Source organism: Grampus griseus (assembly GCF_964374135.1).
Source record: "Grampus griseus genome assembly, chromosome: 5".
NCBI lineage: Eukaryota > Metazoa > Chordata > Mammalia > Artiodactyla > Delphinidae > Grampus > Grampus griseus.
In genome coordinates, this window is record NC_138998.1 from 83,714,642 (window position 1) to 83,952,923 (window position 238,282).

Genomic DNA, 238,282 nt, shown 5'->3' on the forward strand with positions numbered 1-238,282 from the left:
CTTTTCCCTTTATTCCCAGAGAATAATAAAATATCCTTCCCCCGAGGCATATAGGAAACCTCAGACTCCTATCGACTCCCCACTTTAATTGATCACGGACAGAAACCCTCTCGAAACCATTCAAGGAGTGATTACAGTCCCCAAACTGGGGTCAGGAAGGATTGGGGGACGTGGAATGGCAACTCATGTTGAGCACCTACAGACCCACAGGTGCCAACACGGTACCATGGGCCACACAGGCCAGGGCCAGCTAGTCTCCAGTGCAGGACTGGAAACCAGGACTGAGCTGCAGCAAAGGTCCAGAAGCACCCCGCACCTCGGGGCCAGAAGACCCACCTCTTCAGTCCTCACTTCTCGTAGCCCCTTCAACTCAGGGGTAAGCCACCAGGAAGAAGCTACTGCAACGGTTAACTGTTGAGTTTTAGTCAGATGGCGCCACGTCTAACCTGGGAGCTGACTAGTGGTAGGTCCTTAGGCAAACTACTCAACCTTCCAGAAATTCCTGGTAGGCCCTCCGGCAGGCTACTCAACCTTCCCGAAACTCAGGCTAGGAATAATAGTATCAACACCTCACAGCCATGCTCTAAGAGTCAATGAGATATGTGTGGAAAGCAGTTACTAAGGTGCCTGGCACAGTAAAAGTAATCCATAGATTGTGCCTATTATTATTATTTTATTATGTGCTAGCATAGCCTTAAGGCCCTTGATTATATAATGTAAAAAGACAGGTGCATCCCTGAATCTCTTTCTTGGGATTCTGCATTTAGTGTGAGTGCACTTAAAACCATGACTACAGATGGAATAGTAGAGAACATTTCTGGTACCATGGAAATTTAACGGAGAACATTTCTGGTACCGTGGAAATTTAACGCTTTGTTTAATAGACTCATTATTATTTACAGGAAACCAGACTAGTATATTTTTTTAATTAAAAATGTTTATTGGCTATTGACCTTAATAGATTTACATTAAAGGAAAGGAACATTTTTTTCAAATGTGCTAATAAGAAAAAGACCTAGAAAAATGGACAAAGTTGGACAGAATTTTCGGTTTTGAACACAAATAAAACTCATAAATTTTATATGGATTCTGGGATATTTATTAATACTCCTCCAACAATGGGTTTGGCATTGAACAGGAGTTATAAACACATGAACAACTCCAATCCAATATATTTCAAAACAAGCAGATTCTTTTTTTAAAAAATAAATTTATTTATTTTATTTATTTATTTTTGGCCGCACTGGGTCTTCGTTGCTGCGCTCAGGCTTTCTCTAGTTGCGTTGAGCGGGGGCTGCTCTTCGTTGAGGTGCACAGGCTTCTCACTGCGATGGCTTCTCTTGTTGCGGAGCACAGGCTCTCGGTGCGCGGGCTTCAGTAGTTGCAGCACGCAGGCTCAGTAGTTGTGGCACATGTGCTTAGTTGCTCCGTGGCGTGTGGGATCTTCCCGGACCAGGGCTTGAACCCGTGTCCCCTGCCCTGGCAGGCGGATTTTTAACCACTGCGCCACCAGGGAAGCCCAAAACAAGCAGATTCTTGAGAAGAGAAACTCTGTCTTTCATAAGTATCCTTGCCATTAATTGGAGGAGAGGTTATAAGAATATCCATGAATTCTGGAATTCATGAGCTTTGGAATTCATGGACGTTCTTAAACCACAATAAAAGAAAACAGTACAGATGGGCACCCTACATATAAAAATACAGTAACCACATAATAATTAAAAACAAAGTTCAGTAATGCTCACTAAAATGAACAAATAGAAAAATGTAGCACAAGAATGTAAAACAAATATATTTTATCCCCCTACAAACAAAACAAAGGCATCTTTTTGGTTCTGCTGTTTCTATAAAAACTATGTGTGAAACGTGCATGTATGTGTATTCTTATAGAAAACTTGACAAATATAGAAAAGCACAAAGAAAATAAAAATCACCTGTCACACCATCAACATGAATGTCATTCCTTTGACAAGAGCAGAAAAAAATTCAGAGAATCAGAGGTGATCAGCGAAGGTCTTCCCAGCCTCAGGACCTGCTGATGCCAATTTACCAACCACTTTAAAATCCACAGGCTAAACCTTTCTAGGCTCTCAAATATCTCTACTGTTGCCTGACACCTGGCACAACTGCATTTTTCATCAGGCCAATAGTGATCAATAAACAAGGATACACATAAAGCTATGGTTCCAATCTAAAACTTCTTGTTCCCCAAATATTAGAGCTAAATGGAATCTTAGAAATTAGTTTAGTACTATTCACTTTGCCTGTCCCCATTTATTCAGGAGGAAACAGGCAGGGAGAGGTTAAGTGATTTGCCCAAGTGTCATAGTTGAGTAGAACTGAAACCCAATCCTCTAACTGGCAGGCCAGGGCTCTGTCCAAGTGAACACACGGTGACTGAATCTCCCCAGGTGATGTAGCTCCAGTTATTATGTGGTTCGACTCTTAATGATCCTACAAGGCAGAACACAGTGGATCTGCACGACCAGATGAAAGCAGCTAGGCAAACTTTCAGCTCCTAATAGGCAACTGCGCTGACTCTAGTGAGACAAGTCACAGAAAGACCATATGGTCAAACGAAGAGTGTGCCCTGGGCCAACTGGTCATTGGAGCAATGTGTGAGCTCCACATTCCGTGGAGATGTGAGCCTGGTTAAATCACAAGGTTGATTGCACTGCCAGGACAGCTTGGAAGGCACAAGTGTCGAAAAGAGACCCCTGAGAATATAAGGATTAAAATGAAGAAAACTCTTGAATCAGACAAATTCCTTCTTGGTCAACAGGCATGTGTCCACAGAGGTCATGCTACTCATGACCAATCAACTCCCTTCAAGCTCCAATCCAACTCAGTGAACCCTCAGATTCTCATCATCCCCACTTCAAGGCTGTCCCTTCACATCTAAAGCTTTTATCTTTGACTAAACGAACCTCTGTTGACTAAAAGAGTTAGCGCAGAAATATTCAAGGTCAGGTTTCAATTCTTTCTGATCCATCTAGGTCATTCTAGGTCATTTCAGTCGTAAGAAGAAGTCCCTTTAGCCTCAGGCGGGCCGAGTACAGTACAGATGTTCCTTATCTGAGTAGACTTCATTCTCAAATATAAGTGATTAAAGTGAAGATCGCTTCCTGCTGTCTTCCTCCCACATCACAACCGTGGTGCAGGCTCAACGTGAAGAGTGAGGTTATGCGTACCAGGTCTCAAGATGCTTGCCTGTGGATGAGCTCTTTCAACTGGGCCAGTTGGTCACTTTTTAGTGCTTCCCGGATGGCCTGGAAAAATCCAAAGTAGTGTTCAAAGTTGTGCATCATGAGCAGGACGCCAGCCAACAGCTCGTTGGTCACCAGCAGATGGTGGATGTACGCACGAGTGTGATTCTTACAGCAGTAACAGGGACACCCTCTCACAAGTGGATCAAAGTCCTCCTGGTACCTGAGAAAGGAAGTTACAACGATATTCCGGAAAGTGAGGAAAACAAGACCTCGACAACCTAGACTAACCTACTCTGCTGGCACGTAACCAATAGTTAGTAACACAACTGGCAAATGTAGTGCCAGGCACCTGCTTAAGAAGGCAATGTGGTCAAAAGTTAACAGAGAGTACAATGGGCCGGGAGACTCAGGAGTCTTCCTCAGATGGATACAACCTCCTAGACTGAGGCTCACCAAGGAGCAGCAGAAGAGTCACGTGCTCGCTCCCCCCTGCTGAGCAGGGTTAGTCACACTGTAAAGGCACACAAAAATATCAGGAGACACTGTTCTGATGAATGACACTTTTCTCCCACTCGCCACCAGGGCTAATATTAGAAGAGATGATATGACCTTTTACTTGCATAGCTTTTTGCAGTTTACAAAAAACTTTTATATATACTGTCTCATTTAATCTCTGCAACCACCCATGGAGATAGGCATTTTTCCTGTCACTTTACCAGTGAAGACTGCCAAGGGGTTTAAGAGGGAGGGCTATGGAGCTACAATGCCTGGGGTTGGTTCCTGGCTCACAACTCACTTGGGAAAGTCACTTAACCTCCCCCTGTGTCTTTGTTTTCTCATCTGAAATGTAATAAGGTAGAAACAGTGCCTACCTAATAAGAGTTGTTACAAGAATTAAATAAGTTAATATAGTAAAGGACACTGCTAGGTACATGCTAAGCACTATATACGTGCTACTTTCTATCAGCTACTAAAAAGAAGTTAAATGACTTGACCAAGGTCACACAGTCACAAGCAAGGCTACTATCTGAACGCCAAATCTCCAAAACTTCTAGTGCTGATGATAAAAATATCGCAGTTTCCAATTATATCTATAATGTAAAGTGAATTTTAGTAGTAACCATTTATATTACCCTAGGTTTTTAAAAATGGAAATGAATCTCCTTGGCTATTTTTCAAGAAGTCAAATGTGATAAACGTCACCATTACAGACCTATAATCAAGAAATCACTATAGAAATAAGAACTAGGAATTTCATATTCTTTCGTAAATTTTCAAGTCTGTCCCGTTACTAGATAGACATAAATAAGTCTGAGTCCCTAAAATGTCCCTTTACGTAAGACCAAAAACACCCCAGCATTAAAGTGAGTATACCAAGTTCACAGAAAAACCGCTCACTGGTTCACTGATTATTTCCACTTTTGGCCAAATACAAAGTTATTAGATATCTTAGTTCAGTCTTTATAGAGGCAAATATTTTATTTAAGATTTATAATCTGTATATAACCAAGATGGCTTAAATTCCTTAAAATTTAAAAATTTTGTTGTAATATTTTATCTTAAAATCCTTATTTTACACTGTTATTATTTAAAGTAATCATAAGGAGTAAAGAACACCAAACAATGGATCTGGTCTAATTTTTCTGACAGCTCTTCTAAAACAACAGTTATCTAGCCTCAGTTTTCTGACAAGACAAAGTACACAAATTCATCTGCAGAAGAAAAGAGTACTGCTGGCACTGAATTTGAGAAGGCCCAAACAATATCCAACTATAAATATTTTTTGAAGTCATGAACTGAAAAGGGAACAGTTATATAAACTTTCAAAACAGACTGAAATTAAAAAGTCAGAAATCAAAATCCATACTTAAAAAAAATTCCTTACTTTTTTTCCTTCAGATTAATTTCAAATGATGTCATTTCTCGGTTGCAGCTAGTTGTTTTACTCTTCTTTGTTTGATCCACATATTTTCCTTCTTCCTGTGTCCCATTTTGTTGCAATACTAAAGGACAAACCAACAAAAAGTCTTGAATGAAGATCAGATAAAGAGTGGCCATTGGGAGAATTTTATTTTAGTTACTATTTCATGCCCTTTGACCCTGTAATTCCACTCCTCAGAACTTATCGGAAGGAAACAGCACAAGAAAAACAAAGCAATATGTAACAAGATGATCAATGACCTATTATCTATAGTACCAAAACTTGGAGATTCAACTATGTCTAAGTGAATAGTAGTTACAAGTATATATCTTATAATTAAATGGGGACTTGAGTTGTTCCCTTGAACTCTTTGCTTTAAGAAAGAACATTCCTGGAATTGCAAGAGAAACACCAGGAATACTTATCTACTTGCCTCTCTTCAGAGCAGCTGGCTCTTTGCATAGTAACTAGTGTTACTAGGGGGAACTGCTGCCTACATTATGCAACTTATTCCTTTGGAATTTTCACTTTGTAATTGGCAAAAAGCCTCAATTTACTATACACACACACACACACGCACACAAATGTGATTCATAATACTTGCATAAAAATGTTCAAACTCATTTTTCCCAATCATAAAGAAATTTGGCTTTCTCTGGCCCAAAAGGAACGTGTTTGTTACAGAGAATTCAGTATCAGGGTCTTTGTAGAGTTTTGCGTATTCACAGTACAGAATGACTATCAGTCACCTATGTCCTGGCAGAGATAATTTCACTTGTAAATGAAGTCATGAACATGTATAAAGTGTTTATGGTGTGCCTATCCAAATACATTACGTTCTAGTCTGTCTAAAAGACAGTAAAATTGACCTCCTCTACATATGAATTTGATCAACTTGATTGATTTTGTTTCTAGAACTAATTCCATTTAGATTAACGCTTCAGTTGCTTTATAGGAGTGTAACATATTCTGAATGAAATTTTCATCACTTGTGGGGAATAAAATGAACCCTTAAAGAAGTCTCTGGCCCTACTCAAATTTAAGGTTGGCGGTGATAGAGCAAGAGTTCAACGGAGAGCAGGAGGAGAGAAAGGAAAGCACACTCTGAAGGCCAGACGGAAGGCCAGGCACACAACATTCTCCTAAAACACTGTGGAGACACTTCAAGGGACCCCCAACCCAAAGTCTGTATCCTGGTTCCTTTTCTACTGCCAGTTAAATGTTAGAATCTGAAACTGCTTTTCTTGACCTCTGAATAACTAAACACTAAAAGAAAATGGCAGTGCTTCAAAGCACCATTAGCAGAGGAAAACAGCTTTCACATCTCAGTATGTATAAAAAACCAAAAAAGCAAAAGTAACACTAGGATCAGAGCGGATGAGACTCCCTGTGTATTAATAGCATGGGGTTTGCAAAAAGCAGACAAGAACTTTTTTGTGAAAAAACAAATTAACTTTTACCAAGCAGTTCAAAGGTTTTCTTTTCTTAGATTTTCATCACTATTCACTCTGAATGTTCTTTTTTCAGGTTGTTAATAGAAGAGGTTTTGTTTTTCTTGGTTCTGCTCACTACAAAATCACTTCCTAATATTGATGAGCTATGTGTATAGTATTAAGTGCCTGGTTTTGTGTGCCAACATGCCGGGCGTACAGATAAGAAACAAAGACATAGTTTTATAAAAGGCTGGCTTTATAGTATGCACATATTTCTGGCTTGTAACTCAAGGCAAAAATTGATAGGAAATAGAGAGAATTTAAGGGTAACAGAGAGATTAACTTCAAAAGACCTACATGTCTCTTCAGGAATCGGCTGGTAATCAAAGCTGAAAGTGAGGGCACATCCCCGCTCTGTTGCTAGATAAGGGAAAAAACTCTCAAATAAGTCCACTCCTCTTTCAATACACTCGAGCACCTCATCTGGCTGGCTAACACCGCAGATGAGCCTGTGAAAATAATATGAACAGTGACATAAGAACAATGCCAGGAATGAAATCAGAGAGTCTTTCCAGAGGGCATTAACAGTAATAATAACAAAAATCATGGTTAGTGTGGCAGGCAGCAGATAAGGAGGTGTATGGAAAGAACATAGAGCTTTGGAGGCAGAGAGACCTGGACCAGAATCCCTACTTGCTGTGTTACTTTGGGAAGGTTTCTTAACCTTTCTGAGTTTTAGTTTTCTCATTTTAAAAACAACAGCAAGAATACATACCTCATAGACTGGTTGTAAGGATTAATGAGATATTCGCAAAAGCACAAAGTGTAGTTTCTGCCCCAAAGAGAAGCTTAACAAAGGTTAGTTTTCCTTCCCTTCTCATCCCTTCTGAAATAACCTCCGTAGTCTCAGACTGAACTTTGTAGTCTTCCTATCCACTACATAAGATTTTTTTAGTGCAAAGCTGTGTGCTTTATTTCCCCTTCAAATACTCTTCCATGTTTTAACTGTATTTTGCTTATAATTCTTTTTCATAATTGCTTCAAGAAAGACATTTTTATCTACTGTATTCTTCATAGGTTCATTTACGAAGCAATTCTTGCTCTCGGAATTTCAACTCTGCCCACAGGCTCTAAGGATCTAGTCAGTTTTCTTTATGCTTCTTTATATCTTCTCCATTAATAAAATGTCTGCATGGTAGAATGAGATGGTATTTCCAGAGGCAATGGGTAATGAATTCTGAGAGTGTTACTAACATTCAACCAGGTTTTGCCACTAAAACGAGATGGGAAATGCACTAGACTAGGGCTGGCTGGCTGGCTGCTATTTTTTATGTTTGTTTTTCTACTCATAGGTCCCTTTTACACACTGGCAGAGAAAAGCTTATAGACTCCCTGATTTCTAAAAGAAGTCCAAAAAAAGGCTTATGTAATATTAAACAACTAGAACCCTTAAATATATGCTGGTTTTTCTGACTACAGTTTCCTTCAAGTAATGTCATGTTTTAGAACTCCTCTCCAACTGAAGCTGGCATTTCTACACACTTATAGAAAGAAAAACAATCCCAGCTTTCAAATCCAGTAACAGACATCTGTGAGCACTTAACTCAAAAGGAGTCCAGAAAATGACTAGAAATACTAGTGCTGAATTATCATCTGCACCAGAATGAAATAAGCACAGGAGGGAAAGCAATGAACACACAGAGCTAGGATAAAACTGGGGCGGGCGGGGCGGGGGGAGGGGGGAATGCTGGCTGGGGTGATGGCAATATCTTGCTCTGGCTGGTGTTTACATAAGCATATATACGAATAAAAATTCATCAGGGTATACATAAGATTCATATACTTAACTGCAAGCTATACCTGGATTTTTTAAAAAGTAGTAAAGTTACATACACATATCTAGCAGCCCAAGGGGTATAAAGCAGCACCCCATAATCAAACCTCTTAATATATCTGTAGGAAAAAAGCATGAATATTCATATCAACTGGGATAAAAGACTACAGTTTTTAAAAAAGAAAAAATTTGAATAGTCTAATAAGACATTGGCTATACTCAGAAACTTGGGGATTTTTAGCTCTGAATCTTGCAGATCACTCTTCTCTCCAGCACATAATGAATCCTGTGACTGATGGAAAGAACCAACCCCACTAGGGTTGCCAGTGCCCTTGATTTCAAAAAATAATACCACTCACTACCTGCCTCAAATCTAAGAACTTCTTAAAGGACCTTATTGACAGAACCCATCTTCATTCCACTAGGCATCCCAGGTCTGTCCTCAACTTTACTTGCTTAAGGCCAGAGTTCCACATGACTTTCTATCTGTCCCCAGGCACCAGGTTATAGTGAATAAAGAACAATATTTACAATTGGCACAAGGATGACGGGAACCAGTATAACACTTGCCCTCACTTATAATGAGGATCAAATTAATTCACATGGCAGTGTCCTCTGGTCTACATTCTGAAATCAAAGGTAAGACAGCCTTGATGGAAACTTCCTCCACAGTCTGCCTCAGCAGACTCAGCCCAGAAAGAACGTAATCAAAACATCAAAAGACACACCCACGTACAGACTGCATACCACACATTCGGCAGCACCCCTGCTCTGCAGCCCACCAGGCTCGACCTGCACCCTAACTGAACACTAGCCTCGGTTTGTGCTCCGGTAGCTCCGCAGTGACTGATGACAGCAAGTGCAGTCTAGTCTCCAGGGTTGTTGGAGTCCCTTGAAAGCCATCCAGAAGGAAGCCACCTACAGGCCGCTTGGCTGTCTCTCGTGCTGACCTCAGCCTCTCCTCCATCACATCTCCACCTTCAATCACTCCAATGATCATACTTTTCTGGAGGACCTAAGGTAAGAAAGGATTGAACGCTTTTAACTGTTTCCAGTAGTGGAGACCTTTGTTTAAATGAGCCTTACCGCCTTCCTAAGAACCCTTAGGGCTCCAAAGAACACAATTTGAAAGCCACTCAAAAAGGGAAGAAAAGACCGAAGAGAAGCTGAGGCAATCAACATAGTTAATCAGGCTTTAGCGTAGATTAAATTAAGCACACACCAAGCAGGTATAAGAGGAAAAGAACAAAAGCAACAGTTTTAATTTCTATAAATGGCTATCTTGGTCTACCTTAGGTTACTTCTAAATCTCTTAGTTAGTAGTAACTTTAGGAACTGCAAAACTGTTTGGATGGAACAACTGACTGTCCATTTGGAAAAAGATAAAACAAAAATTACTACTGTACACCATCCTCAAAAATAAATTCCAGGGCTTCCCTGGTGGCGCAGTGGTTGAGAGTCCGCCTGCCGATGCAGGGGACACGGGTTCGTGACCCGGTCCGGGAAGATCCCACATGCCGCGGGGCGGCTGGGCCCGTGAGCCATGGCCGCTGAGCCTGCATGTCCAGAGCCTGTGCTCCGCAACGGGAGAGGCCACAACAGTGAGAGGCCCGCATACCGCAAAAAAATAAATAAATTCCAGACGGCCCTAAGATCTAAACATAAAAAATACAGTTATACAAGTATTAGAAGAATAGGTTGAATATTTTTATAGTCTTGAGATAAGGAAGGCCTTTCAAAGCAAGCTAAAGCTTACAGGAAAGGGCAGACATATTTGAGTACAAAAACAATAAAAATTCCCTAGTGAAATATACTATCAACAAAGACAAAGGGGAACTTATTCTTTGGAGGAACACATAAATGTCTACACCATAGGTAAAGCTCCGACAAATCCTCTAAGGAAATGACAACCCCATAGAAATCTAGGCAAATATGTGACTATGAACTTCGGAAAAACAAATGTGAATGCCCCGTACATATCTGGAGAGCTTACTAAACCTCACAAGTAAGGAAATGAAAACTGGAGATAATTCGATACCATTTTTGCCCATCACACCGACAAAAAAGTTAAAAGACAGAGAGCAACATAGCAGAGGTAAAAGTGTTAGAGAAATGGCACTTACATACCCTGATAACTAGAGAGAATAAAAATTAGTTCAGCCTCTTGGAAGGGCAAGTAGATAACACTTACCAAAACGTCAATGCTTTTATCTTTATATATCCTAAAATTCCACTTCTAAGAATATCTCCTACAAATATATTCATTCATATGCACCAAGGTTTATTTGTGAAAGATGTTTAGAATAATGAAAAACTGGAAACATGCTAAACATCCATCAGTAGAATAAAGGCTTGGGCTTCCCTGGTGGCGCAGTGGTTGAGAGTCTGCCTGCCGATGCAGGGGACACGGGTTCGTGCCCCGGTTGGGGAAGATCCCACATGCTGCGGAGTGGCTGGGCCCGTGAGCCATGGCCGCTGAGCCTGCGCGTCCAGAGCCTGTGCTCCCCAACGGGAGAGGCCACAACAGTGAGAGGCCCGCGTACCACAAAAAAAAAAAAAAAAAAATAGAGTAAAGGCTTAAGTAAAGTATCAATATATTATGTTCATAGTAGGCTTCCTATACAGCTGTTTTAAAAAGAAAGCAGAATATATATTAACATATACATTGACAGGAAAAGAGTTTCAAGATATTGTTAAACAAAAACAAGCAAATTTTTGAATAGATGATCATATTCATGTAATAAAAACCACATATAGGCATGCATATATGTAATAGTTATGTGTATGGAACTGTAAAAAAATAAGGTTTGCAAGGAAAAACACCAATCAACAGTGGCTCTCTGGTAGAAGAGAGGGATGGGGAGGGAGCCTGGAAGGCTATAAAGAGGGAATTTTGCTTTTTGGTTTAAGTAGGAGGAATACAATCAGTCTACTCCTCCAGAAAGAACACTTCATCTGCTGCGCGGAGAATGAATGAGGGGAGGATAGGATGGGGTAGGAGACGACTTTAATCATCCAGGGAAAGACGAAGAAGATCTGGACCAAGGCAGTGGCGGGGTGGGGGGTGGGGGTGAAGAGGAGAAAGAGGATGTGAAACCTCATCAGGAGGTACAATCAACTCAACCTGACCGATTAGTTGCCTGGGGAGAGGATGAAGACAAAAATCTAGGAGGACTCCTGGCTCCAATTTCAGAAGTCCAGGGAGATGACGAGAGGAGCAAAGACAGGGAATCCTAAGGAAACAGTGGAGGGTGAGGCAAGATGATTATTCTCTTTCATGCATTCTGGGTTTGAGGTATCAGCCACTGAACATACGGACCGAAAGTCAGGGATATGTATATAAAGAGTGACTGCCCAGCCTAGAGAGAACGGTAGGTGCTTGACACAGTGCTGCCACTCCCCACGCCTGCTGCCATGGCAGACAGAGCCAGCCAGCGGGCCGCCCTCACCCCGTTGCACCTGGGAGCAGCTCCAAGCACCTTGAGATGGAACTCATTTGCCATCCCTGGCCTAGGGAATGCATGGAGAAGGAAAGAAAGCCGACAACAGAACCTTGGGGGGCTTCAATATTTAAGGGCATTCGGAGGAAGAGGAGTCAGTGAATCAGAGGGGAAGAAATCACAGGAAGAGGAAAAGATGTATGCCACCATACAAAGGAGACCGTTATACGGCCTGCCCCTTTCCATGACCGGTACAGCCCCATCTGGGAAATTCATTTTCACGGTGTAAGAACTACAACCATATAATTTATTGTCTAAAACGGGACACATTTAAAAGTAAAAGGGGGCACTATCAATAATCATGTCAAGACAATAGCGTGAGCATAAGGGGTACAGAGAGGGACCCCTGCATTTGACCAACGCACAGAAACAACGTGAACTGGTCAGGCTGACTTAACACAGATGAGGGATTTGAGGCTCATCTAATAATCATGCTCCGTCACACGCCCTGTCCTCCCTTTCTCCTCATCCAAACATTACTTATCCTACGAGGATAATTACTGGCTCAAAACAATTGCTAGCAAACAACTGTTGGCAGAGCTAATGATGCAGCCCCACAGCCATGGCCCCACGCTGGACCCTTATTGCCCATACTGAGAGTTCTATCAAGAACGACAAGTAAGCTTCCTCTAATTATTTCATGTATATTAACTTGATTAGCCAAATTATATTTTTTATTGGTAAACTCAAAGTAATGATGTTTTTGAAACCCCGTGCACTTTTGCTGTAGTGGGGCCCACTTGTTGCTCAGGATTACTCTACATAAATGATCAGACACTGAAAGCTTCTCCTCTGATCATATCTCCTGTTCTCCCACCTCCTCTGCTCTCTCCTAATGAACCCTTCCTTTTCCAGCTTTATTAACTCTGCTATCAAGATCCTTTATTCACTGCTACAGCTTCATCTTCCCCAGCTCATGAGATGATGAGGTTACTGTGCCTTACGGAGACAAGAAGGGTGGGGAGGGGCACATTCCAGACTTATTTAGGGAACTGGAACCAAGGTGGAGTGAAAAACTGAATATTACTTGGATATTAAAAGGGGTCTTGAAAGACTCAAATCTCTGGGATGAGGAGCTGGGGGCTGCCACAAAGGGAGACAGAGTATTGAGGGAGAGCTGAAGGAAGAGCAGGTGAGAGGAGGGGAGACGCTGAGTTTGGTTATCTGAGTTTGAGGTGCATGTGAGGAATACTCTAGTGACAGAACCTAGCAAAGGCCTGTGGTTATGTAATTCTGAAGCTAAGTAGAGTGATCTCCATTACATACACAAGTTTAGAATTTTCAGCAATTTAAACTAAGGGGAGCTGCCCAGGGAGAACAAATAGTGAGGGGTGAAAAGAGAGCCTAAGACAGAATCCTAAAGAGCAATAAAACAATCAGGAAAAAAAATCAGGTGAGAGTAAGAGACCAAGAAATGAGGAGCAGAGAAGCAGAGAAGGAGAAGAAAGGGTGGTATCTTGGAACGTAAATGAGCGAGAGTTTCTAAGAGAAAGGAGTGGTGAGTGGCACGGCTTTACCTCTGACTCTTCCTGTAGCTTCAGACAATTATCCAGGAATAGAAGCGATCGGTCAACAGACTTTCTGGCTCTCTTTATGGAAGTGGCTTCATCACAAGTTGCCTCTCCATCTGAAAGGCACTGGAACCAGTCTGGCTGAAGGGCCTGCTGAATTGCCATGAACTTGGAGGCAGTCATTTCCACTCGTCCTCCAACACCCCACACAGACACTGACTGCCACAGGACAAGATGATGAGGGATTCGGAAGAGTAACATGAAAAGAAAAAGAAAATAATAAAATGATCAAAGCAATCCTGAACTCAACTCTTCTTTACAGATGGAGAGATGGTGGCAATTCAATATCCTAGACACGGTGGGTAAAGAGGTTTCCTATACTATATTCCAAATTCTCTAAGGACCTGATAGCTCAGAGGGACTCCAATAAAGTCTTTCAACGGCCACACAAGCCAACTTCTGAGTTAGCACTCAGAATTCTATAATTACTTTTCCAGAAGCCGAGCCTTCCATTTTCCGCCACCCCCTGCTGTTCCTGCATACACCACAGACTTTAATTCTTCTGTCTTTGATCACATTGTTCCTTTTGACTGAAATGGTCTTCCCCTACTTCTCTGCCTGGTAAAATACTATTCAAGACATAAGAGTTCAAATACCATCTACTCTATTGTGTTCCTCAAACGTTACTAGGCATAATCAATTGCTCGCTCTTATAAGCTCTTTCAGCAATTTGTATTTATTTCTTTCACAGAAAAGATAGCCCTGGGGCTTCCCTGGTGGCGTAGTGGTTAAGAATCCACCTGCCAATGCAGGCGACACGGGTTTGATGCTTGGTCCGGGAAGATCCCACATGCCGTGGAACAACTAAGCCCGTGCACCACAACTACTGAGCCTGCGCTCTACAGTCCGCAAGCCACAACTACTGAGCCCATGCGCCACAACTACTGAAGCCTGCATGCCTAGAGCCCGTGCTCTGCAACAAGAGAAGCCACTGCAATGAGAAGCCCATGCACCACAACGAAGAGTAGCCCGCACTCGCTGCAACTAGAGAAAGACCATGAGCAGCAACAAAGACCCAACACAGCCATAAATAAACAAACAAAGGAAAAAAGAAAGAAAAAGAAAAGATAGCCCTTATCACACCATCGTATATATGTCTGACTAGAGTATCCAAATTCATGGTTGTGCCCCAAGCGCACAGTCTGGGGCCTCATACATTATTAATGTTTAGTAAGTGTTTACTAGATTGGATTAGATACAGAAATATGTGCAAAGGCATAAATCCCATAGTACACAAGAATCTCTATATGTACCTTTGGTTACTCCTTTCCCTACAGCATCTCTCTTCTTAGAAGAGATGGACATAAATGCGAGGCCACATATAATCTTTTTGTTCTGGCACAAGAACACTGTTTAAATGAATCCTTTCTCCCTTATAAATGGAATAGACAACCGAGGTCAAAATATTTTCTTTTGAATTCAAATTACAAAATAAAAAGAAGTGTAAAACAGAAGACAAATTTAAAATAGTTACCTTAGGTAAGATTAATAGATATTGTTGATATCAATAAAGTGGGTGCAAGAAAAGTAACTGTTTGTAAAGTGGCAATATATACTAAAGCTTTTCTAGAATGCTGTCCTCAGGGACGATGCCATGGGGCCATATCTCAGGTTAAAACTTTTAAGGAAGTCCTTTGAATACTGTTTTTCACCAGCTAAAATCTCCAGCTTTTTCAAATTCTGTTCTAAAAAGCAGTATTATACTAAGATTCTACTATATATAGTTATACATGTGATAATACTCGTCAGCAACTTTCCCCACTATTCCTGAGGTTGTTAAAACTTCAAATAAAGCATGGTATCAAAAGACTATTGTTTTCTACCATCATAGCAATTTCTTTTTTTGGCATGCACTTGACCTTTCTCTACTCCCAAATTTTGGGCAACAATGAAAAAGCTGAGGATACAGTCCTTACCTTAACCTTATCCTTGGGCTGCCCCACTCTAACTCCTATGAACCACACCATCCCACTATAGTCGTAGAAATAAAGAGAAGGCATAAAGGGGTCTGGAATGGTTCAGCATCCCAAGCAGTGGGATCCTTGCAGCTGAGAGATCCCATAGGCTGACTTCCTGAGAAAAGCCTTCAGCCTTGGAGGACCTTCTGAGAACATACCTTATTTGTTACATAACCAGCTGGGCAAGGGCTGACTGGATCATGCAGGGAGCAGTACAAGAGTGATTCTGGCATGCCTGCATAAACATAAAAAAAGAACCCTTGAGAGCACTTACATCCACAATTACACTGTGTTGTAACAGAGCAGCTTCATAATGTGTACCACTGGATAAAGCAAGTCTAAAACACGATAAATTGCTCATACTTTATCTTAGAATTGTAGGAGGCCTGTCAACATGAATGAAAAGATTACTTTGAAACCTACTAATCTAAAAGAAGAATTAAATGTAAAGGTTCATGTCTGAAGACATAGCGAATTGCTACAAAGGAAAGGTATAACCTGAAGTATGATACAATGAAAGTGTTTAATAATATGTTGACCCTGCTTGATTTGCTTTGAAGAATTTAATATCAAGTATGGTCATTCTAGGCACTATCCAAGCGGAACTAGCTACTGGCAAGATGAAATTATACAGTCAATAGGTAATCTTATTAATAATAAATCCAGCCCCACACCATGGGTCCCTAGGGGCAGAATTATAGAAAAGCTGTAGGACATTGCAAATGGATCTCATTTTCAATAAGTTTCATTTACTCAAGATGCCAGTTTCTTAGGTTCTTTAATCAAAAAGATAGTTGTTTAAAAAAAAAATCCAAAAAAAGTTTACTAAGCCATATGTACTTAAATTTCATATGCTGCATTTTCATAAGAAAAAAAAATAGAATTTTGCTGAAAAAAGACCAAAAATATAAAGCAAACAAAAATCTCTGCAGTTCTCCACCTTATTGTCTATAATTTCAATTATTACAATTATCTCTACAAAGCTTATATTAGCTATTTTCACTTAATTATACGCTTGTATACTTTAAAGCTGGTTATGAAAATGGGTCTCAGATCAAGGAAAACGATATTATATAAATTCCTCTCCTGAAACACAGGCCCTTGTGACAACCAAGTCGTTGTGCAGTTTCCCTCAGAAGCAAAGGACTGAACAACCAATGGAACCAGGATTTTCATTCATTTAAGTGAGTCCTAGATATTGGGAAAAAGCTTCAAGAGAAAATGGTCTACAGAAGAATTGGTTCTCTGGCTGTCCCTGCTAAGCTTTTCCTATAAATAAATGGACACACAGATCAGCATTCAAAATCCTATTTCTGGAACAGAAGATAATATTAACATATCAGAATATAGCTGAATATAGACTCTTCATCCTCTGCCTTATGTTTTAGGCGCAAACATGACAAGCCTGCTTTGGATCTTAGGTGTGTCCCATGCAGTCCTTCACCTCTAGGTCTTTGCTCTTTGCCTGGAGTGTCTGCTCACACCTGTTTACCACCACCACTGCACCCACCTCCTGACCTGGCTAACTCCTACTCTTCCTTGACCCAGCTAAGGCGCCCCGTCATCTTCTTTGTCAAGAATACTTCCTTTATTCTGACCTCCTTCCACATGGACCCAACAGCAGGTTATGTGTTCCTTCCTCTGGGCTCTCATGATACATGTATCTACACCTGATCCTGCAAATGTAGTCACCACACTCTACTAGAATTACCTGTTTATCTTTATCCCAACTAGGTTCTGAGTTTCATGAGGGCAGCAGTTGTTTCCCACTCATCTTTGAATCCCCAGTTCAAAGGCGTTCCTGGTTCTTAGATACTCATTAAATGCTTATTAAATTAATGAATAAATAAATGTATGAATGAAGGATCAAAGAATAAACAGCATCTCCAACCTCCAAATTAATACACCACAAGGCACACACAAATAACTTGATTAATTTTTACCTATAAACTTTCCAACTCCTTCCTTATATTCTGCCAAGACTTCGTGATGTTCTGCCCTGTAAGCAAAACAGAAAACTATGTAACATAATAATGAATCATTCTAGATACTCTATGCAACAACTGAAGCCCTCTTCCCACCCAAACAAGCTACGTGACAGTAAATGTAGTCTCAAAAAACCAAGTACACCATTATTCAAGAGTCCCCACTCATTAGGTTGGGTTCACTAGCCAGAGCAAAGCTCTTCAATTTGCAAGTGGTTCTGTGAGAGGAGAAATTGGCAAAGAGCAATGGCCTCAGAATATCTAGATTTTCTTCTTTCCCTTGTCCCTTTAAAATCACTGTTATTAACACAATCTTACAGAGTTATTTGATCTTATAGCAGATTCTTCAATTAGGGATGAGGTCAGTATGTACATTACACAAAATGATCTCACTCTTTAGTTGTTTCCCTAGAGTAGAACATGTGCAGAGACAGAGAAAACTTTGAGGCTGGTGCGTGAAGACAGCCCCTAGGTTCCAAGTTTAGCCCTCATAGAGCATTCCAGGCCCTGTCACCCCTGGGAGCAGTGGCAATGAGGGCGGTATGGAAAAGTGAAGCAGCTCTATCACGTAGGTCTGGCCCATGATTCCAGATTAGGGCCAGATGATGTACAATATTTGATATCTCTCTTCTGATTTCATTCTAAAAAACCTACAGATTTTGCACGTAAGCAAAAAAGTCTTTCTCTTTACCACACCTTATTAAGGTAACCAAGCTGCTGCCAGGTTGACATGTGAATGATCAGGTCTCATACTTACAGTGATGACAGTGTAAGCTGAGCCATGGCAGGAACCCCGTGGATTTTATGCAGTGTGTGATGGGTCAGGTGTGGGGCAGAGCCAGTCTTGGTGTACAGAAGGCAGCCTGGAATGTCCATGGTGCAGTCCCCTGTTTTGCCTAGGTTTTTTATTTTTCCTAGGCGACAGCCATTAACCACCTTGGTAAGACTTAGCTTCATCCTAAGGGGTTCCTCTAGGTCCTGATAAGAAAAGTACATTACATTCAGAAGGAGTTCCATGACATCTAAAAACTAATCATTTTTCCAAGCAAACTACAAAAAAAAAATGATAGCATGTTTATTATTACTTCCAGTCTAGGATTTTTTTAGATATCAGGAATAGGGGAATGGGAAGACACAGAGAGCATAAGACACCTTCCCCAAAGTCCCAGCACAATATGATGACATCAACCACATTTAAATTCAGTCATGGAAATTTTGTCTGAGCTGATAGAAACCAAACAAACAGAAGGACAGAAGTAAAGACTAATCATGGAAAGAGCACTGTGAAGCCAAGGATTGCTCTCAGCCATGAAAATGTGTATAGAGAAAGGTCATACTGCTTAGGAAATACTGATTACTGATTTGATCTATTTTTTTTTCTTTCTCTAATTTGAGAGAATACTAGGCAACATAGCAATTTTTCCTAATATGTCATTAAATGAAGAAAACAGATTCCAAAACAGCATTCTGCTGTTTATTAAAATATATGGAAGAACATACATCAAAAGATAAACAGAGGTTATGTCAGAGAGGTGGGATTATTCTCCAACTTTGTTCTTATACGGTGTCCAAACAGAGGTGAGAAACTGTGTGGGCATCCATGCAATTCGTAAGCAATGTTTCATTATTCTTATAATTGGGAAGGAAAAATATTTGATTAACAAAAAAGATATACTTTCTAAATTCCACAGATACACAGGGAAAAAAACCAGAAAACATGGTCAATTACTTTGTTGGACTGTGTTAATTTATTATTCACTGAAGCAAATCCTAGGCTCCACTTCTTTTTTTTTGCGGCACGCAGGCCTCTCACTGCTGCGGCCTCTCCCGCTGCGGAGCACAGGCTCCGGACGCGCAAGCCCAGTGGCCATGGCTCACGGGCCCAGCCGCTCCGCGGCATGTGGGATCCTCCCGGACCGGGGCACGAACCCGCGTCCCCTGCATTGGCAGGCGGACTCCCAACCACTGCGCCACCAGGGAAGCCCATTGGCCCCACTTCTTTAAATGCCCTGTAAAACTCAGTGACCAGGCATGGCAGATCATTTGCAAAATGTCACTGGATATTCAGCATTTTGAAATACCAGCGTCTCTGCAGCAAGTATTGATACCATACCCTCTGGACTTTTTGCCAGTTAGGCTAGGCCCAGTTTTATTAATAAATAAATTAATACAGCTCTCTGAGAGGTTCCAACCTTAGGTCCTATCCTCTTAAGCATTATACTAAACCACACGCTGAAAGTCAACCATTGTTTAAGATGTTACCAAATAAATAAGCATTATTTATCATTAGTTAAAAAATATTCAGGGATGTATATATTACTTTTTTGGGAGTTATAAATTTTTATATTGAAATAAAATAGTTAACGGTCTTTTGAATTTTAGAAATAAGAATAACTACTTTCTGTATGGTTCAATAAGTGATTTCATGTTAAACATGAATTATAAAAAATAGTATAAGTATTTGGGGAAAGGCTGGTCAATTTTCTGTGACTCTACCTTCATTATTTCAAGTTATCACAAAGATAAAATGTCTCACTGGAACCCACAGAAATGGAGAGTGTTAAGAGAAAAAAGTTATTATGTTTGAACAAAGGGTAATATAAAAGTTATTTTTTTAAAGCCATGTTATTACACATTAAAACTGTTAAAATAAAAGAAAGTTTATATCAAAAAATAAATATAATTACAGCCTAATGAGAATGTAATATAGAAAATACAAGAGAATACAAAAGAAGAGTCATTAGTTTATACAATCATATTCCTTTTTTAAAAAAAGATTTATTTATTTATTATTTATTTATTTTATTTACTTTTGGCTGCATCGGGTCTTAGTTGTGGCACGCGGAATCTTCGTTGAGGCATGCGGGATCTTTCCTTGCGGCTCGCGGGCTTCTCTCTAGTTGTGGCGTGCGGGTTTTCTCTAGTTGTGGCTCGTGGTGTTCAGAGTGCGTGGGTATCCCCCAGGCTCTCTCATTGAGGTGTGCGAGCTCAGTAGTTGTGGTGCGCAGGCTTGAGGGATCTTACTTCCCTGACTAGGGATCGAACCCGCGTCCCCTGCGTTGTAAGGTGGATTCTTTACCACTGGACCACCAGGGAAGTCCCTCATACTCCTTATTGATTTATCAAATAATACACATAACCTTCTGGTTTCAAGTGATAAAAATCTTTTAAACTAACAGAGCTTGGAAGCCATTTGTAGCAAAGTTAAAGAATGTATCTTGCAATCTAAGTAAGTTCTAGAGAACTGAAGCGGGGGAAGCACGAAAGTAAGAAATTCACTTCAAAGTTAATGAATCAACCCTATTATTCTGACTATTAGAATCAACAAATATGGAACAATAGGTTTTTGAAACATAAATAAGAACTAATGAAAATTTAATGGACCGAGATTACTAATACTACAACAACTTAGCGCTTACTACCCTCACACACATCTGAGAATGGAAGAAACTGCATTGTCCCGCGTGTTTTCAGAAAGGCCTAAAGAGAAGAATTTGCTGGTTCCTCCCCTTACTCCAAAAGTTCTGTCTCATCTGAGCTGCTTAAGTTTTGTTAAGAGTTTAAATGTACACATGAGTTGTATTTTTTAAATTAAATCCATATAAAAGTAGGAAGAGTCTTCATAGGATAAAATTAGCATGTTTGAAAAATGAAGTTTAGGATTCTAGAATGCTACCAATTTTTATTATTATCTCTCCCCATCAAACCCTCCTTTCATTTTTCCAGTTTATTAATAAGTAACATAAAAGACTGACAATCAAAGCTGCTGACAAGCATGAGATAATGTGCTTTTCCATGTCAAGTTAACTCAATTCCAGGTAAAAACAACAAACCGCAGTGCTTTAGTAAACTTCTGTTTAACATCCCAGGTAATGTATGATTGCCATCAGACTTCAGAAATGCTGAAAATAGTTAAGTCTGACCATTACTACCAGAGACGCCAAACTGAGAGCTCCTCATGGACCATCCCCTCTGCCGTTCCACAATAACAAATCTGAGGCTAAGCAAGATTAATCAGACTTAGTCTAGAACCCAGGTCTCTGCCAAGAGGCCTGAGCTTTTGATTACATCTTTGAAGTGAGAGTAATACAATGTCTGTATATGCATATCTCCTCTTCCCACTCTTTCCTCAATTGAAGAAATAGCTTCCTTCATTCTCAACCCAAGGTCTGTCATTACAGGTCCACAGTAGTTCTAAAGGACCTCAGCCACCATGCTCTTAGATGCAGAGATGGGTCCTCCTGTGATACAATGCACAAAAGTTTAACCTCCATAACTTTAAGAATGAAATTGAAAATCCTTAGCTTAGTGTACTGAACCCACTAGGTCAGCTGGAGAGAAATACCCACTTGGTTCTCTCCACAGTATGGGACTCTGATGCTGTGTACTCACATTCTGCTGTTTGGGGTTTCTTAAGAGTCCTACCCTAATCACAGTAAATGGACACAGCATCAAAGGAAAAAGTATAAGCAAGGAAAAGTAGACAAATGTGTCTAAAGAAAAGTATTGTAATAGATAAATTGTTACTGGTGATTCTGTGTATTGTGAGGATGAATGCAAATATGAAGAAATCTGAGGAAAGCATCAGAGAATGTACTTTAGCTGGAAATCAACATTTAAAATATAACATGCAACTTTGTCCAGCTTTGAACCCAGCTTTCCTTTCCTCATTACTGATCAATTTGCGGTTAGTGTTTTTATAATTGCACATTTTTTCTAGGGGCTTGAACACAAAAAGTTTTTATTATGGAGTAATGTAAATATATACACACATACACATATTCATGTACATATATATATATATATTTTTGCGGTACACGGGCCTCTCACTGTTGTGGCCTCTCCCGCTGTGGAACACAGGCTCTGGACACGCAGGCCCAGCAGCCGTGGCTCATGGGCACAGCCGCTCCGCGGCATGTGGGATCCTCCCGGACCGGGGCACGAACCCATGTCCCCTTCAGCGGCGGCAGGCGGACTCTCAACCACTGCGCCACCAGGGAAGCCCTCATGTACATACTTTTAAAACATGCTTTTGGAGTGATATAGTCTATTAATCCAAGCAAAGTTCTCAAGAAACAAACTAACGGTCTCCAAAATATTAACTGGTTTTTATTTGGCTTCATATCATTACCCTTTTCCCTTTCACTTGTTGTGAGTCTCTTCTAAGATTTCTGGGGTTGTCTTTTCTCAATATATAAACATCTACATTTTCACTTCCTGGTAAAGTCTTAAAAAACCATTAAAAGAGCCATTTGGAAATAATGGTTAATGGAAAAACTCTTAATCACTTTAAGAACAAGTAGATCTATGCTTTTACAAGGGCTAACCAAGATTCCCTGCACTTGTGGCAGCATTGTACATATCTTAATACCTCCATTGCCACATATTTCTCCCCTCCTTCCATCCCCTTAGGAAAAAAGGGATTTTTTAATGTTTCTTAATGGATTCTCTACAGACTGTCATGGAAAGATGACCACAATACACTGAGGGAAAAGAGCAAGCTTAGGTGAACATATTTTTTGCAAAAGAAAAATTGCGTATATATATTTATAAATATGCACACACAAACACACACTGTACGCTGTCTGTATATGCATGCAAAAAATGTCTGAAGGACTTCTAAACAATATGGTACACTAAGCTGACTAAGAAAGACATACAGAAATGATGGACTCTAAAATCCTAGAAACTAGTAATGGAAGATGAGGAGGAAACTATTCAGAGGTACTATTTTAAAATTCTTAAACTATTTGGGAGGAGGAGAGAGATCATGAATAATGTTAAACTTTAAGTATGCGTGTTAAAAATTTTTAAGTAAGCATTAAAAGATTACTGAAAATGGATAATTCCCATTCCGCTGGGGAGGGGCAGGGAAGGATCAAGAAAAATTGGTTAATACTTAAGGGAAAAAAAGAGGAAAAGAGACCAAAAAGCACACCAAAAATAGAAAATACAAAATAAGACGGCAGGAGTAAGTCCAAATATGCCAGTAATCACAATAAAAGTTAAATTAGTTTCACCTATTTAAAGAAATAATAACAACAGTAGCAACATTTATTGGGTATTTACTATGTATCAGATCCTATTATTCACATGTTAACTCCACTATTATGTACTGTCATTTCAATCTAAGGCAGATGCTATTATTACGGGCATTTTACAGATGAGGAAACTGAGGCTAAAAAAGTGACCATTTACAAAGTGGCAGAGCCACTTAAATCATAGAAGTCTGCCTTTAGAGGCTGTACTCTAATAGGCTGCTAGTCTATTAGAAGTCCCATCTTGTCCATAAACACATGCAATGTTTACAAATTAACTGTAATGTTAAGATATAATGTTACAGTCATATTTTCCATTTTGCTATACTGTTATTACTGTTCTTGTCTTCATCTCCCTTCTCTGCCTCTATCCATCCTCCAACCTCTACAACCTTTCTATATATGCACACAAACATTTAAATATACTTGTATGAGAAAGGGTGTTTTTTAATTATAAAAATGCAAATATACTATACTATAAGCACTTCTCTGAAATTTGCTTTTCGCTCCGGAATACACAACGGATATTTTTCCTGAAGAAGAGACACAGAATTTAACTTACCCTTTAAAATAACTACTTCATGATACTGCATAGCTTGGATGTAACACAATTTAATCTACCATCACCCTTCTGATGAACACTCAAGTTACAGAACAGGTCCTGTGATTGCTGCAGTAGTCTTGAGGGCACAGCTTCCCTGATTTTTTTGACAAATCTCAAGTCTATTTCAGTTTACATTTCCTGGCAGAGTTCTTTACATACATTGATTTTTTAATGGGTACCACACTCTAATGCTTTAGGTACTATAGCTCCCAGTTTGCAGATGAGTAAATCGAGGGTCCGAGAGTTATTAAACAAGTTGCGTAAGGTCATACGACTACAAAGTAGCTGGGTCTAAATCTCTACCCTGCCTTATGAACCTACATATCCCAGCATGCACTGTCCCCGGGAACACTTAGGCTCAGTCAGTAACGATGGATTTAGCTTCACTCCATGGGCCATCTCCAGGGGCCCCAGACCTCGCGAAGCGCTTAGATCAGGTATTCGAGATCGGTCCAACCCTCCCAAGCATCCTGGGGAGTCTAGAAAAAACTTGCGCACGGAAACTTGACCTTTAAGCAGAGCCCGGTCGAAAGGAGACACTTTTCTCTCTGAGATGCGGTGAGGCTCACACGATTTGGGAGAATCTGGATTTACAGAAGCCAGGATCCACCAGGAGACCCAGAAAAATGAAAGAGACATAGCGCCAGTACAACCGCAACACAACCAGGAAGCGTCTAGACGCGACGCGACTCTCTCGCAGCAGCCTCCCCTTACGCGTAGCAGCTCCCACACCAACAGGAAAAGGGGGCACTTACCTGCAAACCTCCCAACTTTTTTGAGCTTGAGACCCCTTAATCTCCTCGCCGTTCGCTACCACGTGTCCAGCTTTCAGAATTCTCGGCTCCCTGAACCACCGCCTGCGATGCAGAGCCAATCAGGGAGCATTGCGTCATCACCGGGCGCCAGGAAAAGGCAAAGGTAATTGAAAATGAGCTTCGGTGTTTGCGAGGCCGAGGGACTGCTACCGTCGCCATGGGTAACTGAGCACACACGTTCCGCCTGCGCAAAGCCTCCTGGGAGTGGTGGTTCGACGGCGCCCCACACCTGCAGTCTTTGTGGGCAGAGGAACTACAACTCCCAGGGAGACCCGGAAGCAGTCTAGGCAAAGAAGCGGTTGTTTCAGCTTTGGCCGAAGTCCGGCCCTGAGCCTGGAAAATGCTTGTAGCGCCCCAGGAAAGGACCTCCTCAAGAGAGAGGTCGGGGCTGAATGGATGGAAACAGTTTACAAGGAAGCCGACTCTCACCAAGGTGATCCGTTCCTATCGGGAGCTCTTGGAGAGGAGAGGGGAGGGGAGGCGGGGACCGGCCCTAAGGCCAGCCGCAGCCCCACCTGCGCGTCCTCCCTCTTGCCCCAGGGGCATCATTACCTGGTCCGCTCCTGCCATGACCCACTGAGAGCCAGCACTGCGCTAAGTGAAGGGGGCCTAGGAACTTTGGGGCTTGGTTACCTTACGGCTTTGATGGGCAGCGTCGTGGAAGAACTGTTTCCATCTAACGCTTTTCTCAAAAACCGGAGAGTCTTGATAGTGCCCATCCCGGTGAAGAGAATTCGAGAGCTATCCCGGCTCCCCACCACTCCTGGTTTTAGGGAAGTTCCCACACGGTTTCATTTCTTTTTCTTTTCTTTTCTTTCATTCTTCTTCTTCTTCTTCTTTTTTTTTTTTTAATGTTTTGCAAATCATAGGAAACTTCTTTGTTGGAGGGGTAAGATCTTCACCTTAAGTCCTCGGCCTCATATTCCTCCCCTTCTAGTTTTACATAAAGTATCTAAAATGAACTCAGAAATGCAAGTGCATATTGAGTATATCAATACTTGATTCACTTGAAAATCTAAATTGTAGAAACAATCAAAAAATAGATCCTCTTTATATTTGCCACCTTCTTTGATACATTAGCATCCAAAGACATGGAAAACTGATAACCCCACTGTAAACTTGAAACGTGTAAATGACATGTGAAAAGTCACAGTCACACGGAGTGTGCTTTACACAGACTACTTTTTTTTTTAATTAATTTATTTTTGGCTGCGTTGGGTCTTTGTTGCTGCGCGCGGGCTTTTCTCTAGTTGTGGCGACAGGGGTCTACTCTTCGTTGCAGTTCGCGGGCTTCTCATTGCAGTGGCTTCTCTTGTTGTAGAGCACGGGCTCTAGGTGCTTGGGCTTCAGTAGTTGTGGCTCGCGGGATCTAGAGTGCAGGCTCAGTAGTTGTGGCGCATGGGCTTAGCTGCTCTGCGGCATGTGGGATCTTCCCGGAGCACGGCTCGAACCCGTGTCCCCTGCACTGGCAGGCGGATTCTCAACCACTGCACCACCAGGGAAGCCCCACAGACTACTTTTTTTAACAGTCACAAAAATGAATGCTTTAAATGTAAATGGGAGTACCAAATGGAGGACTTCTCAGCTTACAGCTGTTTTCACCCTTAAGTTACCCCTCCTTAAAAAATATTCGGTAGACATGTGGCGTTTCTGTGGCCCCTAGGCAATTGTGCTTGCAGGTTATTCTAAATATACCAGCTAAATAATGCACTGGACATACTTTACTTGGTGAATATCTTGCGCCAGATGCTGGAGTGTGCAGACTGGAGCATTAAAGAGACTTGGAAACAGAGTCTGCTCCTGTTGTACCAGTTCCATAATAGAGTGGATCCAAAGTAGGTTATGGGTATAAACTTGATGATGAAAGGTAAAAACTGGGGTCAGTTTTGGGGACCCCAAAAGGAAAGTTTTTGCTGCTAGTGCTCATTGTTACTACCTAGAGGATAGAAAGGTAAAAAACAAGAGATCCTTGAGGTTCAATTGTGTTTGAATAGGATCAGCTGTTTCTTTGTTGCAGCGACAAAATTATTCAGCAGTACAGCTGCATTAATTAGTTATCTGTAAGGTGCTTTGTAGGTGAAGTGTTATTTAAGTGAAGGATAGTGTTATACCTTTCCCTCCTGTATGTGTCAGCATGCTCGTTTAGATATTCCCTTATTTATTGAAAAACCCACCTGAATTATTAGCAAAGCAAATACCTCTATTTGTTAAGTTGCTATTAGAGGGAATTCTGCAAACTTCTGAGAGTTAACAGAGAGTGAAGAAAGCAGGTGTCCTACTGGTCTGATTTCTAATTTCAGATTAATATCTGACTGACCTGGGTAGAAATTTATATGATTTCTGCCTTATTTTTGCTCTGTAAAACAGTGGAAGATTGGTTATCCCTCACTCTACCCCCCATTTCTTATTGGACCAAACAATTGCTCTAGGTAAATACAAGTTACTCATGAAAAGAGGGGTCTGGGGAGAGGCGCACACCTTTCTCCAAGCAGATTTGTTTCCATGACACTTGAATAACCTGGCTAATTAATCAGTGCTTATTTGGGTTTTTATAAGGAATATTATATGTAGCAGTCCTCTATCTTGGCTCTTAACCCTGGGGAGCTTTAAAAAAATACTGACACATGGGCCCTACCCCAGACCAATTAAATCAGAATCTGGAGATGGGCCTAAGTAAAAGATAAAGCAGTCAGAAGTTGTTCCAGAGAAGGCTTCGTGTTTTCTTCATCCTACCAGCATTCTGTATTTTTTTTGTTGCTGAACTTTCTAATGCAATGCTTTGGGGAAAGACTAAAGGACGCTTGTCCACAGGCTTCAACCAGAAAGACAAATTAAAATGGCAAAGTTGATAGATACATTGCTGGGTACTAATATTCTGTATATATTTTCTACAGCCTGTGTTTGACCCTGACAATGTGGAACACTGGATTAAGGTAAGGATATTTCATAATTAAGATAGAAAGAGAATTAAGAGTCACACATAGTCAGATGGAATAGGAATACTAATAGGTCTCCATTTTGCGTATATTTTGCTGTTTTCATTCCCGTGTGGCTATATATGTTGCCTTAGTTTTGTACTATAGTACATTTTCATGATTTTGTGGCTTCTATAAAAGCATGAATGACAAGATAACAGGTAGACATCCCTTTCAAATGCCATGAGGATCATCTGAAGAGGATTAAAGGAGGAGGGGAGGAGAAGCCTTAGGAGAGGACATTGTGGCTTTCCCCAGATAATTGGAAAGAACGTACTGTAGTTACATTGACCTGTGGGACCAATACAATAGGTGAAAGCTATGCATGCATCACAAGTAAGAATCTTCTAGTAACTAAAGCAATCCAGAAATGGAGTGGGCATTCTTATAAACAGATGGATTTTCTATCACTAGAGGTATTCAAGTGGGTTCTAAGTGGTCACTTAATGCTAGGACTAATGAGGAATATGTTTGAGCGTTGAGTGGGGGTGGCGAATGGTGGTGGATTGTGTTAGATAACCTCTGAGGTCTCTTCCAGGCCTGAGACGTATATTTTTGAGTCCAAGTACCATTTAAGTTGAAAGTACCATTAAACCACTTCTGGTGCGTGCCTCCGAGTGTCATTTTGGCAACTTGCCATACTCATTTGTGCACCACCTGTTTCAAAATCATGCAGTATCTTCCTGGGAAAATATCCTTCTGCCTGGTAGTATTTTGAAGAGCTATTACTTATCAAAATTGACAGGCATTATGAGCACCAGGCCAGGTGGAACCTAGGACAGATATAATCACTGTTAACCATTTTTTCATCCAGCCAGTATTTATTAAGTTCCTGCCAAGTACTAGCCCACTATGTTGGGCACCGGAAGTAAAACAGTACACGGGGCAGGTACAGTTTCTGCCCTCCCAGAGTTTATAGTCCAGTGGGGGGCTAAACAACTTACTTTAAATTGTTGGGAGAATTAAGGATGCAGTGGAAGCTCATGGCGTGGGGCGATCATATAAATGGGGCCAGGGAAGCTTCCTGGCTCCTGCAGAAGGCCTGACTTAGAAGACAGTAAAATGGGTCCACTGTCATGGAGGCTAACCTCTAGGAAGCCCACTTCTCAGTCTCCATCAGGCTCAGCTTGCGTGTCAGTGTTGAAAGTCAGAATGCCAAGCCTTTGCAGGGCTTAATTGTACATTTAGTCACCGTCTCCTCCAGAGGGGAAGATGTGGGTAAAATAAAAGGATAAAATTCTACTGTGACTTGTCTGCACCATTTTCCTCTTTCATGCAGCTGTCAGCCAGCTTGACTTGGTTAGATTTTATCATTCCTCTAAAACTTCTGCAGTAGCTTTCTCCATTATACCCTCAAATCTCCCATCTAGAAAAAAATCAAGAAGTTCTCATTTCACCATTCTGATTGCCATACTATTTCTTTTTCCTTTCCAGTATCTTTGGATGTATAGCCTGGACTCCTTGCCTTTGTGTTTTTATTATCCTCTTGTGTCCAAAATTATTTTCCTTCAGTTTCTACTTCTTACCACTCCACAGAAAGTTGTCATAAATGACTTCCCGAGTAAATCCAGTGGTCCATTCTTTGTCCTCAAACTTTTTCAGGTCTGTTTGATACAGTTATCATTTTTTTATTCTAGTTATCACTTTTTTATTCTAGAAATTCTCTCCTCCATTACCTTTTCGTGACACTGTTTCCTCTTGCTTCTCTTTTTTTTTTTTTTTTTGCGGTATGCGGGCCTCTCACCGTTGTGGCCTCTCCCATTGCGGAGCACAGGCTCCGGACGCGCAGGCTCAGCGGCCATGGCTCACGGGCCTAGCCGCTCCGCGGCATGTGGGATCTTCCCGGACCAGGGCACGAACCCGTGTCCCCTGCATCGGCAGGTGGACTCTCAACCACTGCGCCACCAGGGAAGCCCCCCTCTTGCTTCTCTTAATACCTCTCTGTTCACTCCTCTGTCTTCTTGTCTGATTTTATTCCCTAATATATTCCAACTCTGGGTGTACCCTAAACTGTTACAACTTCTAGAACTAAGATTTCCAAATCCACTTGAGTGGACCACTCACTCAAAATGGAAGAGGGGGACATATATGGAAAGATAATGTGGGAAACAGATCTCTCCAGAGTGACCTCATAAAGAGTAAATGATACTTTCTTGACTCTAACCCTGATTAGATCATTTTTCTTCTAATTCATATCTTTTCCCATATGTTCTATTTTCTACATCTTTTTCAAGTTACCCTTGCCTTTTCAACTTTATTCCTGTGCTTCTGTCTAATTCAAACTTAGTATACGAAACCTTTGAGAGTTTAAAAGGCAAAGCCCATGGCAGGTTTTGACAGTTGTACTACCAGTCTTTCCACAAAGGGCATGAGGAAAAATCATTTTCAAAATAGGTCAGACAACAACATAAACTATGGGAAAGTGTGGCTTTTTTGAATAACTCTTTAACGTAGTCATTCTTTAACAAACACTGATGGGGCATCTGTTATATACCAAGCACTGTTCTAGGTGCTAGGGGTTTCACACATGAAAAAGACAAAAATCCCTGCTTATGTTCGAGTTAGGGGAGACGATAAACGATAAAATACGTTATAAGGTCATAAGTGCTACAGAGAAAGTCAGAACTGCTGAGGGAAACTGGGAGAGCCAGGAGGAGGGTGTGTACAATTCTTTAAGAGGTAGTCAGAGCGGGCCTTGCTACGAAGGTGACATTTGAGTAAAGACTTGAGGAGGGAAGGGAAAGAGTAGTACAGCCTTCTGGAGGAGAGCAGTCAGAGGGGAAGAAAGCACAGAGGCTGAGGTGGGAATGCACTTGGCACGTTTAAGGAGGAATAAACAAGGAAGTCAGAGTGGCTGAGGTAGAGTGAGCAGTGGCAGGAGCGGCCAGCGAGCTTAGAGAGCTCACAAAGGGCCTGATGTTGGAGGACCACAGAGTATGTCATGAGGACTTCGACTTTTGTTCTGAGGGAGCTAGGGAACCATTGAAGGGTTTTGAGTGTAGTTAACAGGAGATGGCTTTCATTTTAAAAGGGCTTCTCTGCCTGCTGTGGTGGGAGACTATTCCAGAAAACATGTCAGGAGATGGTGGTGCCTTGGACCAGGGTGATAGCACTGGAGGTAACAAGAAGGGGTCATCTTCTGGATATATTTTGAAATTAGAGTCAACAGATTTCCTGACAGATTATGTGTGGGATAACAGAGAGTGGATTCAAGAAGGCCTCCAAGATTTTTGTCCTGATGAACTGAAAGAATAGAGTTGTCACTACCTGAGTTGGAAGGCTAGGAACACAACAGGCATGGAGAAAAACCAGCTTGTGGGGTGAGGGGTGAAGTCGGGGGTTAATTGTAAAATACACTTTTTATACCATGCAGGTAAACCAAAACACCAGGAGTTTGACCACCTTTGCTAACCCCTTCCCCGTTCCTGTGAATTTGGCCATACTTTTACTAGATTCTCACTGTTGAGTTAAAATATTCCTGATTACTGCAGTTCAATGACTCTGTTTATCCCACTTTTTTTGAACTTACAGTTTCCCTAATATATGATGGGAAGTTCCTTTCAGAGGTAGTAATTTGAGGAAGTGTAGCTACCTGCCTGTGGTTCATATTCATATGCAAGTCCTAGTGACATGGAAACTAATAAAATATTACATATTTTTTAAAATAAAATATCCAGGTGTCAGGATCCCATTACTAATGCTCTAAACAAAAGTTATCTAAAGCTTAAATTACCTTTTGTTCAAATATAAACATTGTGAACACCTGTTAAAACTTGGTAAAATACTGTAATTAATTGCATATTTAATGAATGAAATTATTTAGGGTGGATGTTTAAACCTCAGAGTTCCTTTAAAAATGGAAAAATGAAAGTATCTTGGTAGTTGGTAGAAAACCAGATTCTTAAATACGAGAGAAATTCTTTAACCCTGAAGAAAGCTGTCATCTTAGTGGATTTTTTCTTTTTTTTAAAGAGAGTGGAGAAAGCTTCAGAATTTGCAGTTTCGAAAGCATTTTCTGCTGGAAATTCAGATTTATCCAGAAGGCTTTGGAACCAAATTGTAGATTTGGAAACACCTGAGCAAATAGAGGATCATGATGAAGTCTATGCAGAAGGTAAGAGAATACATTTTTTGCTGCGATGTTAACAATTCTTTGGAGTACAACTTACTAAAGTGTAACTCATAATGTATTTCAAAGTATGAAATGAAAGCTTTTCTTTCTCTTGTTCTTAATTTTTCTTTGTTTCTACTTCCCTGAAGCTAATTTACTCTAACTCCAATATTACAAGTCAGTTTACATTTAAGGCTTATTTTGTCTCTTGAAGTAGAACCACATCCAGAGGCAGTTTTGACATAACACAGTTATCTAGTAAGTGTAAGATATTAATCCTGTGGCACAGAGGGCAGCTTGTTAACTTGATCTACTATCATATAGATAATCTGACCACTAGTTTATAAATCAACTTTGTTCCTTATGAAGAGAGTCTAAAGCTGACCTCACCTCCCTGCCTCTGCAAAACATTTACTCCTCTGGAATTCAGTATTTTAGTTACTGATGCCATGAGGAACCCCACTGTTTAGGGATGAAAAGATCAGGAGGGACCAGCAAAGAAGACTGGAAAGGAGAGGCCCCTGAGGTAGGAGGAAAGCCAGGGTACCATGTCCTGGAAGCCAATTTCCATTTGGATCATTTATGTCTCCAGTTTTTCAGATTGTTTCTTCATTTATTCAACATATATATTAAATTGTTACTCTGTGCCAGGTACTATTTTAGGCACTGGAAGAGCAGGTTATGAACAAGAAATGAAGTCTTTGCTTTCATGGAGTATACATTCTAGAGTGGGAATAAATAAAACGAAAACTAAATGGTCAGTTAGTGATAAGTCATCTGAGTTTGGACCTGAATAACAAGAAAGAGCCAGGTGAGCTGTGATGGAGGAAGAGCATCCCAGGCAGTGGGAAAGGTGGCATCAAGAATTAAAGTACAGAGAGACCTTCAAGATGACGGAGGAGTAAGACGTGGAGATCACCTTCCTCCCCACAAATACATCAGAAATGCATCTACATGTGGAACAACTCCTACAGAACACCTACTGAATGCTGGCAGAAGACCTCAGACCTCCCAAAAGGCAAGAAACTCCCCACGTACCTGGGTAGGGCAAAAGAAAAAAGAATAAACAGAGACAAAAGGATAGGGATGGGACCTGCCCCTCGGGAAGGGATCTATGAAGGAGGAAGAGTTCCCACACACTAGCAAGCCCCTTCACTGGCGGACACAGGGGCTGGCGGGGGGAAGCTTCGGAGCCACGGAGGAGAGTGCAGCAACAGTGGTGCGGAGGGCAAAGCAGAGAGATTCCCACACATAGGATCAGTGCCGACCAGCACTCACCAGCCCAAGAGTCTTGTCTGCTCACCCGCCGGGGCGGGTGGGGGCTGGGAGCTGAGGCTTGGGCTTTGGTCACATCCCAGGGAGAGGACTGGGGTTGGCTGCGTGAACACAGTCTGAAGGGGTTAGTGCACCACAGCTAGCCGGGAGGGAGTCTGGGAAAAAGTCTAGAACTGCCTAAGAGGCAAGAGACCATTGTTTTCGGGTACGCGAGGAGAGGAGATTCAGAGCACTGCCTAAACAAGCTCCAGAGACGGGCGCGAGCCATGGCTACCAGCGCAGACCCCAGAGACGGGCATGAAATGCTAAGGCTGCTGCTGCAGCCCCCAAGAAGCCTGTGTGCAAGCACAGATCACTATCCACACCTCCCCTCCTGGGAGCCCATGCAGCCCACCAATGCCAGGGTCCTGAGATCCAGGGACAACTTCCCCAGGAGAACACACAGCACGCCTCAGGCTGTTGCAACATCATGCTAGCCTCTGCCACTGCAGGCTCACCCTGCATTCTGAACCTCTCCCTCCTCCAAGCCTGAGTGAGCCAGAGCCCCCTAATCAACTGCTACTTTAACCCCGTCCTGTCTGAGCGGGGAACATATGCCCTTGGCGGCCTACACGCAGAGGTGTGGCAAAATCCGAAGCTGAACCCCAGGAGCTGTGCGAACAAAGAAGAGAAAGGGAAATTTCTCCCAGCAGCCTCAGGAGCATCAGATTAAATCTCCACAATCAACTTGATGTACCCTGCATCTCTGGAATACCTGAAAAGAACAAGTCATCCCAAAATTGAGGCGGTGGACTTTGGGAGCAACTGTAGACTTGGAGTTTACTTTCTGCATCTAATTTGTTTTTCATTTTATGTTTATCGTAGTTTAGTATTTAGAGTTTATTATCATTGTTAGATTTGTTTTATTGATTTGGTTGCTCTCTTCCTTTTTTCTTTATATATATATATATATATATTTTTTTTTTCCTTTTCTCTTTTTGTGAGTGTGTATGTGTATGCCTCTTTCTGTGATTTTGTCTTCATAGCTTTGCTTTTATCATTTGTCCTAGATTTCTGTCTGTTTGTTTGTTTGTTTTTAGTATAATTTTTAGCACTGGTTCTCATTGGTGGCTTTGTTTTTTGGTTTGGTTGCTCTCTTCTTTCTTTCTTTTTTTTTTTCTTTTTTTAAAAATTTTTTTATTTCTAATAATTTGTAAACTATTTTTTATTTTAATAAGTTTATTTTATTATATTTTTTCTTTCTTTCCTTCTTTTTTTCTACTTTTTCTTCTGAGCCATGTGTCTGACATGGTCTTGGTGCTCCAGCCGGATGTCAGGCCTGTGCCTCTGAGGTACGAGAGCTAAGTTCAGGACATTGGTCCACCAGAGACCTCCCGGCTCCATGTAATAACAAACAGTGAAAGCTCTCCCAGAAATCTCCAACCCAACACTAACACCCAGCTCCACTCAGTGACCAGCAAGCTACAGTGCTGGACACCCTATGCCAAACAAGTAGCAAGACAGGAACACAACCCCACCCATTAGCAGAGAGGCTGCCTAAAATCATAAAAAGGTCACAGACACCCCAAAACACATCACTGGATGAGGTCCTGCCCATCAGAAAGACAAGATCCAGCCTCATCCACCAGAACACAGACACCAGTCCCTTCTACCAGGAAGCCTACACAACCCACTGAACCAACCTTAGCCACTGGGGGCAGACACCAAAAACAACGGGAACTACAAACCTGCAGCCTGCAAAAAGAAGACCCCAGACACAGGAAGTTAAGCAAAATGAGAAGACAGAGAAACACACAGCAGATGAAGGAGCAAGGCAAAAACCCACCAGACCAAACAGATGAAGAGGAAATAGGCAGTCTACCTGAAAAAGAATTCAGAGTAATGATAGGAAAGATGATCCAAAATCTTGGAAATAGAATGTGGAAAATACAAGAAACGTTTAACAAGGACCTACAAGAACTAAAGAGAAAACAAACAACAATGAACAACACAATAAATGAAATTAAAAATTCTCTAAAAGAAATCAATAGCAGAGTAACTGAGAAAGAAGAACAGATAAGTGACCTGGAAGATAAAATAGTGGAAATAACTACCACAGAGCAGAATAAAGAAAAAAAATGTAAAGAACTGAAGACAGTCTCAGACACCTCTGGGACAGCATTAAATGCACCAACATTCTAATTATAGGGGTCCCAGAAAAAGAGGAGAAAAAGAAAGGGACTGAGAAAATATTTGAAGAGATTATAGTTAAAAACTTCCCTAATATGGGAATGGAAATAATCAATCAAGTCCAGGAAGAGCAGAGAGTCCCGTACAGGACAAATCCAAGGAGAAACATGCCAAGACACATATTAATCAAACTATGATAAATTAAATACAAAGAAAAAGTATTAAAAGCAGCAAGGGAAAATCAACAAATAACATACAAGGGAATCCCCATAAGGTTAACAGCTGATCTTTCAGCAGAAACTCTGCAAGCCAGAAATAGAAAATATAAACAGAATATAATATATTTATATTATATATAAATATTTATATATTTATGTTTATATAAATATATATAAATGTTTATATAATATAAACAGAAATAGAAAATATAAACAGACCAATCACAAACACTGTAATTGAGACTGTGATTAAAAATCTTCCAAGAAACAAAAGCCCATGACCAGATGGCTTCACAGGTGACTTCTATCAAACATTTAGAGAAGAGCTAACACCTATCCTTCTCAAACTCTTCCAAAATATAGCAGAGGGAGGAACACTCCCAAACTCATTCTATGAGGCCACCATCACCCTGATATCAAAAGTAGGCAAAGATGTCGCAAAGAAAGAAAACTAAAGGCCAATATCACTGATGAACACAGATGCAAAATACTAGCAAACAGAATCAAACAGCACATTTAAAGGATCATACACCATGATCAAGTGGGGTTTATCCCAGGAATGCAAGGATTCTTCAATGTATGCAAGTCAATCAATGTGATACACCATAGTAACAAACTGAAGCATAAAAACCATATGATCATCTCAATAGATTCAAAAGAGCTTTTGACAAAATTCAACACCCATTTATGATAAAAACCCTCCAGAAAGTAGGCATAGAGGGAGCCTACCTCAACATAATAAAGGCCATATATGACAAACCCACAGCCAACATCGTTCTCAATGGTGAAAAACTGAAACCATTTCCACTAAGATCAGGAACCGAACAAGACAAGGTTGTCCACTCTCACCGCTATTATTCAACATAGTTTTGGAAATTTTAGCCACAGCAATCAGAGAAGTAAAAGAAATAGAAGTAATCCAAATCAGAAAAGAAGAAGTAAAGCTGTCACTGTTTGCAGATGACATGCTACTATACATAGAGAATCCTAAAGCTGCTACCAGAAATCTACTAGAGCTAATCAATGAATTTGATAAAGTAGCAGGATACAAAATTAACACACAGAAATCTCTTGCATTCCTATACACTAATGATGAAAAATCTGAAGGAGAAATTAAGGAAACACTCCCATTTACCATTGCTACTAAAAGAATAATATACCTAGGAGTAAACCTAACGAAGGAGGAAAAAGACCTGTATGTAGAAAACTATAAGACACTGATGAAAGAAATTAAAGATGATGCAAACAGTTGGAGACATATACCATGTTCTTGGATTGGAAGAATCAACATTGTGAAAATGACTATACTACCCAAAGCAATCTACAGATTCAATGCAATCCCTATACTACTACCAATGGCATTTTCATAGATCTAGAACAAAAAATTTCACAATTTGTGTGGAGACACAAAAGACTCCAAATAGCCAAAGCAATCTTGAGAAAGAAAAACATAGCTGGAGGAATCAGGCTCTCGGACTTAAGACTATGCTACAGAGCTACAGTAATCAAGACAGTATGGTACTGGCACGAAAACAGAAATATAGGTCAATGGAACAGGATAGAAAGCCCAGAGATAAACCCACACACATATGGTCACCTTTTTTTGATAAAGGAGGCAAGAATATACGATGGAGAAGACAGCCTCTTTAATAAGTGGTGCTGGGAAAACTGGACAGGTACATGTAAAAGAATGAAATTAGAACACTCCTTAACACCATACACAAAAATAAACTCAAAATGGATTAAAGACCTAAATGTAAGACCAGACACTACAAAACTCTTAGAGGAAAACATAGGTAGAACACTCTGACATAAATCACAGCAAGATCCTTTTTGACCCACCTCCTAGAGAAATGCAAATAAAAACAAAAATAAACAAATGGGACCTAATGAAACTTAAAAGCTTTTGCACAGCAAAGGAAACCATAAACAAGGTGAAAATACAAACCTCAGAATGGGTGAAAATATTTGCAAATGAAGCAACTGACAAAGGATTAATCTCCAAAATTTACAAACAGCTCATGCAGTTCAAAATCAAAAAAAACAAACAACCCAATCCAAAAATAGGCAGAAGACCTAAATAGACGTTTCTCCAAAGAAGATATACAGATTGCCAACAAACACATGAAAGGATGCTCAACATCAGTAATCACTAGAGAAATGCAAGTCAAAACTACAATGAGGTATCACCTCATACCAGTCAGAATGGCCATCATCAAAAAATCTACAAGCAATATGTGCTGGAGAGGGTGTGGAGAAAAGGGAACCCTCTTGCACTGTTGGTGGGAATGTAAATTGATACAGCCACTATGGAGAACAGTATGGAGTTTCCTTAAAGAACTACAAATAGAACTACCATATGACCCAGCAATCCACTACTGGGCATATACCGTGAGAAAACCATAATTCAAAAAGAGTCATGTACCACAATGTTCATTGCAGCTCTCTTTACAATAGCCAGGACATGGAAGCAACCTAGGTGTCCATCGACAGATGAATGGATAAAGAAGATGTGGCACATATATACAATGGAATATTACTCAGCCATAAAAACAAACAAAATTGAGTTATTTGTAGTGAGGTGGGTGGTCCTAGAGTCTGTCATACAGAGTGAAGTAAGTCAGAAAGAGAAAAACAAATACTGTATGCTAACACATATATATGGAATCTAAATTTTAAGAAAAGTCTGAAGAACCTAGGGGCAGGACAGGAATAAGGACGCAGATGTAGAGAATGGACTTGAGAACATGGGGAGTGGGAAGGGTAACCTGGGATGAAGTGAGATAGTGGCATGTACATATATACACTACCATATGTAAAATAGATAGCTAGTGGGAAGCAGCAGCATAGCACAGGGAGATCAGCACCGTGCTTTGTGACCACCTAGAGGGGTGGGATAGGGAGGGTGGCAGGGAGACGCAAGAGGGAGGAGATATGGGGATATAAGTATATGTATAGCTGTTTCACTTTGTTATAAAGCAGAAACTAACACACTATTGTAAAGCAATTATACTCCAATAAAGATGTTAAAAAAACAAAAAAGTTAAAGTACAATCTTGGTGTGCTTGAGTAATTGAAGGAAGACCAGTGTTGCTTCAGCTACCCCATGGAAGTGAGCTTGCAGGAGTTAGCAGAAGACGTGTCACATAGGGCCTTATAGGCCTGGTGAAAGAATTTAGATTTTATTCTGAGTATGATTAGACATCATTGAAGGGTTTTAAGCAGAGGTGTAGTAGGATAATTTTTTTAATATATGAAGAATGAATTATAGGGGAGAAAAAGAGGGAAAAGGGAGACTAGTGGGAGGCTACTGCAGTGGTCGCTGTGAGCTGTAATGGCACTTGGTCTTGGGTGGTTGGTGGTACTGGAGTTGGAGAAAGGAGATTGATTCAGAAATTGGCAAGGCTATGTCTTACCCACCCCTTCTCCCACCCCACCAATAGGAATACACACTAAACTTTAGCCACTCAATGTTTCCAAAAAGTCCTGTAGTTAAATATATATTTACTTACCCCATTTTCCAAGCTTCCTAGAACCTGAACTCTTTTTATCTTGAAATACATATTAATATCCTGAGAAACTAGTGATCCACATTAGAAAGTACTCATGTATGAATTGAACATGTGTTTCAAAGGTTTATATCCTTTTTTCCAACTCTCATCAGCCGTCTATTGATATTCAGTAAGAACTAGTGTTCTGGGGAACATACTTTGGGAAACTCTGCTTTGAGGTAGGCATCAAGCCTCTGATCCAACATGAGGCATTACTACAGTTGAACCCTCCAAGAGATGTTCTCTTTCCTTGTTCTTTCAAAGCACTTCATAGTATACCTCTATTTACTAATAAATGGCATTTAGTAGATCCAAATTATTTTACACATAATTTATTATAAATATGTGAACTGTTGTACACAGGGTTACTCAGTAAATATCTGCTCCCTTTCTCTACCTTCCTCTGAAAGCCAGTAGTGTCTGTTGCTAGCGTACTTTTTTTTTTTTTTGGTGGTACGCGGGCCTCTCACCGCTGTGGCCTCTCCTGTTGCGGAGCACAGGCTCCGGACGCGCAGACCCAGTAGCCATGGCTCACGGGCCCAGCCGCTCTGCGGCATATGGGATCCTCCCAGACCGGGGCACAAACCTGCGTCCCCTGCATCAGCAGGCAGACTCTCAACCACTGCGCCACCAGGGAAGCCCGCTAGCATACTTTTTATACTTAGTTTCTATCACCTTGATTCATTTTTTTCTATTTTTACATATCATGCATTCCCATCTATGTTAAATGTCTCTTGGCATCATTTAGTATTTGGAAACACTCCATTCCCTTAGAGCTGTGCAATAATGATAATAACAATGATGAAGATAATACTGAAATAGACATTTTTCTTCTTTGAAACGCCCATGCCCTATCCATAAGAGCTGTATGATAATGATGAAAGTAATGCTAAAGTAGACATTTTCTCTCATAACTGTATAATTAAGAAGATTTTCTGAATGTCACTAAGAAAGAAATCCAAATGGCAGTTGGCTTCCAGGATATCACACTCTTTGATTTTCCTCCTACCTCAGTGGTCTCTCCTTCCTAGTCTACTCACCTGGTTCTGCCTTATCTCTTCAACTCCTAAATACTAGAGTTCCTCAGGGATTAATCCTTGAACCAGTTCTCTATCTACCTTCCTCCTTTGCCCATCTCATTCATTTCTATGGCTTTAAATACCATCTGTATGCTGACAACACCCACATTTATTTCTTCAGCTTGGACCTCTCCCTTGAAATCCAGATGATATAGCCAATACCTATTTGACATCCCTATTTGGATGTCTCATAAGCATCTCAAACCCAACTCATCTGATACTCCTGATCTTCCGTCCAAACCTGCTGCTCCCTTGGTCTTCCCTATCTCGGTAAATGACATCTCCGTTCTATAGTTGCTTAAGCCAAAACCCTTACAGATTTTTCTCTCACATCCCATATCCAGCCCATCAGCAAATCATGTCAACTCCACCTCAAAACATTATGTTCTAGAATCTGAGCATTTCTACTACCTCCACTTCAGGTCTAGGCCATCATCACCCCTTTTCTGGATATTTGTCTCTCAACTGTTGTCTCCTGCTTCTGAGCTTGTCCCCATATAGTCTATTTTAACATAGTAGTCAGAGTGATGCTCTTAAAATATGTTACCTCTTAGCTCAAAAACCTCCCATTACATACAGAGTAAAAGCCAAAGTACTTATCTAAACAAAGTGTTTTCAACCTCAACACTGTTGATATTTTGGGCCAGATAATTTCTGTTGTGGGGCCTGTCCTATGAATTGTAGGATGTTTAGCAGCATCCCTGGCCTCTACCCAGTTCCCCAGTTGTAATAACCACAGATGGCTCCAGACATTGCCAGATGTCCACTGGGGAGTAAGATCACCCCCACTGCTCTAGAACCACTGCTCTAAACCTGATCCCTACATTACCTCTTCTACCTCATCTCTAACTACTCTCCCTTTACTCATTCCTCCAGCCATACCACCTCCATGCTGTTTCTCCAATACACTAGACACTCTACTGCCTTAGGGCCTTTGCACTTGTTTTCCCTCTGCACAGATTAATTTTCCCTTACATAGCCATATGGCTCACTCCCTCACTTCCTTCCCTTTTTTGCTCAAATGTCTTCTCAGTGAGGCCTCCTTTGACCACCCAATTAATTTAAAAGTATCAACACCCATCTTTCATTTCTTGTACACCATTTCTCCTTCTCCTGCTCTGTTTTTCTGACTTGCTTGTTCATTGTCTCTCTTCCCCAATTAGAACATAAGCTTCATGGTGGTAGGTTTTATTTTTCCTGTTTTGTTCACTGGTGTATTCCCAACATCTAGAGCAGTACTTGACACATGATAAGTGCTCAGTTAACGTTTATTGAATGAATGAAAACAGCAAATGAAGAAAGTCTCAGAAGTAAAAAGATGTTTTTGTTTTATTGACAGCTCAGGAATTGGTCAATGACTGGTTAGATACCAAACTTAAGCAAGAACTAGCAAGTGATGGGGACGGTGATACTGAAGACACTGTGTCACACATCCCTCCTGTGCCAGAAGCCAATGGACATTTGAAATATGACAAGTTCGATGGTAAGAACTTATTTAATTGTGCTAAGCTTTATCATCCAATGAATATGCCCAAGAAGTCTTTTTAATTGTTTTGAATAATAAATGATATGTTATTTGAGTTTTCTGTGTTTTGCTTATTTTTTAATTGGCTTTAATTTTTCTTGATTCAATTTAAATTATTTATCTGTATCCTCAGTAAATTCGTGGGTTTTTTTTTTTTTAACATCTTTATTGGGGTATAATTGCTTTACAATGGTGTGTTAGTTTCTGCTTTATAACAAAGTGAATCAGTCATACATAAACATATGTTCCCATATGTCTTCCCTGTTGCGTCTCCCTCCCTCCCCGTGGGTTTTTTTAGATTAAAATATTCTATTATTTGTAATTCTTCTTATGATTATAATGGCAATTAATGCTGGTTAAGAGTGCCTCTTTCCATATATTGTTGGATGACCATTTACTTTGATGGCTTTTAAATGTTTTACTATATTTAAACATTGATATCTCATTTTGTGTTTACAAATACTTCATATGTCTTTATAAGGGAGGTTATTACTTGTACACAGAGTTAGTGTCAGAAAAGTTAAATAGCTAACTTGTGAGGATTCCTCAGTTGTACCCAAAGAGTCTAAGTTTTTTTCCCTAAGCGTAAGGATAGGCATAGTGATGGTGGTGGCATCTTGCCATGCATGGCTCAGACACCCCTGATGAACTCATCTTGCAGCATTTCCCTTGTTTAGGACACTACAAAATCCCTAGCTCGCAAATCACAAAGTCATGAGCCCTTAAAGTTAGGGGACTCCTCAAGATCACCTAATCCAATCTACCCTCTTCACCCCCTTAGACAGAGATTCTTCTGTAGTATCCCTATTATGGGGTAATACAATCTCTGCCTGAACACCTCCCAGGATAAGGAACCTGCACTCTGGGAGGAGCCCATTCAGCTGTTGTGAGGCTCTAATATTCATAAATTCTCTCTTAGTTAGGAGAATTAGGATTTTGTCCTCAGTACCTTTTACCCGTTTGTGCAACAGAAAATAATATCATGTTCTCTCTCTCAAGAACAGTCTTTTCTTTTCTTGTGGGAGTTGTAATCATATCTGATCTTTCATATACATCAGTCTTCCTAGATTAAATAGCACCAGTACTCTCAACAGTTCTTTATATCACATTGTTTCTAGATATACTGATTGCCACTTTCTGGATGTTTTCTAGTTTAATGATATCATTATTAAAGTGAGGCATTTCAGTACGTAATATTTATTCTAAAGCATGTCTGAAATATAATGAAACTGCTACTTTCTTTCATATGGTGCTAATATATCTAGTTATAGCTCTTAGATTTGTTATTACCTTTTGGTATCTTATCAGGCCTCACTCATCTTATGCTTGTAGTATTACTTTTTTGGGGGATCAAAACATCGAACAAAAATATTACCCAGCCATTAAAAAAGGATGTTTATCAAAATTATTAACTAACGGACTTCCCTGGTGGCGCAGTGGTTAAGAATCCCCCTGCCAATGCAGGGGACATGGGTTCAAGCCCTGGTCCAAGAAGATCCCACATGCCATGGAGCAACTAAGCCCCAAAATATGTGAAGCATAAACTGACAAAATTGAAGGGAGAAATAGATAATTCAGCAATAACAGTTGGAGACTTAAGTACCCCATTTTCAATAATGTATGGAACTAAATAGAACATCAGCAAGAACGATATTCAGTATTGCTAGTCATTAGGAAAAAGCAAATTAAAACTACCATGAATAACCACTACGCACCTATTATAATGGCTTAAATTAAAAGACTGATCATACCAAGTTTTGGTAAGGATATGGAGGAACTGGAACCCTCCTACACTGCTGGTGAGAATGTGAAATTATATAACCACTTTGGAAAACAGCTTGACAGTTTCTTAAAAATTTAAACACATAGTTATGTGATCCAACCATTCCAGTCCTAGGCATTTTCCCAAGAGAAAAGAAAGCAAATGTTCATACAAAGACTTGTACATAACTTTATTTGTAATAGCCAAAATCTGGAAGCAACCCAAATGTTTATCCCTAGATGAATGAATGAATAAATTGTGGTATGCCCATACAGTGGAATACTACTCAGCAATAAAAAGGGATAAACTATTGATACAACAACATGAATGAATCTCAAAATAATTACGCTGAGTAAAAGAAGGACGACCAGAAAGAGTACATAGTATATGATTTAATTGATACCAAATTCTGGAAAATTTAAACTAATCTATTGGCAGAAAGCGGGTCTGGGGTTGCCTGGGATAGGGCAAAGAGCATGGGGAGGAGTGAGAGGAAAAGATTGCAAATCTGCATGAGGACCCTTTTGCAGCTGACAGACACATTCATTATCTTGATTGTAATGATGTTTAATGGTATCTATATATGTCAAAGCTTATTGCAGACTTTAAATATTTACAAGTTTATTATATATCAATTATACCACGGTAAAGCCTTTTTTAAAAAGAGCAATGGAGTCCTCAAGGATGTTTAGATCCTTGTAACATAAATGTAAAATTAATAGCTTTTAAATTTGGCAGTGAGGGAGTTAGTGACTTGGGTGAGGGCAATTCCTCATGAGTGGAGGTTTTTTCCTCTTAGTTGAAGGTAATTGCTGAGGGCTGTATTCATCCAGTTGGCATTATCAGTTACTATTTATCGAACACTCACAGCTTTGTATTTTTATTGTACCAGGATTATTTACATAAATATGGAAATTGTACTAAAATTAAATTTTAAAAAAATTAAAAATTTTTTCCTTCTTTGTTGTTGTTATGTTTCCCCCAGATTTATGTGGTTATTTGGAGGAGGAAGACGAAAGTACCACCTTTCAAAAATTCATAGACCATCTGCTCCATAAAGACGTGGTAGATTCTGGGATATTGGAAGATCTTGGAATGAATGAAAACCAAGACAAGAAGTGGCAGAAGGATCCTCATCTTACCATGGAGATGAGACATAAGCAGGTGGGAGGGAAAAGCAAAATTAAAATGGATAACAGGAAGCAATTTTTGTGTAACACATTTAATAAGCTTAAATAAAGACTTAGGCTTTATTGTGAAAAAGGGTGCCATCTGTGGTTTGGTTAGAAAGAATAAAAATAAAATATAAGAACTTCAGAAGAAAAATAATGCTCATAAGCTGAGGATAGGAAACAATTTATTTAAGAAAACCAAAAAGAGGAATAATTGATTTTGACCATGAGAGTGGTGAGCTAAACTTTATTAGTTTGGATGTGATACTTCCTATTATAAATATGTAGATTGGGTTTTGCTTGAATTTGGTTTTTGTATTGTGAGATCAAGATATTAATATCATGAATATTCTGGTGAATGTTATAATGATAATTCTTTTCTAGACAGTGGGAAAATTCACTTATTTTGTGATTATAATTTGAAAGGGAGAACAGAGCTGAATTAATCTAGTTCAGCTGTTTTGAATTAGAAAGGCGTATGGAAACTTTATTTTCTCCAAAGGGAATAGTAGGTTATAGGAAAAAGATTCATTTCAACACTTTGTAGAGGAACTTAAGGAAGTCCGAAAGACCAAGTCTTTTCCACATGTCCAGAACCAAGACCAGGGTAGTATTAATGTCTATATGTGTGTATGCTATCTTTTTATAACACTGAATTTCTGATTACTTTAAACCATAATGTATGCCAAAGCAGCACTAAGGATGTGAGAGAAACTGGAGTAGATGCATGATCCTGGTTTGGATTTATGATAAAAGGGAAGAGAAAAGGTTCGGTAAGAGGTAGCAATTATCTAGAAGTCTTATCATAACTGAAGAGTAAGATAAGGGTAAAGTTAAATGAAGCAGGAAGGAAAGGACCACTCCTTAATTCATAGCTAGTCTAAAGAATTGGGTTTGAAAAAAATGATTGTGCTTATTCAGAAATATCTGTGAAGTTTGTGGTTTTGATTTCCAAATATGATCCAGAATCATTGATAAATTCAAATAAAGATAGAATTGAATAAAAGGTCATGATGCTCCTTTAAGGCAGTAAATCACTGTTCTAGCCTTCACAAAGTAGCCTCTCCAAAATATCCTTATTCTTTCTTAAATTATAATTAACATACAGACAGAGCTTAAATAAGTAACAGTAATGTACACCTTGGAAAATCTTATGGATCGAAAATCATTACTAAATAAGAATCCAGAATTTGGCATCCAACCCATTGGATTTTCAGCTTTTCTGTAGTGCCTATCGTTCCCAAATTGTTTGGAGTCATCTCGCCTGACTTCATTTAAAATTTTGTATAGGCCATTACCCAGTAAATAAATGAATTTCCCCTATTTTTCTGATAAACAGTGGGGTTCTGGGCCAAAATATTTCCAAGTAGTTGTATTTTGAACTTCAAAATGTGTTCTAAGGTTTTGCATATCCCTTTCTACTTGAAAGGCTGCATTTCACCCTTGTTGTATTCTCTTTAAGGTAAAAGAAAATCGCTTAAGACGTGAGAAACAACTGGAGCGCCAGAGAATTGAAAAGACCCTGAAAAAATCAGCCTTCTTAGAGGCTCAGTATCTGGTGCAAGAAGAGAAAAAAAGGAAGGCTCTAGAGGCCAAGAAAGAGGAGGAGGAGATTCAAAGGGAGATGGTAAAGCTGCGGAGGGAGATAATTGAGAGGAGACGCACTGTGGAAGAAGCGTGGAAAATGTAAGCCAGCCATGATGAGCAGCGTGAAGTGTTTTTGTTTAAGCAGTCATTTTGGAAGTACTTTAAAGGTCCTTAAAATGCACAGACAATGCACTAATAAAACACAAAAGAGAAATCACCCACTAGTCCACCATCTTAACAAGTTAGCTATTTTCATTTTTCCATGTTTCCTCCTGGTCTTGGTCCCTTTATGAACTTAACTGCAACCATAAAGTACATTTAATTTGTTATTCTGCTTGTTGTAATAACCACATCGCCTGGAGTCCTAAGGTCTGTATATTACTCCACTGAGTTCCTATACCATAATTTATGTAATGACCTCCACTCCCTATACTGGTAAGCATTTCAGCTAATTTCAGATTTTTCACTAATAGTGCAGTGAGCATCCTTAAGCATAGAGCTTTTTCATTCTTTTGAATTATGTTCATAGGAGTATAATTACTGAGGTAAATTGTGTAGGTTTTTTATGACTTTTGAAACATTGCCAAATTCCTTTCCAGACGAGTTGTGCATATTTACACAATTCCTGACAGTGAGCCCCATTCAGCATTGGGGGAGATCATCATTGTCAATATTTTTGCACTTTTAATAGGTATTTTATTGGTTAGTGTGCATCTCTTTGTGTACCTGAACATTTGTAAGGTTGAACACGTTTCCTTATGCACGTTTGCTAATTATGCCTCATTCTATTGTGAATTGCCTCAGTGTCTTATCTTCTGATAATCATACAGAGAGTCACCATTGCCTTACTGCCACTGATAAAGAAAAAGAATATCTGACATAAGAGGGAAATCAAAATGGTCCTCACAGGATGTGGTACTATTGGGTATCCTCATGCAGCAAATGAGCTTCATAAATGAAATAACTAATGTATTTATTCTGAGAAACAGCACTGGTGCATAAACTGCAAAAGCCTTAGGACAATGTGCCTGAAATGCCTGAATACTCAAACTGAGGAGCCAGAAAGACCTATTAGCCTGCCACCCCCTTCCACCCCCATCAGCGTACACAGCTTTTCCCCCTGTGTTCTTGACTGCTCTCATCCTACCCAGTTTAAAACAGCTCGGCGGTGGACGTGCATCTCATTCTTCCAAGTGCCAGGCTGAAGCCTCCTCCAGAGGCCTTTCCTTTCAGAAAGCAATCTCCAGTTTTTTAGTGAGTTCTTGCTAAGGTCAGCCTTGCTCTTCAGATTGTTCTCAAACCCTGAAGAATCTAGGCTGACCTAAAATAAATTGTGAAAACAAGTAATATTTGATGGTAGCAGGAAGCTCTGCTCACAGTGGGCACTCAACAGACATTCACTAACCAGTCATTTCTTTTAAAAGTTAAAAGCTTATCCACATGGGGATATATGTATATGTATAGCTGATTCACTTTGTTATAAAGCAGAAACTAACACACCATTGTAAAGCAATTATACTCCAATAAAGATGTTTAAAAAAATAATAAAAAATAAATAAAAGTGGGCAAAAAAAAAAAAGCTTATCCACAGATACAGTGAAGAAGTGCAGTACTTCTAGGTGGACAGACTGGTTTAAACGTTCCAGAAAGCAATTTGGCAATAAACAATAATAGCCATAAAAATGTTATCACTTGACCGGGGAATTCCAGTCCTAGGAAAACTATCCTAAGAAAGTGATCAGGATCGCTTCTCGGCCTTTTGGCTAAGACCAAGTGTAGAAAGTGATCAGAAATCCAAAGATTTGTACACAAATATAATGAAAATAATATTATTTATAATAACAGACACTAATAAATATTGGAGAAATTAATAAATACTAGTTGTACAATGAAACAGCACCGACATGTTATCAGGGTTTTCTTCTGGGTAGAAATATGGATGGCTTTTATACATCTCCAATGTTGCACAATGAGCAAACATTGCTTTCATAACAGATACGTATTTTGATTTTTTTTTAAAGACTACATCCATGGTATGAGAACTGTATTTCTTTAAATGCTCACTATGATCTGTCTGTAACTATCTAATATAACATTGTTATGGCATTAGTAAGTTTGGAAAGAGTCAATAAAATTTTATTGTTGGTAGGGCTTTTTAAATTTATTTGTAAGGTGTCCTAAATCTGCTTCATTGCATAGTTTCAAAGTATCTTCTCTAAGAGATTTATTGATTACAAAGGGAAAAATAGCAACTTTACACTGGAGAAACTACCTTAACCAAATGATGGTTCATATCACCAGTAATAAGATTGTGTGCCCCCTGTATGATATATGATAATTAATGAATGAATGTCTATAGATTATTCTGTCATCCCTCTCTCAATTTGAGTTTCCACAACTGTAAAGTGAAATTCAGAAAGACTGGTGACTTGCCTGAGTTTTCACAGCTGATTTGTGGCCAGAACCCATGAATCTAGATTCCTGACTAGATGCTATCTTTACTACGTCATTGATAGAATATATACCTTATACACTTACACACACCTGTGTAGTTTAATACACTCCAATAAGAAGGCAATGGCTATGAGCTGGCTTGGATTGCTGAGTGTAAGAGGGATGACCTGGATGAGAAAGAAAAGGTAGGTGAGTGAGAAAGAAATAAGCAGAAATATGAGCAACAAAGTTACTAAGAGATTCTTGTTAACTTGCCTGAAGTCCTTTTCCTTATTGTTACTAAGTTCTGTTTTTTCTCTTTCCAGCTATTTTAGAATTAATATAAATTCCATTTTCTCCTTATTCAGTAACACCTGATTCTTTTATTATTTTTCTTCCGAGAAACCTTGTAAAAACCTTGTGGGAAAAATGTCATTCCTTTCTTACCTGAGGGTCCTGTTTTGTCTACCCTTGTAAGAAGAGAGAGAACTTATGTCTGTATTAGAGAATACCTGATAGTTGTTATCCCTCAAATTTTGATCAAGGTATCACTCAATTTTAAACTCAATAAAAATACTAGGGGCTTCCCTGGTAGCGCAGTGGTTGAGAGTCCGCCTGCCGATGCAGGGGACACGGGTTCGTGCCCCGGTCCGGGAGGATCCCACATGCCGCGGAGCGGCTGGGCCCGTGAGCCATGGCCGCTGGGCCTGCGCGTCCAGAGCCTGTGCTCCGCAATGGGAGAGGCCACAATAGTGAGAGGCCCGCGTACCGCAAAAAAAAAAAAAAAACCTTACTAAAATATATATAAGGCTTTCTCCTTTTCAGAGTACATTATAATTTTATTTCATTTAACTGTATTTTATAAAGGAATAAACTAAATCTCAAAAAAAATCACCCTACTTTGTAGTTTTAGGGCCAGATCTAAAAATCTCTATCTTCTGATGGAAAATTCAGTGTTCATTCCACTATGGTATGTTCTAATTACTCACTGTTAAGTCTATTATTCATAGTTGTGTTTTTTAATTGTTATTAATAGAGAGAAGAAAAAGCAAGAAGAAAATTCTCCAAAAAATCCAGAGAAAGGCATGTTTCAAAGTGTTCATACTCTTCTGGATGAAGAAAAAATGGAAAAAGAAAGAAAGAAGAAACTGAAAGAGTTATTAATCCAAACTTTCAAGGAAAATCACCAGGTAGGAATTGTAATGTCTCTTTCTTCAGCATTCTGTAGCATAAATGACAAAGGGCTCCGTCAGAGATGGACAGTGTAACACTAAGCCCAGCTGAACCTTGTTACAAATACCAAAGTTGCCCACACCGTTTGTTCTGTGCTACCCAGCTGGCTTAGTACACAGGGGAGTGCTTCAGTCCTCTATTCAGGGCTATTCTTATATACTCCATGTGATCCTGGGAAATTGGGGTATGAATTTGGGATGTCTTCCTAAATTACCCTTTTTAGAATTGCATGCAAGTGCTAATGTAGATCTCTGGCAGTTTGAAAGCGTAGCTTCCACTTTGACAGTCTTATGGACCATTGTGTTCTGGATTATTCAGAAGAATTATTCAGAAAGTTACTTGCCTTTTGGTAGCTCAGATCCTAAACAATGACATGTTTGTGCGTCTACTTTTAATGGTCTGCATTTTATTTTACTCTTCTATCCCTTTCTTTAGTTTCACTTTTTGTAAAATTAACTGGCCAATTTTTTATTGACTAACGAGCATCCTCCCCAGGCTACTTAGGCAGAAGTTTTTTTCAGTGAAGTGGGATTGATAACACTATAAATTTGGGGTTTATAAACATTTCAGGTGAAAGGAATTACTTGGAAGATTTGTAAATGAGGTGGTCAGATGAGAAAAGATAAATATGTATATTTTATATCTCCTACAACATCTACTCCAAGGCCTTGGGCGTTGATGAAATTCAGTGAAAGTTAATGGAATGAATGTATAAATGAATGGATTTAACAAGAGAAAAGAATGTCAGGAAGAGATTGAGGGAGTTTGATAAATGTAGGATAGACTAAAAGGGACCTAGAAATTAAAAACAGGCCTGTGAATACGATATGGATAACTAAGATATGAGGGAAAAAGTAAAGTAGTCAAAGCAATTCTTTAAAACTAGACACATTTGATGGTAGCATTTTGATCTGATAGGCAAAAAGTCATAATTATTCAAATATAAACAACGAGTTTGGTCAGAGTTTTGGCTTTAGGAATAGGCAGAGGCAAGTGTGATAGGAGGAACTATTAAGAGTTGGGACTAACATTTTGGGAAAGATGGGCAAAGGCTTTTGGATGCTGCGTCCCCTCCATGAGATGGATGGAGTTAATGTGTCCTCCTACAGTAACAGTTCAGATTTAGAAAATAGGAAAGGAAATGAGTACAGAGGGGGCCATCTTGAGAAGACATAAGGAAAAAGGGCCATGATATGTTTGTTCCCCAACCAATGAGAGATGGATAAGATGTGTGTTCCCTATAAGATTAAGTTTTTAATTTTATTGAAGTCCACTGTGCAAGAAGAAGTAATACAGTCGTCCCTTGGTATCCAAGGGGGATTGGTTCCAGGATCCCCTGCAAATACCAAAATCTGTGGATGCTCAAATCCCTTATATAAAATAGCATAGCATTTGCATATAACCTATTCACATACTCCTGTATACTTTAAATCATCTCTAGATTACTTATAACACCTATGTAAAAAATTAATAAATAGAAACCTGAATTAAGTAGAGTCAGAAGACCAGAAGGGGGAGCTCTCATGCCCTGTGACAATAGCAGAGCCCAAAAGGAAAAAGAAAAACTCTTATTTCCTGGCACGAACTCAGCCAATGAAAAGCCATGGACTCTGCCTACTACAGCCCTCCCAACTTACTTTTCCCTCTATAAGATTTCTCCTCCCCTTGCCCTGAAAGAACTTGCACATGGATTACCAAGGATGGAGATCCCAAATTGAAATTCTTTGCTGATTCCAAATAAATCCATCTTTGCTGGAGTAAACCCTAGCAGTCTATTTGTTCCAGGTCAACACCTAATACAGCATAAATGCTATGTAAATAGATGTAAATACAATGTAAATGATATGTAAATAGTTGCCAGCCCGGCAAATCAAGTTTTGCTTTTTGGAACTTCATGGAAATTTTTTTTTTTCCGAATGTTTTCTATCCATGGTTGGTTGAATCCACAGATGTAGAGCTTGCAAATACAGAGGACTGACTATATATGTTTTAGAAAGAAGTGTTAGGTATGAATTTCAGACACACAAAAAGAGTTTTACAAAATTAGTGGCCTACCAAAACAGATTACTCAGCTTTAAAAGGATCAGCTGGTATATTTAAAAATGAGCCAATATGAATAAATTATCTCTACTTCGCCACAGATTCTGCTTGATTTGAACCTATATTTTTGAATCTTTATTTTGAAATAATTTTAGACATACAGAAAAATGGCAAAAAATAGTACATGGAGTTCCTGAATACCCTTCACCCAGCTCTCCTCAATGTTAACATCTTACATAACCATAGTTTAATTATCAAAACTAGGAAATTAACATTGGTAAAATACCATTAAGTACAATTAACAAGACTTATTAGAATGTCACCTATTTTTCCTCTAAGGTCTTTTTTCTGTTTCAGGACTTGATCTGTAATTTCATGCTGCATTTGCTTGTCGTGTCTCCTTAGTCTCCTTCAGTTTGTAATAGTTCCTCAATCTTCGCTTTTCTTTTATGACCTTGACAGTTTTGAAGAGTACTGATCAGGTATTTTGTAGAATGTCTCTCAATTTGGGGTTTTCCGATGTTCTCTTCGGTTTAGATTGAGATTATGCATTACTAGTAAGAATACTACAAGAAGTGATGCTGTACCCCTGACACTATAATATCAGGTATACTTAATGGTTTCTTTTGTTGTTTTTTCTTTTTTAATTTTTGAATTTTATTTTATTTATTTTTTTATACAGCAGGTTCTTATTAGTTATCCATTTTATACATATGAGTGTATATATGTCAATCCCAATCTCCCAATTCATCACACCACCACCCCCCAACCCCCCACCGTTTTCCCCCCTTGGTGTCCATACGTTTGTTCTCTACATCTATGTCTCAATTTCTGCCCTGCAAACCGGTTCACCTGTACCATTTCTCTAGGTTCCACATATATGTGTTAATATACGATATTTGTTTTTCTCTTTTTGGCTTACTTCACTCTGTACAACAGTCTCTAGATCCATCCACGTCTCTACAAATGACCCAATTTCGTTCATTTTTATGGCTGAGTAATATTCCATTGTATATATGTACCACATCTTCTTTATCCATTCGTCTGTTGATGGGCATTTAGGTTGCTTCCATGATCTGGCTATTGTAAATAGCGCTGCAATGAACATTGGGGTGCATGTGTCTTTTTGAATTATGGTTTTCTCTGGGTATATTCCCAGTAGTGGGATTGCTGGGTCATATGGTAATTCTGTTTTTAGTTTTTTAAGGAACCTCCATACTGTTCTCCATAGTGGCTGCATCAATTTACATTCCCACCAACAGTGCAAGAGGGTTCCCTTTTCTCCACACCCTCTCCAGCATTTGTTGTTTGTAGATTTCCTGATGATGCCCATTCTAACTGGTGTGAGGTGATATCTCATTGTAGTTTTGATTTGAATTTCTCTAATAATTACTGATGTTGAGAAGCTTTTTATGTGCTTCCTGGCATTCTGTATGTCTTCTTTGGAGAAATGCCTATTTAGGTCTTCTGCCCATTTTTGGATTGGGTAGTTTCTTTCTTTAATATTGAGCTGCATGAACTTTATATATTTTGGAGATTAATCCTTTGTCTGTTGATTCATTTGCAAATATTTTCTCTCATTCTGAGGGTTGTCTTTTTTTTTTTAATTTATTTATTTATTGGCTGTGTTGGTTCTTCCTTGCTGCATGTGGGCTTTTCTCTAGTTGCAGAGAGCAGGGGCTACTCTTTGTTGCAGTGCATGGGCTTCTCACCGCAGTGGCCCCTCTTGTTGCAGAGCACGGACTCTAGGCGCACAGGCTTCAGTAATTGTGGCACGTGGGCTCAGTAGTTGTGGCTCACGGGCTTTGTTGCTCCGTGGCATGTGGGATCTTCTCGGACCAGGGCTCGAACCCGTGTCCCCTGCATTGGCAGGCAGACTCCCAACCACTGCGCCACCAAGGAAGCCCCTGAGGGTTGTCTTTTCATCTTGTTTATGGTTTCCTTTGCTTTGCAAAAGCTTTTAAGTTTCATTAGGTCCCATTTGTTTATTTTTGTTTTTATTTCCATTACTCTAGGAGGTGGATCAAAAAAAATCTTGCTGTGATTTATGTCAAAGAATGTTCTTCCTATGTTTTCCTCCAAGAGTTTTATAGTGTCTGGCCTTAAACATAGGTCTCTAATCCACTTTGAGTTTATTTTTGTGTATGGTGTTAGGGAGTGTTCTAATCTCATTCTTTTACATGTAGCTGTCCAGTTTTCCCAGCACCACTTATTGAAGAGACTGTCTTTTCTCCATTGTATATCCTTGCCTCCTTTGTCATAGATTAGTTGACCATAGATGCGTGGGTTTATCTCTGGGCTTTCTATCCTGTTCCATTGATCTATATTTCTGTTTTTGTGCAAGTACCATGTTTTCTTGATTACTGTAGCTTTGTAGTATAGTCTGAAGTCAGGGAGTCTGATTCCTCCAGCTCCGTTTTTTTCCCTCAAGACTGCTTTGGCTATTCGGGGTCTTTTGTGTCTCCATACCAATTTTAAGACTTTTTGTTCTAGTTCTGTATAAAATGCCATTGGTAATTTTATAGGGATTGCACTGAATCTGTAGATTGCTTTGGGTAGTATAGTCATCTTCACAATATTGATTCTTCCAATCCAAGAACATGGTATATCTCTCCATCTGTTGGTATCATCTTTAATTTCTTTCATCAGTGTCTTATAGTTTTCTGCATACAGGTCTTTTGTCTCCCTAGGTAGGTTTATTCCTAGGTATTTTATTCTTTTTGTTGCAGTGCTAAATGGGAGTGTTTCCTTACTTTCTCTTTCAGATTTTTCATCATTAGTGTATAGGAATGTAAGAGATTTCTGTGCATTAATTGTGTATCCTGCAACTTTACCAAATTCATTGATTAGCTCTAGTAGTTTTCTGGTAGCATCTTTAGGATTCTCTATGTATAGTATCATTTCATCTGCAAACGGTGACAGTTTTACTTCTTCTTTTCCAATTTGTATTCCTTTTATTTCTTTTCCTTCTCTGATTGCCGTGGCTAGGACTTCCAAAACTATGTTGAATAATAGTGGCAAGAGTGGACATCCTTGTCTTGTTCCTGATCTTAGAGGAAATGCTTTCAGATTTTCATATTGAGAATGATATTTGCTGTGGGTTTGTAATATATGGCCTTTATTATGTTGACGTAGGTTCCCTCTGTGCCCACTTTCTGGAGTTTCTATCATAAATGGGTGTTGAATTTTGTCAAAAGCTTTTTCTGCATCTATTGAGATGATCATATGGTTTTTATTCTTCAGTTTGTTACTATGGTGTATCACATTGATTGATTTGTGTATATTGAAGAATCCTTGCATCACTAGGATAAAACCCACTTGATCATGGCTTATGATCCTTTTAATGTGTTGTTGGATTCTGTTTGCTAGTATTTTGTTGAGGATTTTTACATCTATATTCATCAGTGATATTGGTCTGTAATTTTCTTTTTTTGTAGTATCTTTGTCTGGTTTTGGTATCAGGGTGATGGTGGCCTCGTAGAATGAGTTAAGGAGTGTTCCTTCCTCTGCAATTTTTTGGAAGAGTTCGAGAAGGATGGGTGTTAGCTCTTCTCTAAATGTTTGATAGAAGTCACCTGTGAAACCATCTGGTCCTGGGCTTTTGTTTGTTGGAGATTTTTAATCACAGTTTCAATTTCATTACTTGTGATTGGTCTGTTCATATTTTCTATTTCTTCCTGGTTCAGTCTTGGAGGGTTATACCTTTCTAAGAATTTGTCCATTTCTTCCAGGTTGTCCATTTTATTGCCGTAGAGTTGCTTGTAGTAGTCCCTTAGGATGCTTTGTATTTCTGCAGTGTCTGTTGTAACTTCTTTTTCATTTCTAATTTTATTGATTTGATTCCTCTCCCTCTTTTTCTTGATGAGTCTGGCTAATGGTTTCTCAATTCTGTTTATCTTCTCAAAGAAGCAGCTTTTAGTTTTATTGATCTTTGCTATTGTTTTCTTTGTTTCTATTTCATTTATTTCTGCTCTGATCTTTATGATTTCTTTCCTTCTACTAACTTTGGGTTTTGTTTGTTCTTCTTTCTCTAGTTCCTTTAGGTGTAAGGTTAGAGTGTTTATTTGAGATGTTTCTTGTTTCTTGAGGTAAACTTGTATTGCTATAAACTTCCCTCTTAGAACTGCTTTTGCTGCATCTCATAGGCTTTGGATTGTCATGTTTTCATTGTAATATGTCTCTAGGTTTTTTTTGATTTCCTCTTTGATTTCTTCAGTGATCTCTTAGTTATTTAGTAACATATTGTTTAGCCTCCATGTGTTTGTGTTTTTTATGGTTTTTTCCCTGTAATTGATTTCTAATCTCATAGCGTTGTTGTCTGAAAAGATGCTTGGTATGATTTCAATTTTCTTGAATTTACTGAGGCTTGATTGGTGACCCAAGATGTGATCTATCCTGGAGAATGTTCCATGCGCACTTGAGAAGAAAGGGTAATCTGCCGTTTTTGGATGAAATGTCCTATAAATATCAATTAAATCTCTCTGGTCTATTGTGTCATTTAAAGCTTCTGTTTCCTTATTTATTTTCATTTTGGATGATCTGTCCATTGATGTAGGTGAGGTGTTAAAGTCCCCCACTATTATTGTGTTACTGTCAATTTCCTCTTTTACAGCTGTTAGCAGTTGCCTTATGGATTGAGGTGCTCCTGTGTTGGGTGCATATATATTTATAATTGTTACATCTTCTTCTTGGATTGATCCCTTGATCATTATGTAGTGTCCTTCCTTGTCTCTTGTAACATTCTTTATTTTAAAGTCTATTTTATCTGATATGAGTATTGCTACTCCAGCTTTCTTTTGATTTCCATTTACATGGAATATCTTTTTCCGTCCCCTCACTTTTAGTCTGTATGTGTCCCTAGGTCTGAAATGGGTCTCCTGTAGACAGGACATATATGGGTCTTGTTTTTGTATCCATTCAGCAAGCCTGTGTCTTTTGGTTGGAGTATTTAATCCATTCACTTTTAAAGTACTGATCAATATGTATGTTCCTATGAACATTCTCTTAACAGTTTTGGGTTTGTTTTTGTAGGTCCTTTTCTTCTCTTGTGCTTCCCACTTAGAGAAGTTCCTTTAGCATTTGTTGTAGAGCTGGTTTGGTGGTGCTGAATTCTCTTAGCTTTTGGTTGCTGTAAAAAAAAAAATTCTCTATCAAATCTGAATGAGATCGTTGCTGGGTAGAGTAATCTTGGTTGTAGGTTCTTCCCTTTCATTACTTTAAGTGTATCATGCCATTCCCTTCTGGCTTGTAGAGCTTCTGCTCAGAAATCAGCTGTTAACCTTATTCAAGTTCCCTTGTATGTTATTTGTCATTTTTCCCTTGTTGCTTTCAATAATTTTTCTTTGTCTTTAATTTTTGTCAGTTTGATTACTATGTGTCTCGGCATGTTCCTCCTTGGGTTTATCCTGCTTGGGACTCTCTGCACTTCCTGGACTTGGGTGGCTTTTTCCTTTCCCATGTTAGGGAAGTCTTTGACTATAATCTCTTCAAATATTTTCTCGGGTCCTTTCTCTCTCTCTTCTCCTTCTGGGACCCCTATAATGAGAATGTTATTGCATTTAATGTTGTCCCAGAGATCCCTTAGACTGTCTTCATTTCTTTTCATTCTTTTTTCTTTCTTCTGTTCTGCAGCTGTGAATTCCACCATTCTGTCTTCCAGGTCACTTATCCTTTCTTCTGCCTCAGTTATTCTGCTATTGATTCCTTCTCGTGTATTTTTCATTTCAGTTATTATATTGTTCATCTCTGTTTGTTTGTTCTTTAATTCTTCTACGTCTTCGTTAAACATTTCTTGCATCTTCCCAATCTTTGCCTCCATTCTTTTTCCGAGGTCCTGGATCATCTTCACTATCATTATTCTGAATTCTTTTTCTGGAAAGTTGCCTATCTCCACTTCATTTAGTTGTCTTTCTGGCATTTATCTTGTTCCTTCATCTTGTACATAGCCCTTTGCCTTTTCATCTTGTCTATCTTTCTGTGAATGTGGTTTTCTTTCCACAGCCTGCAGGATTGTAGTTCTTCTTGCTTCTGCTGTCTGCCCTCTGGTGGATGGGCTATCTAAGAGGCTTCTGCAAGCTTTCTGATGGGAGGGTAGAGCTGGTTGTTGCTCTGGTGGGCAGAGCTCAGTAAAACTTTAATCCACTTGTGTGCTGATGGGTGGGGCTGGGGTCCCTCCCCGTTGGTTGTTTGGCCTGAGGCGACCCAACATCAGAGCCTACCCGGCTCTTTGGTGGGGCTAATGGCAGACTCTGGGAGGGTCACGCCATGGAGTACTTCCCAGAACCTCTATTGCCAGTGTCCTGGTCCTCACAGTGAGCCACAGCCACCCCTGACCTCTGCAGGAGACCCTCCAACACCAGCAGGTAGGTCTGGTTCAGTCTCCAGTGGGATCACTGCTCTTTCCCCTGGTTCTGGATGTGCACAGTACTTTGTGTGTGCCCTCCAAGAGTGGAGTCTCTGTTTCCCCCAGTCCTGTCAAAGTCCTGCAATGAAATCCTGCTAGCCTTCAAAGTCTGATTCTCTCGGAATTCCTCCTCCCGCTGCCGGACCCCCAGGTTGGGAAGCCTGACGTGGGGCTCAGAACCTTCACTCCAGTGGGTGGATTTCTGTGGTATAAGTGTTCTCCAGTTTGTCAGTCACCCATCCAGCAGTTATGGGATTTGATTTTATTGTGATTGTGACCCTCTTACCATCTCACTGTGGCTTCTTCTTTGTCTTTGGATGTGGGGTATCTTTTTTATTGAGTTCCAGTTCTTCCTGTTGATGATTGTTCAGCAGTTAGTTGTGATTCCAGTGCTCTCGCAAGAGGGAGTGAGAGCACGTCCTTCTATTCTACCATCTTGAGCCAATCTCTGTTTTTTGTTTTTGTTTTTTGGTGGCCATGCCATGCGGCTTGTGGTATCTTAGTTCCCTGACCAGTGGTTGAACCCAGGCTCTTGGCATTGAGAGCGCGGAGTCCTAACCACTGGACTGCCAGGGAATTCCACATGACGTTAATAAGTCTTATTACTGTTGATGTTAACTTGGATCACTTAAGATTGTGTCTGCTGGGTTTCTCCACTGTAAAGTTACTATTTTTCCCTTTGTAATTCATAAATGTCTTAGAGGAAATATTGTGAAACTATGCAAATATTCTGTTTATCTGTAAACTTTCACCTATTAATTTTAGCATTCATTGATGGGTCTTGCCTGTAACAATAACTAATGTGATATTTGTCTAATGATGATTTTGTATTTCCCTTCTTGTCTCCATGTATTCATTTAAATTCTTCTAGAAGGAAAAACTGTCCCTTCTCCCCCATTTATTTATTTCATTTATTCAGTTGTTTATTTGTATCAGTATGGACTTGTGGATATTTACTTTATCCTAAGGATTATATTCTAGTATTATTTTTACTTTGTTTCTCAAATTTTTCTAACCTTGGCCACTGGGAAAATTTTCAGGTTGACTCTTTTGCCCTTTCAAAATCCTTTTTTGAAAAAATCCTTTATTTCTCTGGCACCACAAGATGTTCCAGGCTCATCTTATATTTTCCCTGCCCTAGCTCTGGAATCAACCACTTCTATCAATACATGGAACCCTGGTTCCATTTGTTGGAGAATAATATTTGGAAACCAAGATCTGGGTACTAGCTGTGCTCACTGCTACTGGGGTATCATGTTTCTGGGCCCTCTCAGCAGACAGAGCTGGGAAATAGTTGTACATACACTAACTACACATACACACACATTATATTTGTTTCTGTGTCTATCTATATGTGTACACATTAAAATCCATTAAATCATACTGATACATCCAATTCCAGTGCAGCAACACGGGGGTCATGCTCTCCTCCCCTTTCCTTAATTGTCACTTATTTCTCTATCTATCTGTATATATATTAAAATAATTGTGAGTTCATAACAATAACTTCAACCCTAATCTAACACCATAGGTTTTAGTGTAGCCTTTCCCCCTTGCTTGTTTATACCTGGAGCTTATTATCTAAATTATATTTACTTATTTGTTTAGTCCTAGTATACTATAAAAGTAGTTTCAGAATTGGTAACCTATACTGCTGTGGAAACAAATTTACTAGCTACAGTGTAATATTTGTACACTTATTTTTGTTTTCAGCCTTACTCAGCCAAAATTGTTTTCCAGAGTTACTTAGGTTGGTTCTTTTCTTCCCCTTCCCCTTCCATGTGATTATGTTATTCATGTGTATTATTGTTAGTGAACCTCTAATTTAGATTTCCCCAGTGTATGTGGGTATAACTGAGACACAGGGGGAAATCCGCTTTCCACACTCCTCAGGCTTTTACGTAGACTTGGCTGGAGACAGGATGTCCTCTGGTAAACACCACCAGAGTAGCAGGCCCTCTGGGCTCATTATCTTGGTCCCAGTCCACATTCCTAGCCTGGCTGTGATGGAGCTGAAGCTGCCCTTGGGTGATGAAACTTGGATACTCAGCAGCCTAAATATGACCACAGAATAAAAAGCGGGAAAATGCCTACCTGGCTTGCAGTGAGCAGTTAGATAGCAGGAAACTCCTGTCAGCACCCTCAGAATGGTTCACTGGCACAAACCCAATGGCAAACTATATAATTCGCAGGAAGACTTCAAAGAATCTGTTTCTAAGGGTTGCTCTAGTTCAGGCCCTTTTAGGTCCTGTATTCTTTGTGCTTTGACTCTGGGTTTGTTCTGCCAAACAACTTCTTAACATCACATTTGGGCCACATTATTTTTTTGAGTGTGTGGGTCAGAAATTTATTTATTTATTTTTAAACATCTTTATTGGAGTATAATTGCTTTACAATAGTGTGTTAGTTTCTGCTTTATAACAAAGTGAATCAGTTATACATATGTCCCCATATCTCTTCCCTCCTGTGTCTCCCTCCTTCCCACCCCTCTAGGTGGTCACAAAGCACCAAGCTGATCTCCCTGTGCTATGCGTGGGCCACATTATTTAATAGGAGACTTTCTGAGAGAAACAGAGCAGGCTCTCTTACCAAAACACAAGTTCAGGTGCAGCACTGTTCATGCCTCTTTCCCACTCATTTCATTGCCAGGTCTCTTTATTTTGTCAAAAACACTTATTTTTATATAGAAACTTTCTACTTCCATCCTATCCTACTTTCTCTTTGATCTTGCAGTGAAATCTCTTGGGGAGATTCAGCAATCCACATGTCAGTGCTAATTAGCAGAAACAACAAGGGATTAAGTATGAAATTCTTATACTGTTTGGAAAGTGGCCTTCTTAATTCTCACCCTATTCTGAAATACATTTTATGTTTTCTTCAGATAAAAAAATCTATGTTCTTTCCTGCTTGTAAAAGTTGAAAGCAAAGAAAGATGCGTTGACACTAACTAAATCTTAATTCTAGGGGGGGAAGGTTTTGAGTTGCTTGTTTACTACCTCTGTTAGAGGATAAGATAATAATGACCCAAAGGAGGCATTGTTGATGTTATGCTTGTGGCATAGTGCCTTCCAGGAGGCTGCCCTGAACTAAACTGAGGGAATGTGGGAATCCATAGAAGAGAAGCCTGCATTTTTTTTTTTTCTTTCTTTCAAGGTGTTGAAAACTGTAGTTAAGAACCTCATTTATACAGCCTGATTCCTCCCCAAAAATCTTAGTTTTAGCAGGACTGCCTACATAGCACTGAAACACAACCATTCCTGAGCTGAAACATAGCAGTTGCTGCTATCGTCTCAGCAGTGTTGTCTTACGTTTGGGTAAGAAAATGAAGGAAAAACCTCTTTGCAAATAAAACTGCAGAGTAAGAGAAGTGTTGGGCACACACACGAAGAATATTGGGATTCATGTAACTCTCCCCTCTAAACATATTGCCAAGGACATTGTGTGCTGTGCATTTTAGGAGGGCTTTGGTGCATTATTATCTATAACTTCATACAGCCACTCTGTGGAAAATTTCCAAATAAAATTTTGTTGATGTTGGTAAAGAGGTTGTTTAGTTTGTTATTGTACTCTTCCTTACCCTGTGAGTAACCTGGGTTTTCCATTCTCACAGAAGGGACATCGAGAGCCAGTTTACCAAAACATTGCAAGAGTGTTTTGCTTTTCAAAACACCATTTTGATCCCAGAGGTTCTAATTCAAAAGTATCTGATTTTCTTTTTTTTGTCTTCTGGAAAAAGTACTGATTAAATTCTGCTTTTAAAAAGTTAAGAAAAGAGCCTTTGGCATAAGTGAAGCCCATTCTCTAAAATTATGCAGAGTAGAGTATCTTTTCCCCTAAACACTAGAAATTTCAGGTGAATATTTATACGGATCTTAAGAACCATATGGGTGAGGAACAAATGACATCACATCATCGCCTTACTGTCAGAGACCCCTAGAGGTGAATCCAGCATTTGTCTAATATATTCTGAGGTCAGCTGTACTTTTGGCATAGTGTATGTTTGTGGGGCATGCTTGGAGTGGGGAGAATGGGCAGAGAGTGGAGATTGTAGAGGGAGGAAGAAGGTCTAGAAGGGAAAGAAAGATGAAAGAGAAGCTGATGAGCAGTAGTCCTGCCTTCCCTAAAGACATGAGGTCATGGAAATTGGTTCAGGCTTTGTTGGGAAAGGAGCCCTATCCTAGTCAGGTTATAGGCTGTATTGTGGTCATTCTTCTTTAAAAGATCCCAGAGCATTTTATTGGTTAAGAATTTAATATGATGAGACTAAGCAGTTGCTTTCTGAAATTCTGCTACTTCTGCAGTGAAACAGAATTAGATAAATACAGCAATATTATTGATTGAAACTTCTTAGCAGAATTAAGAAGAATTTACAACATGTCCTTTTGTTAGTAATACATATCAATGCATTTATGGGTGAAATGATACAATGTCTGATGTCTGGAATTTATTTTTAAATACTCCAGGAAAGAAAAGTGAGTGGAAGAGAAATGAAACAAAATCAGCATAATGCTGGTAATTTTTGAAGCTGAGTGAGGGGTTTATTCTTCTGTTCTCCTTTTGGGTATGTTTATGAAATTTCTGTAATAGAGTGAGGGTTTTTTTTAAGTTTAAAAAATGAAGGAGAAAAAAATAAATACAGGAGTAAAATGAGCATCACAGCTTCCAGTATATAACAAAAGTAGCTTTTTGTCTGTAGCCAGTGTTACCATTTCACATTGCAGTGGTTGTCAGAGTTTAGGCTTTTCCATGGAACCCAACAGCAAGTCCAGGTCTTAGCACAGTGTGCTGAAAACAATGTATTTTCCCTAATATATTTATCTATAATAGTTATGGGAGTGTATATGGTTGGCGGTAGGGGACACAGTGATTTCCTCTCTTTTCTTTGGGGCAAAATTATGAAAATCAGGGATATGATGGGATATAGGGGACTGCTTTTCAGTGCTGCTTCTTCCCAGGGGCATTCATTTCGTCATGAACAAGATCCTCCTCTCCACCCATCAAATACTTCTTAGCATCTGTGGGGTCTTCTGCCTAGCTGTAGTGGTCCTCAAAAAGGAAAAAAGGAGTGGAGGACGGCTTTCTTGGGTAGTATTAGAGCATCTGTCTGTTCCTTTGGGTCTGGGAGCAGCCAGGAGTCAGCTGGGCCCTTTATCTCCAACCTTTGGTCCTTGTCCAGCGCCCCTTGACCACCAGTTGCACCACAGTTAGTTCCATTCGGCAAAAATAAATTGTAAACTTGTTGACATTTTTGTCCTCTTTACAATTCATTGTTTATTTTTCCATGACTGAGAATTTTGATGCAATTATCACTGAGCTTTCTGACAAAAGGGAAATAGCTGAGGAATTTTGATGAGTTACCCACTTCATTAATCAGAACAAGCATCTCTAGTGACAGGGTTAGAATTACAATGAAGATTAGATAGCAAATTGCTGTTCCACCTAACGTCAATCATTCCCAGTGACAGCAGTGTGATTACACTTCAGGGAAGAGCTTTTCTTGCCAACAAAACGAGGGTAACTCCAGTGCAGGTAATAAATTTAGCAGGGTGAACTGTCATTTCTTCTCTTGAGTGGAATCCTTAATGACCAAATGATGGCTCATGGAAGATTTTGATTTTGAAAGGAGAAAAGCATTTCACTTAAAAACTTTCTAAATTTCACTTTTTAGTATTTTATTTTAAAAATTATTGTAAATATGTACTTAGGAGCAGTTCTTCCTACAGTGATTTTCAGTATTTTACTTACCTGTAACAAGCCTTAATTATCACCACAACTATAATAAAGAGATGGTAGAAATTACTAAAAGAACGCATGACTGTATTTGAGAATCTATCAGAATAAAAACATGGTGCAGAAATAAATACTAGGTAAGAAACGGAGGAAGGTCAGACTAGTTGTCCATCTAGTTCAAATATTAAGTTATGTGGCTTAAGCAGAAGGTGTTCCTCTAATGACCAGTTGTGGTTTTAAATAATAGTTCTTGTTTCAAAGAGCAAAGGGATAGAGCACTGCTGTAGTTCGAGTGTAGAACTGAAGAGGAAAAGCAGGCCTGAGCGCTGCAGGGACGCCACTTGGGGGAGGGTAATAGGAAATGTGAATAGATGGTGACTGTGAACTATGCCACTTCTTGTCCCTTCTAAGTAGGAGTGGAGTGCTAGCATCTTCTCCCAGAGAAGACAGGACCAAGAATGTTTTCCTTTCCCAAGTATTTTCCTCCAAGCACATTTATCGGACTCCTGTTTGCCTAAATAATGTTTGCTGTGAATCAAGAATAACTAAGTGGCTATTCTTGATTCATACTTTTATTTTTTTAATTTAATTTAAATGGGATTGCTGTTTTGAGTAGGCAGGAAAAAAAAACCAATGGCAAGTTGATTTCAAGAAAGCAGTTACTGTATGAGTATGTCACTTTGCTGCTATTAACTTCTGTGCAGTGAAACTGAATTATAGACCTTCAAAACCGATCATTTTGCTCTCACAGTCTAAACTTAAGTATTTTTAAAGAAATATATTGACTATGGCATTTACAGACTCAAATTTTCCCCCTCTTAAATTCAGATATTTTCCAGCAGTGCTTTTCTACTGTAGTAAGTTGTATATCAACTTTCAGAAAACAAGCAAGTAATTTGTTCTTCCTCTTTAAAAGAGACTTTTTGCCTAGTAGATTAGGGTCATCAGGATGCCTGAATGTTTTGGATTTAGCCTTAGGTATACCACTAACTCTTTGCTTTGTGAATATAGTCATTATTCGTTCTCTATTTGAAGTTTGGCTTGGTAAGGTAAATCATAATATCTGCAGCCTCTCTATTTTGTAATGATGGTCTATGAGTCAATAAAATAGCACATGTGAAATGCTTTGGACTAGAGAAAAAAAATGTGGAAATCCAAGAAGGACACTATTAATAGTGCTATTATTGTCAAGGTGGATTATATTTGTACTATTTAATCATTAGAAATATTCCAGGAGTTAAAATTAGAGATAAGTACCCATACATAGACTATTTCATCAAGTCTTTTAAGAATCTCTTAAATGAATCTGGTAAATAGATAGATTTTCTTTTGACTATGGTGCACAAGTTAACACTGTTGGTTTTTTTTCCCCATGCTGTATTTTGTGGGATAGATAAGCAAATAATAATGCAGAAAGCATACCCTCTCAACCAGGAAGCTGTGTGTCTTTTCCTTGTTATGACTGAAGGCATATCTTATATTCAGCAAATTTCCCTTCATTCATTCCTCCCTTCCTCCCTGTTCTCTTGCTCTCTCCCTCCTTCCCTCCTTTCCTTCCACAGAATCTAAGGCAAAGGTCTAGGAAACGTGCCCTCGTTTGACATAATGGAAAGGGAACAGGGCTTTTTAAAGACTGCCATGGTTTCTCCTAATGGAAAATTATACTAAAGAAGATTTTGTAGTTTGTCTAAATGGGAATATAATTGGTTTCTTTTGTAGAAAATATTTCAGGCCAAATGGGCTATTTCTAAGTCTAGCCTGTGCTCTCTCATGTTATTGGTCTTTTAATTTATGTATTCTCTCTCCCTATAACCTTTCAAAAATAGAGATTATATCTTAAACAACTTTTTTCAGAATTCCCAAATTCAAACACAGCTTACTAAATGTTGAAATAGTGAAAGACAAGTATTTTTAAAGAGAAAGAAGCAATAAATAGGGCTGACCCTGATATGGCTACCAAGTTCTCGAAGCTGGTCAGCAGGCATCTCCTATACCTCCCAGAGTCACTTCCTGTGAGGTTACTTTGTGTTTCAGTGTTCCTCACACATGGTACTCTCAGATCTGCCAGTCCCTCCTTCTGGAGGCTCACAGTCTCGTGGAAACTGGTAAACAGGTGATTATAACACAGTGTGATGACCATTTTGACTAAAGAAAGCATAGGTTGCTCTGGGAACACAGTGGAAGGGCACTTACATGTGGGGAGAGTGATTGGTATTAGGAGGGCTTCCTGAGAGAGGTGACTCTTGAAATAGGCAGAGAGAGGGCAGAAAAGGACAGAGAAATTACTATGACCATAGATAGAAAAGCACAGAACAGTGTGGTTGGTATAAGACCAAGAGCTGAAAGTAATTTGATATAGTAGGAGCATAAAGTTTGCTGTGAAGATAGAAGATGTAGGCAAGGCCTAGATCGCAGAGATTTTCTTAGCCTAGGACCGTAAGTACTTCTCTGGAGACATGCTTAGGGTCAGTAGACCTTGTCTGATTTGTTGTCAGATACATATAGTGGAAGAACACAAGCAGCCCGCGTATCTAGCTTCTGTAGGAGTGTTCACCAAAGCCCTGACGTGGTCAGTGGTAGCCCAGCTGAAGCTGTTTTTAGCCATCTTGTTCCCAGGGACCAGAGACCCCATTCCATCCTGTGGGATCTCCCATGTTCATTTGTGCAGGACATCAGTGGTGATAATGGTTAATGGTATTTTGAACTCTAAGACAGCCTGGCAGGGGAGATCTGTTGGAAGCAGGCCTTTCAAGTCTCTCAAACAAGCCCCTTAACTTAGATCTTAGTTGTGACAGTTACTCCAGCTCTGCATAGGACTGGTGCCTTACAATGAGAATTAAATGTTTTAGTTTGCCATGAGGCTGATAGTGCCTTCGTTGCATGGCTTGAATCTTTCTTGTCATTTGAGCATAAAACAATTGTCTGTTCCCCTTCCATCAAGACAACAGTTCCTAGATTTGTTAGAAAAAGTGTGAGGCGGATATCTGAGGACAGGGTTCTTAATAGTAGATATTAGAAACCCTAGTACTGATTTTCCAATGTTTCCATTGCAGTGTCAAAAACGGTATTTCTCTGCCTGGCACAAGCTGATTCTTGATCATAGGATTAAGCTGGGGAAAGCTGGGACCCTGTCTGACTGGAAGTTGCAACTGAAGGTCCTGCGGGCCTGGAGAGACTACACAAGATCCCAGAAGTTGAGGCGGGAGACTCAAGCCATGGAAAATGACCTTAGGGAAGAAAACAGGTACTATTACTTATGCCATGAAAATCCTTCTAGTATGTTTATGTAGGACATCTTTCCTCCTGAAGAATCCAGAAATAAGCTCTAAAAATGCTTTTCACTGGAATCATCTCATCTACTTATAATATATGATAATCACTGTTTTTCTCTGTTACATCCCAAACTAGAAAATTGTAATGGAAAATTTAAGCGAAAAAAAAATTTTGATTAAAATATACCAATGTACATGCTTTCCTATTTTAAGGAAGCAAGTATTATGCTTTTTCCCTTATCCTTTGATGTAGTATCATTGCACTCTGGACCATCTTACAATTTAGAAGACAGAATTTGGCTTATGCGGTAGTAATTCTCATTGAGAGAAATCACTGTCTGCACACAGAATGTTAATTAGGGAGACAGGGAACATTCATCTGGGAAGGCAGACCTGGCAAGGGTGATTTCTCCCTTCCCCCACACCTTCTTTAGATGTTTTGGACACCTTTATATCAGCTCCCTCTTAGGCTTGTGAATGACACAGAATTTGCCTTCAAATAAAACTTTCTTTGTTCCTTCATCCTAAAATCAAATACATTTTCTTCTTTTCATTTCCAAGGTCAACTTTGCATTCTTGAACCGAAATCATAGATGTAGAGGGAGCCATTTGTTTATTGGTTGGGGGAGCTGGAGGGAGCAGTTCACGGTCTTACGTTTAATCACTTTTCTACGAGCAACTCTGTTATTCCTTCTGGGTGAAAAATTGGATGAATGGTATGTGAAAGTATCGTCATGTAGAAGGGAATGGCGCCCCCTGGAGTTGTGCATTCCTGTGACAGCATCAGGCCCTGGGGAGAATACTTAGGAGCCTGACACATGGCCCCTTGTCCTCAAAGAACTCAGTTTTGTGGGGAAAACGAGATCTAGAAACAGTACAGGTATGGATTAACATCATAAACTTTGTAATGCATCTCCTTCTGCTGCTGAGAACTTAGTAGAGGGAAGTAACTGGGGAGGCTCCTACAGAGTGTCCGGAAAGGCTTTATCAGGAAGATGGGTCTTGCTGGGCTCTGAACAGTAAGTAGGATATTCCTAGGTAGAAAGAGGGAGATGAGATAATGGCATTACGTGTGGCTGGAAATCATCAAGCATGTGGTTGTCAAGTTCATCAACTTGTGGAAGGCCTTAAATGCTAGGGCAAGGAGTTTAGGCGTTCTTAGGTAAATAAAGGTGAATTCCTGAAGGTTTTTAAGCAGGAGGGTGACCTAGACAGTTTTCCTTTCCTACACTATGCTGGGGGAAATCTTCAGTGGGGAAAAAAAAAAAGCTCTTTCACAATTTATGTCTAAATTTTCAGGACCTAGTGATTGACCCAGGGAATTGGGATGATAACTTACTCAAAGCTGGATTTGTTGGATAAAGAAGAGAAACTGGAGGTGTTGGAAAGGGGAAGCATCATGAGTGAGGGCATAGAGGGAGTGGCAACTAAGATGTTGAAGGTAAAAGTGGTCTATGAAATTTACATGCCAGAAGAAACTTGTAGAAGAAAAATCTGAAGAACTTCAGATTCCATTCCAATTAAACTATTTAAATATAAAAGCACTAAATGGGGATTTCATAATAGCATTATGTGCCAATTTTTTTTAAAGATCCTCTTAGAACTTCTTGTCTCATATCTGTGAATTATTTTCAAGTGTCTATTTTTAAATGTTCAGAATGGGTGCTACATTTTTTTAACTGTCAGAGTTAGAAAATATTTAACTTATAATAATTTTTTTTACTATAAAACTTTAGAGCAAAAAGTTCTTAGAGTAGGAAAGCACCTCAAGGAGCATCTAATCCAGCCCCTCATTTTACAGATGATAAAAGTAAGGCACAAAAAGGATAAACAACTGTCTCAAGTCATAAAGTTACGAGTAGCCAGTCCAGGACTAGAGCCTGGTCCTTTCGATGCTGAGTCAGATGCTTTTTCCTATAACATGCTGCTCCTAGTTAAATAGCATGTAGGTGATGGCTCCCTAAGACAGTCATGTTTTTCAGTTATATTGCAGTTGACGTCAGATGATTATAGATGTAAAACAAGAGCAATAATGAACAAATAACAGGTTATGCTAGAAACATATAAGAAAGGAGCTATTAGATACAAACTGTCCTTCATGCTGCTTTCCTACAGATCCCAGGCTCTCTGCATGTTGTTCTTTGTTCTAGAGATTGTTTTAGGAAATTGTTAGGTGATTTTGTTCAAAGAAGGTTGGAATAATAGAGGTGGAGAAAAAAGCTCAAAGGTAGCTACTATCAATACAAGCAGAAACCAAGAAATGTCAGTGGGATCGGGGGTGTCAGAAGAGCTAGGACCCTCTTTACCGTGCTCATCAGAGTCTCTCCCAGTTCCTCTGTGTACACCAAATACATAATTGTTGAATAATAGGTGAGTTAGTGGATGAATGAAGAGCTCAGTTGCTTCCTCTCCTGCAATTTAACTCCATAACATTTTCAAGCACTTTTTTCTAAATAGTGAGATCGAGGGATAGAGCGCATTTATTGTAGATGGGTTGCTCATTGTAGCAACTAAACTCTTACCAGATTGGCAAGACATAGGTGGTTCTTTGGCCCATCCACCTGGACATGGAAATCATTTGCTGTGTCTGTTTCTCAGATGTCAGCTGTGTCCTTAGCCTCCAGCTCTTGAATCCGCATTTGTTTTTGCCACTTGGGCTTTCCTCTTACTGGCTATGTAGGGCCCAGCCTTTTGGGCTTCTTTCTTTGCCTTCTTTCCTTTTTGTTCTTCCCACTTTCTCTCTGGAGCAACAACAGATCCCTCGCTTCTTCTCATTCATGATTTAGCCACCATATTTTCTTTTTTATAAATTTATTTATTTATTTATTTTTGGCTGCGTTGAGTCTTCGTTGCTGCGTGCGGGCTCTCTCTAGTTGCAGTGAGCGGGGGCTACTCATCATTGCGGTGTGCAGGCTTCTCATTGCAGTGGCTTCTCTTGTTGCAGAGCATGGGCTCTAGGCACATGGGCTTCAGTAGTTGTAGCTCGCGGGCTCTAGAGCGCAGGCTCAGTAGTTGTGGCGCACAGGCTTAGTTGCTCCGCGGCATGTGGGATCTTCCCAGACCAGGGCTTGAACCCATGTCCCCTGCGTTAGCAGGCGAATTCTTAACCACTGCGCCATCAGGGAAGTCCAGCCACCATATTTTCTTACCGAGCCTGTGCTCAGAGTCTCACTCCACTCCAAGGTCATCCATGTATTTCTTCTAAAAAATGTACCTTGCTTTCCCTAATAGGAATTTTTGTCCGTCTCTTTTCTTTTAAAAGTAGTTATGGTAATGGTGTTATAAAATTTCAATACAATATTGTAATACAATTGCAACATTAACAAATATTCCCGAACTGTAACTAAGGATTCAGTCACTCAGGCAATACAACAAAATTCTGGTATACACGCTAAATTAGACCCTTGGACATGGTGGTATGGGAATTTGAACTATTTTTAAATTCTTTAGCATATTCACTTCTGAAAGTTGGCTCCAGATCTTTCATTCCTCCTCTCTCCCTTCTTCTCTCAATTTACAGCCAGCCCTAGACAAATTGGGAAGAAGCAGGATTTGTTTCAACATCCTCTACCCACCCTTCCTGAGCCTTGTTACTCAGTACCAAATACTTTGGGCCTTTCCTGGAACAGGCTTTTATCTCTTCCCTGTGTCCCTCTGTCCCCTCATGCTCTGTCTCTGTACTCCTCAACTGATGTTATCCCTCCCAGGAAACTTATACATTAATAGGCATTGTCTGGAAACAGTGCCCAAAATGTAAGTGATGGGGATTTGAGGGTACAGTGGCAGGCCAGTAGAAAAACTGGCCCTATGATGTCCCTTAAACCATGGCATTCATTCATTCACTCATTCATTTATTCTGTTTGATAGCATATATTCAGTCAGTCAGCTTTACTGATGCTTACTGTGTACTAGACTTTTTTTGACCATGCCATGAGGCATGCGGGATCTTAGTTCCCCGACCAGGGATTGAACCCGGGCCCCCTGCATTGGGAGTGTGGAGTCTTAACCACTGGACTGCCAGGGAAGTCCCTAGACTCTTTCTTAAGTACCAGCAGGGGTACTCCTGCCTTCTAGGAGTTTTCAGTCTAAGTGAAGAAGTTAAAAATTTACCCAAATACTAAAAATAATTGCAACAGAAGGCACAATAATATAAAAACTTAGGAGTGACATAGACTTGGCTATCATGCATTACAATCCCCCAAGCAGCTTTTTAAAAATAGAAACTCTTTGGTCCCATCTTCTGAGAGAGACAGATCGTGGCTAAGTGGAAGAGAGCACTTTTCAGTTTAGGGGAAAACTGGTAAACCAGCACATATGCAGCTTGTGTGGGAAGAGGCTGGGGTGAACCCGCCAGGCTAGCCTAGGGGTGGGGAGACTGAATTGAAAAGAGACTGTTAGATATTCCCCATTCCCAGCACTCCTGATTTCAGCCTGCGTTAGGACAGTCATTTATGGAGCACCTCTGTTAGTCATGGTCCATTGCCCTTCCTGGGTATCCAGTTGAGAGGCTAGAAATTGCATGGCATCTGAAGCTGATAAAGCTCCTGGTATCTGCCAGAGAGGCAGGAGGACCGGACTTGCATTGACTGGCTCACTTTAAAGCTCTTTAAAACAGAACTGTGTTATCTTCCACATTTTCCCTGGGGGGCTGCCTGGTGCATTTCTGAATGCATTAGCTTATACATTCCTATTCCTGCTGAACCTGCCCGTCCCAAATGCAGCTGTTTGCATCATTGCTATTTTTATGTTCTGTTCAGATTTCAGCACTCAATCAGATCAGTAGTATGTGGTTATTTATTTGTCATTTCTCATTTCCCTTTAAAAAATTCAAGACACTTCTTAGGTATCTAGTAGTCTTGTCCTAAGGTAGTGTTATTACCTTACATGTGAATTTGTTCTATATTTTCAGGTTCTTTTTAAAATTTAATCACATCTTTAAAAACAAAATCCTGTAGGATAGGCAGTATAGGGCTTGTTGTTGTTAGAGTGACACCATCTTTGAGGAGGAATTTAGATACTTTCAGCTGCTTGCCCAGTGTACTATATCTAGTTGGTGTTCTTCTGACTACTGTGTTTTAGAACGTGCATCAATAACTGAGTATCATTTGAGGTGTTGATTCTAAGCATCCTGGTTCATATTTAAATTCCTATTTAAACCTATATATCTTATATTCTTAGTTCTTTAGAGACAGTCTTTCTCTGCATGCAGTTGTATAATTATAATGATCAGTTTATAGACCCTTGCCAGAAATTCCCTGATTTCAGCTTGGAAACATATTGGGATAGGATGTTTTCCATAAAGAAACTCTGTCCTTCATTTTATGATTATCTGGGAACTGTGGAACCATTTCTTTGGGTTAGCGTGCCCAAGTAAATCACATCTGACTAAGCTTTTAAGAAATTTAAGTGATTTTTCACTTTCAGAAATATTTGTGTTTTTAGTGTCATCATTTAAAAAGTATAGAAATGGGGACTTCCCTGGTGGCGCAGTGGTTGGGAGTCCGCCTGCCAGTGCAGGGGACGTGGGTTTGAGCACTGATCCGGGAAGATCCCACATGTCACAGAGCAGCTAAGCCCGTGCGCCACAACTACTGAGGCTGTGTGCTGCAACTACTGAAGCCTGCGTGCCTAGAGCCCGTGCTCTGCAACAGGAGAAGCCACCGCAATAAGAAGCCTGCGCACCACAGTGAAGAGCAGCCCCTGCTCGTGGCAATTAGAGAAAGCCCGTGTGCAGCAACGAAGACCCAACGCAGCCAAAAATAAATAAATAAATAACTTTATAAGTGCATCCATTCTTTAAAAAAAAAGTATAGAAATGAACTTATCTGCAATATTGTCACTCTGCTGAAGTGAACTGCAAGCGAGCAAGAGTACAACCAGTCTTGTCTCTGGATCCCTAGCTTCTGTGTTCTTACCCTTCCCATGAACATAGATATCTTAAGTACATCTTCAAATCTCCTGCATGATCATGATAGAGAGGGCTCTAAACACAATAATTAACATGCAGGTTTTAACCCACCTTTTTTTTTTTACTGTTTAGTCTTTTTGTTATATTTACCAGAAATATTTTTCTCTTTGCCTTTTCATACTGTCCAAATAACCCTCTCCTTGACAGTCAGAACTCCAGTGTGGCTTTTGGCTGTTTATGCTGTAAAAACATGAAATTAACTCATCAGGTAAATTTCACACTCCTCCTTCCTAAGCAGATTGATGTAAATCAAATTTTACATTAATCAGACAGAGCAACATATGTCTTCTAGTCTGTGGAAATACATGATTTCCACTTACTTGAGTAAAATGCCATCAGGTGTTTTGTTTGTTTTACTATTTAGACATTGATATTTTTGGAGCTTTGTTCTTACCCTGTGTTGCTACCTGATTTATTATTCTTATTTCTTTTAAAATTTTTGTTTCAAGGTTATTCAGTCTCAGATACTTTCTTTTTTTATCAAAGTAAAATATTATATATAGATGTTTATTACCACCTATATTGTATTTTTATTATAAAAACCATCAGTCAATCATATTTATTATCTATCATTGCATTAGAAAGAAGCAATTACATATAATGAAATATGCTCTTGGCAGAATTGCTGTTAGCATTTACCCTGAATTCTATTATTTCAGTCAACACTACTCTCACTAATTGGTTGTTTCACCGAACTTCTCCGACATAATGTTAAATTCTGTGACTCTAGAGTAGTATTTCAAGCTAAGGGTTTTAACTCATTAATGGGTCCTAAAATCAGACTCAAGATGAGGCATATTTTTTAAAAAATAGAAAAGATTAGAAAAGAAACATTGGAGTATACCTCTGGTAGTAAGGGTGAATATCGTTTGGTGGAACCTTTGTTTCAATTATATATACTTTCGTTTCATGCACATGTACACACATCAACTTATTTTGAAGTCATAGTGTGACACTTTTTTCTTTAGGTGACAGTCAAAAAAGGTTTAAAAGTCACTTAAGCATTTAAGAACTGTAGAAATGTTCTTCTGACTCATTGGCTTAAAATGTTACAATTTTTTTGATATGACCCCAAAAAGTCCATGAGGTGGGTTAAACATTATTTATGTTTAACAGAAATGGATATGCAAATAGTGTTGTAGAGACCTTATTCCAGTCATCTTTACAAGATAAAATCACGTAGGTATCTAAACAATCAGATCTTAAACCTCGAAACTGACCCCGGTTGCAACGTAAGTTCCAAGCTCTACAGCTCACTTCTTCAGAGACAATAATCATCCACTTATAGATTGATCTCAGAAAGCTCTACACTTGAATTCTCAACTGGCTACCACAAACATGTCTCCTAATGGAGAGTCCCTTTGGGAGGGGAATGTAGCTGGCAGTTCCCAACTCCACTCAGGCACATCCCCTAACATCATGAAGTTTCCAGGAATCAAAAGGAGCTCCTCCTTAGGAAGAGAGTGAATCAGACCCCCTACTAGACTGTGAGTGAGTTCTCTGAGAGTAAGTGCCTTGTGTATGCCCTTCACACATTTCTAATGTTCAACAAGTGTCTTCACAAAGCAGTTCTTCATTCACTCAGTTTATGGCTTTGGTAAATGAGACCTTCTCTATAGAGAGCCTTTCCCTGACCAAGTCCTTCTTCCACAAGATCCACCCTCATAATTTCATGTTGATTTTTATAAGTCTTATACTTAATTATTGACAATTCACTTGTTAAGTTTCGTTCCTTTCTTTTTCTCCCAAACCTCGTCTTCCTTAGATTTGCAAGTATAGCTGAATATCTCCCTCGTGTATGCATATTTTTTAAAAGCAGTTATTTGAATACCTATTCTTTCTGCTCCTTCCCCTCCAAAAGCTTTCAGAAACTATTTTATCGTAATCAGAAAATTTAATATGTCTTTGTGATGTGATAGAACAGAACCGTCATTCTTCTGAAGCAATGCCTTGAGGTGCCAATGACTTCTATGAGCAGACCCTTTGCCTTGGGGAGCTTTATAAAATGATTCCTTTGAGCTTAAATAAAAGAATAAGCTGGAGCTAAAATGGAGCATTTCTGGGACTCCTTTGGACTTGTATTTCATTTCTATTGTCAACCAAAAAGCAGTAAATGGCTTCTTTTTTTTTAATGGAAGTGCTTTGTTTCTTAGAAAACAACAACTGGCCACTGACTATAACTGGAAACAAGTTCTCCGACACCATTTTACAGAATGGCAGCATTGGCATCGTGTAGAGATCCAAAACAGAGAGCTGGCTGTTACAAAGGAGGAAACTAGGAAGAAAATGAATGAGCTGCTGAAGGCAGCATCACTAGGGAAACTCAGTGCAAACGTGTCATCAAGCATCAGTCTACTTGAGGAGGCGACAGCCATGGAAGATCCACCTAGAAATGGAGAGGTAAGTTGCTTTTCCTTTGCTTAGTCTTCCTGCTTTTGAGCTTTATACTTGTATAGCCTGGGGTGTGTTAGCTGTTGTCAGGTTGCGTGGCCTGGGCTATCTAAAAGATGAGAGCTGCTACAGTGCACAAAGTTTATCTTTCAGTCAGTGTTGATTTTCTTGAACTGAATCCTCTTTTATAATCACATACAGACTGGTATAGTTGAAACTTGGTAAAGACGTAATATAGACAGGGAATTTAAAACAACTAAGCGAAAGACTCTTTCAGGAACGGATATATATAGCATTGTTTATAACTCTTGAACACCTCTTATTTGATTGTCAGGCATTTCCTTTCTAAATGAGCTTGTGACTTATAAGACGGGAATGTTTAAGTTTTTATTTTCCTAATAAGAAGAATCATATGTATTAATTGTAGCAATTTGGCAGGAGAAAATGACAGAGGAAAAAGAAAAGTAGGCAATAATTCTATCATTTAGAGATAACCACCAATAAATAACCACATATTGAAGTATAGCCATCTTGTCTTTTCTCTATTCAGGCATATGCAGATTTTTCTCTTTAATGTTGTATTTAGCTTTTAAATTTTCTTCAGTCAAGTCATTGAGGATATCTAATCTGTCATAATACAGGAAAAGGAAGGTCATGTTTTTTTGTTTTTTTCTTTTGCGGTATGCGGGCCTCTCACTGTTGTGGCCTCTCCTGTTGCGGAGCACAGGCTCTGGATGCGCAGGCTCAGTGGCCATGGCTCACGGGCCCAGCCGCTCTGCAGCATGTGGGATCTTCCCGGACCGGGGCACGAACCCGTGTCCCCCGCATCGGCAGGCGGACTCTCAACCACTGTGCCACCAGGGAAGCCCAAGGCCATGTATTTTTTCTTCCTTTTTTTTTAGTTGAAATACAGTTGATTTCCAATATTGTGTTAGTTTCAGGTATACAGCACAAGTGATTCAGTTATATATATATATTTTTCAGATTATTTTCCATTATAGGTTATTACAAGATATTGCATATAGTTCCCTGTGCTATACAGTAAATCCTTGTTGCTTATCTGTTTTATATACAGTAATTTGTATCTGTTAATCCCATACTCCTAATTTATCTCTCCCCCTTCCCTTTTCCCTTTGGTAACCATAAGTCTGTTTTCTATGTCTGTGACTCTATTTCAGTTTTGTATATACATTCATCTGTATTATTTTTTAGATTCCACACATAAGTGATGTCACATAATATTTGTCTTTCTCTGTTTGATTTACTTCAGTTAGCATGATATTATCTAGGCCCATCCATGTTGCTGCAAATGGCAATATTTCATTCTTTTTTATGGCTGAGTAATAGTCCACTGTATATATATACACCACATCTTCTTAAACCAGTCGTCTGTTGATAGGCACTTGGGTTGTTTCCATGTCTTGGCTATTGTAAATAGTACTGCTATGAACATTGAGGTGTATGTATCTTTTCAAATTAGAGTTTTCATTTTTTCTGGATGTATGCCCAGGAGTGGGATTGCTGGATCTGTATGGTAGCTCTATTTTTATTTTTTTAAGGAATCTCCGTACTGTTTTCCATAGTGGATGCACCAATTTACATTCCCACTGACAGTGTATAAGGATTCCCTTTTCTTCACACCCTCTCCAGCATTTATTATTTGTGGACTTTTTGATGATAGCTACTCTGACCAGTGTGAGGTGATATCTCATTGTGGTTTTGATTTGCATTTCTCTGATAATTAGTGATGCTGAGCATCTTTTCATGTGCCTGTTGGCCATCTGTATGTCTTCGGAAAAATGTTTATTTAGGTCTTCTGCCCATTTTCTTTATTGGGTTGTTTGCTTTTTTGATATTGAGGTGTATGCATTGTTGTATATTTTGGATATTAACTCCTTGTCAGTTGCATTGTTTGCAAATATTTTCTCCCATTCAGTGTGTTGTCTCTTCATTTTGTGGATGGTTTCCTTTGCTGTGCAAAAGCTTTTTAGTAGTTTGATTAGGTTTATTTTTGCTTTTATTTCTTTTGCTTTGGGAGCCTGATCTAAGATAATATTGCTATGATTTATGTCTAAGAATGTTTTGCCTATGTTCTCTTCTAGGAGTTTGATGATATCATGTCTTATATTTAGGTCTTTAAACCATTTTGAGTTTATTTTTGTATATGGTATGAAGGAATATTCTGATTTTACTGATTTACATGAGATTGTCCAGCTTTCCCAGCACCACTTGCTGAAGAGACTTTTTTCTCCATTGTATATTCTTGCCTCTTTTGTCATAGATGAATTGACCGTAGGTGTGTGGGTTTATTTCTGGGCTGCCTATTCTGTTCCATTGATCTGTATGTATGTTTTTGTGCCAGTACCATGCTGTTTTGATTACTGTAGCTTTGTAGTATTGTCTGAAGTCTGGAAGTGTTATGCCTCCAGCTTTGTTTTTTTTCTTCAGGACTGCTTTGGCAATACTGGTCTTTTAGATTCCATATAAATTTTAGGATTATTAGTTATAGTTCTGTGGAAAATGTCATGAGTATTTTGATAGGGGTTGCATTTAATCTGTAGATAGCTTTGGGTAATATGGCCTTTTTTTTTTTTTTTTTTTTTTGTGGTATGTGGGCCTCTCACTGTTGTGGCCTCTCCCGTTGTGGAGCACAGGCTCTGGACACACAGGCTCAGCAGCCATGGCTCACGGGCCTAGCCGCTCCGCGGCATGTGGGATCTTCCTGGACCAGGGCACGAACACATGTCCCCTGCATCGGCAGGCGGACTCTCAACCACTGCACCACCAGGGAAGCCCAGTATGGCCATTTTAATAGTATGAATTATTCCAATTCAAGAGCATGGGATATCTTTCCATTTCTTTGAATCACCTTCAGTTTCCTTTATCAGTGTTTTGTAGTTTTCAGTGTATAGGTCTTTCACTTCCTTTTAAGTTTATTCCTAGGTTTTTTTGGACACAACTTTATTTTATTTATTGAAGTATAGTTGATTTACAGTATTGTGCCAATATGATGTAATTTTAAATGGGATTTTCTTTTTTGCTTTCTCATTCTGATATTTCATTGTTAGTATTAACAAATGCAACAGATTTATCTATGTTAATCTTGTATCCTGCTACCTTACTGAATTCCTTTTTTTTTTTGGCCATGCTACATGGCATGCAGGATCTTAGTTCCCCGATCAGGGATCAAACCCATGCCCCCTGCAGTGGAAGCATGGAGTTTTAACTACTGGACCTCCAGGGAAGTCCCCTTACTGAATTCATTTGTTAGTTCTAATAGTTTTTGTGTAGAGTCTTTATTGTTCCCTGTATAGAGAATCATGTCATCTGCAAATAGTGACGGTTTTACCTCTTCTCTTCCAATTTGGATACCTTTTATTTCTCTTTCTTGTTGATTGCTGTGACTTGGACTTCCAATACTGTGTTGAATAGAAGTGGTGAGAGTGGGCACCCTTGTCTTGTTCCTGAATTTATTGGGAAGGCTTTCAGCTTTTCACCATTGAGTATTATATTGGCTATGGGTATATCATAAATGGCTTTTATTATGGTGAGATATGTTCCCTCTATACCCACTTTGATGAGAATATATTTTTCTACTTAATAATAACGTAATCTGTTTTTCTAAAATTATTTTCTGCAATATAACGAGAATTTTCTGTGTCACTAAATCTACTGCAACAGTAGTTCCCAACTGAGAGTATAACACAGAATCAGACCTACTAAATCAGAATTTCTGGGTGTGGGGCACCATACTTTTTTTAAAGTTCCACGGTGAACCTGATGAATAACCCCTGGTTAAGGACTGTCATTCTGTGCCATCTTTTTTAATGGCTGCATGAAATTCTATCATGAACCACGAGCTAGACTGTATACCTCCTTCTTTGTTGCTGGACATTTAAGTTGTTTCTAGTTTGCCACTATTATAAACAGAGCTTCAGTGAACAAGTAGCTAAGTCTTTGCACACATCCATAAGGCTTTACTTAGGATAAATACCTAAAAATAGAATGCATATTTTAAAGACTTTTACCAAATTGCCCTTCCAGGAAGGTTGTGTCAAAGAAGTACCTGTTTTCCTGCCTGATAACATATTTATCATTTTTGCCAAGTTGACAAGTAAAATATTTTTTGTGTTACTATTGCTTCAACATTTGCATTTTTTATTACTAGTGAGGTTAAACATTTTTTATATTTTCCATTTACATATATATATGTATCTGAAAATGGGTATAGAAAGATGAATAGTGATACCTTTTATCCATTTTTATCCTTGAATATATATCTTTTTCTTGTTTATAGGAGCTCTTTATATTTTTAAGACTATTGATGCTTTTATTATTATATATTCTGCAGGTTTTTTTCATTGTTTTTATTTGTCTTTTTGGTTTATTTATGGTGTTTGGTACTATATACAGTTAAGTTTTGTTTTATTTTGTTTTTAATTATTTGTCTGTCATATATGAATACAAATAACTTTCCTAGTTGTACATTTATTTTATTTATTTTTTTAACATCTTTATTGGAGTATAATTGTTTTACAATAGTGTGTTAGTTTCTGCTTTATAACAAAGTGAATCAGCTATACATATACATATATCCCCATAACTCTTCCCTCTTGCGTCTCCCTCCCACCCTCCCTATCCCACCCCTCTAGGTGGTCACAAAGCACTGAGCTGATCTCCCTGTGCTATGCAGTTGCTTCCCACTAGCTATCTATTTTACATTTGATAGTATATATAAGTCCATGCCACTCTCTCACTTTGTCCCAGCTTACCCTTCCCCCTCCCCATGTCCTCAAGTCCATTCTCTACGTCTGCATCTTTATTCCTGTGCTGCCCCTAGGTTCTTCAGAACCACTTTTTTTTTTTAGATTCCATATATATGTGTTAGCATACGGTATTTGTTTTTCTCTTTCTGACTTACTTCACTCGTATGACAGTGTGTAGGTCCATCCACCTCACTACAAATAACTCAATTTCATTTCTTTTTATGGCTGAGTAATATTCCATTGTACATATGTGCCACATCTTCTTTATCCATTCATCTGTCGATGGACACTTAGGTTGCTTCCGTGTCCTGGCTATTGTAAATAGAGCTGCAATGAACATTGTGGTACATGACTCTTTTTGAATTATTGTTTTCTCAGGGTATATGCCCAGTAGTGGGGTTGCTGGGGCATATGGTAGTTCTATTTTTAGTTTTTTAAGGAACCTCCATACTGTTCTCCATAGTAGCTGTATCAATTTACATACCCACCAACAGTGCAAGAGGGTTCCCTTTTCTCCACACCCTCTCCAGCACTTATTGCTTGTAGATTTTTTGATGATGGCCATTCTGTCTGGTGTGAGGTGATACCTCATTGTAGTTTTGATTTGCATTTCTCTAGTGATTACTGATGTTGAGCATCCTTTCATGTGGTTGTTGGCCATCTGTATATCTTCTTTGGAGAAATGTCTGTTTAGGTCTTCTGCCCATTTTTGGATTGGGTTTTTTGATATTGAACTGCATGAGCTGCTTGTGAATTTTGGAGATTAACCCTTTGTCAGTTGCTTCATTTGCAAATATTTTCACCCATTCTGAGGGTTGTCTTTTTGCCTTGTTTATGGTTTCCTTTGCTGTGCAAAAGCTTTTAAGTTTCATTAGGTCCCATTTTTTAATTTTTGCTTTTATTTCCATTTCTCTATGAGGTGGGTCAAAAAGGATCTTGCTGTGATTTATGTCATAGAGTGTTCTGCCTATGTTTTCCTCTAAGAGTTTGATAGTGTCTGGCCTTACATTTAGGTCTTTAATCCATTTTGAGTTTATTTTTGTGTGTGGTGTTAGGGAGTGTTCTAATTTCATTCTTTTACATTGTACATTTATTTTAAATTCTGTGCTCTAAGTTCAGAATTATTAATCTGTAGGGAAACCTATTTAACTCATTTTCTTTTTTCTTAAGTTTTATTTTATATTGGAGTATCATTGATTAACAATGTTGTGTTAGTTTCAGGTGTACAGCAAAGTGATTCGATTATACTTATACATGTATTGATTCTTTTTCAAATTCTTTTCCCATTTAGGTTATTACAAAATATTGAGCAGAGTTCCCTGTGCTATGCAGTAGGTCCTTGTTGGTTATCTATTTAAATATAGCAGTGTGTTTATGTCAATCTCAAACTCCCAATCTATCCTTCCCCCAACCCTTCCCCTGCCACCTTCTACATAATGCCTTTAAGTATCAATACTTAACTCAAATGTGTGAAGTTAAATTGAACACTTGGATGATTCCCAGCCTTGCTTTTTATTGTGATTATTGTTATTACTGCCAGCAAGTAGGCTGGTTTTAATTCAAGCTTAGTGTCTCAACAAAGGGGGATCATGAGGATGCTTATTTGGTCCCTTCCCCTAGGCAATTTATGTAACTTTGTGTCAGTTAGATAATCTTGTTTCCATTGAGACCCAAGAGAATCTTATCAGTTCCACCCAATAGCTCTGTGGAACCTTTTACCTCACAAAGTTCCACTATTATCTTCAAATGGAAAATGTCAGCAGAAAGTCTTTTGTTACCTGCATAAAACAGAAAAATTACTAAATGTATATATATAATTTAGACTCAAGAGAAATGTCTCCAGATCTCTGAAGTCAAGACAAAAGATTTTATCAAGAAAAGATAAAATTGTGAAAAATAGAGCAAATTAAAATAAAAGGCTATAATAGACTCTATAGTTTACTGATAAATTCTGATCTTGTCCAGAGTATATAGTGTAACATGAACAAATGACAATATAAAATCTATAGTTAGATGTTCATTAATTGTACGGTCACAGGAACGCACAAACCCATATCTCATACCTTGAAATTTTTTGAAATTATCAGTTAGCTAATAGGTGATTTTCTCTAATTGAGCCAGACTGTTCAGTCCTGTTCTATTAAGTACAGTCTGTACCATTAAGATTTTCTTTCGTTCTCTTATTTTCACCTTAAAAAGTTACCATGATCCAAAAGAAATCTTGTTGCTATACTCAAGGCTTTTACAGTCTTGCTGGGTTAATAACGTATCATTACCACAAAGTTTAAAAGGGCCTAAAACACAAACCCTGCTTGACGCTAAATTGCTTAAGCAGGTGTTCTCATGAATAAATGTCCACTGACATTTCTGAAATAAAAGATATTTTTAAAAATATTTAACATTTCAGAGTTTCCATATATCACATCTTTCACTTTGGCTGAGTCTATGGAAAATATTTCCATCATTCTGAAAAATATGTTTGAGTTCCCAAATATGGCGCCCTGTTAGAGCTAGAAGCTTCTAAGATAATAAGATAGTTCACAGTACTTTTTTTCCTTACACCACTGCAGGTGACAGAATCAAAAACTGGTCAGAGCTTAGAGCATGGAATCAAACTATTCTAGAAGAAACATTTTAACTGTGACACTATTTTAGCCAGGATAAATTTTTCTGATTAAGAATTCTGCATCTTTCCCATCTGTATAGAATTTGTAATTGAGTATGACACCTCAGTGTGTTAAATGAGATTTATGTGATAAACCTTTGAAAACTATTAAGCCATATGCTAATACAAAATATTATTAGGTAGCATTATTCTTATATAATGCAGATATTTGCCCAGTGATCGTGGGCTTGCAAATATTTCCCATAAATAAATTGTTTGGGAATAGCTGGATTAAAGCTGTATGCTTTAATCTAGGCCTTGATCCTGAAATAGATACCCTGTGATTAATTTACTGGTGGCAAGAGAGACATTGAAAGAGCTCTTATTAAAGAGCTATTGTTAGGGGGGGTGGGAGGGAGGGAGACGCAAGAGGGAAGAGATATGGGAACATATGTATATGTATAACTGATTCACTTTGTTATAAAGCAGAAACTAACACACCATTGTAAAGCAGTTACACTCCAATAATGATATAAAAAATAAATAAAAATAAAAAAATAAAGAGCTATTGTTATTATTAAAGAGCTATTATTGATTTGTAAAGTTATTCCTTAGTTTTCAAACAGTCTTGAGAAACAGTATATACTTTGCCACAATATTTTCAATTTCCTGCAAAATTCAGGGTCAATTCATGCAGATTAAATTCCTGGAATATATATCTGGAGTAATCATGCCTAATTCACAAACAAACTATCCAAATTAGATATTTCTAAGAGCACATTTTTCTGATTCCACATATCCTGGCCATGGCAGTGGTTTGTATGATTGTACCCACTCTCCCACCAGCTTCTGTGGTGAGCAGCAGGGCACGTTCTAAGAGTGACTCACGGGGCTAAGGCTGGTGGCTTCTGAGATGGTCAGGCCAGGAGCACAGGGCAGCTCTGGCTGGGGTGCAGGGCAATTGTGCCATTAAACAGAACAGTGCTGACCAGGTAGAGTTGGATCTCACCAGTACAGTCCTTTAAATAGCTGAGCTATCACACGTTCCTTCTCTCTCAGGCGGCTGCCATCCCCTCTTTGTGGGAAAAACCTCCCTTGGGGACCAATGGTTATGTGCCCAGCCCCCACCTAGGAAGACCAACAAAGGACATCTTGCAGGTTCCCCTCCAGAATGTCCCTCTGGATACATCTGACACTAAACCGCACAAGGCCCTAGACACTGAGCCCTCCCAACAGCCTGGCAACAAAGAGAAGCTCAGAACCAGCAGCCAGAAAGCAGAACCTATGTGCATGGGTCATTTCCATAACCGCCACATCTTCCAGCAACAGCTGATTGAAAAGCAGAAGAAGAAACTTCAGGAACAGCAGAAAACAATTCTGGAGCTGAGGGAAAACCAGCGGCTGGCAGAGGCTCGGCGGGCAGCAGGGCATGCTGACACACAGAGCTGCCTACTGTCAAACCCCGGAGAAGATGAACGAAAAAGAACCTGCCAGGTGCTTCCAAAGTATGTCCATTGTATCAGAACACTCTTTGGACTCTTTATTTGGGGTTTTTTACTTTGTGATCGAAAGGCTCCTGAACTTTACCCAGCGTCCGGACTCTACAATTACTCCTTTTCTTTTACTGTGCACTCGCAAAGCAGAGAAGCCCCGTGCGTGGTGATTGGTATGTGACAGGTACCAAAACGTATGTAAGGCAAGTGGCTGCCTCTAAGGATCCCGTTATATAGTTAGCATTTGTATGGTGGCTGCCTTTGTCTGAGGAGCTCTGTCTATACTGTAGCAGTACTATACCAGTAAAAGAGAAAAATGCTTACTTGCTCTAACTCAATTTCTGGATTTCTGAGTATGTTTAGGGCTGAGAACAAGGTCAGACAATATCAGGTCCAAATGGAGCAGCCTTTGGTTATGGCCAGTTACCTAGCTTAAGTCTGTAGTTGTTTGAGATAAAAGTAAACATCTTTGAGCCTAGAATTAGAGTCCAAATTTCTCAAAAGCTATTTAAGATGGTTTTAGACGTGCTTGTGACATACTCAGTATGTGTGATAAATGGTAGGATAAGAAGTGGGTGATGTATTGATTTGAAGCACTGGGATGGGAATCAGAGCGCCTGACTCACATTGTAGACTCAGGCCAATCACTCGACCTTTCCACACCTCATTACACCAATTTATTGAATGGGTATAATAATACATAGTTATTTCAGAAAGTGAGGATTAATTAAAGTTTGTAAAAGGTGTTGAGTTCCTCAGGTGCAAGGGCTTTGAATGAAGCTAGTGATTGGTCTGAATTCTGTTCCTTTTTTTTCCCCGCAGGTCACCTGTTGCTTCCCCTGGGACTGAAGGTAGTAGAAGTGACTCCCGAAGTTCTCTGTCTGGACCCAGAAGGAATCCAAGGCAGCTGATGGCACCCCATCCCATACTGAAAGGCAGGGCTGTCTTGGTGGGGCCTTGGTTGTGGTTATCTTTCCTCTTGGAGTAGAATGTGTTGGGACTGAATCCTGGCAACTCTTGGGTTTTGAGACTCGGCAGAACCTAGTCAAAGTCTAAGATGGGTAGACACATGAGAAGTGGATACACCAGAGAATGCCACGACTTTTTCCTACCCTTTTTGCCAAACTTTCTAGTCTTCCTAGCCAATACAAAAACAAAAAACAAACAAACAAAACATTGCTGAAAGTTTTAAGCATTTTTCTGTAATTTGGATTGTGATTTTAGAAATGGGACAATTACACAAATAAAAAATTCCATGTAGCTGCTAAGAATAAACCCTGATAAAGATCACCTATCACTGTACTTTGTTAACATTAAAATATTGATCAGTTTACAGCAATCCACATCAAGTTATTACATCATTTTATAATGGGTTGTGCCTTGATGATAGGCTTTTAGAATGAAATCCACAAACCAGACATTTAAAAAAACATTTTTTTTATTGAGGTATAGTTGATTTACGATGTTGTATTAGTTTCTACTGTACAGTGGAGTGAAGTAGAGTTCCCTGTGCTATACAGCAGGTTCTTATTAGTTACCTATTTTATACATATTAGTGTATATATGTCAATCCCAATCTCCCAATTCATCACACCCCCTGCCACTTTCCCCCCTTGGTGTCCATACATTTGTTCCCTACATCCATGTCTCTATTTCTGCCTTGCAAACCGGTTCATCTATACCATTTTTCTAGATTCCACATATATGCGTTGGTATATATTTGTTTTTCTCTTTCTGACTTACTTCACTCTGTATGACAGTCTTTAGGTCCATCCACGTCTCTACAAATCAAACCAGACATTTTAATAACATTCTTGATGTGCATAGAAATCATTATTTAAACCAAACCATACTATGAGAATAGAAGTATTCCTTAGAACTCCCCTAGTGAATCTGCCAGTTGTTTTTACTCTGTACTTAGTCATGCACTGAACATATGTTTATATGAAGTGGTAGGCATTTTGACAATTACATTGTGGTTTGTAAATCTGATCTTTCATCTATGGTAAGATTGCTGCCCTAACAGGAAGTGATGTCACCTGAAGGACACTGTGCCTGAAGTCCATTCCTGTTAATGAAGAAATCAGCCATCTTTACATTAACTCTCTTCCAGGTCAGCAGTTTATGCCCTCTTTGTCCACCAATGAGGATGCTCAGGAAATGCCCAGTTTGGTGTGATTATTTTTAAAAAATTATTAGCTGATCAAAGACTTTGCATGTTTTAGAACACCTGGTTACTTTTCAAGTAGTCTTTAATGACTGGCTCTAGAAAAGATGGGAAAAGGCCATATTACCACAGACTCTGCCTCTCGGGGCTCTCTCACTTTAATCCTCTAGTCTATTTCTGCCCCCTTAAAGAGAGTCTCATTCCTGCCATCTGTGCCAACCCCACTATTCTTTTTCCAGCAAAGCAGACACTTAATATCTGTAAGAAATAGCCTGGCGAGTTTTTTGTTTATTAATTCTTGAAACTTGGACTTAAATTTTCTTCTCTGTAACATAGCACAAGGAACCGAAAGTAACCATTGGCTGACTTAGGTGAGCAGAACTTGATACTCTTCCCACCCATGCCCCCCTGCCTATGAAACCCCAACTGGTGACAGAGTCGTATTGTCAAGCCATCTTGCACATTTGCTTGTTTTGGATGGATATTTAATAGACTGTCAAGAACAGGAGTCTGACACTTGAATTCATTCAGATGCCAGTTCTTCAGATGCCTAGTACGATTCCATTTCCTGTCCATCTGGATATCCAGGCCTTAAAGCTAGTTTAAAAATGTAATCATTATGACCCCAAACTTCAGTTTGTTTGTTGTCATTGTTGTTACATATACAGACATATGTATAGTGACTTAGGAAAAAGTAGCAAACTCAGTGGGATCTGAGGAGTGATTCTATTCTCAGAGTATTTGTTAGATGTAATTAAAGTTTTCTACATTCATTAAAAGAATTATCAGATTAAAATTCTGGTTTCTGGGTTTCACGTACTAAAAGTATCATCAAGACAGATTATCTTGTTTAAACCAGTGAACAGTTATTCTAATAGAAATGTGAACAAAAACATAATTAATCTGAAAATTGTTCATCATTGCTGAGGATGAGATTGTAGGGCTTTAACTTGTAGGGCGTGTGTGTGTGTGTGTGTGTGTGTGTGTGTGTGTGTGTGTGTGTGTATACCTACAGTTTTTGTAATTATATATATATATTTTAAATTTTATTTATTTATTTGTTTGTTTATTTATTTTGGCTGCTTTGGTTCTTTGTTGCTGTGCACGGCTTTCTCTAGTTGCTGCGAGCGGGGGCTACTCTTCGTTGTGGTGCACGGGCTTCTCATTGCGGTGGCTTCTCTTGTTGCAGGGCACGGGCTCCAGGTGCATGGGCTTCAGTAGTTGTGGCACGTGGGCTCAGGAGTTGTTGCTTGTGGGCTCTAGAGTGCAGGCTCAGTAGTTGTGGCACACGGGCCTAGTTGCTCCACGGCATGTGGAGCAGGGCTCGAACCTGTATGTGCCCCCTGCATTGGCAGGCGGACTCTTAACCACTGCACCACCAGGGAAGCCCGTAATTATATTTTTATATAAATGTTATGCACACACATATACTTCTGAGATTGTGAACATTCAACTTAAAAGAAAACTTTTAACAATAACACTAAATTTTACTATAAAATGGAGACATTTCTTTTGCAGCATTCCTTATATTTTTTATATTGGATCTGCATTACTATTTTCTAGCCATGGAAGAGAGAGCAGTTCAGCGAGCTGAACGTAGGCGGATCTTGGCAGAGAGGAAGAAAAAAAAAGAAGAGGAGAAATTGGTAATAAATCAAGAATGCAAAGTGAGGCAAGAAAAAGGATTTGTATAGGTCTTTATTAAAAGATGAAACCTAGCTTGTTTAAGACCGTTAAGGCAATAGTGTAACACCAACTTTGGATATGGCTTTTTGCCTCCTGGCCTGAACTCTGTGATAATTTTAGGAAAATGAAGGAAAAAAACATCAGCATCATTAGTATAGCAGGAAGGAAATATTATGAAAGTTGTTGGGAGCTGGCAACTTAGGAGATTTACACATAACCAAGACTAATGTGTTACAGGTAAATGTCCAACCTGATAAGTTTACAAAGGTGAGTAATTCTTATCTTCCAAAGTTTTGACCTGGACTGCCAGAAGTAAATTTTGTACCTACTAAGAAAAAATAAATAGTTCTAACAGCTTTGGGGTTTTTTGGTGAAATGGAAGAAAAAATTTTCTTACGCTATATATAGTTTGGACTTAGTATTTCATAAATGAAAATAAGAACTAAAAAGTAATCATTTTGTAATGAAAAGTTAATGGTCTTATTCATGCTTAGTCTCATCTTCCCAAGTAGAAGAGAATTCTTTTGGAGAAACATTTAGGTTACACTACTGACCACCTGCTGGTCAGGCTTTCTACTTTTAACACAAAGTACAGGCTTCTTCCAGAGACTGGGCGAGCACTGTGGTAGATACTTGACTTTCCTCAACATAAAAGATCTTATTTCCACACAAATTGAGGGTTCTGATTTTTACAAATTCTAATCTTGATCAGGCCCAGTTAAAGGCCCAAGAGGAGGAGCGTCGGAAGAGGGAGGCAGAAGAAAAGGAGACTCAGCTTGAGAAAAAACGAGAAGAGAAGAGACTGAAGAAAATGGTTAGTAGTTTCTATTTGGTCAGCCACCTGTCCTTTGAAGCCTATTGTGTGCCATCCTGTGGTCCTGTGCACCTTCCCTCCGGAGAACTTCAGTCTGGAACACTCTTCTCTCGCCTCCACCCTTTCTCTACCTTATTTAATGAAAACCTATTCATTCCTCAGATCTTAGCTCAACATGGTTAGCCTTTCCTGCCTTGTCCCACCCTCCTCTCTATCCAGAGTTAGCTTAGGTCCCCCTTTATGGACTCTGAGTATATCTTCTTCAAAGTACTACCAGGGCTTATAATTATGTATCTGTTTCTTGATTATCTTATTCATTTCTGTATCCCCAACTAAACCGTAATCTCCCTAAGAATAAAGGGAGCGCTCAGATGTTACTCACTATTGAACTGGCTAGTGGTAGAAACTCAGAAAATCTACTGAATGGATGAAAAATGAATGGACAAACAAATGAACAAATGGAAGAAAATACAGAAGAAGTAAGAGATAAAGCTGTTACTTTCAAGGTTATTAAATTATAGTTGGAAAGATAAGGCCTAAAAATACACACCTGTCAGAGAGAATATAGTACAAGCATATGCTGTCCTGTGCCTCACAGGCCAAAAGAGATCAAGAGAGTTATATGAACAGGGCCAGATCCATGAAGATTTTGGAGAAATCAGAAGTATTTTCATAGAGGAGGGATTTGAATTGGAAACTGTATTAGCCAGGGTTCTCCAGTGAAACACAACCAATAAAATATATGTATAGGAAGAGATTTATTATGAGGAACTGGCTCACAGGATTATGGAGTTGAGAAGTCCCAGGAGCTGCTGTCTGCAAGCTGAAGACCTAGGAAAGCTGGTAATTCCAGTAATTCCAGTCCAAGTCCAAAGGCCTGAAACCAGAGGAGCCAGTGGTATAAATCCCAGTTCAAGGGCAGGAGAAGACCAATATCCCAGCTCAACAGGCAGGCAAGAAGCAAAAAAACAGGGAAATTCCTCCCTCCTCTGCCTTTTTGTCCTCTTCAGGCCCTCAAAGGACTTGATAATGCCCACCCACATTTGGGAGGGCAGCCTGCTTTACTGAGTCAACAGATTCAAAGGCTAATCTCGCCTGGAAACAGCCTCACAGACACACCCAGAAATGTTTAATCTGGGAACCCTGTGGAACAGTCAAGTTGACACATAAAATTAAAATCATAAGTCCATGCCTTATCAACTTGGCACCCATATACATCTCCCTAAACCATACCTAGTCTCCAAATAAACAACAAGATCATAATTCTGCCTAACATGATACAACTATCCTGCATACAACTGAAAATGAACACCTCTTCCCCAGAAGAGGAGGTAAAGTCCTTGAATGATGTTTATTCTTCTCCTTGCTAACCATGACACAAAGTCAATACATCTTATGGTTACATGATTAGGGAATAAGAGTGAAAAGAAATCAAGATACATATACACACAAACGTATTCATAGCAAAATAAGAAGGGAATACTCATGACCATTACAGTCTTCATTTCTGTAACCGGTCAAGTCGATGCAGCTGGTACTTATAGTTACCTTCTTCCACTACCCACTCTATCCTTTGTCTTCAGCAAGCATCGCTGCTAATCATGGGATGACCTGAACCTTCACTCCTGAAAGGTCTGGCCCGTTAGTAGTCCAGCATGGATTGGGTTGTAGTTTTCCTTTCACCTTAATCACAGGGCATGGTAATACTAAGAGATACCCTAAGGGGTCTCCTATAGTCCAGGCATACTCTTCCTCACCTCCATTGTGGAGTAGTAGTTCTATTGCCCCTAGTAGCCGGGGTCAGTCACCCCAGCCAGCACTTCCTTTTTTACCTGTTGATTCAGAGGCATGAGGCGCCCACAATGATTAGGTGGCATTCTTTCCAGTTCAGTGGAATCATTTTATGTCTCCTTGTGGAAGCATTTTCCCATTTTGAACCAAGACCTCTAGGCCAACAGAACATAAATTTGTGGGAAAAGAAGCAAAAATTTTGCTAGTTACAGTGGTGCCACTCCCACTTCCACCCCTTGCTTCCTGGACCCCATGAATACTGGCTATGGGAGAAACAGTACCATGTACTAGCTGCTGGTTCAGAGCATATACAGACTTCCAGAGAACCTAACCCCAGACCTACAAGGTACTGCCACCTAGCTGGTGTTGCAGCTGAGTCTTCATAAGGCCATTCCACCATTCTGGCAAGCCAGCTGCTTCAGGATGGTGGGATACATGATAAGACCAGTAAATTCCTTGCATATGGGCCCTTTTCTGTACTTTTGCTGTAAAGTGAGTTCCATGATCAGAAGCCATGCTGTGTGGAAATCATGATTGTGAATAAGGCATTCCGTAAATCCAGGGATGGTCTGTAAGTCCATGGATGGTAGTTTTGGTAGAAATATTACGGGGAGGAAAGGCATGTCCATATCCAGAGTAAGTGTCTATTCCAGTAAGAATAGAACATTGCCCTTTATATGATGGAAACAGTCCAATATAATCAGCCACCTGACAGCTGTCTGATCAACCTGGAGAATGGGGCCGTATTGAAGACTCTGTGTTAGTTTCTCCTGCTGCTGGTAAATTGGGCACTCAGCATGGCCATAGCCAGTTGGCCTTGGTGAGGGGAAATCCATGTTTCTGAGCCCATGTATATCCTCCATCCCTGCCATCATGGCCACTTTGTTCATGAGCCCATTGGGCAATGACAGCAGTGGCTGGGGGAAGAGGCTGACTGGTATCCACATAATGGGTCATCTTGTCCATAGAGCAAAAGGCATATATAATTCATCCTTTGCTAAATCAGCCAAAGAAATCTCCAGAAACAGCTCAGTTACTTCCCTTAAAAACTACCTGAGGGGGGCTTCCCTGGTGGCACAGTGGTTGAGAATCTGCCTGCTAATGCAGGGGACACGGGTTCGAGCCCTGGTCTGGAAAGATCCCACATGCTGCGGAGCAACTAGGCCCGTGAGCCACAACTACTGAGCCTGCGCGTCTGGAGCCTGTGCTCCGCAACAAGAGAGGCCGCGATAGTGAAGAGGCCCGCTCACCGCAATGAAGAGTGGCCCCCGCTTGCCGCAACTAGAGAAAGCCCTCGCACAGAAACAAAGACCCAACACAGCCAAAAATAAATATAAAAATAAATAGATTACTATTAAAAAAAAAAAAAAAAAACTACCAGAGGGGTTCTAAGTGAACATTTCCCCAACATGTGTTCTGTGTAATCCTAGTAGTTCCTGAGATATTAAGTAGTTTTGAGAAAATACAAATTCTGTGGTCAAAAAAATTTGGTAAATGCTGGTTAAAAAAATCAAGTTAAACAAGTTTCATTATTAGCTGTCTTCTCAGAACCTTTAACATCCTACCAGGTATTATGAGTCTCCAGAAGAGGGACAGTGTGCCAAGCAGTCACATATGGCTGACCAAAGAACCCTTTTTATAGAGCAGCCAGCAACATCTCATGAAGAACTGGGGGCATGCTACTGTAAAGAAGTGAGACCATTTAAAAAATACACAGTACAGAACATTTCTCCTCTCGTATCTGTTCATTGTAGAACACCGGAGAAATACAAAAAAGATGGGGGAAAATAATCTATGAGGTAACTACTCTTAATATCTTAGAATACTTACTTCTGTTCTTTTATCTCGATGCATCTCTCTCTTTTAATAGTTAAGTTGATAATTTGTGTGTGTAGGTGTATATAGTTTTTAAGCTGCTTTTTACATTTAGGACTTTATCATGAGTATTTTCACTTGTTATTCAGAATTCTTCAAAACCTTTTTATTTATATGCTGAAGGCCATTTTTTTAAAAATAGCCTTTTTATTCTGAAATAATTTGTTTCTATTCTTCTGTTAATATTGCTTCCAGTTTTTAGCGATTATGAATAAAGCTGCTACAGACATTCACATGTAGGTTTTTGTTTAGACATAAGTTTTAAATTCACTTAGGTAAATACCTAGAAGTGTTGTTCCTGGGTAGTATGCTAAGTCTATGTTTAACTTTTTAGGTAACTGCCAAATTCTCTTCCAAAGTCGCTGCATTGTTTTGCATACCCACCAGAAAGTTCCTCTTGTTCCACATCCTTGTCAGCAATTGTTATTGTCCTTTTGTTTGTTGGTTTGTTGGTTTGTTTGTTGGTTTGTTTGCTTGTTTTTTGCATTTTAAGCATTCTAATAGGTGTGTCATGAGTGGTATCTCATTGTGGTGTTTATTTGCATTTTCCAAACAACAAATAATATTGAGCATCTTATTTGTTTACTTGCCTTCTACATGTCTTATATGGTGAAGTGTCTGTTCAGATCTTTTTGACCCATTTTTCAATTGAGTTATTTTCTTATTGAGTTGTTATTTCTTATTGCTTATTATCTTATTATTTCTTACTGGGTTTTAAGAGTTCTTTATATATTCTGGACCAAGTCCTCTACTAGATACGTGACTGCAAATATTTTGTCCCAGTCTGTGGCTTGTATTTTAATTCACTTAAAAGCGACTTTCACAGAGGAAAAGTTTTAATTTTGATAAAGTCCAATTTATTGATTTTTTTTTTCTTTCACTGGATGTGCTTTTAGTATTGTATGCAAAAACTAATCTCCAAATCCAAGGTCACTCGGATTTTCTCTTATATTTTCTTCAAGAAGTTTTATAGTTTTATGTTTTACATTTAGATCTGTTGTCCATTTGGAGATAATTTTTGCATAAGGTGTAAAGTATATAGACATCCATTTGTTTTGCATATAGACATCCATTTGTTCCAGTATCATTTGTTGAGAAGGCTCTCTTTTCTCCATTGAATTACATTTATACTTTTGTCAAAAATCAGTTGACTGCATTTATGTGGGCCTATTTCTGGGCTCTATTCTGTTCTGTTCATCTTTATGTGTAGTCCTTTGCCAGTACCACATTATCTTTGATTGCTGTAGCTTTATAGTAAATCTTTCAGTCTCACAATGTGAATTTTTCCACTTTATTCTTCTTTTTCAGAATGTTTTGGCTATTCTAGTTTCTTGTTCTTTCTATATAAATTGGCAATCTTGTCAATTTGTATAAAAAAGCTTGCTACATGTGGGACCATATTGAGATTGATTGGGATCATATTGAATGTAGATCAAATCAGGAGAGTTGACATTTTAACAACATTGGGTCTTTAATCTGTGAACATGATATAGCTCTCCATTTATTTAGATCTTTGATTTGTTTATGAGTATTTTATAGCTTTCCACATATCTTATATATTTTTTGTTAGATTTATACCTAAGTACTTATTTTTGTGGTGCTATTGCAAATGACATCTTTTTAAAATTTCAGATTCCATTTATTCATTGCTAGTAGGTAGGAACACAGTTCATTTTTGTATGTTGACCTTGTATCTTGCAACCTTGCTAAACTCACTTATGCATTTTAGGAAGTTTTTTGGTAGATTTTTGGGGGGGGATTTTCTACATAGTCCACCATATTGTCTGCCAATAAAGGCAGTTTATTTCTTCCTTTCCAATCTGTATGCCTTTTCTTTCTTTTTCTTACCTTATTGCACTAGCTAGCACTTCCAGTGCAAGGTTGAATAGTACTGAGAGAAGATATCCTTGCCTTAGTCTGGATCTCAGGGGGAAGATTGAGTCTCTCACCATTATTGTCATATATTTTACTTTTATGTGTATTATAAATACCCATCACCTTGTCACTGCTATTGCTTTATAGTTATATTTCAGTGTATTTAAAAATAAGCTGAAAATTATATTTTACATTCATTTCTTCCATTTCTGGTGCTCTTTATTTCTTTGTGTAAGTCTAAGTTTTTAAGCTATGTCATATTCCTTCTGCCTGAAGAATGTCCTTTGACATTTCTTACAGGGTTGGTCTACTGTTAATGAATTCCCTTATTTTTTACTTGTTTGAGAATTCTTTATTTTTCCTTCCTTTTTGAAGGGTATTTTCACAGGGTATATTGATAGAATTCTGGTTTTACAGTTTTTTTTTTTCAACACTTTAAAAATGTCATTCTGTTGTCTTCTTGCTTGTCTGGTTTCTGGCAAGAAGTTTGCTTTAATTCTTATATTTGTTCCTTTGTAGATATCGTAGTCTGCTCAGGCTGCCATAACAAAATACCACAGGGCAGGTGGCTTAAACAACAGAAATTAACATTCTAACAATCCAGGAGGCTGGATGTCCAAGATCAGGGTGACAGCATGGTTAAGGCCACCTTCTCAGTGTGTCATCGCATGTCCTTTCCTCGGAGCATGTACACAGAGAGGGAGAGAGACAGTGTGGGAGCTCTCTGGTGTCTCTGTTTATGAGGACACTAATACCACCCTTAGAACCTCATTTTACCTTAATTACTTCTTTAGCGGCCCCATGTCCAAATACAGCCACACTGGGGCAGTGGGTGGTGTGGGTTTAGGACTTCAACATATGAATCTGGAGGGGAACAAAAACATTAAATCCATAAGAGTAGGTATGATGGGTTTCCTCCAGCTGCCTTCAAGATTTTTTCTGTCTTTGGATTTTGGCAATTTGAATATGATATGTCTAGGTATAGTAAGTTTGTTTGTTTGTTTGTCTTCCTTGCTTGGTGGCCTCTAAGTTTCTTAGGTATGTGGTTTTGTGTCTGTCTGTAATTTTAGGATATGTTTTACCCATTATTTCTTCAAATATTTTACCTGCCCCATTTTTTCTTCTCCTTCTGAGATTCCAGTTACGCTTGTATTGCATTGTTTGATATTGTCCCACAGCTCTTCAGTGCTCTGTTGTTTTTTTTTCACTTTTTTTTCTCTTTGCTTTTCAGTTTATATAATTTCTATTGCCCGAACTTCAAGTAACCTGATACTTTCCTCGGCTGTATCAAGTCTAGTGATGAGCCTATTGAAGGCCCTCTTCATTTCTATTACCGTGTGTTTTTGATTTCTCGCATTTTCATTTTACTCCTTATTATAGTTTCCATATGTCTGCTAAGATTACTTATCTAATCTTGAATGATGACTGCCTTTTCCATTAGAGCTTTTAATATTATCATAAGTTATTTAAAATTTCCTCTCTGATAGTTCCAACATCTTTCATATTTGAGTGTTGTTCTAATGATGGCTTTATCTTTTCAGACTTTGTTTATTTCTTGTCTTTTAATATGTCTGATTTTTTTGTTGTTGAAAGCCAGACATGTACAGGGCAATAGAAACTAAGATAAATGGGCCTTTAGTGTGGAGATTTGTGTAATGTAGCCAGGCGTTGGGCTATGTTTGAAGTTTGTTGTTGCTATGGTTACCATTGTTGAGGTTTGTTGTTGCTATGGGCACCATAGACTTCAGTGTTCACTAGTGACTTTTTTTTTGTCCTCTCTTCTGGCTTTAGGTCTTCCCTTTGTGCTGTTCCCTGAGAAAATCTGTCTCTTGCAATCCTCCAGCTGTACTCCTCTGTTATTACTAGAGGTTTGCTAGCGTGCTGGTGTGTGGATGAGGGGAGCATTCTCTAACGTTCTCTTGGGAGTGCACAGTATTGGCCATTCGGAAGAATTTCTGCTCCTACTCTAGGGGCAGAGCTTTTCCCTGCCCCTGTGTTCCCTTCTTTCAGTATCCACTGTCTTGGTCTGTGACCTTAAAGCCCTTCCCTCTGTGAGGTTCCTTCTTCACTTGAATGAGATAGGGAGGCTGGTCTGGGCAGAGTTCCCCTCCCCCAGCTGCAGTGGCATTACACTAGTGCCTTCAGGTGGCGCTGCTTGCAGATGAAGCCGCGGAGAAGAGTAGGGGCAGATTTTGCAGTGGTTGCTGTTCCTCTCCCCCAGCTAGAACCACGGTGGGGACTTTATCCAGATTTTCCCTGATCCTCTCTGTGAGAGGCTGGTGGAGTTCCTAGAGCAAAAAGGTAGGAACCTCCCTATGACTGTGACCCCCCAGGAGCTTCACCCTTCTCATGCAGGCCCACCCTTGGCCTTCAGCAGTTAGCCAGATTTCTAGCTTAATGATCTTACTGGCTCATGGTGTAGGGTAGCTTCTGCCTCAGATAAGCAAATGCTTGGGTGTTGTGTCTCACTGAAGGTGCCTGTCTCCAGATTTGGGGATGGCTTCAGTTCTCTGATTGGTTCATAAAAAGTCATTAATTTGTTATCTATCTGTCCAGCTTGTTTCTTGCTGGAAGCAAACTGCTTATACAGAGCAAGAAGGATGAGAAATACATTACTGGCCAATAGGTTGTTCTGTTTCTCTCACTATCCAAGCCCAAATCTTTTCTTTTTTATGAAAGGTAAAATGTAAGTTCAGTCTACAACAACAGACAAAAAGATTTTGTCACATAGACTAGTTTCCATTTAGTAAATCAGCTGTTTGTAGCTGTCTCAATTGAGATGGATGCATTTATAGACTGACTTGTTTGAGCTTTCTTTGGGAGCAGCTTTAGATATAAAATGCACTTGGCAATTGTCTCCTTTTGCTTCTGAGCAAAGATGCTCTGCACAATGTGTTTTTCTACCCAGTTTATCATGTGGTTGTATTCCTTTTGATGCATCATTTTCTGCACAGGTGATTCTTGACCTCCTATATACTTTATATAGCCGTTACCAGTAAGCAACCTCCCAGGCCATAGCAGTGTTATTCCTCTGAACATCAAAAAAGTTAATGACACTTCTCAACCAGTGCCTGCTGTGGCTTGTCCAAATCAGTTGCATCCTGGATGTGTTTGATGGAAGCCTGCTTCCTGTCTTCTAGTTGGGCTGTTTTTGCTCATTAAGTTTATCAGCAAATTGTCCGACAGAGGTACCATACTTCTTTCTAATTACATAGATGAGCAACCCTACTGTTGATAAAGGTCTCTAGCAATCACATATATTTCTTTGGGTAGAAAACACAAGATCAGTTCTGTGATACCAGTTTTAGGATACAGAACTGGAAGAATTCCTCAGGGATAAGCCCATGACAAATTTGTCCTCCATATTATAAAAAAAGAGGTGAGAATTCACTAGAGGTCCAGTGGTTAAGACTCCATGCTTTCATTGCTGAGGGCGTTGGTTCAATCCCTGGTCTAGTAACTAAGATCCCACAAGCCGTGTGGTACGGCCAAAAAGTAAAACCCAAAAAAAACAAAACAAAACAAAACAAAAAAGAAGTGGTTCAAGGTCTAGACATGGCTGCCCTCTGTGAGAGATTCTTGTTACCTGCAATTTGCCTCTATCTACAAGTACTGCATTCTTCAGAGAGGGGCCACTTAAGCAATGGCAGAAGTACCACCTATGGCAGCATGGTCAGTGATGCTCCAAGTGGTGGCTTAATGTCCCTGTGACCCTGACAGGATAGCCTGTCAGGTGCAGCAGTAAGATGGCCAGTCACAGGTCTCACACAATGATCTTTTGAAGATAATCTAAATTCCTTTTAACATCCCATTGCTTTATTTTTATTAAAAGTATTCTAGAAATACTTACCAGGCAGTAACTTTTATGGCTGTGTAAACATGCTTTGTATTAATAGACAGTTGATGAAGTTTATGGTGGAAAGATAAATTTATCAGAGAAGACCAGGCAAGATTTGAAGTCTTTCATAATTGCTTAGCAAGCATATTTGTTCATTTAACAAATAGATGTAGAGCATCTACTATGTGCTAGGCATTGTTCTAGATATTAGAGAAGTGGAGAAGACAGACAATAGCCCTGCCCTCATAAAGCTTATATGCTAGTGGGGAAAACAGGCAATAAATAAGATAATAACTAAGAAGTAGAGGGAGAGGTATAATGGGGAAAGCAAGATGGGGAAAGCCTCTCTGAAGAAGTGATTTTTGAGCTGCTAGATGCTGAGGAGGCCTCTATAAGGTCCACAAGGGCCGGTTAAATGTGAGATACCTATTAGACATCCAAATGAACATGTCAAATAGGCAGTTGAATATATAAGCCCAGACATCAAGATTGTAGTAAGGAACCTGGGAGTCAAAAACATGTCAGTGTTTTTAATGCTCTGGAAGTGAATGAAATCAACTTGGGAGAGAGACTGTCTGGATAGAGAAGAAATATGAGGATCCAGGACTAAGTCCTAGAATATATGAATAACTACTCAGAGGATGAAGAACTAGTGAGGCAGAAAGCATACCAGGAGAATTGTTTATTGAAAAGCTGAGAGAAAAAGTATTTCTGGAAGGAAGTGATGGTGTTTAACTGGGCTAAATGCTGCTGGGTTCAATTAAAAAGAGGACAGACAAGTGAAACTTTGATTTGGCAACATGGAGATTATTCATGACATAGACAAGAGTGTTTTCAATGGACTGCTGGGAAGGGAGCCCATATAATAGGGGTCACATGTGGTCGAAGAAGGATTTTTTTTTTTTTCCTGTTGGCAGTTGGTCTTTTGAGTGTTATTTTGTTTTTTAAAAGATGGGAGGTATCAGCACATATATGCATATTGATGGGAATGATCTAGTAGCGAGGGAGAAATTCATGATACAAGAGGGCAAAGACTATAAATTACAGGAGTGCGTAACTGGGAATACGTTCCAGAGCACAATGAAAGGGTGGCTTATAATGGATGGAAGGCAGAGTGTAGGAATGGTGTCGACTGCCCTGTATTCTTCTTAATTCTCGCTGTAATTCCTTGTCTTTCTTTCAAAGCAGTAGTGGTGGAGATATATATATATTTCAAATGAGCCTTATTTGTTGCATATCGTTTGTTGAATAATTTAAATCAGAAAGATACCCTGATTTTGTGTCCCTTTTTAGCCTGAGTGAATTATGCTCTGTGAAACCCTAGCTGCATAGATCCCCAGTATAAGTGCCGTCTCAAGGCAGACAGCATCATTTCATGTAATCCTCCCAATAAACCTTAGATGCAGGTGTTATGGACATTTTCTATACAAGGAAATGGAAAATACAGTAATAGTAATGAAATACAGCCAACTCTATTGAGGAAATCTTAATCAAGGGAGGAAATCACATTTAAAGTAAATTGCTGCATATGAATACAAAACTTTGACTCAAGCAGATATCTGATTTATTAAATGTTTTTCTTTCTATTTTTCCATGGAAAAGTATACTTTTAAAAAATCTACAAACAATAAATGCTGGAGAGGATGTGGAGAAAAGGGAACCCTCTTGCACTGTTGGTGGGAATGTAAATTGATACAGCCACTATGGAGAAGAGTATGGAGGGTCCTGCGCCACTGGTGGCGCAGTGGTTGAGAGTCTGCCTGCCGATGCAGGGGACACGGGTTCGTGCCCCGGTCCGGGAAGATCCCACATGCCGCGGAGCGGCTAGGCCCGTGAGCCATGGCCGCTGGGCTTGTGCATCCGGAGCCTGTGCTCCACAGCGGGAGAGGCCACAACAGTGAGAGGCCCGCTCACCGCACAAAAAAAAAAAATAATAAAAAAAAATAAATAAAACTAGAGCTACCATATGATCCAGCAATCCCACTCCTGGGCAAATATGCAGAGAAAACCATAATTTGAAAAGATACATGCACCCCAATGTTCATTATAGCACTATTTACAATAGCCAAGACATGGAAGCAACCTAAATGTCCATCAACAGAGGAATGGATAAAGAAGCTGTGGTACATACATACAGTGGAATATTACTCAGCCATAAAAAGAATGAAATAATGCCATTTGCAGCAACATGGATGGACCTAGAGATTGTCACTACAGAGTGAAGTAAGTCAGACAGAGACAGACAAATACCATATGATATCACTTATATGTGGAATCTAAAAAAAAGGTACAAATAAACTTATCTACAAAACAAATAGAGTTACAGATGTAGAAAACAAACTTATTGGTTACCAGCAGGTAAGGTGGGGGAGGGATAAATTGGGAGATTGGGATTGACATATACACACTACTATATATAAAATAGATAACTAAAAAGGACCTACTGTATAGCACAGGGAACTCTACTCAATACTCTGTAATGGCCTATATGGGAAACGAATCTAAAAAAGAGTGGATATATGTATATGTATAACTGATTCACTTTGCTGTACAGCAGAAACCTACAGAACATTGTAAATCAACTATATGCCAATAAAATTTTTTTTAAATAAATAAGTAGGCCATTTTCCCTCACAAGCCACATGAAAATGGTCTTCCTTAAGAGGCTACGACACCAGCCATAGAGTTGTAATTCTAGGAAGATAACTTAGGTGTGTGTGTGAACAGGGTTGGCCTAGCCTGAGGGCTTCTCCAGACGCTTACTGTGTTAGATTCCTGTCTACAAGTTGCAACTGCTGCCTCGATGCTACAGGGACATTCCAGTGGATGTGAAAATGGCCAGCTTCCATTTTCCTCCCCATGTAACTCTCAGCTTCCTCTTGTTGGTCATAAGAAAATTCTTGAAAATAATTTTTCTGTCCATTCAATATCTCAACTGTCTAATAAAGATTATGAAGGTAATTTTGGTTGAATCCTTTAGAGAATATGCACATTTCATATTCATTGAGGAATGTGTACAGATAAAGGTAGTGTGGATTGGAAGATCAGAGCAAATCTCCCTTCCACCTTAGAAATGTTCCAGTGCCCTCTCTTTTTTTTTTTCTCAGAGAAGACTCAGGCAATTAAGTAGCTTGTCAGAATCAGCCAATTCACCACAACCGTTTTCTTGAAGTGAAATTGTGGCAAATAAAGAAAAAGAAGCTTAAATTAAGTGATTTTTACTGCAGAGACTAACAACTACTGTGAAGACAGTCTGAAGTCTTTGCTTTTGCTCCTGTGACTTGCCTAACAGCCATCACTAGACTTTTAATGGAGTATGAAGTATCTTTAAATTTGAATAGAATTATTCATATATAAATTTCTACCCCATGATCTAAATGAAGGGGCTATATTGCTACGTTTCCCGTAATAATAAGGGGAAAATACTGATTGCTCTAACTGTTTTACTTTCTAGTAACTTGGTGAGATGTAATCATTTCTGTGAACAATGCTGAATAAATCCAAGGATATGCATAGCCCTGATTCTTGCAGGATTCATGAGGAACTTTTCCTCACCCTCTTTGCAGAATTGTTTCCTTTTTTTTAATGTTCCAGTGTTCTGTTACCATGATTAACATGCTGTTTAGTGGTTACATATTCAAATTAAAATAATTAGCTATTTGTTGAAATGAAATTCATGAGTTTTTAGATCATTGCATCTTTTATTTTTTTTAGTTTTATTGAGGTATAATTGACAAAATTGTAAGATACTTAAAATGTACATAAAACATGATGATTTGATATATGTAGGCATTGTAAAAGGATTCCCACTGGGTTAATTAATATATCCATCACCTCACATACTTATTGTATGTGTGTGTGTGTGTGTGTGTGTGTGTGTAAGAACGCTTATTTTCTCCTCTCTTAGTAAGTTTCAATTATGAAATGTTAACTGTAGTTACCGTGTCATACATTAGGTCCTCAGACCTTATTCATCTTGTAACTGAAAGTTTGTACCATTTTTCCAGGCCCTACCTATTTCTCCCACCTCAAAGGCACTGACAGTCACCATCCTACTCTGTTTCTACAATGTCAACCCATTTTTGTTTTAAGGTTCCACATATAAGTGATACCACTTAGTATTTTTGTTTTTCTCTGTCTGGCCTATTTTACTGAGCATAATGTCCTCAAAATTCATCCATGTTGTCAATAATGACCACATTTCCTTCTTTTTTTTTAAGGCTGAATAATATTCCATTGTGTGTATCTATAGCACATTTTTTTATCCATTCATACATTGATGGATACCTACTTTGTTTCCATTCCTTGGCTATTGTGAATAAAGTTGCAATAAACATAGGAGTACAGATATGTCTGAGACAGTGATTTTGTTTCCTATGGATATATACTCAGAAGTAGGATTGCTGGATAATATGGTAGTTCCATTTTTAATTTCTTGAGGAACCGCCATACTGTTTTCCACAGTGGCTGTACCCGTTTACATTCCCCAACAGTGTGCAAGGGTTCCCTTTTCTCCACATCCTGATTAGCATTTGTTTTCTCTTGTCTTTTTGATAATTGCCATCCTAACAGGTGTAAGGTGATAGCTCATTGTGGTTTTGATTTGTGTATCCCTGATAATTAGTGATGCTGAGCACCTTTTCACATACCTGTTGGCCATTTGTGTGTGTCTTCTCTGGAAAAATGTCTCTTCAGATCCTTTACCCATTTTTTCAAATGAGTTTTTTGGGTTTTTTTGCTATTGAGTTATATGAGTTCCTTATATATTTTGGATATTAACCCCTTATTGGATATGTGGTTGCAAATATTTTCTCCCATTCTGTAGGTTGCCTTTTCATTTTGTTGATGGTTTCCCTTGCTGTTCAGAAGCTTTTTAGTTTGATGTAGTCCTGCTTATTCATTTTGGCTTTTGTTGCCCTTGCTTTTGGTGTCAAATCCAAGATTTTGATTACTGACTGAGTCTATAGTAATTAGTCTATTCAGATTTTCTAATTCTTCACGATTCAGTCTTAGTAAGTTGCATGTTTCTAGGGATATATCCATTTCTTCTAGATTATCTAACTTGTTGGCATTTAATTGTTTATAGTAGTTTTTTTTAGGATTCTTAGTATTTCTCAGTTTTCTGTAGTAATGTCTTTCATTTCTGGTTTTGTCTTTTTTTTTTTTTCCCTTAGTCTAGCTAATGGTTTGTCTGTTTTGTTTTGTTTTGTTTTTAAACAGCTCTTAGTTTCTGTGATCTTTTTAATTGTCTTTCTACTCTATTTCATTTATTTCTGCTCTGATCTTTATTTCCTTCCTACTACTAACTTTGGACTTAGTTTGTTCTTCTTCTAGTTCCTTGAGGTGTATAGCTAGGTTGTTTATTTGAGATCTTTCTTTTTTCTTAATGTAAGTGTTTAAACTTACCTCGTAGAACTGCTTTTTGCTGCATCCCATAAGTTCTGGTATGTTGTGTTTCCATTTTCATTTTTGTCAGATATTTTTTAATTATTTTATTTTTCTTTTGATTCCTTTTTTGACCCTTGGTTGTTCACAAGCATGTTGTTTAATCTCCACATATTTGTGAATTTTCCAGTTTTCCTCTTGTAACTGATTTCTAATTTCATAACATTGTAGCTGGAAAATATGCTTGGTATGATTTCAGTCTTTTTTAATTTATTAAGACTTGTTTTATGGCCTAACATATGATCTATCCTGAAGAATGTTCCATGTACACTTGAGAAAAATACGTATTCTGCTGCTGTTGGATGAGATGTTCTGTATATGTCTGTTAATTCCATCTGGTCTAATGTGTTGTTTAAGGCCAATATATCCTTGTTGATTGTCTAGATGCTCTATCCATTGTTTAAAGTGGGTTATTGAAATCCACTACTGTTATTGTATTTCTGTCTATTTCTCACTTCAAAATGTTAATATTTGCTTTATATTTAGGTGCTCCAATGTTGAATGCATAAATATTTTAAATTGTTACATCTTCTTGATGAATTGACCTCTTTATCATGATATAATGACCTTCTTTGTCCTTGATATCATTTTTGGCTTAATGTCTATATTGTCTTATGTAAAATAACTACCCCTGCTCTCTTTTGGTTCCTGTTTGCATGGAATATCTTTTTCCATTCCTTCACTTTCAGTCTCTATGTGTCCTTAAAGCTGAAGTGAGCCTCTCATAGAAAGCACATAGTTGGGTCTTGTTTTTTTTTAATCCATTCAGCTACTCTGTGTCTTTTGAATGAAGAACTTAATCTATGAACATTTAAAGTAATTATTAATAGGCGTGGACTAGCTATTGCCATTTTGTTAATTATTTTCTAGCTGTTTTGTAGTTCCTTTGTTCCTTCCTCTCTTGCATTATTCCTTTGTGTTTTGATTATATGTATTTGTGCTGTGATTTATAAATATTTTGTATATTTACTATAAGTTTATGCTTTATGGTTACCATGAGGCTTACATAAAACATCTTGTAGTTATAACAGTCTATTTTAAGCTGATAACTTCAAATGCATACAAAAACTCTACATTTTTACACTTCTCCCACCATAGTTTATGTGTTGGTCACAATTTTATATTGTGTATCTATTACAAGTTATTGTAGTTATAGTTATTTTTAATACTTTTGTCTTTTAACCTATACTAGAATTTTAAGTGATTCACTCATCACCATTACAATATTAAGAGTATTCTGAATTTAACTATATATTTACCTTTATCAGTGAGTTTATACTTTCATATGTTTTCATATTACTTATTAGTGTTCTTCATTTCAACTTGAAGAAGGCCTTTAACATTTCTGATAAGGCTGGTCTAGTGGTGATGAACTGTTTCAGCTTTTGTTTGTCTGGAAAACTCTTTATCTCTCTTTCAATTCTGAAGAACATTTTTTCTGGGTAGAGTATACTTAATTGGCTGGGTTTTGTCTTTCAGCATTTGAATATAACATCTCACTTCTCTGGCGTACAAGATTTCTGCCCCAAAAATCCACTGATAGTCTTATACTATCAGTGTATAAGGAGTGCACTTATACTTAACAAGTTGCTTTTCTCTTGCTGTTTTTAAGATTCTTTGTCTTTAATTTTTGACAATTTAATTATAAAGTGTCTTGGTGTGTGTCTCTTTAGATTCATCTTATTTGGTACTTTTTGGGCTTCCTGGACCTGGATATCTGTTTCTTTCTCCAGGTTAGGGAAATTTTCAGCCAGTATTTCTTTTTTTTCTTTTTTTATTTCTAGATTCATACCATTGTGGTCAGAAAAAAAATGCTTGACATGATTTCAATCTTAAATTTATTGAAACTTATTCTGTGGCCTAGCATGTGATCTGTGCTGGGGAATGTTCCCTGTGCACATGTTTCATGATGCAAGATTCTGGAAAGGGAGTGCTCAAAACCTAAAAAACGTGGTTATAATGAGACTAGAGCAAAATAAGAAGTAATTGGCTTTATAGAATAGGGTATACCAATGTTTCTGTATAGTCATAGGTGTAGAGGTAGAGAAATATGAGACAAAGATGGAGATAAAGTACTTTTCCCTGTGAAAGATCTATAAAATTTTATAAAAGAGCAAGCTGGGAAAACTCTTTTGCTAAGTTGTTTAATAAGTAAGAAAAGTGTTGTTAAGGAAGAGGGACTGGTTACGACAGAATGAAGGCATTGTTTAAAAGGCCAAGTTTATATGGATTTGCTTCTTTAATCAGCAGAATTTTGTGGTTAAAAACAGTCACAGATAAAGTACTACAGGATGGAGCAGATTTAGAACTGGCACTGGGAAAAGACTGTATCATTGAAGCCCAAGGGATTACAGATGCTAAGCATCTTTCCAGCTGCCTGACCATGTGAAGTTGAACTGTCCAGTATTTCTTTGAATAAGTTTTCTGCCCCTTTCTCTTCTCTCTTTCTGGGACTCCTATGTTTATTCTCCCTTTGATGGTGTCCCATTAGTCCCTTAGGCTATCTTCACTTTTTCTCATTATTTTTTCTTTTTGTTCCTCCAGTTGAATTCCACTGCTCTGTCTATAAGTTGACTGATCTTTTTTTCTGCTTGATCTGGTCTGCTGTTGAACCCCTCTGTTGAATTTTTCAGTTCAGTTATTGTATTCTTCAGCTGTATGATTTATGTTTGGTACTTTTGTATATTTTCTATCTCTGTTGAAACTCTCACTTTGTTCATGCATTGCTCTCCTGACGTCAGTGAGCATCTTTATGACCATTATTTTGAAAACTCTATTGGGTAAATCACTTATCTCCATTTCATTAAGACTGGTTTCTGGAGGTTTATCTTGCTCTTTAGGTTGGAACATATTTCTCTGTTTCTTCATTTTTCTTGACTCTCTGGGTTGGTTTGTGTGCATTAGATAAAACAGTCACCTCCACTAGTCTTGACAGAGTGCTCACATGCAGAAGATGAATCTCATCAGCCTGGCCCAGGCTCCTGGTTGTCTCTCAAAGCTTTGTCACTGCCTTTGTCCTTAGTAGCTCCCCGTATTTGAGCGTGTGCCAAGACCTATCGCTTGGGGTTGGAGATGCAGAGCCTGCGTAAGGGAATCCCTCTCTGCTGGTTCATCCTGTGTCCTGGGGGCTGACTCTGGGGCAGGTGCTTTCTGTGCGGCTCTTCACTAATCCATGCAGCAGTCTCATCTGAACCTCTTTCCAGCTCCCAGAACCCTCTTAAGCCAGCCTGCAGGGCTGTAAATGAGGCAGGCTTCAGGGTCAGGCTAAGGGAAGACCCTCAGGCTGGAGGCAAGGGGGCTGGACAGGGGAGACACTTGGGGAAAGCAAGCAGAAAAATCCTCTGGGCGCAGAAGCGGCTCTCTCTCCAGGAGCCGGGATTGGGAAGGAGCTGGTTTAGAGGCAGCAGCCTTCCCTATAGGGGCCTGGATCTCAGAAGAGGCCCTGTGCTTCTTCCAGCAAATTCTGGTTCCTGGTCAAAAGACAGTTGTCAAAAGAAAGGATCTCGGTCACACCTTGATACACACTGATTATTAGAAGCTGTACCCTCAGGCAGCAGCTGTGAAAATACGTAGTTAAGCCCCTTCCAGGGAGAAACTAGGAGATGTGTGTTTTTCCTGCTCCCTTTCACTGAGCCCAGGTGTATAACCATGGGGCTGGATGGCCAGGGCGATGGGGCGGGGTGTTTCTCCTGTGCCTGTTTAAAGCCTGCTTGTTTGCCGTAGTCCTATGGGACTTGTGAATGTAAGTTCCACTGGCTGTCAGAGCCAGGCAGTCCAGGGGCCCATCCCACTCAGGTGGCAGTCACGAAAGCTAGCATGCAAAATGTGTGTACAAGCTCCTTTCAGACAGATGCTAGCAATCTGGTTTTACCTTTGGAGTGAGCCAGAGGGAGAAGGCAGAGGAAGTACCCAAAGGCTCCCTCCTGCTCTGGAGAGGATCTCAGCCAGCTCCTAGATGCGTGCTAAATTAGAATCTGGACCCTCAGGCAGCAGTTCGTAAAGTATGAAGTCAAATCTCTTTCAGGGAAAGACTGGGAAATGGGCTTTTTGCCTGCTTTCTCAGGACTGAGTCCTGAGAGCACAGGAGTGAGTATAGGAGCATAGCCACAGTGAGTACTCTCATCCAATAAGACCTGTTTCATTGTTTGCTATAGTCTTGTGTGTCTCGTGGACACAAGCCTTGTTGGTGTTTTGGGGGCCCATCCCTTGCTTGAATGGTTGTCTTTAAAGTTGGGGTGCTAGATGTGCAGTCCAAATCCTTCACTCCTTAGGAAGAAGCTGGGAGTTGGGAGTTCCCTCCCTATTATAGGGCACTGAGCCAGGGGTGGCGTTTATGGCAAGCCTGTGTCTCAGCCTTTCCTGTCAATATTTTTGATGTATCAATGTAGGTATTTTCTCATTCGGTTGATGTGGAAAAGTCACACAGCTAGTTTCTGGATTTCTTTCAGAGGGAAGTGCTCCATGTGTAGCTATACATTCAGTGCATCCAAGGGAGGAGGGAAGTTCAGGAACTTCCTGTCACTATTTTGGTTCCTCCTTGGCATTTTCACCTATTTATTTTTTCCAGAAAGAACTAGAGAAGCAGAAGAGAATTAAGAGGAAGCAGCAGCTGGAAGCAATAGCCAAAGAACATTATGAAAGCGTATTGCTAAGAAAAAAAGGTCTGGAGCCTTGGAAGAGACTGAGAATGCAAAGCAAGCAGAACCTCCAGGTACAGTGTCACACTCTTATCCCCCCACATCAGCAAGTGGACTTTAAAATAGGATAAACACCCAATGAGGCTTTGGAGGTCGTTTGGAGATTTAAAAGTCAGAGAGATAAATGAATTGAGTGTGGATATTTACTTGTTTTAGATAAACGTTTGAGTTTGGTCTTCCAAGGTAGAGAAAGACCTCTGTAACTGAATAGGTTGGAAAAAACTAGAGTACATTTTTTATTAGAGAACCTCCAAGGTAGGATGAATAGAGGCCTCTCTCAATTTTAGCAGTGTATAGCTATGTAATAAAGGAAAAATAATTACCGTAAGGTATACTAATCAGATTTCTGCTGCAATAAAGCTGCCTAACAAACAGCCCTGAAATATCGTGGCTTACAACTCAGGTATTTATTTCCCACTCACATGTTTGCGGGCCAGTTTAGATCAAATTCAGATCTCTCCACAGCCTCTTTCTGGCTCCAGCTGTTATTCAGGGCAAGCTTTCACCTGGCAAATGTCTGAGATACAAAGGCCAAACCCAATTATGTAAACTCATATGAAACCTTGGCTTGTATCATGTCCACAGCAAGTCATAAGGCCAAACTCAAGGTCACTGAGAGGAGAAAGAGGCTCCATTTACTCCAGTGGGAGACAGGATGAAATCACACGCAAGTGTGTGGGTGTCTGATCCTATTATCCGGAATAGTCATCCACTCTACCACACAGGGATAAATGAAATCAAATACCACTGAAATTCAAATTTATCCAGTGCACAGAACACGGCATTTAACTAAATGATCAAAAGCTCAAAATAGATAAAATGTTATCTCTAGAATTCTATTTCATAATAAGGTCAGTAATGCCTACCAGTTATGACCACTTTTATTTACACACTCGGCCAAGTTAATGCTGAAAAGTAAGGCTAATCTTCTTGGTTATGAAAACAAGGATTAAAGATGAACAATAATGCTGTGGTATCATAAGAATCCCACTACATTCAGTAATGCTGCAGGTTGTACCTTTGTGAACGTGACTTAGGCTACTCTTTTTCCTCCCCTAGCCACTCTATTCACCCTTCATTCTCTTTGTTCTCTTCCTATTTTCACACTTTCTTTTCTTCTTTTTATCTTCCCTAAATGCCCTCCCCACTGTTTTTCTGTCTCTGATTTTTTGTCCTCTGCCTCCTAACCGGTGGTTCTGGAACCACTGAGTATCTCATACCAGCTAAGGAGGCCAATTTGCGGTGGTCAGGCCTGAGGGCGTGAGGATCCCTCCTCTTGGAGGCCTTGACCCATCTGTGCCCCAAGCATTGCTATTTTCCTGGTAATGATATGGGAGGGCTGAGCCTTAGTTTTCTGAGAGAATGAGTCTGGAAATGAAATCTGAATGGAAATTTGCTTCTTGCAATATACTACAACAAACATTAGTCATATCAGATAGTTTGTTATCCAATTGAGCGCTCCTAGTTTTGTTTTATTCTCTCTGGCTTTTGTCTGTTTCTTTGTTTTTAATTATTAATACACAAAGAAAAAGCAGACAGGAAGTAGAAAAACTCACTCTTAAGTTCTTATCAGCTGTTCTTTTTTGGTCCCTGTTTTTGACCGAGTAAAATCAAGAAACATATAAAATTTAGAAACAAAATAATCTATAGGTGAATAATCAAATTAAATTTTTAAGAATTTACTCATAAGAATATAAAAAGAGGGCTTCCCTGGTGGCGCAGTGGTTGAGAGTCCGCCTGCCGACGCAGGGGACATGGGCTCGTGGCCCAGTCCGGTAAGATCCCGCATACCACGGAGCGGCTGGGCCCATGAGCCATGGCTGCTGAGCCTGCGTGTCCGGAGCCTGTGCTCAGCAACGGGAGAGGCCACAACAGTGAGAGTCCCTCATACCACAAAAAAAAAAAAAAAAAAAAAAAAAGAATATAAAAAGAAACAGGAGTTTGAGTTCAAAATGACAGTTATAGGCCTTAAATATAGAAAAACCTAATTAAAATAAAAACAGGAGAACACAGATCTGAATCCAGCATTTCCAAATTTTCCTATTCATAAAACCATCTGGAGAGCTTATAAAAATGCAAGTTCCTGTTCCCACCTCCAGGTGTTCTCAGTAGGTCTGGGTTGTTGGCCAGGGGGCTGGGGGCGGTGTGTCAGGGAATCTGCATTTTTAAAAAGTAGCCCAGGGACTTCCCTGGTGGTCCAGTGGTTAAGACTCTGCGTTTTCAATGCAGGGGGCATAGGTTCGACCCCTGGTTGGGGAACTAGGATCCCACATGCCACATGGTGTGGCCAAAAAAATTTAAAAAAAGACAACAGTAGAATAAAAAACTATAATATTAAAGAAAAAAAAAAGTAGCCCAGGAGATTCTGATCCAAGTAGTCTGAGCACCACATTCTGAGAATCACCTCTTTAGTTTGTAACAAGTGTGTTAGTTTCCTATGCTGTTATCACAAATTACCACAAACATAGTAGCTTAAAACACAAATTTATTATCTTAAACTTCTGGAGGTCAGAAGTCCAAAATCAGACTTGCTGGGCTAAAGTCAAAGTGTCAGCAAGACAACTGCCTTCTGGAGTTTCCCAAGAGAGAAACTGTTTCCTTTTCCAGCTTCTAATGGCTGCCTGCATTCCATTGCCCATAGCCCCTTCCTCAATTCACTCTAATCTCTTACATTCATGTCACATCTCATATTGATACTGATCCTCCTGCCTCCCTCTTACAAGAACTCTTGTGATTACATTTAGGGCTCTCCCATATAACCCAGGATCATCTCCCCATTTTAAGATCCTTCACTTAATCACAGCTGCAAAATCCCTTTTACCATGTAAGGTAACATTTACAGGTTCCAGGGATTAGTTTGTGGCCATCCCTGAGGGCCACTATTCATCCTACCACACAAGATAATAGAATTTTAGAATATTAGTAATCCTCTCCTTCTCTTTCAATTTGTAAATAAAGGGAACTGAATCTTAGAGAGGAAAACTGACTTGCTTAAGGTCACACAGCACATTGGTTACAAAACTAGAATGGAGCTCAGCAACCCCTTCCTCCAAAAATCCTGCCCAGTTCAGGCATGTCTTTTGTGCTGTGTTCAGGAATCAGAGGTATATGTAGATGCCAACCACCAGCTGAAAGTTTAAAAAAAAAAAAAAAAAATGAAGTAAGAAAGTTAGAAAAAAAACAGAAAGAAGTAAAAGGAAAAGTTCTGGAGGACAGTAAGAGGAAGCAGTATCTTCTTCATCCAGCAGAGCTGACATCCAGGAAGGGATAGAAAAAATTAAGAAAGAAAAAGCGTCCAGTTAAACAGTTCCTGGCTTCTTTATAACGTTTTTGGGTTTTTTTTCAGAAGAGTTATTTAGCATTTTCCCTTAAACTCACATGTGCTATATTTCATTTGTTCCAATAACAGTTTTCAGAATTTTTAAGGGATCTTCTGATTATCTTTCTTTTTCTCCCTGGTTCTCTGTGTTTTCCTAGAAGATGGAGAGCAGAGAGGGTAGGAGGTTGTGTGTTTCTGGCTCCCCTTGCCTTTTGGCTCCCAGGTGTCACAGAGACCTCCTGTGATGGTCATTTTGGCCAGTATGTGTGACTGCCAAGGGACTCACTTAGATCAGTCACATTCACAGTGCTCAGTGGTGAGACAAGACTCAGAAAAAGGTCTAATGGGGAGGACTAAGAGAGAAGGGCTTTTCCCTCTGCCTCTTAAGAGAATGTAATAGTTACTTTTAAAAAAAATCTATAAAGTCTGAGTTCTATGTTTATTTTGGTAGAATGATACTCTGAGCCCTTTAAGTTGGTAAGATATTAAATTATTCATCATGTTATTTTTCTACCAAATGGTTTGTGGTTTATTGATAATGTCTAAATTTCAGTGCTAGTGACAGCTCCTTCTACAAAACTAATTGAAAGTATTGGCATTTCCTCAATTAGACAGTGGTTAAGCACATAATAAAGAGAGGTTTGTTATGCAGTTGCTGCCCAAGCTCCAGGAGAAGGAACCAAGAGTGTTGCCGCCCATGCACTTTAAAGCTCAGTGCGAGCGACGAAATGGTTTTGGAGGTTGTTTGTTCCATTTCCCGAATAACCAGCCAGTCATGTGGTCTTCGGGGAGTCAGCATTGAAAGGCTATGCATGATGTGAATCTAAAGTCCCCATGTAATACAGTAGTACAGTCAGTAGTCAAAGCTTTTAGGACATAGGTGAATGTCCGTAAGATTGTTCTCTCTAGTAACAGCCTGTATGTGGTTTACAGCATCCCTTGCCAAGGTGATGTGTATTTCCTTAAATGATTTAACATATAAGGAATAATTCCCTTTTCTCATTTAAAAAACTGTCCAGGTGGCCAAAGGACATCACTCTTTGGCCCTACAGAGGAAATGCCTGCTGACCTGGTTCCAGTGGAGTCGGGAAAGCCTGGCTAGGAAGATGGCCAAAGCTGATCAATTTTATTCCCAAATATTACTTAGGAGAGTCATCCGGAGCTGGCTACAGGTAAGGCCCCAATGAAGGGAGTGTTCAATACATGTCTCTGCCCAACCCTATGTAAGAAAATTAGGTGCACTCCAGATGTCAACAGTCATTATGTTTTTTTCAAGAACAACATAGAAGAGGCAATTCAATTCACTGCTTTGAAATGAATTTGAAAATGTCAGTGTTTTGTTAGTATAAAATCTTAAGCACGTTTCTTTTCACATACAGAGTATCCCTATAAACTGTAATGTGTCATTACATCAGCTTTTGTTTTTATACTCATTTCTTCTTTCTTGTCCCATAATTGCTCAAGTGGTTTTACTAGAAACCTACGGCCTCAGTCTTATAACTGTTTCTATCCCTCTGATTCCATTTATCTTTTAATACCTTACAGAGGATATGGCCTTGGCTGCCACACCATCCTTTCTCCTTATGCCTCCAGTGTCCTTTGTTTTGTGTCTGGTTCGATTCTTTCTCTTTTGTACTGTTTATTTGCTTGAATTCTTTGTCTATGCTGTTATTTGTCTCACTTTTTTCCCTGTTCTCATCCCCAGTACCTGACTGACCTCGAGGAAGAAGTACAAACACTGTGTGTACATTTTCTTCAGAAGAAGATTTTCAGGGCCTGGTATAACGTGGTCAGGGAGGCCAGGATCGATTCCCAGAACAAGCACAAGGTTGCGGTGGAGCACAGTGACAGGTGAGGTTTTCATCTCTACGAAAATTCACTCAACTGATTTCACAACTGCTCTGCAATAGATTCTATGCCTGGAATGTTCTAAAAAGATAAGGTGGAGGCTAGGAGAGCTGGGCACTCGGAGATACCCGGCAGGGGTGGGAGTCCCAGCTCGCCCCCTAACTGCATGGGTGAAGACAAGAGAGTAACCCCCTTGAACTCCAGGGTCCCCATCTTTAAAATGAGGAAGGGGAGGAGGATGCCTGCCCTCCCTTCCTCACAGGACCAGCAAGAGAATACAGTGAACTGTGCATATAGCTGATTCACTTTGCTATACAGTAGAAACTAACACCACGTTGTAAAGCAACTATACTCCAATAAAAATTTTTTTTTAAAAGTGAATTTTGAAATACATGAAACACACCTAAACAGAGGTACTGTGTTCTTTGTCATAGTTTTTTCTTTAAGTTTAATTTTTTTAAACATTATTTATTGTGAAATATAACACAAATATAGATGAGTGCTTAAATCCTATAAATACAGCTTAATGAACTATAAAGTGGACACCCCTATCACCACTCCTGAGGTTGAGAAGTAGGACACTGCTGGCCCCTAGAAGTCCCCACGGGCTCCTCCCCAATCACAGGTCCCACCCTTTCCTCCTGAAGGTACACTACTCTCCTGACCTTTATGAGAAACATTTCCTTGCACTTCTTTTTATTTATACCTCCTAAGTATGCACCCTTCAAGACTTGGAACTTTATGTAAGTAGAATCATACTGTATGTCATATTAATATTCATAATACAGTGATGACATTTAATTCAGTGTCTTTGGGGAATAAGGTATTCCATATAAGTATGCTTTTTCTGTTTTATAACTTTAAGCATTTTGGATAAAAATGTTCTAAATTTCATTATGCCCTTCCCTTGGAGAGTAAATAAACGATCTGTCCTTTTTTGGTGATTTAATGTCATTCCTTAGGAGCACCAGTTAATGTGGTGGGCATAAGCCTCCAGGTTCTGAGGTGTGAAGACTATTGTGAAGGTGTAGAAGTGTCCCTTTTCTCACTATATCAATTCACTTTTGGTTGCTTTGTTTTCATTTGTGTGTATGTGTGTGCGTGTCTGGTTTTTTATAAGTGTTTCTATCTTGTTGCCAGTAGGGTGCCCACCTCCAGCAAAACCTGCTCATCCTTGTTTAATTTACAGGTACTAAAATCTGTGGGCAGAAAAAACATAAGCAAGTTGATTCTAATTTTGTCTAAAATAAATAGGCAATGAATGAGGGTATTCAGAGGACTTGCCTTTGAAGAAGTGCTCACATTTGAAACCTCCCTATTCCTCTTTTATAAAATGAGAATAACCGCAGAACCTGTCTTACAGCGTTGTTGTGAGGACTAAACAAGGTAACATAGGACCTCAGTTAATGTACTGCTTGGCCCAAAATAATAGCTATTGTTTTGTTTATTGTCATTGTTAATGTATTACTATTAAACACCCTTTTTGTCCACCTTTGTTTTCTGTTTCTCAGCTGCCAAAAACAGACCGAGAGATTCACTGGGACAGCTGCCTTATGTGACACAGGGCAGTAAGAGGGCTTTCACACATGCCATCTCATCTGATGGATGAGTATAGGCCAGAGGGGAGGGGGCAGATGTCAGGATTCTCATTTTCAAGCAAAGAAACTGAAGCTATGCTCAGGTCGATGAACTGCCCAAATAACAAATGGTGGAGCCGCTCAGGTCGATGAACTGCCCAAATAACAAGTGGTGGAGCCTGGACTCCAAATCAGGTTTTCTGGCTCCAAATCATCCTCTTCTTGCTAAGTCAGTCTTCTTCCCCATTTTTCTAATTCAATCTCATTTGTAAACTAAAATACAATAGTAAGATAGCGGTCCTATTTAGGGTTTGAAGTTAGTTAGAAAATCAGTGTGTGAATCCATGCATTCAACAAGAAGTAAATTCTCAGCCAGAGTCCACTTGATGGAAGAGCATGGCTGTGACTTCATCTCTCCCCACTCTGCCCCTGTTCACCATGGTCCAGCCCCACTAGCCTCCCACAGTGTTCCTCAGACGGACAATGCTCACGTCTGTGTCACAGTTCTCACGTGACCCAGATCTCACCATTCAGGTTTCCACTGAGATGCACGCCACCTGCCTCCATTCTCGTCTATCCAATAACCTGCCCTATTGTCTTCACAGCACGTAAGACTCTCTGAAACTGTCATTTACTGTTTCCATGTTTATCGTCTCTCTCCATCACATCTTGCGTACAACTGTATTCTCAGCATGACAGAGCCTAGTACATAGGTGTATGATAGATATTTGGTACACAAATAGATGCATTTTATGGCAGGAGTGACACTAATGGATCTTTTAAAAGGAACGTTAACACTTAAAAATTGATATTCAGAGTTCTTAATTTTATTTGAATGAAAGAATATTGTATAGAAAAGCTGTGGGTGAGAAACTGCAGTACCACTGAAAAGATGATTCCTAGTAAGACCATGAAGTTTAATTCTGCATATCTATATCACTTCTAGGTGTATATAATTTGTAATTGGATATAGATTTATAATTTTACAAATCTGGTATTTTTTATATACATGGCGGGACTAAGAGATGTCTCCAGACCTAAGTCTCTCATTGTCAGCAGTTACTGTGTAGTTCTGCAATTAGAGCTTAGCTATGCACTTGGCCAGTTCTTCTCAGCCAAACTAGTACTTCTTATATGTCTGGTATTGCCTTGATACTGTAGTTCTTAACCACTTTGGAATCACAGACCCCTGTGAGGTAGTAATGAAAGTCGCAGACCTGCTCTCCAGAAAATGCACATATGCACATCACATACAACTTCACACAAAATGTCAAGGAGTTGGTGGACCTCAGGTGAATAGATATAGGTAGGTAGATAGATATACATAGGTAGGTAGGTAGGTAGATAGATAGAGACTATAAATAAGCACCAAACCAGTGATTGTGCCCATGTGCTTTAGGAGTTCAGAGGAAGGAAGATAAATGCAGGCACAAAGACGATCTAGGAAGATTCCCCCAGGGGGCAGAGCATTTCAGTCAGGATAGAACAGTAGGAGCTAAAATGTAGAAGTCAGAAAATGGGAGCGTAGCCAGAAGAAAGTTGTGAACAGCACGTGAGAGTGGGAGATAGACAGGGGTAAGGACTGTGAGTGGGTCATAGAGCCGAGTACAGGAAGCTATAAATGGTGGACTGGATGGATGAAAGAAGAAAGCAGATCAAGCAGCTCCACTCCTTGAAGGCTTTTTTAACTGAACAGTAATACCGCCACCAACAAAAAAATCAACATTATCAGAAGCATCAACCAACCATGAGCCATAAAACTAATGGGGACTGAAATGCATTCTAGGGGGGCTTCATTAGAAGGTCATGAAGCCAGAATAAATCCCATCTATGCCTCTACTTGTGAAAATATAAACTTAGCTATTCTTGCCTCTGCCTTTACTCAAGACATGCCCTCTTCTAGGAATGCCTTTTCTCTGCCTAGGAGGGATCAAGATGGCGCAGCAGGAGGACATGGAGCTCACCTCTCCCCACAAGCACATCAAAAATACGTCTACGGGCTTCCCTGGTGGCGCAGTGGTTGGGGGTCTGCCTGCCGATGCAGGGGACGCGGGTTCGTGCCCCGGTCTGGGAAGATCCCACATGCCGCGGAGCGGCTGGGCCCGTGAGCCGTGGCCACTGAGCCTGTGCATCCGGAGCCTGTGCTCCACAACGGGAGAGGCCACAACAGTGAGAGGCCCGCGTACCGCAAAAAAAAAAAAAAAAAATCTACATATGGAACAATTGTCACAGAAAACTAACTAGAAACTGGCAGAAGAACTCTGTACAACCAAAGCTGCAAGAAAGATCTCCGCTTAACCGGGTGGGGCAGAAAAAAGGCATCAGATTGGGACCTGTGACCCTGGGAGGGATCTGAAAGGAGAAGGTCCACATGGGCAGACCCTTACCCTGGGGAGTGAGCACGCCAAGCCACAGTCTGAGTGTTCAGTTCTGGGACCCTGAACGGAGGGGACAAGCCCCTTTGGCTGCTGGGAGAACTGCTGGGACAGATAGAAGAGCTGCAGAAGCCTAACTCGACTCACAAGGAGTGCACACAAGTTGGCTTGCAACAGCCAGGGCAGAGAGAGCCTTGCACTGGTGGCTGCTGCCTCACCAGAATCCCTAACCCAAACGGGGCAAACACCCCTGCTCTGTTCACTCCACACCACAGTCTGGTGTGAGATCAGGGTCAACCGGGCCATAGGAAAAGACTCAGTCTAGCTACACAGAGACAGCCCCGGGGGGGCCTGGGTTTTGATCTAGGTGGGGTGGCAGCAGCCACTGTCAGCGGGCACTCGGGCAGCACCCCAGGAGCAGGCAGTGGTTCATACCCCAGCTGAGCAAACACTCCCCACCCCCATCCACACTGCAGCTTGGTGCAGGATCTGGGGCAGACAGGCCCAGGGAGAAGGCTTGACCTAGCTGCTCAGAGACAGCCCTGGGGGACTGGGCTGTGATCCAGGTGGGGCACCAGCGACCACTGTCAGAGCTCGCTCCAGCAGCACCACAGGAGCACCCCGTGCTCAATGCTGGGTCTGGGGGAGACCAGTCCTATAAGAAGGTTGCCACAGAGGCAGCCCAGATCTCAGGCGGCAGCACAGCCACCTCAGTCCCCACAGCCACAGTGCCCTGACCCCCAGCCCCAGCGTAGCAAATGCCCCGGCCCCGCCCACTCCACACCACAGCCTTGCACTCGATCTGGGACAAACACAGCAGGGGAAGAGATGTGACCCTGGGCTGCGTCTGAGCAGAGCTGACGTCACCTACTTGGGCAGCACATTGGTGCTCTGTAAGTGCACGAGCCCCAGTTCCTTCAGCACTCCCCACCTTTGGGGCGGAGCATGCACTCAAGGGTAATGGAGCCTGATCAAGCCTGACCCTCAGAGCTTCTGCTGCAACAACTGGGAACCTGACAAGGTGGTGACTGCCACTGAGCAGAGAGGAAGTCCTGCCTCACACCCTGCACAGGATTTAGATCCCCCAACACCAACCACACCGCTATCAGAGTGACAACGGCCAGTACACCCTGAGGACAGACATGGCTGGTGTCCATATCAAAACCAGCCCTCACACCAAAAACATTGGACATACACAGTCTACACAGGGATGCTCTCACATAGAAACACTCCTTCAACACCAAAATAGATAACTGTTTCTCCTAAATTCATGGAGACAGAGAAACTTAACTAAAATGAAAAGCAGAGGAACTACTCCCAATTAAAAGAGCAAGAGAAATCCCCTAAAATAAAAAATAATGAAACAGAGCTCACCAGTCTACCAGAACTCGAGTTCAAAAAGGTAATAATCAAAATGCTAACTGAATTAAGAAAGATTATCAATATAAACACAGATCACTGTAACAAGGAACTAGAAACTAAAAAAATGAACCAAAGATAATTCAATTTCCAAGATAAAAAGCAATCTGGAAGAAATGGATAGCTGACTGAATGATGCAGATGAACAAATAAGTGATCTGGAAGACAGAATAATGGAAATCACCCAATCAGAACAGCAGACCACTATGGAGAACAGTATGGAGGTTCCTTAAAAAACTAAAAATAGAACTACCATATGACCCAGCAATCCCACTACTGGGCATATGCCCTGAGAAAACCATAATTCAAAAAGAATCATGTACCAAAATGTCCATTGCAGCTGTATTTACGATAGCCAGGACATGGAAGCAACCTAAGTGTCCATCGACAGACGAATGGATAAAGAAGATGTGCACATATATACAATGGAATATTACTCAGCCATAAAAAGAAACGAAATTGAGTTATTTGTAGTGAGGTGGATGGACCTAGAGACTGTCATACGAGTGAAGTAAGTCAGAAAGAGAAAAAGAAATACTGTATGCTAACACATATATGGAATAAAAAAAAAAAAAAGTGGTTCTGAAGAACCTAGGGGCAGGACAGGAATAAAGATGCAGACATAGAGAATGGACTTGAGGACATGGGGAGGAGGAAGGGTAAGCTGGGACAAAGTGAGAGAGTGGCATGGACATATATACATTATCTAACGTAAAATAGATATCTAGTGGGAAGCAGCTGCATAGCACAGGGAGATCAGTTCAGTGCTTTGTGTCCACCTAGAGGGGTGGGATAGGGAGGGTGGGAGGGAGACACAAGAGGGAGGAGATATGGGGATATATGTATATCTATAGCTGATTCACTTTGTTATACAGCAGAAACTAACACACCATTGTAAAGCAATTATACTCCAACAAAGATGTTAAAAAATAATAATAATACTTATTGGGCAGGCCAAAAAGTGCCTTCAGTTTTTTAAGTAAAAATAAAAGACACATTTTTCATTTTCACCCAGAACTTTATTGAAGAACATATTCACCCTTTTGTTCCACTACCTTCTACCATTTTTCAGGCAACTTCATAATTCCATCTTCCCAAAACTTTTTATCTTTTTTGAGCAAAGAACTGTTCCAGGTGCCTTTTACAGTCTTCCAGGGAATTGAAATTTTTTCCATTAAGAGAATTTTGTAAAGACCGAAATAAATGGAAATCCAAAGGTGCAATGTCTGCTGAATACGGCAGATGAATCAGAACTTCCCAGCCAAGCTGTAACAGTTTTTGCCTGGTCATCAAAGAAACATGTGGTCTTGTGTTATCCTGATGGAAGATTATGCGTTTTCTTTTGACTAATTCTGGATGCTTTTTGTTGAGTGCTGCTTTCAGTTGGTCTGATTGGGAGCAGAACTTGTTGGAATTAATCGTTTGGTTTTCCGGAAGGAGCTCATAATAGAGGACTCCCTTCCAATCCCACCATATACACAACATCACCTTCTCTGGATGAAAGCCAGCTTTTGGTGTGGTTGGTGACAGTTCATTTCACATTGTTGTACAGTATCCACTTTTCATCGCCCGTCACAATTTGTTTTAAAAACAGAACGTTTTCATTACATTTCAGTATCATGTGTTCAGTATTACATTTCAGAATATCACGTGGAAACGTGGTCAGGAAGGTTTTTTTCACTTAACTTACGTGGAACCCAAACATCAAAGCAATGAACGTAGCCAAGCTGGGGCAAATGATTTTCAGCACTTGATTTGGATATTTTGAGTATGTCAGCTCTCTCCCGCGTGGTATAGCGTTGATTGTTCTCAATTATTGTTTCGATTTGATTGCTATCAACTTCATCTGGTCTACCCAACCGTGGAGCAACAGCCAGCGAGAAATCTCCAGCAGGAAACCTCACCGCTTTTGACACATTCAACCAGTCACAGCACCTTCTCCATACACTGCACAAATCTTTTTGTGCATTTCAGTTGCTTTTTTACCTTTCTTGAAATAATAAAGCATAAAATGCCAAAAATGTTGTTTTTCTTCCATCTTTCATATTAAAATGGCTACATAAAAATTCACCAATTTTTATGTCTTTTTTTAAATGCATGCTGATATGACAGCTGTCACACACAATCTAACAAAATTGTTTCGAATTAAGTTAAAGACAAGTAAGTGCTACTAGAGCCATCTTATGGAAAAAACCAAACGAACCTATTGGCCCACCCACTAAAATGGCAAAAGTTAAAGAGAGGATTCTAAAGGCAGCAAGAGAAAAACAAAGAGTTGTTTACAAGGGAACCCTCATAACGCTATCAGCTGATTTCTCTGCAGAAACTCTGTAGGCCAGAAGGAAGTGGCGTGATATATTCAACGTTCTGAAAGGGAAAAACCTGCAACCTGGGATGCTCTATCCAGCAGGATTATCATTTAGAATAGAAGAAGAGATAAAGAATTTCTCAAACAGGCAAAAACTAAAAGAATTCAGCAATACCAAACCTAACCTAAAAGAAAGGTTGAAGGGTCTTCCTTAAATGGAAAGAAGAATCCATAGGAAAGGGAAAATCCCAATAGGAAGAGCAAATATATAGTTAAGGACTGAAGATCACTCAAATAAGCCAGTACATAGATTAAAAAACAATGAAAAAATTATAAGAGATTATAATTACAGTAAACAATAAAAGGATAAGCATGAAGATGTAAAGTAGGACATCGAAATCACAAAACGTGGGGGAGGAGAGTATAAAAATGTAGATATCTTTTAGAATGTGTTTGAACTTGAATGACCATCAGTTTAAAGCAAGTAGACGTATTTATGGGTCAACATACTTTAATTCCATGTTAACCACAAATAAAAAACATACAATAGATTCACAAAAAGAAAGGAATCAAGCATATACTACAAAAGAAAATCATCAAACTACAAAAGTAAAAGCAAGAAGAAGAAATGAACAAAGAAGAACTAGAAAAACAATTGGAAAACAAGGATTAAAATGGCAATAAGTACATATGTATCAATAATTAATTTAAATGCTGATAGACTAAATGCTCTGATCAAAAGACATAGAGTGACAGACTGGATAAACAACCAAGAACCTGCAATATGCTGCCTAAAAAGAAACTCACTTCAGGGCAAAAGACACAGACTGAAAGTAAGGGCAGCAAATGGAAACAAGAAAGTAGGGGTAGCAATACTCATATCAGACAAAATAGAGAACTTGGATTCATTCCAGGGTCACAAGGATGGTTCAGCATATGCAAATCAATCAATGTGATACACCACATTACCAAAAGGAACAACAAACCACATCATCTCAATAGATGCAGAAAAAGCATTAACAAAATTCAACATCCATTCATGATAGAAACTCTCACCAAAGTGGGTACAGAGGGAACATATCTCAACAAAATAAAGGCCACTTATGACAAATCCACAGCCAATACAATACTCAACAGTGAAAAGCTGAAAGCCTTCCCACTAAATTCAGGAACAAGACAAGGATGCTCACTCTCACCACTTCTATCCAACACAGTATTGGAAGTCCTAGCCACAGCAATCAGACAAGAAAAATAAATAAAATGTATCCACATTGGAGGGGAAGAGGTAAAAGTGTCACTATTTGCAGATGACATGATACTCTATATAGAGAACCCTAAGTCTCCACACAAAACTATTAGAACTAATAAATGAATTCAGCAAGGTAGCAGGATACAAAATTAATATACAGAAGTCTGTTGCATTTCTTTACACTAATAATGAAATACCAGAAAGTTTAAAAACTATCCCATTTAAAATCACATCAAGGGACTTCCCTGGTGGTCCAGTGGTAAAGAATCCGCTTTCCAACGAAGGGGACGTGGGTTCGATCCCTGGTCGGGGAATTAAGATCCCACATGCTGAGGGGCAGCTAAGCCCATACACCACAACTACTGAGCCCGCGTGCTGCAAACTACAGAGCCCACGCACTCTGGAACCCACGTGCCACAACTAGAGAGAAGACTGTGTGCCACAACGAAAGACCCCACATGCCGCAACAAAGATCCTGCATGCCGAAACTAAGACTCAGTGCAGCCAGAAAAGACCCAACGCAGCCAAAAAAGACCCAATGCAGCCAAAAAATAATAATAAAAATAAATAAATAAAATCGCATCAAAAAATAAAATATGTAGGAACAAAATTATCCAAGGAGGTGAAAGACCTACATGCTGAAAAGTACAAAACATTGATAAAGGAAACTGAAGATGACTCAAGGAAATGGAAAGCTATCCTGTGCTCTTGGATTGGAAGAATTAACATTGTTAAAATGGCCACACTATCCAAAGCAATCTACAGATTTAATGTGATCCCTATTAAAATACCCATGACATTTTTTACAGAAGTAGAATAATACTAAAATTTATATGGAACCACAGAAGACCCAGAATTGCCAGAGCAATTTTGAGAAAAATGAACAAAGCTGGAGGTATAACCCTCGCAGACTTCAGACAATACTACAAAGCTACAGTAATCAAAACAATGTAGTATTGGCACAAAAAACAGACTTACAGATCGATGGAACACAATAGAGAGCTCAGAAACAAACCCATGCACCTATAGTCAATTAATCTACAACAAAGGAGGCAAGAATATACAATGGAGAAAAGACAGTCTCTTCAACAAATGGTGTTGGGAAAGCTGGACAGCTACATGTAAATCAATGAAATTAGAACATTCCCTCACACTGTATACAAAAGTAAACTCAAAATGGTTTAAAGGCCTAAATGTAAGACATGACACCATGAAACCTCCTAGAAGAGAACACAGGCAAAACATTCTCTGACATAAATCGTAGCAAAGTTTTCTTAGATCAGTTTCCCAAGGCAAAAGAAATAAAAGCAAAAATTAACCAATGGGAACTAATCAAACTTAAAAGCTTTTGCACAGCAAGGGAAACCATCAACAAAACAAAAAGACAATGGACAGAATGGGAGAAAGTATTTGAAAATGATGTGACCGACAAGGGCATAATATCCAAAACAACCAGCTCATGCAACTCAATAAGAGAAAAAACAAAACAACCCAATCCAAAAAAGGGCAGAAGACCTAAATAGACGTTTTTCCAAAGAAGACATACAGATGCCCAACAGGCACATGAAGAGACGCTCAGCATCGCTAATTATTAGAGAAATGCAAATCAAATCTACAAGATGTCACCTCACACTAGTCAGAATGACTATCATGAAAAAGTCTACAAATAATAAATGCTGGTGAGGGTGTGGAAAAAAGAGAACCGTTGTACACTGTCGGTGGGAATGTAAATTGGTGGATCCACTATGGAGAACAGTATGGAGGTTCCTTATGAAACTAAAGATACAGCTACCATATAATCCTGCAATCCCACTCCAGAAAAAAATGAAAATTCTAATTCAAAAAGATACATACATCCCAATGTTCATAGCAGCAATGTTCGTAATTTACAAAGCCAAGACATGGAAGCGACCCAAATGCCCATCAGCAGACAACTGGCTTAATATTTTTTTCCTCAACTAAAATTCAAGACCGTTGTTGGAGGTGAGGTTACCAGTGGGCTTTTTAAACAATTCACATCCAAGCACCAGGACCTTGATGCTAATAACTGTGGCATGTGCTGCACGTGCTGCACGTGCTTTCCCAGCATCTCTACCTCAAGGACTTTGGCTGCTGGAGCCTTTGTTCCACTAGCCCTGCCTCACACACAAGGTGCAGGCTGCGGTCAGACCCCCTGAGGAGTACATCTCATGGCCTGCACTCAGAGGCCACCAGGTGCTCTGCTCAGATGTCACCTTCTCACAGAGGGTGACCTGTGATGGAAGACCACCTGATGCAAGAGAAAAATAACCCATTAGTCACCTCCATCCTCTTTCGTTGCTTCATTTTCTTTGCAGCATTCTTACTGTCTGAATCCCAATTGTGATTTCCATACATTTCATAGAACATTTTATTCACATAAGGATTACTTTTGTAAAGTTTGCAATTCAGTTAGCTGGAAAGTCAACTTTTCTGTCGTATTTCACTTTTTTCCTTTTTATTCTTAAAGGAGGATTCTCTGGATCACATTTCAGACATGGAAGAAGTTTGCAAAATTTACGAAAGAGGAAAGAGGAAAAGAAGAAAGGCGAGAGCAGCTCCGTAGGAAGGTAGCTGAAATTCTTCCAGACTTCCAGATGCTCACACCGCTGTGACTCAGGTATACAGCAATCAGATGCTCGGCCCGTGGGTAAGGAGTCCTTGGTGTGCCAGTGGCCACAGCCCAGTGCAGTGCTTGCAGTGGGAATCTCCATCAGTCCGTGTGTGTGTGTGTGATCTCCACCCACCCACACAGGCGCGCATATATCTGGTTTATGTTCTGTCACGTACTTCTTGGATCAACGAAATTATTTTGTGAATTTGTATTCCCTTCTTTGATATCTCCTAGGTTGCTAATCAGTCCACTAACGCATTTATCACAGCAGGATCATCCAAAGGAACAGTCTAGAGCTCTGCTGTTCAGATGTACCCTATGTATTTTTAGGATCATAAACTTTAAAAAGGACAAGTGTTTGCTTGCCTGAGACTGTGAAGAAAAATATGTCCTTATAGCTGAATGTGAACTGTTGACAAATGTAACTTTAATTAAATAGAAATCAAAAGTAGTGGGCACTTAGAAAAGGAGGGCCAGTCATCTGGTACCTTAGCATCAGCAACAGGCATCCTACCAGACCCTGTTCCTTTTTGCCCACCTGAGGGAAAACCGTGGATCAAAAGGCATCCTAGGCAGCTGCTGCAAAGGGTAGCAGTGTATCCTGATTCCAGAGAATCCGGAGCACCAGAGATACTTCTCCTCAGTGCACTTTGCTAAGCATGAAGGGAAGTCCAAAAGCTAAAGGCTCTATCAAAGGCAGTCCAGCAATTTGTTCAAGTGTCTGCTTGTGCTCCCAACTGCAACTTCTACATAACACACTCGATCAGTCTTCCGGTCCTCAGCTCAGTTTGCTCTGTGTATCAAGGTCCTTATCTTGAATTCAAAGAATGTTTTAATGTTTAAGATGCTAAAGAATATAAAGACTGACAAGACACTCCTGTGAATTGTCTGAGAGAGTTGCCTGCTAGAAAAAAAGTTTTCATTACAAAACACATGCTCATTACAACAAATTCAGGCAGTAAATGCACACAGTAAAACGAGACAGTCCCTTGCAGCCCTGAGGTAACTACTATTATTTGATAAGCTGAAACTTTGACTTGGTAAAATAAAACTGTGTGTCGTTCAATAAATTCTGTTATTGTCTCTTACTTCCTAGAAGGGATATCTAGCTACACCACCTGCAAAATCACATATCCTTCTTCTATAGAAAATGTATTATGATTTACTCAGATATGACCAAACATACCATATTGAACTTTATTTCTTCCACAATGTCCCTGTTCCCACTCATCTTTTCCTTTAATATGATTATGAAGTCATATCTAAAAACTCTTTTTAAGACTAATGGCCACTAAAGAATTGCGACTAAAAGTAACTCACAGTTAACCTCTTCTCATCTAAATCACTATCTGTCTTTACTTATCAATAGCACAGTTATAGAATATTGGCCGGTATCAGCCCCCAGAAATAAAATATCAATTTTATTTTAATGCCAAGCCAGTAGATAAGGGTGACTACCTCAAGTAAACCTGCCAGGGGCCTAAATAAATTCCATAAAGCTTAAGTTTCCTCTCTTAAGCTTTATTTCACCTCAAGCATCAATTAGAGATTGAGTCTTCAGCAGCCCATATTCTCATTGGGCCAGCGAGGACTTTTTAATCTACTTATAGAACCTTTTAAAGAGACACCAGGAAATAACTTAGAAATTGACCTCCTTAGTAAGTGACTTAGTAAATGACCTAACGTTTCTTGCTGCGCTCTCTTAAAGATATGATTTAAAGTGTTACTGCTGACAAAATGCCCAAATAAGCAGTATCCCTGGCCTACAAAACCAGAAAAGTAACCACAAGGAAAAGAATAGTTTACGGCTAGGGACGGTTTAAGTCCACAGGATGGGGACATCTAGGTAGCCAAAGAGGCAGCCCAGGTCTAATGCACGCTTTTCTTAAAGCAAAAGAGTTCAGGAGACACACCAAGAAACAACAACGATTTTCCTTAAAGAAAGCACTTTATTTTCCATTTAAACAACTTGGTCACAGTACGTTATTTTACATAAATGGCAGTAATTTTTAAAATCTCCACTTAAAAGGCCTTGTGTCTGAGTCTGAGGTGATAAGAGGATATGAATACAAGTATAAAAACAGTGCAAAACGTTTAGCCCGCAGCGTCCAGTGTTGGCTTCACAAGTCCCCTTTAACGTTGCTGAATCAGTTACGTTAAATTTAATATTAAATAAATTTTCCTGGGTTTCCTCTAGTCTAACATCAGACCCAGAAACGTAATCAGACGAAAAGGCTCAGAGGCGCCAACAACTCCAACCGGCCAATCACCTAGACCACGGGATCGCGACAAGCTGAGCTCTGTAACCCGGCATCTTGTCAGGGGCGCCATGTGAAGAAATAGAGGATTTTAGTTGCATCGATAACTGGAATAGACTAGCTCTGCTTTTAAAGGTTTGCTTTTAAAGTATGAGTTTTCTAGAAGATAATGGTGCCATCGGGAAGGCTAGCTAGGAGCGTCACAAGCCCATCTCATAAACAGTCACAACCTCTAAGGAATGTGTCTCCACTAAACCATTCAGTCTCTGGCCTGCTGCTGATACTACGGTGAAACCCTTAGTGCCAACTGAAGTGGGGATAACTGTCCATTAGAAACAGGATTGAATGTAGCTGATTTTGCAAAACGTTTATATTAATCACAACAAACATCCACAAGAGCATACCGCATTTTATTCAGCGATCAGTTAAGCATGGCTCTCGTTCTCCCCCTGCATCACCTTGGCGATGTGTAATACAGAATGGCATACTTGTCAAGCTGCTGATGAGAAAACCAGATTCCAAACAGGTGCCTCACGCAAAAGTCTCTATCATCCATTGCTTGTTTGAGGAACTGCTCCTTTTTAATATGCAGGGTACCAAAATATAGCTAAAAGTGAAGTCATATAAACCTGCTGACCGGGACGCTTAAACCTCACAGAACCTTAATTTTCAAACATCCTGGTTAAAACTGTGCTTCTAGATGTCATATTTTTGCTTAGTTGCGTTTTATAATAAAAAGCTAATGTCCTACCCAAAGGAAACAGTCTATTAAGCAGATGGTCACTATTACAGAGAACCTTACCAGCATTGTGTTTTCTGGCAGTGGAAGATTCTATTATAGAAAATTTTCTCTTGCTAAAAATTTTAGAAGTACCAAGGACTGTTGCATAAGAGAAAGTTTGTAACAGTCTTTCTGCTAGGCAGATGGTACAGTGGAAGACAACATTTACTTCATTCACCAAAGGGGACCACCAGTACTTGGAGAGCAAAGATTTACAGGATCCTAAAAACAGACACGCAGGTGGCTGACGTGAGAGGAGCAGCCCCGCGTCCCCAGAACACGCTTCAGGCTTGATTCGGCAGCATCAGAGGAGCCCACCAAAGGGCCGCTGTCAGGGGTCAGTTCACCTTAGGTGTGCCCAGCTATAGTCACAAAGTACTCTTTGGGTGGCGTAAGAAACATTTCTAAATACTGAAGGATTTTCTCCCTTCGTGCAATCCTGATTCTCAACTATTTCTCCCTCACATCTTTCAAGTGGACCCATTTCTCTCCCCCGGGAAGAGTGTACCGTGGCATGACAGTAACGTAAGTGGTCAGACTACAGCAGATCATTTACTCAACTCCACATCCAGTATGTTTAACAGAAACTGAGGATGTGGGGTGAAAGGGGGGGGACGCACTTATCTGAAATACGTCGGGGCGGGCCTGCTCCTACGGCCAAGAAACTGCAGTTACAGGTCCGCAGGGCAATCCTCCCAGCCGCCGCCACCACTTGCGCCTGGGACTCATTTGTTCCCAGAGGCCTTGTCCTTTAAAAGGACGAAATCCCTCAAATAGCTCCAGACCCTAAAAAGGGTTGAAAGTCCAGAAGTAGAGACCAAGGATATCCCAGAGTCCACAGAAACTGCTCACATATATAGCGCCTTGGTGCAAATACTTCAGTAGGCTTTTACCTCCGCAGAACCACGGAGCTTTTCAAAGGGTTGAGCTTTCTTCTGTAAACTGCCAACCGTGAAGTTCTCAACTTCAAACAAGCACCTGAGTTCCAATCAGCCAGAATAATATACAAGGAGTTCTTATCTGAGTGAGGGAAACCGTGAGTTGCCCCATCCAGGTAACCCTGTTAGGGGTGCAGTGTTACAAGGATGATGGTCATTCCTTACTCTCCCAGATGACTCTGGTCTTTAGGGTACTTCTCAGCTTCAGCGCATCATATTTTGATTGTGGTTAAAGATTTAGCAAGAGGCCAAGGTTACTGACTATATTAACATTTCTATGAATTTTATTATCAATTGCTAGACAATCAGAGTTGGCTATACATCTGGCATTCAGGAGACTACAAGCAGAGATTTCTGGCCACATGTGCTGTCCTTGACATCATTACTCTCTCTCTCTCTCACCTCCAACCCACACAAAGAGGAATTCGTTACATCACCTCCAATGTTAACTGCAAATAAATGCTTGATTCTGGACCAGGGACAGGGTACCACTGTACACACCACAGACTCTGCTAACATCCCCAGACTTGCTCTTTGGCTCATCCTAGTGGAATACGGAGCCTATCGTTCAGTAAACAATCCATCTCTAGGGAGAGCAACGACAAGCCTGTATAAAAATGTGATGCCTGTCTTAAGGACAGCCTCGATTAATAGCAGGACTAGGGACGGTCCCAGCTGCAGAGGGTGGCAATGCTGTAGAAGTAGCAATATTTCTTCTCGACCTTTATAAACCTCTTGCTACAGCAGCATGCACAGAAGGACTGACTGAAAAAGCTGGCGGTATTTTCCCTATATTAAGCTATCAGCCAAAACAAATGTAAGGGCTCATGAATTCTTTGGGGTTCCAAAAACAAGTACAGGTACAAAACCAAGTATTTCAAGAGGGTATTTTTCCCCATGTTAAGTTGCCTCATCTTAATTCTATGCCAGAATCGCTAAATATTTAATCCTTTACACGTTTTCCGTTTTGAGGTAGGATTAAAGAAACAATTTAGGAAGAGCCAGGGAAGAACAGTAATCTATTAATTAGTGGAAACCACATATACCCTGTTTCTTCTCTCCTAGTGAGATACTTTTATCTTGGGAAAGGTGAATGAGAAGTAATGTGCAAGTTAAGTGGGAAGACGTCAATCAGCCCCTCAAAGAGCTCATGCCAGAATAATGTGAACACCAGAATACTGGCTTTTGCAACTTGGTGCTATTACTGACAGTGCCTGAATCACTTACATCAACAAGAAAGTCAAGCTCTTGACATTAACCAGCCACCCTACCCACAAAGAGAGTAAAATCTTCCCGATAGGAGTGTCTGTTCTCGTCCAGCCATTGTCACAAGTGTGCTAGCACCTGACCAGGCAACACGTGGGAAGAGGAAAAAAACACTGATGCCTACTGGAGTTACTTAGAGTAAATCCAAACAGAATAAATCCATAAGAAATAAGATCAATGTAAGAACTCATCACCTAAACTCATGATCACTGTGCATTACACTAGCAATAATTAGGCTCGTAATCATTATCAACTTTCAAGATCAGATGACAGCGTAAATCCATTTGGTCGTCTTCTACCCTGTTTGAGTAGTTAATGTCTAATACTTCAGAAAGAGAAATCCCCATAACCGTACCATATGGTATTTGGGGATCGTTTTTTCACTCTGAAATGCTGAAAATGGACTGGCTTCAATATTCTGACCTGAAATACTTTTTCCAGTCTTAGGAGTCTCCTAATAATAATTCACACCTCTCTGGTGCTTTAGTTCTTCGTTGTTTTTCAGTGCTTTCCACATACCGCATCCCTCTCGTGACCCTCCCGTGTCCCCCCGCACAACCGCTCTGTGAGGTAGCCAGGGCAGCATCAGTACCCCACTTGACAAATGAACCTGAGACTCAGGGAAGTGACCTGACCGAGGGTCGCATGGCTATTAGGAGTTGAAAGAGGGACTAGAAACTACCCTAATCCAAAACTCTTTCTCCCATACTAATGGGTGGCAATTGCTTCTATCAATTTCTGCATTAGCAATCCACATCCTTTTCAACTTCTGGTGACTGAGTTAGTTAATAAGGTGACTGGAAAGGAATGGCTCTACTTTTACTGCTTTGATATAAAAATCCCTTAAATGGTGAAGTCAGAAAAATTCATTTCTTCCCAGTCCAGTGCCTAAACCTGAGCATGGCCCTATAACGCCTTTAAGAAACCGGGGATAAACGCAAGCATCCCACGCGTACCGAAGTGTAGGATGCAAGGGAGCAGAGGGAGGAGACGCCCTCCCGCCCCCAGAGCCGTACAGAAGGCACTTCATACTATGTCCTCAGCAGGGTGGTGGAAGGGGTGCGTGCCCAGGGTGGAGAACTGGTGCCAGTTCCGCAGGAAGCCCCGATTGTACTGGCCTGTGTCCACGATGAGCCCGCAGAGCAGCCGGCGCCCCGTCTTCTGTCGAAGGGCCTGCTGCACTTCCCTCTCCGTCACGTTGTAGCTGATGTTTATCAGCTGGATCAGGAAGATGTAGGCCATGCCCCCCATGATGATGACAGAGTACCACACGCAGGTGAAGCACAGAGCTGAGCTGGGAGCAGGAAAAGGCAGGTCAGGGCGGCCAACGCTGCACATTCAGGGCTCTCCCCATGGTAACATTTTACACACGTAGTACTTACTCCTAAGGACGCTGGCCCCTTCCCTCATTACCCCACTTGGAAGACACTTTTCTCTCCTCGGAGTGCCAATAAATAACCTGCTTCACTTATGACTCTTAACATGTTCTTATAATTACTGGTGCCTCCTTTTCTAGGATGTGATACTAGAACAGCAGGGACTGTTTTGTGTGTTTCGTGTCCCCCACACAGCCAAGAGTGTCTGACACAACCGCAGTCAAGATCTGTTTGTTGCATGAATAATTCCTAAATTGTTCTTAACGCAGAAGAAAACGGAGGCGCCGTGAGATTGCTGTAAACGTCCTCAAGGGAGCTGTGGGTGGGACCGAGCAGCAGTGCTAAGGTTGCTCATCCCCGTTCTTTTCCGTACAAGGCCGACGAGCTCAGGTAAGAGGACAGCTCCCAGCACCAGCAGCCCTGAAGGAGCGCCAGGAGCACTGTCACATTTCAAATCCCGCTTTCCAAAACCAAACAGGGTCACACAGGACAAGAAAGCTGCTTCCAGCTCATTAATAAGGCTGTGAGGAGAGGCTGCCGATTAACGTCTGCCAAGTGATTATTTTCAAACATCTGCACGTGAGTTAGAGGGAAACTCATTCAGAATCTTCATCTGTTAAGCTGAAAGGGACCTCAGGGATGATTAAATCGCCACAAAGATGAGGAAAACTGAGGCCCAGTGAGGAGACATGACTCGTGGGTCCACAGCACTGAGAACACAGCAGCAGGACTGTGTTCCTCATTTCATTTACAGGGCCCACAGAAAGCCTAGAAAACTCATGCTTACCAACACACAGACACAACGACCCCCAAGGGCCTCTGCTTTCTTCTCGCTCTTTGTTTTCAAGACACTCCCTGCTTTGTCCACATAGCACCCCTGTGTGGGCCCTTGTCTGTACCAGTCTGTGGACAGATCTCCCCCTCGCCACTGCAGAGCTAGACATTCGTGGGCATTAGAACAGATGGGCCCTCCTCCGCAGGTTAAGTTCCTGTCTTCTCTGTGTTGAGAGTCTTCATAGGTTGTGAAATCCTTCAGTGACTACTATTCTTAGTGGGTTGTGATAAATGTCCTCAAGCAGCGCTTTCGGGGACAGGGTGGGCAGGGGATTGGGCCCAAACTAAAAAGTTCCCGCTTCTGCTACAGCACGGAGATCATCACGCTGTATAAATGGGCCCCAACCTAAAAACACTGAAGGAAATTCTGACCTAGATACCACAGTAATCATGAGTGGTGATTTAAAAAAAAAAAAAAGTAGAACAGGAGAAAAATCAATGGAGGTTAAATAGAAAAGAAAGCTTACAGAGATTGTAAGCATTTCACGAAAGGGTCAGAAGCGGTAAATTAAGACTGGGCTACAAAGCACCAGAAAACAGCAATAAAGTGAGAATTTCCCCAATAACGAGCGACGAAAGAGACCACATCCATACCCAGAGACTGCTACTTTAGTTATCATTTCAGTTTCACTGTGGCTACCTTGGACATGCTAGTGGTCGTTTGACTCTGGAGTCCCTGAGTAAGCCTAGTCCTACTTGTAGAGCACTGGTTCCTCAGTTTTTAAGGTCAACGTTCCTTGTGACATCACCCAGAAAAATGCACGTATCCACTGCACAACTGTGTGTTGGCAATTTCAGGGATACCCAGCGTCCCCAGAACCTGTCCTGTGTTTTGGGTGAGACCCCCTAACCTAGCAGTGAATCACAGCCCCGTACATTCACTGCAAATCCACTCCCGCTTCCGTGGGGCCCCGTGTGGGGTATCCATGTCTCACCTGTAATTTGCATAAACTCCAGGGCAATAGAAGAGAGCTGTGAAGACACTTCTATCCGTACAAATGGTGTCCAAGGTCAGCGTTACCCCGTACACCGAGGTGAGGAGGAAGACCAGAAGGGCAAGCATAAATGCTTGATGATTTGATTCTCCGACACAGCTATTTATCCTCCAAACAGCACAGAGGGGGAGAAAACAAACATGTTTTTAAACGTTCTCTAATAGCTAAATAAACAAGAAAGCTTTTAAAACAGAGATAGTGTGAATTTCAGTTATTTAAAAATAAGTTCTCTTGTTTTTCAGTTTTAGGGAATTAAAAACTTGTCTGCTAGGAGATGTAGTCTTATATTCTCCGCTCTTTGCAAGGTGAAATCATATCATTAGCTTAAGGACAAGACTAAGTCAAAAAGCAGAACCTGGCTAACAAATCTTTCTAGGTATTATTAATAAGTGAAGTCTGTTACCCAAGTCTGTTACCCAATGTTAAGAGAGTTAACACTGTAATCACCACCATAAGGATAGGATGGTATCAGAGTTATAAAAACTTAAAAATGCTAAATCAGAAGTATTATACAATGTGGGAAAACATATTACACATATTAATAAAAGATCCCAAGAGGTTAGAAGCACAGTGTGGGGTAGAGAACTCAATAGTATGCAGACTACTTGTCAGGTACAGAGTTCCATGCCATGGCCGTTTGCAGGGCAGGATGACAGGCACGCCGGGATGCTCCAGCAGGCAGAGATCTCACAGGCGAGGCTGTCAGGACCTCTGCAAACCAGCGCTTGTAAATGGGCCACCACCCTGCACACACGCACGCACATACCCAGGTATGCACGATAATAAATGATGAAGACAGAGAAGAGGAAAACCTAAAAATGAAAATACCTGCTTACTCCTAAAGACAAAGCCCCAGAAAAGAGCTGTCCCTGTTCATGAGCCTTGAACTTAAGGTCTGCTCCTGTGTCCTCCAGGGCTGTCTGCACCCTCACCCTGTCCCATGTCCCCTTCTGAGGGGGAGAGTGTGACATGATCAGAAGCCTAGATAAAAGGCATAATTCACTGACCGTGACTGCCTGAAGAACAAGTTGCAAACATGCTACTTACAGCATTCATATCTGAATTAATCACACTCCTTTAGTTTAAGATTTATTCAGTAAAGCTGCAACATTTTCTTTAAAAGTTGCACCGCACATGTTACGGGTGTCCTCAGGTGTCCTCGATTGTCATTGGCCAGCAAAGAGGTACCCAAAAAGCCCATTTCTGCACCACTAACCAAATAGGGAGTTATCTGGCAGGGCCTTAAGTCAATAATATCAACTAGAAGTCACTGGTAGCATCAAAATGATGACGGATACATGGTCAGAGGATAAGAGTCACCCAAAAGTACAGGAACACTTTTTGAGCTCTGTGAGCACAGGGGGATGTGCCTACACTACGTCTGATACATTCTTTTTTAAAAAGTCATTCAACTGTAGATACTTCTCTCTTAGAAAGGAGAAGATGAGGGGCAGCTCAAAAGAGAAAGCGGGGGGGAAAAAAAAAAACCACCTTCAGGAAATGACTGAAAAGAACTAAATTTGTGAAGCTCAAAAAACTGATGACTAAGTGGGAACATCATAACAGCCCACAAATATCTCCAAGGTGTAAAGCTGGGAAGGAAATTTGAGGATGGCCCAAAGGAAGAGCAAACCCGGCTAGAGTCTCACGTGAATGCACCCTCCGCAAGCCTCCAGATTTTTCCAACATACCAGACGCAGTGATGATCCATCCTCCTCACACAGACACCGCAGATCCGGCAATGCCAGGCCCGGGCCGGCCGCACCAGGCGGCACTTGGCGCACCAGTCCTCCTTCCCCGTGGCGGGGCTTCCGGCCAACGTCCTGGGGCAGCCCTTAGGCTCATCCTTGGGCCCGCGGTTGTTGAGACCGCCCGCTGGGTCTGCGCCGGGGAACCCTTTGGGCTTCTCCGGCCCTGTTCTGTTCAGGTATTCGGTTTGGCTGCCGCTTAGAGATCTGTCATCGTTTGCTGGGTTTCTGAGGTAGCCTGGATCCTTCTTGGCTCGCCACAAGGCTAAGAGTATGAGAAGTAACCCGCAGGTAAGCAGAGCCAGCTGAGTGGGCCCTACACGCCCCCTGGGGACGACCTCCTGCAGGAACACGTAGTACATGTAGCCCAGAGAGAACAGTCCGAGGCTCAGGAAAAACAGAGTCTGTTCTTTCCTTCTGTGAGTGAGGTAGTAGTACCACAGAGCCAGCACAGGGAGGGAGGTCAAAACCACCACCCCCAGGAAGAAATGCCACGAAGCCACTCGCAGGAAGACAGGCAGCAGGAAGAGTGGGGGAAGGAGGCTAATGTTAACTTTCCTGGCCCCCCTAAGCCAAGGAATCCGGAGGCGGTCAGAGATCGTATCCATGATCCTTTCATAGGTCTCGGGCTGCACGGACTTACACGTGATCCATCTGTTCCGAGACAGCACAGAGAAGACACCTCTGACGTGTTTGTTGAATGAAAAACCACTCAACACTGTAGGCCAGACAGCAGGATAAATGATGAAAGATGCCAAAGACCAAGCATTCTACTTCCTTACTAGTAAACACGAGCTCTTCAGATTCATGTATAATTTCTTAATACGAATGACAAAATGTTTAGATATTTAACAGAACTATTTCTCCATGAAACAAATACACAGGAATACACACGTATTCCACATAAGTCCTGTTCAGACTGGGGTGGGCGTAGAGCCATAAAAATCTCAAAAAAATTCACCATCTAGTTGTGAAGACAACATGGGAATTCAAGAAATATTAGGTAAGTGACAAAGTAGCAAAATCACCCGATGAACTATTACAGTCAAACACGGTAAGGTGTGCTCAGAGGAGAGGACACACTTCTGGGTGGAGTCATCACAGGGGTCTTTGTGGGAAAAAAGGGATTTGTGCTCGACCTTGACAGCTGGCTAGTATTCCTGTGGGTGGAGAGGAAGGCAAGAAGGCGTTCCAGTGGAGAGATGCATGTGCAGCACAAAACCTGTCCTGGGCCGGGGGAGTAAACCAGTTCAATAGGGCAGGGGGCTGCATAAGGAAGCGTGGAGGTCAAACTAGTACAAGTCAAATGACTGAGCTTGGTGGACAGGTAGTATTGTTGACTTTTTTTGCATATTAGGCTATTATGGAAAGGAACAGTTTAAGGAAGGATAACATTGGTTTTAGAAATTTAGAATGAAAAAAAAATTTAGAATTTTAAAAAATAGGGCTAGACTTGGAAGTGAATGGGAACTAACTATATGGGAGGCATACAGAGCAGCGGGTCTGTAGAAATGCTGGGAGCCCATCTCATCCAGAAGGGTCTGGAGAGAAGAAAACTCAGGGACAGCCCAGGTCTCAAGGGCTGGGAGGGAGGAAGAGTTAGAAGGCCAATGGAAGAGCTGTGGTCTTGAGTGATGGAGGTTACAGAAAAGGCATCATTTCTCCATTCATTAGTCCAAAGTGTTCTACTTTCTCAGTATGGATTTTAGACTAAGACTAAAGAACCTACATTTAAAGACACCTGTAAGAGACTATTGACACTGTCAAGGAAGAATTACAAAGGGATTATGGGATACTAGACTACAGTAGTCCCCAAGAACGCTTCTCATGGCGAGATGAACATACCAAGCAGCATACCAAATCAGCAATGTGCCACTGCAATGACTTTTTTTAACCAGAAGGAATTATTGATGGGAAAAGCAAGTTTCCACCATCTGTGTTCTCCCCACGTTATGCTTTCCATGTGATAATTTTTAAATATATAATTATTTAGAAAATAGATAAAAACCAGGTTATTACTGTTTGGCACAAAATTTTTTCAGTGATATTAGAAATCATCTCTTTGGATAGTTAATTTCCATCACTTGGGATAATGGTGAAAATAAAAGCCAAATACAATAGCATCAATCAGGACTGTGTTGCTGCTCATGCTGAAAACAGCCAGTCCAGGGGAGGCACATGCCTTCCGGCTGGATTTCCTCCCCAGAAACAAGGGGTGAAACCGATTCCAAGAGCAGAAAAATGATTTTTCAACCCTCAAGGCCCTGTGTGGCCAAGTGCAATCCAGTCCCAAGATGTCAGTCTCTGAATGCTGAGACCACTGAGAATTGTAGGAACTTTCTGGTACTAATGTGTTCATTTTAAACTTACAGATTCTCCTGGCCTGCATTTTATTTTTTTTAATGCGTTTAACTTGCCTACTATCCCTTTACCTGCCTGTTCTCTCTGTCACCTCCTCCCTTTAAATGAGAAATAATAATGTCCTAGTAAACTGAGCTGAACAGACAGTTGTGCACTACTGAGTAATAATTCATCTTTATAAAGTCCTCACACTTGACATAAAAGACAACTTTCAGTTGGAGATAAGTGGAAACAGAATGAAGAGCAAATTCTAGTGTTCTGGATGGCTAAGCTGAAAGTATACATGGTAGTTCTCAAAAGGGCCGGAGGGATCAGCATCTAGAAACACACAGCTCTTACCTATCACACCCTTCATCCAGGTCTTGGCAATCACACAAACAAGCAGCCACGTGGTTCTTTTTCCCATTTCGATCTAGGTACTCGCAGCAGCACAGGGGCTCCAGTTCAGGTTCTTCCGCTTTGTTTTTCTTTCCTGGCTTCATACTGCCCTTCTTGGTCATGATTTCCACCTGTCACCATGAGGCATAAGAAGCCCTCAGGAAGTAAAGTGGAAAGAACACAACTCACATCTTGTAAGCACATCCAAGCCTATACCTGATTAACCACCAACGCCTGAGAAATCAAAAATGAGAAGAGGCGGAGGTGGTCCCCTTTTCATCAGGCTTTACTGGCTCGGCGTAGCCAGACACAAAGCTCTAGGGCTCTAAGGGCTCCAAGCGCCTTCACCGCCAGGTCCCCATCCAGGACAGGCGCCGCCTGGGCGCTAGCCGTTCCCATGACGACAGCCTACTACGCGGCCCGGGACAGCCGGGGCATGGGTGGCTGCACTCACCTGCGGGTGCGGGCTGGGGAGGGCCGGGCTGTCCCCGCCCGAAGCCAGGGTGAGGGTGGAAACACCCTCGGAGCTGCGGGAGGAGACAAAGCATGTATCCGCTGGGGCCGACTACCCGGCTCCGGAGAGGCCACCCGGCGCCCGGGCAGCGCTCAGGGTCGCCGTCCAGACCCACTTCTCCGCCGCGAGGTGGGCGCGCCTCTCCCGCCCCGGCCAATCGTGAGGACGTGGGTGGGCCGAGAACACCGCCCAGCCCGAAGAATGACCTTGGGAGGGAAGTTACCTGCGCTCCCGGGCCGAGGTGCGGCTGCAGTCAAAGAGGCCGAGGCGGAGAGGAGAAGGGTCGGCTCCTCCCGAGGCGCGGACGCGTCTGCCGATCTCTGCTCCACGGGGCTCCCGACGCGATGGCTGGAGTCTCAGGGACCCCGGCTCCGTTCTCCGCCGCGCCCTCTCCGCCGCCGCCCACCTGTGACCACAGCGGGCCGCCGCTGGGGAGGTGCGCCCGCCTCCCGCGGTGCCCCCAGCCAACTCCCGCCGTGTCCCCCGCCGCGCCACGGCCGGCCCGGCTGAGCGCGGCAAGTCCGCGAGCTTCCGGGTGCTCCGCCCCCGTCGCCGGGCATCCCCCGCCCGCACGTGCGGAGCCCTCCGGCGAGGCCCCTCCCCCGGCCCGCGGCCCTGGCGCCCGGGGGAGCGGAGGAGCGAAGGCCGGGCTCCTGCAGCGGGTCCAGGTTAGGCGCCGGGCTGATCCGCACCTCCGCCCCGCCCCGCCCCAGAGGCGGCCGCCCGGACCCGCGGGTGCCAGCGGGCGGCGCGTGGGGGCAGCCTCCCGAGCCTTCGGCGGGGCGGGGGGGGGGGGGGGGGGGTGTCGGCGAAGGCGGAAATACGGGAAACCTGGACCCCTGAGAGTTTCCTAAATACATGAGACCCGTGGGTCGGCAGGTCTTCGTTCAGACGCCAGCAACAGGCGTTGGGGGAGATCTCCACGGCAAAATGTTACCGACGTACCGCCCCCAAATTCGCTAACCTTCTCTTAAAGGCCCAGGTCACTGTCCCTGATCTGTTAATTATCCAACTTGTTCATTTTCATGATTTCTGGCCAGCAGTCTCTTCATGAGACCAGCAGGCCTATCTAGTACTCTTGCTCCAGAAAGCTGCATATTTGAAACGAAACTGCCCTAATGAGAGTCCTCTTTGGGTTTCACTTTTGCACAAAATTTTTTTTTAAAGGGTGTAGGCCCATGTATACGTTTTCACAGAAACAGGCTTTCTAGTTTGGGGAGGGTTTGACCGAAAAAGAAGGAAAACAACTCAGAGATTTGGGGTTTTATTGATATTCAATTTACATAGGCTCAAATACAATTAATTGAATGCATACATATTTAGTTGTAATTTACAAAGCAACTTAACTTTGGTAACTTTCTTTGAGGTATTTTATGAAGTACAGGTTTTAAAGAAATACCACAAAAATACTCAGCTTGTCAGTGACCATTTTTGTGAAATTAACAGAGAACAAGGTTTCAAGTTTACAATCCAGTCACTTTTGCTCAGTCAGACACATCATAAATCCTTATCAAAAAACTTCCAGGTAGGTACACTGGTATCCCAAGGTAGGTTAGTTGAGATTCGCCCAGAGAAACCCGTTTTTCCTCTAATCCAGTCAATGATTTCATTCTCTATGGGCATCTCGAAAATGACTTTAGCAATCCCATGTGGCTTGGGTGACTGGACAAAAAAGAGACATCTAACTAAAGGCAATTGTTATTCAAGCAGTAAGAATATATACAAATTATTCTGCACTGTCCTTCTCTTGTTCCACAGACATCACTTGTATTGAGACACATATGCCTAAAAACTTTTAATGAAGAGCCAAAGCTCATGTCTGATTTACAACTTGTCAGTGCACTTATATTGGGAGAAAATGCCCCCCAAAGTCTTTCTTAAAGAGCTAAGGTTTGTGTCTGGCTTACAACTGACTGACTAAAGCCACACATGTGAATGAGTAAATGAAGCCATACGTGGCTACTGAAAAGTAGTCCACAAATTATAATATTTTCAACCAGATGGCTCATTTCCACCATGAAAGTCTGCTAAGCTGAAGCCAAGCTTAGTTCAAGTATTCATTTGATCTGTCACTAACATGCCCAGATTTTAACATAATCTTCTAGTTTTTAAAACTCAGAGCATGGTTCTTCGTTTTGAGAGATGGTATCCTACATGTTTCCTTTTCCAAAACTGACTCTTCTGCCATATAATGTGTGAAGAGCAAGATAATCTCACCTCTGAGAGCCACCTGAAGAAACACCTATTTCTTTCATAAAGATACCACATGGCTGAAGAACCTTTCAGATAATAATCATCAACATGCAGATTCAAAAGGTCTGACTACTGAATTTACACGCTAAATAAATGAAGACATTGTATTGATAATATTTATAGTGCAAGAATCTATAAATGTTATAATAGATGCCTGAAAACTGATCCTTCAAAGTTAGTAATGATTTAGAGATTTCTTCTTATATTGTCTTCTTTATCCTCTTGAATGTATCTCAACTGTGAAAGCAGCCTATTGGACACATACTGATTCTGTACTAACAGATAAAGTGTCAAACTTCAAACTTCACTGTGAAAATGAGGCCATACCACTCAGTTCAGAATGTCTCATTTTCTTTTTGTATCATAGAAATTCAAATCCACAATATATTTCACGCTTTACTGGAGAAATTCACAGCTTAGAATTATGTATAAGAAATGAAAGGATGGATTCCTAAGGCCGTCAGAGACTAATTCTCCAATAAATGTTATTCAAAAGAATGTTAATATTAGAAGTACAAATAATGAGAAAATATGGAAATGTTCCTATGACAATTCAAATCCTTCACCCTCTAGTTTTCTTCAAGACGTTTTCTTTTGGTTCCATATATCTCTATAATTTTGGTCCTTAAGATCACTAGCTTTGGACAGCCATGCCTGTCTTGTTCTTATTTAGTAGATCAAAGGTTCTCTGAAGCATAATGAGTGAGCTCTTCAACTGCAAAGAAAATTTTCAAAATCAGATTGTTTAAATTTTTCTGATTATTTGTATGCCAAAAGTTTGCATTTAATAAAATTCTGTCTATACTGATGCCCAAATAAAAGACTAACTATAAAACACTTGATTCCTTCGGTTATCTGTCAGTGTGACTGCTAGCGTTCTTTTCATTTGCTGTAGTATTGCACTTCTTCCTACAACGTATTACTGTGTGCTTTACCTCCCAATAAGTCTATTCATCAAATGATCCAAAGTGAAGGGCTTGTTTACTGAAATGGTTTCTGAAGCTACAGTGGTCTCCCCACCATCCCCTAAACAACTCAAGTTCCACTCAAGGCCTTTGCTTGCTATTATGCTCATGTTCATCTTCACCTATCTAAAACTTACCCGTCCCACTGTTTCCATGCAGTTTTCCCTAATCATCCTGCCTCTAAACTCCTAAAGCTTTACTACTTACTTTGATGCTTAATTTTGTACTTTTTCTTTACAGTCTTTAACAATACACATGGACATCTGACATCTCTAATAAAATTGTAGACAACTTGAGAGCAAGAATTATGTCTTACATATGGACACCAAGGGGGGAAAACTGCAGTGGGGTGGGGATGGTGGTGTGCTGAATTGGGCGATTGGGACTGACATGTATACACTGATGTGTATAAAATTGATGACTAATAAGAACCTGCAGTATAAAAAAACAAACAAAACAAAACAAAAAATTATTTCTTTTTTGTATTCATTCATTCATTCAACAAATATTTTTTGCTTACCTGTTAAATGCTGGGCACTGTGCTAAGTACTGGGTATACAATGGTGAACCAAATAGGCACTGTCCCTGCCTTCATGGAGCTTACAGACTAGTGAGGGACTCAGAACTAAAATGAATAATTACACAGATAAATATATACTTACACACTGTATGAAGATTTTCACTTGAACAACTGGAGGACAGTAGTATCATTTTTTGAAATTAGGTCAACTAGAGGAGAACTAGGTTTGGCTCAAGATGAAAACTTAATTCTGTTTTGGACATGATCAGTTTGGGATGCCTGTTAGCCTCGAGGTAAAGACGCCAAGTCAGCAAGTGGCTGTGTGAGTCTGGACTCAGGGAAGAGGTCAGGGTGAGAGACATGCTTTGGGAGCCATTGGCGCATGTGGTATTCCAAGTTAGGGGAGCAGCTAAGATCACCTAGAGGGCAGTAAAGGAGAAGGGAAGAGAATCTAACGCAAAAGCCTGCAGCACGGGGAGGGGATGAGCTCAGGAAGCGGAGATGGTTTTAACCAGCAAAAAGCAGTTTTACATTATGCTAAGTGGAAGCCAGGCATGAAAGACCGTATATTATATGATTCCATTTATATGAAATGTCCAGAACAGGCAAACCCATAGAAATAGAAAGTAGATTAGTGATTTCCAGGAGCTGAGAGAGTGAGGGATGGGAATGGCTGCTCATGGGTACAGGGCTTCTTTGGGGGACGATAAAATGCTCTGGAATTAGATAGTGGCGATGGTGGGACAACCCTGTGAATACACTAAAAATTCTTTAAAAGGTGAATTTTATGTTATGTGAATTACATCACAATAAAGCTGTGTTCTTTTCCATGGTTCCAAAGCAGGGAAGATTAGATACATTTCAAGAAAGGAATGGTCAGCTTTGTCAAATGCTGGCATTGTAAGATGAAAAGTTAAAAAAAAAAAAAGGTGTATTAACTTTAAAAGCCAGAGGTCACTGGGGAGCTTAGCTTGAGCAGTATCAGTGGAAGATATGGGGGAAGAAATCAAGACAGTGTGAGCTGAAGAGTGAGTGAGCGGATTAAATACAGGCATCCAATTTTTCTCCCTCCTGAAACACCACCAAAAGCACGGTAAAGGGATTTTTTTTAAGACGTAAGTCCACAAGGACGGAGAAAAACAGAAAAGGTGACAATAGCAACACAACTTTGGAAACTGGAGAGCGGATGGATTACTTAGCAGCCCTGAAAACGCTGAATCCTAAGCTAACAGTAGGGAAAGCTGAGAACCAACCAAATGTACCCTGAAGAATCCTCTAAAGCCTCAGGAACTGACAGGCACCTCTGCAAATGGGAATAAAGAGGAAGGGACTGCAATAAGGATTGGATGAACTTTTGGACATGTGGCCTCTCCTACTACCTGGGCAGAAGTCTAAAGTCCTATTTTCTGGAGAGGATAAAAAAGAGGGTCCTTTGGAGGATGGGGGATTAGAAATGGGAGCATGAAGAGGTGAAAGAAAACAAAATCCCAGTCTCCATAACGGGAAGTCAAAAGATAACGTCTAAAACTGAAAAATCAAGAAGTATCAACACATGCTTGTGGTTTATAAATATGGAGGTAAACACCAGAAGAATAAACCAGGAGAGTTAGATTGTAGTCTTTGCGAAAGAAATGGAGAAGAGGATACCAGGATTGCTATTTTTCTGAAACAACCCTGTAGAACAAGTTAACTCTTCATGTGAACGAGTGACTTTGGTGAAAATAAAACCTCAAAAAAGTGAAGGAGTTATAAACGATAAAATAGTGACATCCAGAGTAGGCAACTCCGAGAGTGCCTGACGGTGAAATGGAGGAGAGCGATAGATGAGCAGATAGAGAAGGATGTGGATGACGCAGGTTTTCTAATGTAGGAGATAAGAGAGCAGGGGAGGTGCTGATGGAAAGATCCAGCTGAATGAGGGAGTCTGAAGATGGGGAAGCTAGAGGGGTAGATGGAGTCTCCTGCCAACTTGTGCTGGGACTTGCGTCCCACAGGTAGAGCGATGCTTCTAATGGAGTGCAGAGCAGGACGGGTGCAGCGACGGGGGAAGGTCTGTAGATCTGGTTATAGAAGGAGAGGGAGGGTCTCTTTTCTCCTTGAGGCATGGTCATGAGTTCAGAGTCAGCAGGAAATGAGTGGAGAGGATGAGAAGAAAAGTGAGAGTATGATCTACTCCTTGCTGAGGGGGAGGAGAAAGTTACTAACTGCAGGCACTGTGCATCTGAAGAGTGCCTAGCGGAAGCACCTTTAGTGCCCCACATGATGTTCTAAGAAATGCTCAATAATTGAATCTTCTAAAAAACAAACCAATGCATAGAAGAAAAGGATGGAAGCAAATAAAACAAAATGTTAAAAGTGATTATGTCTGAATGCTAGTAGGTTCTCTTCTATTCTCTATTTTTCAATTTTGAAAAGTACACATGTATTATATTATAATGGAAGTATTAGTCCTCATTTTTCAAAGGGAATCCTAAGTTTTGTTTCATAGAACCGAGCAGCACACATTGATGACACTATGTTCAAGAGATAACGCTTATAGCAAAACACCAAAACAACCTAAATGTTCATTCTTCAGTGGAGAACTGGTAAAATAATTATGCCACATATGTACAGTTGAATTCTAATGCAGCTGTTAAAAGAAGAGGATATGGAAGCATCTCCATGATACATGGTTAATAGATAAAAACAAACTAATGAGCAGGTTAATAGATTAAAAACAAAATAATGAGCATGGTTAATAGATAAAACAGAATAATGAGCAATCTACCACTTCTATAAAAAGCTGATATTGAGCGTGAAATTTTATATAGAAGGACCAATAAAAAGAATGAGGTATATGTATACAAGCTGATAGGGAAACATCTTCAAAATATATTACTAATTGAAAGAAGAGGGTATGCAACGGTAAGTACAGTACGTTACCATTTTGTTAAAAACAAAAAGTACCAGTGACTATAAAATGTATAATCCAGAAACTGGCAAGGGTAGATGCCTCTAGGAGGGGGATTTCTTCAAATAATGGAACAGTAAATATTCTCTCACAACCAGAGGAGCAGCTGATTCACTGGGATGACTACTAAGTAACGTGGTACACAGAGGTGCTGACCTGTTCCAGCATCACGATGGAGTCCCGGAGCACTCCTTTTAAGCGATGGGCCTGATCTTTGCTCTTTTGAATATTTTCTGCTCTTGACACCGTATCAGAGGCTAAACTGAAAGAAAAATCCCATCTTAAAGATCAAAGGAATAGCTTCTAGGCTTTCATCTCTAGAAATCATAGTGCCCCATAAATTTGCAAATAAAACAAAAAAGTAAACAAAAAAGTTTATGACTAGAGAATAGTTGGCAGATCAAAATCTCTAAAATTGGAATTAAGTTCCCTGCAGCAAAGGAATTATTGACATAATAGGTTGTGAGGGAAGAAGACTTACTTAACAGATTTCTCTTCCTGGAGGTGAAGACGGTAAAAGGACTGAGCAGCGTACTCTATCTTTGACAGCTTCAGAAACAGCGTCACATTCAATAAAACCAGCAACAGCAAACTAGGCAGAGCAAATCAGACCTGGTTAATCCACGATTACTCAGACCTAAAGCGTTGCTAGTGCAGAATAGACACACAACACCTTCAAAAATGTATATTATCCAGACTAGTTTCCAATTATTATTATTTAAATCAATTACCCCTATTTTATTGTATGAAATACTTATTTGTAAGTATTCAGTGGATGTTGAGGGAACAGTTAGAAGATAACTAGTGACAATAAAGTCCCCAAACAAGCAGGTTGGGATTGTCCCTGACATCTCTTCTCTGCCAGCAATCCCAGCCAGTGTGGATGTGTGACCACCGGTTGAGAAATCTACCATGTTAGCTTTCAAGATCTATTTTTGGGTGCTTTTGTCTTAAGCAATTACACATACATAATACTGCACTTCAGAAAGGAAATGAAGATCAATATGGATTTGATCTTAGATAGATCATGATGTACCTCTTACTCTCAGCAGAAGCCAAAACAAATTCACATTCACAAAATCACCGTTCAGCAAAAATTTCTTCTAGTTCAACTTAGACAAAATTTCAAATCCCAAACATACATTAATTGGATCATATATAAAATGTTACCTGCTAAATAAACTTACTCTGTTGGTTCTCACAATAGTATTTCAAGTGAATGAACGTATCTCATTACACATACATGCAAATACATAGGTGGCATCATATCTCTCTGATTTTTTCTGTTAAAATATTGACTTGCCCTTAAAAATACATCATATTCACTTTTATCCATCCAGAAGATTTTTCTTGAATGAAAACTAAGGTAGTAGCAAGAAAATCAAATCTATGAAATTATTGTGTCACTGAAATGGGGTATAGATCAACATTTCAACATCTGACTGTAAATCTTCTACAAAGTAATACAAAAGATCACAGATAATATTTACTATTCAAAATCGTCACAGCAAACCAATGGAAGCAGAATATGAAAATCTTTTATAAAACTCAAAAGGCACAACAAACATTTTGTATGTTCTGAAATCTATAATTAGAAAAAACAGCTGGTATAAGAACTTCATTCCAAAATCCAGAGTGTATCATCCAGTCAGAACTAATTCAATTAAATGTGATGGACTACGTCAAGATCCAAGTACAGCCATGGAGAAAACAGTAGTCTAAATAAGACTGGCTGAGTAGATTCCAGTAGAACACTGAGATTCAGACTAATTGCCCCAGTATTTCTCACCCTACAATCCTCAGATCATTTGCATCAGAATAACCTGCACGTGTGTTTTAGAATACTACTGATTCCTGATCCCTACTCAAGACCCACTGACTCGATCTGTAGGACTGGGGCTGGGAAATCTGTATTTCAGCAAGTGATTCTTATGCACAGTAAAGGGTAAGGACCACTGGTCTAATCAAGTAGAGTAAATAAAATAGCATTGTTGGGATTTCATCAGCCTGCATATAAAAATATCCCCTTGGGCTTCCCTGGTGGCGCAGTGGTTGAGAGTCCGCCTGCCGATGCAGGGGACACGGGTTCGTGCCCCGATCCGGGAAGATCCCACATGCCGCGGAGCGGCTGGGCCCGTGAGCCATGGCCGCTGAGCCTGCGCGTCCAGAGCCTGTGCTCCGCAACGGGAGAGGCCACAACAGTGAGAGGCCCGCGTACCGCAAAAAAAAAAAAAAAAAAAATTCCCTTTAAATTTATGGTACTTCTCTAAAAATCTATGATGGTAGAAACAAATCAGATTTACTTTAAAAAACATTTACTGAACGTGTATTTGGTATTCCCTCGAATTTAACAGTTCTTCTGAAAATCATTCAAAAACTATCAGACTGAAGCATATAAAATTACTGTTTTTGTAGGCCAAAATTGGTCAAATTGTGATAATTTCTATATAACAATATACAAATACATTCAAATTCTTTTGGAAACCATTAAAAGATAAGTGAGGACACAAGCAAACTAAGCGTTCAACACAAATACTTACAAAATACTCATCACCACAATAAGGATGGTGTTATAGCTTTCAATTTCCTTTTTCTTTCCTGCAAATTACAAAAAAAGGCCGATTTAGAATCAGGATTGTTTAATTTCATTTGAAAAGTACTGGAAAAGAAGTTTTTTAAATTATTTGTAAAGACAAAGTGATTTACAGTGAATTCCCTGCACCCCTCTTCTGACTTTTGATATCCTGAGTATTAGTAAACAAATCTACAAAAAGAAACCCTGTTATCAGTTCTGCAAATTTGGCCTATATTACAGATTAATTTGTTCTAAAATTAAACAAGCAATTCAATATATCATGTATGATCTCTAGCTAAGTTCCATCTCTGCAAATAATATTTGAAATAGTTTTACGTATAATGCTTCCCTCCTTGAAAAAAAACTTTTTTAATCATCCTCACCTGTTCTCTGTTTCCCAAATTTTGTTGCCAAGTCCCCAAATTAAAGAGCTATTAAGTTGAAATGGTAGAAAAACATATTCACACTAAGATGTAAACCTTAGAAAAGGATCTGATAATGTAGAAGGATGAGAAGGTATGACAGCTTTATAGCACTGAGAGGGAGGGAACAACAGTTAGTAGGGGCAAGATGTCTTCAAAATTGAGAGTAGAGATAATCAAAGTCACCTTCTATCTCTGCAGTTTTGCTAGGCTGGCCCTGATAGTACATAAGGATTAAAAGCATACAAACATGGTAGTAGATTCAAGAGTAGAAATCAAATGTGTACAAATGCTAGGCAGGAAGTTAATGAGTGAAGCGTCCAGCAATAGGTTAAGAGTCGTGGGGACTGGTGACCTGGGGAGAGTGCACGCTCGGTCAAATGGGGCAGCTACTACTAAGCTCCAACCACCTGCTGCTACGAAGGGATGTGGGTCCAGGGCTGCCAGATCTGAGATTCTATATAAAAATGTCCAAGGTTTAAAATACCACGTGGGCCCAGTAAAATACTTCTACTAGCCACATGCCTGCCATTTTGTAACTGCTCCTTTATACTTATATATTGGTTTTCTTTAAGGAAACCAGAGTTCGACAAACATTATTGGAAAAGGAGAGGAGAAAGGGAGACCTCCTAACTGACATGTCTTATAAACAAGAGGCATATTTGGCTTCATATAAAATAAACTTATAAGGAAAAAAAACTTTCATCTCTGTTTACCAGGTAACAGCTACCTGTAATATCCCCTTTGGCATCTAAGCCCAGGTCTCCAGAAGAACGCTGAGAAGAAAGTTTAGGAGCTGTTTCTGCTGTTCTGTTGACTGTTCGCCTTCTCCTTCGTAGGCCACTAAGTTTTCCAGGGTCTTCAATGGGCTGATTTACCATAGATTCTTCCATTAACAAATCTGATTCTAAGAAGAAAAAAGTCTTTAGATAGTGGAGAAACCTTCTCAACTATAAGATACTGGGGGGTTGGTCACTGTTTTGTTCTCAGTTTGCTTTTTTTTAGACCTCGGTAACTTTCTTTAACTAGTACTCAGATTCTTATGGCCTAGATTCAAACTTTACTCTTAATGAAAAGTTTTGTATGATGATCCCATAATGAGGCTGCATTATTCTAGGAAGAATGAACTGTATTAATTAATGACAGGATCATCAGAGCAAATCTGCCATGTGCTATATTAAATATTAATGTAGAGATTTCAGTTATGGAAACAACCCACTTACACTGGATCATTAGAAAGATTTCCAAGATAGATTATAGTACTTGATTGTCAATCTCAAAGGAAGGGGAAGCATATAATAGTTCTAATTTACAATGAGGGTTTGCAAAAAAGGAAGCACTAGTAAAGAAAATCTGCCAACAACCTATCAATAAAAACCTCATTTTCCACATTTGTTTTAACCTTTCCCTTCACCAGATTTTTCAGTAGAAGTTCATTATCTAGTGGCCAAACTCATTTCTGAATTTCATTTTTCTAGTGATCCGGAGCTTAATAATCAAATAACCAAAGACAAGGAAACAAGGAAAATAAATAATCAACAAGCTGGATGATGAAGCCTTAAATTACCCTGAGTTGACTGGCCACCACCTTTCCTTTAACTAAAATTAATTATGCTCACATATGTATATATATATGTTTTTTCCTCATGTATATTTTAAAGAATATCCAAACAGAACAACTACATCACCTCCCCAGTCTAGTACCCACCTCCACCAAATCCACACATGTACGTGGTACCATTGCTAGGTAGGCCTGCGTAAACCCAGGAGAGCTGCATTGGTAAGGGAGATGTGGGCCTGAGGAGGCTCCAGACCTTCGTGGGTACAAGTGCATACTTGTGACCGGATTACCCAGTCCCTCACTGCAGTCAGCTTCCTTGGCTCCTTACAGAGGGAGGGAGTGTGACAGCTCCTAACTGTGTGATCTTGGACAAGTCACTTAACCTCTCTCTCTGTGTGTTTCAATGGAAAAAAAAATAACAGTACTTATATCTCACAGGGTTGTAAAAAACAAGTTGATATTTATAAAGCACACAGAACAACGTCTGGCATATCACAGGCATTATATAAGTGTTTGGTAGACCAATGAAAATGAGAAGTTTTGAAATTCCAAGTGGAGTAGTTGGAACCACTTCAGCAAGAGTCATTCCAACATCACCTACCAGTTCCTGCTATGAATCCAAACGAAGAATCCATCCATTCTGTTAATAAATGCCATTTTTACAAAAATAGATAAATCAAGAAATTTACAAACCAAGCTGTTTGAAATAGTCCGCCAAGGAACTCCAGGAATTCTTCTCAATTAAAGATTTGACAATGGCCCATGGTTGTTTTCTGTATTTCAAATCTGTTGAAACTCTAATAGATAAGGAAGAAAGAAGAATATTTAATTTACAAATTTTAATTATATTATTAACATTACAATTAGATGTAGGAATGAATTCAGCGGAAAGCCAAAAGGATTCAAAGTCATTAAGACTATTAAAAAAAAAATTGTTCACTGATAATGCATTCTTTAAAAAATTACTGGGCGCTGCTAAAATTTCATCAACTTGGCATTTTATTTCTTTCCTTTCTCTAACCCTGAATTTTCTTTACGTAAATAGCAATAAAGGCTCAAAATAAATTTTAAATTTCCTAAATGCCTCGTATAAAAAATCTCTAGTGGTCATACATTAGCTGCAAGTCACTACATTAGCTGAGACTAGGCCAGTTGTGTGATGGCCCAGCACCATCTTCAACACGCCAACATTTCTGGTCTCCCATCGCAACAGAGCTGTTTACCGCCCACCACGTGCTCCTCAAGTCTCCCAGTCCCCTTGCCATTAAACGGGGTCCTGCGAGCATTTCTGGTCACTGGACTGCGAGCACAGCTCTACAGCTCTCTCTTCCAGTGGCAAATGAAATGACACGTATTCTGGATTGTGCAGCCCCGGGAGGTCAAAGCCTTCATCAGCCTGGGTCCTTGAGTAAGGATCCCCGCCCCTCTGCGGATTGCCGGTGGACACGTAAAGCAAGAAATAAAGCTTTGTTGTGTAAGGCTACTACTAAGATTTTGGGATTGATACGTTTACCAGCACACAATGTAGCCTGTCCTGACTAAAACACTCATTTACAGCAGCTCACCTCAACCGGCATTTCTGCTTTGAAGATCGGATGATATAGTATCTGTTCAGAGTATAGAAGTAATCATGGTAGGGGACATCGTGTGCCAGCACTTCTGAATCTACCAAGTAAAATTGTGCTTCCCGACTTTCTTTATACAGTCTCTGCCAAAATAAGATTAAGTTTTTTTGCATGTACATGTTTAATACATCAAATTTCTTGCCAATATAGTGCCTATATACTCGAATTCCTTCTCACCAATTACAAAAAACATGAGAAGCCTATATACAGAGCCAGAAGGGCCACCATGTTGGCTGTGAGATCTATGAATTGAGACGGGACCTGCAGAAATAGTATTTGCTACCTCTCTGTCACTTCACTGTATAATTGTTTTTTTCCTTTCTTTGAGGCATGAGGAGGAGAAAGGAACTACATAATCTCTCGTGTGTGTTAGTAATTTATAAAGAATTGCAAATGTTCCTGGTAGGGAAACAATTCAAAATTCAATTGAACAAAGCCAGGACCCCACTCTAAAATTCATCAAAGTTTAACAAAACCACCCTTCACCAAAAACGTGAAGGAAGGAGACAACCAAACAAAACACTGCTTTCCCTAAACAGCATCAGAAGTGGTTGCTGGCCAAATCTTTCTCATTTTCACCTTACCGATTCTGCCCATCCTCTAAGGTTATCAAAGACCCTCCAATTCAAAATACAAAACTTCTCTTAAATGTTTGAAAATCTTTGGAAGAAAAATATTTAAGTCCTTTTGAACACTGACGGACAAAAACTATGATGGCACAACTAATTCAGATGTTAATAAATATTTTCTAACTTTGCAGAACAGTTATACTATATGTCAACAACAACTGGCCAAACATAAACCCCACTGTATGACAGTGACATGCTGGTCACACAGTAGACAGAGCATTAAATATCTTACAATCTCTTCCTCATATGTCACAGCAGCCATCTAGTTATTTGGCTCTAACCCTTGACATGATCCAGTAAATCAGATTCCAGTAGTGTCCTTTTAAAAACCATTTATTATGGAAAAGTTCAAACATATACAAGAGTAGAAATGAACATTATACAATAAACCCTCATAAGCTTATCAACCAGCTTCAACAATATTAACTCCTGCCCAGTCCTGTTTCATCTGTACCTCTCCCCATATTCCCTCCCTCTACTCCCATCCTCTGCCTGACTAGATTACTTTTAAACAACACCCTAGATACCAGCATAATTTCATCCAAAAATACATCAGTATATCTCTTTATAAATTCCTCAGTATATCCCTTTAAAAGATAAATATTCTCTTCTTTAAAATATAGCTACAATACCATTATTGCACATAAAAATGAACAATTCCTTAAATCTCAGAAATACCCTTTTACAGTTGGTTTGTCTGAATTAGGATTGAGTTAATTTGGTTGATATACCTCTTAAATCTCTTTTAACCTGTACACAGTTTCTCCTCTATTTTTTTCCTTGCCGTTTATTTGTTGAAACTGTCCTGTAAATTGGTGACTAGGACCTATGACAGGCATCTTCCCTCTTCCCCCATGCATGATTCTTTTGGAATACTGGCAGCATAGACATACCTGCTTTTCAGTGGCCGTGGTGCACTTTCCAGTTAGTGGATTATTAAGGACTATAGTGTAGGTCATGGTTCTCAGTTGGTCACCTCCAGGCTCTACATTCCAAGGGGTAGATACTATATCTAATCACAGCAAATATAAAAAGAGTTAGTTCTAGAAATTTGAGGGGTATGGCTTGGAATGGAATCAAAGAGGGAGTTTTTGGATTATTTCAATTTTTATTTTTGACCAATCCTAACTTCCTTATCACTGTGTTATTAGTTTAACATTAAACAAGAGTAAAATCACATGTTAGGCACTCTTCTTGTATGTGACATACGCCCCATCTCTGATCCATTTACTTCTAAGTTGTAGTCTATTAAAAAACTTTTTTCTTTTCTCTAGAAGATAAAATTAAAAGTCATTTCATCAGTAGGCTTCTTTTTAAAGTCCCCAGTACGTACAAAGAGAAGTAACGGTGCTGGCCTTATTAAACAGAGATAGAACACTTCAACATTTCCATCACTGAGGACAAGATCTTGAATTATGCAGCAATATGATCTGATCCCAACTTGTGGGGAAATCACGTCGATGAGAAATCATGTAGTGTTAATGGTTTATCTGCTGAGATCTTTAATCAAGGAGGGAGCAACGGAATATAAATAAACCATGTAACCTTTTCTATATGAAGAAAGCTATAGAATAATCTCTCTGCATTTATGGCAAGATCTTGGTCAAAATTCTCTTTTATTTACTTAGCAACAACACAGTGAGTAAAAATACACTCTGAACGGAAACGTATCTTTAGAACATAGCACCACACATTAACAAAGGTCCTTTAACAAGCGAAACACTAGGAAAATATAGGTAACAGCATCATGAACTCTATTCAAAGATCTGACTAAGCTGGCTAATGCTGTTGGCACAGTGGATTTAGGCAATTAGTATATCTGGCTGCTATTCATCAATGTCCTAAAACATAGGAGCATTTATCTAACCCACTACCCATCATCAAAGGATTGAAGCAAGGCTTTATGATATATCCAATTTTGCTCAACTTCTTTCATTTACTTAGGCCTAGAGATTTAATAAGGGATCCTGAAGCTGCCTTTTGCGTATCTAGAAAAATTGTGCAAGCAAATTAAAAAGGCAACATTACAAACCATGGGATCTACAATACAGAATTTGCTGTAAAAATGATTTATTCAGTTGTCCAAGAAAGAGATATAAAATTAATTATAAAATACTTTTCAAAAGATCATTTTAGTCATAGGTCAGCCTGTTTCAGAAAAATTATACAAATAGTCCATTGTTAATCAGCAACAGAATTTAAAGATATCATTGAATTCTGCCATTAAAACTGCACACCATTCAACAAAGCAACTATCAACAAAGATAAGGTGTCTCTTCCACTTGTATCTTCACCAATGTTGCCAACAAGCCTACTGAACATAATGTGCCAGAACATCGTCTACTTCAGAGACAGAGAGTAGAACAGTGGTCATCAGGAGTTGGGGAGAGGGGGAAGTGGACAGTTATTGTTTAATAGGTACAGAGTTTCAGTTTGGGAAGATGAAAAACTTCTAGAGATGGCTGCACAACAAAATGTGAATGTACTTAATGCCACGGAATTGTACTTAAAAACGGCTAAAACGGTAAATTTTATGTTATGTACATTTTACCACAAGAAAAAAGATTGGTGAATCTAGGTAATGGGTATAGGTTTTATTATACTATTCATGCAACTTTTCTGAAGGTTTACATGTTTTTCAAAATTAAAAAGTTGAATAAAAAGACTTAAAACTGAGCTTTGAATTACAAAAGTAGTGTCATACAATAGTAAACAAAGATTTAGAAGAATCCAATTTAGATAATTTTTATTGAAAATTATTAAGAATTACCATCATTTTTAATAATTTTAAATCATTATTAAAAAATAGATCCAGCAGTAGCCATTTTAATGCTGAAATTAGGTTAAATCCACAAATAACTGACCATACTAAACTTTCCCATTAAATTCTTGATATTTTTAGAAAGGAGACTTTGAGATCCATTCTCAAGAAACACAACTTTGATTACTAGGTAACAAGTTCAGAAGATAACATAATAGCGTGCAATCAGAAGCAGATTATCTCTTTTGGGGCAAACCTTCTGACTAATTCTAGGTCTAAAGGCAACATGCCTATCACTATTTACACTTGTGATTAGCCAGAAGCCTTTGCTCCCCAAAGCCATTTATAGCATCAGATAGCAAACACAGTCATCCATATTGAAGCTAGATATGATATCAGACACCAAATGCAGTTATGATTCAAAAAACAAACTTCATTTAGTACCAGCGTGGAATAACATGCTAGTTTCTTGTGGGCCTTTGCAGCCATAAAAATAGTGGTGCAGTATCAACAGGCATCATCTTAGAAAATTAAGAGAAATTATGTATCCTACTCTTCTGAAATAGCAAGTTCTCCAGGTAGACATGAATGGCAAAAAGATACAAAATAGATTCAAAACAGATATAATAAGTTAAATATAAGCTACTGAGTGAAAAGATTTATATCCCTCAGGTATTATACATTTTTAAAACTGGAAGAACTGGGGCTTCCCTGGTGGCTCAATGGTTAAGAATCCGCCTGCCAATGCAGGGTACACGGGTTCAAGCCCTGGTCCAGGAAGATCCCACATGCCACGGAGCAACTAAGCCCGTGCACCACAACTACTGAGCCTGCGCTCTAGAGCCAGTGCTCCGCGATAAGAAAAGCCACCGCAATGAGAAGCCCGCGCAACGCAACAAAGAGTAGCCCCCGCTCTCCGCAACTAGAGAAAGCCCACACACAGCAACGAAGACCCAATGCAGCCAAAAATAAATAAAATCAATAAGTTAAAAAAAAAAACTGGAAGAACTGAAAAAAGTAATGATTTTTAAAAACATGACATTCTTAATATAATCACAAGACTCAATAGCTATCAATTAGAAACTGCTTTGCTACTCTACTATAAATAATAAGGAAAAATTACTCTTTACAACTGAACCTATATCAATGATATAATCTATGAATATGTAATTATGTTTACATAAAAGTTTCAAATAAAGGAATAACATCTAATCGTTAATAAAATGGCTAAATTATAGACTATATTTAAATTGATTGTAGAATAACTTCCTCTTTGACTATGTCGAATGACTCAGCTTATATGGATCTCTGCCACTGCTGATTTCTAATTTTATATAGCAAGCTAAACCACATGCTCCCAAAGTTTCTAAAATATCTTGAAATATTTAGGATAAATTCAATTTCAAATTGACTATAAGCTTATTTGAGATGTTTACCAAAATAGAACCTTTAATACATAATCAATAAAATCTTTTTTATAACTAACTTCCTAACTGGATTTTTTTTTTTTTTGGTATTTTCATTAAGGTAGACCATAGACACTGCAATCTCAAATTTCCGTGAATTTGCACAGAGAAAACACACACGTGTACCACTACCCAGATCAAGACAGAGAACTTTATCAGCATCCCAGAAGCCCCCTCCCAGTCTTTACCCACCCAATTACCAACTGCAGTTAACTAGTATGCTGATTTTATGCCCATAAATAAGTTTTACCTGTTTTTTAACTTAATATAAAGAAATCACAGTATGTACTCTTTTGTGTCTGGCTTCTTTTGCTTAATACTACAGAATATCAGTAAGATTTACTCGTACTATTATAAGTAGCAGGGGTTTTTTTTCATTGCTATACAGTATTCTTTTGTGTGAACGTACACAGTCTGTTTATCCATTCTATTATTGGTGGATATTTGGGCTGTGTTTTGAGTTTGGGGGCCATTATAAATAATGCTGCTATGAACACTGCAGTACATGTCATTCAGAATACACATGTACCCATTTCTGAAGGTTATATATACCTAATAGTAGAATCGCGGCGTCAGCTTTAGTAGATACTGCCAAACCATTTAGCAAAGTGATTGCACCAATTTATACTCTACTAGAATCCAATTTTTCCACGGTAGAACCCTTTTAAAGGTGGTTCAACCCAACTAAACTGCTACATTAATAAATAAATGGAGTTTTAGTTCTCAAAGGGTCTGAACTTAATTGTAGGTAGGACCTGACTAATTGGACAATTATACTATTTACGTGTGATTTTAGCCAAAACACCTAAACACTAGTTTATACATCACCAAAATAAAATGGAAGCCTGTCTAAATTTTCCCCTTGACAACATAAATCAATTTACATAGGCTCAAGCCTCTAAGGATAATAAAATTCTCCCAAATTTATCATTAGATAAGAACACAAGACCAACCTATTATATTTCTAGAACTGGCAAATATCTGCATAAAGCGTGAACTGGTGAACAGCAATTCAAACATTCTCTCAGCACTGATATGAAAAACACGGTTGATATAAAGTCTTCCATGAAGATCTTTCTCAGGAATATTTTCTGGGGAAACAAAAAACATGGAACAAAGAGTGAAGAAATCAAGGAAAGGTAATCTCAAGGTTTTGTTTTGTTTGTTTTGGGCACAAAATGGTTTTTAAATGTGATTACAATGATCAGCACATTACAGGACACTATTAAAACTCTAAATTGGTATTATATACATATGTACTATGTATAACTATACATAATAGTATATAGTAATTAAACTATACATGATCAATAGTTCAGTCAAAACCCAAAAGACATAGAAATATTTAACTTGAATATCAAACTACCATAATATATCATTCAAAAGAATATTTCATGAATTTGTGTGTCATCCCTGTGGAGGGGCCATACTAATCTTCTCTGTATCATTCCAGTTTTAGTATATGTGCTGCCAAAGCGAGCACTCAAAAAAATATTTCAAGAGTGACAAGGGCAGTATCGAGACACATAGGGTGGTATCTACCACGGTGAATAGCAGGTCCCATTTCTGAATACGCAAACATTCGGTAATTACTAAGTCATGAATGACTCAAATATCTCTCTGCTGCAGTCACTAACTTACTAGCCTGAACAGTGTTTCAGATTTGACTTGAAGCTCACTCCCCCAAGACAAGTATCACTGTATCCACTACCTACTCTCAATACCACACATTAAAAGAAATCCTTCTGAAAAGTATTCTTCAAAGCTAAATAAAGCCCAATGGAATATTACATTTTTCTAAGAATTTGACAGCGATAATTATGTTGAAAACTCCTGGTAGCAAATGAAGAAGAAACATCTGCTCACCTCTCCTCATGTTCCCTGGAAACACTGCATAAAAGAGCCCAGGAATCTATGGTGCTTAGCATATGGCAGGTATTGTGCTAAGCACGTTACAAATATTCACTCATCTTATCCTCACAGCAATCCTGTGAGATAAGAGGTATTAACATCTTCATCTCCATCGTACAGAGGAGAAAACTGAGACACTGAGAGAATTGCTGAAACTCGCCGAAGCTCTGTGGCTAGTGAGTGACTGAATGGGAATTTTAATTCACCGTAGCTCCAGAGCACACAAACTAAACCTCTATTCTATAGTTCAAGGAGTTTAACTTAGAAGAATTAAAAGGAAATGAAAAAAAAAAGGGACATCTAGGAATAGGAGCCTGGTAGAATAAAGGAAATAGAATAAAGCAATCCAATGTGAAATTTTAATGATTTCAGGGCTGGGATTATTTATTATTTCAAGGATTATGCCTGTCAGTACAGAATGACAACTGTGACAAAAGCTCCCCACAGTTCACAAATCAAGCTCTAAGAATTATCTGTGTCAAGCATCTGTCCATGTTAAGCCATGAGAAGCAGTCACTTAAAGTAAAAGATAGTGGTTTAAGCATCAGAAAAACTCTTCTAGCTCTGCCTTCACCCCAGCTGTTGGTTTTTCTCCCTCATGAAATGGTTTGTGTCTCCCTATTTTGCTACAGGTGCAAAGAACTTAGGGACATCGGGTAGATACTGATTTACCTTCTCCCTGCAACAATACTATGTGTAGGCAAAAGCTATTCACTGCAATTTCAAGTAATGGCTACGTGGGCATAGAAATGAATCACTGAAACTAGGCAATTAACTAAGGTTCTGTGAGGCAACTTCCTAATTAGGCTTGAGAAATAGCTTTTTCTGACATAGAAGTAATACATGTTCATTGTAAAAATAATTCATGTATTCACAAAGAAACAAACAAGTACACGTGATTCTATTAATCCTGCTCGTCACCTTCACAGAACTTATCCCAACTTGTAATTATATTTTTATTGGCTTAGTGACTTGTGTATTGTCTCTCTCCTGCACTAGACTCTAAGTTCTATGTGGACAGGGATCATGTTGATTTCAAACACCTAAGTACATTACATGTCTGGCACACAGTAAGTGTTAAATAACTTTTTGAATGAATAAGTGACTATTGAAAACGCAAAAAATCTTAGGGTCTACTTTTATTTATAGGACTTTAAATTTGCAATCATATTTTTAAACTTTTTATTTTTTAAGAATTTTAGAGGTACAATTAACTAAACTAGGCTTTATTCCTATTTTTTCCAGTAATGTCCCTTTCTGTTCAAGAACCCAACCCAAAGTCCCATGTTGAATTTAGTTGTTATCTTCTTAGTCTCCTCCTATCTATGACAGTCCCTCACTTTTTCCTTGTTTTTCAGTGCCCTTATACATCTGAAAAGGACAGGTCAGGTATTATATAGAATGTCCCTCAATTAGGGTTCATCTGAGGTGGGTTTTTTTCATGATTAGACTGGGGTTTGGATTTTGGGGAAGAATACCACAGAGATGAAGTACCCTTCTCTTCAAACTCAGGGTGTACACATATCCGCATGACTTACGGTGATGTTAACCTTGATCACTTGGTGGTGTCTGGCAGGCTTCTCCACTTCAAAAGTATTATTTTCCTCTTTCCACATTCTATTTGTTAGAAATGAGTCACTAAGTTCCGCCCATACTCAAGGGGAGGAGAATTAAGCTCCACCTCCTGGAAGGGGGAGTATCTACATATATTATTTGGAACTCTGTAAGGAAGACTCGTGCTTGCTCCCCCATTTATATATTTATTCAATCATTGGTATCAGTATGGACTTATGAATAATTATTTTATACTTTAGGTTATAATGCAGTATTATCATTATTTATTTTGCTGCTCACTTTTTTTTTGTTTGGCCATTAGAAGCTCTTTCAGGTTGACTCCTATGTCCTTTCGACATGCCTCTTTTTTTCTTTTTCAAGCACTTCTTTATATTCTGGCACTACAAGATGTTCCAGGTTCATTTTGTATATTCCCCAACTGGGCCCTAGAAGCAGCCATTTCTCTAAGGAGTCCTGGAACTATAATTTTCCAAAAGTAAGTTTCCTGTTCACATTTAAGAAGGACATAAATTACACTTATATAAATATTTCAACACAATATCTTCATATTTCATTTAAACTCCATTATTCGATAAAATGTTCTATATCATGACTGATAAAACATAATCTGTGGTATTGCTGCTGGAAATTAACAATAATACTTTTTGTATGTAAATGTGTTTGAGGAAGTAATGATATGAAATAAACTATTTCCACCTGGGATTATTTTTTTTAATATTTATTTATTTGGCTGTGCCGGGTCTTAGTTGCGGCATGTGGAATCTTGGTTGCGACGTGCACGATCTTTAGTTGCGGCATGCATGCGGGATCAAGTTCCTTGACCAGGGATCGAACCCGGACCCCGGCAGTGTGAGCGTGGAGTCTTAACCGCTGGACCACCAAGGAAGTCCCTGGGATTATTTATTTATTAAATTCATGGTACTTTAAAGCTTCCTACCTAAATAACATCACCAATAATATTGCTGGAAATTTATTAAGCTAGCAGGTGGCATTTTAAATGGGGAAAGGAACACTGCTCAACTTAGTAGCAGGTTACTATTTCCAATAAAGAAGAAATACTATTTCAAGCATATAAGTTTGAAAGTGGCCAGTGGAAATCGTGGGAAAATTGAGACATAAGTATGAAAAGGACCTGGACATGAATAAAACTTAAACCAGATGTTGACAGTATTTTGAGGATGTGTGAAAAATGTATTAGGTAGGTATGCAAGAAAATTAGGTAATTTGGAGTTTAACTGAGTAACTAAGGACACACAATTTTTTTTATCTTCCATTTTCTAAAAATGGGTGATTAGGGCTCACATGCAATACAGAAACTACAACACTATTATTCTTTGTTTATTTCTAGATAAAGACACAGCTTATGTGAGTTTTAATGTTACCCTTTAATCATTAATGTTAATTTTATAGGAACTCAATAAAGAAAGTAAGGCATTTTTTTTAAAGGACCATTCTTATAAAAGAGCAGGTGAGAAAGAAGGGGGGAAAAAAAAAATCCCCGTTTTGCTGTCACTTACGTGTCTGGCCACTGGGTGCCAGAGTAGATCTTCCTACAGTTAGAGGTTCAAGCAGGCAGGGGATAACTAATTCACAGGGCTGCGTACCCAAGCATGAATGGTAAAGACACCAAGAGAGTCTAGTCATTCCTGGTGCTTGACCCTTTAATAAAAAAAACTTCCTGTCAACTATCTTTTCAAAAGAACACATCAACTGTCTTCTTAATGCATTCTATGATATTTTAGGGACTTGTTTATTTTTATTTACATTTTTAAGAGCGTGGGTTTAGTTTTCATCAGAGATGCTTCAGTGTTTCCAAACCAAGGTTGAATCTGATTTGGATTTGGTTTTCAAGGATTTGGTCTTGGTTTTGTTTTGGATTTGGATTTGATCTTAGATTTGGACGTGATTTGGATTTGATTTCGATTTGCCTTGGATCTAGTTTTAGTCTTCATGGATTTAGTAAACAGCCTTCAGGGGTTCCCAAACCAGGTCTAAGCCGAACAGTAAGTGGACTAGCAAATACAATCATGCCAGACAGATCCAAACCACTACAACATCCCCATCACCAATATTCTGGCAGGAATATTAATATAACATGCTGGTACAAAAGCAGGTATAGCAAAACTCCACTGGCATTACTCCGTTCTTGAAATTTGAAAGTAGTCACTACCCTAGAACTTTCCCATTGTCTCCTCACTTCACTGACTTCAGTGTCAATAATCTTAGAGCTAAAAAGAAAAAAATTCCTTGAAATGCCCATTTGATAAGCATGACAAGCCCTAGGTTATTGGTTCTAACTTAAGAGAAAGTAAAGAGAATATGATTTGCTATAAAGTTTCCCTTAAGCAACTGCTTTTTATTTTTATTATATTCTCTACTTTTGAATCTCTCTCTCTTTCTCTTTTTTTTTTTTTGTGGTTAAGGAAAGTAGTAAAATTATAGTGTTACACCATGAAGATTTTTATTATGATTTTTTTAAACTCAAATGGTATTAAAGACTCGAATGTAAGACCTGAAACCATAAAACTTCTAGAAGAAAACATAAGCAGTATATTCTTTGACAGCTTTCTTAGCAGTATTTTTTTGTGTATATCACCTCTGGCAAGATAAATAAAAGCAAAACTAAATAAATGGGACTAGATCAAACTAAAAAGCTTTTGCACAGTGAAAGAAACTATAATCTAAATGAAAAGGCTGACTAGAATGGGAGATGACATTTGCAAACAATATATCTGATAAGGGGTTAACATCCAAAATATACAAAGAACTCATACAACTCAACAACTGAAAACCACCTGATTAAAAAATGAAATGAGTAGAGGACCTGAATAGACATTTTTGCAAAGAAGACATACAGATGGCCAACTGGCACATGAAAAGATGCTCAACATCACTAATCATCAGGGAAATGCAAACCAAAACTACAATGAGGTACCACCCCACACCTGTCAGAATGGCTGTCATCAAAAAGACAGCAAATGACAAGTACTGGGGAGGATGTGGAGAAAAGGGAACCCTTGTGCACTGTTGGTGGGAATGTAAACTGGTGCAGTTACTATGGAAAATAGTATGTAGGTTCCTCAAAAAATTAAAAATAGAACTACCATACAACCCAGCAATTCCACTCCTGGGTATTTATCTGAAGAAAACGAACACACTAATTCAATAAGATATATGCACCCCACTATGTTCACTGTAGCATTATTTACAGTAGCCAAGATATGGAAGCAACCTAAGTGCCCATCAACAGATAAATGGATAAAGAAGGTAAATGGATAAATGGATAAAGAAGGTGTGGTGTGTGTGGGTGTGTGTGTGGGTGTGTGTGTGTGTGTACACACACACACATATATATATATACACACACACACACACACACACACAATGGAATATTACTCAACCATAAAAAAAGAACGAAATCTTGCCGTTTTTGACATAGATGGACCTAGAGCGTATTATGCTTAGTGAAATAAGTCAGACAAAGACACATACTGTACGCTTTCACTTATATGTGGAACCTAAAAAAACAAAACAATGAACAAACATAACAGAAACAGAGTCATAGATACAGAGAACAAACAAGTGGTTGCCAGAGGGGAAGGAGGTTGGAGGAGGAGAAAAACAAGTGAGGGAGATTAGAAGCACAACATCCAGTTACAAATGAGTCATGGATAAAAAGAAAAAAATTGCTTTTCCCTTGCTACTGCTTCATCTCCCCCATCTTAAGGCTTGGGACATTAAAAGCTAAACGTGATGAAGATTTTCAAATTCCAGGCTTCTGAAAAGTGGAGAGAGGTTAGATTTAGCAGCCCCTTTCCTCTATTTCTTATTAACTTCCATCCTTTTTTGGTTCATTATAGAGTGAGACTGTATCTACTGCAAAAAACAAATGCTCAATTTGCACACATCTAATATAAAAGTAAACATTAAAAGACGTAACTGAAATTTTACTAAAATTTATAAGAAATTCTTTACCTTCATCAACAGAATCTGAAGTACTGCTTTTGTCCAAAGAAAGATATTCATTTTTATTCAAGTCCAGTGATTTTGATGACAGTCTACTTAACCTCTTTTCTGAAGTTAGTGAAGGACTTTTGATCTGTTTCTCACTTTGGGGTTCCTCTTTCCCTAACCCCTAAAAAGCAAACAATGAGATCTTTAATAATGAAGACACTTTGAAATATTGCTTCTTGAAAAAATTATTATGTTTGTATCACATTTCCAATTCAGTCCAAAAAATATTGGTAGATAACACAGACTATCCTAAAGTCATCTTCTTATACATTAATGAACAATAAATTTATGAAGAACATCACAAAAAAAGAACTCACAGACAATTAACAACATGTGAATCACTTAGGTCGAAGAGAAAGGGGACAAAGGACAAAAATAATAGAACAGTCAGTTCTTTGGGGTGTGAAAAGGAAAGGAGTCAAACCCAGTTAGTTTCCCCAGACAATACCTGCCCCATCACCTCAAGGAAGAGAACTCACCCATCTCTTAAGACCAGTAACTAAAGGGGAAAGGGAAAGAAAAAAGAGAGATAAAAGTCACATAAGAGTACAGTGAAGGAGAAAAGATTAAAAGAGAAAATTAATTTCACAGCAAACCCATAAGAACAGAGTTGGCTTTGCTGTTAAGGGACTAAGGAATTGGGCATTAAAATATATTCAATATATACTGCTATCCATACTTTCTGGGAATGGCTTAAAAAAGATATGTCATTTCTATAATAAATTTAATATTAGGCATTAAAGTATGAATGCTACTGCTATGTTGGTAGTATTCAAGTAGAACAGTATTATAATTAGGCTTAATAGAACAGTGTGATAAATATAAACTACACAGCAATGTACTTTCTTGCATTGTCTGTGGATAAGCAGATGAAAGACAGCAAAAGTGTATCTATAACTTCCTGCCCCATGAGATCCTTGAGCAGCACTTAACAACAGAAGCAGCTCCAGGGAGGAGACCAGTTTCCATTGGCCGCTCAGAAAGCAGAATAACAACTGGGCCCCAGGACTCAATTTATTAAAGGATTATACTATCCTAGTCGAGGATTGATTTTTCAATCAGAGAGTATTGTTAAAATCAAGACTTGATTTATTTTGGAGTTCCACACTACGAAGCAACAGGTTTATTAGCTGACCCAGGGTCTCTTTAGATGCTAAGTAGAGTAACTTTCCACACATATTACTCCTGTTGTTTCTAATTGAGATATAGTTCCTATGATAAAGAACATGGACAGATACTTATAGGAAAAGTAACAGTCCCTATCTTCGAATGGTTAGCATCTGGACAATTTTTATTTCTTTGTATATTTTTCTATATTTCCTGATTTTTTACAAAGAGTATTAAGTTTATAACTTAAGAAAAACCTATTTTATTCTTGGAAAAAATGTTATTTCTAACTTTTTGTTATTTCCAACTTTGTTGGAAGTAAAAATGAAACAAATTAAGTGACATATGATATTCATGATATCTGAGAATCTCACTTTACTGCTCTTGAGTGCAAAAGGAAAAAAAGGACCAAACTTCTAAATTACTTGTATTCCATAACCTGAAAACATCTATACTAAACATCAATGAATATATAATCAATCTTAAAACATTAAATTATTCCTTTACATTCCATTCCCTTTCCTTAGAGAACATATGACTTCCTTTAGGGACAAAACTAGAAGCAAGGACCAATAGGTTAACTGTCCCAAGAGCAGGTACAGAAGACATTGTCTGAGAACCCAGTCCTCAAAGTCAGACTTTTGTAAAAGGAGGAGGGGACTGTAAGAGATCCCCTGTCCTGTTACCACCCCAAAATTGAGTGGTTTGGTCTTCTCAGTGAGAACGTACAAGGGGATTAGCATTCAGAATCACCTCCCTTACACCAGCAGTGAGTTCCTAAGGGTCTCTTGATGAATAAGTTTTACATGAAATCCACAACACAAAATCAGACTGAGATAGGTGCGTGATAATTGCCTGAGACAAGTTTATAACTTGGTGGCCTTTTACATAAATATATTCTGTTTCAACGTTTCCCCAACATTTATTCACAGCAGATGCTGGGAGCTCGAGAGAAGGGAGAAAAAGTCCACTGCTGGCCACACACAGATTCACCTTCAATCATAATAGCTTATGGTTATTGAATACTTAATATGTGCTAGGGACTGTTCAATGCATTTTCATATATATTAATTCATTTAGTCCTTATTAAAAAACGCTGTGGGGTAAGTGTCCTCATCTTATAGTTGAGAAAACAAAAGCATAGAAAGGTTAAGGAATTAAGTTTATTTATTTAAGGTCATACAGTTAGCAAGTGGCAGAGGTAGGATTTGAAGCCAATGCTCTGATCTAAAACAAGAAATTCAGCATTGGCCCCAAACTTGCATCCCCAATCAGAAGAACAAAAGTTGTACACTCTTAGCACTCAGAATGTGGCCTAAGTGCCATTCTTCATTAAAACTATGGCTCATCAGAAAAAATGGCTGATACTAAGTCTGGGACAGAAAGTATACAAACAAAATGTGCCTAGGACACATTATTGTACCAGAAAGAAAGGAAGTCATCAAAGATTATTGATTATTTCAAAAGGACAAAGGAGCCAACCTGAAGGGGCTCCCATTGGCAGAGGGGACAAACTGAGTATAAAAAAGTAGTAACAGGGCTTCCCTGGTGGCGCAGTGGTTGAGAGTCCGCCTGCCGATGCAGGGGACGCGGGTTCGTGCCCCGGTCCGGGAAGATCCCACATGCCGCGGAGCGGCTGGGCCCGTGAGCCATGGCCACTGAGCCTGCACGTCCGGAGCCTGTGCTCCGCAACGGGAGAGGCCACAACAATGAGGGGCCCACGTACCAAAAAAAAAAAAAAAAAAAAAAGTAGTAATAATAATGACTTCAAGTGACAGAAACTCACTGAAATTAAAAATAATTGAAGGGCTTATAATAATACTTGAAAAAATAAAGAAAGAAACTAACTAACTATGAAGCCCAGTAATTAACTGGATGTGCCTGCTTTAGTAATCAGCTTAACAAGCATCTATTGTTATTCAAGCATGGTGCTCAGAGTTCTCCTCTTCCCTTCAAAACAGATTCTTTCCACTACGCACACTACCTACTACGGGAAAAATTCTGCTAACTATGAATTTCTCCACCTTATTATATTTTTAATGATGTCTATCCCCCTTACAGACTGATGCTCAGGGAGCTGCCTGGTAACTCTGCACCATATCCAGCTCTGAACAGAACCACATATTATTCCCATACAACCTCTGCAACTTACAGGCTTAAAACTCTTGTCCTAAAATACAAGAGCAGCCTGACATCTTAAGTTTTTAAACATTTTGTATATTGTATTTTTATTTTCTCTTCCATTGTGATGAACACATGGCAGTATCAGACAGATTTTAAAAGGTCCATTGTGATGAACACATGGCAGTATCAGACAGATTTTAAAAGGGATATCATATACTAACCCCTTTTTGTGGATTTCTATCAATTGGCTCTGTTTCTGAAACCCGACTAATTGATTCACGGGTAAAACTGATTGGCTTGGATAATTTCTCATCTCTCTCCCCAAAGTCATCCAAGCTGCTTCTTCTTGGACTTCTGTAAGAAACACATCATAGAAACATAAACAAGGTCACTTCCGCACAAACAGCTGATTCAGTCTCCTCACTGAGGTCCTTTTCTATTATAAAGCATTTGGACAACAAATTTTTTTTTTGTAATGTAACAAATAAGCTTCTACTTATAACAAAGCTATCTTCTTAAATCACGTGCAAATTGACTTCACTGCTGAAAATAAAATATGCTCATATAAGATTTTATAAACTTCAGAAACCATTAAGAAATTAATCAAGTACAAGTGGTCATAACAGCAACTAATAAAATGAACGTTGCTTATTTAAATTGCAGTTGCGGACAATGAAGAAGCTTCGAAAGGTGCAGGGTAGGTGTTTGAGTTGGATGCCAGGCAACACCGGAAGGCAGTTCTAGATCTCGCCTCTTTCCTTCAGATTCAGTACCAGCTGAGATGGCACATCACTCCAGGAAGGGGAAGCTCCTGATGTCTGAGCACAGAGCCCATCCATCAAACCATGCCTCCCTTCTTGTTCTTCTCGTTCCTGAGAACAGGAATTCCTAAAGTTAAAGGAAAAGCTTTCAAATGGTCATAGGAACAAGATTACAATAAATGTCTTGGGACCTTCTTTTCCTCTTTCAGGGAGTGGGGGGAAAAACAGGAAAGTGTATTAAATATAAAAGCAGCACAATGGATCTAATTTCCAGACCTCAACTTTATTGAGCAATTAGCATTTCCATGTAATCATTGCTATGTTTAGACTTAAAGCTCTCCTAAAATAAACTGGCTGCCTGACATGTGAATCCATATTATCCTGACAAAGAGACAGAAAAGCTAAAAAAAGCCTATTCTACTCCACCCAAATAATACTTAGGTCTACTACTCAGTTACTCCTGGCCGGGCAGAATAGCAGGACTCTGAGGGAACCAAACAAGGAAAACGGCTCCTGGAGACAAGACCACCAGCTGAGTGTCTGTACTTGAGGATTTTAAGGATGGAGGTGGATTGTGGAGAAATGAAGAAAAAAAGAGGAAGGAGAGTGAAGGAAAGATTGAAAGTGAAAAGAAAGAAGATGGAAGAGCTGAGGAAATACAGGTGTGAGGTAGATATGCTTCTCTCAGAGATTGGAAGAATGAGAAAAAGAGCAGAAGAGGGAATGAGGATCCAGGGAAGTCCCAAGCCTAGTAAACTTTACAAGGAGAGTAGTCCAATGGAAATTTTTAACTTTACAGAAAACTAATAAAATATACACGTGTAACCATGTAAAAAAGACCATAAAATATTAATGCTGAGCTGACACAATATAAATAGGATCAGTATAACTAGAAGACTTATCTAGATAGAATAAAATCTTCGTACACACATGAGACTTTGAAAGATTTCCACCTTAAGACTTATTTACTACAGAATTTTTAAATAAATAATTTACCTAATTTTTTATTAAGGTATAATTCATATATCATAAAGTTCACCCCGTTTAGTGTACAATACAGTGATTTACAGAGTTGTGCAGTCATCACCACTATTTAATTTTAGAACATTTTTATCACCCCAAAAGAAGCCCTGTGCCCATCAGCAGTTGCACTCCCCACACTCCCTTTCTCCCAGTCCCTGGCAACTGCTCATCTACTTTCTATCTCTATGGAGTTACTGATTCTGGACTCTATTTCGTATAAATAGAATCATACGATATGTGGTCTTTTGTGACTGGCTCCTTTGACTTAGCATAATGTTTGCTCTAGAATTTTCATGTATTATCCTTAGTTGTTTTTATTGCTCTGACCTCAATCACCACTAGACAAAAAGCACTTTTATTTGTACAGGTTAATAATAATGTCCACTCTTCCAAGTGAATTCCCATCAGTCAAAAATAATCTCTCTCCACTCTGAATTTTTCCCACATTATCTATTGCTCTTTTTGGCCCTTATCATTTCCAACCCTGTATTATAATTATTTGCATTCCCTGTAGCGTTATAAGCTCCTTTCATTAATGCATTCAATATTTATTGAGTGCCAATTACATGTCAAGTACTACGCTAGGGTATCCTTGAGGAAAAGTCATATTATCTTTCTATCCCTTAAAATATCTTCCAGCTAATTTTCTTTATTGTTATCTATAGGTGCAGAGATTTCACTAGGTACTTCTCCATATCCTTAATAAAAAGGTTTACTAACCCCATGCTTTAAGCAAATCCTAGGTGACACAGTTACAAAGTGAACATTTCCTCATCTGACCTGTATTTGCTTACCAATTTAGCAAACTATTCACTGGCCTCACCTTTCACTCATTCCACTACAGAGAAGCAAGAGGCAAATTTCACTGGATGGTAAATAAATAGAAAGCCTGATTTAGTAAAGTCTAAAATAATTCTGCTTTGATTAATGAGGAATAAATCTTGACATTTCAAGACACTTTGCAGTACCTTGGCTGCACATTATCCTCAATCGACAGGGACAAGTTCTCCATCTCTTCAGCATTTAAGCCTAGCTCAGTGCCATAGTTCTGCTGGAGCAGCTGCCAGACTTCCTGTCTGGTCAAGCTCTAGAATGACAGAAAGATTACCCTGACTATTGGAAAACAGAACATAGTATACAACACAGTGATTCAAAACATGAATTCTGAAGGCAAAATGACCTGTTATGCAGTGACTAGTGTATGGTTTTGTTAGTTATTTCACCTTTCTAGATATCAGTTTTCTGTATCTATAAAAAGTGGGTTAACAAAACGTATCCGACATAGTTGATACTGGGAATAGGTAGATGATGATTTTAAAGTGTGTAACATAATAACTACTGTCAATGGGTGTAAGACATTTAAAACCCTCTTTTTATAAAATAATTTGTTCATCCTTTCTGGCAATTACTAATCTGTGATTTAAATTCTGCAATCCAACCAGTCTACCAGGATGACCGGATCACCATTCAGAATACCAAATGTCAGTTCAGAATCCCTCCCCTTAATTCATAATGTATCTGAATATTTTAACTATATTTGAAACCTCACATATCAGTACATTTTAAATTATATTTTCCTAAAATATAAAATGCAAGAGTCTGGAATTCAGAATATTTCTGTTTTTATTTTTATTTATTTTTAATAAAGTCCAGCTTGTTCTTTCTTCGTAGGTATCATATCAGTGTTAAATAATCTAATATAAAAAATGCATGTGTTACAAAGAAAAACAAAAACGATAGTAGTATGACAACTAACAGTCTGATTTTTAGAAACATTATGGATGGTTAATTACATAATTAAGCAAGGTAGAGGGAGGCAGCATAACACTTGAAGCAACTGTTGGCAAGATTCTTTACATCTCTTTCATTCAACAGATATTTATTTAGAACCTACCACATGTGTATCACTGCACTAGATGCTAAAACGGATAAAAATGATGTCCTACTTGCTGTCAAACAACTATAATTTAGTTGAAGAAACACTGCAAACTTTTAAGTAAAAGTTAAATATGACAAGCTATATCATTATTATGTACTAAACAACTGGTAGAATCAACATGATATAGAAATCTAAAGGAAAGAAATATTACTGCGGTTTAGGGTGATCAGATAAGGCTTCACATCGCAGAAGGGTCTTCAGCTAAGCTGAAGGAAGGACATAAATAGAGGAAATGGAGAAATAAAAAAATTTGGGAGAGGGAAGCTACATAAAAATATAGAATAAAATACATGAAAAACATAAGCAATATTTGTTTTGAAGTCAGTTATCAATTTATCAGACTAATCAGAGTAAAAATTTTAAGTGGGTAAATAGTAGCGATAAATATAGGGAAATTTCATGGGGCAAAAACATACAGACACCTTGAATGCCTCGCAGATATTCCCAATGACAAATACCACATTTCCTTTTTTCTTTTTCCCCGTTTCTCCTCTCGGTCTAGTAGCTATGGTATCTTTGTTTGTTACATTATACTAGATGACCTTCATTACATTTCATGGACACTCAAAGATATTAAGAACAGAATTTCTGCACTTTAGACTGCTAGTTCCCAGATGACTAAGATTCCATAAGAGCAGTTGTTGAAACTTCAGATGTTACTATCAGTATTTCAAAAAGTCAAAAATATCCAAACAGTTACCTACAATAAAGTTTTTCAAGCTAGGTAAAATGTAAGGCCTCTTCGTTCGGAGCTGAATTATATTAACCTAGAGTGGTTATCTCAGGCTGATAAGAAACTCTCGTTGGAAATAATGTATCCCTAATAAATGATAATGTTCTAACATTTTATTATTTAATATACACCACTTATTTGGTTGACAAAAAGTCTTTTGAAGCATAGTGTCCACAGAAGAAAAAAAGGATCACTAGTGGTAGAGAAAGAAACCACTGTTCTTGATCCTAAAGGTACCCACACACATTTCTGATCCCCACTCCAGAAGAACCATTTGTGAATGGCTTTTTTTTTTTTCACAATAGCAGTTAGCTCATACTAATAATTAGCTCAATATTCCAAAGATGTTATCTTTGAAACAATTTTAGTGTCATAAATGCATGGTTAACTTTATAAAGAGAAACAAGCAATATTTCAATATACTTGTGGAAGAGTAACCTTTTATAAAAACTCTTCTGAAATAATAGGTATCAAAGTATTCCAAAAGCAAACTAAAGCAAGTAGATAAACAATGAGCTAAACACTCAGACAGCGTTCTAAGAGTGAAAGAAATGAAACTTATAAGTAAAATAGTAACAACAAAAATACAATTTTATTTGACTACATCAATAAATGTTTTAAATATATTATCAAATACTATCAGGAAGTTAATAGCAGAGTAATTTCAATATACTTTTAATCTGTTAATTAAATTTAAACATATATGGTTAATAGAAAACAAAATAGAACTCATTTAACTTGTCACCTTATAGATTTGCTAATTTGTTAAAAATGACTTTTTCTACAAAGTCACAAAAATGATTATTTACAGCCATGCTGAATATTCAAACATTAAAACATATACCCAGACTGATATTCATAATTCTTTCAATAATCAGCAGCAGAACCAGGGTTAAGGAACCTTAAAAAACAACTTAAATTTTAAACAAAGGCTGACCACCTACCTGCTAACAATAGGGAGGAAGGCTCCCCGTTCAACCTGCTGAGCACTTGAGCAAAATAAAGAGGAATCAAGCAGTAATCAGATAAGGCTCAAAAGTCAGATCAATTTCTGGCCCAGAAAGCTTTGTATTCTAAGTACACTGCAAAGTCTTTATCTGCAGCAGAGTTCCAAACATTTAGTGACAACCATGCTTCAATCTTCTAGTTTTGTTATGAGAAGTTTTCCTTATAAAAGACAAGCTCTACTATAATTTAAGGCAAATGATTTGTCACTTCCTGGTTTGTAGTATCAGCACTCTTATCCAAGGCTGCCCTTCAGAATGCAGAATTGGAAGTTACACCTCACTCTACAGGTTCCTAAGCCACTCCTACTAGAAGAGGGTAGGTAAACAGGGTTTTATTAAAGAGACAGTTCCCAATTTCTTCTGTTCTACACACTGATTAGAAACAAAAAAATGCAAATGAAAATATCTTGCCTATGCTCAATTATGTAAAATGCTTATTGCAATATGATTTTAATCTCATTTTTAAAATTAAATATATTAAGGGTTAAATTTTCTTCTCCATGCTAATACTTCCTATTCAATTCCGGCAATGTCATTGCTTCTTCATACCCCACTTCTTCAGTACTAATGTCACATCCCCATCAGACTCCTGCATTAACCCTTTACAACTATCAAGGATTGCAACTCTTGAGTACTGTAAATGGAACGTCAGGAAATGTCAAGAAGAATGAGCTATTCAGGTGGAGCAATTCCAAGAAGCAGGCGGCATATCTTTCATCACTGAAAAGTTTACATGTTGATTACTCAATAATTCTTTCCTTTAGAAATATTTTTTCCTTTATTCAGAATAATTTCCTGGCAGCGACCTACCTGGACTATAATAAACACTATAGAGAGTCTCATCTACCAGTTCTAATTTATTTCCCAGAAGAAAAATTTTCTTCTAAATGAAAAATCAAATCTTGCCCTAATTTCTACCTAGCTAGAAACAGCTACCTAACTGTTCCATCTAGTCTGGTAAAGTGTGTAGACATGTCAAACGCTACTTGATAGACTGCAAGGATCAACCTTTTGGGGGGAGATAGGGTTGCTAAAATCTAATCATTTTATACAACAGCAGAATGAGGGACCAAAGCAACACTGGAGGATACTACTCGCTCAAACTGAAGAGAGCTCACTATGGGGCTAGCTTTTACTCCCTAAAAACCAGTGCTCTTGGCATATGATGGCAGGTCTTACTGACCTAAACCATAGATACGTATCCTCACTGTACCATGGTAACCAAATAGCTATGAGAAAAATATACATTAATTGTACTGTAAATGATTTTTATATACTTTTGCTAAATATAAAAATCTCTTATAGTAAACCACTGGATATGGAGCAGAGCTGAGCTCAGTAGGTTTAAGAGGGAAAACAGAACCTAAGACTGGGCCCAAAGAAAGTCTGGCATGCAAAGGCTGAGTGGAAGAGGAGGAAAAAAGGACAGAAAAATACAAGAGAGGTAGAGCAAGGTTCAGAAAGAATGATATGGAAGTCAAGGGAAGAAGGTGTTTCAAAATAGAGGGAGTGTGCCGTGGTGTGAAATGCTGCTGAAATATCAAGTAAGATGAACACACGTACACCAAATCCAAGTGTGCAGAGAAGTGGAGCGGCCTGGCAAGCCAGTTCACCATGACTCAGGAGGGCGGGGAGAGGAAGACACAGAGAAGAAGAAGGAAAGAGTCAGCGGGGAAGGGGGAAGCAGTCAGGTCATGAAGAGCCTGTATTCCACGCTAAATAGAAAAAGCCACCTATTAGTTACACATAGAAAAGCAACAAGTTCAGAAGTGCGTTTTTAAAAGATCCACTTTTAAAATGACTACTTTTTTGGTAACAACCTAAAGCAGTGGTCCCCAACCTTTTTGGCACCAGGGACCTAATGTGAGCAATGGGGCGCATCAGATGAAGCTTCGCTCGCTCACCTCCTGCTGTGTGGCCCAGTTCCTAACAGGAACCTAACAACCCCCCCAGGGCGTTGGGGTCCCCAGGTTGGGGACCCCTGACCTAAAGGACAGATTAGAGTGTTAAAAAGAGATCCGTAGGAGACTACTGTAACGGTTCAAGCTAGAAATGATGAGGGCCTTGATGACCAACATGACATGTTGGCAAAGAGGTAAGACACAAGGATGCACCAGGTTTCTGGCTTGGGTGACTGGGCAGGAGGAGGCATACTGCACTGACCAAGGGAAAATAGGTGGAGGAGTTCTGCCAACCAGAAAGGTCAACAAGAGGGAACAATATACAAATACTAATACTTCTACACTGCCAGGTTATTATAGAATATGTGACTAAAATACTTAGCAATCTGCATTTTTTTCCTGGTAGATTTGAATACTGTACTTATTAGATTTATAGGACTACTGGAAAACGTCTAGATTTCCAAGTAATTCCAAAAGAAAGAATCATTGGAGAGGGGCATAAGCAGTAATAAGAGGTTTGATAAGGCTGAGGAGTCTGCAGAAAAAAGCTGTATGACACTCTTCTGAAAGGTCTCAAAGGTGACACTAACTTGATAAACTAACCACTGTTTGCAGAATGGCCTCAGCACTGTTGACATCCTAGAGATGCACTCAGATCAGCTGACTCAAACCAGCCACACTCACAAGCTGCATGTACATGCTCCGTAGTAAATATACTAATGCATAGTAGGGGAACGATCTTTTCTAATCATCAGAATTCGTTCATCCTACCTGGAGAACCTGAATATTCAGGTATTCAGGTACCTGAATACCTTGGAAATCAGACTAGTAATCAGAAATTTGCATGATAAGCATGAAGTCAGAGCAAAGGTAGACAGTGTTAAAGGAAAAACTACTGTGACACTGATGGAGCCTGACGATTCATCTCTGTCCTATCTTTGTACATTTCTCTAGTGGTCAAAGTCTGCCTCTGTGACTTTGCTTTTCTGGCCTAAGTCTTAAGTTCTTGGCCTAAGTCTGGCCAAGCCCCCTTCAGACCAACACATTCTTTCTTTATATATACTAATACAATCAGTAAACTGTTTTAAATCCTTTTTTCCCCAACCCACTTGAGGAACAGGATACTCTCCTGTCATCCTTCAACTAGAGATTCCCAAGATAGAAGATGGAGTGACATGTATCAAAATTGGAAGACGGTGGGTCTGTATACATTGACAAAACACCCCTCATAACCTCCTCCCTAATTCTGACACATGCCTCCTACTTCTGGCCTTTGGGAATAAGCCTGAAAGCCATTCTGTCTCTTTAAGCTTTAGAATTTAAAATGAGCACAGATTTCTGCTCTGTTAGGCCCCGGATTTAAACATCTACTCTCAATATGTACTCTTAAATTTCCATGGAGAGCTAGCTTCCCAGTAGCCCCCGTGTACTGGCAAGAGATACCACTATTATCTCTCAGAGAAAAAATAGTACAAAAAGAACAATTTCATTCTGTACACATCCTGCCTGTATTATTAGCATGAGTAATCCTAAATATAATAATATGATAATATCACTAGAAACATAAAAGTATTAATGAGGCTGGAGTGGTGGGCTGGGGCCAGATCATACAGTCTCTATAAACAATTAAAAATTTTTATCCAAGGGTGATGAGTATTCAGCAGGAAGCTAACATTAGCAGGTATGCATTTTTTTTTTTTCAAAAAAAGATGAGTTTGGTTTAGTATTGTTCAGAGGTTAAAAAACTGTTTCTGTAAAAGACCACAGAGTAAATATTTCAGGCTTTGTGGTCTATTTAGTCTCTGTTGCAACTACTCAACTCTGCCTCTGTAGTGTGAAACCAACCACAGACAACACATAAAGAATGAGCATGGCTGTGTTTCCATAAAATTTTATTAATGGACATTGAAATTTGAATTTCATATAATTGTCAGGAAATATAAATGTAAAACCACTCCTACTTTGTGGACCATACGAAAATAGGCAGGAAGACTGGCTCTGATACAAAACATGGAAGGGGGTGGGCCTTAAACTCAAACAAAAGTGGAGGGCTGGAGTGGGGAAGGGCTGAGAGGTTCTTTACAAAAGACAGTAAACATCAATTGTTTGTAACCGAGAATGGAGCTGCCACAGTCTCCTGGCCTCACAAATCTCAGTCAATGTGCTATCTGCAAGAAGGGTGCTAAATTCAAAGATTGTGAACTAAGCTGAAGTGCTATTAATTACAGCATGAATGACATGGTGACAGTTTAGACACATGTCTAAACATTGAAGACATATGGTAAGCTAACTCAAATACCTGAAATAAACTGTCCTTTCTGAAGCAATGCATCAGAGGAACCTTACGAATGAAAAAAAAAAATGTACTTTTAAAAGCATTCTTTCTCAAAGGCACCATATTTGCCTCCAGCTTTTTCCCCTTTTGTAGATTTATCTTACTGGAGAATTAAATAAAACACACACACACACACAGATTTAAAATCACTCTATTGTCTTAATCAATCTTACTGGAATAGTCTTTTATCTAGATTAATATGCTATGCCTTTAAGGCTTTATTACGCAAACAGCAAGCAAAAGTAACACATATTTACTTTTACTCTCAAACTCCCTAATTAAAAGTAAACATGATTATAGTATTCTGAACTTAAATTCCTAAAATAGTTTGAATATATACAAAATTTATTATTCAAGTTACTTGTGTTGTTTTCTAGAATTTTGTAGTTAGGCTGTGTATTTTATGAATTTTGGTTTTTACCTTCTCTTTTAAAAAATAGTATTACAAAAGATCAAGGCGTCTAACCAATGTGGCTTTATCACTTTAAAAAACTAGAAGACAACTAAGGCTCGTAAAATTACAGACAATACTAAGACTACATCAAGCACCCAGCACTATGCCTGGCACCTAATAGTTCCTAAGTGGGAGTTACTATTATTGTTATACATATTACCATGGTAAAAAGAATTGTTCTTCAAAGATCACTAGAAGAACACAGGAAGGGTAGCTTTGTTGTTGATTTTGTTTTCTAATTCCTTTTCTGGGTGGATTCTACAGTGTTCAAAATTCCAATTAGGACAGTTTTAAACCTGAGATTTCAACTTTCATTAAGTCTGTATAGTACTTAACATATAGTATATGCATAAACATTGATTTTTGTCACAGTATAGAGCAGAAATGGTAACCGTTCTCTTTATTAAAATGAGAGTAGAGCGATATTCCCTGGCGGCGCAGGGGTTAAGACTCTGCACTTTCACTGCCGAGGCTGCGGGTTCAATCACTGGTGGGGGAACTAACATCCCGCAAGCCGAGCAGCATGGCCAAAAAATTAAAAAAAAAAAAAAAGGGTATAGTGTCCGCTTGAAATAGAGTTGCATGTTCAATGTTAAAGATAACCAAATAATCCAAAGATCTGAAAGGTATAACTACAGTAACGATGGTGATACTCCTCGTGTACACATCAAGAACACGGGTGACATGAGGATCTTTTCAAAAAGGGTTAGATTTTACTCCCAGCCAGCATACAAGACATTTCTGGGCTATGGTGGCCTCAGAAGTAGTCTGGAATTCCCTCTCTTTCTCCCACTTCAAAGAGCTTTTTTTTTTTCTTTTTTCATTAAATTTCAGATCTCAGTTTCTCCCTGGCTCATCTGTAAGCCTGAACTTTGTCATTTCCCAGGAGGTATTTGTTTTCGTGAGGATGCATCCCAACTTACCCCAGTGTGGTAAGCACAAAAGTGATTTGCAGAGGACACTCAGATCTAGGGTATAGCCAAACGTAGGCTGCATAACAGTCTTTGGTTCCTTGTTAGCATGAGAGAACGCACCTGGGAGATTCCCAGAGTACTCGAAAAAAATTGGCATTTGGGGGCAGGGTTAGCCATGCCATGTCCCTAGAGCAACACTGGAGTTTCCAGCCCCCTTCCTGCAGCACGACCTGGTAGGGCACAGTGGAGCTGCGGGGGGCTCATGCCTTAGCACATCTGCTCCGTGCTCTCCCAGGTGGCTGCCATGCACCGCTGGACCTGGCACCCGCGGGCCCACCGCCCTAAGCATCTCCCAGGTTAGGAGCATGGGCATGGGGAGACTGGGCGCCCAAACTCCTAGAAAGACTCAAGGGGGTGGGGGGAGCTTGGGCTTGGGGCTGCCCTGCCAGCCTTAAACGTTCCCTTAAGGAGGGAGGAGGGTCTGTGCTTGGCAAGTTCCCCCACCCCCACCCACTTCTCTCCTCCATCTCCCAACTTCCAGATCACCTTGAGTCCCCCAGCACTGCTGCAAAGTGAAAGCATCCGAGCAGAGCACTGTTTGAAAGACCCAGACCTCAGCAGCTGCCTGAAAAACTGGAAGTCATTCAATCCTAAGAGCCCTTAGGCAAAAGCTGTGCACTCCAGTGAGGAGCTGAGCTGGGTAGCGGGGAGGAGAGGAGGTCAAGTTTCTGCCAGTGGTGGTTAAGCTCCTGCTGCAAAGAAGGAGCCTTTCTTATCAGCTGGAAATCTCTACTCTTCCCCCAAACCATTTTTTAAAAAAGTAACAGTTTTACTGAGCTATAATTTACATACCATAAAGTTCACTTTTCTAAAAGCATACAGTATGGATGTTCCTTAAAAAAACTAAAAATACAGCTACCATATGATCCAGCAATCCCAATCCTGGGCATATATCCGGGGAAAACCAAAATTTGAAAAGATACATGCACCCCAGTGTTCATTGCAGCAAGATTTACAATAGCCAAGACATGGAAGCAACCTAAATGGCTATCAACAGAGGAAGGGATAAAGAAGATGTGGTACCTATATATAATGGAATATTAATCAGCCATAAAAAAGAATGAAATAATGCCATTTGCAGCAATATGGATGGACCTAGAGATTATCATACTAAGTGAGGTAAGTCAGACACAGAAAGACAAATACCATATGATATCACTTACATGTGGAATCTAAAAACTGATACAAATGAACTTACAAAACAGATTCACAGATTTAGAAAACAAACTTGTGTTTATCAAAGGGGAAAGATGGTGGGGAGGGATAAATTAACAGTTTGGGATTAACAGATACACACTACTATATATAATATAGATAATTAACAAGTACCTACTGTATAGCGCAGGAAACTCTACTCAATACTCTGTAATAACCTATATGGGAAAAGAATCTGAGAAAGAATAGATACATGTATTTGTATTGGTATAACTAAATCACTTTGCTGTACACCAGAAACTAACACAACATTGTAAATCAACTATACTCCAATATAAAATAAAAATCTTTTTTAAAGTTTTTACAAAATAATGGCTATAGAGAAATAAATGTCTGTTTAAAAAAAATTTTTAAATAACAAATAACAGCTTTACTAAGCTATAATTCACATACCATAAAATTCACTTTTCTAAAAGCATACAATTCAGTAGTATTTAGCATATCCTGAGCTGTACAACTATCACTACGAATTTTAGAATATTTTCATCAAACCAAAAAGGTGGCCAAATTCATTAGCAGTCACTCCTCATTCCTCCCTCCCCCTGGCAACAAATTTATTTTCAACTACTATGAATTTGCCTATTCTGGTCATTTAATAAAAACAGAATCATACAATATGTGTTCCTTTGGGACTGGTTTCTTTCACATAGCATGTTTCAAGGTTTACCATGTTGTACCATGTATCAGTAATTCACTCCTTTTTATTGCTGAATAATATTCCATTTTATGAATATACATTTTGTATATTTTTATGTATACTTTCATCTGTTGATGTTTCTATTTTTGTCCACTATGAATAATGCTATGAATATTTGACTGCAAGATTGTGTGTGAACATATGCTTTCAATTTTCTTGCATACAGCCCTAGAAATGGAATTGCTGGGTCATATGGTAGCTCTATATTCAACATTTTGAGAAAACTACCAAACTGTTTTTCAAATTTTTCAAAGTTTTACAATGCCACCAGCAATGCATGAGGGCTCTAGTTTACCTACATCTTCAACATGAGGTAATGTCTGTCTTTTTATTTTAGCCATCCCAGTGGGTGTGAAGTGGTATCTCACTGTGGTTTTGATTTACGTTTCTCTAACAGCTAATGACACTAAGCATCTCTGCATGCACTTGGTTATTTATATATGTTCTTTGGAGAAATTACAATTCAAATCCTTTGCCCACTTTTTAATTGGTTATTTGTCTTTTTCTTGTTGAGTTGCAAGAATTCTTTATATACTCTTAACTTGCACATATTTCCTCTCCAGATATATAACTCTGGATGCAAATACCTTATCAGATATATAACTTGCAGATATCTTCTCCATGAGTTAGTTGCCTTTTCCCTCTCTTGATGGACTCCTTCAAACACAAAGTTTTTAATTTTGATGAAATCCAATTTATCTATTTTTTTCCTTCGTCCCTTGAGCTTTTGATGTCATATCTAAGAAACCATTGTCTAATCCAAAGGTTATGAGTATTTATACCTACAGTTTCTTCTGAGAGTTTTATACTTTTAGACCTTGCATTTAGGTCCATGATCCATTCTGAGTTAATTTTTGTATATGGTATGAAGTAGGGGTTAAAATTCATTCTTTTGCATGTTGATATCTAGTTATTCCAGCACCATTTGGTAAAAAGACTATTTATTCCCCACTGAATTATCTTGGTAACCTTGTCAAAAATCAATTTATGATTGATAATTAATTTTAAGATTTTACTTCTAGATTCTCAATTCTATGCCATTAATCTATGTCTAGACTTTTGCCAGGTATACTGCCTTGATTACTGCAGGTTTGTAGTAAACATTGAAATCAAGAAGTGTTAAGTCCTCCAATATTATGAACCAAATTGTAGTCCCCCAAATTCACATGCTGAAGCTCCAACCCCCAATATGACTATACTTGGAGACAGAGATTTTAAGGAGGAAATTAAGGTTAAATGAAGTTGCTATGGTCCGAATTGTGTCCCCCCCAAATCCATATGTTGAAACCCCAACTCCCAATGTATTTGGCGATGGCGCCTTTGGGTTCCAGAACTCCAAGAAAATAAATTTCTATTGTTTAAGCCATTCAGTCTATGGCATTTTTTAAATGGCAGACCTAACAGACTAATTCATCCAACTTTGTTCTTCTTTTTCAAGATTGTTCTTGCTATTCTGGGTACCTTGCATTTCCATATGAATTTTAGAATCCACTTCTAAATTTCTACAAAAATGCCAGTTGGTATTCTGATACGCATTGCACTGAATCTGCAGATTAATTTGGGGAGTACTGCCATCTTAACAATATTAAGTCTTCTAATCCATGAGCATAAGATTCTTTTCATTTACTTAAGTCTCCTTTAATTTCTTTCAACTATGTCCAGTAGCTTTCAGTGTACGTGTCTTATACTTCTGTTAAATTTATTCCCAAGTATTTTATTCTTTTCTGATGCTATTGTAAATAAATTTTTTAAAATTTCTATTATCAGATTGTTTATTGTGAATGTACAGAAATATAAGTAATCTTTGTATTTTGATCATGCATTCTGCAACATTACTGAACTTATTTATTGGTTCTCGCACATTTTTATTGGTTTTCTTAGGATTTTATATACAAAAAAACATGTCATCTGTCAATGGAGATAGTTTTATTTCTTCATTTTGTTTTTCTTTGGAAATGACAGATCTTTCTTAGAGCTTTTATTAATTTCATGTTGTGTATATCACTATAGTATATAAAATAGATACACGGATTGAAATATAAACTTACCAAAGAGAACTTATCTCCAGGCAGTTTTTCTGTTTGAAGAACTAAAATAAATAGTTCTTAAAATTTTTTTTAATTTTTTAATTTAATTTTATTTATTTTCTTATATAGCAGGTTCTTATTAGTCATCAATTTTATACACATCAGTGTATACAGGTCAATGCCAATTGCCCAATTCATCACACACACCCCCACCCCCCCGTGGCTTTCCCCCTTGGTGTCCATACGTTTGTTCTCTACATCTGTGTCTCAACTTCTGCCCTGCAAACCGGTTCATCTGTACCATTTTTCTAGGTTCCACATACATAAATTAATACAATAATGCAATATTTGTTTTTCTCTTTCTGACTTACTTCACTCCGTATGACAGTCTCTAGATCCATCCACGTCTCAACAAATGATTTAATTTCATTCCTTTTTATGGCTGAGTAATATTCCATTGTACATATGTACCACATCTTCTTTATCCATTCATCTGTCGATGGGCATTTAGGTTGCTTCCATGACCTGGCTATTGTAAATAGTGCTGCAATGAATATTGGGGTGCATGTGTCTTTTTGAATTATGGTTTTCTCTGGGTATATGCCCAGTAGTGGGATTGCTGGATCATATGGTAATTCAATTTTTAGTTTTTTAAGGAACCACCATACTGTTCTCCATAGTGGCTGTATCAATTCACATTCCCACCAACAGTGCAAGAGGGTTCCCTTTTCTCCACACCCTCTCCAGCATTTGTTGTTTGTAGATTTTCTGATGATGCCCATTCTAACTGGTGTGAGGTGATACCTCATTGTAGTTTTGATTTGCATTTCTCTAATAATTAGTAATGTTGAGCAGCTTTTCATGTGCTTCTTGGCCATCTGTATATCTTCTTTGGAGAAATGTCTATTTAGGTCTTCTGCCAATTTTTGGATTGGGTTGTTTGTTTCTTTAATATAGAGCTGCATGAGCTGTTTACATATTTTGGAGATTAATCCTTTGTCCATTGATTTGTTTGCAAATATTTTCTCCCATTCTGACGGTTGTCTTTTCGTCTTGTTTATGGTTTCCTTTGCTGTGCAAAAGCTTTAAATTTCATTAGGTCCCATTTGTTTATTTTTGTTTTTCTTTCCATTACTCTAGGAGGTGGATCAAAAAAGATCTTGCTGTGATTTATGTCAAGAGTGTTCTTCCTATGTTTTCCTCTAAGAGTTTTATAGTTTCCGGTCTTACATTTAGGTCTCGAATCAATTTTGAGGTTTTTTTTGTGTACGGTGTTAGGGAGTGTTCTAATTTCATTCTTTTACATGTAGCTGTCCAGTTTTCCCAGCAACACTTATTGAAGAGACTGTCTTTTCTCCATTGTATATCCTTGCCTCCTTTGTCATAGATTAGTTGACCATAGGTGCATGGGTTTATCTCTGGGCTTTGTATCTTGTTCCATTGATCGATGTTTCTGCTTTTGTGCCAGTACCATATTGTCTTGATTACTGTAGCTTTGTGGTATAGTCTGAAGTCAGGGAGTCTGATTCCTCCAGCTCCCTTTTTTTCCCTCAAGACTGCTTTGGCTATTCGGGGTCTTCTGTGTCTCCATACAAATTTTAAGACTTTTTGTTCTAGTTCTGTAAAAAATGCCACTGGTAAATTGATAGGGATTGCACTGAATCTGTAGATTGCTTTGGGTTGTACAGTCATTTTCACAATATTGATTCTTCCAATCCAAGAACATGGTCTATCTCTCCATCTGTTGGTATCATCTTTCATTTCTTTCACCAGTGTCTTATAGTTTTCTGCATACAGGTCTTTTGTCTCCCTAGGTAGGTTTCTTCCTAGGTATTTTATTCTTTTTGTTGCAGTGGTAAATGGGAGTGTTTCCTTAATTTCTCTTTCAGATTTTTCATCATTAGTGTATAGGAATGCAAGAGATTTCTGTGTATTAATTTTGCATCCTGCAACTTTACCAAATTCATTGATTAGCTCTAGTAGTTTTCTGGTGGCATTTTTATGATTCTCTATGTATAGCATCATGTCATCTGCAAACAGTGACAGTTTTACTTCTTCTTTTCCTATTTGGATTCCTTTTATTTTTTTTTTCTTCTCTGATTGCCATGGCTAGGACTTCCAAAACTATGTTAAATAATAGTGGCAAGAGTGGACATCCTTGTCTTGTTCCTGATCTTAGAGGAAATGCTTTCAGTTTTTCACCACTGAGAATGATGTTTGCTGTGGGTTTGTCGTATATGGCCTTCATTATGTTGAGGTAGGTTCCCTCTATGCCCACTTTCTGAAGAGTTTTTATCATAAATGGGTGTTGAATTTTGTCAAGAGCTTTTTCTGCATCTATTTAGATGATCATATGGTTTTTATGCTTCAGTTTGATACTATGGTGTATCACATTGATTGATTTACGTATATTGAAGAATCCTTGCATCCCTGGGATAAATCCCACTTGATCATGATGTATGATCCTTTTAATGTGTTGTTGGATTCTGTTTGCTAGTATTTTGTTGAGGATTTTTGCATCTATATTCATCAGTGATATTGGTCTGTAATTTGATTTTTTTGTAGTACCTCTGTCTGGTGTTGGTATCAGGGTGATGGTGGCCTCGTAGAATGAGTTAGGGAATGTTCCTTCCTCTGCAATTTTTTGGAAGAGTTTGAGAAGGACGGGTGTTAGCTCTTCTCTAAATGTTTGATAGAATTCACCTGTGAATCCATCCGGTCCTGGACTTTTCTTTGTTGGAAGATTTTTAATCACAGTTTCAATTTCATTACTTGTGATTAGTCTGTTCATATTTTCTGTTTCTTCCTGGTTCAGTCTTGGAAGGTTATACCTTTCTAAGAATCTGTCCATTTCTTCCAGGTTGTCCATTTTATTGGCATAGAGTTGCTTGTAGTAGTCTCTTAGGATGCTTTGTATTTCTGTGGTTTCTGTTGTAACTTCTCCTTTTTCATTTCTAATTTTATTGATTTCAGTCCTCTCCCTCTTTTTCTTGATGAGTCTGGCTAATGGTTTCTCAATTTTGTTTATCTTCTCAAAGAAGCAGCTTTTAGTATTATTGATCTTTGCTATTGTTTCTTTGTTTCTATTTCATTTATTTCTGCTCTGATCTTTATGATATCTTTCCTTCTGCTAACTTTGGGTTTTGTTTGTTCTTCTTTCTCTAGTTCCTTTAGGTGTAACGTTAGATTGTTTACTTGAGATGTTTCCTGTTTCTTGAGGTAGGCTTGAACAGCTATAAACTTCCCTCTTAGAACTGCTTTTGCTGCATCCCATAGGTTTTGGATCATCGTGTTTTCATTGTCATTTGTCTCCTGGCATTTTTTTATTTCCTCTTTGATTTCTTCAGTGATCTCTTGGTTATTTAGTAACGTATTGTTTAGACTCCATGTGTTTGTGTTTTTTACGTTTTCCTCCCTGTAATTGATTTCTAATCTCAGAGCATTGTGGTCAGAAAAGATGATTGATATGATTTCAATTTTCTTAAACTTATTGAGGCTTGATTTGTGACCCAAGATGTGATCTATGCTGGAGAATGTTCCGTGCGCACTGGAGAAGAAAGCGTAATCTGCTGTTTTTGGATGGAATGCCCTATAAATATCAATTAAATCTATCTGGTCTATTGTGTCATTTAAAGCTTCTGTTTCCTTATTAATTTCTGTTTGGATGATCTGTCCATTGGTGTAAGTGAGGTGTTAAAGTCCCCCACTATTATTGTATTACTGTCGATTTCCTCTTTTACAGCTGTTAGCAGTTGCCTTATGTATTGAGGTGCTCCTATGTTGGGTGCATATATATTTATAATTGTTATATATTCTTCTTGGATTGATCCCTTGATCATTATGTAGTGTCCTTCCTTGACTCTTGTAACATTCTTTATTTTAAAGTCTATTTTATCTGATATGAGTATTGCTACTCCAGCTTTCTTTTGATTTCCATTTACATGGAATATCTTTTTCCGTCCCCTCACTTTTAGTCTGTATGTGTCCCTACGTCTGAAGTGGGTCTCTTGTAGACAGCATATAGATGGGTCTTGTTTTTGTATCCATTCAGCAAGCCTGTGTCTTTTGGTTGGAGCACTTAATCCATTCATGTTTAAGGTAATTATCGATATGTATGTTCCTGTGACCATTTTCTTAATTGTTTTGGGTTTGCTTTTGTAGGTCCTTTTCTTCTCTTGTGTTTCCCACTTAGAGAAATTCCTTTAGCATTTATTGTAGAGCTGGTTTGGTGTGCTGAATTCTCTTAGCTTTTCTTTTCTGTAAAGCTTTTGATTTCTCCATCGAATCTGAATGAGATCCTTGCTGGGTAGAGTAATCTTGGTTGTAGGTTCTTCCCTTTCATTACTTTAAGTATATCATGCCACCCCCTTCTGGCTTGTAGAGTTTCTGCTGAGAAATCAGCTGTTAACCTTATGGGAGTTCCCTTGTATGTTATTTGTCGTTTTTCCCTTGCTGCTTTCAATAACTTTTCTTTGTCTTTGATTTTTTCCAATTTGATTACTATGTGTCTTGGCATGTTTCTCCTTGGGTTTATCCTGTATGGGACTCTCTGTGCTTCCTGGACTTGGGTGGCTATTTCCTTTCCCATGTTAGGGAAGTTTTCGACTATAATCTCTTCAAATATTTTCTCGGGTCCTTTCCCTCTCTCTTCTCCTTCTGGGACCCCTATAATTCAAATGTTGATACATTTAATGTTGTCCCAGAGGTCTCTTAGGCTGTTTTCATTTCTTTTCATTCTTTTTTCTTTGTTCTGTTCCGCAGCAGTGAATTCCACCGTTCTGTCTTCCAGGTCACTTATCCTTTCTTCTGCCTCAGTTATTCTGCTATTGATTCCTTCTAGTGTAGTTTTCATTTCAGTTATTGTACTGTTCATCTCTGTTTGTTTGTTCTTTAATTCTTCTAGGTCTTTGTTTAACATTTCTTGCATCTTCTCGATCTTTGCCTCCATACTTTTTCCGAGGTCCTGGATCATCTTCACTATCATTATTCTGAATTCTTTTTCTGGAAGGTTGCCTATCTCCACTTCATTTAGTTGTTTTTCTGAGGTTTTATCTTGTTCCTTCATCTGGTACACAGCCCTCTGCCTTTTCATCTTGTCTATATTTCTGTGAATGTGGTTTTTGTTCCACAGGCTGCAGGATTGTAGTTCTTCTTGCTTCTGCTGTCTCTATTTCTTCATTTTTAATGTGGGTGTCTTTTACTTCTTTTTCTTGCCTAATTTCCCTGGCTAGAACCTTCAATACAATGTTGAACAGACGTGGCAAGAAAGGACATCCTTGCCTTGCTCCTGACCTTAAGGCGGAAGCATTAGTCTCTCACCATTAAATATGTAGGTGTGAATTTTATCATGCTGTTGAAATTTCCTGCTAGCCCTAGCCTGTTTTATTTTTTATCATGAAAGAATGTTGGATTCTGTCAAATATTTTTCCTGTATTAATTGAGATGATCATGTTTTTTGTCCTCTATTCTAATATAGTGTATTGCATTGATCAATTTTCATATGTTGAACAACCTTGTATAAATCATGGCATATAATCTTTTTATATGTTGCTGACTTTGGTTTGCTAATATTTTCTTGAGGATTTTTGTGTCTACATTCATAGACACAATGAACATAAATATTGGTCTGTAGTTTTCTTGTGATGTTCTTTGTCTGTTTTGGGTATCAAGGTAATACAGGCTTCATAAGACTGAGTTGGGAAGTGTTCCCTCCTATTTAATTTCTTGGAATACTTTGTGAATGACTGAAAGATTGGTATTAATTCTACGGTAACATTTGGCAGGATTCACCAATGAAACCATCTGGGCCTGAGCTTTTCTCTGTAGGTAGATTTTTGATTACTAATTCAATCTCTTTCCTTGTTATAGGTCTATTCAGATTTTCTATTTCTGATTGAGTCAGTTTTAATAGTTTGTGACATTCTAGGTATTTGTCCATTTCATTTAGGTTAACTAATTTTTTGGCATACAATTGTTCATAGTATAAACGCTTTATTTTTGTAAGGCCAGTAGTAATGTTACCACTTTCACTTCTGAATGTAATAATTTTAATTTTTTCTTGGTAACCCTAGGTAAAGGTTTGTCAATTTTGTTGATCTTTTCAAATAAAGAACTTTTGGTTCTGTTGATTAGCACTATTTTTCTATTCTTTATTTCATACATTTCTCTTTTTTTTATAAATTTATTTATTATTTTTGGTTGCATTGGGTCTTTGTTGCTGCATGCAGGCTTTCTCTAGTTGCGGTAAGTGGGGGCCGCTCTTTTTTGTGGTGTGCAGGCTTCTCTTGTTGCAGAGCATGGGCTCTAGGTACGCACGCTTCAGTAGTTGTGGCACACAGGCTCAGTAGTTGTGGTTTGCGGGCTCTAGAGCACAGGCTCAGTAGTTGTGGGACATGGGCTTAGTTGTTCCATGGCATGTGGGATCTTCCCAAACCAGGGATCGAACCCATGTCCCCTGTATTGGCAGGCAGATTCTTAACCACTGCACCACCAGTGAAGTCCCATATATTTCTCTTCTAATCTTTATTATTTCCTTGCTTCTATTTGCTTTCAGTTTAGTTTCCTCTTTCTTTTCTCATTTCTTAAGGTAGAAAGTTTATTGATTTGAGATCACTCTTCTTTTTAAATATAGGTGTTTATAGTTATAAATTCCCCTCTTAAGCCCTGCTTTAGCTGTATCTCATACGTCTTGGTATGTTGTGTTTTTGTTTTCATTTAACTCAAAGTATTTTCTAATTTCCCTTGTGATTTCTTCTTTCACCATTGGCTTTCTAGGCGTGTTATGCTTAATACCCACTTTTTTGTAAATTTCCCAAATTTTCTTCTGTTACTGAATTCTAATTTCATTCCATTGTGATCAGAGAACACATTTTGTATTATTTCAATCCTTTTGAATTTATTAAGGCTTGTTTTATGACCTAGTGTATGGTCTAGTCTGAGAATGTTCCATGTACACTTGAGAAGGATGTGTATTCTGTTTTGAGTGGAATGTTCCACAGATGTCTTTTAGTTCTAGTTATATAGTTTTGTTCATCTTCTATTTCCTTGTTCTGTCTAGTTATTCTATACATCATTTAAAGTGGGGTACTGAAATCTCCCAACTATTATTGTTAAATTGTCTATTTTTCTCTTCAGTTCTGCCAGTTTTTGTTCCATGTAACTTATTTATTTATTTATTTTTATGTAGTGATTTATTTCTGTCCCATATATTTTAGAGTTCTCTTATTAGATGCATATAAGTCTATAATTATTATGAATTCCAGATGGATTGACCTTTTTATTATTATAAAATATTCTTCCTTGTCTCTACTAATTTTTGTCTTTAAGCTTATTTTGTCTGATATAACTATAGTCACTTCGGCTCTCTTTTGGATATTGTTTCCATAGTATATCTTTTTCTATGCTTTCACTTTCCATCTGTTTCTATCTTTAAATCTAATGTGTCTATATATGGAATCTAAAAACGAAAATGATTCTGAAGAACCTAGGGGCAGGACAGGAATAAAGATGCAGACGTAGAGAATAGACTTGAGGACGTGGGGAGGGGGAAGGGTAAGCTGGGATGAAGTGAGATAGTGGCATATACATATATACACTACCAAATGTAAAATAGATAGCTAGTGGGAAGCAGCCGCCATAGCACAGGGAGATCAGCTCAGTGCTTTGTGAACACCTAGAGGGGTGGGATAGGGAGGGTGGGGGGGAGACGCAAGAAGGGGGAGATATGGGGTTATATGTGTATGTATAGCTGATTCACATTGTTATAAAGCAGAAACTAACACACCATTGTAAGGCAATTATACTCCAATAAAGATGTTAAAAAAAATAAAAAATAAAAAAATCTAATGTGTCTCTTATAGATAGCATGTAGTTGGATCATGTTTATCTCTGCCTTCTGCTTGAGGAGTTTAATCCACTTATGTTTAACGATTTAATGTAATGTCTGCTATCTTGCTATTTGTCCTCTTGCTAATGTAATGTCTGCTATCTTATTAGGTCTTTTTTGTCCCTCTATTCCTCCATTACTGCCTTCTTATGTGTTAAATAGATATTTCTAGTGTGCCATTTTCATTCCCTTTATGTTTCTTTTACCATATTTTGGATGGTAAGTTATTATTAAGTTATTTTCTTGGTGGTTACTCTGGGGATTACAATTAACATCTTAACTTGTAACTATGGATTTTGTTTTGCTTCAAGTTTCTTCTTGGATTTGAATAGTCTAGTCAAAATTAACCACAGAAAAATAAAAAAGAGCTTTCAACTCACAAACACTGTTTAGGTACACACTGGGAGGTTGCTATTATAACAAGCACCAGCCTCTGGTATGAACACTTACCTTGTCTAACAGTACGTTCTGCCACAACCTAAAGATACTGAGGTAACTTCTATCCCTGGCAGCAAAAGATGTGAAGAAAAACTGCAAAGACAAATAATAGGACAATTTTAATGTCATGGAAAAAAAAGGGAAAGTATCTGTCATGACAGTCTGCTGTGACTTGATATAGTCAAAGCAAACTAGTAGGTCACCACTGCCTACTTTATATACTAATTTTTGTTAAAGTTTTCATTATAATAGAAAAAAACCACATAACTGGTGCTGAACAAGGTGTCTTTTAAAATTGTACCTTACAGCAAAATAACTTTATCAATATTTACTAGGGAAAGGAGCTTGAACTGGGTAGCTATTTACATCCATTGTAGTTTAATTATTAAAATCAATCTAAATAAACTTATGAAAAAAATTAAAATTTTATTTATTCTGAACTTTGCAGAGAGATACAATTTGGTGGCCGTTTGAGCCAAATATACACAAAGAATAAGAGAAAACTGCAAGTGGACTTCAGAGATAGATTTATTTTAAGGATCCTAATTTAAAATTATATCATCTTTCATAGTCTTCTAAAAAAATCCAGAAATACATAATCTCAATTAATGATAGATATAAAACACCCATGTTAACACTAAACTTTGCTTTCAATGTTGTATAAGAAAAATAGCATACTTCAATCTATAATTCCATGTTTGCTTTTAATCCCATCTCTTCCTCTGCATGTAAATGATTTTTGCAAAGTCGTACCTTATAATAGGCTTTTATGAGAAAATATGACAAGTGGCAGCACCAAATACAGTCTCTCAGTGGATCGTCTCTTCTGATCCCCCAGTTAGTGACTTTGCATGACTGACCGGCTATTTTTAGGAATGAGAAAGCTCAGTTCCATTTTTGATTTATTAAATAAAATGCCAAACAAAATAGTATTTGAGGTGTTTATATTTTTCATAGAAAGGTTTTAAAGTAGTATTTTTCCAGTTAATAAACTGAAACCTAGTTTATATAATATTCTTCAAAAAGCAAAACTTTTTATCATGGGGATATATCTAGGAGCTCTTCCAAACACAATTACACATATAATATTGTGACCTAATGATCACTATTTACTACCCTTTATCTCCTTTTCTTAGACCAAATTTTAACAATCTTACAACCCTGTATGTAGATATATAGATAAGAAAAATCTCCTAGTCCATCTCTTTTTCACCATGGTGTTATGCTTATTATTCCCACTTTTTAAACTAAATACTTTGCTATCAACTTTATCCACTCTTATATACCAAAACCACATTCTCAACTCCTTAACACTCCCATCTTTCTGGGCAATCCATGTAAATTACCATCTTATTTTATTCCTTGTTAGATATCCAACTTCAAAAATTTACTAATAGGGCTTCCCTGGTGGCACAGTGGTTGAGAGTCCGCCTGCCGATGCAGGTGACGCAGGTTCGTGCCCCGGTCCGGGAAGATCCCACATGCCGCGGAGCGGCTGGGCCCCTGAGCCATGGCCGTTGAGCCTGCGCGCCCGGAGCCTGGGCTCCGCAACGGGAGAGGCCACAGCAGTGAGAGGCCCGCGTACGGCAAAAAAAAAAAAAAAAAAAAAAAAAAAATTTACTAATATATCTTGCTTCTGTAATAACCTTAGAGAGTTCCCTGGTTGCCTACTGGTTAGGATTCCAGGCTTTCACTGCCATGGCCTGGGTTCAGTCCCTGGTTGGGGAACTGAGATCCCATAAGTTGTGCAGCGCAGCCAAATAATAAATAATAATTATTATAATAATAACCTTAATTTGTGAGGAGTTCTGCATAATAACATCTCTAAGCTGCTGGGGCATAGAACGTATGCTAGAAACGAAAACAACTAAAAGTACAATGATTAACCTTCCCTTAACCATACAGTGCATGGAGGGATAAATATTTAGTGTAGATTTTTTTTTCTCCATGATGATGGTAAAAGAGATCACTGAATCAATACAGTGAGGTAGTTAGGACCAGTGTCTCTGCAATTAAACTACCTGGGTTCATATCCTGGTTCTACCACTCAGTTCTATGACTTTGAGTCACTTTTATTTTCTTTAGTTTCCTCATCTACAAAATGAGAATAATTTCAGTAACAAATTTTTGTGAGAACTAAATGAGAAAATACATGTAAAAAAAACTTAGCACAATATTTAGAACAAGTATGTTCGGCAAATACTAGCTGTGGTTATCATTATTAAAATTTAAATGCTTGGCCTTCCCTGGTGGCGCAGTGGTTGAGAGTCCGCCTGCCGATGCAGGGGACACGGGTTCGTGCCCTGGTCCGGGAAGATCCCACATGCCACGGAGCGGCTGGGCCCGTGAGCCATGGCCGCTGAGCCTGCGCGTCCGGAGCCTGTGCTCCGCAACAGGAGAAGCCACAGCAGTGAGAGGTCCGCGTACCGCAAAAAAAAAAAAAAAAAAAGAATAAGCTTATTTTAGGTCTTGTTCCCTTCCTGAACAGTTTGGCCCTAAAGCTGTTTAGCGGAACAGAGGAAAGCAAGGCATCCACGCTAGAGGTAAGGGCAGGGGCGGAGGAGCTGCAGTAGCCCAAAGCAGGGTGTCAGCACCAGAGAAGAATGAGGAGGTTGTCCTCGTAGAAGGGCTGCCCTGTGTGGAGTATCAGAGCCCAAGCAGGGTGAGGAGAGCTTTTTCAGGATGAGAGCCCTAGTGTGGTGGTGGGATGGGCAGCAACCTGACTCTACGTGTCAGAAATCAAGTGTAGGGAAGGGGCGGCAGAGGAGATGAAGATGCGTTACATACAGGTCCACTGATCAAAGTAAATATATTAAGGATAATGGGAGCCTGGTTTCTCTCAGTCAGGGAAGGGAGTTACAAATACAAAAGGAAAGGGATTTCCCCGGCAGTCCAGTGGTTGAGATTCCGCACTCCCAATGCAGGGGGCATGGGTTCCATCCCGGTCAGGGAACTAAGATCCCACATGTCACATGGTGCAGCCAAAAAAAAATGAAGGGGAAAAGTCAAAATAACTCTGTGTTGTTGGACTAGAATTAGAGGTATTCATGTGAATTGGTGATTTACCATTCATAGATAGACAGATAAACTTAGATGTGTAAGTGGGAATATACATGTGCGTATTATGTATATAGGTGTGTAATTTATATATATATTGTATATCCCCTTGTTCTGCCCAGTTAGAGGGCTCAAACAGTGACACCCTATAGCAATGAACAAACTGGCTTCTAAATATCAGTCTCCCCCAAAAGAAAACAGGACTTCTTGGAGAAATGGCTGATTCCAGGACTGAGGCAGAGAAAACCTGTACCATCTTGTGCTAAAAAGCAAGAAAGTGCTCAAATAATGCTGAGAATGGTCAAAAGGACACCGGAGCCAGCTTGAGGGGGCTCCCACTGGCCAAATTTGGGACAATTTGAGCATCAGAATAAATAATGATAGCAATGGATTATAATTCATTGAATAAAATAAGAAGCTATGAGGTCATATTGATATAAGTAAATAAATGAATACATTTTATGAGGCATAGTATATTTACATAGTTTCAAAGTAGTTGACCACAAAACATTATTACAAAGGAACATAGACTAACTTTACAGTAATATCTGGCAGACACCACCTTATTCAATTGATCAAAGTGAATATCACCAGTAATGGTAGAAATTAAATCATGTACCACTTGATAGGATGCAATGGAAAGAAGAGAGTATCACTTCTGTGTTATTTCTGTCAAAATTGTATAACTTAAACTTAATCATAAGAAAATATCAGACAGACACAATTGAGGGATATCCTACAAAATAACTCACCTATAATCTTTAGAAGCATCAAGGGCACAAAAGTTAAGGCAAGACTAAGGGGCTAGTCCAGAATAAGGAAATTAAAGAGCATGACAGCTAAATGTAATAGGTATTTCTGAACTGGGCCTATTTGCTATAAAGGATTTTATTGGGATAATTGAGGAAACCGAAGCGGGTTTGAGAACTGAGCAGTGATAATGATCAATGTTAATTTCTTGAATTTGACGGTCATGTTGTGGTTATGTAGGAGAATGTCTTTGTTAGAAATACATGCTATATTTTCTTTAAACACATATTAGGTTCATTTCCATCTGCCATCTTTTTGGGGGATGAAAAACTCCCTAGCTGAAATATGTTTGCTAATAAATATAACTTGAGATTTTTCTTTGAAATTAAACTGTAAAAATGTTTAAAAAAAAAAAAGAAATACATGATAAACTACCTGGGATCGTGTCTGGAGTGATAAGTCTTCAGAGTGACAACTTATTCTCAAATAGTTTAAAAGGGGAAAAGTTCTTTGTACTGTACCTGGCAGTGTTCTGTAGGGATGAGATTGTTTAAAAAGAAAACTGAAAGTGCATGTGAAAGAAACTTTACAAGATTAAAAAGTATCATCATAATGATTCAATCTCATGATCGTGTTTCTCTCCCCTCTCCCCCGCTCTTTCCTCTTTTCTCTTTCATTTCCTTCTTTCCTTCCTCCTTTCCTTCCTTTCTTCCTTCTTCTTCTCCTTCATTCCCTTCCATACTTTCCTTTTTTCCTTCCTTCCTTCCTTCCTTATTTCTTTTTCTTTCTCAGCATTATGCTTCTTATGTCACATACAGAGCCCGTATCAATTTTCCAGGTGGGTAGAAAAAGATTCTTCATACCAAGAAATGATGGATATTGTAGGTGGATAATAAAAATGATGGCAATTAAAGAAAATCCCCATTCTAAAAAAGATTGTAGTGATTATGTGTTTATTTGTATGCTACCAAATCTCGGTTCAGTCTGGTTTTTATTAGTTGCTATTGTGCAGGTATTATTGACCAAACAACGATCATGGAATTATAGGGTATTTAGAAATAATAAGGATATTTGCTAAGGCTTATCCTACCTACCTCTTATAATGAAGAAATGAAAAATATGGGAGAAATTTCTCTGTAAACTATAAACTACAAAAAATTTTAGCAGTCATTTAGTCACCAATAAGTATTTAAGTATACAGAAATCTAGTATTAAATACTATTAAATATTCCTAACTCCAAGAAGAATTGCTTACATTCCCAACATTGATGATCAGTATGAGGCAGATTTTCTCCACATTATGTTACAAGGCAAAGGTAGAAAAGTTTTTCACCTTTTCACCCTCTGTAAAGATCTGGATAGCATTTGGGATGAGTCGAGCGGTCTTCTCCTTGGTCATAAAGGTTATGTTCTTTAAAGCAATAGAAATCTAAACACACAAAAAAGGATAAAAAATTGCAAAACGAATTTCTCAGAAACATACACAACACAAAATACCAAGTATTACATCAATCTAGTCCAGAATATTCAGGTGAAAAACCTAAAGGAGTTAATAAGCACAGCCCGCATTCTCTGAGATAAACACGGTGAACAGATATTCTTGCCTTCAGTAATTTCTTCCATCAGCTCCTATACCTAATATTAGGATAAAGTGTGAGAAGACATATGGGTATTTATGTTCCACATTAACACACACAAAGACACACAAATACACACAAAAAATTCAGACAGTCTGTCACATAAGACATGCTTTTGGCAGCCAAAAGGAGGTATGTTCAAGCTTTTTTCAACCTGAAATCTCTCTTCCCAACTATATTAAATATACACAAATGGAGCTCAATGTATTAAGAAAAATATATTACACACTTATACTACACATAAATATATTTAGATGTATACAAGTATAGATAAATACATGTAACTTACTTTGAAATCTAAAGTACATTATTTTCAGAAGGACTGTATACATTTCTATCTATGCAACTATTTGTATCAGCAAATCACATGAAAATACATCTTACTGTAGTTTCCCATCTGAAGATGTTGCTATAGAAACATAGCCAGTTTTCTGAAAGGTATAGTCGTCCCTGAAGCAAAATGTCCCTCTGAAGAGCACAAGCATAATCTACATTAAAAAATAATAATAATAAGGAACAGGTCAGTAACAAAAAAATGTGGCAACTTCATAAATCTTATACTACTTTAACACATGGAAAGTCATCACTTTGTTCATTAGTTCATTCATTCATTCATTCACTTATTCCTATACTTTGGGCACTATACACCAGATATTTTGCTAGTCACTAGGGTTACCAGAAATGGACCTTGCCCTCATGCAACACTGTCTAGAGGGGAAGGCATACAATAAACAAATAGAAAAATAAGTATAATGACCAAAGTGTGGAGAAAGCTGAGAGCATATAGCAAAGGGTATACAGGTATGGGGCAGCGGGCAGGGAGAGTATACATGGAAAAGTTCTCCAGGAAAAGTAATCTATAAACTGAGATCTGAAGATCAACAAAGGGTCAGCAGGAACATGAGGGAACAGCATGTGCAAAGGCCCTGTGGTAGAAAGAAACAACATCTTTGAGAAACTATACAAAGATAGATCTCTTGCTAGAGAAGCTGGAGAAGCTAGCTCATGTAAGGCCTCACAGGCCATGGCACAGCGTGGATTTTATGAAAAGCCATCGATGAGTTTTAAGTGGGAGGACATGATCAGATGTATGTTATTAAAGACCACTTTATTCACACTGTGAGTATGGATTCAGATAAATCAGTTGGAAATCCAGGGGGGAACTGATGGTGGCTCAGACCAAAAGATGACAGTACTAGAGAAAGAAGTAGTTAGATTCAGAGATATTTAAGGGGTAGTACTGATGGGGAATTGGTAACTAATTAGATGTTGGATGAGGGTGAGGGAGGGAGCAAGGATGACTCTAAAAATTGTATACATTTTAAGTTTAGTTTCAAGTTTGATCCTCTCTACCTCAGCACTATAATCCAGCAAAATCAAGAGTGCTCTGGTAAATGCCACTGTCTACAAGCAAGTTAATACTATGCCTCTAAGATTAAGACCTGTCTCTGTGACTAAAGTAAATAGCATTGCTAAATTATTAATAATATAAGATATAAAGAGCTGCTGTGAAGAGATTTAGTTTAATTGATAAATTTTAAAACTATATAAAGTGATTAGCAATTTTAGGAAAAAGTTATTGAGGTTATGAACCTTAAAATATTTCAATTTGCTTGTGGTAAATTTCTAAGCAAACACTAAAAATAGAGCAAAGGAATGCAGTCTTTCACAGTGCTTCCTTCAGCAAAACAAAACTGAGATGCCATCAAACCAAAAAAAAGAAAAAAATCTTAGTAAATAAGCAGATTAAGTTACTCTTTTACTAGTATGCATCTCTAAAACAGGGACGGGGCTAAAGGTCACCTTGAAGTATCCTGAAATTTTTATCTAAAACGCTGAAACACTTTATTAATTCCATGCCTCTCAAATATCAGATCAGAAATACCTGGTAGATTTATTAAAACACAGATTGCTAGGCCCCTCCCTGAGTTTCTGATTAAATACATCTGGGCTGGGGGCAGAGTCCGCACGTCTAGCAAGGTCCCAGGTGATGACAACTTTGCTAGTCTGTGGACCACATTTTGAGAACCGCTGCACTATGTTACATTAACTCTATTCAAAGCTATGCTAACATTTTAACTGAAGACTAATTGATATAGATTGACAGATTTTTTCCAGTGGTTTTTAAAAACAGTCTCCCTAAAACAGGTGTGTTTTATTGTAGTAAACTTATACCTCACGAAAATTGATTTTTTGTAAGATAGTTTCCTAGCAATATGTCCTAGGCAAGAAATGGAAAAAAAAAATTTTTTTAATTTATTTTTTTTAGCTGTGTTGCGTCTTCATTGCTGCACGTGGGCATTCTCTAGCTTCAGCGAGCGGAAGCTACTCTTTGTTGCAGTGCGCGGGCTTCTCATTGCAGTGGCTTCTCTTGTTTCGGAGCATGGCCTCTAGGCGCATGGGCTTCAGTAGTTATGGAGCGCGCATGGGCTTAGTTGCTCCACGGCATGTGGGATCTTCCCAGACCAGAGATTGAACCTGTGTCCCTTGCATTGGCAGGCAGATTCTTAACCACTGCGCCACCAGGGAAGCCCAGGACTAATTACCATTTACCTTTAGAACATGTAATGGTTGTACCTGCCTGCCTATATAAAAGGGTGAGATTTCTTTCTGCCTTCACAATGTCTTTTGCAGACTGCCTGTGATGCACATCACATTCTAGTTTAATGTTTATTCAATAATAAAACCAAGTGTTTTCTTTCTCTTTTACTTTTGTGGAGAGGTTTTCTGGGGTGGTAGGATATTTTGTTTTTAATTATATTTTCCCAACACATGTTCCAGCATGAAAATCTGCCTTGTTCACTCATTTAATCAGAGAAGTAAAAAATGTTTTGAGCAATGACATCACTGAAAAAAGCATTCTCCTAAGGTGAATACATTCAAATCAACAAACATATTTAGCAGTGTAAATATTGTTATTTTAATACAAAACTAGTACATAGAACTTCCGGTCTAAGTTGACATGTGTCTACTTCCCCTCTTGCTCCAAAATTCCTTTGAAATGACAGGGAAGACGTAAGAAAGAGATTAAATTCGTAACAATGCTGAGGGGTGGGTATAAAAACTAGAAGTTTTGATAAATTTTAGAAGACAAAAGCGGATAAAAATGTATAAACCACAGCGTGGAGAAAGCCTCAGCTCAAAAAATATACGGGAAGGCTGCAGCAGAGATAACAGCCGCTCTTCCCTATGCCACCCCAGAGAGACTTCACAATTAGAATCAGCAGGTACAAAGAGGGACAGCTAGAACAGGGACAGATATCAAATAACTGGCTGGTGAACTCCCTATGGTAGAGGTCAGCCACAGTCACCCACATCTTCCAACAGTGGAGCTGCTATAGCTTTGCAGCCTCATCATCATTTGCTGTTGTCAGTTGTTTTGTTTTTGTTTTTTAATTTAATTTAATTTTTTAATACTTTTTATTTATTTATTTTTGGCTGCATCAGGTCTTAGTTGCGGCACATGGGGTCTTTTGTTGAGGCACGCAGGCTCTTCCTCGTGGTGCTCGGGCTTCTCTCTAGTTGTGGCATGCAGGTTTTTTTCTCTCTAGTTGTGGTGCATGGGCTGCAGGGCACTCGGGCTCTCTCGTTGAGGTGCATGGGCTCAGTAGTTGTGGTACGTGGGCTTAGTTGCCCCGAGACATGCAGGATATTAGTTCCCTGACCAGGGATCGAACCCACGTCCCCTGCATTGGAAGGTGGGTTCTTCACCAGTGGACCACCAGGGAAGTCCCTGTTTTTAATTTTAGTAAGACTATTAGCTATGCTGTTTATTTAATTGTGCTTTTAATTTGTATTTCCCAATGACAAATGATAGTGTGCAATTTTTAATATGCTTATTTGCTATCCATATATCTCCTTTGGTAAAGCATCTGCCTATTTTTTAATTGGGTTGTTTGTGTTCTTACTGTTAACTTTTAAGAATAGTTTCTATTCTGGATAGAAGTGTTTCTTTAAAAAGAAAAAATCAGATATGTGATTAACAACTGTTTTCTCCCTGCATCTTATATTTTCACTCTCTAAAAAGCATCTTTTGCAGAGCAAAGAAAGTACAATTTATCAATTCTTTTCTTGTATGAATCATGCTATTGGTATTACATCTAAAAATTCACCATCGAATCCTAGTTCATAGAGATTTCCTCTAGAAAAACCCAGATGTTTTCTTCTAGAAGTTCTAAAGTTTTACAGTTTACATTTAGTTCTATGATCCATTTTGAGGTAATTTCCGTAAAAAGTGTAAGGCAGGCATCAAGGTTTGCTTTTCTGCATATGGACGTCTAATTGTTCCAGCACCATTTGTTGAAAAGACTAACTTTTCTCCATTGAATTGCCCTTGCACCTTTGTCAAAAATCAGTTCACAATATTTGTATGAATTTATATCTGGACTTTTTTCTGTTCCATTTATCTAAATGTCTGTCCTTTGGCAAATCTCAGACTTTCCTGATTACTGTAGTTTCATAATAAGTCTTGAAATTGAGTAATGTGTGTCTTCCAGCTTTGTTCTTCTTTTTCAGAATTATTTTGGCTATTCTAATTCCTTTGTTTTTCTGTATAAATTTTAGAATCAGTTTGTCATTTTACTCATCTATGAAAAAGCGTGCTGGGATTTTTCATTGAGATCTTAACAATATTGAGTCTTTCAATCTATAAACATTTATTTAGACTTCTTTTGTCAATGTGTTACAGTTGTCAGCATATAGAGCCTGCATATGTGTTAGATTTATACCTAAATGCTTCATCATTGGTAAGTTCTGATGTAAATGGTATTTTTAAAATTTGAATTCCAATTGTTCTTTGCTAGTACATATAAATATGACCCTTTATTTTACCTTCAAATGACCTTCAATCCTGAGACTTTACTGAATTCACTCATTAAATCTAGAAGTTTTTTGTAGATTATCTGAGATTTTCTACATGAGTAATCATGTCTACTGGCAATAAAGTTAGGTTTTTTCCTGTTCTTCCAATGTATATGCCTTTTATTCCCTTTTCAAGTCTAATTCACTCGTTATACTTACAACTTCGAGTACAATGCTGAGTAGGAGTAGTGAGAGAGGACATCTTTGCCTAGTTTCTAATTTTAAGTGGAAAGCATTCACTCTCTCATCATTAAGTATGATGTTAGCTGTAGGTTTTTCATAGCTACTTCTAAGGAGATTGAAGTTCTATCCCTAACTTGCTGAGAGATTTCTTATGAATGAATGTTGAATTTTGTCAAACACTTTTTCTGCATCTATTGAGACGATCACGTGGTTTTCCATAGTTGGTCTGTTAAGATGATAAATTTCATTGATTTTTTTTTTAAGTGTTTAAGCAGCCTTGCATTCCTGGAATGAACCTCACTTGGTCATAATCTATAATCCCTTTTATAAATGCTGAATTTCATTTGCTAATATTTTGTTTCAACTTTTTATTTCTATGTTCATGACAGATATTGGTCTTTTCTTGCAATGTTTCTGTCTGGTTTTGGTATTTTGGTAATACTAGTCTCATAAAATGAGTTGGGAAGTGATCCTTCTTATTTTCTGGAATGGATGGTACTATTTCTTCTATAAATGGTTGATAGAATTCACCAGTGACACTATCTAGACCAAGTTTTCTTTTTATGGAAGGTTCTTAACTACAAATTCAATTTCTTTACTAGGTATGGGACTATTCCAGCTATACATTTCTTCTTGTGTGATGTTTGGTAGTTTGTATTTTTCAAAGAATTAGTCTATTTTATCTAAATTACTGCATTATGGGCATAGAGTTGTTCATAGTATTTCCTTATTATCCTTTTACTATCCATGGGATCAGTAGTGATGGCCTCTTTTCCATTCCTGATATTGGTAATATGTTTCATCTGTCATTTTTCTTGGTCAACCAGGCTCTCAGTCTCTCAATTTTATTCATCTTTTCAGAGAACCAGCTTTTGCTTCATTGGTTTTCTCTATTTTTAATTTTATTAATTTATGCTCTGGTCTTTATCATTTCTTTCCCTTTGTTTGCTTTAGGTTTAGTTTCCTCTTCTATTATAGATTTATTAGGGGTAAGCGTAGGTTACTGATTTTACTTCCTTTTTGTTTTTTAATATATTCATTTAACACTATACATTTCCTCTATATAGTTACTTTAGATCAGTCCCACAAACTGTTATTTTCATTTCGTTCAACTGTATTTCACACTGTTAAATTATTCTGATTCTTACAACTCGTTGCACCGTGAAACACTGTGATACTCCTTTCTTCTGGATCTTCACACATTATTTGACCTTTCCTTCTGAATTTTTTTACTGGATTTTCTCCTTCTACTGCTGCCATGATTCTTTTGTTAGTGTTCTTTTAACTCTATATGTTATCCATGGTTGAGCTCATCTATTCTCCTGATTTTAAGTGACATTGATATTCATTTACTCACTCATTCCTCTATCCATCAACCATCCATTCAATCACTGAGCACCCATTATTATAAGTCGAGTACTGACCTTGGTATCAGGGTTACAATAGCAAACAATATATATAATGGTTATGTAAATATATGATAGAGAAAAGTGCAAGGCACTTAAGGGAACACAGAGTGGAGGCATCTATCCAGAGGTGATATTTAAAGTAACAGCACTGATCACCAACCATAGTGTTGGATCAGAGTTCTACAGGGACCTTTCTATGTCAGATATAAAACCCTTCATTGCTGGATCATGGGAAGGCCCTGGGAATCCTAGAAGAGAAGCCAGGAGAGCTAAGGTATGAGGAGTCACTTGGGGGGCTAAAGGCAGTGGCTATTTACCAGTCAGTGTTTCAGTATTTTAACTACTACTACTGTTACTCTGGTGAGCAGTAGCTGAATACGAGAGCTGTACCAATCCAGTCAAATTTACAGTAAAGGCATTGCTAAATGAGAAATATACAAATAAAATATATATGTAAATATATACAATACATAAATATATATTTAAAAATATATAGACAAAAGATAGCCAGGTACAGAGGAGGGAAAACAGTTCTAGGCAAACTGAAGTAAAAAGGCCTGAAAACAAAAGGAAATGACATATCTAAAGAAGGCTGCCTTCAGAAGGCTAGAGACTGAAGGGACCTTGATGAAGGATGAGGGAAGAGAGGATATTTAACATATATGAAAGGCCACGTAAGTCAGGCAGTCAAGCTTTATTCTAAGGTCATTGGAATACTATCCATGAAGGGTTTTAATCTGATCAGATTTGCATCTTAGAAAAACCACTATAGCTACAGTATTGAATAGATTGAAGGCACATAAGAATAGGGGAGAGACAAGTTAGAAGGTTACTGTGGTATACATTAATCTTTATTTCCAGATAATATTTATATTATATATATAACATATATATGTATATATATATATTTTGTTTTAGTTGTCTTGGCAACTCAACCTCAACATGCCCAAAATTAAAATACTTGCCTTCCTCCAACATATGTCTTCCTTTGTACCACTTCTGTACCTTGTTCAAACTGTTCATATCACCCTGAATCATAGTGATTTGTTTATATGTGTTTGCTCTCCCATCACACTCCAAGTTCTTCAGAAACAGTATGGTGTGTGGCACATACTGAGTACTAATAAATATTTATTGAACTAGCCTATAAAGTATAATATTGTGGATTTGAAATGACAATGAGTTGTTTTTTAAAATAAAAGTTTAAATTAAATTTAAGATTCTCTGTTTCAGAAGACAGTGATCCAATATGTGGTTAAATCGAAGAACTTAAAGCGATTTGTACAGAATGATACCAATTAGATATTTTAATTTGTATAGATATGTGTGTCATTGACATTATTTCCAGATAGTACAATTACAGGTGGTTTTAGATTTCTACTTTGTAAATACCTGTATTTTCCAAATTTTATACAATGAACAAGTTTATTATAGCAGTGAGTGAGGAAAAACACTAAAAATGTAAATTTTTAAAAGCAAATATACATACTGAAAGATATCTACAAAATATTAAGCAAAATTACATATAGGTAGTAGGATCACCAATGATTTTCAATTTTTTCTTTATACATTTCTGTATGGCTTTAATGCTTTATAGTGAGTATATATCACTGTATTATCAGATTAATTTCTTTCAAGAAAGCAGTGATGAGTATAAAGTATTTTATAAAGGTTTCCATGAAAAGTATTTGATTTCAAGTGACAAAACTGGCAAGACACATTTGCAACAACATGTGAAAAATATCTTTTTTTTTTTTTTTTCTGTATGTGGGCCTCTCACTGTTGTGGCCTCTCCCGTTGCGGAGCACAGGCTCCGGATGCGCAGGCTCAATGGCCATGACCGGGGCACGAACCCGTGTCCCCTGCATCGGCAGGCAGACTCTTAACCACTGCGCCACCAGGGAAGCCCTAAAAATATCTAATTTTTTTTAATATCTAACAAGCTATTACAAGAAAAAGACAAATAACTGCTAGAAAAATGGGCAAAGTTTATGAAAAGAAAGGTTCACAGAAAAATACAAACGATTTATAGATGTTCAACCTCCCTCATAATTAAAGAAATTCATATTTAAATACAATTTCTATCTACCAAATTTTGCTAAAGCCAAGTTCCTGAGGTGTGCCACAACAGATACTTACATACACTGTTGATGAGAATGAATATTGGTGTAGCCTTTTTGGAGGATAACTTGGCAACAGTATAAACCTTTTAAATGCTCATTACCTTTTAGTCACAATTCCACTTCAAGGAATTTAACCTACAATACATGTGGCACATACGTGCCAAAACAAATGAACATGAAGGTTCAGTGTAGCATTAGTGGTAATAGCAAAAGACAGGAAGCAATCAAAATGTCCATCAGGAGGGGATTTATTAAACAAATTATGGTACAAAATTCATTCAATTGACTGCTAGGCAGCCATTAAAAGAATGAAGTGGATCCATAAGTAGTGCTAATAGAGCTCTAAACAGGACTGAAAACAGTAAGCACAGTGTGCTCCCATTTAAGTTCTCTTATATTCCTCTTGATATACATACAGAAAATTTCTGGAAATAGACATAAGAAATTGCTAAAAGTGGTTATCACCCAGGAAGAAGGTCAGAGTGGTCTTGGGTGAAACGATCTTTCACTTTTTTACCATACACTCTATTATCGTGAGACTATATTACATTCCAATCTTTTTAAAAATTGTTTTGATTCATTTCTTTGATATTTAAAGAACTAAATCGAACTCTCTAGAAATTCAGTTACATTGAATTGAATATTAACCAACAGCACCAGAAATCTGAGAAATTCCCATGAATAAATGGTTTAAATGAAATATGTACTAAAACTAAAGCCAACTTCAGTATTCTGATGGTAAAGAATCTATATTATACTTATAGCAAAAATAAAGCACTTTTATAAGTTCTATAACTAAATTTTTCCTCTTAAGGCCTATTTCAAAAAAATTCTACCTGAAAGACTATATGAATAATGATAAAGCCCTAAAAGATTTTATAAAATTGCTCTATTATCTGCTAAGGAGCACTTTTTTCTGAGGAACAGTAATATATACTGAACATCAGATTTAAACTTTCCCTACAAAACCATATGAAACAAGCACTAGAAGAAACTGACAAATCATTTCCTCTTAGGTCTATTTTTTAGCGAGTATAATTGACCCTTGAATAACATGGGTTTGAACTGTGTGGGTGGACTTATATGCAAGTTTTTTTTAATAGTAAATACTACAGTACTACAAGATCTGTGGTTGGTCGAATCTATGGATGCAGAACCACAGACACAGAGGGACAGCAGATATGAAGGGCTGACTATAAGTTACACGTGGATTTTTGACTGCAGAGTCAGCGCTCCTAACTCCTTCAATGTTCAAGGGTCAATTGTACTTAATACCGCAGAAATCACGCCTCCCTGAATTTCAACTTAGTTTTACATTGTCTAATTACAGATGATAAGATGCTGCTTATCTCAAAAAATAGTTTCTGGGGCCTCCCTGGTGGCGCAGTGGTTGAGAGTCCGCCTGCCGGTGCAGGGGACACAGGTTCGTGCCCCGGTCAGGGAGGATCCCACATGCCGCGGAGCGGCTGGGCCCGTGAGCCATGGCCGCTGAGCCTGCGTGTCCGGAGCCTGCGCTCCGCAACGGGAGAGGCCGCAACAGTGAGAGGCCCGCGTACCGCAAAAAAAAAAAAAAAATAGTTTCTATGTAGCATAAAGGCTTAAATTTTCTACAAATATTGTCACTCATCAGCTCTACTTTGATGTGGTAGTAAAAGGGTTTTTTGTAACTTCCTGGTTTTTTACCTGCTATCAGCTTCTCTGTATCAGGTAGATGTGTGAACTGTCTTTTATACTCCTCATTCCTGTCTTTATAGGCAGAACTTGAAACCTGCAACAATAAAAAAATTAATTTTCTGTTTAATTATGATCATCATTAAATGAACTGAATTGTAGTATCTTAGAAAATAAAATTAAAATGGACTTTAAAATTATACACTTTTTATGCAATATTTTTGTTTGTCTTTATATGAAAAACCACATAAACATTTCAAAAAACACCAAAAGGAAGCAAAGGATGCTTCCAGGATGATGGAGTGAGGACTTTGGCAAATCCTCCCTGCAAAGTCAAATATACAGTTGGGGAAAAAAAAAAAAAACAACTGTCAAAAACAATCATCTCAAATGATTGGAAACTGACTAAAGGCATACAATAAATGGAGAAATATTTTCTCAGGAAAATCTACTGAACCTGCGTATGAGCATCAGAAGTCTGTGGCACTCTTTCCTGGGCCTGCTCGCATTACTCTTCCTCCCCAACAAGTTAAGTCAGTACAGTACTTCTACAAAGGTGGAACAGGCCATGAAAACTAGCAGCTCAGAACTTAGCTGATTCAGAGTGGAAAGCAGAAAACCTATCCCAGAAGTGAAAGGAAAAATTCTGAAGCTTTCCAAGTGTGTGGAGGTTGAAGTCCCAGTTAGGACAACAAACAAGCATACTGTCAGATCAGTAGGGGGTGTAACAGAGAGATCTTAGAAGAGAGACAGCCACAGATGAACTTGATAAACTCTCCATGTACTCCTAAATAAACAGGGACTACACGCATGTGTAACAGAGATTGGAGAAATCCCAAACTATCCACACATTCCAGGATGGAGATACAAGAAGTCCCAGTGGAACATTAAAACTGGGACAAACCTGAAAATGATCTGAATTTCGAATGCACTACCCAATCTACACACAGACCTGTCAGCAGCAGGGAAAAGGCTTACTGGCTCTGTCTTTGAGCACAAGTTCTCACCAATGATTGGCTTAAAAGTAAAACAACAACAATAAACTGAGCAAAGACATTTGCTTCCACATACCACAGGACAAACATATTTCACAGATTCACTCTAGGCAAGTTACTAAACAGAAATTAGCAATGACAAGCTTTAGCGGTAGAAAGGATGCAATCAGAATCCACAGCTGCTACAATATGTTATCTATATTATCCAATTTTCTTTCTTTGTAATTAATTTTATTTATTTATTTATGACTGTGTTGGGTCTTCGTTGCTGCACGGGCTTTCTCTAGTTGCGGCGAGCAGGGGCTACTCTTCATTGCGGTGTGCGAGCTTCTCATTGCAGTGGCTTCTCTTGGTGTGGAGCATGGGCTCAGGCAAGTGGGCTTCAGTAGTTGTGGCTCGCGGGCCCTAGAGCACAGGCTCAGTAGTTGTGGCACACGGGCTTAGTTGCTCTGCGGCATGTGGGATCTTCCCAGACCAGGGGTTGAACCGTGTCCCCTGCATCGGCAGGCGATTCTTAACCACTGCACCACCAGGGAAGTCCCTATGTTGTCCAATTTTCAAAAAACTTATGAAACATGAAAAGAAATAGGAAAATGTGACTCATAATTAGAAAAGAGATAAGCAGGCAATAGAGTCTTTCATGGTTCCCAGATATTGCATCTAGCAAAGATATCAAAGCAGTTATTTAAAATATTTTCAAAGAACTAATGACAAGAAAAAGAGGAAGAGGACTCAAATCAATAAAATTAGAAATGAAAAAGGAGAAGTTACAACGGACACCGCAGAAATACAAAGCATCCTAAGAGACTACTACAAGCAACTCTATGCCAATAAAATGGACAACCTGGAAGAAATGGACAAATTCTTAGAAACGTATAACCTTCCAAGACTGAACCCGGAAGAAATGGAAAATATGAACAGACCAATCACAAGTAATGAAATTGAAACTGTGATTTAAAATCTTCCAACAAACAAAAGCCCAGGACCAGATGGCTTCACAGGTGAGTTCTATCAAACATTTAGAGAAGAGCTAACACCCATCCTTCTCAAACTCTTCCAAAAAATTGCAGAGGAAGGAACACTCCCTAACTCATTCTACGAGGCCACAATCACCCTGATACCAACACCAGACAAAGATACTACAAAAAAAGAAAATTACAGACCAATATCACTGATGAATAGAGATGCAAAAATCCTCAACAAAATACTAGCAAACAGAATCCAACAACACATTAAAAGGATCATACATCATGATCAAGTGGGATTTATCCCAGGGATGCAAGGATTCTTCAATATACGTGAATCAATCAATGTGATACACCATATTAACAAATTGAAGAATAAAAACCATATGATCCTCTCAATAGATGCAGAAAAAGCTTTTGACAAAATTCAACAGCCATTTATGATAAAAACTCTTCAGGAAGTGGGCATAGAGGGAACCTACCTCAACATAATGAAGGCCATATACGACAAACCCACAGCAAACATCATTCTCAATGGTGAAAAACTGAAAGCATTTCCTATAAGATCAGGAAAAACACAAGGATGTCCACTCTCGCCACTATTATTCAACATAGTTTTGGAAGTCCTAGCCACGGCAATCAGAGTGGTTAAGACTCGGCACTCTCCCTGCCAGGGCCCCGGGTTCCATCCCTGGTCGGGGAACAAAGATCCCACAAGCCGCGCAGTGTGTCTAATATATATATATATTTGTGTGTGTGTGTGTGAAACATATATATATATATATATATATATTTTAAAGTATCCGTCCTTGAAGGTCCCAATTTCTTCTTTGTCTAAAATAATTTTCAAAATATAACAATCTTCTCATTCTAAGTAATTCCAACACTTTTGGTACATATTTATACATGTCAATACAGTAAAATTCAATAAACTAGCATCTTGCAGTCCAAAACTCCTAATGGCTGGCAGCAGCTAGTCAAAAATGACCTGGAGAGTCTCACTGATTAGTACCTATGGCACACTCCATAACCTCATAAGCAGATTTTTAAGGCAGTTTTGATAGCAGACTGGAATAAGAGAAAGTGTAAAAGTTAACAGTAAATTAACTTGGTACATTAGTCATAAAAGACTACATTGTACTGTAGTAATCAGCAACTCCCAAATCTCAGTGCTTACAAGAACAGTGGTTTATTTCCCATTTAAACACAAATGAACAGTTGTGGGTTGGCAAAAGGCTTAGCTCCACACTGTCCTAACAGAGGGACATATGCTAATAAAGGCTCCACCATCCAGGGACAGGAAGATGGCAAAGAGTGTACTAACTCTAACGGCTGCCCCCTAGAAATGACACACATCATTTTGTTCACATTTCATTGACCAAAAAAATAGTCACATGGCTACACTTAATTCAGGCACATGGAGAAACAAATATCTATCATGGGCCCAGAAGGAAAAGAAACAAAAATCCTGATGAACAGAATGAATGATTATTTAAGATTACTGAACAGGCTAAATCAAGAATTACCGTACTACTAGAGAGGCAATGAATCTCTTCAGAGAGCCCATTTCTACCCATTCAATGCAGAAGAAAATAGTCATTTAGAGTTCCATGCCAACAAGGCACTCAACTTTTAAAATAGAAATATAATTCACATACCATAAAATTCACCCTTTTACAATATACAGTTCAGTGTGTTTTGGTATAGTCACAAAGCTGTGCCACTATCACCATTATCTAATTCCAAAAACTTTTATCATTCCCAAAAGAAACCCTATACCAATTAGCAGTCATTCCCCACTTGCCCCTCCACCCAGCCCCTATCAACCACTAATTTACTTTCTGTCTCTATAGATTTGCTTATTCTGGGAATTTCAAAACGGAACCATGTGATATTGTGGTCTTTGTGTCTGTCTTCTATCACTTAGCATAATGTATTCAAGGTTCGTCCATATTGTAGCATGAAACATTACAACATTTCAGCTTATGGATATTATTCCACTTTGTGAATATATTATACCACATTTTATCTATGTATTCATCAGTTGATGGACATTAGTGTTGCTTCCATTTTTTAGCTATTATGAATACTGCCACTATGAACATGGATGTACAAATTTTTGTGTGAATGTTTCAGTTCTCTTGGGTATATACCCAAGAGTCGAATTGCTGGCTTACATGGTAACTCTATGTTTAACATTTTGAGAAACTGCCGAACTATTTTCCAAATAAGCTGCACCATTTTACATTCCCACAAGCAATGCATGAGGGTTCCTATTTCTCCACATACTCGCCAACACCTAATGTCTGTCTTTTTCATTACAGTCATCCTAGAGGGTGTGAAACGGTATCCGATTGTAGTTTTGTTTTGTTTTTTTTTGCTGTACGTGGGCCTCTCACTGTTGTGGCCTCTCCCGTTGCGGAGCACAGGCTCCGGACAGGCAGGCTCAGCGGCCATGGCTCACGGGCCCAGCCGCTCCGTGGCATGTGGGATCTTCCTGGACCGGGGCACGAACCCGTGTCCCCTGCATCGGCAGGCAGACTCTCAACCACTGCGCCACCAGGGAAGCCCCGATTGTAGTTTTGATTTATGTTTAGATAATGATTGATGTTGAACATCTTTTCCTGTGCTTATTCACCATTTGCATATCTTTGGAGAAATGTCTATTCACATTTTAATTGGGTTATTTGTGTTTTTATTATTCAGCTATGAGTTCTTTATATATTCCAGTATAAGTCCCTTATCAGATATTTGATCTGCAAATATATTCTCAAATTCTGTGAGTTGTCTTTTCATTTTCTTAATGGACTCCTTGAATCACAAAAGTTTATAACTTTGATGAAGTCTAACTTATCTTTTTTTTTTTTTTTTTGCCCCTTGAGCTTTGTATCATATCTAAGAAATTATTGCCTAATCCAAAGGTCATGAAGATTTACATCTATGTTTTTTTCTTAAAGTTTTACAACTTTAATTCTTACATTTAGGTCTATGATCCATTTTGAATTAATTTTGTATTCAGTATGAAATAGGGGGTCCAAATTCATTCCTTTGTATGTGGATATCTAATTGTCCCAGAACGATCTGTTGAAAAGACTATTTCCCTCAATGAATTGTTTTGGCACCCTTGTCAAAAATCAACTGACCATAAATGTGACAGTTTATTTCTAGACTCTATTCTATTCTATTAATCTATGTGTCTAGCCTTATATCAGAGCCACGTTGTCTTGATTACTGTAGCTTTGTAGTAAGTTTTGAAATTAGGATGTTTATATTTTCCAACTTCACTCTTTTTCAAGATTGTCTTGGATATTCTTGGCCCTTGCATTTCCAATTGAACTTCGATTCAGCTTGTAAATTTCCACACCCCCCAAAAAGAAAAAAATCAGTTGGGATCTTGATAGGGATGGCACTGAATTTGTAGATCAATTTAGGAAGTACTGCCATCTCAACAATGTTAAATCTTCCAACCCATGAACAAAAAATATCCTTTTATTTATTTACAGAATTTAAAATTTCTTTCATGAAACTTCATAGTTTCAATGTTCCTGTCTTACACTTCTTTTGTTAAATTTATTCCTAAGTATTTTATTCTTTTGATGCTATTGTAAATGGAATTCTTTTTTAAATTTCATTTTCAAGTCGTTCACTGCAATCTATAGATTTTCAATTAATTTTGGTTTTAGAATCAGGGTAACACTAGCCTCAGTGAATGATTTAGGAAGTGTTCCTTTTTGTTTTGTTTTGTTTTTAAGGGAAGGGATTTTGAAGGATTTGTGTTAATTCTCCTTTAAACAATGTGGTAGAATCTGCCAGTGAAGCCATCTGGTACTGAGCTTCACTCTGTGAAGTTTTCTTGCTTTGGTTTGGTTTGGTTTGGTTTTCTTAGTAATTCAATCTCCTTCCTTGTTATAGGTCTTTTGAGATTTTCTATTTCTTCTTGAGTGAGTTTCAGTAGTTAGTGTTTTTCTAGGAATTTGTCTAGTTCATCTGCGTTCTCTCAGGTGTTATTTCAAATGTATAAGGTTAGCAAAACTTTAAAGACTGATAATATCAAGTGTATTGGAACAAAAACCAAGATAGACTATATGTTCAGCCATATCTCAACAAATTAAGAGAAGTGAAACCATACAGAGTGTGTTTTCTTACCATAATGAAATCAATCTAGAAATCAGTAGCAGGAAGATAGCACAAAAATCCCCAAACACTTGGACACTAAACAATGCACATCTAAATAATCCATGGGCCAAAGAGGAAGTCTTAGGGGAAATAAAAAATATACTGAACTGAATGAAAATAAAAACACAATATATCAACATTTGTGGGACACAACTGAAGCTGAGAAACAAATTTATAGCACTAAATGCACACATTAGGAAAGGGGAAAAGTCTAATAATCTCAGTGTCCAACTCAAAAACTTAGAAGAGGTAGAGGAAAATAAACCCAACATGAGCAAAAAAAAAAAAAAAGTATATAATAAAGGTAAGAGAAATCAATGAAACAGAAAAACAAAAACAATAGAGTATCGATGAAAAAAGAGATGATTCTTTTAAAATAATCAATGAAACTGGCAAACCTCTAGCAAGACTGACAAAGGAAAAAAAACCTTGAGCAAGAAGATATGAATTACCAATATGAGGAATAAAACAAGGTATACAGCACTACAGACTCCAAAGACATCAAAAGGAAATAAGGCAATACTATAAACAGCTCTACACATATAAATATGACAACTTAGATGAATAGACACAAACTATCACAACTCACTCAATATGAAATAATTTGAATAGATTTACAACCATTAATGAAATTGCATTTATAATTTAAAATCTCCCAAGGAAGAAATCTCCAGGCCCAGATGGCTTCCGTGGAGAATTTTATAAAACTTAAAACAAATTAACTCTAAGTCTATACAGCCTCTTCTAAAAACCAGAAGAGGAGGGAGCACTTCCCTACTCATTATATTAAGGTAGTATTACCCTGATACCAAAACAAGATAAAGACAGTAAAAAAAAAAAAAGAAAATTACAGAACAATATCCCTCATAAATATAGATGCAAAATCCTCAACAATATACTAGCAACTGCAATAAAGCAATATATGAAAATTATACAACATGACCAACTGGAGTTTATTCCAGGAATCCAAGGCAGGTTCAACATTCACAAATTGACCAACGTAATCCACCATACTAACATGTTGAAAAAGAAAAATCACATTACCACATCATTTGAAACAGAAATAAAATTTTACAAAAGTCAATGGCCATTTGTGATTTTATTAATTAATTAGTTTGTTTACGGCTGCGTTGGGTCTTTGTTGCTGCACGCGGGCTGAAACCTGAAGCATATCCAGGATATACAACCAGGTGAAGACAGGGCAAAAAGAATATGAAACTCCTACCTTTAAAACCTATCCTATAATCATTACACACTACGGGTCAAACATTGTTAAACCTCCTTTTAGGTACAGGAACTAATTCTTTAAATCAAAATTATGTAAAGTGGCTGGTTTCTCAGTAATTGAGAAATACAGTTTCTGTATGATATTAGTCTCTTGCCAATATAAGGCACAACAATGTAAGTGGAATCCATTTCTGTGGTGTAGTTTTCTCCCAGGGAAAGTGAAGCAGATAATTCTACTCCATCACTGCATCACAATGCAGTGGCCACAACACTGCATTCTAGTGGCCAAAAGAGAGCATAATCAGAAATGTCTTTCGGACTCTGGATTAAAACTTAAAATATCTAAAGTCTAGAAGTTAATAAGAAAATATTATAAATAAGAATTGCTATAGACAAAGAAATCTTGCATTTAAGATTAAAATGAAGATATAAGAATGAAAATATAGTCAGTCACCACTATAGTGGTCCAGTCACCACTCCAGTTATGTAAATTTGGCCCCTGTTTTGTAGCTGACACTATATTATTCTCATCCACAACTGGACTAAGATTTTCCTCTAACTCTTCCTGTAACTCAGCAGCAAAGCTTGAATCCCTTTCATTTATTACCTGGAAACAAGTATCAAACAATTAAACTACTTACTGAGAAATGCCCCATTTTAAAAAGAAAACAGTTAATGTTCAAAATACTCAAATTAATATAAAAAGGACAATATTTAAGCTTTTAGAAAAGAGTAATTAATATGTTTTTGCTTCTATAGTTCATATGTTTATACATGCAACATATATTTTCCAACTACTACTATTTATTAGGTAGTTTAGTTGGCACTAGAGTGAACCAGGAGTTCATAGTCAGCTAGAGGAACAATTAAACAGAAAAAAAAAAAGTAACGGGAGTTAACCATTCTCTCTTTGGAGAATAATTTGCAATGCCTAGTAGGGTCTAAGATGGGTATACATGTACTACGACCCAGCAATTTAATGTACATGAAGTTAACAATGTTTGTAATACTAAGAAAGTGGAAACAACCTTACTGTCCATTGGTAGGGAAACTGGTAAATTAACTCTGATTTATACAAACATGAAGAAATAAAATAAATGAATCAGATGTCTCAACCAGGCACTGGCCTCAACCTATAGAGTGCTTAGGGGAAAGGTTATACCCTATGCAAGATATTAGCCCATGGGGTGGTCACTCACGAAAAAGCAGTCACTATGGAGTTAAAAAAAAAGGGGCGGGGACGGAGCGGCATCCATCATAAGACCACAAAGCTCACCAGGACTCTTAAACACTGCTGTCGCTACTGCAGTCACCACCTATGCCTCTTTTAACAAAACTGCTGATCCTCAGGGTTACAGGGAAAAGCTCCCACAGCACCCATGTGGCACAGTAAAGGGGTAATTCAAACACAACTTCAGCTTGAGTTTCCTAAACTCTACGAAGTAACCACTGCCATGGGGGAAGCCCCTAACCCTGGTGATACTGATTTGAGGTTCTCTGGAGGAAGAAATTTACAAATATGAAAGGATACACAGGACCCCCTCGACAGGAAGTACATTCACTAACCATCAAAGAGAGAGAGGCATAGGTGGTGACTGCAGTAGCGACAGCAGTGTTTAAGAGTGTTCAGTGTTTCTGAAAAAAAGAAACAAACAGGGCTGGATACAGGGAGAAGAAACCAACCAAAAACAAAACAAAACAAAAAATTGAAACAGAGGTCCACAATTTGACACAGTTGGAAATCCAAAACGTATTAAAATAATTTATACAACAAAAGGTAAAGATTGGCTTTCATACCTCTACAGCATAGGGTTTTTAAAAAATATATAACCATTCTTTTTATTGAAGTATAGTTAATTTACAATGTTGTGTCAGTTTCAGGTGTACAGCAAAGTGATTCAGTTCTAAATATATATTCTTTTTCAGATTCTTTTCCATTATAGGTTATTACAAGATATTCAACATCAGTAGGTCCTTGTTGTTTATCTGTTTTATATATAGTAGTGTGCATATGTTAATCCCAACCTCCTAATTTACCTCTCCCCCCACACCATCCCCTCTAGTAACCATAAGGTTGTTTTCTATGTCTGTGAATCTCTTTCTGTTTTGTAAATAAGTTCATTTATATCATTTTTTTAAGATTCTACATATAAGTGACATCGTATGATTTTTGTCCTTGACTTACTTCACTTAATATGATAATTTCTAGATCCATCCATGTTACTGCAAATGGCATTATTTCATTCTTTTTTATGGCTGAGTAATATTCCATTATATATATATATGTGTACCACATCTCCTTTACCCATTCATCTGTCGATGGACACTTAGATTGCTTCCATGTCTTGGCTATTGTAAATAGTGCTGCTATGAACATTGGGGTACATGTATCTTTTCTCTGGATATATGCACAGGGGTGGGATTTATAGCATAGGTTTTGAATGAACTTCAACATTTGCTGAAATGCATTGAATGGCATATCTTCATGGCTCTAATCAATACTGGGCTCAAACTACAGTTATACCTAAAGAACTAAAGAACTAAATTTAAACAAGTTACCCTCTATAATCTTAGAGGAATTACTCAACATAAAATAGACAACAAATAGGTATGTCTCACCTTAACTACCAGAACTACTATCTTGCCTAAATTCTCCCTGGTCATAGAACACATTGCCCTAAAATATCCTGTAGTGGCAAAGGATGCTCTGACCCAATGAGTAATCAATTTATATCAAGTCTTTGGGGCTTACAAAACGCTTTTATAAAAGTCGGACCCTATGGACCACCCCTCAACCCCTAGTTAAAATAGCTAACATAGCTCAATGTAAAATAAAACAGGGCCTTCAAAGATTGAGATTTATTATATAAGACCTAATTAGTGAAAGAGTGATTATCCCTATTGCTTCTCCATTTAACAGCCCAATGTGGCCTGGTAAAGATGGAAAAATGAATAGTGCCTCACAGTTGATTACTGTATCCCTGATGCTATGGTCCTACCCGTGAAGGCCCCTCTACCCAATACTACTAAAATTACTGACACCATCCAATCAGAAACTGGTAAATATTTGGATAATTTTGACAAACACGTTCTGTTCGGTGACCTCTCAGTCACAGTTTGCCTTCCCCTCCAGAGGGACATGATATACCTTTACCTGGCTACCCATATGGCATCTCAAAAGCCTTGCCACCACATACAACCTTTATAGGTAACTGTATCCAATTCTCTCCAGGAGCACAGGTATGATGTTACATTGATTACATCCTCCTCTGAGGACATTCTTTTGACGCACCCATTCAGGACGTACAAATACTCATGAAAAGAGGATGGGTCACTGCCCCACACATACTGTAAGGCCTGCTACCTTGTTTACATTCGTGAAAACTATTTGGTAAACCAAGGGCCACTCCACCCCTTACAATGTCAAGGGGCAACATTAAAACGAGTCCAACAAGGAACAATATATATTCAATATCCTGTGATAAACCATAATGGAAAAGAATATGAAAAAGAATGTATATGTCACTTTGCTGTACAGCAGAAATTAACACAACTTTTTAACTCAGCTATACTTGAATAAAATAAATTAGAAAAAACAAAGTCCAACATCTTTTAGGTCCTTTTGGATACTGGAGGTTATATATTACTCATTTACAAATTTTACTTAAGCCTGTTTATGCTGTTACTTGCAGGTCAATCCACCCTTAATAGGTGGATTCCCAAAAAAGATTCTAAAATTTGTCAAAATTATAATATAACAGACACTCCCAACAGTGCTACTTCCTCCCCCATCCCCCCCCACACGAAAAACCCCACAAACACACATATAAACACACAAAGAATCCTTCACTGTAGACACTTTAGCAGCCTCTTTTCATGACTCCTGAGTCTCTGGACCACCCACAGTGTCCATAGGTTGTCCACTGGCTTCTGATGCAAGAAACTGTCTCCTCACCTCCACACAATATGCCATTTAAACAGCAATGACTGACAGCACACTGGACCCTCCTAGAAGTAGAGGCCCTGAGCCTGTGACCCTTCATACCCAGTTGCCCATTATGCCTTGGGTCCTGGAAGCAACACCTTGCAAGCTCAGCATAGCCACCAAGGTCTCCTTGCTGCAGGATAGAAACAAATCTGGGCCCTCTGGCATATCCCACCTACAGGCAGGCATGGCCCTCCCCTGTTCTCATTCAGATGTCATGGTGCTAGAAGAGGTCACCCCTCTCCCGAACCCCTTGAATACCTGGAGACCAGTTTGGATTCAACTGAGTGAAAGCAATAGGAGTTCAACACTTCTAACTCCCATCTTAAGTCTGATGGACAAACTTGCTGTTCAGTGGACAGCATCAGGACCCCTACACATGCTGGAGCTCACTGGAGACCTACTGCTTTTCATCCCTTAACCAGGATGTCCCTGATGAAGGAAAGGACCCAGAGGGCAGCACAACTGGCTGAACTTCCCACAGTTTTCTTAACACTGAATGCTCTGGCCAACAATCGGCTCCATCTGCACATTTTCACAGACTCTTGGGCCATTGCCTAGGAGTTGTACCATTTGGAGTAAAGAACTCTGGAACTCTCTTGCTTTCAGATACTCGAAATATAAATCATGGTCCACGTGTCTATACATATACTAAAGCCACAATAAAAGGCCTCACCAAGACACTCCTTATCCCCATTAAGAGTTCCAGACATTACTAATAGCGACCAAGGTACTCATTTTATTTCTCAAAATACACATCATTGGGCTCTTGAACAAGGCATTCCATGGAACTTACGTTTTCCTTACTGACTTCAGGCTGCAGCCCTCATACCACAGCCATGATGGCTTAAACAAGTTCAAAATTAAACTCAATGAAAAATGGTACATTTCAGTCATCAGTCAGACACCAACAGTGAATTGTAATCAGTCTCATTCCATTTTTTTAAGTTTGCCTGCTGACAGCTTTTAGGCCTCACCCCCTCCTTCTTCCTCTCTGTCCCTCAAATGGGCAAGTTGGTAAAAAAAAAAAAAAAAAAAAAAAAAAAAAAAAGCCTGGGTGCTCTTTCCTTTGGTGTGGGTGGGAGAGTCAAACCAGGCAAGACCCTGTAGGCACACAGGAACCCCTGACCCCACCCCCTAACCACAATAAAAGCCCAGAGACAGCCTCCTTCCCTTGCCCTTTCAAATCATTTTGGATCTTCCTGAGGAGACTGCCCTGCTCTTCCCTCTTCACTATGTACATATATAAGTAATAAGCCTTTAAATAAAAGTAATAAACCTCTTCACGGTGTGTGTGTGGCATCGTCAGTTTCTCTCTCCAAATCAAATGTTGGGTAGGAGTCCATTCTGGCTTTACAGAGTGGCCACAGCACCATCCTAGCTCTCTAAGGTATTAGCGACGCGGTCACTTGCAGTCGCTCAACCTCTCTAAATCTGTTTTCTCCACTCCACAGTCTGGGTAACAGTGCTCTCTAGTCTAGACAATAAGCTCATTGAGAGCAGGGATAACGTCTGTGTTGCTCCCCATTTACCCCAAACACGCAGTGCCAGGGACATAGCTGAATGAGTGACTGCTTCGGTCCATAAATATCTACCTGGCCTATTTCGTAGTAATGTTTTGAGAATCAACTGACATAGCACATTCATTTATTTGTTCATCCAACAATTATTTGAGTGCCTCTGCCCTTTTATAAACTATAAAATGCTCTAGATTAAAAGGGACTGCACTGACTGCAACTCTAAAAGTAAAATACACACACACAACCAAGGTGAAAGCAATGAGGATAGTGTTCAGAAATGCAAGTACTCCTGCAACAAAAGTGGGCTTTCACCCTAGAGATTAATCAGCAAGTTCTTCCATTAATCAAATAAGGTAGTAAACAAATAAAACTAGCTGAAACCAAAAACGTAGTTGACTGCACAGTGATTTAAACTATCTATAGTTCTCAGCCCTTTTATCAAGAGCTGAAAGTTAAGGGAATGGCGTGAGACTGGATCGACGTGATCCCAGGTCGGAATCACGACAGTGGGGCCTTAGGCTGGGGCGTCCGGACTAGGACATCTCGGGACCAAATGCCAGCGTTCCACGCCCACAAACAAGCAGATCTTCCCACCACCGCGCAGACGGAAAGGCTCCCAGGAAGCACAGGACACCGTTTCCTCGGTAACAACTTGCCAAATTACTCTAAAGAGCACCAAGAAAAGGAAAAAGACGAAATAATTTTCATAATCTGAGAGGGTTCAAACTACCTTCGTGAAGAAAACTGCCGGGTACATCCCCCGCTTGGGAACTCATCCCAGCGCGCTGCCGCTTACCTGGCGGACCATCAGAGCGCCTTCCATCGCGGATCCCTCCGCCGCGGACGTACCGCGCACGCGCGCCCCACCGCGGGGAGGGGGCTGCAGGCGCGCTCCCCGCGGCCCAGCGGCGAGCGCTCCGGCCTCTCGGACCTGCGCGTCCCTCCCGCCCGCCCTCCGAGGGCCACCTTGGGTCCCGTCGGCGCGTCTTGCGCCCTCTGGCGGCCATTCACGACTCGCCCCCTCCACACACACCCCCACCCCAGTATGTAATGTTAATTTGTTAGCCGGCAGGCCTATCTTTGCTAGGAATCAGGATGAGTCCCTGTCCTTACCTACCTCCCAACCTCAAACTCATGTGCCTACCGTGAAGTGGCTTCTAGGCAAAAAGCCTCCACTTTGCTTCTCATTTATACGTACCCTACTACAATGTGCAGAAAAAGTGAATTGCATAACAAGGGATGTTCCTTCAAATAAGCAATGGACTTGAGGATATGGGGAGGGGGAAGGGTAAGCTGTGACAGAGAGAGAGGCATGGACATATATACACTACCAAACGTAAGGTAGATAGCTAGTGGGAAGCAGCCGCATAGCACAGGGAGATCAGCTCGGTGCTTTGTGACCACCTGGAGGGGTGGGATAGGGAGGGTGGGAGGGAGGGAGATGCAAGAGGGAAGAGATATGGGAACATATGTATATGTATAACTGATTCACTTTGTTATAAAGCAGAAACTAACACACCATTGTAAAGCAATTATACTCCAATAAAGATGTAAAAAATAAAAAAAAAATTTTTTAAATAAGCAATTGAAGTTATTGATAAAAAGCTATTGAATGTTGTTGCAGATGCTAGTTCCAAAAAAGCTATAAAAGACATTTCTAGAACAATTGAGGAATATTGAATATGAAACATTTATTAGAGCTAGTGCTACAAAATAATGAATGACAGATAAATTTATTGATATTCGTTTATGGTTAATTAATACTTTTGGTTATGTTGGAGAATGTCTTTATTATTAGAAAATTCGTGCTCGAGTATTTAGGAGTGAAGTGTCATGATGTCTGCAACTTGATTTCAAATGCTTCAACAAAGATAGATGCCAGAGAATGGATGTGTCCTCCCAAATTCATAGATTGATGCGTAGTCTGCTTCCACCGTGTGAGGACGCAGTGAAGAAGACTGCCTTCTGTGAACGGGACGCCGGCTCCCACCAGACACCAAATCTGCTGTTGTCTTGAGCTTGGGCTCCCCAGACTCCACAACCCTGAGAAATAAATCTTTGTTGTTTAAGCCACACAGTCTGTGGTGTTTTTGTTTTGGCAGTCTGAGTGGACTAAGACAATACATAGAGAGCAAAATAGCAAAATGTTAACAATTATTGCATCTTTGTGGCAGGTATACCAGTGTTCAGTGATTCTTTCTATTTCTGTATGTTTGAAAATAATCATGTGAAGTTGAGGAGGAGGAAAGAGTCAAATCCAGTTCCACAGAAAGCCAGATATTGAGTGTATTTTTAAAATATATAATACATGCTAAAGGACAAATTACCTAATAAGATAATCAAGAAAGGATAGGTTCTTGTCCTAGTCCTGCAAAACTTTGCATAAGCTGTGTTTTCCTTCAATGTTGTGTACAAGAAGAGGCTGAAGAAAAAATGACTGTCTATTCTTTGAACCAGAAGCCACACACTTATTTGGATTGAAAGAGTTTAATAATGCCAGTATTTTTTTTTTTTTTTTTTTTTTTGCGGTACGCGGGCCTCTCACTGCTGTGGCCTCTCCCGTTGCGGAGCATAGGCTTCGGACGCGCAGGCTCAGCGGTCATGGCTCACGGGCCCAGCCACTCCACGGCATGTGGGATCTTCCCGGACCGGGGCACGAACCCGCGTCCCCTGCATCGGCAGGCAGACTCTCAACCACTGCACCACCAGGGAAGCCCAGTTTAAACTATTTGTAAAGGCTGAAAAAATGAAAATCATCTGATAAAGGAAGATCCTGTGGTTGGGCTGAGCAAATCACTATTCAGGTTTTAGACACAATTTAAAGTGAATGGCATTGGTTTTAAAAATCTGATTTTTAAGAAAAAGAAGAGGAGAATAGCAGTGAATATCAAATTTCTGCAAGGGTAAAAATTATGTTGTAAACAATAGAATATATCATAAGAGAAAAATTAATAATGTCCATTAAAATATAAAATTCCAAAGGTTAAAAAAAAAACACATTTTTAAAAGACAAAGACTTGGTATCTTTAAATGCATAGAGAATTTATTAAACATTAAGACACAATAACATGGATGAATCTCAAGAACATAATGTTGAGTTAAAGAGGTGAGTCAGAAAAATGCAGTAAGATTCAGTTTATAACATTTCAAAACATGTAAAACCAAACAGTACACTCCAAATACAGTTAAAGGACACAAATATAATAAAACTCTAGAGAAGAAAAAAACCCAATAAGCACAATTTCCCTTTGAGAGGGAAAGAAAGGCGTTAGATTCAGGGAGGTGCATAGGGAACTTCAAACTGGACAGGGGTATAAAGTTGTTGTATAGTCATTCTGGATACCTTACATATATAGATATATAATATATATATATTCTTATCATATAATTATTCTATCTACTCAATATTCAATAAAAGTAATTTTAAAAAATAAGACCCTTCATAGATAAAATGAAAAAATGATATGATTAGACGATCCCATTGGCTAGGCAGAACAAATGGCTGGCCGTGAAGTAAAAATTGTCTGGGTTCAAATTTTGGCTCCACCATACATTGGCAGCTCATCTAATCTCTTGTTACCTGTGTCCTCATTTGATACATAGAGATAGCAACAGTATGGTATTAGTCAGCTACCATAACAAAATACCTCAGACTGGGTGTCTTTAAACAACAGAAATGTATTTTTTCACAGTTCTGGAGGCTAGAAGTCCAAGACCAAGGTTCCACCTAGTTTGGTTTCTACTAAGGACTCTCTTCCTGGCTTGCAAATGCCAGCTTCTTGCCATGTCCTCACATGGTGTGCTCTCTGGTGTCTCTTCTTACTAGGGCACTAATCCTGTTGGATCAGGACCCCAACCTTATGACCTCATTTAACCTTAATTACAATACTTCCTGACTCCAAATACAACCAAACTGACAGGCTAGGGTTCAACATATTAATTTAGAGGGGATACAAATATTTAGTCCCTAATAAGCATGAAGTAATAATGGACTCAAATTTGATAATCTATATAAAATAGCACAGCCTCTAGCACAGAGCAAATTTTCAATTAAAGTTTGCTCTTTTTAGTATATAGTAATTAAAGAAATGCACATTTAAAATGACAAACCATTTTTATAATTCAATTGTGTGATAGTATAAATTGGTACTTTATAAGTCCTTTTCTGGGAATCTACACTAAAGAAATAATCCTTTATTCATCAAGATGTTCTCTGCAGGATTTCTTATACTTGTGAAATATTAGAAAAGTAAACATCCAAAAAATGGGAATGATAGTAACTAAATTACAGTATATTTACTCAGTGGAAACTTATGAAGGCATTATATGTTTTAGACAGATTTCTGAAGAGCCTACTATCTGGAAGGCACTATGTTTTGGTTTTGGCAGAAATAATAAATTTCCTAAATTTAAAATATAGAAATGGAGATAGACAATCATATAAAATTCATATAAATGTGAGACTGAGATTATTATAGGGCTAATTTATTTCTCTTTAATCAGACACAAAATTGGTATTATATTAATAAATTGTAACACATTTTATTTTGGTCTCTAAGCAGCCTATGTTGAAATAAAAAAGATTTAAAATGGTTTGTAATCATTAATTCAATAGATATACACTGAGCCCCTAGTATGGACCAGGCACTGTTCCGACAGCTGGGAGCTCATAAATAAAATAGATAAAAATCACAGTCTTCATGGAGCTTATATTCTAAAGTTGGGAGATAGATCATAGGTAAAATTACACCTATGCCAGATGGTGATAATGGCCTTGGAGACCACAAACCAGGGAAGAAACAGAAAGATTTTGAATAAACAGGTCATAGTTTCACTGAGAAGGTAATATTTGAATAAAGGCACGAGGGGAGAAGGGAATATGCCACAGGGATATCTGGGATAAGGGGGCTTTAGACAGAGGGATGAGTGAGCTCAAACATCTCTGGGGTGGAAGGGTGCCTGGCCTGTTTGAGGAGCAACAAGGGAGACCAGTGTGGACAGAAGCAAGTAAGCAAGGGGGAGAGTAAAGTAAATGAGACCAAGCAGGCAAGGTGGATGAGGACAAGTCAGATCTCGCAGAAGCTTTTAAGTATCGTAAAGACTTTGGTTTTTCCTTTGCATGAGATGGAAGCCAGTGGAGAGCTGTGAGCATAAGAGTGGTGCCATCTGACTTGCTCTGTAAAAGGACCAGTCTGTCTACTGTAGTCTCCTGATTGGTCTCCGTGCTCCTGTCCTCTCCCCTTACAGCCTGTAAAGGGGAGCCTGAGCGGACATCCAGATAAGAAGAGCCCCTGCCTTGAGCCTTACTTTAGAGGCTCTACTCTAGGCCTCCTCTGGCCACATTCCTCCCTTTAGAGACCACACTCCAAAGAGCCAGAACTCTGAATTCCTTGCCCAAACTGCCCCAAGTCCACTTCCAGGAACCACAAAGATCTCTTCTGTGAATCTGTTCTTCCAAGAATAAATGACATCACTGGTGTGCACACCCAAAGCCTGTGGAGTTACCAAGGGGTGGCTGTTTGTAATGGGTGTAAATGGAGCTTGGATTTGTAGACTAAGTGTCCATATGCATGGACACAAGGGTCCTTGCAAATGGGGAATGGAGCCAGAGCTGGAATAAAAGAAGGGCAGGTTGCAGGCTAGTGGCCAGGAAATAGTTATCTCCACATCACTTACTACCTGGCATAGAATTCTGGGTAGCCCAAGAACTCTAAATTCTAACTGGTGTTTTAGGTCTTTGGAGCGATATATTTGCAAAGATAGGAAAGTAGAATATATTTAAGTTATTGATTTATAATTTTTACAAATTTAGGCAAATATGCACATCCATTTATATTCTTGTCCCAGACTCCACAAATGTTAGGAAGAGATGATAAAGGGACAATGACAGAATCAAAGAGACCAATCAGAAGGCTACTGCAATAACTCAGATTAGAGATGATGACTTGGACCAGAGTGGCAGTGGTGGTAGTGGTGAGATTCTGCATAGACAGTATTTTGAAGGAAGAATTTAAATGATTTTCTGGTGGATTGGTTGTGTAGTATGAGAGAAAAAAGTCAGGATCACTCTAAAGCTACTGGCCTGAACACTTGAAAGGATGGAACAGCTATTAACTGAGATAAGAAAGCCTAAGAGAAGAACAATCTGGGGAGAGCTATGAGTTTGGTTTTAAACGTGTTAAGTTTGAGATGCCAATTAGACATCCTAATGGATATGTGAAATAGGAAGTTGTATGCATAATCCCAAATTTCTGGAGATAGAGATTTGGGAATTATCAGAATATCAATGGTTTTTAAAGCTATGAAAGTGGATGAGATCACCAAGTGAGTGAATGTAGATAGTGAAAACATCTGATGACGTCTTCCTGGAACAATCCAAGATGTAGAAGTTGAGGAGATGAAGAGGAAACAGCAAAAACTCTGGGAAGGAATGGTCCATGAGGTAGAGGACTCCAACCTGAAGCCAAATAAAGTATTTCAAGGAGGATGGAAAAATCAAAGATGGTAAATATTGCTAATAGATCAGATAAGATGAGAACTGAGAATAGTTCTAGATTGCTCTGTATTTATCAATCTGGAGGTCATTGGTGACCTTGACAAGAGCAATTTCAGTGGAGAACCGATTCAGGAAGAAAGGGAAAAGAGTAGAAGGAAGTGTGTATAAACAACTAGTTGGAAGAGTTTTGCTCTAAATGAGACAGTGAAATAGGGCAGTAGTTAGAGGGGGCATTTAGAGTCAAAAGGGAGCTTGTTGTTTAGCTTTGTTTTTAAATTTTGTTTGTTTTTTAAGATGGGAATGATAACAACATGTCTGAACATTCATGAGAATGACCCAACAGAGAGGAAAAATCACGAATGCAGGAGAGATAGGGTAGGGAGAGCTGCTGGAGTGAAGACCTTGCATAGGTAAGGGGGTAGGATTCAGTATGCAAGTGGATGTGCTGGCCCCGGATAGGAACCTGGGCTGTTCTTCCTTAGTATCAAGGAAGAATAAATGCGCACAAGTGCAGGTAAGTGAACAGATGTGCTGAGGTGAGTTTGTGGAAGTTCTCTTTGGACTGCGTCAAGGCAGCCCTGACAGCCAGGAGACGGCCTGGCCCTCACAGCCAGGCCACGGTGTTCTGTGAACACAGAAATTTCACACCACACTAATGTCAAACAAAGCCACTCTGTGACTGCGGTAGAACAAGACAAAAACGGGGTCATAGTCATGTCTAAACAGACACAAAAATATGGGCGTGGCTCAAACCACCAAAATGACCAAATACCCCCCTACGCTGGCTGATATGAGTGACACCTGCTTCTTTCCCAGGCACAGCGTTAGCTTCACTTTGTTCCTCCCATCTTCTAGGTAAGATGCATGGAGATACCCAGTCATAGAACTGCTGCAGCTTTCTGACAACATATAATCCAGGGAAAATCCCAACCTCTTGAATCCTCCCTACAAAATCCCCCAACGCAAACCCAAATCCCATAGTAAATCCTTTCCAAAACCCTTTTACTGAGACGTCCTCAAGGTTCTCCGTGATGTGCTTTAACCCTCATAGCAACGAGTGTTGTTCCACTACAGGTGTGCTCCTGGTGGCCTTTGGCTGAAGGGCATTGATATTTCTCAGTGAAATAACACCCAAGCCTGAAAGTGAATATGGAGGACAAGTTGGAAGTTTGAGGAGAAAGGAGAAATTATGAAATACTTACTTGGGACCATAGGAAAACAAATGGACTGACGTATGAGGGAAACAGGATTGCTGGGCAACACCAATGCTTAAATGAGATTCATTGTCGTGTATCTAAAGAGAGGTCACACTAGTAAATAAAGAACTCCTAGAAACTGAAATGGAAAAACCCCAATCAGGTAAGAAATTGATAGAGTATATGTCAGGAAGTTCACAGAAATGAAATACAAGTGCCTCTTTAAAAAATATTAAAAGGTGCTCAATTTCACTCAGAATAAAAGAAATTAAAACCACCCTGAAATATCATTTTCACCTGTTAGATTGACAAAGGTACAGAAATTTGATAACACATTCTATTGGCAAGACTGTCAGAGATATAGGAACTCTCATAGTGGGAGTGTAAAGCAGTATAGCACTTTAGCAATAGCTATAAAAATCACAGGGGATTTTTAGTCGGGGAATTAAGATCCTCCTGCATGCCGCCTGGCATGGCCTAAAAATTTAACAAAAAATAAAAATCACAAAATGCAGATACTCTTGCAGCAATTCCACTTCTGGGCTTTTTCCTATAGATTTAATTGCATACATGCAAAATAATGTGCAAAGTTATTCACTGGAGAATTGTTTGCATTAGCAAAAATTGAAAATAAATGTTCATCAATGAAGGCCTGGCTAAATAAACTATGTACATCCACCCATTGGAATTCTATGCTGATTTTTTTTTTTTAAGAATGAGAGGACGATCTCTATGTCATACACCTGAAACTAATATAATATGGTAAATCAACTATACTTCAATTTAAAAAAAAAAGTGAGAGGGAGTAATATCAACAAAAATGGCAGAGTAGGGAATTCTGAAAGTCTGTACCTTCACAAAAGCAACAATTAAGCTGGCAGAAACTGTCAGGACCTACCTATTCGGAACTCAGGAATCCAACAAAAAGCTTGTAATAATCAGGGGAATGCTTAACTAAGAAAAAAGAGCTGAGTCTCAGTAAGAGAGCTTTGTGATATTTTAATTTACTCTGCTACCACCCCCTGCCTCACAATAGCCCACATTTCTAGGACTGGTTCCCACTATTAGAGGAGTAGCACAGAACTTATTAAAGAATTGTGGTTGTTTGCTTTGACCTGTCTTGGTGGCTCCCGGAAGGACCAGCTAAAGGATTTGCCTTATTTCACCTAACTCAGAACTCTCTACCTAAAGGAGGGGAAGAGGGTGGGATTTATGGAAAACATTTGAAGGTAAACACTGTAATAGCCACTGCCTGCCATTTGGGACAAGGGAAAACAGTTGAGGCAAACAATAGACAATCTGAGAAGTTTGAGAGGAAAGGCTAGGGAAAAAGGGCTTTGAAAAACTCCCACAAATTCCAGGGAATACAGCAAGTCACACACATGTCCAGAGCTTGGATCATGCGCAGAAAAGACCTAAGGCCCTAAGCTCTCACCTCTGGCTGATTTCACCCTCTTCAGAAAGGGAAAGCTAGGGCAGAGTTGCAAATTGCCTAGCTGAGTTTTTTTTGTTTTGTTTTGTTTTGTTTTTTGCGGTACACGGGCCTCTCACTGCTGTGGCCTCTCCCGCTGCGGATCTCTCTCTCTCTCTCTCTCTCTCTCTCTCTCTCTCTCTCTCTCTCTCTCTCCTGGAGTTTAAGGAAATCTCTGTCAAATCTCTAGCTGACCATTAAACTAACAGAGATTTCCATGGCCACACATGATAAAGAGTATAAAATTAGTTCAACTTATGAGGTACTTAGAGTAGTCAGATTCAGAGACAAAGTAGAACAGTGGTTTCAAGGAGCTGGGGACAGGGCAGAATGGATCCCCTATTGTTTAATAGGTACAGAATATCAGTTTGGGAAGATGAAAAAGTCCATCCATGTTGCTGCAAATGGCAAAATTTCATTCTTTTTATGGCTGAGTAGTATTCCACTGTATATATACACCACATCTTCTTTATCCATTCATCTGTTGATAGACACTTAGGTTGCTTCCATATCTTGGCAATTGTAAATAATGTTGCTAGGAACATTGGGGTGCATGTAACTTTTCGAATTGCTGTTTTTGGTTTTTTTCAGATATATACCCAGGAGTGGAATTGCTGGGTTATATGGTAGTCCTATTTTTAATTTTTTGATAAACCTCCATACTGTCTTCCACAGTGGCTGCATCAATTTATATCCCCACCAACAGTGTAGGCGGGTTCCCTTTTCTCCACATCCTCGCCAACAATTGTTATTTGTGTTCTTTTTGATGATAGCCATTCTGGCAGGTATGAGGTGACTGGAGTTAGTGTTCTTATAAAAGAGACCCCACGGAGATTCCTTGCCCTTCCACCAAGTAAGGACACAGAGAGTAGGCGCCGGCCATAAATCAAGAAGAGGCCACTCACCAAAACGCAACCGTACTGGCACCTTGATCCTGGACTTCCAGCCTCCAGAACTGGAAGAAGTAAATTTCTGTTGTTTATAAGCTACCCAATCTGTGGTATTCTGTTATAGCAACATGAACAAACCAAGAAGCCAAGTATAAAAAGAGTAGCACAGAGGAAAGTGACCATGAACAAGGAAAAAGAGTATGTGGGGATTCCCTGGTGGCACAGTCGTTGGGAGTCCGCCTGCCAATGCAGGGGATATGGGTTCGTGCCCCAGTCCGGGGAGATCCCACATGCCGCAGAGCGGCTGGGCCCGTGAGCCATGGCCACTGAGCCTGCGCGTCCGGAGCCTGTGCTCCGCAACGGGAGAGGCCACAATGGTGAGAGGCCCGCGTACCGCAAAAAGAAAAAAAAAAAAAAAAAAGAGTATGTGGACTGTGACTTCGTAGATGACTGCAATGAAGAGAGGTAGTCTGTGGCATACTTTTCTGGCACGAAAGTGAGAGCTAGGGTTTTAGGGAAGAGTGAAGGAGAAGAGTCTGGAAGTACTAGTCAGCAGAAGGAAAGGCAATCACTTTTTCTCTGGGCCCAGTGGTGTTCCATTTAGTATAGCTGCATGACACATCACCCAAAACCTTAGTGGCTTGAAAATAACAATAATCGTTATCTCTCATGATTTCTGTGGATCAGGAATTTGGGAGCAGCTTGGCCTGGAAGTTCCGGCTCAGTGTCTCTCATGAGGTTGCCCTCAGTAATCCTGTGGGGCTCCAGTCATCAAAAGGCCTGACTAAGGCTAGAGGAAGCACTTTCAAGGTGTCTCACGTAGTGGCTGGCAACTTGGTGCAGGCTGTTGGTTTGGGGCCTTAGTTTCTCTCCACATGGGCCTTTCTAAGATGCTGCCTGGCGGGGCCTTCCTCAGAGCCTGTTGATCCAGGAGAACAAGGTGAAAGCCGCAATGCTTTTTATGACCTAGCCTTGGAAGTTATACAGTGTCGCCTATACCGCATTCTGTTGGAGTCAATGGTCAGCTGTGATTCACTCTAGAAAGAGAGGAACAAGTGGTAACTGACTTATAAAACTGAGAAAGCCAACTCCTAAACTGGTAGTGGGGAAAACTGAGACCAACCCAATTTATACCACAGAATCCCCCAAAAGCATAGGAATTGGCAACACCAAAATATGTGTGGAACTGGTGATAAATAAAAAGGGAAGAGGAAGTAGAATAGCAGCTAAGATAAGGAGAACAAGGTCAAAGTTGTTTGAGAAGCAGTTACATACCCTAGATCATCTCACCACCTCCAGGTTACTAGGCAACTATATGTTTTTAAGGTATACAGTGTCTCAAAAAATTTACCACCCTATCTGAGAAAGAAGCTACTGGAGAAACTGCTCACTGAGAGACCAGTAAAGGCAAAAAGTGGGATACAAAAAACAGGAAATGGAACCAGGAGAGAAATGAAGGGAACCCCCAAGAAGATGCTGAAGGAAGATCCCAGAATGACAGCTGGAGACAAGATATAGAAGACAGCTGTTTAGACAGGGGAATTGCAACTCGAGACAAACCAATTGAGTGCTGATTTCCAAGATCCCTGTTGCCATTTACCTTCTTTTAGTTGAGGATAAAATCCCCCCAGGGGTCTTGCTCAGATTCTTTCCCGTACTTAGTTTGTGAAGCTCCTATTCTCCCGCCATGCTCTGCTGCTTCACTACACAAGTTTCTGCTTTGACTTCCTCCTGAGAGCTGGAAGTAGCCAGAGGAAGTTTAGAAGCAGAAAACACAGAACAGGGCTTCCCTGGTGGAGCAGTGGTTGAGAGTCTGCCTGCCGATGCAGGGGACACGGGTTCGTGCCCCGGTCCGGGAAGATCCCACGTGCCGCGGAGCAGCTGAGCCCGTGAGCCATGGCCGCTGAGCCTGCGCGTCCTGAGCCTGTGCTCCGCAACGGGAGAGGCCACAACAGTGAGAGGTCCGTGTACCTCAAAAAAAAAAAAAAAAAACCACAGAGCAGTCTACTCTCTCTGACCATATTTTTGCTAAATGTCTGTTATCTGGTCCAGGGGCCTAAACTATGATGAGCGCTATGCTCTCAGGGCTCCATAAAGCCCTTGCCCCCTGACTTCCTAGAAGAGGTTCTTATAAATGCTCAGGGAACCCGACTGGTGTCATGACCAAATCATGACCCATAGACTCTGTTCAGTTTATTTTCTCCTAGAAGTTGTTATCTGATACTGGCAAGTTACACAGGTAACTTGGTGCTTGCTACTCAGCTTTTCTTCTTTTTCTTTTTTTCTAACTAAGGAATATTGTTTAGGAATACATATGTGAGTGGTAAATCTGTAAATAAGACAAGGGACTGATTAACACAAAATTCAGAGTGATGTGTATCTTTGCGGGGGAGGAAGATAGATGCAACTGAGGAGAAACACAGGGTTTCTATATTCCTTTAAGGTTCTATTTCTTAATCTGAGTAATGGGTACATACATATTTATGCTATTCTTTAAATTGCCCATGTAAATATTATATATTCTTCTGTATGCGCAATACATTTTATAGTATTTTTAAGTTAATAAAAAATAAACAACTAACAAAAGTAATTCCCTTTTTATTTAAATGTGGCTTGTTGAATGTTGGTTTGACAGAAAGATTTTGGTTTTGATTTGAATCCCTTTTGTAAGATGCAAGTGGCTTGAATGTATTTTTATCCTAGTAGGAAAGAGCCAAAAGAGAAAAAGAGGATTGAGAAAGGGAAAGGGATAATAATGTTATCTGGGAGAGTAGCATAAGATCCACTGGACAGAACAACTTTAGAGACTGGCAAAATCTAAGGGTACATGTGAAGTAGAAGTGTTGGGATAAAAAGAGAGAAGAGCAAGCTGAGAGAGCTCCTACGTCATTTGCTGAAGGTATTGGGTTTCTAGATTTCATTTCATTAAACCGTGAATTATTTAAATCCACCTTGAGCCAATTTCTGAAATGGGATGCCTTATATTATCTAATGTAGCACTGTAACCTATGGTGTTAAATAAATAAACATACGTAAATTTGACCTGCCATCTCACACCCCTTTCCTATTCCTTTGCTTTAATGATATCACTTAACCTCACAATTTTAGCATTGCTACTTTAAGTAGAAATGCTTTGCTTTTACAAAGATATAAGTAAATGTTTTCTAATAGACTGTTGATAGTGTAATTAAATTCAGAGTTCATCAAACATGTTGAGACAATGTTTTCCCTTATATAACACTCTTCCTGGAAATTAGACATATTTAGAAACTATATTATCTATTTTATTGAATCTAACAGGCCACAGGAGTATTATTTTTTTAAATCTCTAGTAAGATCATTAGCAGTTTAACATTCAATTATAACAATTCATGGATAAGTGTTAATTCTGCCTACAAAAGAATACAAATTGTGCTCACGGTAATTAGAACTCAATATTAAATATATACATATTGTAAAATATGTAGTATTTTTTGTGTAGCTAAGTTTGTTGGGGACAGAGAATAGAATACTAATATCAGTGAATATCTTGCCTGGGACCACACAACGGTACATTTAAAAGTAAGTCCAACCCCTGGGAAACAGCATCTGTATGTGATTCAGATCCTAGAAAAGAAGAAGGTCATAGAAGAAAAATATGTGGACTTGAATTCTCAATTCCTTCAAAATGAAGGTTATAATTTGCAGGACTTTTTTCAGTGAAAACTTCTCAGAACAAGATGCCTGACCATGTTCAACATGGCTGGAAAAATCCTGGTAGTTATTTCTACTCAGTGAGAAATTCTGTGGAAGAGAAAGTGGTCCAAAGGGAGGAAATGGAAGGTGATGTGTTTGGTTCCATTCCCTAGAAATTGAACCTGAGAAAGAAATTCCCGTACAAGTGACTTGCTGAGGGAGTGCTGCTCAGGGGAAACTTATAAGAGAAGCAGGAAAAGAGAGGCAAAGTAGACACTCATGTGGGTGCAGCTGAAGTTCATCCTGATCCCACAGGGAGTTCTAGAGCATGAATATCGTCACAGGCACACATGACGACATTCACCTTGAGGCAAGAGGATTGGTCTTTGATACCCTCATATTGGCTTGGGACCACCGGGCGTGGGGTGGTGGGAGAGCACAGGCACAGAATGCTTAACCTTCCAGGCACTGCCACATGTGGCAGCTCCTTTCGGTTGAGGGCAAGTTTCAGTACAAGTGTGCTGCTGTGCATCTTAGCGGTCAACACTCAGTTGGAGGCAGTGAACTGGCCTGGTAAATGGACTCTGGGAGTTCACCAACAGGATCAACTACAGGTAATATTTTTATTTGTGTTGTTTTCTCTTTTTTCCTAAGCTGTCACCATTTCCTTCAGTTGCATATTCTAACTCCAGAACATTTTTGGTAGTTGTCATTAATATAATTGTTCAAAATAAAACTGGATTTGATCCCGGGTTCCAGCACCAAAAAGAAAAAAACAAACAAACAAAAATAAGGATTCTAGTGTTCAAACACCTTTTTATTTAGCATCTGGGTTCACTGTTATCTAATACTTTAAAAAAGCAAAATAAAAAGGTTAAATTACTTTTCAGAAAAGTTACCAAAAGTCTTCACTCTGCGTAAGGCATATTGTTGGGTCGATAAGGGAAAAAGCTTTGAGCAAAATAGAAGTGGATTTTTTGTTGTTGTTTTTGTTGCACCTTGCAGCTTGTGGGATCCCCGACCAGGTATTGAACCTAGGCCTTTGGCAGTGAGAGTACCAAGTCCTAACCCCTGGACTGCCAAGGAATTCCCAAAATAGAAGTGAATTTAAATTCTGGCTCTAATATTCACTAGCTGTATGATTGTGTGTAAGTTTCTTCTATGTGCCTCATCTGCTTCTTTATCTGGAAAAAAGAGGAATAGTAACCCCTTCTTAGAATTGTTGTGAGGTTTAAAGAACACATGGTAGAGTTCTAATTGTAGTTCTGGTAATAGGGTGGGCCACTTACTTGGACCAACCTTCCCACTAAGAGTAACTACAAATGCTTTATAAAATATTTTTTTGAAAACCTTCTGTAAATTATCAGAGATGACAAGATAGTAAGAATTATCAGGCCAGTATCTAAGGAACCCAGAAACACGAGTGAAGTAATGAAGCCCCTTTTGCTTTGAATCTGGCCAAACACTAAGTTTTAGTTTACAAGGCCTGGTGAAGAGAATGACAGAAGATAAAGTCCCAATGTGGAAACCACCCTCTCATAAAGCTGGGCATGAACTTGAAGAAAGCCCATCCCATGCTCTCACCTGTAAGAGATTAGAAGGTGAATTGGGGAACACAGACTTGAAATTTTGTTATTATAGACCAACCATTACGCTGCTTTGCAGACCATATTCACACTCCCTAAGTGGTCCAAACAAATTTCAATGTGAATTTAGTTTAAAACCATCCTGCAAGTCCTTTTTATATAGAAAATTCCAAGCTAATAAATATAGAAGAAATGATGAAATTGGATATCACAAGTATGAAATAATGGATCTAGACTTGTGCTCTCCAGTACGGTAAGCACACCCACACTTTGCTAAACTTAAATCAATTAAAATTAAAATTCAGTTCCTTAGTCACACTACCACACTTCAAGTGCTCTATTGACTCTAGTGGCTACCGTATTCACAGCACAGATATAGAATACTTCCATCAACTTAAAGTTCTATTGGGCAGCCCTAATCAAGACAATGATCATCAGTGGCTGCTATTTCACCACTGGGTGAAATATGAGGATGTTAAGGTAGACAGATTGGCTGACAACATCTAAATCCACCATCAGTTTTAACACACACACACACAAACACACACACACACACACTCAAACACATACATTCATTGTGACAAATTTTAAAGACCTTCACAAATTTCCGGAACTCCCTTAAGGATGATGCTACCGTCACTGAGAAACCCTGATCTTTGTCTTGGCTCACGGCTACCTGGAATAAAGACTATATATCTCCCAATTTCTTTGCAGATAGGTGTGGCCTTGTAACTAATAACTGGCCAATTTTATGTTAATAGAAATGTTCTAAAAGGGAAGGACAGGGGCTTCCCTGGTGGCGCAGTGGTTGAGAGTCCGCCTGCCGATGCAGGGGACACGGGTTCGTGCCCCGGTCCGGGAAGATCCCACATGCCACGGAGCGGCTGGGCCTGTGAGCCATGGCCGCTGAGCCTGCGCGTCCGGAGCCTGTGCTCCGCAATGGGAGAGGCCACAATGGTGAGAGGCCCGCATACTGCCAAAAAAAAAAAAAAAATAGGGAAGGACATGTTCTTCTTGTTTCTGATGGTTGGGATATGTTATGTAGGCCTAAATGGCAGGAGCTGGAGCTGTGTTGGATGAAAGACATATATTGAGGATGAAGAACAAATCTGAGTACCTGAAGTACTGAGTAAAGTACTGGAATGCTTACACTTACGTGAAAGAAATAAACTTTAACCTTATTTTAACCACTTTGTTTTGGATTTCTGTCACTCAAGCTGAACCTAACCCTAACTAAAACAGGTAGATATTTTTATCATCTCTGTTTTACAGATGGGAAAACAGAGGCTAACTTGACTGCCCAAGGTCATACAGCTAGTAAGTAACAGACTTGGGATTTGAAATTGGACCGTCTAATTTAAGAACTTATGCTCTTACTGACCATGATATTTTATCCCTGCTACTAGATAAAGGGGAAAGAGACTACTGGAACAGGAGGAACTGATGATATATATATTTTTTTACATTTTATTTATTTGTTTATTTTTGGCTGCATTGAGTCTTTGTTGCTGTGCGCAGGCTTTCTCTAGTTGCGGTGGGCGGGGGCTACTCTTCGTTGTGGTGTGCGGGCTTCTCATTGCAGTGGCTTCTCTTATTGCAGAGCACAGGCTCTAGGTGCATGTGCTTCAGTAGTTGTGGCACGTGGGCTCATTAGTTATGGCTCGCAAGCTCTAGAACACAGGCTCAGTAGTTGTGGCACGCAGGCTTAGTTGCTCTGCGGCATGTGTGATCTTCCCAGACCAGGGCTCGAACCCATGTCCCCTGCACTTGCAGGTGGATTCTTAACCACTGTGCCACCAGGGATGTCCCAACTGATGATATTTTAAGTATGAGATAATTGTTGGAACAAATTTCTCAGGGGATGATGGGGACCGAAATGAGAACTGCTTATGTTTCAAAGCTTAGAAAGAAATTACACTCACATTTAGTATAACATATTAAGTAGCTGTACTTCAGGAATTCTTTTCCAAAAGAGCAAGCCCATCCTTTTGGCTTCTGTTATGAAGTAAGTTTATGAAGTAAGTTATTTTAATGATGTATAATTTTAAAATCTTCACTTCATAACATTTAAATGGATATTGCTTATAATTCAACACAATTTGCTGTAAAATCAAGGTTCATGTTTCCCCTTCTGCTCAATATACAGACTCAATAGCCTGTGTTTCTGTTTACAAAGTTTCTAGGGATTAATTTAATTTTCTCATGAACATACATTTTGAGGACAACATATAGGTGACTTGCTATGACATAGGCCCTTTCTTTATGGGCAAAGAATTGTTAACTAAGTTGGAATCTAATGAATGGAGGGTTCAAATAAGCTAGTCACTGAATTTGGGTTAAAATACAGGCAGTGTGGCACATGCAAAATTCCCTTTGGGAAGTCCAAAAAGACACCTCAAAGACACAAAGCAGCTGCAGAGGCGCATTGTGTTATTTCTTACTTGAGCAAATCTATAAATACCAGAGATTTATTAATTATGTTTATCACAGAACTACTGCTTACCTGGCGGTAGTTTAATCTAAGTAATGCCAAGAGGTGCTGCTACAAGAAAGAAATATATTTGAAATGGTTCTTGTCGGTTCATTCTATTTAATTTTTAATTTTAACGATTTGACTAGGTAAGTCACATGATTCAAATGTGAAGAAATATATTTTATTATTTTTGAATTAGTCAATTCCTGAAGAGTTTTGCGTTTGATGATGAATTTCTATATGGAATCAGGCCAACATTGGTCCTTTCAGAAGTATTCAGTAAGCACTGACATTTTAACAAGCACTAAAAGAGTCCGGCTTTTCACTTGTAGGGGTTGTTAAAATTTCTGGTTTGAAGACTGCCTTCATGATCTGGCCATATCTCCTTATTGCCTGCACTTTTCGGTACTTAATATTTTTCTTTAGAAATGGCTCGATTTTTTTTTTTTACTAGTTTGGCCTCCTCCCTAAGCAAATCCTTGAAATCTTGGATATGAATTACATTTTCATATGTACATAAGAAAATGTACTTATTACATAAGTACATTTTCATGAAGTACATTTTATTTTTTTTATTTTTTAATTTTTTATTTTTTTGTGGTACGCGGGCCTCTCACTGTTGTGGCCTCTCCGGTTGCGGAGCACAGGCTCCGGACGCGCAGGCTCAGCGGCCATGGCTCACGGGCCTAGCCGTTCCGCGGCATGTGGGATCTTCCCAGACTGGGACACGAACCCGTGTCCCCTGCATCGGCAGGCGGACTCTTAACCACTGTGCCACCAGGGAAGCCCATGAAGTACATTTTAATGTACAGAGGCAAAAATATACATGTATATACATGTATATAGTGTACATATAAAATGTACACTATACATCTGTCTCTCCCCTAACATGCTCCCTATCTCAGCATGTTTCCAAAGAACCCAACCTACAATACCATGCTTGAGAAAATACTGTCCTAAATCATATTTTTAGGACAAGTGTCAAAAGGTCTTTATAAAGACTTTGAAATAAAGCATGCAATTTAAAAATAAAGGCCATGGAGTTCCCTGGTGGCGCAGTGGTTAAGAATACGCCTGCCAGTGCAGGGGACACTGGTTCG

The 238,282-nt window shown here is 39.1% G+C and overlaps 4 protein-coding genes and 1 pseudogene across 7 annotated transcripts; 1 reads left to right on the forward strand and 4 right to left on the reverse strand.

Moving 5' to 3' along the window:
• Positions 1–925: 925 nt before the first annotated feature.
• On the reverse strand, positions 926–20,248 carry QTRT2 (queuine tRNA-ribosyltransferase accessory subunit 2). The gene is made up of 9 exons (XM_082654323.1): positions 20,222–20,248; positions 18,169–18,389; positions 17,370–17,425; positions 15,585–15,661; positions 13,415–13,627; positions 9,213–9,412; positions 6,921–7,072; positions 5,095–5,212; positions 926–3,429 (listed from the first exon to the last, which is right to left on the reverse strand). Exons 1-9 carry the CDS (start codon positions 20,231–20,233, stop codon positions 3,198–3,200), a joined length of 1,281 nt encoding a protein of 426 aa, XP_082510449.1. The 5' UTR covers positions 20,234–20,248; the 3' UTR covers positions 926–3,197.
• Positions 20,249–25,200: 4,952 nt separating this feature from the next.
• CCDC191 (coiled-coil domain containing 191) lies at positions 25,201–125,606 on the forward strand. The gene is made up of 17 exons (XM_082655567.1): positions 25,201–25,301; positions 27,763–27,801; positions 31,816–31,957; positions 41,586–41,729; positions 44,519–44,697; positions 46,168–46,391; positions 49,762–49,915; positions 67,185–67,375; positions 75,525–75,771; positions 84,193–84,638; positions 85,449–85,561; positions 88,357–88,439; positions 89,192–89,293; positions 108,685–108,828; positions 113,153–113,305; positions 113,839–113,984; positions 125,398–125,606. The coding sequence occupies exons 1-17, from the start codon at positions 25,209–25,211 to the stop codon at positions 125,540–125,542; spliced, it is 2,745 nt and encodes a 914-aa protein (XP_082511693.1). The 5' UTR covers positions 25,201–25,208; the 3' UTR covers positions 125,543–125,606.
• LOC309822659 (ATP synthase F(0) complex subunit B1, mitochondrial-like) lies at positions 97,586–104,103 on the reverse strand (annotated as a pseudogene). The gene is made up of 2 exons: positions 104,079–104,103; positions 97,586–98,192 (listed from the first exon to the last, which is right to left on the reverse strand). The product of its transcript is annotated as an ATP synthase F(0) complex subunit B1, mitochondrial-like (transcript).
• A 6,071-nt stretch (positions 125,607–131,677) lies between the features above and the next one.
• Positions 131,678–138,598, reverse strand: ZDHHC23 (zDHHC palmitoyltransferase 23; the record flags this gene model as incomplete). Of its 2 annotated transcripts, none has more annotated exons than XM_082655195.1 (4): positions 131,678–132,078; positions 133,930–134,088; positions 135,681–136,391; positions 138,438–138,598. In XM_082655195.1, 4 exons carry the CDS (start codon positions 138,596–138,598, stop codon positions 131,811–131,813), a joined length of 1,299 nt encoding a protein of 432 aa, XP_082511321.1. In that variant the 3' UTR covers positions 131,678–131,810. The 2 variants fall into 2 exon arrangements, with proteins under 2 accessions (XP_082511321.1, XP_082511320.1); XM_082655194.1 differs by having other exon boundaries at positions 133,930–134,097.
• A 3,279-nt stretch (positions 138,599–141,877) lies between these two features.
• Positions 141,878–220,218, reverse strand: GRAMD1C (GRAM domain containing 1C; the record flags this gene model as incomplete). 2 transcript variants are annotated; one of them, XM_082654128.1, is made up of 18 exons in its annotated part: positions 141,878–141,958; positions 145,835–145,940; positions 146,160–146,270; positions 148,219–148,276; positions 149,406–149,582; positions 150,930–151,033; positions 151,802–151,944; positions 153,384–153,502; positions 157,671–157,808; positions 164,179–164,338; positions 167,670–167,802; positions 170,201–170,319; positions 190,850–190,930; positions 195,978–196,073; positions 196,666–196,769; positions 206,540–206,624; positions 214,348–214,497; positions 220,192–220,218. In XM_082654128.1, 18 exons carry the CDS (start codon positions 220,216–220,218, stop codon positions 141,878–141,880), a joined length of 1,992 nt encoding a protein of 663 aa, XP_082510254.1. The 2 variants fall into 2 exon arrangements, with proteins under 2 accessions (XP_082510254.1, XP_082510255.1); XM_082654129.1 differs by having other exon boundaries at positions 164,179–164,331; positions 167,666–167,802.
• Between the last annotated feature and the right edge of the window lie 18,064 nt (positions 220,219–238,282).

Bases quoted from the DNA above. Each gene is read 5' to 3' on its own strand.
- QTRT2 (XM_082654323.1), bottom strand. The intron at 13,628-15,584 runs GTATGTTCTCAG...GTCCTGTGGCAG, and splicing joins CTGGTTATGTAACAAATAAG to TCAGTGTCTGTGTGGGGTGT. The intron at 3,430-5,094 runs GTAAGGAATTTT...TTCCTTTCTCAG, and splicing joins ATTAATCTGAAGGAAAAAAA to GTACCAGGAGGACTTTGATC.
- CCDC191 (XM_082655567.1), top strand. From the start codon at position 25,209: ATGCTTGTAGCGCCCCAGGAAAGGACCTCCTCAAGAGAGAGGTCGGGG. The intron at 49,916-67,184 runs GTAGGAATTGTA...TTTCCATTGCAG, and splicing joins CTTTCAAGGAAAATCACCAG to TGTCAAAAACGGTATTTCTC. The intron at 89,294-108,684 runs GTTAGTAGTTTC...TATTTTTTCCAG, and splicing joins AGAAGAGACTGAAGAAAATG to AAAGAACTAGAGAAGCAGAA.